Source organism: Marmota monax, unplaced genomic scaffold (assembly GCF_021218885.2).
Source record: "Marmota monax isolate L192 unplaced genomic scaffold, Marmota_monax_Labrador192_F-V1.1 WCK01_AAM20220418_F8-fsc00293, whole genome shotgun sequence".
NCBI classification, from domain to species: domain Eukaryota; kingdom Metazoa; phylum Chordata; class Mammalia; order Rodentia; family Sciuridae; genus Marmota; species Marmota monax.
In genome coordinates this window covers 319-275527 of record NW_026694586.1, presented here as the reverse complement: position 1 = coordinate 275527, position 275209 = coordinate 319, and the positions used below count along the sequence as shown (strand labels likewise).

General features: G+C 37.6%; 1 protein-coding gene and 2 pseudogenes across 1 annotated transcript; 1 reads left to right on the top strand and 2 right to left on the bottom strand.

Annotated features, from left to right (window-relative positions):
- Positions 1-149885: 149885 nt before the first annotated feature.
- On the bottom strand, positions 149886-150214 carry LOC124077232 (prothymosin alpha-like; annotated as a pseudogene).
- Positions 150215-159609: 9395 nt separating this feature from the next.
- On the bottom strand, positions 159610-160317 carry LOC124077213 (U11/U12 small nuclear ribonucleoprotein 35 kDa protein-like; annotated as a pseudogene).
- Positions 160318-162227: 1910 nt separating this feature from the next.
- Positions 162228-271278, top strand: Cntnap3c (contactin associated protein family member 3C; the record flags this gene model as incomplete). Its single annotated transcript, XM_046421455.2, has 9 exons — positions 162228-162451; positions 184231-184341; positions 198982-199175; positions 240517-240664; positions 252759-252962; positions 253651-253835; positions 255682-255825; positions 266835-267096; positions 271133-271278. Coding segments are annotated over exons 1-9 (1479 nt in total), but the record flags the coding sequence as incomplete, so codon positions are not given.
- Positions 271279-275209: the final 3931 nt, after the last annotated feature.

Below are 275209 nucleotides of genomic sequence, written 5' to 3'. Positions count from 1 at the left end.
GCAAAATGGGGCTAATGCTTAAACTAAGTGTGTCCTAAACATGTCTCCATACTTAGTGATAATTTTTTTCCCAGAGTGGCTTCTGTATATGGTGACCAGTAACCTAGCTTGTTATACAAATTGTAAACCAATCTAAGGTTAGGAATGCACTTTTAACTAAGCAACTAAATCTCCGTCAATCACAGCAACTCAGCTTCAGACCATCACAAGCTCTTGACTGATCTGACCATTAGCATATAGGTCAGAAATACTGACTGCACCCAATCAGAGGGTTTCCATATGGCACTTTCTTTTCTCTGGCAGTGAGTGTAATCTGCTGAGGTCATCTTTGGTCCCAAGTGCAACCTTGTGCTGCTAGATCCTTTTTGTTCTCTTTCCTTAGGCAAGTTTTGCTAAATTAAGTGTTCTCAATTTTTCTTAAAACAATTCCCATGTATGAACCAATTGTGAGAACCTGCCAATGTTTGGGAGTGACCCAAAGACTATTTTCTGACCATCTTTGAGCCATCTAGGAGTAGGGTAAACTGAAGGACCCAGAAACACAGAAGAGGCTGTCTTAGGAATAACTGCTTTTCCCACCACAGGGTCAAAAGATAGACCACAGCTTAAGAACTCTGGGATGGGAGAGATGGTGATACCAAGAGTACTACCAGATGAGAGGATCGAGGGGAAAACTGAGAGGACCAACCAGAGGAAATACAGGAGCAAGGCCCTGGAAACCCCAGAGAATGCCAATGGAAGTGTCCCCTCTGAATGCATGTGCAGTCCAGACAGTATCCTGTGGGCTCAGGGAAGAGCAGCAACCATCAAGTGAAATTTTCTTGCTCTTTTACTCCCAGGGTAGCTGCTGGACTTGAAGACAAGACCACTAGGCCTGTTTGGCGGAAGAGGTAGATGTACCACATGCAAACGGAGACATCTACTTGCTGCTTGCTGGCCTGGCTCTGCAGGATTCCAGCAAGCCTGGCTGTTCCTGAGAGAGAAACTTTGTGTTTCAATGCAATGTCAAGTTTTGACTATTAACCTGGGACTGGCAGTGTAATTACTGCAGCCAGACCTCATTTTGTTCCTGGAGAGAACTAGTGGATTTTTCCTTATCTTAACATAAGCAGGTGAGCCATGGGAACCCTAAATTTCACCCAGTAGCTAGAGACACCAGTACCCAGGAGCAGGTGTGCATAGGCAGTGTGGAGGGAACAAAGTCAGTTTTGAAGAGCTTTATGAATGCAGCTTATTCACAGTGAAAGCAGCAGTAACTAGGATTACAGAAAACAATCCTTTAACACCAGAGTAAATTAGTAGAAACCCACTAAATATCATGTTAAAAAAGTGATTTGTAAAATTACTTGAAAGAACGTTTATTTTTTTTCTCAGCACTATAAATATGTAGTGTGTATTAAACATTAGTTTTTGTGCTACAACAGTGTTTAATTTTGGAAACATTATGCCACAATTATGTGTCCTTTATTTCGCAAGTAAAAGTTAAGTTGGCAATCAATCGTGCAGTAAAAATAAAAACAATGATAATATCAACATCATCCAATAGGAATTATGCAAAGTGTTTTAATATTGTAACTCATTTCCTGTTCACTACAATGTTATTAACATTCATTCTCATTTTAGGAAGTGATGTTTGGAGATACTAAATGACTTGCTTAAGTCATACACCTAGAATGTGGAAAGTTTCTGTCACTCCAGGGACCACAGCATACAAAAAAATTTTACACCTCGTGAAGTTTTTATTGATGTTGGAAATAGGTATGTAAAGTGTTCCTAGCAATAGATTGTGGCAGAAATATAAAAGGGTGGAGGGATGGTCTTACTTGTAAAGTTTCAGGAGGATTCCTAAAAGAGATGTCTGAATGGTCAAGTGGTTGATGGAAAAAAAAATGGTAGAGATTGTTGAGAACATCAAGGAACTGGTGGCAGCAATTTCAAGTATTGGACAAAGAGGGGAAGAATAACTTCAGACGTAATGTAATGCCACAATGAGAATGAGAAAAACTAATGCACAAAAATGTTTCCTAGAGGAGAGCTTAGCATCTTCTAATCCCCATTCACTGTGGCTGGCAAAGCATTGTTTTATAGCTTTCTGGATGGTATCACTTTTGATGGTATCACTTGTGTTGTTTGCATAACTGTACCATGGGTGTGAGAAGCATGGGTCACATGTTTATGGGAAGATAGATTGTTCTGGATATGACAACTCATCCCAAGGAGGGGTGCCCCAGCAAACCTCTGAGTAATCACAGAGTCCTGTATTTGTTTGGAAAATGCAACAATCCACCTTGGCCCTGGAAATAATTACAGCAATTTATTGTGTTACAAAAATGATTATGAATGTGACCCACCTTAGAGAACACAGGGAAGCCATTGGACTATCTGGAGCTGGATGTTGTTAAGGTGGTGAGAAGGACAGAAAGTGTAGCTGTGTTTGGGAAAGCTTGGAGTAATTTCTTCCTGTGGGAATTCTTTACATGTAAAAGTCCTTGAAATTATCAACAGCATTGTAGTCTATGAAGGGGAATTATTCTTAGAGATAACATTGTAGAATGCCTTCCTGTTTTTGTTTTTTCTTATTTGCAAAAGAGCTTTTTCCCTTGGAATATGAAGAAGGAATCACATATTTTACCACTCCACATTGTATTCTGGAGTGCCTGATTCATTGAAGTCAATATGAAACCTTATTAAATAAAAGTCTATTTCAAAACCAAATTTGCAATAGATTCTAGATGTCATTTAGAGAGTCTTTCATCTGTGGATTTAAAAAGGCACTTCAAGTTGGGCAAGGTGGTACACACATGTAATCCCAGATATTCAGGAGTCTGAGGATGATTGCAAGTTGAAAAACAGCCTCAGCAACTTAGCAAGACCCTGTCTCAAAATGAAATAAAAAGGGGGCAGGGCTGAGAATATAGCTCAGTTGGTAGAGTGCTTGCCTTGCATGCACAAGGCCCTAGGTTCAATCCCCAGCACCACAAAAAAGAATGAAAGAAAAAAGGGGCTTGGGGTGTAGCTCAGTGGTATAGCATGTGTTCATACTAGGACTCAGATTCAATCTCCAGTACTGTGAAACAAAACAAAACAAATTATTTGCATCAAAAGGTTTTGACGTGAAAAATTTGAAAACAAGGGAGATGTATTTTTGTTCTTCAATATCTTAATTTTTTTGGTTATCTATTTCTTGGTATGTTTAAAAATGCTGAAATATTTATAAGATTTATAGTAGGTAAATTTTATTTAAAAAATACAGATAGCTATGAAGTTTGTAGTATAAATATCTTTGTAATGGATTGAACCCCTGGATTACTTCTGGATAAGGTTCTGGGTTTCTGCCATGAAAATTAGACACACAAATCATCAAGGTGACATGTGACAGATGGATGTATACAGTGAGTTATGGGAATGTTGCTTTAATGCAAACTGTTCATTGCTGTTTTTCCCAGCTTATTGAACTATGAATTGCTACTGAGGGACAATACATTCAGCATGTCATAGTATTTAACTATTATTATGAATGCTTATCTGTTTTCAGTCTTTACAACCACCTCTAAAGATTGAGTAGTAATCACTTAATTTAATAATGTTAAAAATCAATTTGAAAAGGATGCACTATTCTTTGTAAAGCATTTTCCGTATAGAATCTTTCCTAATTTGTTTCCTGTTTCTTTGATAACCTAAACTTACCCTGTGTAAGTTCCACTATAAAAAACAAATAGTTCAATAGAGAGTATTAGAGGACATCCATGATCGTATTTCTTTATTTTATGATTTGATGACATTACAAGGGAGTAGAGTAGAAAAATTAATAGGTGTAAATTTTTAATTATGGAGAAGGGGACTTCTTATTGAAACAAATAGACTTAAGGAGCCCTTGTGTCAGCTCTACTTCTTTTAATAAAAGGATTGTGATGCTTTTATCATGATGGATAACCTGAGGGACCCAACCAGTGACACATGCTTGACAGATGTCTTTAAAAAAAATGAGATAAGTACATTGCTTATAAGTGATAAGAAATGTGTAATTTTACCAATTGCATCCTTTGGAAAGTGCTGAGGTATAATAATTGAAACTTTTCATTATGGATTATTCTAATATAAATATGATTTAGTGTACAATTTTCTCAATTCAGATGTTTCAATGTTCCCTACTAGGAGTTTCATTAGTCTCTGTGTGTATCTCAAACATGGATTAAGTGATATATTTTGAAGGATTCTAAACTGTTTGAAGCAATGTGTCCTTTTTAGCCCTATAATGAACATATAACAGAGCTCGACTGCCTGAGTCTTAGAAAATATACATTTCTTAGAATTCTTTTCAAACTGAAATCTTCTACGTAGCTTAGTTTAAGCTATGCTCACTGAACATTAACACTTTATATTTTGGAAATGTGTAAAATCATTTCACAGCTGGGCAAGGTGGCACATTCCTGTAGTCCCAGCAATTGGAGAGGCTCAGGCAGGAGGATGACAAGTTCAAAGCTAGCCTCAGCAAAAGCAAGGCATTAAGCAATTTGGTGAGACTCTGGCTCTAAATAAACTACAAATAGGACTGAGGATGTGGCTCAGTGGTAGAATGCCCCTTAATTCAATCCCCAATAGCCCCTCCTCCCCAAAATATATTATTTGAGGGCTTTACCACATTTTAAGGGACAAAACATTACAACAATAAAGGATTAAATATGAACTTCCCAGAGGATAAACTAAGAATATTGTCAGAAATCTTGTTTGTAAAAAAATCTTTTCATGATTCTTAGCTTTTTTCATTTGAAAATATAGCTAATTCTCCAAGTTTCATATTACCAGCTATGTGCAGAATAATGTGCTAGTTGGACAGCCCCCTGGGAGATAGATATGAGTCCAGATGCCTCTTTGCTGCTCAGTTCTTGTCTCCAATGAAATAAAATATGACATTGATACATTTTACTTGTCAATACTAAAGCTGGACAAACAAGATTATTTCTCTTACTGAAGGTTGGCAGCATTTTATTCATGTTTAAAATGTGAGATTCTCTAAACTGTGAATCAGAGGTGAGGCTGGTGAAAACCCATAGAGGAAGGAATTTGGCAGGTCTGTATTTGGAATCTGCAGTTCTTCTATTCAGAGGCAATGGCATTACCATGGAACCAAAGTTCCAGAGGATTTTCCCAAGCAGAGAACACCATTTGGGAGGTCGTGTCTCAGTGTCTTGGGGTTCTGGGGGCAGGACAAGGCTGGTGGTGTCCCTCTTGTGCTTGCAGTTGGTGAAGTGGTTTCAGATCCACTAGGAAGGAGGAATGGATGTGGGGTCTCTGTGAAAGTTCTCCATGTGTTAGGTTTCTTTGGGAACTCTATGAAGTGCCTGTGCAGGGTCTCTTAAAATCTGTGTGAGGTCTTTGTGGAGCTACATGTAGAGGATTCTCTGTAAGAATCTTCTGTGAGGACTCTCTTGTGGTGAGATTTTTATGTACTGTCTCTGTGGATTTTCTATGTAGGAGGAGGTCCCTGGGGGGGGGAACTGTGAGGCTTTTGTAAGCCTGGGAGGCACTACATGTAGGACATCTCTGTGGCATCTCTGTTAAGGACTCTCTGGGGCAGGAAGAGGTCTTCATGTTTTGTCTCTGGGTAAGTTCTGTGTGGAGAACTCTGTAGAAAACCTGTAAAATCACTGTGGAGGTTCTCTGGGTATGTGGGGCAATATGAGGTCCTGTGAGAATTACTGTGTAATGTTGCCCTGAGAGGTTACTGTGCCATCACCTGATAAATGTGTGTGGTCTCTGTAGGAGGTCACTCTATGGTTCTTCTGTGCAAGTTTCTGTGTGAGGTCTTTCTATGTCTATTCTGTGTTAGAGATCTCTTTGGGAGAAGTCTCTGAAGGTGATCTTTGTGAAGTCTCTGGAAAATCTCTGTGAGGTTTCGCTATTGCACTGAAACTCCCTGTACTGTCTCTACTGGTTCTTGTATGGTCATCTTTCCAGAGTCTCTGTAAGATCTCTATGAGAATCTTTGAAGCTTCCATAGGGTCTGGGAGACTAAGTGGTGTCTCTGTGAGGGAGTGGTGTAAAGACTGTGGCATTGAGAAGTTACTGAGGGAGATCTCTGCCTTAGGTCTCCATGAGAGGTCTCTGAAATTTCTCTTAGTGCAAGTCTCTGTCAGAGGTCTGTGTGGAGGTCTCTGTGAGATCTGTGTGAGGATCTGTTCTCTTATTATTTTGAGGGTGGCTCTAGGGATTGAAATCAAGGACACTCAACCTCTGAGCTGCATCTCCAGCCCTATTTTGAATTTTATATAGAGATAGGGTCTCACTGAGATGTTTAGTGTCTCACTGCTGCTGAGGCTTGTTTTGAAATTGTGATCCTCCTGCCTCAGCCTCCTAAGCTGTTGGAATTACAGGCAAGCACCACTGTGCCGGGCTGTTCCTTATTTTTAAGGGGAATCCTTGTAAGATGTTTTCTGTGGTGGCTGTCAGAGGTCCCTGTGATGTTCACCATGGGTCTTTGCTGGGGTCTGTGTATGGTTCTATGTGTGAGTCTTTGTGAGATCTCTGGGTGTCAATGGCTTAAGCAGCAGACACTTATTTCTCATCTTGCTGCAGGTGGAAGTGCAAGATTAGAGGGACTCTGATGACCCACATCCTGAATTATAGACGCAGCCTTTTCCTTGTATCTTCACAGAGTAAAGAGAGAGGAGAAGTAATTTCCCGTGTTTATGAGGGTTAAGCTCCACTTTCATAACTGAGCTCCTTCCCAAAGGCCCCAACATCCTAAAACCATCACATTAGAGATTAAGTCTTCAATATTTAAAGTTGGGGTCAAGACATTTAATCCACAGCACCCCAAATACTAGGAATGGCGGTAGATAATCACACAGACAATGGGCTGAGGAATGGATAACATTTAAAATTCTGAAGATTCATGTTTCAATTTGTTCTTGGTTCATCTTTTCCTAACCAGTGTCTTGGAAGCAAGGACTCAAGCCAAGACTTGGATGATGACTGTAGTGACTGACATGCACTGCACACACCCAGCTCCAAGCAGTAGCACACAGGCAGAATGTGCTAGCAACAGGCTTTGAAGTGAAATTGTTTCAAGATTATAGAAAGCATCTCTCCTGGACACACAGGTTTAGGATCCTGTGTATCCAGGAGTTTTTCTCTGTTTTGCATAGATGTCTCCCAGTTTGTTAACTGATATTCTTTTATCAGCACATAGAAATTACACAGAATAGTGGGTTTCATTGTGGTATGTTTGTATATGCACATTGCATAATTTGATAAATTTAAATGCTCAGCACCTCCTTGCCCTCCTTTCTTCCCTTCCCCTAATCCCCTTCCTCTATGTTACTGCTCTCATGAGATTCTTTTTTTTCTGGCTAAATTCCACATTTGAGAGAAAACATGATTCTTGACTTTCTGAGTGTACTTATTTTATCTAACAATGGGCTCTAGTTCTATGCATTTCTCTGCAAATGACATAGTTTTGTGATTCTTTAAGGCTGAAAAAAACTCCATTGTGTCTCTACATCACATTTTCTTTATTCACGCATCTATTGACTGATACTTAGGCTGGTTCCTAACTTGGTAATTCACACAGTAATTCAAAATTGCAGTTGTGAATTGCTCTTCTAAACATGGACAGGCATGGGTTGCTATTCTATGCTGACCTTAAATCTTTTGGTTAAATACTGAGCAGTAAATAGTATAGCTGGATCATATGGTGGTTCCATTCCTAGTCTTTTGAGGAATCTCCATAATTACTTCCATAGTTGCTATCCTAATTTACAATCCTACAAAGACTGTATAAGGGTTCTTTCCTCCCCCCATTCTGCCAGCATCTATTGTTATTTGTAATTTGAAATGAAAACTCATTGTAGTTTTGATTTACATTTCCCAGTTGACTCTAGTTGTCAAACATTTTTTAAATATAATTTTTGGCCATTTATACTTCTTTTTTTGAAAATGTCTGTTTAACATTTTTTTCCCATTTATTGAATGGGTTTCTGACATTGAGTTTTTTGAGTTCTTTATATGGTCTAGATATTAATCTTCTGTTAGAATAACTGGCAAATGGTGTTTTCCCATTCTGTGGATTCCATCCTTGTGCTATTAATTATTTCCTTCACTGTGAAGAACCTTTTTAGTTTGATGGCATCTAACTTATTGTTCTTATTTACTGAGTTGCAGAAATCCTATTGAAGAAGTCATTGCCTACACCTGTATTTTGCAGTGTTTTCTTTTCTTTTTTTAAAATTGATTTTATTTTTTAAATACATGACAGTGGAATGCATTACAATTCTTATTACACATATAGAGCACATGTTTTTAATATCTCTGTTTGTATATAAAGTATGTTCACACCAATTCATATCTTTATACATGTACTTTGGATAATGATGTCCATCACATTCCACCATCATTGCTAACCCCCTGCCCCTTCTCTTCCCCTCCCACCCCTCTACCCTACCTAGAGTTCGTCTGTTCCTCCCATGCTCCCCTTCTGTACCCCACTATGAGTCAGTCACCTTATAGCAGAGAAAACATTCGACATTTGGTTTTTTGAGTTTGGCTAACTTCACTTACATTATCTTCTCCAACGCCATCCATTTACCTGCAAATGCCAAGATTATATTCATTTTTATTACTGAATAATATTCCACTGTGTTTATATGCCACTTTTTTTTATCCATTCATCTACTGAAGGGCATCTAGGTTGGTTCCACAGTTTAGCTATTGTGAATTGTGCTGCTGTAAACATTGATGTGGTTGTGTCCCTGTGGTATGCTGTTTTTAAGTTGCTGAGGAGAGGGATAGCTGGGTCAAATGGTGGTTCCATTCCCAGTTTTCCAAGGAATCTCCATACTATTTTCCATATTGTCTGCATCAATTTGCAGTCCCACCAGCAATGTATGAGAGTACCTTTTCCCCACATCCTTGCCAACATTTATTGTTATTTGTCTTCATAATAGCTGCCATTCTGACTGGAATGAGATGATATCTTAGAGTAGTTTTGATTTTCATTTCTCTAATTGCTAGTGATGATGAACATTTTTTCATATATCTGTTGATTGATTGTATATCTTCTTCTGAAAAGTGTCTGTTAAGGTCCTTGGCCCATTTATCAATTGAGTTATTTGTTTTTTGGTGCTTACATTTTGAGTTCTTTATATACTCTAGTGATTAGTTCTCTATCTGACGTGTGAGGGATAAGAATTTACTCCCAGGATGTAGGCTCTCTATTCATCTCACAGATTGTTTCTTTTGCTGAGAAGAAATTTTTTAGTTTGAGTCCATCCATTTATTGATACTTGATTTTAATTCTTACACCACAGGAGTCTTTTAAGGAAGTTGTGGCCTAATCACACATGATGGAGATTAGGGCCTACTTTTTCTTCTATTAGACACAGGATCTCTGGTTTAATTCCTAGGTCCTTGATCCACTTTGAAATTTGTACATGGTGAGAGATAGGGGTTTAATCTCATTTTGTCGCATATGGATTTCCTGTTTTACCAGCACCATTTGTTGAAGAGGCTATCTTTTCTCCAATGCATGTTCTTGTCACCTTTATCTAATATAAGATAATTGTAATTTTGTGGGTTAATCTCTGTGTCCTCTATTCTGTATCATTGGTCTACCAGTCTGTTTTGGTGCCGATACCATGCCATTTTTGTTACTTTTGCTCTGTAGTATAGTTTGAGATTTGGTATAGTAATGTCACCTGCTTTACTCTTCCTGCTAAGGATTGCTTTATCTGTTCTGGGTCTCTTATTTTTTCAAATAAGTTTCATGATTGTTTTTTCTATTTCTATGAGGGATGCCATTGGGATTTTGATCAGAATTGCATTAAATCTGTATAGTGCTTTTGATAACATGGTCATTTTGATAATATTAATTCTGCCTATCCAAGAGCCAGGTAGATCTTTCCATCTTCTAAGGTCTTCTTTGATTTCTCTCTTTAGGGTTCTGTAGCTTTCATAATATAGATCTTTCACCTTTTTTGTTAAGTTCATTCCCAAGTATCTTTTTTTTTTTTGAGGATATTGTGAATGGGGTACATTTTCTCATTTCCTTCTCAGAGGATTTGTCACTGATATACAGAAATGCCTTTGATTTATGGGTGTTGATTTAATACCCTGCTACTTTGCTGAATTCATTTACTAGTTCTAGAAGTTTTCTGGTGAAGCTTTTTGGGTCTTCTAGGTATACAATCATATCATTAGCACATAGTGATAATTTAAGTACTATTTTTCCTGTACCTATCCCTTTAATTTCTTTCATCTGTCTAATTGCTCGTGTGAGTGTTTCAAGAACTATGTTAAATAGAAGTGGTGAAAGAGGGCATCCCTGTCTTGTTTTAGTTTTAGAGGGAATGCCTTCAATTTTTCCCCATTTAGAATGATGTTGGCCTGGAGCTTAGCATAGATAGCCTTTATGATGTTGAGATATGTCCCTGCTATCCCTAATTTTTCTAGTTTTTTGAACCTGAAGGGGTGCTGTATTTTGTCAAATACCTTTTTTGCATCTATTGAGATGATCATATGATTCTTATCTTTTAGTGTATTTATGGGATGAATTACATTTAATGATTTCTGTATGTTGAACCAATCTTGCAACCCTGGGATGAATCCCACTTGATCATGGCGCACCATCTTTTTGATATGTTTTTGTATTCAATTTGACAGAATTTTAGCATCTATGTTCATTAGAGATATTGTTCTGAATTTTTCTTTCTTTCTTTTTTTTTTTTTTTTGATGTTTCTTTGCCTGATTTTGGAATCAGGGTGATATTGGCCTCATGAATGAGTCTGGAAGTGCTACCTCTTTTTCTATTTCCTGAAATAAATTGGAGAGTATTGGTATTAGTTCTTCTTTAAAGGTCTTGTAGAACTAAGCTGTGTATCCATCCAGTCATGGGCTTTTCTTGGTTGGCAGGTTTCTGATGGCATCTTCTATTTCATCACTTGATATTGGTTTGTTTAAATTGTGTATAACTTCCTGGTTCAATCTGGGCAAATCATATGATTCAAGAAATTTGTCGATGCCTTAAATGTCTTCTATTTTATTGGAGTATAAGTTTTCAAAATAATTTCTAATTATCCTCTGTATTTCTGTAGTGTCTGTTGTATTATCTTTTCATCACGTATGCTGATAATCTGAGTTTTCTTTCTCCTTCTCTTCATTAGCATAGCTAAGGGTCTGTCAATTTTATTTTTTCAAAGAACCAACTTTTTGTTTTGTCAATTTTTTCAATTGTTTCTTTTGTTTCGATTTCATTGATTTCAGCTCTAATTTTAATTTTTTCTTGCCTTCTACTACTTTTGCTGTTGATTTGTTCTTCTTTTTCCAGGGCTTTGATCTGTAATATGAGGTCATTTATTTGTTGACTTTTTCTTCTTTTAAGAAGTGAACTCCATGCAATAAACTTTCTTCTTGGTACTGCTTTCACAGTGTCACAGAGATTTTGATATGTTGTGTCTATGTTCTCATTTACAGCTAAGAATTTTTTCATCTCCTCCTTGATTCCTTCTGTAACCCATTGTTCACTCAGTAGCATATTGTTTAGTCTCCAGGTGTTGGAGTAATTTTTATTTTTTATTTTGTCATTGATTTCCAATTTCATTCCATTATTATCTGATAAAATGCATGGTAGTATCTCTATTTTTTTCTATTTGCTAAGAGTTGCTTTGTGGCATATTATATGGTCTATTTTAGAGAAGGATCCATGTGCTGCTGAGAAGAAAGTGTATCCATTTGATGCAGGTTGAAATATTCTATATATGTCACTTAAGTCTAAGTTATTGATTATATTATTGAATTATATAGTTTCTTTATTCAACTTTTGTTTGGAAGATCTATCCAGTGGTGAGAGAGATGTGTTAAAGTCACCCAAGATTATTGTGTTGTGGTCAATTTGACTCTTGAATGTAAGAAGAATTTGTTTGATGAACATAGTCGCACAATTGTTTGGGGCATATATATTTATGATTGTTATGTCTTGTAGGTATTGGTTCCCTTGAGAGGTATGTATTGTTCATCTTTATCCATTTCGATTAACTTTAGCTTGAAGTCTGCTTTATTTGATATGAGGATGGAAACCCCTGCTTGATTCTGCAGTTCATGTGAGTGGTATGATTTTTCCCAACCTTTCACCTTATGTCTTTTCCTATCAGATGAGTGTCCTGGAGGCCATATATCATTGGGTCTTTTTTTAAATTCAATATGCTAGCCTATGTCTTTTAATTGGTGAGTTTAAGCCATTAATATTCAGGGTTATTATTGAATGTTGAGACATTCGTTAATATTATTGAGGCATGTTTGTTTTCCCAGCCATATTTGTTTATTTTTGTTATTTAACTTGACTTAATTTTCTTCTTTGATTAGTTTTTCCTTTAGGCTACTACCTCCCTCTGCTTATTTTCATTATTGTTTTTCGTTTCCTCTTCATGGAATATTTTCCAAGGATGTTTTGTAGTGCTGGTTTTCTAGCTATAAATTCTTTTAACTTTTGTTTATCAGGGAAGGTTTTTATTTCGCCTTCAAATCTAAATCTTAATTTTGCTCTAAGATTCTTGGTTGGCACCTGTTTTCTTTCAGAGGTTGATATATGTTGTTCCAGAATTTTCTAGCTTTCAGGGTCTGTGTTAAAAAATCTGTCATTATCCTAATTGGTTTCCTCCTATATGTAATCTGATTCCTTTCTCTCATGGATTTTAAAATTCTTTCTTTATTCTGTATGTTGGGCATTTTTATTAAAATGTGCCTTAGTGTTCTGTTGTGACTTTGTACATTCGGCATCCTGTAGGCTTTTTAAATTTAGATTTACAATTCATTTTTCATGTTTGGAAAGTTTTCTGATATTGAATAGATTGTTCATTCCTTTGGTTTGAACCTCTATGCCTTCCTCTATTCCAATAACTCTCAAATTTGGTCTTTTTATGCTATCCCATATTTTTTTAATGTTCTGCTCATAATTTCTTATCATTATCACTGTATGGTCTATTTTCTTTTCAAGATTATATATTTTGTCTTCATTGTCTGATGTCCTGTCTTCCAAGTAGTCTACTCTGTTGGTGATGCTTTCATTTGAGTTTTTAATTTTGCTTATTGTTTCTTTCATTTGAAGGATTTTTGTTTGATTTATTTATTTATTTATTTGAACCTCTATCTCCCTGTTGAGGTGATCTTTTGCTTCCTGTATTTGTTTATGTAGCTCTTTGTCAAAGTGCTACATAAACAAATACAGGATGGTATTTGTTCTTTTATATCTTCCTTGAGTTCACAGAACATTTTAACCATGTAAATCCTAAAATCCTTCTCTGTGATTTCTTCTGCCAATGATTCTAATGATGTGATGTCTTGATTTGTTTGGGGCACTTTCTTCCCTTGTCTTTTCATTGCTCATGTGTCTTCCTTTCCAGCTCTGTGAGTCTGATTGTGTTGTTGTTTTTACCCTATAGGTTTGTAGCGCTCTTATAGGGTTCCAAGATCTCTCCTTTGTGGGAAAGGATAATGTTAACAGATCCCAATATCAACAATATACCACCTATGAACAATTTGTTGTTATTAAGACGTTTACAGTTTAGTCTCAATGTACAGGAGTGTTGGATTCAACTATTATCTAATATAATTAGTAGTTTTGTAAAAATGTTTATAGTTTCAGATGATGGACAGTGAACTGGGGGTAGGGCATAGGACGATATGCTGAGGAGTTATGATGCGAGGATATAGAGTTAATATACCTTAGGAAGTGTGAAAGAAAAATCTAATGAAGAGGATTAGTAGCAAGAGAATAGACAGGAAGTAATTTAGGGTAGACAAGTACTTGGGAAGACAGTAGAGTACATCAAACAAACACACATATGTATTTAGAAAAATACAGGATGTTAAAATAGTAAAATTTTGGAAGGGGAAAGAAAAGTGAAAGAAGAAAAAAGAAAAAAGGGGGACATATACAACACCTCTATATTATATTATTCAGATGACTCAGTCCTCAAAATCCTATTTCATGCAAAGTTCTTGGTTTCACATATGTTGGGGATGTGAGGATTGGAGGATAGAGGTATAGAAGAGAAAGAGAAAAAAAATACTCAGAAGGAAGAAACCAGAGTTGTTACTAGTTTTAGAGATCCATATCTCTCCTGCTTTTCTTCTCATCCGTAGGTGGGGTTGTCTGTTGTAAGCTGGTGTCTGCCCTCAGGATGGTGGAGGTAACCAGGGTGGGAAGACTGGTCCTGGTGCAGGGTGGCTGGAAGCAAGGAATGGCACCTGCCAGTCCCTGCAGGAAGACTGCACCTCCTGGGTCTCATTTTGGGAAGGCTCATAGGACTTGAGCGACTAGTACTATCTCTCTATCTTGCCTGGAGATTTTCCAGTTCCTGGTCTTTCTGTTAGGCTTCAAACTTTAGTCTCCCTCTCCCTTAGCAATTCCCAACTGAGGAACCTCTCATACCGGGGCTCATGTTGGCGGCACCCTGTTTACACTGAGCCCCTATGTTGAGCAGCTACTGTGTTGGGTTACTGTCGCTGGGGAGAGGAGAGGTTACTAACCTGGTACTTGGCTGCTGGAGATCTGATCTGGGAGCTTCCCCCACCTAATATAGGGAAAATGTTTGAGCTAAGATGGAGGCAGTCTGCTTTCAGCGCCGGGGTGTCTGGTGGCGTGGGGGGATCCAGGAGGTGGCATTGTGCTGTGTTAGGTAGCAGCTGAGTGACCTGGGTGGGAGCAGAGTGAAGTCTCAGAGATCTGCAGATGTGTTGATAGGTGATTCTGCTAAGGTGCTCGCAAGCTCTGGGTGGCTAGATCTTTTGACTTTAGGTGTTGGGAGCCAGGAGTCCTGTTTGAACACTGAGGCCTGGAGCCCTGCGCCGGGTCACAGTGCTGGTGCTTTCTGTGGAGAGCAGCTGTATAGGGGTCTTCTAACACTATCCACTTTTTCTTTTTTCTCTTCTATCAGTTGCAGAGTTTCTGGTCTTAATCCTAAGTCTTTGGCCCAGTTGTGTTGACTTTTGCAGAGTGAGAGATAGGTATCTGTTTTCAATTTTCTATGAATATCCAGTTTTCCCAGCATAGCTTGTTAAAGAGGCTTGTCTTGTCTCCAGTATAACTTTTTGGCACCTTTGTCAACCAGATTCATCTAGTTGTGTGAGTTTGTTTGACTATCCAGGCTCTTTTGTTCTTCTGGACAAACCTAAGGACTTCTGGTTTTGAGAAGAATATCACACATTTTTCAATGGCAATGGCTTTGGATCTCCAGATTGATTTTGATAGTATGGCCATTTTAACAATATTAAATCTCCCTAACCATGAACATGGGAGGTCTTTCTGTCTTTTGGTGTCTTCTTCAATTTGATAATTTTTTTCAGTGCTTTGTAAATTTTTCTTATAGAAGTCTTTCACCTTTTAGGTTAAATTTGTTGCTAACTACTTTATGTTCTTGGAAGTTATTGTTAATGAACATTTTTTCCTGATTTCTTTCTCAGATCTATCACTAGTGTATAGGAAAGCAATTGATTTCTATATGTTGATTTTATATCCTGCTACTTTGCTAAGTTTGTTTATCAGCTTTAGAAGTTTACTGGTGGAACTTTTTGGATCTTCTAAGTTAAGGATAATATCATCTGCAATCAGAAGCAATTTGACTTTTTCTTTTCTATTTGAATCCCTTTTATTTCCCTTTCTTGCATAATTGCTGTGACTCTTTAGTCACAGGACTATATTGAATAGGAGTGGTGAGAGTGGACATCCTTGTCTTATTCCTAATTTTAGAGGAAATCCTTTCAGGTTTTCCCTGTTCAGTATACTGTTGGCATTGGATTTGTCACATATGTCTTTGATTATGTTAAGGCGAGTTCTGCACACCATCATCAGCAGGACGATCAGGAGTGTGGCCCCGAACACCAGCAGCGTCACCCTGAGGTTGTGCCACATTTTGGAAGAATGGTGGTTGCCTCAAGACTGCAGGCGTGTAGCAGTGGGTGGGCCAGAGGCATGGCGGGGTGCCAGAGGACACAGGCAGTGGGTACTCCAGGGTAGCACCCCCAGGGTGCAAGGTAGCATTATAAGGAGGTGGGAACCTGGCATGGCCTTAGGTCGACCTTCTTTCTTGCCTGGGTGGACAGGTTGCAGGAGGGAGCTGGGCCACAGGGTGCTGCTACACCTCATGGCTTTGGGGAGCCCAGGACCTTGACACCTGGAGACACGGGTGGCAGCTGGATGCTCTTCCACTGTGGATACCACATGTCTAAGGAGACGTTTGAGCTTGAGGACACATGGTGGCCACAAGGCTCTGGTTGTCACCCAATGAGGATCCCATGGCTCTCAGGCATGCCAGATGTCAACATCTCTGGGTGGCTTCTGCAGCAGCTTCTCTACCCCTGGTATGTTGTATTTCTATTCTTGTTTGAGTCTTAGAATTTTTTTAGTTTCTTCTCAGAATCCTTTGATGATCACTCATCATTAAAATGTGTTGTTCAATCTGCATGTCTTGGTATAGTTTTTGTGGTTTTCTTCTTGCTCTTGATTTTTAATTTCATCCCATTATCATTGGAATAAGATATATGGAATTATTTCAACTTTTTTGTATTTGCTAACAGTTGTTTTGTTGCCTAAAATATAGTATGTTTTGGTGAAAGCTGAAAAGAAAGCACATTCAGCTATCATTGGATGAAATATTTTGTAATATCTCTTAAATCCATTTGATTTACAGTATGATTTAACTCTGCAGTATCTTTGTTGATTTGGTGTCTGGATGACCTATGTAGTAATGAGAGAGGTATATAGGAATCACCTGGTATTATTATATTGGGGTCTATATGAACTTTTATATTGCATAATGTTTATGTCTTTAGGTTTACCAGTGTTTGGGACATAAATGTTTACCATCCTTATATTTTCTTGTTGGATCGTTCCCTTTACCAGTATGTGGTGACCTTCTTTTTTCCTTTCTTTGCTTGAAATCTGCTTTGTTGGGTATAAATCGGCATTCCCGCTTGCTTTCAGGTTTCATTTACACAAAATAACATTTTTCATTATTTTACTTTTAGCCTGTGAATATCTTTGATCATAGATGTGTTTCTTGCAATCAACAATAATTGGATCTTGTTTTTTAGTCCACTCTTATGATCTATGTCTATTACTTTGAGAAATGAGATCATTTGAATCCAGTGTTATTATAGGAAGGAATGTGTTATTTCTTGTCATTTTGATTTACGTTTAATGTTTACTTCTATCCTAATTGTTACATGTTCATCCACACTTCTAATGTAGTTTATTCTTATCCAAGATCTCTTGGTTGTTTTAAATCTTCTTCTATGTGTTGAATTATTTTAAGTATCTTCTGCAATGCTGGCATAGTAGTAATGAATTTCTTTCATTTATGCTCATCTCATTAGGTTTTTTCTTTCTTTTTCAAATCTGATAGTACAATTTTGATGGTTTATTGGATAGAATAATCTTGGTTGTCTGTTATTTTCTTTCAGAACTTGAAATACATTGTTCTTAAGCCCTCCTGAACATTAGGGTTTCTATTGAGAAATTAGATGTTAATCTGATTGGTTGTTCTGTAAATGTGACCTGGATTTTAAAATTCTAGTAGCTTTTAAATTTTTTTCTGTGAACTGAAATTTTGGTATTGGAATTACAATAGGGTGTGAAGAAGTTTTTTTCTGGTCAGGTCTATTTGAGGTTCTAAATGCTTCTAGTATTGGGAGGTTCATCTCATTCTCAAGGCTTCAGGCATTTTTGTGCTATTATATCACTGCCTTGATACTACATCTCTGGTCCTCCTTTAATGTCTGTGAGCATTACGTTTGGTCCCTTAATATTGTCTCTGAGTTCTTGTAAACTATGATTGTAGTTTCTTTTTATTTTTTCTTTAATACTGTCTGAATGTTCAAGGACAATCACTCTGAGTGATTGTCGTAGATTTGGCAACTCTGTATATTATAAGAGTATATGGAATAACCTATATTGAGGTCTTTGTGTTATTTCTCTCTGTTGTTGCTAGAGGAGCAAATGTCCATGGGTGAATTGAGCCTTCTCCCCAGCTATTTCTACTTGGGCCATGGTTGTCAGGCTGGGGTCCCCCTCCACTCTTTGTGTTAAAGTATTGCAGAAGTTTGAGCTTAGTTATGTGTGGAACAAGGTGCAAAATATCCTAGCTGGATGGGGTAACACAGTAGCAGAGACTATGCTCCACCACTTTGAAGTGTCGCATCCAATACCCAGCAACTACAGAAAAGGGAAAATAAATGACAGCAACAATAAAAGTGAACAATTCGCAACATTCAAATAAATACCAGGTGTCAATTTTGATATCTACAATACTAATTAATCACAAAATGAGAAGTGATGGTGTCATAAATTAAAACAGCAACAACAAACAGTGAACTAGATTTAGCATTAAAGTAAACATTAATGTCAGCTTTAACACTCACAGTACTAATAACTGCAAAAAAATTAATTGTGGGAACAAAAATTATATAAACTAAATAGTTTTAAAATATGGCAAAAATACAGTTCATTAAGAAGGAAGAAAATGAGAAAGGAAGGCAAAAGAAAGGTTAGAATATTTTGCAAAGGTGAAAAATATAAAGTAGAAGAGAGGTAGAAAGTGAAGGCCATAATGAATGGTGGGATAACAAAAGTTTTAAACTGAAACAAAATACAGTGTCAGATTGATAGAGAACAAGAGAATTTAACTATTAGCAGGAGAAGCTGAGAAAATTAACCAAAAAGAAAAAAAAAACACTAATCTTTAAAAAACAAAACAAAATAGTAAAAGGATAATCAAAAGAGAAAAATGATAAGAAAGACAAAAATCTCACTGTGTAAGCCAATCGACATATACGACAAAAACAAAAAAAGTTCTTAATGAAAAATGAAAGAATTGTCTCTACTGATGTGGTCAAAACTGTGGAAAAGGAATGATATTTACTACTTATGCCACACTGTCCTTCTTTCCATTTTTGTCTTGAGCTCTGTACCCCTTAGAGAGAGCAAGGGCTTGGGGGTGATTCAACCCTTACTCTTATGTTGCTCAAGAGACTCCTGGCTGGAGTGGCATAGGTTCAAAGCTGGTTTAAATGGCTCTTAGCTTCTCTACTCACCCATACAAGGTAGGATGGAGTGGGAAGTACTGTCTTCTGGAGTTTGGTTGGGGCAGACTAGATTGATGCATTCCCAGGTTGAGGCTGACGTGGAGTTCTAAATGGGAAGCTCTGGTGGCTGAGATCAAATTCTGTGTGTAACTTTGTTGGGTGGAGTCAACTACATAAAAATTAGGTCAACACACTCCTAGAGCCTGGCAGATGCTCATCTCTGCTGGGTGTCAGGATCTCAGGTGACTCCTGAGAATTCTACTTATATGGCAGGGTAACCAGCTGCCCTGGGTAAAGGGGGCACAGCAGATCTCAAGCACTTCACCACCAACTATGTTCTTCGAAGGCTCAGTCCTCAAATGCAATCATTTCCACCAACTTGGCTTCCACACCTTCTTCAGCTGGTTGTGCAAGCCATCAGACTCAAAGGAAAAGTGAATTGCAGTTTAGTCCAAATTTCTGACCTCAGTCCCCTTAGATGCAATCTTCTTTGTTCCTGTTTCAGTGGCTTTCTTCCAGGTGTACCCTTGGTCATATGATAGGAGTTGGCCAGAACAGTCTGGCAATATTTGATTCATGCAGCAGCACTAAGCAGTGGATCAACAAATTTGATACACATTTTGAGAAGACTATCCTGGCTGCATGTGGAGAATGGGTGACATCAAGGGTAGATGTTGTTGTCTCCTGTTTAGGTCAAGAACAAGTCACTTGAATTTGGATGATGCCAGAGGATAAATACTTACATGGCTGGATTTGAAGCAGCCTTAGAAAAGGACCAGAATGACTGACTATTGGGAGACAAAGATGTCAGGGATTCTATTGCGTCTGCCTTGGACAACTGGTAAGATAATAATACTCTATACCCAAGGGACTGGTGTTGGATTACGGATTTGATTTCATACCTGGTATGTTTATGGTGTATTTGAGGATTGATAATGAGGCTCACAAGTTATTAGTAACTCAAAGTTGGGACTGGTTCTGCAATTATCATTCTCTTCTTAGGTGTTAACAGAAGCCACTGGCATGAGAAGATGGATTGTGAAATTTTAAAGTGAAATCTGTATCCACTTCCAGGTGATGATTTTGGGGAAGATCTTGAAGTATAAGTGAGTTTATAATTATATGGCAATATTAGAGATGCATATTAACCTTTACGCTAAACACAAAATTACATTTTAACATTTAGCCTAAACATGAAGTTGCATTTCAATAATTGTCCAACCGATTTGGCCTTCTGGCATATTCTAATTAGTTATATAATTATATAAATTAGTTATTCAGTTCAGCTTCTCTGAACTAGAGTAAATTTGTAGATAACTTCATTTGTTTCCTTTCTATAAAAAGTAACACTGCATGAAGCCAATTTTTATTACAAAAGAAAACCCCTGTAGATTGTATCCCCAAGATCCTTTGATTTATCTTTCCTTAGGGATATTGTCCTCACCTTGAGCTGGTTTATGACAGCCATTAGTTTCTAAACCTTTATGTCAAGGTTGTCTACTGGCTCTTCCCACACGGATTGGGTATGTGAACTTTTACTTAAGCGCTCAATCAGCAAGATAATAAATATGTTTAATCATCCCAAAGTAATAATTTAGATTATTTAATATCAGGAAATTGAAGCTAAATTGCATCTTTTTATTCATAAGATGGATGATATTTTTAACATTTAATAATATCAACATTTTCCCTGGTTCATGGAGATACAGAAATTATTATATATTGTTCCTTTGTAGGTCAATCAAGGAATGTATATTTAAAGTATAAATGTGCAAATGTTACTCTCCAGAAATTACATTTCTAAATAACTGATGTAAAAAATTAATTTTTTCTCAAGTCAGACATATTTATGTTGTATACCTTCTATTATTGCAACAAATGGAATTTTTAATTCCTAGAAAGTTTTGCAGGAAATGTCCTCTTAAAGAATCATGCTACCTTGTGATATTAATACTTGTACCACCAAATCCACTCAGATGGCAAACACAGAAAACAAAGAATGGAGCAAGAAAGCATTAAGAGTCTGAAGTCGATCCCTTAACATGCTACATGGCTTAGATAGAGGGGCTTAAGAAGTCTGCAGGGTGTAGACAAGTGGAAAACCAGGTTTCCTAGAGCTTTCCTTTATACTTTCTGTTTGCTTCTGAAATGAGCTTTTTTTGCTTCTTTCTAACATTTATGTGAGTTTTTCATCTTAAAATTGACGCTAGTAAAGTTGGTTATATATCCAAATAAATCTGATACATCTGAGTAGAAGTAACACACAAATATCAACAAAGCTAGGGAGCAAAGTCACTTACTGTAATCAATTGAGGAGATGTCCTTAGCTCAGAATTGCTTAGGTAATTGAAGTTTTCTTCCCCCAGGAAAGCAATAATCTAAACAAGGTTTTCTGGATGAGTTTAAATGTTTCTTCAGTTTCTGATGTTGTGGTCCTACTACAGGGGATAACACAGCATTCAGCTGAGGTGTGGCATGCAGTGGCTGATCAATACATCTCTGTGTTGAATGAGCTAGAAAGAGCCTCTTAGGGGTCTAGAAAAGCACATATTTGCTCATATTAATATTTTTTCTAAAAATTAAATAAGATTAGGGGAATAGGTCCCTTTATAGTTCTATTGCCCTCTTCTAAAAAGGATAGAATATGACATTAACGTTGATTTATTCTCACTTTATGCATCAGACCTGTGAAAACACAATCTATGTTCCATTCTCTCTGAAAAAGGACAAATGTCATTAAGATCAAATAGAATGTGACTAAAAAGGACACGCAATCTCATAATTGACCATACATTTAGAAACACCTGGGACAAGTGAATGGAGATACAACTAAGGTCACTAAATCCAGGTGATTTAGTCTGGGTCAAGTTTGTCCATAGAACTGCACTTTGAAGGAAGTTTTCTGGGATTGAACATAAGCATTAACTAAGAAAGAAGATTGAGCAATTATCTGCTGCAGCCCCAAACAAATCCAAACAATAGATTGCTGCAATGAAAATTCAGGTATCAGTCTCTCACTTATATATCAAAATCATAATCTCCAAATGTATTGATATAATATAATAAAATAGGTTTTACCAATCTTACAATCAATTTCTCATGTCCTAGTGAAATATCTAAGTTCTGTTCAATTTTCTTAGCCCTTTGAAGATGCAGGGGGCTGATTAATTTCTGATTATTATTCTTTTAACTATCTTACTGTGTTCATTATTTTATTATTACTATTTGTTTTTCTAACCTCATGATGACTTTTACTTTTGTTTGTATTCTGGATACTGTGCACAGTCTTAACAGGTGAGGAGAATTAAAGTGAGTGTAACCAAATTTACATGACCAATGATGTGTAAGGTATTTTTTACAATAGAACCTTTCCACATATAAGGGGTTTCTAACAAAGTTCATCTCACTGAATGACTCTTTCAAAACAGTCTCAGCTTTCTTCATTCTGCAATATCAACATGGTGGCATTACAGCATGATGGTCTTATATTAATGTTCTACTTTCTCTCCTCTGCTATGCTTTTCTAATCTTTTTTAATATTTATCTTTTTAGTTGTATGTGGACATTTTTATGTGGTGCTGAGGATCGAACCCAGTGCCTCACGTGTACTAGGTGAGCACTCTACTACTGAGCCACAACCCCAGCCCTCTGATATGCTTTTTAATGACAAACTTGCATTTTTATGTTACATCAAATCAGCAGACTGCATGGTATCAGATTACATGTTTTCCTACTATCAAACTGCTTTATATGAAGCCTCCCATAATTTGAATATAAAGTCTTAATTAGCAAGTATTTTACCAACACTAAAATATTCATATGCCTATAAATGAAAAAAAATAGTTTTAATAATCAAAGAATACAAACATAGTAATCCAGATAGCCCATGGCATGTTTTTGATAAGAGAATCTTTTGAAACTTTATGCAGGTTTTTAATTCCCAGTCCCTGCCACCAGCTCTTGTCCACTAATTAGAGTCAGTGAGAATGTGCTGAGCCCCAATGTATTTCTTCATTTGTGATGGCTGAATTTGACAAAGCAATTTGCATGATTTTTCCAACTTCCTTGAGTCTTTTCCTGGCATCCAGCTGCAGGTACCTGTGGCCACTTTACTGTGCCAAAGATCACCCAATATGTGAAATGACACCTGCTGGATATGACTGATGGAACAGAGAATATGCAGTGGATCAAAGAGTGCGCTCTCTTCTTTCAAACCCTAATCTCTATTTAAAAGACTGATTTTAGCATCAAAATATAGTCCTCTCTCTGGGCTTGTCTTTCTTTGTGCAGGTGACAGCTGAAGACAAGGCTTTCACATAGTAACTTGACTATTGATTAAACACCTCTATCCTGGAGAGAAGCCTTACTCCCTCCATTAGAATAAAATGGCAGAAAAGGTGTTTCAGAACTAACAAGCTTAAGTGGCAAATGAGTTTTACTTTGCCTATTAGGTGTGACTCATTTTCAATAAGAGCAGTGTAGTAATTTCCTTGGGTGGACATAGCAAAGTACCATAAACTGGGGACTTCTACCACAGAAATTGTTTTCTTAAATTTCCCCTTTTTTGGGGGCTGGAGTAGTGGCTCAGTGATAGAGCACTTGCCTGGAGTGTGTGAGCCCTGGGTTCAATCCTCAGCACCACATATAAATAAATAAAGTAAAAAACGTCCATTGACAACTAAAAAATATTTTTAAAAAATTTCCCCCTTTTTATAGCTACATAGTCATACTGGATTAGGGTCTACCCAATGTCCTCATCTTAACTTGAACATCTCCAAAAATCTCTATTTCTTTATGAGGTCATATATGTGGGTACTGGGTTAAGATCTTTTGTAGGGGACACAATTCAACCCATAACAAGTCACATATTGCTCTAATCTTTAAATGTTGTCAAATATTACAAAGCCCCTTCTTGCTGGTTGTTCTAATGTCTATGTAACTAATTGTTCTAATGGATCTTGCAGATTTTGTCAGTATGAATTTTCTTCTTTTCCTATTATTATTATTTCTTCTTTCTCCTTCTCTTCCTCCTCCTGGTCCTCCTCTTTTTTCTCCTCCTCCTCCTCCTCCTCCTTCTCCTCCTCTTCTTCCTCCTCCTTTTTCTTTTTCACCTTCTTCTTCCTTTTTAATTTCCCTCAATGACTTTACTAAGAAATAATTCCCCATTTCTGTTTATAATCTTCCTGGTCTCTGTAATGCATACTTTACTTCTTTTAACTTTGCATTTTCATAATTTCAATGTTTCCACATTAGATACTACACTTCTCAGTTCTAGGATTTTATGTTGTTGCTTTTTATCTTTTTTATCTCACAAATCCTCTTAATTGTTATCTGAGCTTGGCAACACTCTAGACACAGAAATGCACTTTAAATAGAGAAAACAGAGTAAAATTTCATACTAAAAAGAGAGATCAATCATCACTGAGAGTCATTCAGCACCTTGTTTATTAAGATTTCCTATTGTGATGTGTTGGTTAAATGGGAAGCATTTGAAAGCTGTCAGACCATCAATGCAGATACATACATATGACATTCACAACTCTGCACTATTTGGCTCTTTTCTGGATGTCACCCCTCAGCGGCATCCTGTGTTCATGCCACCCTGCATCAGCCTGGCTCCCTGAACCTCTGGCAGTGGTTCGCCTTCACCCAATGGGAGACATTTCTGGGGAGAAGGACTGGAGGGGAAAGAGGTCAGGATGCTCATTCCCTGACCTCTGGTGGTCTTGCTTGGAGACAGCTCTGGCAGGGGCTGAGTTCTGAGCCTACTGCTGAAGTGGCAGCAGTTCTTTGATAACAAGGAAACATTGAAATTATGAAAATGCAAAGTTAAAAGAAGTAAAGTATGCATTACAGAGACCAGGAAGATTAAAAACAGAAATGGGGAATTATTTCTTAGTAAAGTCATTGAGGGAAATTAAAAAGGAAGCAGAAGGTGAAAAAGAAAAAGGTCCAGGAGCATGCCTCTCCCTATCACTCAACCTGGATGTACAACCTCCTTCTAGGTGTTGCTGGTCCATGAATGTACTCCTCATCTTTGTCTACATCTCTGTGAGATGTCCCTGCCTCACAAGCCCTTCATCAGCCCCTCTGTGTGTGCAATGTAATCCAAGGTGAAGAGATTCTGATTTAAAATTTGAATACAGTCTTCTTTCTTTTCATATGAACCTTGGCAGGACAACAAATAATCTTTGAGAAAGTACTCGGCTTTCAGCCAGTTGTGGAAATGGCCATGAAAGATGATTTCCATTCAGAAAATTGTTCTTCATGGATCATTCTACATTTTTCTAGAATGTTCAAATTACATGGAGATAAAGATGTTTTCTATAGTTTAGTTAGAGCCTCAGCATTTATTGAGCACCATGGAAGGCAAGATATTGAGCCCTACTGTAAAAATGTAAAGGCAAATATTATGTGAATTTAGACTAAAGGATACTTTAACTATACTGGGGCCATTTATTCATACATAAACATCACCTATGTCAGAGAGCTCTGGAGTGTCTGATTCCACCTGTATTCATAGTCTGGTGTTCCATGGCTTAAACCAATGTGGTTGTATGGATTATTATAGTATTGAAATACTTTGATATTGGTTGGTAAAGAGTCATGAATGGCCCCCTGCTGCCAGCCTTTCCTTTGACACTATTTATACTTCCCTGTTCTTCTGGCAGCTGAAGCCCTCTGGGTCAACTCCATCCCTACAGACAGGGGTTCCATTCTTATTTGCTGCAGTCTGTGCTATTTTTGTGTTCAACTTTTTGTTTTGTTTTTTTTTGTTTGTTTGTTTGTTTTGTTGGGTACCAGGGATTAAACTCAGGGGCACTCAACCACCTGAGCCACATCCCCAGCCCTATTTTTTGTATTTTACTTGGAGACAGGGCCTCACTGAGTTGCTTATCACCTTGCTTTTGCTGAGGCTGACTTTGAACTTGGCATCCTTCTGCCTCAGCCTCCTGAGCTGCTGGGATTACAGGCATGCGCCACTGTGCCCAGCTGTGGTTAAGTTTTTGAATATTATCCAGTGCATTCTGCCCTTATTTAAATTTTTGACATTTTGGAGTTCATCATAGAGCTTTTGCATTAATTTGGATTTTGGAAAATTGCACATTCATTATCTTGACTTCTACATTTTGGCTTCCCTTAAGTTTTCCACCCCATCTTCATTTTCTTCACTTTGAAACTGACCCAGCTATACCCATTCTGTCATTGTTTTCAAATTGATAGAACTGTTATGTCATCAAAAACATTAAAATAATGAGAATGGTGTCAGATGCTGCTAGACAGTGGCAGACTCATGTGAAGGCCCTGTCTTCCAGGGATATAGGGCCAACGGTTGCCATGGGAGAAGGCAGAGTCTACCTTCTCTTCCTCTCTGTAGAAAGGGGTGTGTAATAGCTTGGGCTGCCATAACAAAGTGTTGACTGAATGATAGAAATTACTGACTCAAAGTTCTGTAGGTTGTAAGGCTGAGATCCAGATGTCATTAGAATGTTTTCTTCTCCGAATTCTCTTGCAGAATTGTGTATGCCATCTTCTCCCTATGTCATCACTTGGTCCTCCCTCTTGTGTGTCTGTCCTAATCTCCCTTTTTTCATATGTGCATAGATTAATTAATTATCATCACATATTAGATGTATAAATTAATGGGTTTCATTGGTAATTTCCATACATGCATGTATCATGCATTGACCTTCTTTTTTAAAAAATTCTTTTATTTTTCAGAGACTTTGCCCACCACAGTAGTTAATAAATATGCAAGGGTCTGCAGTAGACTTCAGACAGCTTATCTTTACAATAAGGAGAATATGACTTATTTCATACATTTGTACTAAAGATTAAATTGGAAAACAGTGCTTTGTACACTGATAGCAATTGTCAAAACCTCAACAAATGTCAATCTCTTGTTCCTTTATTCTTGTAAGGGAAATGGGTTTTGTTTACCAGGGATTTCAGAAGAATTGAATGTACTTCCACAACTAAAACATTCTCTGGGGAAGGAGATTGAGTTGAATGGAGTGTTGATCTATGTGGTTGCTTATATTCTGGTAATGTATATTTTTCCTCCTCTGGCTCTCTGCCCTGATGAGCATGGTGTTCAGTTTTCTCCCCTAGGAAGACAACTGACTCTATTTTCTGTCTCGGGAATTCCGCATCACAATGAAGATGATCTCAGAATCACTTGTAAGATGTTTGACATAAACTAAATCATCTCCAATGTGTTTTTAGCTTTCAGGTATTCCTGTGAATTCCTGCTCTGTTGAAAGATTAGTGTGTCCAAAAGAAACCATATTGCTGTAACTTTGTCATGTAGTATGAATCCCGATTTGAGAAACTTTTAGTTACAAATTATGGCAGAAAAATTTTTTTATTGATTTTTAAAAAAATAAATGTCAGTGGAATGCATTACTATTCTTATTACACATATACAGCACAATTTTTCATATCTATGGCTGTATATAAAGTATGTTGACACCAATTTGTGTCTTCATACATTTACTTTGGATAATGATGTCTATCACATTCCACCATCATTTCTAATCCCCTGCCCCCTTCCTTTCCCTCTCACTCCTCTGTCTATCTAGTATTCATCTATTCTTCCCATGCTCCCCCTCCCTACCTCACTGTGAGTCAGCCTCCTTATATCAAAGAAAACATTTGGCATTTGTTTTTTGGGGATTGGCTAACTTTACTTAGCATTATCTTTTCCATCGCCATCCATTTACCTGTAAATGCCATAATTTTATTCTCTTTTATTGCTGAGTAAAATTCCATTGTGTATATATGCCACAATTTTTTATCCATTCATCCACTGAGGGGCATCTAGGTTGGTTCTACAGTTTAGCTATTGTGAATTAAGCTTCTATAAACATTGATGTGGGTGTGTCCCTGTAGTATGCTGTTTTTAAGTATTTTGGGTATAGACCTTCTTTCTACCCTTGCTCACTCTCCCCTTTCCCTGCTACCTGCTTACAAAGTGATCTTTCTGGATATATTTTTTGGTTTTTAATTTCCACATATGAGTGAAAACATAAAATACTTGCCTTACTGTATCTGAATTATTTCATTTAACAAGATCCACTTCTATCCGTTTTCCTACAAATGACAGAATTTCATTTTTTTAACTAAATAATATTCCATTATGTATATATACTGTATTTGCTTTATTCATGCATCTGTTGATGGGAACCTTGGCTGAGTTCATATCTTACTTATTGTGAATAGTGTCACAATAAACTTGATCATTTAGGTGTATTTTTTTAATTTGCTGATTTCATTTCCTTTGAATAAATACGTGACAGTGATATAGATGGGTCATATGGTAGTTCTATTTTAATTTTCTGAAGAACATCCCTACTGTTTTCTATAGATGTTGTACTAATTTACATTCTTACCAACATAGTATATGGTTCCGTTTACTCCATATCCTTACTCCTGTTTGTTTGTTACTGTTTTGTTTTTCTTAATAATATGTATTCCAACTGGAATAACCATCTTACTCATCTGGGCAAGATGTAATCTCATTGTAGGCTTGATTTTCATTTCTGTAATAGCTAAAGATGTTGAGCATTTTCACATATATTTATTGGCAATTTGCATTTCTTCTTTTGAGAAATGTCTATTCAGGTCATTTGTCCATTTTTATTATATTACTTGCTTTTTAGTTGTTAAGTTTTTTCTATATTCATCCTTTGTCAGATAATAGCTACCAAAGATTGTCCCTTATTCTCTTTGTTGTCTTTCACTCTGCTGATTGTAGTCTTAGCTGTGTAGAAGTTGTTTAATTTGATGCGATCCTGTTTATGCATTCTCATTCTGATTTTCTGTGCTGTTGGAGTCATAACTTGGAAATCTTACTTTGCCATGATTTTGAAGTGTTTCCTCTATGTTCTCTTTAGTAGTTTCAAAGGATTCATCTTACATTAAGGTCTTTAATCCTGAGTTGATTTTTTTTACAGGGTAAGAGAGGGGGATCTAGTTTCAGTGTTCTATATGTCAATAGCCAGTTTCCCCAGCAACATTTTTTGAAGAAGTCTCTTCTTTCTCAAATGTTTTGGCACCTTTGTTGATAATCAGTTGCAATGTGTATTTATTTCTGAGTTCTCTGTCCTATTCCATTACTCTACCTGCCTCTTTTTATGCCAGTACTATACTGTTTTTGTTACTATGGCTCTCAGGTATAATTTGAATTCAGGTATTGTGGTGCATTTAATATTGGTCTTTTTTCTCAAAATTGCTATAGCTACTCTTGGTCTTTATTGCTTACATATGAATTTTAGATTGTTTTCTAGTTCTATGAAGAATGTCATTGGTATTTTGTTGGGGATTGCAATGAATTTTAGATTGCTTTGAGTAGTATGGCCATTTTAACAATACTGATTCTCCCGGTTCATGAACATAATAGGTGTTTCCAACTTCTAGTGTGTTCTTCATTCTCTTTCTTCAGTATTTTGTAATTTGCATTGTAGAAACTTTTCACATTCTTAGATTTATTCCACAGTATTTCTTCTGCTGCTTCTTTTCTTTTTCCTTCTCCTACTCTTCCTCTTCTCTTTTCCTCTCCTCCTCCTCCTTCTTTATTTTTGCGAATTGTTTTCCTGATTACTTTCTCAGACAATTCATTATTGGTGCATACAAGAGCAACTGATTTTTGCATGCTGATAATGAATCCTACTTCACTGAATTTATCAGTTTTAAAAGTCTTTTGGTGGATTTCCTTCCCCCAATTTTCTAGGTGTTCAATCATATCATCAACAAACAGGGAAAATTTGACCTCCTACTTTAATGTTTATAAACCATGCACTTTCTCTTGTCTAATTACTGTGGCTAAAATTTCTGGTACTATGTTGAATAAGCGTGGTGAGAATGGGCATCTTTCTCTTGTTTTTGATCTTATAGGAAGTGCTTTCAGTTTTTCTCAGTTTAGCATAAAAAGTAGCCTTCACTGTATTGAGATCCCACTATGTGTAATTTATTCAGGGTTTTCATCATAAACAGATGCTGAATTTTATCAAAGGATTTTTGCATCAATTGAAATAATCGTGTGATTTTTATCCTTGATAAAAGGATAAGGAATAGCTGGGTCGAATGGTGGCTCCATTCCCAGCTTTCCAAGAAATCTCCATACTGCTTTCCAAATTGGCTGCACCAATTTGCAGTCCCACAAGCAATGTACAAGTGTACCCTTTTCCCCACATCCTCGCCAGCACTTTTTGTTGTTTGACTTCATAATGGCTGCCAATCTAACTGGAGTGAGATGGTATCTTAGGGTGGTTTTGATTTGCATTTCTCTGACTGCTAGAGATGGTGAGCATTTTTTCATGTACTTGTTGATTGATTGTATGTCCTCCTCTGAGAAGTGTCTGTTCAGGTCCTTGGCCCATTTGTCGATTGGGTTGTTTGTTCTCTTATTGTCTAATTTTTTGAGTTCTTTGTATACTCTGGATATTAGGGCTCTATCTGAAGTGTGAGGAGTAAAGATTTGTTCCCAGGGTGTAGGCTCCCTATTTACCTCTCTTATTGTTTCTTTTGCTGAGAAAAAACTTTTTAGTTTGAGTAAGTCCCATTTGTTGATTCTAGTTATTAACTTTTGTGCTATGGGTGTCCTATTGAGGAATTTGGAGCCCAACCCCACCGAACTTAGATCGTAGCCAACTTTTTCTTCTATCAGATGGCGTGTCTCTGATTTGATATCAAGCTCCTTGATCTATTTTGAATTCACTTTTGTGCATTGCGAGAGAAAGGGATTCAGTTTCATTTTGTTGCATATGGATTTCCAGTTTTCCCAGCACCGTTTGTTGAAGATGCTATCCTTCCTCCATTGCATGCTTTTAGCCCCTTTATCAAATATAAGGTAGTTGTACTTTTGTGGATTGGTTTCTGTGTCCTCTATTCTGTACCATTGGTCCACCCGCCTGTTTTGGTACCAGTACCATGCTGTTTTTGTTACTATTGCTCTGTAGTATAGTTTGAAGTCTGGTATCGCTATACCGCCTGATTCACACTTCCTGCTTAGAGTTGTTTTTGCTATTCTGGGTCTTTTATTTTTCCATATGAATTTCATGATTGCTTTCTCTATTTCTACAAGAAATGCCGTTGGGATTTTGATTGGCATTGCATTAAACCTATAGAGAACTTTTGGTAATATCGCCATTTTGATGATGTTAGTTCTGCCTATCCATGAACAGGGTATATTTTTCCATCTTCTAAGATCTTCTTCTATTTCTCTCTTTAGGGTTCTGTAGTTTTCATTGTATAAGTCTTTCACCTCTTTTGTTAGGTTGATTCCCAAGTATTTTATTTTTTTTGAGGATATTGTGAATGGAGTGGTTGTCCTCATTTCCATTTCAGAGGATTTGTCGCTGATATACAGGAATGCCTTTGATTTATGCGTGTTGATTTTATATCCTGCCACTTTGCTGAATTCATTTATTAGCTCTAATAGTTTCTTTGTAGAGCATTTTGGGTCTGCTAGGTATAGAATCATATCATCTGCAAATAGTGATAATTTAAGTTCTTCTTTTCCTATTTTTATGCCTTATTTTCTTTCATCTGTCTAATTTCTCTGGCCAGTGTTTCGAGAACTATGTTGAACAGAAGTGGAGAGAGAAGGCATCCCTGTCTTGTTCCAGATTTTAGAGGGAATGCCTTCAGTTTTTCTCCATTCAGAATGATGCTAGCCTGAGGCTTAGCATAGATTGCTTTTACAATATTGAGGTATGTTCCTGTTATCCCTAGTTTTTCTAGAGTTTTGAACATAAAGGGATGCTGTACTTTGTCGAATGCTTTTTCCACATCTATTGAGATGATCATATGGTTCTTATTTTTAAGTCTATTGATGTGGTGAATAACATTTATTGATTTCCATATATTGAACCAGCCTTGCATCCCAGGGATGAATCCTACTTGATCATGGTGCACAATTTTTTTGATATGTTTTTGTATCCGATTCGCCAGAATTTTATTGAGGATTTTTGCATCTAGGTTCATTAGAGATATTGGTCTGTAGTTTTCTTTCTTTGAAGTCTTTGTCTGGTTTAGGTATCAGGGTGATGTTGGCCTCGTAGAATGAATTTGGAAGTTCTCCCTCTTTTTCTATTTCCTGAAGTAGCTTGAAAAGTATTGGTATTAGTTCTTCTTTAAAGGTTTTGTAAAACTCTGCTGTATACCCATCCGGTCCTGGGCTTTTCTTAGTTGGTAGTCTTTTGATGGTTTCTTCTATGTCCTCAATTGATATTGGTCTGTTTAGGTTGTCTATATCCTCCTGACTCAATCTGGGCAGATCATATGACTTAAGAAATTTATCTATGCCTTCACTGTCTTCTAATTTATTGGAGTATAAGGATTCAAAATAGTTTTTGATTATCTTCTGTATTTCTGAAGTGTCTGTTGTGATATTGCCTTTTTCATCCCGTATGCTAGTAATTTGAGTTCTCTCTCTTCTTCTCTTCGCTAGCATGGCTAAGGGTCTGTCGATTTTGTTTATTTTTTCAAAGAACCAACTTTTAGTTTTGTCAATTTTTTCAATTGTTTCTTTTGTTTCCATTTCATTAATTTCAGCTCTGATTTTAATTATTTCTTGCCTTCTACTTCTTTTGCTGTTGTTTTGCTCTTCTTTTTCTAGGATTTTGAGATGAAGTATGAGATCATTTATTTGTTGTTTTTTTCTTTTTTTAAGGAATGAACTCCAAGCAATGAATTTTCCTCTTACAACTGCTTTCAATGTGTCCCATAGATTCTGATATGTTGTGTCTGTGTTTTCATTTATCTCTAAGAATTTTTTAATTTCCTCCTTGATGTCTTCTATAACCCATTGATCATTCAGTAACCTATTGTTCATTCTCCAAGTGATGTATGCTTTTTCCTTCCTTCTTTTATGGTTGATTTTCAGTTTCATTCCATTATGATCAGATAAGATGCATGGTATTATCTCTACTGCTTTATATTGTCTAAGAGTTGCCCTGTGACATAATATATGATCTATTTTTGAGAAGGATCCATGTGCTGCTGAGAAAAAAGTGTAACTGCTTGATGTTGGGTGGTATACTCTATATACGTCAATTAGGTCTAGGTTATTAATAGTGTTATTGAGTTCTATAGTTTCCTTATTCAACTTTTGTTTGGAAGATCTGTCCAGTGGCGAGAGAGGTGTGTTGAAGTCTCCCATGATTATTGTATGGTGGTCTATTAGACTCTTGAACTTGAGAAGAGTTTGTTTGACGAACATAGCTGCACCATTGTTTGGGGCATAAATATTTATGATTGTTATGTCTTGTTGGTGTATGGTTCCCTTAAGCAGTATGTAGTGTCCCTCTTTATCACTTTTGATTAACTTTGGCTTGAAATCTATTTTATTTGATATGAGTATGGACACTCCTGCTTGTTTCCGAAGTCCATATGAGTGATATGATTTTTCCCAACCTTTCACCTTCAGCCTATGTATGTCTTTTCCTATCAAATGCGTCTCCTGTAGGCAGCATATTGTTGGGTCTTGTTTTGTGATCCATTCTACTAGCCTGTGTCTCTTAATTGGTGAGTTTAAGCCATTAAACTTTAGGGTTATTATTGAGATATGGGTTGTTCTTCCAGCCATATTTGTTTATTTCTGATACTAAACATGGTTTGTTTTCCTCTTTGATTATTTTCCCCCCCTTTACTGTCCTACCTCCCACTGTTGGTTTTCATTGTTATTTTCCATTTCCTCTTCCTGTAATGTTTTGGCGAGGATGTTTTGAAGAGATGGTTTTCTAGCTGCGAATTCTTTAAACTTTTGTTTTTCGTGGAAGGTTTTAATTTCATCTTCCATCCTGAAGCTTAATTTCGCTGGATACACAATTCTTGGTTGGAACCCATTTTCTTTCAGTGTTTGAAATATGTTATTCCAGGATCTTCTAGCTTTCAGAGTCTGTGTTGAATGATCAGCTGTTATCCTGATTGGCTTATCCCTAAATGTAATCTGCTTCCTTTCTCTTGTAGCTTTTAAAATTCTCTCCTTATTCTGTATGTTGGGCATCTTCATTATAATGTGTCTAGGTGTGGATCTCTTATGATTTTGCACATTCGGCGTCCTGTAGGCTTCTAGGATTTGGGATTCTGTCTCATTCTTCAAGTCTGGGAAGTTTTCTCGTATTATTTCATTGAATAGACTGCTCATTCCTTTGGTTTGGAGCTCTGTACCTTCCTGTACCCCAATGACTCTTAAGTTTGGTCTCTTAATGTTATCCCATATTTCTTGGATGTTCTGCTCATGGTTTCTTAACAGTCTTGCTGAGCTGTCTATGTTCTTTTCCAGTTGAAATACTTTGTCTTCATTGTCTGATGTTCTATCTTCTAAGTGTTCTACTCTGCTGGTAGTATTCTCCATTGAGTTTTTAAGTTGGTTTATTACTTCCTGAATTTCTAGGATTTCTGTTTGTTTGTTTTTTATAACCTCTATCTCCCTGTATAGTTGATCCTTTGCTTCCTGGATTTGTTTGCGTAATTCATTATCGAAGTGATCTTTCATTGTCTGATTTTGCTGTCTAATGTCTTCCTTGATACTCCAGATCATCTGAAGCATGTATATCCTGAATTCTTTATCTGACATTCCATCTGCTGCAGCTGTTACCTCTTCTAAAGTTGCGTTGACCTGCATTGCTTGTGGTCCTTTCTTTCCTTGTCTTTTCATACTGCTTGCATTTCTTTCCTGCAGGCGCGCGCGGCGGCTGTGCTCTCTCCTTATTCCAATTGGGGTGTCGTGACTACCACGCCGGCAGGCCACCGGGCCTGATCCGCTGGTCGGTTGCAGGTTTGCCTACCCTGCAGGCACGGGCGGCGGCTCTACTCTGCCCCTACTCCAAATGGGGTGATGTGTCTGTCGTACCAGCAGGCCACTGGGCCTGTCCCGCTGGTCGGTCGCAGATCTGCCCACCTTTCGGGCACGGGTGGTGGCTCTGCTCTGCCCCTACTCCAATTGGGGTGTCGTGACTACCCCGCCGGCAGGTCGCTGGGCCTGTTCCTGGCACGGGCGGCAACTCTGCTCTGCCCCTACTCCAATTAGGGTGATGTGTGTACCACGCCGGCAGGCTCCTGGGCCTGATCCGCAGGTCTGTCGCAGGTCTGCCTACCTTGCAGGCGCGGGCGGCGGCTCTGCCCTGTCCCTCCTACCACGCCTCGGGACCGCTGGGCCTGATCTGCAGGTTGGTCACAGGTCTGCTCACCCTGCGGGCACGGGTGGCAGTTCCACTCCGCCCCCACTCCAATTGGGGTCACGTGACCACCACACCGGCAGGGCCTGATCCGGGCATGGGCGAAGGATCTGCTCTGCCCCTACTCCAGTTGGGGTGGTGTGTGTACCACGCTGGCAGGCCGCTGGGCCTGACCCGCCAGTCTGTCACAGGTCTGCTTACCTTGCAAGTGCAGGCGGCGGCTCTGCCCTGCCCCTCCTACCACGCCCATGTACCACTGGGTCGCGCGTCTGCCCACCTTGTGGGCGTGGGTGGCGGCTCCGCTCCGCCCCCTCTCCAATTGTGGTCACGCGGTCACCACGCCGGCGAGCCGCTGGGCCTGCTCCGGGCGGCCCGGCTCCTCCCCTCTGGCTCGACGACAAATCGAGAGAGACTCGGGTGTCTGTGCCTCACCCCCCCTACCAGGAGACCAACTGTTTCTGTCGCCGCTGGTATTGATGAAGATCTCTCCTCCGCCGCTTTCTGATGACATCAGATCTCTGCCATGTTGGTATCCTATGCGAATGGCAGCATTTCGTTCCCCTTGCCGGGCAACCAAAGCAATGGGTGAGTCCTGACTGGCCCTCAGCAGGACCCGGACCGAGAAGCAGTTTCCGCGGGCTCCTAGCCCCAGGCCAGGGAAGTTCCGGGAGCCGGAACTCGGCCGCTCCGTGCTCGGTGTATGCTCTGATAAGAGCAGACTCCAAGAAGCAGCCTCCGCAGGCTCCCCAGCCCTGGGCCTTCCCCTGTCTCGAACCCAGAATTCAGCCCTGAGTACGGTGCTTGCACGGCTGGCAGAAACTGCAGCGCTGTATTCCTGCATCGCTATCTCCTCGTTTCCCAGCGCGCGCTGCAGACTCTAGCCGTGGGGCGATTTGCTGAATAAGCAGTGTTACCCTCCGTGCGACAAACCTCTCGCCTTTGAGTCCCCGTAGCTGATCCTCGTGCGATGGAAATCCTTCCTCCAGGTTCCAGAGCACCCCACTATTGCTGGAAATTCCTAACAAGATAGCCTTTAGCCGTCCTGACTTGTCATACTCCCACACAGTGAAGCAGCACACGGGGGCAATGCACTCCCCTCGCCGCCATCTTCCCTACTCTCTGTTCTTGTTTTTGTAACATTTTGTAATATTATGATGAATCTTGATGTTATTGATTTTTTATTTTAAGAAGTTTTTATATAGGCATTCATTCCTATAAACATGCCTCTTAGTACTGCTTTTCCTGTTGTGGTAGTTGTGGTTCCATTTCATTTGATACAAGGAATTTAATTTCCCCTCTGATTTCCTCCATGATGTACTTTTCATTTAGTAGTGTGTGCTAAATCTCCATGTGTTTGTGTAATTTCTGCAGTTATTTCTACTTTCTTTTCATTGTGATCAGATAAAATACAAGAAATTATTTCATTTGAAAAATTTGGTAGGACTTTCTCCATTTCCTAATATATGGTCTATTCTGGAAAACATTTTTTTATGTGTGCTGAAGAAAATAATGTATATTTTTCAGCTATTGGATGGAATATTTTGTAGATGTTTGTTAAGTCCATTTAATCTATAGTACAATGTAAATCTGATGTTTCTTTGTTGATTTTTAAAATCTAGATGATATATTTATTGTGACCTATCTTTCTATTTATCTCTAATTATGTTTGTTTTTTAAAATTGTTTGCTTCAAGGCATTGCTTATGTATTTATAAAAATTATGTTTTGTGATGAATTGTTCCCTTGATCAACACATAGTGACCTTTTTTTCTCTTCTAATTTTGTTGTAAAGTCTGTTTTGTAAATTATAAATGTAGCTATTCCTTTTTTGCTTTTGGATTCCCTTTGCTTGGAACATCATTTTCCATTCTTTCACTCTGGGTATGTGTATATTTTTGCACATGGGTTAAGTTTCTTATAGACAGAATATTGTTAGGTCTTATTTTTTAATCCATTAGGCCAATCTGCATCTTTTGTATGAAAAATTAAAAACATTTATTCAGGGTGATTATCCATAAGTATATATTTGTTCCTGTCATTTTGCTCTTTTTTCTTCTGGTGGTTTTGAATATTCTGGTTTTTTTACCCTTCCTGTCTTATTCATCTTAGAAGTTTGATCATCTGCTGTATTGATAATTTATGATACTTTACTATTTATCATTTGCATGTCAACTTCTGTAGAGGAATTTACTTTTTCACATTTGCTAATGATTTTATCATCCTCTTCTGAGTATACTATTCCCTTTTGTATTAACTTAGCTTTTCATTACTTTGAAAAAATACCAGAGAAAAACTCTTATTTTGCCTCTTGATTAGAGAGCTGTTATTCTGTGGTTGGCCAGCTCCATTCCTTTGTACCTAAGGTAGAGGTAGGAAATCAGGGCAGATGGGCTTGGCAGAGGAAACCTGCTCACCTCCTGGCAGCCAGGAAGCAGAGAGTGACAGTAAAGGACTGGTGACAAGATATAATCCCCAGGGGGCTGGGGATGTGGCTCAAGCGGTAGCGCGCTCGCCTGGCATGCGTGCGGCCCGGGTTCCATCCTCAGCACCACATACAAACAAAGATGTTGTGTCAGCCGAAAACTGAAAAATAAAAAATACTAAAATTCCCTCTCTCTCCCTCTTCCCCCCCTCTCTCTCTCCCCCTCTCAAAAAAAAAAAAAAAAAGATATAATCCCCAAGGGCCTGCCCCCAAGGATTCATTCCCTTCAATTAGATCCCACTTCCTACAGTTTCCACCAACTCCTAGTAATCCATTCATATTATGAAGCCATCAATGGATGAATCCACTTATGAAGTCAAAGTCCTCTTGAGTCAATCATTTTCTAACAGCCCCACCTCCAAATACTACTACATTGGGGATCAAGTCATCAGAGTAAGAACTTTTGGGGGACATTCTGGATCCAACCCATAACAAGTGTCTTCAGTGATGCTGGTCTAGTGGTCATGCCTTCCCTTAATTTATTCTTAATTCAAGGTCTTTATCTTTCCTTCTTTTCTTGAAGACTAACACAGCTAGCCATGTCAGTCTTTTTGGCACTCCACCCCTTATCCAGACTACATTTTTCCTTGTAAAGATCACCATTCAGAAAGGATTATAGTCAATCATAAGGACCTTATTACCTTAATTACTCCTTTAATGGACCTATTGTCAAATCAAGTCACATTCTGAAGTATTGGTGATTGAGACCACATGAATTTGGGGGCACATAACTCAACTATAATAGGCAGGTATGGAGAGTTTGGTTGTCTGTGGTGAGTATCATGGACCTCAGGGCAACCACAGTGTTTGTAGCTGGGATGCTCATGGGGTCTGTGGATGAGGGTGGGGTGACATGGCTGGAGAAGCTCTGCCTTTGTTTCCCTAGCAAGTGATAATAAGTGACCTCATACATGAGTCAGTAAACAGCCAAAGGACAACTTGAGACTTCTCAAGTGGTTGGTTGGTTGATAAAACATGAATAATGTTATGTATGTTATTAGTAGTAATACATAATGTAGATTTAAATCCAAAGTGGATATGCAGAATATTATGAATTATTGGTCCATATGACATAACTTAGAAGACAAAGCTAGTGTGATGTCACTTGTTGAAGGTAAAACACTAATTTAATTCATCCTTGAGTCCAATCTGATGTTTATCATGAGGTTGTGAGAATAATCAATATTTTAAATATGTTACCAGTTTGAAAACATGACTAGAAGCTTAAATACACATTGATTCCCATTTCTTATATAAGGCCACCCCCACCAAAATCAGTCATCCCAAAAGGATATGATGAAGCCTCAGTGTGTCTTATAAACATTATGAATAAAATAGGGTAATTTTGCCAAATTGGCCAAGACAGAAGCCAAGGTCAGTGTGGGTCCAGGTCTATGGGGAACGACAGAAGCAAGAATGATGTGGTAGGTTTCTCTGAAGTAAAATATGTCTGATTAAAAGTGCTGTCCTCTGTTAAAATTATCAAAACGACCATACTTCCAAAAACACTATACAGATTCATTGTAATTCCAATCAAAATTCCAATGACATTCCTCATAGAAATAGAAAAAGCAATCATGAAATTCATCTGGAAAAATATGAGGCCCAGAATAGCTAAAACAATCCTTAGCAGGAAGAGTAAAGCAGGTGGCATCACTATACCAGACCTCAAACTATACTACAGAGCAATAATAACAAAAACAGCATGGTATTGGCATCAAAACAGACTGGTAGACCAATGGTACAGAATAGAGGACACAGAGACTAACCCACAAAATTACAATTATCTTATATTAGACAAAGGTGCCAAAACATGTACTTCAGAAAAAAGCATCTTCAACAAATGATGCTGGGAAAACTGGAAATCCATATTCAACAAAATGAAATTAAACCCCTATCTCTCACCATGCATAAAACTCAACTCAAAATGGATCAAGAACCTAGGAATTAAACCAGAAACTCTGTGTCTAATAGAAGAAAAAGTAGACCCTAATCTCCATCATGTGGGATTAGGCCACAACTTCCTTAATAAGACTTCTGTGGGTGCAAGAATTAAAATCAAGAATCAATAAATGAGATGGAACTCAAACTAAAAAGCTTCTTCTCAGCAAAAGAAACAATCTGTGAGGTGAATAGAGAACCTACATCTTGGGAGCAAATCTTTGCCCCTCACACGTCAGATAGAGTATTAATCTCTAGGGTATATGAAGAACCCAAAAAGCTAAACACAAAAACAACAACAACAACAACAACAACAAAAAGCCCAAATAACCCAAAAAATAAATGGGCCAAGGACCTGAACTTCTCAGAAGATGATGTACAATCAATCAACAAATACATGAAAAAATGTTCATCATCTCTAGCAATTAGAGAAATGCAAATCAAAACCACTCTAAGATTTCATCTCACTCCAGTCAGAATAGCAGCTATTATGCATACAAACAACAATAAGTGTTGGTGAGGATGTGGGGAAAAAGGTACACTCATACACTGCTGGTGGGACTGCAAATTGGTGCAGCCAATATGGAAAGCAGTATGGAAATTTCTTGGAAAATTGGGAATGGAACCACCATTTGACCCAGTTATCCCTCTCCTCGGTCTATATCCAAAGGACTTAAAAACAGCATACTACAGGGACACAGCCACATCATTGTTTATAGCAGCACAATTCACAATAGCTAAACTGTGGAACCAACCTAGACGTCCCCTTCAATAGATGAATGTGTAAAAAATATGTGGCATATATACACAATGGAATATTACTCAGCAATAAAAGAACAAATCATGGAATTTGCAGGTAAATGGATGGAGTTGGAGAAGATAATGCTAAGTGAAGTTATCCAATCCCAAAAAACCAAATGCTGAATGTTTTGATATAAGGAGGCTGATTCACAGTGGGATAGGGAGAGGGAGCATGGCAGGGATAGACGAACTCTAGATAGGGCAGAGCGGTTGGAGGGGAAGGGAGGGGGCATGGGGTTATTAATGATGGTGGAATGTGATGATCATTATTATCTACAGTACAGGTATGAAGACACCATCTGGTGTGAATATACTGTGCATACAACAGAGGTATGAAAAATTGTGCTCTGTATGTGTAATAAGAATTGTAATGCATTCCGCTGTCATATATAAAAAATAAATAAACAGATAAACGAGGGAGAAAAAAGTGCTGTCCTCAATTCTGAGATTATGCCCTTCTTAAGTTTTGCATTAAAATTTATTTACTTTTAAGCAATTGAACTCATATAAAATCAGTTTGAAGTTTTTAACTTTTTATTTTATTTTAAATATTTTTACTTCTTTACTTGGCCATAGCAAAACAACAGCAACAAAAATACATCATACCTTGATTGGGAATATCAAGTGTTTTCTTTATTTAGAGCCTTCATAAATGTATAAAGTTTAAGATTATTCTTGTAAAGCAGCATCTCCTGGGCCCCAGGGCACTTCCAGGAGCCGTGCAGTATAGGCAGCTTGGGTGGGGAAGATATGTGTGTGCATATCAGGCAGAAGAGGTGTCCTTGTCTTCCTCATTGTTAGTGAGCAGTTGGTAGGGTACCTCCCTGGCCTGTGGGAGTCCAGGTCCCTATGGATCCTGGGTTGGCAGTGAAGAGGAGCATTCTCCATACAGAAGGTCTGAAGGGGGTTCTCTGTCAATTACTCCCTCTAAGCAGAGAGTGATGACCCCAGCTGTGGGTATCCATCTACAGGACTTGCAGATGACATTTTCTAATTATAATTGAACAACCCAGAATGGCACTGTGGTTTAAGAACATTCCTACCAGAACCTACAGAGTATGATGGGAAAAAGCAGGACCCTGATAGAGTCATGCTTCTTGCAGGATTACTTCACCTGCCAGTTGACTAATGAAACTGATGATAAACTAATCACAATGGCAAGAAATGAGGCAATTCCAAGGGGACTTTTGAAACAAATCATGCCAGTGGCAAGGAACTTGCCCTGAGGGTCATAGCACAGTCTTTAGAAAAGCAAGCTTTTAGTTATATTAAATACAGAGCAGTCACTTTTTTTATAATGTGTTGTGGTTTATATCATATATACTGTTAACTTTCTTTTTTAAAATATATATATTTTTAGTTGTAGATGGACACAATATCTTTATTTATTTTTATGTGGTGCTGAGACTCCATCCCAGTTCCTCACACATGTGACGCAAGCGCTCTACCACCGAGCTACAGCCCCAGCCCCTATTAATCTTTATCTGCAGTCCTCATCCATGGATTCAACTAACTTCAAATAAAAAATATTAAGAAAAATTTGTCTGTATTGAACATATATAGACTTTTCTCCTTCCTGTCTTTCCTTAAACTATGTAATAACTATTTTCCTGGGCCCCTAGCCCATGGGAGACATAAGAGGGCAGGCCCAAGGCCCCCCAGAGCACACTGGGAACACTCCTTCTGTGCACTGTAACTGTGACACTTGGGTTAGGAAGCATCCTGATTTGGGGTTTCTTGAGGCAGTGACTGAGACTAAATTCTGACCTGTGTAGAGGTACTCTTCTCTCTCAGGTGGGGTGTTCAGGGTGCACTGGAATATACCTGGGAGAGAGGGGGCCTGACTGGCATATCTGTCACTGATTCACTAATAGTGATCCAGGGGCTGAGGTGACAATGATGGCCCACTGGTATCACTAACTAGACACAGTTTCCGTCATTTTGCATGAATTAAGTAAATTACTTACCATGTCCTTAGAATTTAGGTGTGTAAATAAGAGACTTGCCCTGAATCACACAGTGGGTGTGCGAGGAGGAGAATGGGAGGTGCTCAAACCTGCCAGCAGGGCCTCTTCTCCAGACTATGGGTTTATAAACTCTCTGGGAGTGTGGCCAGGACTCCTGATCTTACAAATATGCTCAGAGGGCCCTTGGCACGGTCTAGTGTTTCCCTACTGACTCTAAAGGCAGAAAACACTTATGCCCCTTTGCTCACCCAGGGAGCAGCCCCTGGGGCAGGCAGTTATTAGTTGTTCTCCACCTTCCATGGGGTAATCCAGAGTTACCTGTGGAAAGGTCAAGCCTCCTGTTGTGGAGGCACATACACTCTAAAGTTGAGAGATGCCTGATTTTCTATTTTGCAAAGCATAAGAAATCTCTAGTTTTCCTTGTGAACAGTATTAATGAACAAAGAGAAGTAGACATTTTAAGAGCACTTTTTGTTATCACCTTAACAGGAAAAGCCCCTCATGCAAAGGGGCACTGTGCAAGGACTCACTTGCCCTTGGGTAATGTTAAGTGTGTCATCCACACCCAGGGAGGTGCCAGCACTGCAGGTATCTTTGGGTGCATCTGATGACAGAGGACAAAAGAGAGAAACTGCTGTTTTACTGGTTTGTGGGGTTGAACTATACTTTCTTATAAAGGAAAAAAAAACATTTTTCAATAAACCTGAAATTTATGGAACCACTAAAAATGAGGGAGAGTGCAGGGCAGATTATCTTTTTAACAAGATAATATGCCTTACAACTGCAAAATTCTGATTATGAGAATTTTTGGTTAGAGAACCTGAGCACACAATGCATGATTGGAAGAAAATTCTAAGAAAATCACCTTCATCACACATAAAAGTTTAGTAATGAGTTACTAAATATTATTTCAGGGAATATTTTGGTGAAATATTTAGTAAAATTGGATCAAGAGTTGAATCCCATTGGCATTATAAAGTAACATTAATGAAGTGTGACGATATATTTAGATTGATTGCATTTTCCCGTTATCATTTTATTCATGAATTTTAGTAAGGTTAACAAGAGAAAGATATCAGAATGTTCACCTTGCTCACACTCATGGTCACCAACAAAACTCAGTAAGTTATGGAAATGTAATATTATTTTGATTAATGACCATAACAACTTTATTTAGGTTACAATGGTCAGGAGGTGGTGATGGGCTGGGAGAAGGCAGTGGGACAGGAAATGGCAGTGGGACAGGAGATGGAATTGGTACAGGAGAAGGCAACCAACAGTTGTTGGGTGGAGAGGAGCTCTGTGGTTTTATTCCCAGTGAAAGTGTCAATGAGTCACAGGGAGGAGGAGTCAGTCTTGGGCCTGGCAAAAATGGAAGGCAGGCCATGGGATCAGGAGGATGAGATGGGAGAGAGAAAATTCTATGTGGAATAGGAATCAAAGACTCTGGTGACTGAGAGCATTCAGGGATGAGGTGGCCTAACAGAAACTGAGGAAGTCATTAGGTCTGGTGAGTACGTAGAGGCCAGAAGCACAGGGTGCTTGCTGAAAGAAGCCAGGGAAGCCAAAGAGAAGAAGGAACTGGCCAAAGCATCCTTCACAGGCAGTGCACATGATTGGTGGACTCCAGCTGACTCTAGTTTGTACATGTCATCTGGGCCATCTTCTTTTAATAGCTGGTGAAATGTGATGTCATCATGGAGGTTCCTTAGGTGACTGCAAGAGATAGGATTCACAGGCTGCAGCCAAGAGCAGATGGGGCCAGGAGGTAGGGCATCTGTGTTCCATGGACCCTTGCTGCCCCCACAGTTTACAAAGCTCTTGCTCTCCCAATCCCAGAGCTTGAGTCCAGATCTCCCTGAACTGAGGGCTCCCCTCCTGCCCCATAAGAGCTTTGTGTTGGGTCACAAAGGCAGGGGTAGGAAGGATACAGGAGGAAGTAGAAAGTTACTTACCTTTGTAAAAGTGAAACCAGGTCTTCAGTCTCTTCCACTTTCTTTCAGCAGTCATTACAACCTGAAAACGGAGACTGGGTTTTCGTGGACAAGGGTGTTGAGTGCCTCTCCTCACCTTGAGAGGAATGTTCACATGAGGGAGACTGGGCCAGTAGGCTCTGGAGATCAAGCACCAGTATTCAAGGCCACATGACAGGTGACAGGGATAGCAAGCCACATGGAGGGACATTTACTTTGTCATTTACTTCCACCTCCATCAGTCCCCATTATACTCATAACCACCCTGTGGGGAGAAAGATTGGGCCAGGGGGTGCACAAAAGGCAGTAAGTGTAGATAATAAATAATTGGGTCCAATCAGAAAGATATGGGCTGGTTGGAAAGGAAAGGAAATAAAATGCTGACATCTCCAAAGCCCTTCCCTTTCCTCTCCCAACATGTTGCTAAGGTAACCTGCCCCAGGAATTGTTCCTTCCTGCAGGGAGTTGTAAGAGTTGTTAATTATTGCTTCCTGTGCTGCTACTTTTCTGCCTGGATCACTCCACCATTTGACCCACATTTTAGTTATGTACACAGGATGGGAAGAGGAGAAAGCCAAGGTAAGTGGAAAATGAGAACAAAGGAGTTCTAAAATGTATAAAAGGGACAGGACACCCCACTTCTTTGGATACCCCAGCTTTGGACACAATTTTCTGTGGCAAAGTCTGTCTCTGTCCTATCCTTTAAATAAAACTTGCTTTCTATGCTTGCCTTGGCATTTCTCGGGTGTTCAATCTTCACATCTGGGAAAAGGAACCTCAGCCCTGATTGATTCTCATCACAGACGGTATCAGAGACAGCATGGCTCCAGTATTGCCCACACCACCCTACTGGACATCACCCAACCCTAGCCCACCACAGCTTCATTCTGAGCACAGAACCTGAGAAGTGTCTCTGGTACGATGATTTCCTTCCCAGGATCCTCTCTCTCAGGTCTCTGCAATTGACCTTCTCTGGAACATGGCTCTGGTCTCTTATGAACAGGGGGAAGAAAGTCACCTCTTGGGTTGAAGGTCAGGGCCTTTAGGAGTGCCCCTCTTCTTCCTACTCTTGTACAGCACCTTCTTCACCTTCAGATGCTGATAGACAAAATAGAAAAAGAGGCTGGGGCCCAGTTCTCCCTCTGCTCTTTTAGACGAGCTGCAGACATTCCATGTTTCTGAATAGCTTAACTTTCCACAGTTAGCTACCGGAGACCCTTTTATTTAGAGAACATTTGTAAAGTGGCAAAATACTTCAGTTCTTTTCTTTAGAAAACCCAAAAAGGGATGTTCTACATAAACTACACCATGCTCAGGAACAGATTCATTTCTACAGGCTCTTCTCAGCTGCCAGGCAGGTTTCTGCTCCCTGAGGCTAGAGGTGACTCCAGCCTGGTGATGGAGGCCTTCAGGGCTCAGCACAGCCCTCACCTCAGCCCAACACAGAGGAAAGCCTTGTTCCAGAGACACCCACCAGGAGAAGGTGACTGATGAAGCAGTGCTCAAGGCCTATCCTTCTCCAGAATTCCCCAACTCTCTCACCAGTCCAGACCTCAGCCACTAAGTCACAGTGTGTGTTTTGCTGTGGGACCTGAAGCTCATCACATGGATGGTTTTAGAGCTTTAGATAGAAATCCTCCTGCACACTATCTCCCTGCCCTGCCCAACCTGTCCCAGAATGGTGCACTGTTGTGTCTTGAGATTTCTCTTTTTTGAAGTGTCTCTACTTATATTGGAAAAGTGGAAAGCATAGTGTTGCCAAAATCTCAGTTTTTGAGAAAAAGGAAAAAGAAACACAGGTGACTCCTGTTCCAGAGGCTGTGATTCTGCCCATCAGCAGGAACAAGGGGCTTTTAAAGAAATGATTCAAAGGCTGCACTCCATGTGTTCTCTGTTGGCATTGTAATTCACTTGTTAATTTGGGAGATAGTCATTATTGAGATCTCCAGGTTCCATCCTTAAAGTCTGGATTACTTTGTTCCTATAGTGGGTGTGTACTCAAGGACAGATTAATCTGCCTAAAATTCAGAAGAGAAAGGTAATCCTGTTTCCCCAGAGATTAGGGAGGGGGACAGATCAGGAAGGATCAGGGAGAGAGAAAGAGAAACTTGTCCATTTTTAAAATAAACTGCAGTGGCAGAGAAGCAAGGGCTATATTCAAGGCATTAAGTAGATCACTGTTACAAGAGTAGACAAAAGAGAATCTTTTTGTTGTTGTTGTTAGGTCGGGCCTGAGGTTTCTTACCTTCTTGAGTTTTTCTTTTTCTTTGGTGGTGGGAAGGATGGATTACCCTGGAGGTAAGGCAATAAGAGATGAAAGAGCCCCAGTCCACACACAAAGGCAAGGGTCATATCCATTGCCCAGGTGGTGAAGGTGGGGTTCAGCCAGTCAGCAATTATGCTATTCAGAGGAAAGAGAGGATCTCCAGCATCTAAATTGTGCTGTCTTGTTCAGACAAATGAGTCCTGAGAGTTCTCTTCAGGAATGGGGAGTAGGGCCCAGGCCTGTGTTACAGGGCTGGGTCCTCTCATCACAAAGGGATCCTAACACAGAGGAGGAGCAAGAAGAAGAGGCTGGACCACACCTTGCTCCACCCTCCAACTAGAATGTCCTCCACCCTACTGGGCTTTCTAGATTCTTCCTTCCAACTCCACCTGCTCACCCTATCAGAGGAGACCTTAGTGTGTTTAGTATTCTTTCCCTCTATAGCTCAGATATCACTTGCTTCCTTGTAGATCTCTGCTTGGGCTCCATCAATTTCATAGTTTTTTGAAATTTCCTATTATCTCTGGAATTTTTATTTCTCAGGGATCATTACTTTCAGTATCTCTCTCTTTGAAATTCCAACTCTTCCATACAATATGTTCTTGCCTTGCATCAACTCAGCATGGAACTGAAATTTCTTTTATGCTTATTTAGTGTATGTCAATTTTAAATAAAAAAAATCAATTTTATTTTACTATCTTCATCTAGAGGGCTCAGGCTCTGTTTATCTGGTAGTATCTTTATTTTTCTTCATTATTAAAAGACAGATTTGCTTGATATGTAATCTTTGGGTGATCTTCCCCTATATCCTTGCAATAGGCCACCCCACAGCTTCCTTGCATTGTTTGTTTTTGGAAGACACCTGTGGTCCCCTTGGGTATAAGGAGAAATTTTTATCTGTTACTTCTAAGGTTATCTCTTTGCCTTTTCACAGTTTGACTATGATATCCCTAGGAATGGATATTGAATCTAGAGGTTTATGTTTTATATCAAATTTGGTAAGTTTCCAGCCCTTATTTCTACAAGTATTTTTACTCCCCCACTCTCTGTCCTTTGTGAGTCTCTCCTTCCACCTGTGTCAGTAGCCTTGCTGATGTGAGTGTTCAGGTCCTGCAGCACCATTACTGGAAGCATCTCTGCTCTGTGTTGCTGTGTTGCCTCTGCTCCTTTATATAGCAATTGGCTATACTTATGCAAGTCTGTTTCTGGGCTCTCCTTTCTTTTCCACTGATATGATTGTCAATTCTTTCTCCAATATCCTACTGTCCTGGTAACTGTTGCTCTACAGTAGGTCTTGAAGTCAGGTACTATCAGCCCTCCAGATTTGTTCATCCCCAGCATGGTTTTACCTATTATAAGATTTGTGTCTCTCCTTATAAACTTTAAAAATCAGTTTTTTCAGTCTCTACAAATTAACTCGTTGGAAGTTTGTTTGGATCACATTCAATATATAGAGCAAGTTGGGAAGAACTGACAACTTAATAATATTCAGATAATAACATTTTCTATCCATGTTATCATCAAATAACTTTCCATTCATTTAGATCTTCTTTGATTTATTCCATCATAGTTTTAAAGTTTTCTTCATATAGATCCTATAAATATTTTGTTAGTTTTTTTTTCTGAATAATTAATCTGGGAGCTAATGAAGGTAATGATTTTTTTAAAATTTCATATTCTAGGGCTGGGGTTGTAGCTCAGTGATAGAGCGCTTGACTCGCATGTGTGAGGCCCTGGGTTTAATTCCCAGCATCACATAAAAATAAATATAAATGAAGACATTATGTTCATTTATAACTAAAAAAAAATTTAAAAATTTCATATTCTACTTGTTCATTGCTGATATGTGAGGAAGAGAGAGATTTTTCTCAATCTTCTATCTTGCTATTTGGGTATAATTACTTACTCATCCAAGGTGTTTTCTTCTTTTGTTTGATTTTCTTTTTTTAAAAAAATTGTTCTAATTGGTTACACATGACAGTAGAATGCACTTGGATATGTCATGTAGAGATGAAGTATAATTTCTCATTCTTCTGGTTATACATGATGTAGAATCCCACCAGTTGTATAGTTCTCTATGTACATAGGGTAATAATGTCTGACTCATTCTATTAGCTTTCCTATTCCTCCACTCTCTTCAGTCCCTTCTCCCTAAAGTAACTGTATTCTTCCCTAGTACCCGCTGGCTTGTAAATTGGCATCCGCATATCAGAGAAAACATTTGGCCTTTGTTTTGGGGGGTTTGGCTTGTTTTGCTTAGCATGATATTCTCCAGTTCCATCCTTTTTACTGTAAAATGCTATAATTTAATTATTTGAGGCTGAATTATATTATATATATATATATATAATATATATATATAATATTTATATATATATTATATATATAATATATATATATAATATTTATATATATATTATATATATATATATAATATTTATATATATCCATTATGTGTGTGTGTATATATGTATATACATATACATATATACATGTATTCTGCATTTTTTTTTACCCATTCATCTGTTGAAGGACACCTAGTTGGTTCCATAGTTTAGCTATTGTGAGTTGAGCTGCTATAAACATTGATGTGGCTGCATCACTGTAATATGCTCTTTTTAAGTCCTTTGTGTATAGTCTGAGGAGAGGGATAGCTGGGTCAAATGGTGGTTTTATTCCCAGATTTCCAAGGAATCTCCATACTGCTTTCCATTTTGGCTGTACCAATTTGCAGTCCCACCAGCAATGTGTGAGTGTACTTTTTTCCCCGCATCCTCACCAACATTTATTATTGTTTGTATTCTTGATAACTGCTATTCTGACTGGAGTGAGATGAAATCTTAGAGTAGTTTTGATTTGCATTTCTCTAAATGCTAAAGGTTTTGAACTTTTTTTAATATATTTGTTGATTGATTGTATTTCTTCTTCTTTGAAGTGTCTGTTCACTTCCTTAGTCCATTTATTGATTGGTTATTTGTATTTTTGATGTTAAGTTTTTTGAGGTCTTTATATATCCTGGAGACTAATGCTATACTTGAGGTGCATATGGTAAAGATTTTCTCCCATTCTTTAGGCTCTGTGTTCACATTCTTGATTGTTTTCTTTACTGAGAAAAAGCTTTTTAATTTGAATCCATCCCATTTATTGATTCTTGATTTTACTTCTTATGCTTTAGGAGTCTTGTTAAGGAAGTCCAATGCTAGTCTGACATGATGAAAATTTGGACCTGCTTTTTCTTCTATTAGGCATAGGGTCTCTGTTCTAGTATCTAAATCTTTGATCCACTTTGAGTTTCATGAAGAGTAAGAGATATGGATTTGATTTCATTTTGTTTGATTTTGTATGTAGACAATACTATCACCTTCAAAGGCAGTTTTATTTCTTCCTTCCAAATGTATATAGTTTTTCACTTTAGTCATTGTAAGACTAAAGTGAGATTATATTAATTATTTGAGTGTTGACATATAGATAAATCTCAGTTGCTTTTACTATGTAATTCTCTATATTTATTTTGAATAATATTTGTTTGTTTTGTTAATTCCTTTGTATCTCTTTATGAAAGATATTGGTCTGTAATTTTCTTATAATATTTCTGTTTAATTTTGTTATTAGAGTAATGCAGACCCAATAGAATAAGGTAGAAGGTCATCCCTCAGCTTCTGTCTTCTGAAAAAGATTGTAGAGAATTTATTCCTTAAAGTGTTTCTTAGGATTAACCAGGAAACCATCTGGGCCTGATGGTTTCTATTTTGGAAGGTTATTAAATATTGATTCAATTTCTATGAGTTATAATTCTGTTCAGATTATCTGTTCTTTTGTGTGAATTTTGGCAGATTTGTCCACTTCATGTAGTTTATTGACTTCGGGGGCAAAGAGTTGTTCAGAGTGTTCATTTATTATCCAGCTGATATCTGTGGGATTCAGTGTTGATGTGGCTTCCTTAATTTTTGTCATTCCATGAGTTGTAGTTTTTTTGGTTTATTAGCCTTTCTAGAGATCTATTGATTATATTTATTTTTTCATATTATTTGATTTTTTCTATTAAAGTTAAAAATTATTGACATTCTGAGTAAGGATATAGAAATTATGAAAAGCTTAGGCTACAACTGTTAAAGCCTTATATACATAATGCTACTTCTAATTTATCACAGGATTTACTTCCCAAAAGTTTAATCACAGCTGGATTGAGAGAGTACTTGGGAAATGTGGCAATATGATTTATATAAGTATCCCACATTAGAAATCAACTGAAGATCCAAAGTGATTAGTCTTTGTGGAATTTGAAGCAAAAGAACCAACAACAAAAATTATTGAGGTACATCCAGATCCTAAGAAAAGCAAAAAGTGTAACAAGAGTCACAAGTAGGAGAAGTAGTTTTTGCGATCATTTCAGGTTTTTAACAATCTACTAGAAACAGCACCAAGAAAACCTGGTGTACTTGCCAAAACAGTGAAAAAAGGCTATTCCAGCCAGAGTAGCTACTACTTGTTTAATATTGAAATAGATGTAACTAAAATAAAATTAATGATAACATTTTTTTAAAAAATATATATATATATATATATATTTAGTTTGTTGATAGACTTTTATTTTATTTATTTATATGCAGTGCTAAGAATCAAACCCAGTATCTCACACATGCCAGGTAAGTGAGCTACCACTGAGCCACAACCCCAGCTGCTAATGATAACATTATTAAGAAGAAAAGGAAAAGAAGAAAAGCTGAATGAAGAAGAAAGACAATGTCCAGGTCAAAGAGTTAAATATGGACACAGGCAACATAATTATCTATAAAATGAAAGACCAAGGACCATGTCTGAGGAATCTGAAGCAGAAACACCTGAACTCCAAATGCAATCTGCAACAAAGGGGAAAAACAGGAAAGAGAAGAGTTCAGCTTAGCTGGATTCAGAACAGAATGAGGAGGAGAAGTAGTTCTGAAGATGGAGACTACCTAACTCCCAGATCAAAAGTGAAGAAATGTCTCAGAAAGACCACATTAAAGAAGAAGCTCCTGAAGATTCCAAAGTAAACAGGTAGAACATTAAGGTTATTATAATAAGCTGTTGGTTGTTTCAACTCCCTAATAGCCACAAATTTGTTTAACTCTATTTTGCTTTCTCTAGATTTAGAATTCTCTGCAGAAAAACGAAAAGGATACTGGCAATATAAAAGATGATTCTCTACTAAAAATAAGATGGAAACGTGAGAAAAACATGTACAGGGAGACATAAAACGGAGAAGATGTTATACCATTGAAATTACAGTCCAAGTAAGTATATGGCACACAGATTTTTAATTTATGGTTATCCTCAACATCATAAACAGGGCCTCTGACTTAGCCAAAAGTAGATATTTGGAATATAAAATTGGCCTAATATAGCTTATTAACTTGTGGCCTTCGCCTTTTAGGAATCTGTAAGGGTAAGAGGACTGACAAAAAGAAAGATCATGAGAAGATGGCCGCTGCATACGGGGGTTGCTGAAGTGCTGAGCGTGGTGCTCAAAGCAGCGGCTTTAATAGAGATTTCGCACAGTCTGTTAAAGCTCCTTTCACCGTTAATCTGTAGTGGACCACTTTGCCAAGGAGCAGGAAGAACAAAGAAATTGAAAAAGAGACGCTTGGCTGCTCAGAGCCACGGGCGCTTTGCTCCCATATGCTTCCTCTTTCGCTTCGCTCCGGGCGGAGAAGCTGAATGTGTAATCAGCAGTGGATTGTAAGTACCCAAGGCAAAGAAAGCTCAGTGCGCCACGCCTTTTTTTTTTTTTTTTTGAATATTTTTTATACAGGGAGAGTTTGTGGATTGGGATTGTTGGCGGGGCTGTGGTTTCTGTGCCGAAAATCCACTCCGCGGGAGCCGCCATTTGCTTTCTGCTTGCTGTCTTGATGGCTCTGTATACACTGTCCGGCAGCCGCACCTAGAGGTTGGAGCTGGGCTGCGTGCCGAGCCCTGTCCTCCGAAGGCTGGACTGCAGCCTCGAGCGTCTCTGTGGCCTGTTCGCCGCTGCACCTTCGGGCAGAGCCTGCTCTGGGGTCGTTCTGCACCCCACTGCCAGGGGACCCGTGCTCCGGAGGAGGGGGACTGAGAGCCGCGGCGGCAGCCGCTTGGGCCCCTGGGGCCTGGCACCGGGCTGAAGAGCTGCAGAGGCCAGGGCGGCTCTGCTACGGTCGCAGACAAGCGCGACGCTCGTCAGCGCAGCCCAGAGACGGAGGCGACGGTGGCAGGGTTTCATGTCTAGAAATCTGGACTGGAAACAGAAGCAGCAGTTTGTATAATCCCAAGAACTTGCTTATACCAGGAAGCTGTAAGGGCAACATGAATATTACTGAGGAGATGTAACATGGTGGCAGGCGCAGAGAGATCAAGTCTCTGACATCTTCAACTGCGCGGGCATAGGGAGCCGTAAACTGTCTAAATGCTGTTTGCTCAGGATCACTAGGCAATGCTGAGCTGACGTGGATCTGGGGTGTACAGGCTGGGCCCCTCAGAACACACACACAGAGCCCGAATCGGAGGCAATTAAGCTCCGGTTTGCCTGCTTCGTGTGACTCAGCACTAATGATCCCGCTGAAATAATTGGCCGGCCCTTAGGAACTTACAGAGGTAAAAGCCAACCGAGCCTTCATAGGCAGTGGCCACAGGACTGAAACTGGGATTGGGAGAGACAGTCAGGACCCACCCGTTGCATTGGTCACCCGGCAAAGGGAACGAACGGTCACCATTTGCATGGGATACCACCATGGCAGAGAAATGGCGTCACGGGCGGAGGAGATAACTGCATTGAAACCTGCGCGACAGGTGTGTAATCCCCTATTCATCTCTCTCCACACAGTGGGGAAACCTTAAGGGCCACTCCCAGCTCTCCTGTGAACGCAATAACCAGACCGAGGGAATCAGGAGTGGCGCAGGACTCGTGGCGCGGAACTCCCGGCTACCGCTCCCACCAGTGCTGACAACTGAGGTCTCTTGCACCAGCTACCGGGGGCGTGGCTACAGGAGGGCAAGCAAATTCGCTGGGGGATCTCAGCCCCAAGCTCTACAAACTTAGGGTCTGAGGGAGGCAAACAGGGAGAGTGAGCCCAGGTGTTCATGAAAACAGGGCTCCCAGGAGCAGCAGACCTGGCGTGTAGCCAGTATTGTGGTGAGCGCCACAGGTGAGCACGGCGTGGCTTGAGGAAACACAAGACAAGGCCCTAGACACTCAGGATTGGAGACCCGCCCAGTCTAGGAGAAAGAGCTGCTGCACAGTGAATGGTTCCCACCTATTGAGAGGAGAAGCTTGGCCCAGTGGGCACAGCTCCACCTACTGGAAGAGAAGTTAATAGAACTCTAGGACTGCATTTATTATTATTATTATTATCATTTTTTTTTCTTTTCTTTTTCTTTTTTCTTTTTTTTCTTCTTTTTCTTTCATTTTCAATTTTTATTTGTTGTTGTTCTTTAATTTTTTTTCAATGTTTCTATTTTTTTAATTTTATTATTTTTTTTTAATTTTAATTTTCATTTTTTATTGTCACTATTATTTTTGTTAAAATTTTTTTTCGTCTTTTCTTTCTTTCTTTATTATCTAATCTTTGTTATTCTTGTTTCTTTTGTCTTTTCATTTCTTTTCATTCTTCTTATTCCCCCTTCCTTGAATTCTACCTGCCTACTCTCATTCTCTTTAGTGACTTCTTCCCTTCCCTTCTAATATGTTTCCTCTCAAGCATCAAATAAATCTATAAGAGTAAACAGTAACTCAGCAGTCAAACAGAACAAGAAGTAACATGAGCAGCATAAAAAATCAAGGAAGAAAAGGAGTACAAACAATGAAGAACAGCCTAAATATTCAGGAGGACCTAGAGTCAGCAGAAAAATGGTCATATAAAGAACTCAAGGAATACCTTAGACAGATGGAATGGAACCTTAAAGAAGATACGAGACAGCAAATCCAAACAGTGAAAGAACACTTTGAAAATGAATTACATAGACAGATAAAAGAAGAAGTTAAGCATCTTTATCAGGAGATTGAGATTATAAAAAAAAAACCAAACAATAATTCTAGAAATGAAGGAAACGATAAACCAAATTAAAAACTCAATTGAGAGTATCACTAACAGAGTGGAGCAAGTAGAAGCCAGAACATCAGATAATGAAGACAAAATATATCATCTTGAAAAGAGCCTAGCCAACTCAGAAAGGCTGGTTAAAAACCACGAGAAAAACATCCAAGAGATATGGGATAACATAAAGAAACCAAACCTACGAGTCATCGGGATAGAAGAAGGTACAGAGATTCAAACCAAGGGAATGAGTAACCTGCTGAAAGAAATAATTACAGAAAACTTTCCAGAAATAAAAAAGGAAATGGATATACAAATTGTAGATGCATACAGGACACCGAGCACACAAAATCACAGTAGACCAACGCCAAGACACATTGTTATGAAGATATCCAATATACAGAACAAAGAGAAAATACTAAAAGCTACAAGAGAAAGGAGGCAGATTACATTCAGGGGTAAACCAATAAGGTTAACAACGGATTTTTCATCACAGACGCTGAAAGCGAGAAGATCCTGGAACAACGTATTTCAAACACTGAAAGACAATGGATGCCAACCAAGAATTCTGTATCCAGCAAAATTAAGCTTCAGGTACGATAACGAAATAAAAATCTTTCATGATAAACAAAAGCTAAAAGAATTTGCAGCCAGAAAACCAGCATTGCAAAGCATCTTGAGCAAAACACTACATGAGGAAGAAATGAAAAACAATAACCAAAACCATCAGTGGGAAGTGCCTCTATAAAGACAGAGGGCGGGGGGAAAGCTAAGCATGGAGAAACAAACTAAATTAAAAAAAAAGAAGAAGAAGAAGAAGATAAATAATCAAACATGGCTGGAAGTACAAACCATATATCAATAGTAACTCTAAACATTAATGGCTTAAACTCTCCAATAAAGCGACATAGGCTGGTAACATGGATTAAAAAAACAAATCCAACAATATGCTGCCTCCAGGAGACACATCTGATTGGAAAAGACATACACAGGGTGAAGGTGAAAGGTTGGGAAAAAATATACCATGCACACGGTCCTCGTAAGCAAGCAGGGGTGGCCATCCTCATATCGAATAAAATTGACTTCAAGACTAAATTAATCAAAAGGGATAAGGAAGGACATTATATACTGTTAAAAGGAACCATTCACCAACAAGACATAACAATTATCAATATTTATGCACCAAATAATGGTGCTGCAACGTTCATAAAACAAATTCTCCTCAAGATCAAGAATCAAATAGACCACAACACAATAATTATGGGTGACTTCAACACACCTCTCTCACAATTGGACAGATCCTCCAAACAAAAGCTGAATAAAGAAAATAGAACTCAATATCACAATCAACAACCTAGACTTAACTGACATATATAGAATATATCAACCATCATCAAGTGGATATACTTTTTTCTCAGCAGCACATGGATCCTCCTCAAAAATAGACCATATATTATGCCATAGGGCAACCCTCAGTAAATATACAGGGGTGGAGATAATACCATGCATTTCATCTGATCATAATGGAATGAAACTGGAAATCAATGATAAAAGACGGAAGGAAAAATCCTACATCACATGGAAAATGAACAATATGTTACTGAATGATCAATGGGTTACAGAAGACATAAAGGAAGAAATCAAAAAATTCTTAGAGATAAATGAAAATACAGACACAACATCAGAATCTATGGGACACAATGAAAGCAGTTTTAAGAGGGAAATTCATCGCTTGGAGGTCATTCCTCAAAAAAAGGAAAAACCAACAAATAAATGAGCTCACACTTCATCTCAAAGCCCTAGAAAAGGAAGAGCAAAACAACAGCAAATGTAGCAGAAGGCAAGAAATAATTAAAATCAGAGCGGAAATCAATGAAATTGAAACAAAAGAAACTATTGAAAAAATTAACAAAACTAAAAGTTGGTTCTTTGAAAAAATAAATAAGATCGACAGACCCTTAGCCATGCTAACGAAGAGAAGAAGAGAGAGAACTCAAATCACTAACATACGGGATGAAAAAGGCAATATCACAACAGACACTACAGAAATACAGAAGACAATTAGAAATTATTTTGAAAACCTATATTCCAATAAAATAGAAGATAGTGAAGACATTGATAAATTCCTTAAGTCATATGATTTGCCCAGATTGAGTCAGGAGGATACTCACAACTTAAACAGACCAATAACAATAGATGAAATAGAAGAAGCAATCAAAAGACTTCCAACCAAGAAAAGCTCAGGACCGGATGGGTATACAGCGGAGTTTTACAAAACCTTTAAGGAAGAATTAATACCAATACTTTTCAAGTTATTTCAGGAAATAGAAAAAGAAGGAGCTCTGCCAAATTCATTCTATGAGGCCAACATCACCCTGATTCTGAAACCAGACAAAGACACCTCAAAGAAAGAAAACTACAGACCAATATCTCTGATGAACATAGATGCAAAAATCCTCAATAAAATTCTGGCGAATCGGATACAAAGGCACATCAAAAAAATTGTGCACCATGATCAAGTAGGATTCATCCCTGGGATGCAAGGATGGTTCAATATACGGAAATCAATAAATGTTATTCACCACATCAATAGACTTAAAAATAAGAACCATATGATCATCTCAATAGACGCAGAAAAAGCATTCGACAAAGTACAGCATCCCTTTATGTTCAAAACATTAGAAAAACTAGGGATAACAGGAACTTACCTCGACATTGTAAAAGCTATCTATGCTAAGCCTCAGGCTAGCATCATTCTCAATGGAGAAAAATTGAAGGCATTCCCCCTAAAATCTGGAACAAGACAGGGATGCCCTCTATCACCACTTCTATTCAATATAGTTCTCGAAACACTGGCCAGAGCAATTAGACAGATGAAAGAAATTAAAGGCACAAAAATAGGAAAGGAAGAACTTAAATTATCACTATTTGCAGATGACATGATTCTATACCTAGAAGACCCAAAAGGGTCTACAAAAAAACTACTAGAACTAATAAATGAATTCAGCAAAGTGCAGGATATAAAATCAACACGCATAAATCAAAGGCATTTCTGTATATCAGCGACAAAACTTCTGAAACGGAAATGAGGAAAAACACTCCATTCACAATATCCTCAAAAAAAATAAAATACTTGGGAATCAACCTAACAAAAGAGGTGAAAGATTTATATAATGAAAACTACAAAACCCTAAAAAGAGAAGTAGAAGAAGATCTTAGAAGATGGAAAAATATACCCTGTTCATGGATAGGCAGAACTAACATCATCAAAATGGCGATATTACCAAAAGGTCTCTATAGGTTTAATGCAATGCCAATCAAAATCCCAACGGCATTTCTTGTAGAAATGGATAAAGCAATCATGAAATTCATATGGAAAAATAAAAGACCCAGAATAGCAAAAGCAATTCTAAGCAGGAAGTGCGAATCAGGCGGTATAGCGATACCAGACTTAAAACTATATTACAGAGCAATAGTAACAAAAACAGCATGGTACTGGTACCAAAACAGGAGGGTGGACCAATGGTACAGAATAGAGGACACAGACTAATCCACAAAGCTACAACTATCTTATATTTGATAAAGGAGCTAAAAGTATGCAATGGAGGGAGGATAGCATCTTCAACAAATGGTGCTGGGAAAACTGGAAATCCATATGCAACAAAATGAAACTGAATCCCCTCCTCTCGCCATGCACAAAAGTTAACTCAAAGTGGATCAAGGAGCTAGATATCAAATCAGAGACTCTGCGTCTGATAGAAGAAAAAGTTGGCTCCGATCTACATATTGTAGGGTCGGGCTCCAAATTCCTTAATAGGACACCCATAGCACAAAAGTTGATAACAAAAATCAACAAATGGGACTTACTTAAACTGAAAAGTTTTCTCTCAGCAAAAGAAACAATAAAAGAGGTAAATAGGGAGCCTACATCATGGGAACAAATTTTTACTCCTCACACTTCAGATAGAGCCCTAATATCCAGAGTATACAAAGAACTCAAAAAATTAAACAATAAGAAAACAAATAACCCAATCAACAAATGGGCCAAAGAACTGAACAGACACTTCTCAGAGGAGGACATACAATCAATCAACAAGTACATGAAAAAATGCTCACCATCTCTAGCAGTCAGAGAAATGCAAATCAAAACCACCCTAAGATACCATCTCACTCCAGTAAGATTGGCAGCCATTATGAAGTCAAACAACAACAAGTGCTGGCGAGGATGTGGGGAAAAGGGTACACTTGTACATTGCTGGTGGGACTGCAAACTGGTGCGGCCAATCTGGAAAACAGTATGGAGACTCCTGGGAAAGCTGGGAATGGAACCACCATTTGACCCAGCTATTGCCCTTCTTGGACTTTTCCCTGAAGACCTTAAAAGAGCGTACTACAGGGATACTGCTACATTGATGTTCATAGCAGCACAATTCACAATTGCTAGACTGTGGAACCAACCCAGATGCCCTTCAATAGATGAATGGATAAAAAAAATGTGGCATTTATACACCATGGAGTATTACGCAGCACTAAAAAATGACAAAATCATAGAATTTGCAGGGAAATGGATGGCACTAGAGCAGATTATGCTTAGTGAAGCTAGCCAATCCCTAAAAAACAAATACCAAATGTCTTCTTTGATATAATGAGAGCAACTAAGAACAGAGCAGGGAGGAAGAGCAGGAAGAAAAGATTAACATTAAACAGATACATGAGGTGGGATGGAAAGGGAGAGAAAAGGGAAATTGCATGGTAATGGAGGGAGACCCCCATTGTTATACAAAATTACATATAAGAGGTTGTGAGGGGAATGGGAAAATAAACAAGGAGAGATATGAATTACAGTGGATGGGGTAGAGAGAGAAGATGGGAGGGGAGGGAGGGGGGATGGTAGAGGATAGGAAAGGTAGCAGAATACAACAGTTACTAATAGGGCATTATGTAAAAATGTGGATGTGTAACCGATGTGATTCTGCAATCTGTATTTGGGGTAAAATTGGGAGTTCATAACCAACTTGAATCTAATGTATGAAATATGATATGTCAAGAGCTTTATAATGTTTTGAACAACCAATAAAAAAAATTAAAAAAAAGAAAAAAAAAGAAAGATCATGAGTAACTGAACAAACACAGTGATAACCTCATAATAAAGTCTGTCCAACTTTTAGGAAACTTTCCTTTCTGTACTTCAAATTCTACATACCACTCAGGATACCGATAGTCATCAGGTCTGAGAAAAGTACATGTATTGGTTCTAACTTCACATATGTCCTCTTCTTTAATATTCTCTGGATGTGAATAACATGTCATGGTTCCTTTAGTTAAGCTTTGATCAGTCTGGTTATAAACTACCAACTCATCAAATATTTTACATCCTTGGTTAGATTAGAGAACTTTTGGATCTACCAAAGACATAAATTTTCTTCATGTGAAAGAGAGTAAGAGATAATTATTACACTTATCAAAAAGTATGTCAAGCCATAGGATTTCTTCACATATCTCACCTTCTTGCTCATGCAGTTGCTCTGCCTTGTGTTAATCTCTGCTGCTATGGGTTTTGGTGGCAAGCATGCTGAGGCTCTGGTTTCTGCTGAGAACTGTGGGATTACCTTTAATTATACACTTAGGTTTAATGATATGTAACCCTGAAATCTGGTGCCCTTTCAACCTATTCTGAAGGCTTTCCTTTGAAATTTCTTCTTTCAAATTTTCCTTTATGAAATAATGTTAATTCTGTGGCCTGCTAGTGCTTGCTTAGAATAGGAAAATTTGTCACTAAAAAGACTGGTAATGAGGTAGAAGATAAAGATCACAGAAAAATGACAATCACCATGTTTATAAAGAAAAGGAGTTAAGAAAAATAATGAATGAAAAAACCTTAAATGATATCAAATTGATAGTGTTTTTATACCAAAATCATGTCATAGTGGGAGTTTTTGTTGAAAAATATACATAAAATAAAACTTGCTATTTTAAGTGTACAATTCGGTCACAGTAATTACTTTTTCCATGTTGTACAATACTGAATGTTAACCATTTCCATTTTTTCCAAACAAAAATTCTAGACCATTAAATGAAAGATCCACATCCCTCCTCTCCTTGAACTTCTGCCAATTTCTATTGTAGTTTATGTATCCATGAAGTTTTCTATTCTATGTATCTCCTATAAGTAGAATTGTTTAATATTTGTCATTCTATGTCTGGTTAACAACATTAAGTTTAAAAGTTAATTCATGTTATGCATACATCAGAGCTTCATTCTTTTTTTTACAATGGAAGATACATTACATGTACATACAACACATTGCTTATTCATTCACCTATCTAGGAACATTTGGGTTGTTTTCACTTTTTGGCTAACATGAATAATGCTGTTATGAACATTGATGTGTGAGAGTCACTGAGTTCAATTTTCTTGTATGTATGCCTAGAAGTGGATTTTCTGGATTACATGAAAATTTTATGCTTAATATTTTAGAAACTGCCATATTGTTTTCCAGGATAGTTGCACAATTTGCATTTCACCAGAAAACACCAGGATTCCATGTTTCCACATTCCCATAATCATTGGTTTTCCAAATAGTTTACAATGGACATTATAATGTTAGTAAACTGGTACTACCCTATGATTTTGATTTGTTTTTCCCTAATGACTAGTGATGTTTTATTATGCTTATTGGCACTTGTATATCTTTTCTGGAAAAATGTTTGTTCAAGTTTTTTATTCATTTTAAGTATTTCTTTGATATTTAATTGTAGCTATCCTTTATCAAATATAAATTGCAAGTGTTTTCTCTCATTCTATAGATTATCTTCATTGTTTATTTAACTTTATTTTAACAGGCTCATTAAGGTACAATTGACATACAATAAACTGTGCATGCTGTACATATTTAAAATAGATAATTTATTTGTGTGGACCAATGAGGCAGTATACTGAGTCCTTGCATTTGTGGATTGATGAAGGGACGTGGAACAGTGTTGTATACTAGTAAAGACTCCCTGGGGAGCCATAATTGGGCAACGAATTTGGAAAGAACAACACGAAAGTTATGCAATTGACTATATATCATGAACTTACTCATGTTAAGATATCTACTCCTGGAAATATGGAGGCAGATGCTGTGATTAAGGTGTGCATGCTGGCCCCAATGCAGGCAGTGGGCCTGATCCTGTGGTACATAGAAAGTATACATCCAAGTGCTAAAATAGGATGGAATGAAGTTGAAGAGGTGACTATGATAATAATGGCAGGTGTACTCCCACCTCCAGATCATCTTTTCACCCATGTATAGACAGGGACAGAAGCAGTGAGCTTTTCAATCAGTGTGGAACTGGTATACTGATCATATTGACACTTTGACAAACAGTAAAGAACATAAATATGCCTTGGGGAGGGCTACTGACTTTTTTCAAGATTTATCTGGTAAGAGAGTTAATCAGACTACCACTAGCAAAGGTTTTGAGAGGCTAATGTAATATCTGGATAGCCACACTGGGTTAACGGTGACCCAGGATAACTGTTTTGCAGGCATGCTCTTCAGGAGTGGCCCTAAGAGTTAGGTAGTAGTTAGTAATGAGCTGTGGAATACAAACGTAGCATAGTCACAGAATTTTTTGGAATTGTCTTTAATGAATAAGCAAGTAACTTGTAGAAAAATAACCTGAGAATCAACAGGTGAGAGCCAGTAAGACAGATGTAAAGAAGGAAAAAATCAACGGGACTAACTCCCAACAGAAAACACCAGCTAGGATCATTGTAAGGTTGGGGTTGATGGTCATAGATTTCTCCATGTATTTTAGAAGGGAAATTTCATTAGTAAAGCAGGTGTACTAAAGTTTGCCAGGTCATTAACCCCAGGACCCACATTAACATAGAATTGATTTGTAGATGCAGCCCCCTTGAACAAGATGGTTACCTAGGGCAGTTCCAGAAAAGACCAACTGGGATAAAAAATTCCCCCACCCAAAGTAAAGGAGGAGTTAAACATCTGACTGGTGAAGAGTGCAGAAAGTGGATCCCAGTTCTCCTGGCAACATATAAATTTGGGAGTATCATTAAGCTTCCTGTGCCATTCTCTTCTCAGGGATGACCCACTAGTTCTCTGTTTGAGCCTTACTTTCACTTATAATCAAATTCTCTTACTTGGCTTTTCATGTCTAACTCTAAGTTTTCTTTTGCCAGCATACAAGAAACAAGGCTTGGAGTTTGGGCCCTTCATTCACCTGTGACACTAAGCACATGAGGTATCATGGCATTTTCATCTGTCATATTACCCTCAGGTAGCAAGCAGGGTTGGTGGAGAGAGAGAAGGGCTTATTAAAGTAATACATATGGAACCTACTAGGCAAACTCATCTCAGCCATCTGGGCTAGAGTCTTTGGAGAAGTAGTAATAAATTTAAGCACTCATAAGGCTGACATGTCTTCCCCTTATGAGCACCTGGGAGCTCTGGCCTCTGCCCCAAGCTGTGCAATCTAAGTCTTACATCCAGATGCTATTGCAAGAGTTGATACCCAGACAGAGCTGCTAGTTTATACACTGTACACATTAAATTCAGGGTAGGGAACAATCCAATGGGGGCTCAAGAGACTTGTTTTCCTAACTTGATCCCTGTTGATTCTGTTGGACTCTGGACCTGTGGTCACAGTTCATTCCCTGAGTGGGACTAAAAACATTTTAAAAATACCTTGGAGCACTACAGTTGGCCTCCTGGTCTAGGATGCCATTTCATTTTCAGTTTTAGTAACCCCTCATGGACCCTGTCATTTTGGCCAACATTAACCCCAGTTGCTGCTGCCATGATATGTAACAGAGATGATACCACCAGTGCCATCTTGCTAGGTGGCAGATTTACGTATGCAAATTCTTATTCAACATTTACTTTTTATCCATACTTGCAATCTTTTGCTGTTCTTGCTGTTTTCTCTAGAACTTGTGCTGTTAACAAGACAAAGAGTGTTTAGTGCCCTGATATCATGCACCTCATATCACACATGAAAACCTGAATTAAGGTCTTGTCTGATTATGTTCCCTCTATAAGAGAGATGATAAGTCATTTGTTTAGTTCCTAGGGGACAAAAACTTGTTGTTACTGTCATTTCAATAATTATTCTCAGTTTCATTTTGTGCGTGTGCTTCTCCTCCTGCTATCAACTCTGCTTATAAGCTGAACAAATGGCCTTTCAGCATGCCATTTACATAATGCTAAAACCTCTTAGAGGCTCAGGTGACATCACAAAAGAGGGGCACATGAAATTGTAAGAGCCAGTCACAAGGTGGAATGTATGAACTCAGCTTGACACATCTGCAGTCATCTTGAATCCTAACTGCCATGATTCCTCCAGGGTACTTAAGTTATTTCTGCATAGGTTACCAGCATAGTACAAATAGACAAAACCATTAGAGTGATACATAGAGCTTTATAACTAAACCCTTGTTCCAGGAATGTGCCTGATTAACCTATATTTCCGCTAAGATATTCACTTTTGTCCCAAACCCTATGTATCCCTCTCCTTCCGACCCAAATTGTAGGAATGCTACTGATCTTGCTGACACCCACAACCACAGTTTTGTCAGAAAGTCCCTCAATAAAGTGCATTCTGTGATTCTGAATCAATCTGTGTCTGTTCCTTTGGTTTCATGACATCTTGATGCTTGTACTCATACACCGGGACTGGGTTGTTCTGAAAATGATAGCTCAGAAGATAGTAGAAAGCCTCACAAAGAGGGTTAGAAATCTGTATCTTGGGCTAAATATAACAAAATGTTTCCACATAAATTCACACAGATTTTTTTTCATTCATGGAGCAAAGAAATATCTTAATTTTTTATAATTTCAAAATATTTGTGCAATTTTTGCAAAGTTCATCCTTCTCAGATTTGTTTGTATTAATTTTCTTCTGTCTTGACATAGTTTATATTTTAAATGTGAGAAATCTACCTTTTTAATGCAAATTTGTTCAGACTCCTGTCACAGGATAAATAAACTCCATGAGTAACCTCCCTGCCCATCCTCTTTTTTATAGCCAAAGCAAGGTTTACTCCCTGATTCTCCTTTTCTGTCCCTCCCACTCTGGCTGATAGTCTTGTCCATTGCTCTTTTAACTTACCAGAGAAGTATACAGTAGATTTTTTATTTAGATGGTTTGACTTACCATTTTTCAATTTTAAATTGGCCCTAAAGTATACCCACATAACCACTCTGTTTTTTTTTTTGCATAGTATTCATTAAATTACATGAAATATTCAGCACCTTATTATGAAATAGATTTGTGTTAGTAGATTTTACTAAATTGTAGGCTGATGTGTTTTAAGCACATCAAAGATAGGCAAGGCTAAGCTGTGATGTTTGGTAGAGTAAGTGTATTAAATGTGGTTTCAACATGATATTTTCAATTTATGAAGTGTTTATTTTGGTACATTCCTATCATAAATTGAGGAGCATTTATATAGTTCCAGTATTTAAAAGGAAATAATTCAGAAGAAAATTATAGAGCTAGAGACTGCTTCCTCTGCTGTCACTCATCTCAACTCAGAGAACCTCTACAGTGGGCGTCCCAGTTTCTTAACCACTTCTGCTTCTTTTATATTATTGATGATTATTGCTAACTGATTATTGGAAAAAAACAGTGCAGTATTATTCAGGCCTGTCTGGTTTTGATTGTTCATATTTATCAATAGGGTTTTCAACTTAACTAATTTTGTATGTGTAATTCATTTTCATTAATTTCCCAACTACTTCTAATTTTTCTTTTCATCTTTAAAACAAGATACTTAAAAGGAGATATATATATATATATATATATATCTTTTCATTTTTAAATTTCCATCTTGTAATTGTAGCTATTTTTTCTCATTTTTGTATGTTTCTCAATCAGAGTCAGAAATTATGACCTGTAAAGAACTCATCAATATTTTTCTTGGTGTGTTTAAGGTACGGTAATTTTAATGATTTTATTAGTGTACTATAGTTATACATACTGGTGGGATGGGTTTTGATATGTTCATACATGCATGGAATACAATTTTCTCCATTTTAATCCCCACTACTCCCACTTTCCTTCCTTCCTCCCTCTTCCTGTTCCTCTTCCTCTACTCTACTGGTTGTCTTTCTAATTATTTGTTGCTTTTTAATTAGTGCCTTATAGATATACATAAAGGTGGAATTCACTGGTGGTATATTCATATATATGTACATCACATAATTTGATCAATTTCACCCCATAGTTCCTCTCTTTTCCTAGTCCCTCCTCCCTCTCCTTCAGTCCCTTTCCTCTACTTCTCTGATCTCCAATCTATTTTCATGGGACCCCCCCACCCCCCGCCCCTGGTCTCTTTCCTCTTATTTCACTCTGTCTTTTACTTGTGAAAAAACATTCCACCCTTGGTTTTCTGCCTCTGGCTCATTTCACTTATGTTTTCCAGTTCCACCAGTTTGCCAGCAAATGACATAATTTCATTCTTCATTATGTCTCAGTAAAACTCTATTGTGTATATATACCACATTTTCTTTATCCATTCATATGTTGATGGGTACCTCGGCTGGTTCCATAATTTGGCTCTTGTGGATTGTATTGCTATAAACATTGATATGCCTGTATCACTATGATATGCTGATTTTAGTTCTTTTGGATAAATAACAAGGAGTGAGATATCTGCATCATGTGGTGCTTCCATTCCAAATATTTTGAAGAATCTCCATACAGCTTTCCAAAATGATTGTACTCATTTGCAGTACATCCACAATGCATGAGTATAACTTTCCCCCCATACCCTCACCAGCATTTATTATTATTTGTATTCTTGATTGTTGTCATTACAACTAGAGTGAGATGAAATCTCAAAGTAGCTTTCATTTGTATTTCTGATTGCTAAGGATGTTGAACATTATTTCCATGTATTTTTTGACGATTTTTTATAATGCATGATAATTTTTATATTTGTTCCAATTGTGTACAATTGTCACTGCTGTACTTATAAATTTATTCATGAATGAAAATACATGGTATATCTACCATTATCTCTTTAAAGATTATCAGTCATGCATCTATGTATTTGGAAACTTTATCTGCTTGAAAGTGATGTTAGATGTGTAAGTATATGTGCATAAATATATCTTCCTTATAGAAGTATTTTTCCATTTTTTAATGTTTATATATTATTATTTGGAATGAGTTTTATGTAAACATCATTTGGATTTGTATCTCTCTCATTCTAAGAGTCTGCCCTTCAGTAAGATATTAATTTCTTGCTCTTTGCATATTTGTCTTAAGAATTTCCTACTCTTTCTGCCATGATGTTTTCAATCTATCATGCTAAGTAATTATAAATATATATGCATATTTTTGCATACACATATATGCACTACATGTGCCCACACAAATATATAATTTATAACCAATTATATTTGCATAAAATTACTTTATCTGACATTTATTCATTGCTCAAGAGTTATTTAATTCCCCATTTTTTATTCCTGTAGACATTAGAAAGTTATATATCCCATATATGTTCTTTGGGTGATTGCTATTACACAGGAATTTAATTTACTTTGGGCTTCTGTCCTTGCCCAGGGTTAATGGATCCTCTACCCAGTCTGGACTAGAACCTCCATAATTGTTGCTTTCTTTCTCAGCCTACAGAAACAGATACCTCAAAACTGATACTCAGATTGTCACTTTAAACTTAGTTGTAGACATTAAATTTTTATCAATATTTACAGTCAGTTTGATGGTTTGCTGTGCTGATCACAGTGCTGCCTTGGGAGGGCCTGCCAGGGTGGTAACTTGGATAACCCAGAGAAAAAAATATGAAGCCAGTGAGCTTAGAAATGCCACTCTTTTAGGAAATTAACATTTTTCAAGGTACCAGAAGTTTTGTATGGCTGGACCCTACAGTCAGAGAGCGGTAGAATTTTAATAGAGACTAAAAAAAATTAGGTCAATCTTTAAGTAATCTTCAGGTAACAATATTTTTCAGTAGAGATCTTAGAGCCCATGAAAGTGTAACACAGAAAAATATGGCATTTGTCTTAAGAGCTCCAAGGAGGAAATTCCAGCACAGCAATCACTGTATGGAGAAACTACCATACAACCAAGACCATACTGTAGGTTCCTGTGGCAAGCACCCCATGAGAAATCTCTCCAAAGGGCCTGCTGTTTTTCTCCTGTGTCCTCACCAAGGAAAGAATCTTTCATCTAATCCTGAACTTGAGATGATTGCCTTGGTTCTGTTTGGTATAACTCCTCTATAGAAAATCCCCCAAATCTTTGGTACTTGTGTCCTATTTAGAATACACCAACTTAAATACCACTTGTTCTTGACTTAGTTTATATATTGGAAATACTTGGGAACTGTTAATGGTCCTCATCTGCTACAAAGAATCTAATTCAATTGGTCCAGTGTAGGCTGCACACCAGGTCTTTTAGAAGCTCCCAAGTGATCCCTATTACAGTGTGAATTTATACTACAGTATGAAAAAGAGGGAGGCACAAACTGTCTATAGGTAGGTAAAATTTAGTCTCCAACTAATTACATATTCACTTATGGCCAGGGCTAATGCATGAGTCTAATTGTGGGTTCAAACTATCTTGTATCCTGGGTCTCTTGGGAAGATTCCAGGTATGACCCCTGGGCCCAGATCTGCTGCCTATATTCCTGCACTGAGTTTCTCATTCTGAGATCCTGAGTTATGCACCTTGATGGAGTCCTCAGCCCAGGTCATCTACATGGACTGGGAAGGACAACTCACTGATTCAATAAACCAGGCAGAATCATCAAAGTATGGTGGACACATTGGTCAGCTACAGTATCAGATTGTGTTCCCCATGACTCCTTAAGAATACAGATGTTCCCTTAACGTATGTGCAGGGTCAGGGTACCATCAGATTCACCTGAGATATGTCATGCTCACACCTTGAAAGTCTACTCTTTCTGTTGCCAGAGAAAATGATCCAATCAATACACAGTCAAATAGAATTTTCTAAGCAAATGTCAGATAGGAATCCAATTTATTTGGGCTATATTTAGACCACCACCTGCCATGACTAAAGTTGGGCTAACTCTCCCTCCTTTGGTTTCCACACTTTTCCTTTAATTCGGTTGTAACTTTTTCACAGCCTCACCTCATATACACTAGCAACTAGGTTGTTAGTGCATGTGAACTCAGTGTAAGCTCCCTAAGAACCACAGCTTGTGCAGCTTTGTGCCTCATCTCTTTCTTCTTTTGTCTTCTCTTATTAGGTTCTGCTCCTATTGCCAGAATAAATGATTGCAAACTGAGTTACAGTCATTTAAACTAAGTGATAAAGGTGAGGTAGGGTAAAAGAGATGATGAAAGATCTAATGACCTGATCTTTAAAGTCTAGACCTTGAATGGGGAGTCCCTAAGATCACCTCCCAATCTGATGACTTATCAGGAGGACTCAGAGGACTTAGTATACAGTTTTATTCATAGCTATAATTTATTACAGCAAGAGCTACAAAGCAAAAGCAGCAAGGAAGAGACACACTGGTACAGTCTGCAAGAATTGGCACAAGGTTCTGAGATTCTTCTCCCAATGGAATCACACAAGGCAAGCATAACTCCCCAATACTGTGAAATGTTGCCAACCAGGGAATCTGATCTGAGCCTACGAGTCCAAGATTTTTAATGGGGCACATGTTGTGTACACATCCTCAGTCTAGCATGTACTCCAATTCCAGACTCTCAGAAGGAAAGCAGGCATTCAACAAAACCCACTTTGTGTAATCCTTTAAGTAGAGCAAGCCACTATCATTATCATCAGGGTTGTAGGCATTTTCCTTAAATCTAAGTTCTTGGATGTCAGCCAAGAGCCAACATTGTAAGCATACCATTCTAAGGGTAGCAATGAGGCTTGCTATGATAACCCTTACCCAAACAGAACTCTATCACTTTCATGTTTATAGTATCTTGCACATTCCCTCACATTCCAGCCAATTTTCAAATTATTTCTTATACTGGGGACAAAAATGTAAACAAACAACTCCAGTTATCTGTCTGTCCAGCAGAAAAAAACTGACAAAGAAAGGAGCAAATAGAATATAGTGTGGTAATATATCTGATAATGATTGGTGGAATGTATGCTTGAGAATATATGCTTGAATCGGGCACATGGTTCCTGATATCACATTTACAGGATAAAATATACACATAGCATTGAAAGGTTTGAAAAAATTCTAGGAAATTAGCCAACAAATATGTTTGTTTGATAGTTGTAGAGAAAAAAAGAGAAAGCGTTTTTGAAAGCTCATACATTCCAGAAGGTCACAGTGGTTCACGTCTGTAATCCCAGAACTTGAAAAGCTAAGGGAGGAGGATTGCAAGTTTGAGGCCAGCCTCAGCAAAGTAGTAAGACCGTAGCAACTTAGTGAGACCCTGTCTCGAAATTTAAAAAAAAAAAAAAGAAAAGAAAAAAGGATGGAGATGTAATCTGTGATACATTGCCCTTGGGTTCAATCCCCAGCACCAGAAAACAAAGAAAAAAAAAAAGAAAGCTCACATTATATCCCATCAGAACTGAAATACACAGAAGTCAACCTTGACACAAAGTTTTAAAAATTAGTCAGGTTGCCACAAACCAGCCCAATACAAGGACAGGAAGCCCTGAGGAGATGTAGAGCAAGGATCATGGCTTTGAACCCATCAGAGGTTTTCTCTGGAGTAAAAGTTGGCTTCATACAGTGTTACTTTTAATGTGAAGAAACAAAGGAAATTATCTACAAATTCACTCTGGTTCAGAAAAGTGAGATTATAACTAATTAGAAAGTGCCAGAAGGTCAGATTGTTTGGACAATATTTGGATCTTTGTGTTTAAACTAAATGTAAATTTGTGTTTAACCTAAATGTTAATATTTCTCCCCTTTTAGCTTTAACATTGACCTACAACTTTAAATTCATCAATGCTTCAAGATCTGGCCCCAATTACCAACTAGAAATGGATATAGATTTCACTTTAAAATCTAATAATCCATCTTCTCCATGCCAATGACTTCTGTTAACACCTTTGAAGAGAATGAGCATTGCAGACCCAGCCTCAGCTTGGAAGTGTTGATTGCTTGTCCACCTCGTCAGGAATCATGAAATATACCACCATGTGTGACATGGACACCATGACTCCACACCAGGTCCTTTGAGTGAGGATATTATTATCTTACCATCTATACAAGGCAGATAGCTGTGTCCCTGACATCTTTGTCTCCCAATATCCAGTCATTCTGATCCTTTCCTAAGGCAACTTCAAATCCAGCCATGAAGTCTCTGCCCCCACGTCTTCCAAATTCAACTGACCTGTTTTTGCCCTCAGCAGAGACACTAGCATATACCCTTGACTCCTGCCATGCACTCTCCACATGCAGCCAGGGTGGTCTTCTCAAAAGTGTGTTAAGTTAGTCAATCTCCTGTTTAGTGCACTGTGATTGTTCATGAGGTGAAGGAAAAGACCCTGAGGGCCCTGAGTAAGACCCAACACAACCTTTCACTTCCAGCATCAATCCACACCATTTATGGATAAATATAGATGGATACACACACACACACACACGTACATATACACACATATGATTGCCAGAGTGTGTGCGCGCACACACACACACACACACAGCATGAGTATTAAATTTGTTAATTAAAATATAAAGACTCAAGATATGTTCTGGTTGTTCTTCTCTCATTGGTCAGTTTAAGAGATATGTTTCTTCTAGTTTTAGGGCTGAGATTAATTATTAGTAATTTAGGAAATCTGAATTTGTAATAATGCTATGTTCCTTAAGAGAGGAGCTATCTACTCTTTTCCCTAATATTTGTGAAACTATATTTTTATTGAGATAAAGTTTACATAATCATTAAGGTGAACCCCATTCTTATCAAGCATTCATTCCCTATTCTCCCCTTCTACCAGCTTCTATCTACCACTAACCTGTCTATTTCCATTGATTTACCTAATCTAGATATTACATATAAATTTAATCATATGCCATTGTATTTTTTGTATCTTAACATATCAGAAATTTCAATTCTTAAAAATGAGAATAAAGAACACTTAAACAAATCCTGTATTGACACAGAATTCCTTGTACAGATTTTCATTGCTTTGGGGAAAATTTATTACAAAAAGTAACTTTAGAGCATTATCCATAGCTTAATTAATATTAATAGTAGTAGTAATCACAATGTATTAGCTAACTGAATAGAATTTTGCAAAAATTGCATTTGCCAAGTCTCAGTTGTCCAAGTAGTGGTTTAGTAAGTTAGAGACAGGTTGTCATTGGAAATTAAAAAAATATTGTCAACCTTTTCCATAGTGTCCCTGAATTTACCATCACTTCTTTCTAAATAGATGAATTACTCATAAAACAAATGCCTTGATATGATTTTTTTTTCTTTTTCTTTTTGGTGGTGCTTGGGAATTGAACCCAGGTTCTCATATATGCTAGGCAAGGACTGTACCACTGAGCTACATCCCCAGCCTGAGATGAATTTTTAAAAGCACAAAAAGGAATTTTAACATAATCAATCTATTAATGATTCCTACAGAGAGATCCCTTAATATAATATTATATGAGCTGCATGTATTTAAAATAAAAAACCACTCTCTGTTTCCTTTTCCTTGTCTGCAAAGTGGACACCATATCCACTCCTGATTCATGGCTTTTTTTGATGTGCTGAGTATATGTTCTCATAAAAGCATCTATTATTATTATTGTCATTACTACTGATTATTTTACATATTCTATTTAAATCCCCATAGTTTAATGTCTAAAGAATTCACAAGTAATACTGAATACAGTATTCAATAATAACATGTATAATCTTTGGTAGATTAAGTAGATAAAATGGATTTTAAGTAGTAGATGTGTCTTTTATATTGCAACATATGTGTGTATGTTTAAAATATTCACATTTGTATATTGAATTCCAACATTTTTTTTGATGGCTGGTACAAGCAGCTACATTTTATTAACATATGAAGACAAGACAAACTTTCTTAACCAAAGCTAGAAAGGATATGAAATTGTGTGAATACTAAAATCTCTGTGTTCATATAGAAAGTTATCATTAAGTCATAATCATGAAAAAATGTACCATACCATGAGTTTCTGTATTTATATAAAACAAATGTCACACAAAGCTTGCTTACAATGAACCAAACTAAAATAATCTTATGTATCAATTTTATAAACTTTAGAACAATTAAAACTGTCCAATCTAAAAAGCATAAAACTTTAGGCAGTTGCCTTTATATTCTGTTACTCTAAGAAAAAGGAAATAGCTTAATTCGGTATAGCTTAATAATAACAGATGGTCCAAGGAAAACCAATTAAGATATTAACAACTTTTACTGTAAGGCAAGTTATAAATATTTTATAATTCAATACAGTTTTTCAGCTTATATGTTTCTGAACAGTCAACATTATTGTTCATAATATGTTTCCAATTTCCCTTGTCTTTATATAGCAGTAATATCATATTACTGCAAGTTGTAAGATACATAAATGACATCATCTGCAAAGAAAATAAATAATGACCACTGCCTCTGACCACTGTGATGAAGTCATCTTTTAAAGTACTTTAAGAAAATGGGCGTAGGCAATATTAGGCTCCATTCCAGGGAACCATAACAAAGCAAAATAGATGTGTACCACATTAACTTGAACCCACATTAACATCTCTCCTATCTTTTGATGGACACTTCTCGTTTGTGCAAAACTCACAATAACAACAATTCTACACATTTACATTGCAAGATGTTCACCTGGAAAAAGTCAAATAGTAAAACCTGAGCAAGGACTTAACAACAGGTTACTCAGTAAGTCACCACTTTCTCCTGAGGTCAGGGATGGTGGTGGAGTGGTAACAGTAACACTGTGTTTGTCCCAGACAGTCTCCAAGATACCTGTCAGGAGCCCAAGCACCTTCTGCACCTGGTCTAGCAGCTTCCCCAACTGCTCCTTTGGAGCCACACTGAGACCCTCTCAAGCTAGCTCTTCCAAAATTGTCTTCAACATGACCAACCCAAGGTGGGTTGTCACAGGGCACTGGATCGACTGTAAACTGTTGGTTAAAAAAAAGAGTCATGGTAGAATATGGGCCAATCCTGATGTCCTATGTCAACAATAACATTCCTTATTAAGTAAGGTAAGGTTTTATGGTGAGCCAAAAGGAGTTTGGGCAGACAGCCATGGATTTCTATCTTATCCTAAGATGGGACCCCAAAGCCACATTTTATTGATCAACCACATTTATTTTTATTCTCAAAAACCATTAAACTATACATCATTACATAGTCATTCCTGGTGCTGGAGAGAAAATAGAGGCAGAATCTCCCGGCTCCTATTTGCTGGGCAAAGTTATTAAGAAGCTCTTCTATCTCATGTTTTTCTTTTATTGGTTGTACAGTCATGGAAAAATTCTGTCATCAACCTTTCCAATACTCTGAGGGAGGTTTCTTCAGATGCCAGGCTGGCCCGGGAGAGGGTGGTTCAGGTGAGCTGGCTGTTGGGCTTCAGACCTGTCTCATTCACACAGTTCAGGTCATAGTTCCTGCAAGCTCGGGAAGTCCCCTGACCATGCAAGACAACCCCTTCCCCACCAGGGACCCGCAGGTACCCTCTAAAAGAAGCATGGCCTCTTGGTCTGCTTCATCAAACCTGGGGCAATTCATCCAGATCCACTCATTCCTCCCCAAGAAAACTAAAAAAGCAGGAAATGGGGCTCAGAGGCTGGCGAGGAGGGCAGGTGAGGGCCCAGTCAGGGGATCCCGGCTTCTGCGGACAGAAGCTGCGGTGGACTCGGCCTGAGCTGAAGTGGTGGAGGCTGAAGGGACTGCCATGCTCCGCACGGGTGGTGGGCTCAGGAGAGAGGCCGGCAGGCCCGCCCTGGAGCTGCTGCTCACCTACGCAGCAGCCCCTGCCAACATTATTTTTTACTTGAAAGGGAATCCCCTCCCCATGATGATATGGTGCACTTGAGAGTTGATTGATTTAAAAAAAGTACATTCAAATAATGAATAAATCTCCATACTGATTCCAGAAACTGAAATGGTGTTGCCCACAGGCAACATAACTCACAAGTGAACCGCACTGATGTATGCCTCATCTACTAATCCCTCATGCCTTTAGTGTACTGTCACACATATAATTAGATAGTAATTGGTGCTTAAGCAATGGCTCACTGGCAAAAAGAAAAGTAATAAGCTGTTCCCTGGGAGCAGCTGATGAGCACAGCCTGAATGTCTGGAGAACCCGCCCTCTGCCTGGCTCCTTTGAAGAATGAGTTCACTGACTTTCCATTCTGACCTCTTGTATGTAGAATTAAAAATAGTTGGTTAGGATGAAAAGCAATTCCATATGAAGCCACTGCTGGGGCACAGAGTCATAAATTTGGGAAAGAGTCGTTTTACTCCCTTTGCCTCCATGTTTAAACCCTCATCTAATTCCTAAATGAAATCATTTCCTGAGAAGAATTGAAAATGGTTCTCTATACAAATACAAATCTTTGACTCTTGGTAGCACTATACACTGATTGTGTCTGATTGTCTTTAGCATGGAACTCATCAAAGCTAAAAAAAAAATATGAAAGGAAACACATATGGAATTTCTCTAGCTGAATCAGTTGAAAGTTTATATCACCCATGTCTACCTCATACCCTCAAAAGATGCCAGGGATACTGGGGCTATAATAGTTTGAAAATCACCATCAAAGGAAATATGTCAAGGGAAAATAAAGATTGGTAGAACCAGTTCCCCACACAGTCCCTGTGTTAGCTTTTCATTACTATAACAAATACCTGAGATAATCAACTTATAAATAGAAAAGGTTTATTTTATTTTTCTTTTCTTTTTTTCCTTTTATTATTTTTATTTGTTCTACTTAGTTTTACAGGAGAGCAGAATGCATTTCAATTCATCGTACACAAATGGAGGGCAACATTACAATTTTCTGGTTGTACATGTTGTAGAGACGCACCCTTTGTTCAGTCATACATGTACCTAGGGTAATGATGTCCATCTGATTTCACCATCTTTCCTAGCCCCATAAGCCCTCCTCACTCTCCTTTTTTGCCCAATCCGAAGTTTTTCCACTCTTTCCATGCCTGCCTCCCCCCACCCTTGCACCCCCCCGCCAGTCATACATCAGCATCCACTAATCAGAGAAAACATATGGCCTTTAGTTTTTTGGGATTGACTTACTTTGCTTAGCATAATATTCTCCAACTGCATCCATTTACCTGCAAATGTCTTTTTATTCTCTTTTAATGCTGAGTAATATTTCATTGTGTAAATTACCACAGTTTCTTTATCCGTTCATCTATTGAAAAGGTTTATTTTAGATCAAAGTTTTAGATGTTTTAGTTTGTGTTTGATTGACCCTATTGCTTTTGAGGCTGTGGCAGAACAGCCTATTATGACAGGATTGATTAGTGGAGAAAAACTGCTTATCTCGTGGTAAGAGCAGAAGAGACATAAGATGAAACCAGGGTCCCAATATTTGCATCAAGGGCACACTCCCCAGTGACCTATTTATTTAGTCAGCTTTTTATTGCTGTGACCAAAATACTCAATAAGAACAATATAGTGGAAGAAAAGTTAGTTTCTTCTCACAGTTTAGCAGAGGTTTCTATATTCTGGGCCCAAGATGAGACAGAACATCATGAAGGAAGGGTATAGAGGAAGAAAGCAACTCATATTCTGCTTTTCCAAATGACTTCTGAAGTCCACTCTTTCCCCTCTGCCTCTCTGCCACCAAGCAGCCTCAGGCCCCCACTTCTCTGCACTAATCCAATGTCTAATCCAGCGTTTCCCAAACACCTATCTGATCTGAGTGAGCATTTCATAGACTCATGTGATCCTTTGTGGGCATGTACTCTCTTGATTTCTCGAGGTACAGCTCCTGTGTGGCACAGGTATGGAAAACGCCGTTTTAGTTCATATTGTACAATTTTCTGATCCAGAACTTACAACAAAATACTTCATGATGAATTATATTTGCAAGTATATTGAAGATTTTGAAATGAGTGGATGAAGAAAAGCCATTTCAGTCAAGGGGATTAGCCAAGCATAGAAAGAGGGGCAGGAAAGAGTGGTACTAACAGTGACTTTGACAGCTTCTAATGGATGGTAAATTTCTGGATTGACATATAGTGTGGGGTCAAGAATGGTTGTAGGGGAGTAGATGGAAACAAGGCTGAAGAATTGGTGAAGGCGTTCCTGTACCCGCTGTCTGACAGGGTCACAGCGTGGAGGATGCTATGGCAGGGAATCACCATCTGAAAACCGAAACCATGGGGAATGTTAAGTGTTTTTGTTTATGATACTCATGATATGGATAATAGGGCATATGTCAATCAATAATAAAAGTATGTATTGCCTGAGATTGCAGGAAAATTCCCAGAATGAGACTAAGGATACAATTAAGACATGCCCCAAGGCATGTTTCAATATCTCTCAGGATACAAATAATAGTGTTATTCCTCAAGAAATTCACGGGGAAAAGATTGCAAATCAAGGTTCCTGAGAAAAGTTTTACAGTTTACACTAAGCCCCCTCTTCTAAAGCCACAACCTGTGCAACATACATTCCCCCCACTAACAGACCCTCCTTTGCCTTACACAGGAATTCATGATGGGAATGGGAAACACATAGTTAATATAAATGGTAAATGGGTTGAGGTGCAGAGCCTGCCCTTTAGTTAAAGAATACAAATACATAAGACTTGGTGTACTTTGACCAAGGATCAAAGAAACTCTTTTAATAAAGCACTTAAATAGATCACATGAAAAAAGGAAATTACCTTGGAAATTAAAAATAAAATAATATAAAATTGACATAGATATATTTTAGAGGCACTTCAGAGTAGTAGGCTTTTCAGTAATAGACTTTCACTATTTTAAGTGTGTTTTGTTGGGATTTTAGTTTAGAAGTAAGAAAGCTTACCAGTAATAATAGGTATGCTTTAAAGTTATAACTATAGGTATGCTTTAAAATTAAAAGTTAATAATAGGTCTGGAAACATGTAGTTGAGTTGTGTAGTCTTGCACCTAGTGATTGAGGTAAAAATATAAAAGCTTAAACCTTTTTGGCAAAGATTACAGGAAAATATTTTAAACAATGTACTCAATATCTTAGGTAATCAATGTATGTCAGAAAAATTGTAACTCTTGAAAATTATGTAAATCAAAGAAGTTTTGGGCTTTGAGGTTATCCATTAACTACCTGAAAATACACCTGTAAAAAAGGTATAAAAATAAAGTGCCCCTCTGCCGCAGTCTGGCTGGGCACAATCAGGAGCCACTTGTCAAAAGAAACTAACTTTATTTTTAGAACCACACACGCCAAACAAAACAGCCTCTCAGGAAAAACCCTCAGAGCCTCAACTGCCACCACCGGCTTTCCACAAGCCTCTCTCTCCCACACCAGCTTCTCTCCACCTCCCACAATCCTCCTGCTCTTGAGGCCGATTGGCTGGGTCACGTGGGCGGAGCCAAAAAAGTCCCCCAATGAGCAGCTCCGTGGTCTGAAAGGGCAGGGAAACAGTCCAATGGGCATCACCGCAGAGGAGCCAATCAGCTAGATGTTGCTGGGGCCGAGGAGCCAATCAGCTAGATGTTGCTGGGGCCGCTGTGAGCCAGTCATCAGCTGGCAGCTGGAAGTTTGCTGGGGCCCCTTCGGCTGTGGCTCTCAACACCCCTCTAGGCGCAGCAGATCCTTCTGGAAGCTGCTTATAATTTGCAACCTGTCATCCTGTCACTTCTTTTTTCACGGATGCCACTCATCCTTCAGGACCCTTGGATCCCTGCTGGGGTTGGACCCTGACAAAGAATTGTATTGGTCAGTTTTCCATTAGCATAACAAAATACCTGAAGGTGGGTGTGGAGAATGGTGACAGAGAGTGGAAGAGCAGTGTCCGAGATTGGGGTCTTTGATGAGTTCATGACTGTGACATGCATGATGCCTGGGAAAATTTCTGTGCAAAAAGGTGCAGGATGCCTAGCTGCTGTGGTTCCAGTGAGGAGGCTAGAGCCTTACCAGCCTTGACCTCAATCTCAGGCACACAGCTCCTGGGAATAGAGGAAATTTCTTGCCAGACAACTTCAATGTTTCACCAGCTCTGCTACTCCTAAACCTGTCTGCCTAACAGTAACTTTAAACAATGGACTTTCTTGAGAGCTACACAAAGCTCCTAACATGGCACATCACAATTGTAGAATGTAACTGTGTAATAAGCTGCATAATGTTGCTAGTTCTGTAACTTTCCCAAATACAAAGAATAAATGCTTGCATAGTCTTTAATTTGATAATGAGACATATATAAATAAAAATTGTTGGTGTAATTCTTTAGACCTGCTTCTCCATCAGAGAGCAGTGCTCCACCTGACCCCAGGTGTTATATTCAAAATCTGCATCTGTGAGTCTTTATTTTTCTTATCCCCCTTTGCCTGTCACCAGAACCTGCTAGATTGGCCACCCTGGTCATGGCAGCTGGGCACTTAAGTAAAAATCAGGTTTGTTTATCTCACAGTTTTGGAGGTGGAAAGTCCAAAATCAGATAGTCCCCTAGTTCAGTCTCTGGTGAGGGACTTTCAATGGACAGCATCATGACAGGATGCATGCAAGAAAGGGAAATCACACAGGTAGACAGGGAATCAAAGTAGACAGTCTTGAGTTTTCTTTCTTTCTTTTTTCCTTCTTCTATTTCTTTTCTTAATAGCAACCCTATCTTGAGATCTAACCAAGAGTCCCATCAAAATGATCTTAATCATTTTCAAGGTCACTGTCCTATTTGCTTCCCATTAGATCCCACCTCTTAAAGGTCCTGGCACCTCAACACAACTACAGTGAAGACCAACCTCCAACACATGAACCTTTGGGGAACAAACCACATGCAAAACCTAGCAGGAACAACTGGGATTAGAGAGGGAAGGTCCTTCAGGTTGAGCAACAAGTGCTGGGGTTCATTTTTTAGAAAAGGGAGTCAGTGGGTTTTTAAAAATGAATGGTGCTATGGTAGAACTGTGGCTGAGGACCACACATCAACCATTCATGTGTAATAGCAACCAATGAGAGGTGGAATAGATGCATAAGACAGAGACAGGATGAGTAGGTGGGAGACAGACCACTCAAAAATGGCTTTGGGGTTGGAACACAGGGAACCAGAGGGGGCTCCAGCAACTGCAGTAAGGTGCAGAGCAGAAAGAAGTGGGAATATAAAATTTATGTCACACAGATCTCTGTGAGCTAATGCCACATTCAGGGATGATGATATAAAATATTTATACTTTTTAAAAAGTCAAGTGTCCAAGTTAAGTAGGAATGAGTTTTTTAATTGGCAAAATCAAAATTTCGTTCTTAAGATTTTTAATGGAAAAAATTTCCATTCTTACTCTTTAATGCAGCATAACCTATGGGTACCTAATGAATAAATGAGCTAAAGTTTCTAATTTATTTTTAATTTGCAATATCTAACTCACTATAAATTTCTGAAGGCTTAAACTCTATTGGCATAACTGAGTCAAGAACTTAGATGTACTTTTAATTTAAGGTCCTATCTGTGGTGATCCTACCTTGTCTCCCATTATTGCTTTTTTTTAACCTCTAGTATTTCTCACCTTTAGCCTTTTATTTCTCATTGCCCTGATTAACAATTAATTAAAGAAAATCTAGCTAGAATTAATTTCTGGAACAGTATGTGATATTTTGAGGAGGCAAGAAAATTGTTCAACAAGAGTTTCTCCAAATGAGAGAAATAAAGAAAAGTTTGATCAAGACATGCCAACAGCCCAGCTCTCCTAGGCACCTTAAAGTGTTACTCGCTATGTTTCTGTACCCTTTCTGCACCAACCCTGACCTGATGCTTTTTATGAAGAAAAATCCCACTTTTGTGTTTTCATTTGGCCTTCAGTATATGAGTGATTTTAATGAAAGCCCCTTACTTTTCTCCCTCCAGCTTTCTTACATTTGCTTTTGCCTTTGGGGAAGGGAAACATGGAAGGTCAAGTCATATTTCCCTTTGTCTTCCTTCCTGCAGAGATTTCTGGTGGCCAAAAGAACCCCATGGTGAAAGTGGGGATAAATAAGTTTCCCATGAATTTTTTTTTCTTTCTACTAATAAAAGTTACTGGTTCTCCACTTTGAATACCCACCTTTTATCATAATTGCCCAAAGTGGAAGCAATCCAGATATCCTTTGAAAGACAAATGAATTAACAAACTGTACTGCTTCCATATAATGAAATACTCATTAGTGGAAAAAACAAACTATTGATTTATGTAACATGGATGATTAATAAATCCATTTAACTATGATAGCAAAATCCAGATATTGGATATAATCTTTGATTACAATTATTACATTCTGAACATGGAAGAGCAGACTTAGGGCCTGGGGAGGAACTTCTCACAGGAGCAAAACACAATGGATGTTTGTGGTGATGGAACCATCACATACCATAACTTAGTAGTAGATATATGGCCTTGTACCTATGTTAAAATCCATAGCTGTGCAACATGAAGTGCATAGCTGATCTATGTTAACTCTTAAACCATCTGTGTTAATTCTAAATAAAGATCAATGGGATGCAGAGATGATCACAAACAATCACAAACGAACCTAATTCTATTACTGATGGTCCACATAACCACATGAAATGTGGGGAAGAAAAGGAATTAAACCAAGTCACTTTAAAAAACAATTTTGTCTGGATGCTATAAGACCAAAGGCAAAAGGAACTGATAACAAATACTGTATTCTAGTTGGTCACTAAGTTCATCCTGAAATTATGTTGATATTAAGGCTGGGGAAAAGAGCAGACAAAATGTGTCACTTAAGAACATGTGTTCTCTAGAGAGAATCCACTTTGACTGGTGGCTTGGCCTTTGTCTGAGATAGAAATTCTGAAGACATGGCTCCAGCCCATCTTAGGACAAGGAAGTAGCACAGATTATAATGTGAATTTCATAGATTATTTGTCCTCTCATCATAGTGCCCTATTACTCTTCCTGTAATTGACTTTTAATGGAATGAACCTCCAGCATGTGACATCTTTCCACACCTTATTCTACTCATGATATTCCTCAACAACACAAAAGCACATTTTATCTTGGAATTTAAAACCTCAGCAATTTTGGCTCCAAGAATATGGTTATCAAAACTGTGAAATGTAGGCACCCTCACAGGCCTCCAGCTTCTTGAGGTTGAACTTGAAGGAGTCTTTTGCACCCTTGCCATTGACCTGTAGCAGCCATCGTCCTGCACCAGCACTTGCATGGAGTACTTGAGGCTTTCTATGCTGGATCCGGAGCCCAGGTGTCTATGCTATGCAGAAACTGAAAACAAATCACAGGGAGAATGCTGAGAACCCTGAAAGCCAGGAAATGCCATGACTCCTCATGATACCCAAGATTATTCACCAGAGAAGGGCATAAAACATATATTTCACAAAGTGATAAGTGCGAAATATAGAAGTTGTGATGCTGACTATTTACAAAACTACAAGTGAGAGAGAACACCAGAAATCATAAAAAATCAGGCCTTGTTCACCACCAGAGAATTTATACTGGATAGAAGCCCTACAAATATAAACAATTTGGCAAAGCTTTTAGTAAAAAAAAAAAAAAAAAAGATCTTATTTACCACAGAAGAAACCACACTGGAGAGATGCCTTACCAAAGGGCAGAATGTGATAAAGTTCTTAAAGATAATCCAATAAATTAGAAGATAGTGAAGGCATCGATAAATTTCTTAAGTCATATGATCTGTCCAGATTGAGTCAGGAGGATATAGACAACCTAAACAGACCAATATCAATTGAGGAAATAGAAGAAACCATCAAAAGACTACCAACTAAGAAAAGCCCAGGACCGGATGGGTATACAGCAGAGTTTTACAAAACCTTTAAAGAGGAACTAATACCAATACTTTTCAAGCTACTTCGGGAAATAGAAAAAGAGGGAGAACTTCCAAATTCATTCTACGAGGCCAACATCACCCTGATACCTAAACCAGACAAAGTCACTTCAAAGAAAGAAAACTACAGACCAATATCTCTAATGAACCTAGATGCAAAAATTCTCAATAAAATTCTGGCGAATCAGATACAAAAACATATCAAAAAAATTGTGCACCATGATCAAGTAGGATTCATCCCTGGGATGCAAGGCTGGTTCAATATACGGAAATCAATCAATGTTATTCACCACATCAATAGACTTAAAAATAAGAACCATATGATCATCTCGATAGATGCGGAAAAAGCATTCGACAAAGTACAGCATCCCTTTATGTTCAAAACTCTAGAAAAACTAGGGATAACAGGAACATACCTCAATATTGTAAAAGCAATCTATGCTAAGCCTCAGGCTAGCATCATTCTGAATGGAGAAAAATTGAAGGCATTCCCTCTAAAATCTGGAACAAGACAGGGATGCCTTCTCTCACCACTTCTGTTCAACATAGTTCTCAAAACACTGGCCAGAGCAATTAGACAGACGAAAGAAATTAAAGGCATCAAAATAGGAAAAGAAGAACTTAAATTATCACTATTTGCAGATGACATGATTCTATACCTAGCAGACCCAAAAGGGTCTACAAAGAAACTATTAGAGCTAATAAATGAATTCAGCAAAGTGGCAGGATATAAAATCAACACGCATAAATCAAAGGCATTTCTGTATATCAGCGACAAATCCTCTGAAATGGAAATGAGGACAACCACTCCATTCACAATATCTTCAAAAAAAATAAAATACTTGGGAATCAACCTAACAAAAGAGGTGAAAGACTTATACAATGAAAACTACAGAACCCTAAAGAGAGAAATAGAAGATTTTAGAAGATGGAAAAATATACCCTGTTCATGGATAGGCAGAACTAACATCATCAAAATGGCGATATTACCAAAAGTTCTCTATAGGTTTAATGCAATGCCAATCAAAATCCCAACGGCATTTCTTGTAGAAATAGAGAAAGCAATCATGAAATTCATATGGAAAAATAAACGACACAGAATAGCAAAAACAACTCTAAGCAGGAAGTGTGAATCAGGCGGTATAGCGATACCAGACTTCAAACTATACTACAGAGCAATAGTAACAAAAACAGCATGGTACTGGTACCAAAACAGGCGGGTGGACCAATGGTACAGAATAGAGGACACAGAAACCAATCCACAAAACTACAACTACCTTATATTTGATAAAGGGGCTAAAAGCATGCAATGGAGGAAGGATAGCATCTTCAACAAATGGTGCTGGGAAAACTGGAAATCCATATGCAACAAAATGAAACTGAATCCCTTTCTCTCGCCATGCACAAAAGTTAATTCAAAATGGCTCAAGGAGCTTGATATCAAATCAGAGACACGGTGTCTGATAGAAGAAAAAGTTGGCTACGATCTACATACTGTGGGGTCGGGCTCCAAATTCCTCAATAGGACACCCATAGCACAAAAGTTAATAACTAGAATCAACAAATGGGACTTACTCAAACTAAAAAGTTTTTTCTCAGCAAAAGAAACAATAAGAGAGGTAAATAGAGAGCCTACATCCTGGGAACAAATCTTTACTCCTCACACTTCAGATAGAGCCCTAATATCCAGAGTATACAAAGAACTCAAAAAATTAGACAATAAGAGAACAAACAACCTAATCAACAAATGGGCCAAGGACCTGAACAGACACTTCTCAGAGGAGGACATACAATCAATCAACAAGTACATGAAAAAATGCTCACCATCTCTAGCAGTCAGAGAAATGCAAATCAAAACCACCCTAAGATACCATCTCACTCCAGTTAGATTGGCAGCCATTATGAAGTCAAACAACAACAAGTGCTGGCGAGGATGTGGGGAAAAGGGTACACTTGTACATTGCTGGTGGGACTGCAAATTGGTGCAGCCAATTTGGAAAGCAGTATGGAGATTTCTTGGAAAGCTGGGAATGGAGCCACCATTTGACCCAGCTATTCCCCTTCTCGGACTATTCCCTAAAGACCTAAAAAGAGCATGCTACAGGGACACTGCTACATCGATGCTCATAGCAGCACAATTCACAATAGCAAGACTGTGGAACCAATCTAGATGCCCTTCAATACATGAATGGATAAAAAAATGTGGCATTTATACACAATGGAGTATTACTCTGCATTAAAAAATGACAAAATCATAGAATTTACAGGGAAATGGATGGCATTAGAGCAGATTATGCTAAGTGAAGCTAGCCAATCCCTAAAAAACAAATGCCAAATGTCTTCTTTGATATAAGGAGAGTAACTAAGAACAGAGTAGGGTCAAAGAGCATGAGAAGAAGATTAACATTAAACAGGGATGAGAGGTGGGAGGGAAAGGGAGAGAGAAGGGAAATTGCATGGAAATGGAAGGAGACCCTCAGAGTTATACAAAAGTACATACTATAGGAAGTGAGGGGAAAGGGAAAAATAATACAAGGGGGACAAATGAATGTCAGTAGAGGGGGCAGAGAGAGAAGAGGGAAGGGGAGGGGAGGGGAGGGGGGATAGTAGAGGATAGGAAAGGCAGCAGAACACAACAGACACTAGTATGGCAATATGTAAATCAATGGATGTGTAACTGATGTAATTCTGCAATCTGTATATGGGGTAAAAATGGGAGCTCATAACCCACTTGAATCAAAGTGTGAAATATGATATATCAAGAACTATGTAATGTTTTGAACAGCCAACAATAAAAAATTAAAAAAAAAGAACAAAACTGTGAAATGTAGAATATGGAGAAATGGGAATCGTTTCCCACAACAATGATCAAAATCTTCAAGTGATAAAAATGATAAAGCATGGCATAGCTTATCCTGAAGAACAAGAGTGCAAACCTCATTGAATGAAAAGAACAAGACTGCTAATTGCTAAGGGAAACACATGAATTTGAAATAGGTTTGTGGGGTAGAATTGTGATTTCTTTAGATTTAATTAACGTAATTTAACCTAAAATACAATCTTTATATTGTGCAATTAGCTGAATAGATTGTGGTGGTGTTTAGGGTGCAAACGAGAACTTCTACATTGCTGAAAATTTCATTTTGTTTTCATATAATAAATCCTAGATTGTCTGGAGTTTCCAAATCAAGAAAATTCACCCTTTCATGGGAGGCAATGCTGTAGATTTCCAAACAATAAGTTTAGATGGGAACACAAAAGGGAGGTGGAGGCTGAGCCCAATGTGCCAAGGTCTGCTCCTATGTCTAGGTCAATACTTTCCTGAGACAGAACAAAAATGCTCGGGATCCTTGGAACTCTTGAATTAAGTCTGTGACCTCCTCCCCTTTCTCTTAACATTCATGCACCATCCTGCTGGTTGACTGGATAATATGACTTCACCCATGTGCTTCTCCCTCATGGGACAAATCTTCACCTTTGTTATGAACATCTGTATTTCTGTCTGATTAGTGATTTCTTTCAGGGGAGACTCTTTGTCCAACTCAGCTGAAAACTTAACACTCACCTCCTTCCATCTCTTTCATTCACAGGATTTCTATAAAAGTCCATGTTTCAGGATTAAGGCTTGATCTCAACCACTGGCTCAGTTGTCTGACCCAACTCTAATCTGGACTGACACAATCAGAATCCTTCCCCAAGAACTTAGAAAGGGGCTGAAATGTTCCACCTCAGTCTGCCCATCTTTGCCATTTTGCCATTGTGAATGGAGGCAAGGCAAATGCAACAGGCCACATGCCTGGAAGGAGCAAGGAAGTGGAACTATACAGGAAAGGGCTGAAATGCTCCTGTTGAGCAAAGCAGAGGAAGAAGAGTGTCTCCTCTTTGCCCGTCAAGTTCACATGGGTTCCCATAACTCTCCCAGAGAAGACTACTGTTTGCCACATCTCTAACGGCCAAATTTTAGCTGCAGGACCTTGATTCAATTGATCATTGAATTGTACTTTGCCTGTCAGAAAGGATGTGTTTAACATTAAAACTACATATGACTTCCCCCACCTTAAAATTCAGGCTTGCTTTTATGTACACAAACACCTTTTCTGCTATTGAGTCATTATACAGTCTCAACCACAAAGGATGAAGCTCTCAGAATTTGGTGATTTTTCACCCCAATGCCACCCTCTCCCATGACAGGCAACCTGAAAGTCCTCGGTCATTGATTCTCCTCCTATCAACAGAGTGAAGTCTTATGCAGAAAAAATGATCCTGTGTGTTCCTTTTGTTTTTAATATCTGAATTTGTTTGTAAAGTAATTTAGAACCATTGCCTAAATTCAAAGGAAGGTGACTTATTTGGAAAGATACTAACATATCTCTACTGGAAACAAAACCTTAATTATTTATTATAAGTGAAGATTTGCCTTAAGGAGGAAAAGTAAAGTGAATCTCATATGACATGTATGTGAATCATCTGGTTCATATCACCTATGTATTACTATTAACAATTTTGTAAAAAAAAAATCTCACACATTGAACAACATAGTTCAGAAGGCTGGAGCTTAGATGGAGGATATCTTGAATCATATGTTGTGAAGCTGGGCTGTTTTACCACAGTTGTGTGCCTTTCCCTCAGGAAGGTTTTCCATCTCTCCTCTGCTCAGGGTGGTCACTGCCCTGGATGAGTGTTTCTTCTAAGAAACACCTAGTTCTCTGTGTTAATATTTCCTTAGCCTCTGTGGTCCTGGAATACATGCTAAGGTGGAGTATTTGGCCTGAGTCCCTGAGGGCTTAGGACAACCCTCCATCTTCCTGAAGCCCATCTTTGCCATACAGTGATGAAGAAAAAAATCTTACTTTGTCACCACAACAAAACATTACTCATGCTATCATATGCACATTTATTTAGCTTTTATATCTGTACTTTTATTATATTGATCTTGCTTTATTACTACAATACAAAAACTACATAATACCTGAAGTCATGTGGCTATTTAAAATAAAATTAAAATTTGTGACTAAGTTCTCTATACTATTGATTTATTTGGCATAGTACTTTTATTTAAAATGATGTACCTATATATTTATCATGGAGAGTACAAACTAATTACATTGTGATTTTTTTACAAATACACTAAGCAAAATTGAAGAATTGTTCTGGGATGGAGGCAAGTACATAAATGAGTCAATAATATCTACATTTATAGCAGAACACTGATACTCAAAATTCAATTAGAAAGGGAGAGAGAAGGGAAAATGCATGGAAATGGAAGGAGACCCTCAGGGTTATACAAAATTACATACAAGAGGAAGTGGGGGGAAAGGGAAAAAAATAAGGGGGAGAAATGAATTACAGTGATGGGGTAGAGAGAGAAGAGGGAAGGGGAGGGGAGGGGAGGGGGATAGTAGAGGATAGGAAAGGCAGCAGAATACAACAGACACTAGTATGGCAATATGTAAATCAGTGGATGTGTAACCGATGTGATTCTGCAATCTGTATACAGGGTAAAAATGGGAGTTCATAACCCACTTGAATCAAAATGTGAAACATGATATATCAAGAACTATGTAATGTTTTGAACAACCAACAATAAAAATTATTTTAAAAAATTCAATTAGAAGCCAGGTGTGGTGGTGCATACTTGTAATCTTAGCAGCTTGGGAGGCTAATGTCAAGTTCAAAGCAAGTCTCAGCAACTTAGTGAGATCATACAGAACTTAGCAAGATTCTGGCTCAAATTATAAGGATAAAAAGGGCTGGAAATGTGGCTCAATGGTTAAGTGACCCTGGGTTCAATCCCTAATGCCAAAAAAAAAAAAAAATCAATTACATATTTGTTTTTTCTATTTAAAAAAAAATCCTCATCTTAGATTCCCATTGTATTTTTAACAAATCACAAGCCCCTCCTTGGGGACATAAAAGATGGCAAATCTCTTTGCTTCTGGAGGTTCTGGGAGGAAACTCCTTGATTTGCCTTTTTCTTTACTGGCAGCCAGTGACATTCCTTACTTAGTCTGTGGACCTTTCTATTTTCAAAGCCAGGAAAAGAGTTTAAGAGGTTACAGAACATGAATTTGACAGCAATTTGTGCACTGTTGTATTTCATCTTAAAATGCATTTTCAGAGAAGTGTTGAAGAGTAAAAAATAGTGGAGGTCTTGATTCCCAGAGTTAACTCTAGAATCATGACTGACTATGTATGATCTTGCATCAAACAAACCAACCAACCCACATCCTGCAACCCACAAGTTGTATGTGGGCAGTGACTTGAAACTACTCAGCTGTGTAAGTCCCTCCTATGAGAGAGGATTTATGATGACAGGCGCTAGGTTGTATATCTAGACCTCTGATTGTTGTATTTTTTTCTTTCTATTTGCAGTGCTGAGGATTGAACTCAGGGTTTCCCACATGTTAGGCAAGTGCTTTCCACTGAGCAACCCCCTAAACCCTATCATTGTCTTTAATGTCAACATAGAAGAGCATCAGGCCACAGCTCCTGCAATGTACTTTGCCTTCCACTCTTATTTTCCTCCCTGATGAGTTGTGATCTCCAAGTTGGGAGGCACTTCTTTTAGGCCTTGGCTATGGAAATAAAATTAGAAGAGGTGTATATAAATTGGAGAAATGGCCTATGCTGTAGTCAGCATGGATTGCCATAGCAAGTACCACAGGATGGGTGGCTTAAGCAAACAGAGATTGATTTTCTCACTATTTTGGATGTACAGCATGGGTGGGTTCTGGTGAGGGCTCTCTTCCTGGCTAACAGATGGCCACCTTCTGTCTGTGTCCTCATGTGATACAGAACAATTTGCCTTCTTATAAGGACGCTAATCCCTTTGTGGAAAGCTCCATTCATGACCGTCACTAAACCTGGTTATACTCTAAAGAGAAGAGGGGATTGAAGTATTAGGGACTGAAATGAAGCAAATTATATTTCATGAATGTATAAATATGTCAAAATGAACTCCACTGTTATGTATAACTATAATGTACTAATAAAACATTTTTTAAAAATTCAGCAAAGCATTAATCAATTATAATATTTATTGGTCTGAATTGAAGTTTCTCCATTTTAAGAAAATTAACCTAAATGAATAAGCACCTTTTGAGTTTGAACTCTGTGTAATCCCTGAGAAGTCAACAACAGTAAAATTCATTCCAAATACTGCTAACTGGTAAGGTCACTCTACATCTGTGCTACTCACTGACCACCTGTAATTGTATAAATTTAAATTTAACTTACCTAAGATAAATAAAAAGATAAAAAAATCTCAGTTCTCTAGTTGAGTTTTGCCATCCACATTTCAAATGCTTAACAGGCACAAGTAGCTAGAAGCCACCATGTTGGACACACTGCCACAGGAATTTTCCATGATGGCAGAAGTGTGTATTGCAGTCACTACTGAAGATTATTCTCTAGATTTACTTAATGGTAACTCCATTCTATTTGCCCTGAAACCTAGTAAGGGAAATAGAGTATCTAAAATCATAGAGATTATTTTTACTAGCAGTTAAAAGATGGTAAAATTATAAAATATACCACATCAAATGAAAAGAAAATTTTCAGTACATTTTATTCATATAAAATAAGCATGCTTATTGCTAATAAATTACATATAATAATGTTTACATATGAATTAATTTGTTTCGCCTAAGAGTTATGTAATGTTTGTAAGGCAAGCATTGAAGTAATGCTTTAAAATGTGGCACAAGAAACATAAAAAAGGAGAAACTGACTCAAAATGAAGCTACCTCCTGATGACCATCTAATAGACTCACTTTTCTCCAGACATTTTCTTTCCAAAAGTTTCTTTGTGGTATCTTTGACATCTTCAGAGTAAAACAAATCTTCATTTTCATATGTTTTCTTTGGTGATAGGTGAAACAGTTCATATTAATAAAAACCAATTAAAACTACCAAGTAATAGTCACATGGAAACACTTCTGAATTCTAAAATCTTTCTGTAAACTTTCCTATATTTTTGGAGTGTGTGAACGCAGTCACTATTAGCCACAGGAAGGTCAATCACAAGCGGATCTTGTGTCCACCAGAGATTTGTGGTAAAGGAACTTGAGGAGTTAAATTCCCTTTCAGCTTTTTCAGTCTTAATTTCCTTGACAAATTCTGGACTGCAGCTATGCTAGGTTATTAGGATTAAGGAATCATACATTTTATCTGTCAAGTTGGGAAAACTGTAATAACAAAAATCTCCAAATCTGAGTGGTTTCACATAATAGCCATTGAGCTATAATCCACACCACCAAGCCACATCAACCACTGAGCTTTAGCATTAGACAATTATCAGAAACTTAAGAGTTTGTGAGCACCATGCCCTTGGGGTTCATCACATACTTAATTTTGTGTTACTATCTTTCTCTGAAATCTGTTCTACAATGATTTTTTAAAATATTTATTTGTTTAATTTTAGGTGGGCACGATATGTTTATTTTATTTTTATGTGGTGCTGAAGATCGTCCCCAGAGCCTCATGCATGCTAGATAAGTGCTCTAACACTGAGTTACAACCCCAGCCCTGTTCTATAATAATTTGACTACCACTTTGCTGTCTGGTAGGAAGATCCCACCTTCATGTCTATTTTATAAAGATTTTGAGATCATTGTGTTTTTTTTTTTTTTGTCCAAATGGATGTTACATGAGTTTTCTATTCTTTTGCTACCAAAAGCAAAATAAAAATAAGGCTCTTGGTATTTTAATGGGATTCCATTAAATGTAAGATTTAACTTAGAACTGCTGTCTTTATTATGACAAGGCTGCCTATCCAAAAACCACATGTTAAGCCTCCTCTCGAATGATTCTGTGCACATAGTCAATAATTACAGGACAATAAGGCTACTTGGGACCCTTATATTCAACTCAATTTATTTTGGGGGAAATCTATACTTCTGTAAAAAGGAGGCAATCCTTCAGTGCTGGTGTGCACAGTACAATAATCAGGTCATCTGATTCCGGCTATACTAACGGTGGGAGGAAACAGGTATTTCTCTCTTTAAAATGTCTTTTACCAATGGCAGAGCCAAGATTAAATATTATCAATGGTGTTAAAAAAAACTCTTTGGAAAATAAAAATAAATAGTTTTGAACTCAATTTAGATTTTTCTGAAAGCAGAAATTTGATAGCAACGTTTGTTTGTTTGCTTCAAAACTATGTACTTTGTTCATTTCTTTAAGCTTCTTCAGATTCTCTGATGAATGCAAATGTTATTCTTCACCAATAAAGACCACTGTTGAGAGGAAACATGTATTGTATTAAAAGATGTGCTCTGGAGCTAGGGTTTTGACTCAGTGGAACAGCGCTCATCTGGCATGGGCAAAGCCCTGGGTTCGATCCTCAGCACCACATACAAATAAATTAATTAATATTAAAAAGTGCTGTAATAGAGACATATAGTTAATCATGTAAATAGTTTTTCTAAAGCTCTTTAAAACTATAAAGCAAACATCTCATATTTCTGTTCTTTGTCTGGACTTGGTTCCTGAGGAAAAGATCAAATACCACACATATTTACTAACAGTGGGTCCAGCTGCCAGAAACCATGAGCATCAGCCATCAAGTGCTGACCAGAAAATTTTCTAGTGTGGCTCAGGGTTGGAATGAGAAACACCGAATTACATGAAACAAATATAAACATAGATCAGCATGCATTATACCTGTTGTAGATCAAATCATAAAACGGCACAGAGATTGGTGACTCCTAATTTCTGGTATTCTTATGTCTCCCAACTAGGGGTGTTGTGAGTTCATCCTGGTTCTCAGGTTTGGGTTCTGTTGCTCCTGTCACCTGAGTGTGGAAGACACTTGTGGTATGCATGGCTTTCCTGTGCTAAGGGAAGATTCCTAGGCACACCCAGGAATCTGCCTCAGGCTTTCTTTGGCCCAGCCTATACCCAGAGCAGAAGTCCCAGGGGATAAGTGCCCCACCTGTTTCCTTACTCCCCAAACAATGACAGAGCTCATGGTTATGCACCCCAGCTTCCTTGTCCCTCAGGTAGAACATTAAGGCATGGACTGTTCTTTCAGCAGCCCCTGAAAAATGGCCCAATTTCCTAGAGCAGCAGTCTGTTAATCGTGTCTGCTGAGCTGGCTACCTTCAACCCCCACATTTCCTTAAAGCTCCAGTTGGTGCTGCCTGCGATTGCTGCCAGAATACCCCACTTGTCCTCACACGCTACCTTGGGCTTGCTTGTGAAAACCCTGCCCAGGGACAGCCAGATCTTCCTTCATTTGTCTAGCACCTGCCCCATGGGTCAGAGAGCCTCATCTCTGTCCATTTCCAGTTGAACCTTTCATGGAGAGAATTCTTGTTTGTTTTGTTAAATTTCTAAGGAAAATTCTTTCATTCAAGAGAGTCAGTGAGGGGCTGGGTTTGTAGCTCAGCAGCAGAACGCCCGCCTAGCACGTGCGAGGCCCTGGGTTCAATCCTCAGCATCACATAAAAATGAATAAACAAACAAAAAAAAGGTATTGTGTCCAACTACAATTAAAAAATAAATATTAAAAAAAGAGAGAGTCAGTAATGCTCTTAGTAATGCTGGTGCTGCCCTGGCAGTGAATTTCAGCTCCTCCTCTTGCAAAGCTCCACATTGGGAGGGTTTGTTCATCCCCTGACCTTCCAGCAAAATGAGAAACTGGAAGCTTACTCCCATGTGACAGTCCCCACCCAGGGTTAAATTAAATGTGTGTTTTGTTGCTTGAAGCATTTCACTATTAGCAGTTTCCCAGTGTATGTGATCCAGGATCCAGAGAGGAAGGTTGAGCTTGACACTGGGAGTGCAGATGTCTTGTCTCCCAGTCCCATTCAAAGGACATGGTTTTGCAGTCTTTCATGGGTCAATACTTATGTTCTGACTCAAATATGCTCTACTCATCTGCAGGAACATACTGAATAAACTGCGGCTGGTGATGGACTTTATCACCACCCAATACATATAGGCTTGTGTGACCAGAGGCATTATTGAGCCAGAATAACTGAAAGTCAAGTGATGCTGGGAGTATGTGGAGAGGATAAAGTTGTGAGGAAATAACTCTCTATCGATTGCAGCTTGGTGAGTCACAGCCTGCCTGGCTCCCCCACAGCTCATTCTCTTTGCTGTGGCTGAAACAACAATCAGTTCATTAGTGCCCCTCTGCTTGCTAGACTTATCCTAACCAGGGAACTCTTGGGGCATCTCAGAGGATGGACTCCCACCTGCTGCATTGTAATAATGAACATAGCATGGTTTTCTCTTCCCTTTTATGAAGATTTGATGACTTTTCAAATCTTTTTTTTTTTTTTTTTTTTACAATTCAGAATGTCAAAATATGTCCCTGCAGGGGCTGGGGTTGTGGCTTAGTGGTTGAGCGCTTGCCTCACATACCTGAAGCACTGGATTTGATCCTCAGCACCACATTAAAATAATAATAATAATAAAGATATTGTTTCCACTACAACTAAAAAAAAAATTAAAAGTGTCTTTGCAGAGTAGATGGCAAGATACTGGTACTATTGATCCAGATCTGTTATTTATGCTATCTGCTTTCAACTTAGCAGTAGTTATTAATCAGAGGCTATGCTACACACACACACACACAAAAAAAAAAAAAAAGATTAGCTCTTTTTTTTTTTTTTGGTCTGACAGCAAACCCACACTTTAGTAGAGATAGTTGGAGTTGTGAATCTCATATTTTCCTTTTAACATTATGTTTTCTCCCACTTGGATGAAGTGATTCTAGATAGAAATAACCAGTGTTCCCAGCACCATTTGTTAAAATGCTGTCTTTTCTCCAGTGTTTGTTTTCGGCACTTTTGTCAAGGATCAGATGACTGTATCTGTGTGAGTTTGTCTCTGCATCTTTTATCCTATTCCTTTGGTACACAAATTTGTTTTTATGCCAGTACCATACAATTTTTGTTAATATAGTTCTATAGTAGAATTTGAAGTCAGTTATTATGCCTCCAGCATTGCTTTTCTGGCTTAAAATTGCTTTGGTTATTATGGGTCTTTTATTCTTTCAGATGAATTTTACCACTGTTTTTTGTTGTTGTTTTGGTTCTGTGAAGAATGACACTGGTCTTTTGATGGAGAGTGCATGGAATCTGTATATTGCTTTTGGTAATGGCCATTTTAATAATATTAATTCTGCCTATCCATGAGCATGGAAGATCTTTTTATCTTTTAGAATCTTTCAATTCCTTCAGTGTTCAATAATTTTAATCATTGAAGTCTTTCTCTTCCTTAGTTAGATTTATTATGAGGCAATATTTTTAGGCTTTTATGAAATTTTATGGAATTATTTTTCTGTCTTTTTTGTTAGCAATCACCATTGGTATGTATTGGTTTTTGTATGTTGATTTGGTATCCTATCTAAAATGATTTCTGGTTTGTCAAAGATGTATTGAATTATTTTCTTTATCCTTCAGTATTTTTTCTTGCAATCTTCATTTAATCTGTTTAGTTGACTAAGCTTGTAATTAAATGTTAAATTTTCTAAGTCATTTTCACCAAGTACTATATTAACAGCAAATTAATAACACAAGCATAAAAATTCAGATAAATTCAGGTGTTATTCTTCACATTAGAGAATTTCTCTGTCTTGCTAAGCAAAGGAAAGCAATACTGTTTGTCACATCTCATAAGACTCTATAAATAATATATATATATAATATATATATATATATATATATATATATATATATATATCCAATAAAATCTCAATCTGAAAATCCATGAAGGATACAATGTCACAGAGACTTGTAAAATGATGTTCCTATGCCCATGATGGAAATGAAACTAGACATAAATTACCTCATTTAAAGACACAGAAACACTTTGAGAAAATGGAAAGAAATTTGTTTTTGCTTTTGAAAAAAACTAGTAGCTACAGATTATTGAAATATGGATCACTGTATTTCATGAAAAGAAGACAGGTTCAGTGTTAGGGATTAAAGTTGAAAGTTTATTGATGAATCTGAGAGGACTCTTCTGGCCCATAGTATACATCCCAGCACAGCATTGGCACCTTGACAGAAGCTGGAATAAGCAGTAGAGGTAGACAGTGCAAGGAATGTCTTTTTAAGTGCATTCATAAACTATAGAGGACACAAAGAGCAGGAGAAGCACAATCTCAACAAGGGACAGCCATTCCAGGGGGAGCTGAGGGCCAGCTCTTCTTTCCATGAGTGTTTTAGAGTCTGAGCAATGACTGAAGAGCACGTCATGGCCAAGCCAAGGACAACTAGTAGGGAACAGAAAACTCACAAAGCTCTCAGCATGGGGCTAAATTCTGATAACTGGCATCTTCAGGACCTTAAACACATAGCTGAAGACTGCCCAAGACTCCCACTTCGACCAGACTTCAATGGGGCTTCTCTAAGTCCTCCTCTGGACTAGTCCTTGACTTCAGCTCCAATCTGTCTTCAACCTGTTTAGCCCAGTTTTACCAAGAATCCTGCACTTAAGTTTACCAAGAATTCCCCTGCTCAATACTGATCACCCTGGTCTGCCTTCAGTAGGAATCCTAATAACTCAGATTAGCAAGAACTTGACCGTCCTTGGCATCTGCTCTTGGTAATTTCTCATCCATGGGCTCCCTTACTCTGCCTGTTGGCTCTACAGCCCCAGCTCTCTTTTCTGAACTTGGAGTTGAGCTCAGCTCTCTCCCCTGATGTAATAATCTTGACATTCATCACAATGGTCCTAAATAAATTATTCTTCACCATTTAAACAGGTGTCATGAATACATTTTTTTTATACTGGTTTTCCTCAGAAGAATTTGGCAAATTCTGAAGAGAAAGTAAAATACCTGTAGAAAAACTGCTCAAAGGCAGAATAAGATCTTAGGATTCTTGGGATTTTAGGAAGTGATGATCTACAGTGGCATGTGCCTGAGATGAGAGCCCTGAAGCGAGGTGTGATATGACACTGAGGATCTGTTCTTGCATTGCGCCTGAGGATACCTGCTTCATATGACAGAAGGACCACGGGAGAGGTGGTGTCGGGGGATATCTGCCTGGGAGAGAAACAAGAATGGTGGACCTGAAGGCCTTGAAACAAACATCTGGCCTTCTATGGACGTAGGGGTGTTTTTTTTTTTTCCTATGGATATAGGGTATGTGGAATTTTGAGGCTGTTGGCTGGTTATATCAAGAATGAATGGGGAAAAAAATAAGTGGGTTTTCCGTCACCATTTTGGGAAGACCCTCCCAGATGGAACTGCCCCCCAGGAGCCAAGGTGAACCAGAGAGTGTAACGAATTTCATTAAATCCAGCTAAAATTGTAAAACAACCATGACCAAATGAAATTTTTCTGGAAGTAACTAAATGTCTATCTAAAAAGAAAGTAAATTTAAATATCTTCCCAGTGCCATAAGAGAAAGAGAACTCTGTGTTGCAGATTTTTTAAGAAAATTTCACATTATAAGTGCTCTATCAATCTTTGTGACAATTATGTAAATGTTATTGAAAGTTAAATGTGACTGTTGCAAGTTTTTCAGAATGCAAACATGTTAAAAGGAGAGACAATATAATTGATAAAGAAGATCCATGAGAAACAGTCACAGGGTAGCCCAGCTATGGACTGTGTAGACAAGAATTTCAACACAACTAATCAATATACTCAAGAAACAGAAAAAATAGAGAAAATATAGCTGGAATTTATAAAAATCAAATAGTTATTTTAGAACTGAAAAGTCTAATATCTGAAATTACAATAATAGATGAATTTAAGGAGATTTTTTATCAGACTATTGAAAAACAAGGCAGATTAATAGAAAATATCTAAAATGAATCATAAAGTCAAAGTAAGCATAGAGGAAAATCAATAAAATCACAAGAGACATGCAGGAAATGCTCAAAATTTCTTTTTTCTAGGAAAGAAAAAAGAATGAAGCAGAAGCTGTATTCAAAGAATTGAAATGATACTGGTGAAATATTTCTTGTTTTCTTATTATTTGATCAGGCCATTTAAAAATATAATGACAAATGGAACTTCCATATTTGAAACTGTCAATATTCTATTTCAAAATTAGAGGTATATACTTTTTTTAAAATTTTTTATTGTTGGTTGTTCAAAACATTACATAGTTCTTGATATATCATATTTCACACTTTGATTCAAGTGGGTTATGAACTCCCATTTTTACCCTGTATACAAATTGCAGAATCACATCAGTTACACATCCATTGATTTACATATTGCCATACTAGTGTCTGTTGTGTTCTGCTGCCTTTCCTATCCTCTACTATCCCCCCTCCCCTCCCCTCCCCTCTTCTCTCTCTACCCCCTCTACTGTCATTCATTTCTCCCCCTTGTATTATTTTCCCCTTTCCCCTCACTTCCTCTTGTATGAAATTTTGTATAACCCTGAGGGTCTCCTTCCATTTCCATGCAATTTCCCTTCTCTCTCCCTCTCCCTCCCACCTCTCACCCCAGTTTAATGTTAATCTTCTTCTCATGCTCTTCGTCCCTACTCTGTTCTTAGTTACTCTCCTTATATCAAAGAAGACATTTGGCATTTGTTTTTTAGGGATTGGCTAGCTTCACTTAGCATAATCTGCTCTAATGCCATCCATTTCCCTGTAAATTCTATGATTTTGTCATTTTTTAATGCAGAGTAATACTCCATTGTGTATAAATGCCACATTTTTTTTATTCATTCATCTATTGAAGGGCATCTAGGTTGGTTCCACAGTCTTGCTATTGTGAATTGTGCTGCTATGAGCATCGATGTAGCAGTGTCCCTGTAGCATGCTCTTTTTAGGTCTTTAGGGAATAGACCTAGAAGGGGAATAGCTGGGTCAAATGGTGGTTCCATTCCCAGCTTTCCAAGAAATCTCCATACTGCTTTCCAAATTGGCTGCACCAATTTGCAGTCCCACCAGCAATGTACAAGTGTACCCTTTTCCCCACATCCTCGCCAGCACTTTTTGTTGTTTGACTTCATAATGGCTGCCAATCTAACTGGAGTGAGATGGTATCTTAGGGTGGTTTTGATTTGCATTTCTCTGACTGCTAGAGATGGTGAGCATTTTTTCATGTACTTGTTGATTGATTGTATGTCCTCCTCTGAGAAGTGTCTGTTCAGTTCCTTGGCCCATTTGTTGATTGGGTTATTTGTTATCTTCTTGTCTAATTTTTTGAGTTCTTTGTATACTCTAGATATTAAGGCTCTTTCTGAAGTGTGTGGAGTAAAGATTTTTTCCCAGGATGTAGGCTCCCTATTTACCTCTCTTATTGTTTCTTTTGCTGAGAAAAAACTTTTTAGTTTGAGTAAGTCCCATTTGTTGATTCTAGTTATTAACTTTTGTGCTATGGGTGTCCTATTGAGGAATTTGGAGCCCGACCCCACAGTATGTAGATCGTAGCCAACTTTTTCTTCTATCAGACACCGTGTCTCTGATTTGATATCAAGCTCCTTGAGCCATTTTGAATTAACTTTTGTGCATGGCGAGAGAAAGGGATTCAGTTTCATTTTGTTGCATATGGATTTCCAGTTTTCTCAGCACCATTTGTTGAAGATGCTATCCTTCCTCCATTGCATGCTTTTAGCCCCTTTATCAAATATAAGGTAGTAGTAGTTTTGTGGATTGGTTTCTGTGTCCTCTATTCTGTACCATTGGTCCACCCGCCTGTTTTGGTACCAGTACCATGCTGTTTTTGTTACTATTGCTCTGTAGTATAGTTTGAAGTCTGGTATCGCTATACCGCCTGATTCACACTTCCTGCTTAGAGTTGTTTTTGCTATTCTGGGTCGTTTATTTTTCCATATAAATTTCATGATTGCTTTCTCTATTTCTACAAGAAATGCCGTTGGGATTTTGATTGGCATTGCATTAAACCTATAGAGAACTTTTGGTAATATCGCCATTTTGATGATGTTAGTTCTGCCTATCCATGAACAGGGTATATTTTTCCATCTTCTAAGATCTTCTTCTATTTCTCTCTTTAGGGTTCTGTAGTTTTCATTATATAAGTCTTTCACCTCTTTTGTTAGGTTGATTCCCAAGTATTTTATTTTTTTTGAAGATATTGTGAATGGAGTGGTTGTTCTCATTTCCATTTCAGAGGATTTGTATCTGATATACAGGAATGCCTTTGATTTATGCATGTTGATTTTATATCCTGCCACTTTGCTGAATTCATTTATTAGCTCTAATAGTTTCTTTGTAGACCCTTTTGGGTCTGCTAGGTATAGAATCATGTCACCTGCAAATAGTGATAATTTAAGTTCTTCTTTTCCTATTTTTGTGCCTTTAATTTCTTTCGTCTGTCTAATTGCTCTGGCCAGTGTTTCGAGAACTATGTTGAACAGAAGTGGTGAGAGAGGGCATCCCTGTCTTGTTCCAGATTTTAGAGGGAATGCCTTCAGTTTTTCTCCATTCAGAATGATGCTAGCCTGAGGCTTAGCATAGATTGCGTTTACAATATTGAGGTATGTTCCTGTTATCCCTAGTTTTTCTAGAGTTTTGAACATAAAGGGATGCTGTACTTTGTCGAATGCTTTTTCCGCATCTATCGAGATGATCATATGGTTCTTATTTTTAAGTCTATTGATGTGGTGAATAACATTTATTGATTTCCGTATATTGAACCAGCCTTGCATCCCAGGGATGAATCCTACTTGATCATGGTGCACAATTTTTTTTGATATGTTTTTTTATCCGATTCGCCAGAATTTTATTGAGGATTTTTGCATCTAGGTTCATTAGAGATATTGGTCTGTAGTTTTCTTTCTTTGAAGTGTCTTTGTCTGGTTTAGGAATCAGGGTGATGTTGGCCTCATAGAGTGAATTTGGAAGTTTTCCCTCTTTTTCTATTTCCTGAAGTAGCTTGAAAAGTATTGGTATTAGTTCCTCTTTAAAGGTTTTGTAAAACTCTGCTGTATACCCATCCGGTCCTGGGCTTTTCTTAGTTGGTAGTCTTTTGATGGTTTCTTCTATTTCCTCAATTGATATTGGTCTGTTTAGGTTGTCTATATCCTCCTGACTCAATCTGGGCAGATCATATGACTTAAGAAATTTATCGATGCCTTCACTATCTTCTAATTTATTGGAGTATAAGGATTCAAAATAATTTCTAATTATCTTCTGTATTTCTGAAGTGTCTGTTGTGATATTGCCTTTTTCATCCCTTATGCTAATAATTTGAGTTCTCTTTCTTCTTCTCTTCGTTAGCATGGCTAAGGGTCTGTCGATTTTGTTTATTTTTTCAAAGAACCAACTTTTAGTTTTGTCAATTTTTTCAATTGTTTCTTTTGTTTCCATTTCATTAATTTCAGCTCTGATTTTAATTATTTCTGGCCTTCTACTTCTTTTGCTGTTGTTTTGCTCTTCTTTTTCTAGGATTTTGAGATGAAGTATGAGATCATTTATTTGTTGGTTTTTTCTTTTTTTAAGGAATGAACTCCAAGCAATGAATTTTCCTCTTAGAACTGCTTTCAATGTGTCCCATAGATTCCGATATGTTGTGTCTGTGTTTTCATTTATCTCTAAGAATTTTTTAATTTCCTCCTTGATGTCTTCTATAACCCATTGATCATTCAGTAACCTATTGTTCATTCTCCAAGTGATGCATGATTTTTCCTTCCTTCTTTTATCATTGATTTTCAGTTTCATTCCATTATGATCAGATAAGATGCATGGTATTATCTCTACTCCTTTATATTGTCTAAGAGTTGCCCTGTGACATAATATATGATCTATTTTTGAGAAGGATCCATGTGCTGCTGAGGGGCAGAGCCGCCCCCCGTACCTGCAAGGTAGGCGGACCTGTGACCCACCGGCTGAACAGGCCCAGAATCCCGCGGAGGGGCAGAGCTGCCCCAAGTGCCTGCAAGGTAGGCGGACCTGTGACCACCAACAGAACAGGCCAGACCTGCAACCGACAGACAGAACAGGCCCAGTGGCCTGCGGAAGGGTAGAGCCGCCCCCCCACCCCGCGCCTGCAAGGTAGGCGGACCTGTGAACACCAACAGAACAGGCCAGACCTGCAACCGACAGAACAGGCCCAGTGGCCTGCGGAAGGGTAGAGCTGCCCACCCCCCCCCCCCGCACCTGCAAGGTAGGCAGACCTGTGACCCACCAGCAGAACAGGCCCAGCGGCCTGCAGAGGGGCAGTGCCGCTGCCCGCGCCTGCAAAGTAGGCAGAACTGCGACCACCGACAGAACAAGCCCAGCGGCCCGCAGAGGGGCAGAGCCGCCGCCCGCGCCTGCAAGGTAGGCGGACCTGCTACCGACCGGCAGAACAGGCCCAGCGGCCTGCCGGCGTGGTAGGCACATTGTCCCAATTGGAGGAGGGCCAGAGCCGCCGCCCGCGCCTGCGAGGGAAACTTTGCAACTATACAAGAGCAATATAAATATATAGGGGGAAAATTCAATAGCACACAGTTTCACCAAGCAGAAAGAAACGCGAATAGTATGAAGAGACAAGGAAAGAAAGGACCACAAGCAATGCAGGTCAACTCAACTTTAGAATAGGTAATATCTGCAGCAGATGGAATGTCAGATAAAGAATTCAGGATATACATGCTTCAGATGATCTGGAGTCTCAAGGAAGACATCAGACAGCAAAATCAGATAATGAAAGATCACTTCAACAATGAATTACATAAACAAATCCAAGAAGCAAAAGATCAACTATACAGGGAGATAGAGGTTATAAAAAACCAACAAACAGAAATCCTAGAAATGCAGGAAGCAATAAACCAACTTAAAAACTCAATTGAGAATACTACCAGCAGAGTAGAACACTTAGAAGATAGAACATCAGACAATGAAGACAAAGTATTTCAACTTGAAAAGAATATAGACAGCTCAGCAAGACTGTTAAGAAACCATGAGCAGAACATCCAAGAAATATGGGATAACATAAAGAGACCAAACTTAAGAGGTATATACTTTTAAAAGACATCTTCCTAATGAGTAAGATGTTTCTTACATTTGTGAGCTTGTTTTATGAATATAGACTTAAAGGCAGGATCTATGACACAAAAGTGATTTCTTAGATAAAGAAAGTAAGTTTAAAGCAAAGATGCTGCCAGATGAAAAATAATAAATATGAACTTTTAAAGGAAATTGGTAAGTAGAGAAAGAAATGCGATGCACAGTCAGAGGTGAAGGCAGAGGAATTGGAGAGCTGGAACTTTATAGAGTATCGTATTTCTTTGATTTATTGTGCAATGTGCCACTACAGCTTAAGCATTTTAAGTTTTCACTAGAAAAATATACCTTACCACAAACAAGCTAATTAACATTTCTATTGCTCAAAAAAAAGAAAAAGAAAAATATACCTTTGTAAATTGAGTTATTTATAGATATGGGTGCACCTTCAAAGAAAAGAGTTCTATGAGGCAAGAAAGAATGTGATATGCTAGCTTTACATTTGGAATTATGAAAATATAAACCCTTCAAAAATCATTGGCTAATCTACTGTACACATTACCTAGCCTAAGTATTAGTGAGATGCGTCATTATCTTCCAGTCTTCTAAAAATTTGGCATCCACATTAAAAAAAATAGCTACTTTGAAAATGTTTCAGGGAAAAAAAGATTTGCTAAAAATAAACTATCATTACTGTTATGAGTCATGTTGTCCTCATCATAATATTCTAAAGCTATAACTGGCAAGTTCAATCATAAATTGGTTGAAAGTGGCAGGAATAAAACACAGATCAAGATTCCATGGACATAAATCTTTTTTAAAAATTACAAAACACTAAATGCAATGGTACTGTGGATTAGATCATGATATAGACAAAAAAAAAGGAAAGCTGGTAAACTATCAAAATCTAAATCAAGCCTGCAGTTAAATTGATGGTAATATACTATTATTTCTTTCTTAATTTTGACAAAGGCACCCTGGGAGAGATAACATAAGAAACTGGGGTAAGAAATATATGCAAAGTTGATTTTTTACTACTTTTTTTGTAAGTCTAAGATTTTCTCCAATTTAAAAGTGTATTTTTAAAAATCAATAATTTGTGCCCTTAAAGAATCCAACAGAATAGAGTAGGCTGAAAAATTCTCATGCTGTGATGTGCTCTTTTTTTTTTCCAGTTGTGGTTGGGCACAATATATTTATTTATTTTTACGTGGTGCTGAGGATCGAACCCAATGCCTCACATTTTTGAGGCAGGGGCCTACAACTAAGCTACAGCCCCAGCCCATGTGATGTGCCTTTTGTATGTATATGTGCAGGTGATGTGTATGTGTGTCAGAAGCACAGTGAACATACTTAAATCTTTTCCTCAGTTGATAGATAACCCTGATGCTCAAAACTTATCCCCATATTTTTATTGGTGCATTATAGTTGTACATAATGGTAGGATTTGTTGTTATATATTCATACATGCATATAATATAACAATATAAATTAACCCAGTCACTCCACAGCCCTTCTCCTCTCCCTTCCCTCCTCCCATTTGCTGGTCTCTTTCTTTTACTGATCTACCTTTAATTTTCATGAGATCCCTACCCCCACACCTTTCTTTTCCCTTTTTCTCTCTCTAGCTTCCATATATGAGAGAAAACACATGACCCTTAACCTCCAGAGTTTGATATCTATTTCCATCTATTTTCCTGAAAATTAAATAATTTCATTTTTCTTTATGGTGGAATAAAATCCTATTTTGAATAAATACCACGTTTTATTGATCTATTCATCTATTGTTTTGTAAAGTTCCACATCTCTTAATCAACAATTCTGTTTTTCTTGAATGTAAACATTTTATGCAAGTGTTCATTTGAGAATTGCTTTTGAGTGCCAAAGTGCCATGTTTTTCACACTCCAAACTTCTAAGCAGCTCTGTAAAGACAACTTTTTCCTTATTTATGACACTATATATTAGAGTCATTGAAAATATTCAAAATAATGCTTACTTGTTCAGAGTCCATGAACTCCAACCGGAATACATAAATGTCAAATTCAAGCAATGAATTTTGATTGATTTTGAAATTTGACTTAAGGCATATGGAAAATATTTTAAAATGCTGTTTTATTAAAAATTGTTTACTAGGGGATCTGAAAGTTATTTAGGTAGATTTTTAGTAAAATGTCTAAACTATTCAAATACTTTTTCAGATTGCCAGAATGATGACAATTTTAAAATTATTTAATTACAGTGATTTATCACTCAAGAATACAGTATTCTAAATAATTTTCATGCTTTGAGTAAACACCTGGCATTTTCAAGAAAAATAACTCCATAGAGAGAAGGTTTCCTGCCTTCCCCTGGTACTTCAGAGCCTTCAATTCTTGATAAAAATTAGTAAAGTTCTAACGTACTGGACACAGATATGAACTTCAAGTCCTTTACATGTCTTTGAAGATATGCAGGTCTTTTACTTCCCTAAAAAAGCACTTTTTTTCATATTTTTATTGATGCATTATAGTGGTGTGATTTGTTGCTATATATTTGAAATAGACACAATATAACAATATAATTTAACAAATATCATTCTCTAGTATTTCCCTTTTCTCTTGCATCTTTCCTCCCCTTGGTCTCTTTCTTCTACTCAGGTGATATCCCTTTGGTTTTCTCCCCAAACTTTCTTTTCCTTTTTCTTCTCTAGCTTCCACATATGAGAGAAAACATAAAACCCTCGACTTTTTGAATTTGGCTTTTTTTATTAGCATAATGTTCTCAAGTTCTATCAATTTATCAGCAAATGACATAATTTGATTCTTCTTTATGGTTGAGTAAAACTCCTTTGGCTATGTATACCACATTTTCTTTATCAATTCATCCCTGATGAACACATAGGCTGGCTCTATAGTTTGACTGTTATGAATTGGGCTGCTATAAACATGCTATGCATTTGTCACTATGGTATGATGACTGTATTACTTTGGGATATACACTGAGGAGTGGCATAGCAGGGTCATAGTGGTTGTACAAATTTACAATACTACCAAAAATGTAAAGTTAGTTCCTTTTCCCCCACATCCTCAGCAGCATTTATTATTTGTATTCTTGATGACTGCCATTCTAACTAGGTAAGATGGAATCTCAATGTAGGTTTTGTGTTGTTGTTGTTTGTGTGTTTGTTTGTTTTGGTGGTGGTGCTGGGGATTGAACCAAGGGCCTTCTGCATGTGAGGCAAGCATTCTACCAATTGAGCTAGAGTGCCAGCCCCTTCAATGTAATTTTGATTTGCATTGCCATATTTGCTAGTGATATTGAACATTTTTTTCATGTATTTGGTGGCCATTGGTATTTCTCCTTTTAAGAAATGATTATTTAAACAACCCTATCAATAAATGGGAGCTGAACAGATACTTTTCAGAAGAAGAAATACAATCAATCAACAAATATATGAAGAAAATTTCAGCATCTCTAGTAATTAGAGAAATGCAAAAAAAACAAACAAACAAACAAACCCAAAACTAAGATTTCATCTCAATCCATTCAGAATGGCAATTATCAAGAATACAAGCAACAATAAATGTTGTTGAGGATGCAGGGGGAAAGGCACACTCATACATTGCTGGTGGGACTGGAAATCAGTGCAACCATTATGGAAATCGGTATGAAGATTCCTTAGAAAACTTGGAATGGAACCACCATTTGGCCCAGTTATCCCACTCCTTGGTCTATACCCTAACACTTAAAAACAACATATTCAGTAATGCAGCCCCTTCAATGTTTATAGCAGCACAATTCACAATTGCTAAACTGTGGAACCAACCTAGATGCCCTTCAACAGATGAATGGATAAAGAAACTGTGGTATATATACACAATAAAATATTACTCAGCATTAAAAGAGAATAAAATTATGGCATTTTCAGGTAAATGGATGGAGTTGGAGAATATCATGCTAAGCAAAATAAGCCAATCTCAAAAAAGTGGGTGGAATATTTTTCTGATAAGTGGATACTAATCCATATGGGGGGTTGCATGGGATAAGTGGAAAAACTTTGGATGGGGCAAAGGGGAAGGCTAAGTGGGAAGAGGGCAAAGGAGTAGGAAAGATGGTGGAATGAGATAGACATTATTACCCTAGGTACATGTATGATTGCATGAATGGTGTAACTCTACTTCATGCACAATCAGAAAAGTGAAAAATTCTGCTCCATTTGTAAACAATAAATCAAAGAGCTTTCTACTGTCATGTATAACTGATTAGAACCAATAAACAAATAAATAAATAGAGAAATGCTTGTTTCATCATTTGCCCATTTTCTAATTGGGTTATTTGTGGGGGTTATTTGGTATTAAGTTTATTGAGTTCTTTATATATTCTAAATATTAATCCTCTGTCAGAAGAGTAGCTAGCAAAGATTTTCTCCCAGTCTATAGGTTCTCTTCATATTCTTAAATGTTTCCTTTGCTTTGCAGGAAATTTTTAATGTGATATCATCCCATTTATTAACTTTTGGCATTATTTCCTAATCTTTAGTGGTCCTATTAAGAAAATTGTTCCCTATGCCTATATGCTGGAATGTTGACCCTACATTTTCTTCTAGGATATAGTTTCTGGTCTAATTCCATGGTCTTTGATCCATTTGTAATTGATTATTGTGCAGGGTGAGAAATAAGGGTCTACTCTCATTCTTCTACCTATGAACAACCAGTTTTCTTGGCACTATTTGTTAAAAAGGCTATTTTTGCTCTAATGTGTGTTTTTGGCACCTTCGTTAAGGATCAGATGACTTTATCTGTGTGTAACCCAGCATATTTTGTAATTTCTTCTCTCTAGTAAACTTAAATTTCTGAATATTTTTAGGATTCTTTTCATATTCATCTAATTAATGTGAAACGTCCTCAATTCATAAACTCTTGGATAGTTTTCAAAAATGTCTGCAGAAGTCTAGAATAATTAGTTTGTGTTATAAAAATGGCAAGGATCAGGCAGTCTTCAATTGAAAGTTTGGCTATGCATTAAGACTCATTTGAGTGTAGGCAGTTACTTAAATCTCCTGTTCCTCAACTTTGAAAGGATAAAATAACTCTAAACACATGTGCCTGTGGTAAGGATTAAATGACAGTACTTATAAAGCTTTTCATATATAATTAATATGCAATAAGTATTCCCATAAGACAGACTAGGAATCAGGTCTCCTTCATTAACTCTTTCTGTAAATATACCTTCTTTTGTGTTGCATTCTAAACGCCTCACTGTTCATAAGCCAGATTCCATATTTTAACTCACCAATCTCAATGTTGCATTCCTGGGCTCTTAACCTGGGTTAAATGGGCTTTTTGGACTCTTGAGTTGTATCAGTGCCAGGTTTCAGTGGGTCTCTTTGTAAAGATGTGTCTGTGTTTTAACAGGTTTTGTGACTGCTGAGGTGTGGGAGGGCAAATGGTTCAGGAGAAGACTGCCATTGAGGGATACTTCTTTTACTCACAGACTTGTGAGGGATGGGGCATGTCTCACCAGGGGCCATTCAGGATTCCCTAGCGTGAGGCGTCCATGCAGAGGAAGAAAGGGGAAGTGGCCAAGCTCCTTTATGTGGCTTCCAATGGGAGGGAACAGATGAAGTGGAGGAAGCTGATTTAGGACAGGTTTGAATAATGCCAGAGGGCTCTGGGGCATAATGACTGTCCCTTGTTGTCTGGTACCTGGTCCTGGAGTGATAAGGAAAATAGTAGCCCAAAGTGTGAGAGGCCGCAAAGGATGAAGACTGATTATGGACTAAATTGTGGACTCAGGAAGGGAAATGGATCAGCCTCTGGCCAGGATCTCAAACTGAGTCAAGACAACATTTTTAAAAGCACTATCATGTGTGCTGGGCTTGATGGCACACACTTCTAATCCCAAAAGATCAAGAGGCTGACACAGGAGGCTGGCAAGTTCAAGGCCAGTCACAGCAACTTAGTGTGAGACCCTGTCTCAAAATATAAAATAAAAGGGCTGGGGATGATGTGGCTCAATGGTTAAGCACACTTGAGTTCAACCCCAGTAACCAAAAAATGCTCTTTTACATGTGTCAGTGAGAAAAAGAGTGGTCTCTCTCATTTTATGTATTATCTTTTTTTTTTTTTTTTTGGTTCTGGGGATTGAACTCAGGGGCACTTGACCACTGAGCCATATCCCAAGCCCTATTTTGTATTTTATTTAGAAAAAGGGTCTCGCTGAGTTGCTTAGCACCTTGCTTTTGCTGAGGTTGGCTTTAAACTCGAGATCCTCCTGCCTCAGCTTCCTGAGCCACTGGGATTACAGGCATATGCCACTGTGTCTGGCTGTATTACATTCTTGAAGTAACAAAATAACAAAAAAGAGATAAGTTGTGTTTTCTGGGTTTTATAGATGGAGGATGAAGACTGGGATGGGGAAGAGATTGTGTGTTTCTATGAAGGGGCAGGAGGAGATAGATCTTTGGGGCTCTGGGGCAGATTTGTATGTTGATTATGATGGTGCTGACATAGTTATAAAATAACATGATCACATATTCTGCACCAATGTCAATTTCCTGATTTTGATAGTGTGGTATTGTTATATAATGTGATCTTTTGAGAAAGCTGGGGAAAGAATACTCAGAGTCTCTCTATTATAATATTATAACCTCTTGTCAATTTATAATTCTTTTTTAAAAAATTTTTAAGAGAGGGAGGAGAGAGAGAGAGAGAGAGAGAGAGAGAGAGAGAATTTTTTAATATTTATCTTTCAGTTTTCGTTGTCACAACATCTTTTTTTTTTTTTTTTACATGATGCTGAGGATCGAACCAGCGCACATTACCGCTTGAGCCACATCCCCAGCCCAATTTATAATTCTTTAAAAATAAAATGTTAAATGAGTAATGTGATAAAATGCTGTCGAAGACTTCAACTTTGAGATTGTTATCATTTGTAACATAATAAGAGAAACAAGCTTTACAATGGGACTATATCTTTGGAAAAAATGTAATTTTTGACACATGAAATTGGAAACATTATTCTTTGCTGATTAATATTTGTTAATTCTGAGATACATTAACCATTGGCAGATAAATCCAATAATCATTGAATACCTTCAGAAAGATGATTTCCCAAGGAATCATTCTATATGGATTTTTGGTATTATAAGTAATCATGCAGAGATGCAGTGTCAGGACAGGGCCAAATCCAAGGCTCCTGAAGTCTAATGGATACAGTGGGAAGTATACACAGCATATTATGTCAAACTTCCCATGATGACAACAGGGAGCTGGCAGAGTATTTAGGCAGAGTATTTACAGCCACATGATTTCTGAAGGAGACCCTGAAGAGCAGAGGGATTTGATGACCTTTCCAAGATTCCCTGGGATGGGGACCAGATCAGGCCTTAACTGGCCTCTGAGCCATTGTTACCTGACAGCCACCTTCTCACTCCTCCCAAATTACTTTTTCTCTTTCTTTTTTAAGAAAAAATATGTTATAATTATATTTATTAGTGGGATTCATTATGCCATATTAATACATGCACAAAACTAAATTTGATAGATCTCACTTCCTAGTACTTTCCTTTTTCCTCTCCAACTCCCTCTCCCTGACCCTCTTGCTCTATTCTCCTGGTCTCCCTTTTATTATTAATATTGTTGTTGCTGTTGTTGTTATTAATTTGTGATCATAATTATATATAGATGCAGGATTTATTGTGGTATACTCATACAATGGACATAGCATGGTTTGGTGAACTTCATTTCCTTATACTTACCCAGGACTCCCTCTCCATCTCCTTCCTCAACTCTATTGGTCTTCACTTAGGATGGTGTCTCCAGTTCCATTCATTTACAAGAAAATGACATAATTCATTGTTCTTTATGGCTGAGTAAAACCACATTGTGTCCATAAACTGCATTTTCTTTATCCATTCATCTGTTAATGAGCACCTCGACTGGTTCATAACTTGGCTATTATGAATTTTGCTGCCATAAAAATTGGTATACATGTATTATTTTACTAAACCAATTTTAGTACTTTTGAACAAATACCAAGGAGTAGCTAGGTCATATGGGTTTAATTCCTACTCTTTTAAAGAAACTCTACATTACAGGTTGCTTTCTTAATAACACCCAGACTTCTTAACTTCACCCAGACTTCAACATATAGAAAGCCTGCCTTCCAGTGAAGCAGGTGGTATCACTATACCAGAACTTAAACTATACCACAGAGCAAGAGTAACAAAAACAGCATGGTATTGGCACCAAAACAGACTGGTAGACTAATGGTACAGAATAGAGGACACAGAGACTAACCCACAAAGTTACAATTATATTATACAAAGGTGCCAAAAACATGCACTGGAGAAAAGATAGCATCTTCAACAAATGGTGCTGGGAAAACTGGAAATCCGTATGCAACAAAATGAAATTAAACCCATATCTCTCACCATGCACAAAAGTTAACTCAAAATGGATCCAGGACTTAGGAATTAAACCATCCGACTAATGGAAGAAAAAATAGGCCCTAATCTTCATCATGTGGGATTAGGCCCCAACTTACTTAATAAGACTCCTATAATGCAAGAAATTCTTGGTTAAAACCAAGAATCAAAAAATTAGATGGACTCAAACTAAAAAGTTTCTTCTCAGCAAAAGAAACAATCTGTGAGGTGAATAAAGAGCCTACATCCTGGGAGCAAATTTTTACTTCTCACACATCAGATAGAGCACTAATCTCTAGGGTATATAAAGAATTCAAAAAGCTAAACACTGAAAAAACAAATAACCCAATCAATAAATGGGCCAAGGACCTGAACAGACACTTCTCAGAAGAGGATATACAATAAATCAATAAATATATGAAAAAATGCTCATCATCTCTAGCAATCAGAGAAATGCAAATCAAAACTACTCTAATATCTCACTCCAGTCAGAATGGCAGTTAACAAGAATACAAACAATAATAAATGTTGGTGAGGATATGGGGGAAAAAGTACACTCACACATTGCTGGTGGGACTGCAAATTGGTGCAGCCAATATAGAAAGAAGTGTGGAGTTCCTTGGAAATCTGGGAATGGAGCCACCATTTGACCCAGCTATCCTTCTCCTTAGACTATACCCAAAGGACTTAAAAATAGCATACTATGGGAACATAGCCAAATCAATGTTTATAGTAGCCCAATTCACAATAGTTAAACTGTGGAGCCAACTTAGATGCTCTTCAGTGGATGAATGGATAAAAAAAAAATGTGGCATATATACACAATGGAATTTTACTCAGCAATAAAATAGAATAAAATCACGCCATTTGCAGATAAATGGATGGCATTGGAGAAAATAATGCTAAGTGAAGTTAGCCAATCCCCAAAAAATCAAATGCCAAATGTTTTCTTTGATATAAGGAGGCTGATTCATAGTGGGAAGATGGGAGGGAGGGAAAGGGAGGAAGCAGGGAATTAGCAAGGATGGTGGAATGTGATGGACATCATTATCCAAAGTACATGTATGAGGACTTGAATTGGGTGTCAACTTACTTTATATACAAACAGAGATATAAAAAATTGTGGTATATATGTGTAATAAGAATTGTAATGCAAAAAAACCCAAAGTACATGTATAAAGGCACGAAGTGGTGTGAACATACTTTATATACAAAGATATGAAAAATTGTACTCTATATGTGTAATAAGAATTGTAATGCATTCTACTGTCATGTATTTAAAAAATAAAATCAATTAAATTTAAAAAAAGAAAGCCTGCCTTCCATGGATAACATCTCTGTTCCAGAGATGCTCTTGGCAAGAGCTGGATACTGCTTATTTCTTTTTTATCAGTTCATTCCCCACCAACTAAAAGCACATGAGAAAGAATAAAGAAAATATCTTAGAAATGATCTAATTAGAGCTATTCCAATCTCATAATTTTTTTTGTCATCAGTCTGTAATTCAAGGCTTTTACAAGCTTAATTATTCTAAGAAACATTTTTATGGAGAAAAGAAAGGTAGTGGGTTTTTGTTGTTGTTGTTGTTGTTTTCTACTTTCTGCTTTTTCAGTCATCATAGTTTCATATGGTTAAATGAACAAGACAAAAAAGTATTCACATCTACATCTGGGAAGCTTTGCTTTAAAAATACTATTTAGGTGCACTTTCCATATCAAAATCAAATGCAATAGAGTAAAACGTGCTGTATTCCTGTGTGAAGTTGAACAGGAGACTGACCAATCCAGGGACATTGTGCTGGTGAACACTCTGAGACCACTGCGGGTGGGGGGGAGGCGGACAGGGGGAGCGCTGTGTCTGGCAGACCTTCTGGGGCAGGTGGGAAGGTTGGGTCTTTTTTGTGCTGTCATTGCTATCAACTGTTACAGAGTGTCTCCAGGGCTCCAAAACTTATATATTCTATAATTCCATCCCACCTATATTTAGTCAAAAATTAAAATGAGACTTATAAAGTAACTTAAAAAGTAAAGGAGAAAGCTCCGTGGGGGTGCTTGCCAGTGGGTGTTAGAGTGTTTTCCTGAATAGTACTATGGCCCTAACCTGCTGGCTTGAGCTGTATACATATGCTTTTTTGTCCAAAGAGTTATATGCAAAAAAAAAAAAAAGAAAGAAAGAAAAAAAAGGAAAAGCCTAGAACTCTGCTGCTTTTGCAACATGATCTAAATCTCCAGAATGTTTAGATGTTCTAAAAGTCTGGTCTTTAAGCTAGCATGAAATGAAGGTAGGGGATGGAATTTTAAAATTCTATCTCTGCCTGTAATGGGCTTATTGTTGAAAGTCGGCTAAATATATTGAGAACTATATGAACTATTCATTAAGGCGAAAGTATCTCTAGATTTCCCTACATGACAGGCCCTGTGTGACATGTATGGTGCGGTTGCAAGTCTCAATTTATATTCCTAGGAAGGTCAGTATTTAATATGGCATCCTAATTCCAGCTTTACAATTGAGTCTGTGGATTTCAGGCAATGGGATGTGCCCATGAACAACTCAGAGGAGAACTAGACAAAGCCCAGTAATCCAAGGATTAGAGCTCATGGCAGATAATTTAGGCTTCTGGCTTTGGTCAACAGAGGGTACATGTTTTATTATATTTTTAAATTGTATTTAAAAAAGAAAAAGACTGTGTCTCTCAGTGATAAAGCACCTCTGGGAATCAATCCCCAGGATCACCAATGCCAAAAAAAAAAAAAAAAAATTAAGAAAAGAAATTGAAATTGAAACCTAGAGTAGAAGTTGAGTCAGACAATGACATGCAACAAATAAGAGTTTTGTTCTTGTGGAGTTTGATAAATGCATTAAGAAACTTAAGGACATCAGAGAGATTAAAAAATTCAAATAGTGCCCCAATGACTTCTCCATATATTGTAAATTGAAATATTGGCAAAGCAATTGTATTATTCTTTTGTTTCCATACTAATAATACATGGAGTTTTTCCTGAACCTTCTGACCCTGAAATTCCATCCTCAGCAACCTATGACTTTTTCATGGACCCAAAATACTTTACATGGAAGATTTGTGTGTGGATCCTGGGGCTCCTAGGATCTAACTGATGCCATCTTTGATGTCTTGTATGTTCACCACTTTAGTTACTGCAATACAAACCTTCAAAAGTTGCTTATTGATACTGGAACTTAATTGAATTGAGCAAATATCTGAAGTTTTTTTTTTCTTTTTTTTTTTTTTTGTGAGACAATGATTTGTCTCTCTACAATTGCTTCTGAAAGAAGCAATCCAATGTCCATCCAGGCTCTTATTTCTTTGACCTTGAAAGTTTTGTGAATATTTCCAACCAATTCCTCCAGAAAATAATTCCAAGTTCTCTTCAGAAGGATTAGAAAGTAAAATCATGTAGATGCTTTCAAAGTTTTAAAAATTTAACTTTATTAAATATGAGTGGGTAAACCAGATCATATTTGAGAGTGGAAAGAAAAAGTCTGATTCAGAAAAGAGAGGGGTATTTAGAGAAATTGAGATGCTCCGCTCTCTGAGGTTGGGATTCTAATAGTAATGGTTAAACCTACATAGTGACTACTATGGCAAGCATGATGCCAGGACTCTCAGGCACTAATTCATTTAATTCTCACAGATACTGTGTGAGTTACACATATTTTTATTCTCAATTTACAGATGGGGAAATTGAAGTTAAATGACTTGTCCAGGTCACAAAATTGCCATGGAAGGCTGATTTTCCAGGAAAACCTTTTGGTACTATTTGACTTTTGACATTATATACCTGTATTATTTTCCTGATCTAACTGTAAAGATTTAAATAGTATGGAGATATTTTGTTATATTTTCCTGTAAAAAATGGACTAGTAATGCTGTCACCAAATATCACTAAATCATTAAGTTGTAATATCATACTTCCAAAACTTAATGCAGAACTTAGCTCTAAAAAATACAATCATTAAAAATAGTTATTGTGATATTAGGTACAAACTTTTAGAAATGACCCTTTTGCTATCCAGCCCTTTTAACAAACTAAATTTTATTCTGAAATCTCAGTCTATTATTTTAATGAATCTTTAAATAGAGTCACCATTGGAGCATGGGCATGGCTCTACTTAAAACACTACTTGTCTTATATCATCTGTTTTATTAAACACTACATATGGCAAAACATTTCACATTAACTTTAAGTAAGATCTGTTAATATAAGGACAAATTTCAAGCAAATTAACTTGCCCTCTCTGTTCTTTTATTTTGTCCTTCAATAAGTTTCTGGTCAAAACACAGGTTCGACACTCCATTATATAAGTAAAGGCACTGACTTCCTCAATTAGAACCCTAAAGCTCAAGAAATAAAACAAAGATAATAATAAGTGGGATAACCAATAAGTGGGATGCCATCAAATTAAAAACCTTGGGCACATCAAAGTAAGTAATTAAGAGAGTGAAGAAAGAGCCTACAGAATGGGAGAAAAGCCAGTCATTTCTCTGACAGGGGATTAATATCCATAAGGTAAAAATAACTCAAAAAACTCAACACCAAAGATACAAATACATCAATTAATAAATAAACCAAAGAACTAAACAGAAATTTTTCAAAAGAAGAAATACAAGTGGCCAAAATATATATGGAAAAAATACTCAACATCTCTAACAATCAAGAAAATACAAATCAAAACTACACTAAGGTTTCATCTCAGCACAGTCAGGATGGCAATTATCAAGAACATGAACAATAATAAATGCTGAGGAGCAAAACCACTCTGGAAATCAGTGTGAAGTCCCCTCAAAAAAGTAGGAATGGAACCACTATATGACCCATCTATCTCACTACTTTATATTTACCCCAAAGAACTAAAATTAGCATACTATAGGGATATAGCCACTTCAATGCTTAAAGCATCAGCCCAGAAGTCCATCAGTAGATAAATGAATCAAGAAAATGTGGTATATGTATACAATGGACTTCTACTCAGGCATAAAGAATAAAATAATGGCATTTGCCAGTAAGTGGATGACAATGGAGAATATCATGCTAAGTTAAATAAGCCAAACTCAGAAAATCAAGAGCCAAATATTTTCTCTCATATGTGGAAAACACTGCAAAATAAGGCAAAGAAGGTGGTGGTGAAAGGGATCAGATGTCATAAAGATATAGGGTAGACCAATGGAATAGAAGGAGGAGAACCAGAGAGAGGAAATAGCATGTTATATACACATATACATATACTGAGAAAAATTTCACCTATATGTATATGTAGAAAATATAGGTGAAAAATCAAATATAGAGGAGTGAAAGGAAAATTAGTAGAGGAAAGGAGAGAGAGTAGAGGAAGGGAGGAGGGAAGGAAAAGGGTGGGGGGAATGGGGGTTGAAATTGAGTTTCAATCTTGCAGGTATTATTTTGTCAAATTGAAGCCCAAATACTATGTATAATTATAATGCTCTAATAAAATAAAAATAGAAGTTTCTTATCTATTTCTTCAAAAACAGAAAAAAACTTTATATGTGTATATATGCATATGCATGTATACATACTTTCTGTAAAAATAAAAAATTTTGTTGTGAAAATCATAAAAAAGATACATATATTAGAATTTATGCTAATAAATAACAGTGTGTTAGGAAAGTCACTTAATTTTTTTAAGAGAGAGAGAGAGAGGAAGGAAAGAGAGAGAGAGAGGAGAGAGAGAGGAGAGAGGAGAGAGAGAGAGAGAGAGAGAGATTTTTTAAAAAAAATATTTATTTTTTAGTTTTTGGTGGGCACAACATCTTTATTTTATTTTTATGTGGTGCTGAGGATCGAACCCAATGCCCTGCGCAAGCCAGGTGAGCACGCTACCACTTGAGCCACATCCCCGGCCCACTTAATGTTTTATTTTATTTCTGGTCATCTCATTTTGACATTTATAAATTTTAAGAAAAAAGTACATGAAACTCTGTACTTTGCTTTATGTGGACTTTCTGTGCATGAATGCCATCAATTTTAGCCTGCAGTGACTAGTCAAACTTATCCAAGTAAAATAAAAGTATGCACTTACGTGGCAGAATCCACTGGTTAACTAGAATATAAAGAATTGGTCTTTTTGCAAGTACAAAAAGAAGACCTTTTGAAGTGGATCTCTGAAATTCAATTATTTATACAAGTATTTCTAGACAATAAGTTTTTATAATCTGACCTTAATGTAGAATACTTCTGTGTTGTGGATAAGTTCCTCAAAAGTTCCACATGTTAAAAGCTTGGGTCCCCAGGATGGTGCTCTTGGGAAGCACCACGGACCTTCAAGAGGAGAGACATAGTGAGAATTTCTTAGGACATGCTATTGCAGGGGATGATGGGGCTCCAGGTCTTTCATCTTCATCTCCTTTGTTTCCTGGCTATGAGGTGAGCAGCTTTGTTCTACCATGAGCTACCATCATTGCCATTGAGCAATCCCTCTAGAAGCCAAAACGCAATGGACACACCTGATCATGTACTGAAACTTCTAAAATTGTTAGTCAAAATAACCCTTTTTTCTTTGTAAATCAATTACCTCAGGCATTTTGATAATCTGATTAGAAACTAATACAGATATCATAACTTGTTTCCTTTATTGTTGGGTGGTTAGATATCTTTGGCATAAAATATGCTAAAGGCATGGATGTATAAGGTGTCTTTTGAGATAATGAAGAGTGGGTCTCTCTGGTAACATTACTGCCAAAGTCCATTTATGTCTGAATCCAGGCAATTGATTGGTCCTCCAAACTCAGAGTCCAAAATCATTTCCATATGATGCTTCAAGTTCGGGTCAAATCCCTCAAGATCTTAGATTTAGTATTAATTGTGGAGTGGGAGGAGGGCATATAGAGCTGAAGAGTACAATGAAATGTGATTTTTTAAAAAATAGATGAAATGGAGATAGATTATAAACTGTAAAACAAAACAGATATTATCATCAAAAAATATCTACCTACACATTCTTGTTAAAAGTTAGGTTTCTATCATTTTGCTAAATACATGTATGAAGACATGAACAGTGTGACTCTACTTTGTGTACAACCAGAGAAATGAAAAATTGTGCTCTACATGTATAATATGAATTGTAATGCATTCTGCTGTTATATATAACAAATTAAAATTTTTAAAAGTTAGGTTTCCACGATATCATAAAAGACTCAATGAATAATCATGTTATCAGATTTAGTTCTTACATTGTGTTATAAGAGTGCTCAATTTAAAATAACCACACTAATTCAATTTTACCCAAGTAATAGAAGGGCAATTCTACACAAAGTGTCAGGCTTATGTTACAAATAAACAAAGAAATAAATTAACTTGGGGGAATTCGTTATCCAAACTTTCTTCCTCCCTTTCTTTCTAATACTTAGTTTTTATTTTTATCTGAGTCCTCTGCAGAGGGCAAGGCTTATTTTGTGGTTCCCTATAATCTAGACATTTATAATCTATCACCCAGACATTCTGATGGCTGAACTACCAACTCAACTGTCTTCAGTGAAGGCAATACAAAAAGCCAGAGCACAGGGCTGGGGTTGTGGCTCAATGCTAGTGTATACTCATCTGGCAGGTGTGAGGAACTGGGTTCGATCCTCAGCATCACATAAACAAACAAACAAACAAACAAGCAAACAAATAAATAAATAAATAAATAAATAAATAAATAAATAAATAAATAAAATAAAGGTATTGTGTCCATCTACAACTAAAAAAAAAAGCTATAAGCATTTTGAAATAACAGCTCTTGTATTCATGCTCTACAACTGTGTTGGAAAGATGCACTAAGGAAGGGCCAAGCTGATTTGTCCCTCAAGTGTTGAAGTGAAAGTAACACAGCATTTGTGAGTGAGTTCTCCCACAGGTTCATCTGGTTTGTCTGAAAAAAATACAAAACACATTACTCAGCTAGAATTATTGGGTGTGTGGTGCACAGATAAATGAGCACACATATTTTGCTATTTTATCCTTGTTCTCTAAACAAATACAGTCATTCATCAGTTTCCTCAGGGGACTTGTTCTAGGACCTCCCTCCCCTTCAGATACCAGAATCCACAGTTGTTCAAGTCTATTAAGTAAAATGGTGCAGAACTTGCATATAATATTTTTTTTACTGTTTAAAATTAATGTTTTCATTCTAATTTGTTATATATGACAGCAAAAAGCATTTCAATTCATAATACACATATAGAGCACAATTTTTCATTTCTCTGGTTGTACACAAAGTAGAGTCACACCATTTGTGTCTTCATATATGTACTTTGGGTAATGATGTCCATCTCATTCCACCATCTTTCCTACCCCCATGCCCCCTCTCATCCATTCCCTCCCCTTTGCCCTATCCAAAGTTCCTCCATTCCTCCCATACTCCCCCCCACACTCCCATTATAGATCAGCATCCACATATCAGAGAAAACATTTGGCCTTTGGCTCTTTGGGATTGGCTTACTTCACTTAGAATGATATTCTCCAATTCCATCCATTTACTGCAAATACCATGATTTCTCTTTTTTTCCTCTAATAAAATATTTTATTAATTTGTGTGATTTAATGATTTAATGCACAATATAATTGTAAGGTAACATGAAAATTTTAGCAAGATAACATAGCTGACCTTAACAGTATATTATGCTATCCCTTTTGGAGTCTTATAGATTCGATGTTAAAAATATTTCCTTTGTTTTATTAGTAAGCATTATGACTAAAGCACTAATCACTTAAGAGGATTTTAAGGAATTAAGGTGCAAATGCCTCTGAGTGAGGTGTACCATCCCATCATGGAAGAGCACAGGCACAAGGCACAATTTAAAAAGGCTAGATGGGAAAATGTCTCACAATCCTCAAATCCCCTAAGGAAGGGGTCAGGAAAGAGCGCCAGGTTCAACACTCCACAGCTCCTGTAAATAAGCACTTGTCCCTAACATGCAATACTGCAGATACAAGTTAAACTTATCTGTGAACAGCTGCCTGCTGTTTTCTGCTCCCAGATGAAATGAAGCAACTCTTCTGATAATGAAGAGAAACCTGTCTTGAGGCAAACGAAGGATTGGCACACAGCACAGCCTCCTCTCACATCCACTTGATCCCACTCAATTATTTCAGTTTCTTTTACTTCGGGAACAATGTAGTGTATACAATCATTTTCATTTCTGTCCATTTTATTCTGCTTTTGTAAAAGCAGTGTTTTGAGATGGGCATTTGATCTTCATCATTTCTCATCAATTCATTTTTGTGAATATAGCTTAATAAGCCATAATTTTTAAATGGTAGATTCCATAAAACTTTAAACTGGTAGCTTTCATTTGCTTTTTTTTCTGCATATGCAGACAATATTTTCATCAGTAGTAAGGATCTCAGGGTTATGCTTAGTCCCCAATGGAGGCATGACAAAATCTTTTCTGCCTTTACTTGTCATTCACCAACAAGCTGTTCCCTCTGCATCTAGGCCATCATACTGCAAGGCAGGTGATGACTCAGAAGATGTTATCTGAAAAAATGTCTACAGAAAAAAAAAAAGGTTTCCCCTCCATTTTAAGACCTTTTAAATTCAATCCTTCCAAAAGCATTCTGCCTTAGTTTTTAGAATTACTTCGGTCTTCTTAACTTTTTTTTTTTTTTGGATGTAGTTTTAAACCAATTTCCTTCTAGTTTAACATTTTCTAAATTAGCTCTCATCTACAAATTTTGACAGCCTCATCTGATACTTCTAATTTCTGCACCACCAGAAATAAAAATTGATGGGCTTTTTGAAAAAATTACTAGTCATTTCCTTGTTCTTCTATTTTATCCAATATTTTTTACTTCAAATTTCTCTCCTCTACCTTTTCCTATCTTGAATGTCTGTATCTAATAGTTGTCTTAGCTTCTTGCATTTTCTATCTGAAATACCTTTACTTGACATTTTCTATCTTGTTTCTATCTTCTAGTTTTCTTCTAAGGTTTTTACACTTCACCCTTAGTTGCTTTTTTTCTCCTGGTTTTCTTTTGCTTCCTATTTTGTGGGCTTAAAATTCTTGTCTTCCAAATGAGTATATTTAATCTTCTAGTTTTCCTACATCTTCGCTATCTTTTCTTCACCTTCCTGTACTTCTGTCTTTCAAGTTTTTCACTTCAAATTTCTAATCTTCTTTCTCCAAATTGTTTTTCTCCTACTATTCCCAATTTCCTATTTTCATGGGTTTTTTAAAGCAAATAATGCTTTAAGATTAACTAGGCTTTGAATGATGCAATCTTTCTTCCACCATGAAAGTCTCTTAACCACCTTCAATTTAACCTTTTAAAGCCTTCCAATTATCACCTACACTGTACTTATAAATAGCTTTTCACCACCTACAACTTCACTCTTTAGGTTTAGACTCTGTTTAAATTGCTTTCATGTTAGTTTATAAGGCTGCCCTTCAACTAAAGGTTTTTATTAGGGAGTCTTCAGTCCTCTTTAGACAACTTCTTTAATTAATTAATTAATTAATTTACTCCATTAAGAAGCTTTGTCTCTATGGGGCTGGGGCTGGGGCTTAGTGGCAGAGCACTTGCCTCATACATATGAGGCACTGGGTTTGATCCTCAGCACCACAAAAAAAATAAATAAACAAAAAAAATAAAGATTTTTTTTTAAAAAAAGAAGCTTCGTCTCAATCTGCCATTTACAAATATGTTTTTCTTCTTTCTTCCTTTCTCAAACTTTTAAAGTAGCTTTGTTTCCTCAAAAACTCTTTAAATGACATCAAAATTACTTTAAGAATTTAATGCTAAGCAGTATTCTAGAAAGCTTATTCCCTATTTATATATTTGCTAAGGTTATCCTATATCCTAACCACTATCTTTTCCTTTTAGATAGAAAAACTTATATATATTTGCTAAGGTTATCCTATATCCTAACCACTATCTTTTCCTTTTAGATAGAAAAACTTATCTGCAGCTTCCTCAAGCTATGCTGCCGCCTCCCATGCTATCTCTGTGCTGGCTGCCTGAATGCCTCCCATGATTTCTCTTAATACTGAGTAATATCCCACATCGTTGCCAACAATTATTGTTGTTTGTATTCTTAATAGATGCCATTCTGATTGGAGGGAGATGAAATCTTAGAGTAGATTTGATTTTCATTTGTCTATGCTAGAGATGTTGAACATTTTTTCATATATTTGTTAATTGATTGTATATCATTCTGAGAAGTGTCTATTCAGTTCCTTAGTCAATTTATTGATTGGGTTATTTGGTTCTTCTGGTGTTAAGTTTTTTGAGTTCTTTATATATCCTAGAGATTAGTGCTCTATCTGATGTGCATGTGGTAAAAATTTGCTCCCATTATGTAAGCTCTCTCTTCACCTCACTAATTGTTTCTTTTGCTGAGAAGTTTTTTTTAGCTTGAATCCATCTCATTTATTGATTCTTGATTTTATTTCTTGCACTATGGGAGCCTTGTTAAGGAAGTTGGAGCCTAATCCAACATGATGAAGATTTGGGCCTTCATCTGGAAAAATAAGAGCCAAAGCAATCCTTAGCAAGAAGAGTGAAGCAGATGGCATCATTATACCAGATCTTAAATTATACTACAGAGCAATGGTAACAAAAACAGCATGGTATTGGCACCAAAATAGACTTGTAGATCAATGGTACAGAATAGAGGACACAGAAACAAATCCACATAAATACAGTTATCTCATACTAGACAAAGGAGCCAAAAAGATATATTGGAGAGAAGATAGCCTTTTCAAAAAATGGTGCTGGGAAAACTGGAAATCCATATGCAGCCAAATGAAATTAAGCCCCTATCTCTCACTATGCACAAAACTCAACCCAAAGTGGATCAAGAACCTAGGAATTAGATCTTTTAAAAAATATATTTTTAATTGTAGATGGGCACAACACCTTTATTTTATTTATTTATTTTTTAATGTGGTGCTGAGGATCAAACACTGTGTCTCACACATAGGCAAATGCTCTACCACTGAGCTACAACCCCAGCCTTGCATATAACCTCCACACATCCTCCTGTTTACCTTAAACTACCATCTCTAGATTACTTCTAAGTAATTGAAAACAATATCTTGATTATTATATGCTCTACTTCAATCCCCAGTATGATTCCCTTTCCTCTCCCTCCCTTCCCTCACCTGCTTCCTCTATTATATTGGTGTTTTTATGTGAATATATATTATACTGTATTGCTTAGGGAATAAAGACAAATCTTCAATGTTCAGTGCACACACAATTTTAAAATATATTTCCTATAGGATTTATCTTATTTTAATTAGGACCTCATTCTCGTGGGTGGGCACAATGATGGCCACTTAGGTATTTTTATATGTGTATAAATAATAAAATTTAATAGATTTATTCTACTGTCTTTCCTATTCCCATCCCCCTCCCTTCTTTTCATTCCTTTTTGTATAATCTAATGAACTTTTCCTCTTCTCTTCCCTTTCCCACTTTAATGTGGTTTAGCTTCCACATATCAGCAATAAATTTCATGCTTATATAATTTTATCAAAATGGATTCTACTGCTATATATAACTAAGAAGAATCAATAAAATAAAATTTTAAAAAATGATTACTTGAAGAGCTTGCTAAGGACAGGACATAGATTACAAATAATAGAAGATAGTTTTAAATATCAGTTATAATCATGTAATCAATACATAATTGAGGACAGTAATTGTCTTGAATATTTCTTCTTTACTTTGTTATGATATGTTTGAATGTGCACATGTGTGTGTATCTTAAATAACTTTGTTTTATCCCCTATCTTATCCCTTCCTCATGTAACATAAACTGATGTGCTAACTTTATATAATAGTATAAATACTGTTAAATTTACATCATTATATTGAAGTTAGAGTATATCAAGGAAAAGAGTGAATATCACAAAGACTTTTAAGGACTATACATCTTAAGGTGGTAAGTTAGTGCATTTTATTTTGTACAGGACAGTCACATAATGTTAGGCAGAAACATGGTTTTATTACTGTCTCTATTTGTAGACTAAGCATGGTTTAAGGTGACATGTTAGGCAGCTTTGTTACTATAATGAATAAATGAGATAACCAACTTTTTAAAAAAAGAGTAAGTTAAAGACAAGATGCTCCTTTGTCCCTAAATATCTTAATATATATTTCCTGTCAACAAGAACTTTGTTATATATTGATTAAACCAAATACAAATGTCATAGCATTTTTATTCAGCATCAATAGTGAGAATGCTTCATTTTAAATTACATGCCATTTATAACCAAAACTAGAAAGCAACTTGGAATAAATCCAGAAAAATCATCCCATCCTCAAATGTATAAAACTACAAAAATTTTACTGGAATGCATATAAAAGATCTTAATAAGGAAGATTTAGCCCACATTCATGGATAGGAGGATTTACTATTTTTAAGATGTCAACTCTTAAATTCATCTACAAATATGAGCCAACTTCAATAAAAAAAATTACATAGGTTTTCCCAAGATGCTAAAATGTTTATGAGGTCTGGAGATGGAATTCAATGACAAGAGTGCTTACCTAGTAAGGACAAGACCCTGGGTTTAATCTTCAACACCGCAAAAATAAATCAATAATTAAATTTAAGAAAATAAAAAGTTTGAAAATGAAGAGAACAAAATACTTAAGAAAGTTCTGAAGAAAAATAAGAATAGAGAGATTCCCTAATATACACAAAACCTACAAATATATGGTGATTGAGTATTGACAGAGAAAAGAATAATAAAAGGCATAAAGGAAAGCTTAGAGACAGATAAAATACATACATAATGTTATGGCAAAAGTCTTGGTAGAAGAGTGGGGAAAAGGGAAATATTTGATATGTTGAACTAAAAACTGAGCTATAAACAGGAAAACAGGTGAAATTCTCTAATTACCACCATATTTAAAAAAATACCAACTGAAATGAAGATTTGATTGTTTAAAATATTTTTTTTACTATTAGAAGCAAATATAGGCAATCACCTTTCTACCCTTGGAATTAGAAAATACTTGTTAAGTACTGTACAGAAAGTTGCTGCCTATATAATGAACCAATAAGAAAAATAAATTAATAGAAGAAAGACCAATAGAGTAGAGGAATGTGGTAAGGGAAGGGAGCGAGAGGAAAGGGAGGATTGAAGAGAAGCAAAGTATGTTATATGAATTTATTAAAATTAACCCCAAAATTATGTGTAACTATAATGCATTAATTTAAAAAATTAAAAAAAATAGCCAGCAACTCAGGTGGATGAGGCAGGAGGATCACAAGTTAGAGGCCAGTGTCAGTCATTTAGCAAGGCTCTGAGCAATTTAGTGAGACCTTGCCTCAAATTAAAAACTTACAAAAGAACTTATGGATGTAGATCAGTGGTAAAGTACACCTAGGTTCAATCCCCAGTTCAAAAAATAAAGTTAATCAATAAAAAATAAAAATTGCTGCACATTTTATAAAATGATAAATTCAACTTATCAGAATTAAGCATTCATGTTCATTAAGACCTATTAAAGACAGTGATCATCTACCAGACACTAGAAGAAGACATAACACATATAACAATGGTAAGGAAATAGCAAGTATATGGAAAGATTAAATACACGAAATTAAATAAGAAAAAAATACCTCTTTAGAAATATGATCCAATGACAATAATTCCTAGAAGAAGGAGTTATCTATGGCCAATGAAAAATAAAGATTCTCAAGATATTATTAGTGTTCAGGGAAACAAAAATAAAAGAAAACCTTAAATGCTAATTACACACATTGATTAGCTGAACCTAATTAGAACCTGAATATTCCATGTTTTAGAGAGGAACAATGGAATCGCCACCATTTGGGGTATAGTTTGGTATTAATATAGCTGAGAAAGTTGAACTTTCACTTACTCCTGCTTGTGGCCAATTTGAAAAGGAGGATGGATTTTCACCCAAAATATTAACTGATTGTCAACACTGATGATTCTACCCACAAACCAAGAGTACATGAAAAGTTTATTGCTTCTATAATGAGGCTTTCTGGGGAGAGCAAAAAAATTTCCTTAAGTGGGTCCAAGCCTGGCTGGAGAGAACAGGGCAAAGCAATCAGCTTGGGGTGTTTTCCATGCTTAGGGCTGGCACTCTAGCAGAAGTTTCCTATATGTGGTTCAAATGTCCCACTAGCACCAAAGGAGGGAGCACCAGGTTTGCTTATGAGCTTGCCCAGGTATGGGGCACTGGGAGACAAAGGAAAAGTAAGGCTTAAATGTCTTCATCGGTCATACATCAAAACAATGGAGGCTGATTCTTCATTATAAAACTCCCTCATGTACTCTGCATGACTGAAATGGGCCAGGATCCACTTATGTGATTTTGAACTTGTGTTGAGTGAGCTCTAGGAAGCTGTAGGAGGCCTGAAGCCTGAGACTGGTAAGAGAGGTGGCAACTCCATTGAATACCTTGTTTAAGAACTGAGAATTTGTGTGCTCCTAGGAGGAAAATGAGTATCTTGGTCACTCTCAGTGATGCCTGAATAACCAAAAGGCATAAGGATTTTTCTGTGAGGCCTCATATTATGGAACTAGTATGTGTAGAAACATGTGTAATTGTCATTATATCTGGAGCATCTGTGAGTATGTTGGTTGGATTTCTGTCACTGTTCCAAAATACCTGAGGTAAGCAATTTTAAAAGAAGGAAGGTTCATTTTGGTTCAAGGTCTAAGAATGTTCAGTGCATGGTTGTTTGGGCCTATTGCTTTGGAACAGAGGCCACACGGTCCATCACAGCAAGGGAGGACAGTCCACTTCATGGCAACTGAGAAGCAAGGGGAGAGAAAAGAAATGGTTCAAGAGCAAGTTCCCAGTGACCTAACATCCTCCTAGGTTTCAGTACCTACTATTAGTGAAGCAGAATGGTGACTGAGCCTTTAACACATGGGCTTTTGGAGAATTCTTACCTCCTCCATCTCAGTGAGGCAAGAGTCTCTCAGACTTCTCTATCCCAATGGAGGAAACCTTGAAGTGGAAATTGTGCCATTGGAAAGACCATTCTCAATTAACAAAGAGTCATTAAAAATATGTAGACGGATCTAGTTGATAACCAGAGCATCTGTGGCTAACATGCCTGAAGTTTGGCCAACTTTATTGACCCTTTATCAGGGACACTTTGATTAAGGAATGAAAACCAGCAGTTGTCCACTGAGCTCCACTTCATACAATAGAGGTGATGCCATCCTTCTGTGAAGAGTGCAAACTCCAACTGCTGCTCATTCTGTTCATCTCAAGGGATGAACTCTTCAGGTGACCAAAAAGTATGGGAGGGGGTGACCCCTTTAGTACTGTGGCATCTGGAGAGGGACTGAGCACACAGAGGTCACTCCCTCTAATAGGTGGAACATAACCAGGGCCCTTTTTTCCTTTTCTTTTTTGAAGGTTTATTTTAGTTTTTTTTTTTTTTCTTTTTAATACTGGGAATTGAGCCAAGGGCCTCACTGATGCCAGGTAAGCATTCTACCACTGAGCTATGCCCTCATTTAGTCTCCATAGTCTTTTTGTCACTTCTCAGATGCAGAACTGCTTGACTAAAGAGGACAAATAGTTCAAGGTTCTTAAAAAGTGTTCCCAAATTGCTTTCCATAAAGTATAAACAATTGGTTCTCTCTCCTCTGTGGGGACAATGGTATCTATAAAGGTCTGAGCCATGAAAACTTTCCCCATAGCTAGGAAAATCTTGTAAGATTCCTCTCCTGAATGCAACTTCTGGTACTCAATAAGTTGCAGCTTCTTAGCAACAAAATTTTCCACTCGAAGAATATTGGTGAGGTATCCTGGGCATTTTTTCTTATGGTGGAGTGGGTGTGTCTAAGCTTGAGAAGTTTTTCCAGGTAGGCGTTCTGAGGCTTCTCTCCCTACAGAGGGGTTCTTGATAAAAAAGCTTTGCTAAGTCTCGGAGGTTTCCCCACTGACTCCCTAAATAGTTTTATGGTCTCTTGTAAAATAGGACCATGGAAAGCATTACCTTCAAGGCAACAGTGCATAGTCCTCAGTTTGTTTTGCTTTTTAGAATCTTCATTCTTTTTCTTGATCTCAGATACTATTTTCTGTCAATCTAAAACCAACTAGTTAGAATTTCCTCCAGTTAGCTCTCCTGCTGCAACCGACTATCTTCTTTCCACGTCCCTTCCTCTCCTTCTGGTCTCTGAGAAAGTTGCCTGGGTGTGGTGGTGCAGGTTCACCATATTTCTACTCCTTCTGATACCAAGCCCGCAACCACGGGAAGCAGCAACCACTAGTCTGCGCTTGGTTCTCGGTCCCTCATGCTAAATTGCCCATGGACTCGTGCGCCCTCCGCAGGGCTGAGCAGGAGACCCTCCCTGGAGTAGGGCCAGGCCCCGCGTCCCGGGCAAGTTTAAAGCTGGGTTTGACCCTGTAGCATGCTCTTTTTAGGTCTTTAGGGAATAGACCAAGAAGGGGAATAGCTGGGTCAAATGGTGGCTCCATTCCCAGCTTTCCAAGAAATCTCCATACTGCTTTCCAAATTGGCTGCACCAATCTGCAGTCCCACCAGCAATGTACAAGTGTACCCTTTTCCCCACATCCTCGCCAGCACTTGTTGTTGTTTGACTTCCTAATGGCTGCCAATCTTACTGGAGTGAGATGGTATCTTAGGGTGGTTTTGATTTGCATTTCTCTGACAGCTAGAGATGTTGAGCATTTTTTCATGTACTTGTTGATTGACTGTATGTCCTCCTCTGTGAAGTGTCTGTTCAGGTCCTTGGCCCATTTGTTGATTGGGTTGTTTGTTCTCTTATTGTCTAATTTTTTGAGTTCTTTGTATACTCTGGATATTAGGGCTCTATCTGAAGTGTGAGGAGTAAAGATTTGTTCCCAGGATGTAGGCTCCCTATTTACCTCTCTTATTGTTTCTTTTGCTGAGAAAAAACTTCTTAGTTTGAGTAAGTCCCATTTGTTGATTCTAGTTATTAACTTTTGTGCTATGGGTGTCCTATTGAGGAATTTGGAGCCCGACCCCACCGACTGTAGATCGTAGCCAACTTTTTCTTCTATCAGACGGCGCGTCTCTGATTTGATATCAAGTTCCTTGATCCATTTTGAATTCACTTTTGTGCATGGCGAGAGAAAGGGATTCAGTTTCATTTTGTTGCATATGGATTTCCAGTTTTCCCAGCACCATTTGTTGAAGATGCTATCCTTCCTCCATTGCATGCTTTTAGCCCCTTTATCAAATATAAGATAGTTGTAGTTTTGTGGATTGGTTTCTGTGTCCTCTATTCTGTACCATTGGTCCACACGCCTGTTTTGGTACCAGTACCATGCTGTTTTTGTTACTATTGCTCTGTAGTATAGTTTGAAGTCTGGTATCGCTATACCGCCTGATTCACACTTCTTGCTTAGCATTGTTTTTGCTATTCTGGGTCTTTTATTTTTCCATATGAATTTCATGATTGCTTTCTCTATTTCTACAAGAAATGCCATTGGGATTTTGATTGGCATTGCATTAAACCTATAGAGAACTTTTGGTAATATCGCCATTTTGATGATGTTAGTTCTGCCTATCCATGAACAGGGTATATTTTTCCATCTTCTAAGATCTTCTTCTATTTCTCTCTTTAGGGTTCTGTAGTTTTCATTGTATAAGTCTTTCACCTCTTTTGTTAGGTTGATTCCCAAGTATTTTATTTTTTTTGAAGATATTTTGAATGGAGTGGTTGTCCTCATTTCCATTTCAGAGGATTTGTCGCTGATATACAGGAATGCCTTTGATTTATGCGTGTTGATTTTAAATCCTGCCACTTTGCTGAATTCATTTATTAGCTCTAATAGTTTCTTTGTAGAGCCTTTTGGGTCTGCTAGATATAGAATCATATCATCTGCAAATAGTGATAATTTAATTTCTTCTTTTCCTATTTTTATGCCTTTAATTTCTTTCGTCTGTCTAATTGCTCTGGCCAGTGTTTCGAGAACTATGTTGAAGAGAAGTGGAGAGAGAGGGCATCCCTGTCTTGTTCCAGATTTTAGAGGGAATGCCTTCAGTTTTTCTCCATTCAGAATGATGCTAGCCTGAGGCTTAGCATAGATTGCTTTTCATCGATGTTCATAGCAGCACAGTTCACAATAGCAAGACTGTGGAACCAACCTAGATGCCCTTCAATAGACGAATGGATAAAAAAAATGTGGCATTTATACACAATGGAGTATTACTCTGCATTAAAAAATGACAAAATCATAGAATTTACAGGGAAATGGATGGCATTAGAGCAGATTATGCTAAGTGAAGCTAGCCAATCCCTAAAAAACAAATGCCAAATGTCTTCTTTGATATAAGGAAAGTAACTAAGAACAGAGTAGGGACGAAGAACAGGAGAAGAAGATTAACATTTAACAGGGATGAGAGGTGGGAGGGAAAGGGAGAGAGAAGGTAAATTGCACGGTAATGGAAGGAGACCCTCAGGGTTATACAGTGGAGGGGGTAGAGAGAGAGGAGGGGAGGGGAGGGGAGAGGTGGGGAGGGGGGAGGGTGGATGATGGGAAAGGCAGCGGAGCACAACAGACACTAGTATGGCAATTTGTAAATCAATGGATGTGTAACTGATGTGAATCTGCAATCTGTGTATGGGGTGAAGGTGGGAGTTCATAACCCACTAGAATCAAAGTGTGGAATATGATATGTCAAGAAATTTGTAATGTTTTGAACAACCCACAATAAAAAAAAAAAAAAAAAAAAAAAAAGCTGGGTTTGAGGTCAGCAGCCAGGGGCGCGAGCCAGCACCCAAGAGGTCCTCTGGAACTCCCAACAGCCCCAAGCGGGACGCAGGACTCCAGACCCTGACCGCGACCCATAAGCCCCCGAGCCACTGCGCTGCCGCTCCCAGAACGTCCAACACACTTCCCGGGGAGCCCCGAGCTAGGGCCCAGGTTGGGCTGTAACCCTTAGCAAAAGGTCTTATTGTCTGGCCTTGAGCAACTGGGTGAGGAGAATCACAAATCAGCGGCTGATATTCTCTGGTTCCACAGGAGTCCAGAATGTAGCAGTAGTTGCTGCTCTAATGGTATTCAACACAGGGCCCAGAAAAGAGGTTTCTTGCATTAGCAACTCAGAGACAATTCACCACCATCAGAATGGTTCAGGTAGTCCAGAATACCCGAGAGGAGGTTTCTGGAGCCTCTTCATTGAAAGACTGTGTCAGCACCAGCAGGAGAACCCAGTCTATGGTAGCTGGGACCATTGTTGGAGAAAGCCCCACTGAAGGTAGGCCTAATTTAAGTAACAGCATGTATGTACTTGAGCAAAACTTGTAAATAAGAAATGGTTGTTTGGAAACCTAAACAAAAGCCTGAGAGATGTTACAGCTTTTCGGCAGTGTCAGGAATGAAGCAACCCTTGTTTTACCAAATTTTTTTTTCAGGAATTTAACTAAGGAGATAGGGCCCTGTGCTGTGTGTGAAGCTAGGGCCCATCCTCTTTTCATGAGCTCCTTATTTGAGCATTCCTATGCCCTAAGTGAGTGTGTCAAATGAATCTCTGTGAGGAGGAGGTCATCACGGTGACGTAATAGCAGTGCTCTTTGAGAAACTTGGATGCAGTTAAAGTCTTGACCAGCAAACCTAGGGTGTGATCTCAAAGCAGCTGAGGGACCCCGAGGTGAGCAGGTTAAGTAAGGTATGTTGTGTCCCCGTAAATATATGGGCAAAAGGTGGCTGAGGGGCTGTTGAAATAGGATGGAACAGAATGTATTCACCAAAACTATAGCAGCAAAATAATTATTAGTTTGATTGATGGGGGAGTAATTTTCCTAATTTTGTGTATAAGGGACTTAAATGGGTACAAACCATGGCATTAAGGCTCCAGTAGCCTTTTCAAGTTTAGTAATAGGACAAACTGGACAATGGAAACCATTCTTGAAGACTACGTTTTATTTTCATTGGGCAATATCAACTGTTTTGCCTGGGAGAAATGGACAATGATGTTCCATTTTTTAAGTAGATTCATACATGCCAAAATCATAATTTAATTTTGATTTATTACTCATTGGGCCAATGTGTCCATGACATACTTTAGGAAAAACAGGTGTGCTGACCGTGGGGAATTTGTGTAAGGCAATATTTCTGATGATTAAGACACAAAATACATGTCCTCTTTATATGGTCAGTAATATCTCTAAGATTATAGGTGGTACCTTTTTAAACTTAGTGGGATCCCCATGTACAACTATTCTACTGAAGTCCCAGTATTGGCTAAAATCATGAAGGTTTTCAATTGTTGGATTTTAACAGATGGTGCAGTTAATTCACAGCCTGTGTTTGCAGAGGCTCAAAAGTCAATCAGTTCCCTTTCTCTTTTTGATGCAAAAATTCTTCTAATAAAGATCAGATTTCCAATGGTGTTAAATTGTAGGTCACCTTTTCTATTTTTAAAATTTCTTCCTTCTCTATCCAGGTCTCTCTCCCTCTCTCTCTTTCTTCTTTTCTTCCCAGTTTCTTCTTATGATTCAGGAGCATTGATGCTGCTCACATTTACAAGTCTCTTCCTCCAAGGCACCTCAAGTCATGGCTAGTACTTCCCTCACAATCCTGGTTGAAAAAACTCCAAAGCCATATCACAGGGTGCCAAGAATATTTGTTCCTATAACCTTGAGGATCAGAAATTTTGTCCTGTCAGAGGCACAAGTATTTGGAAGAGTCCTACTACCCAACCTGCTTTTTAGGAGTGCTGGAATCAAGACATATGTCTTGATTAAATCATATTAGTTAAACTAATGAACAAATAGGTCCAGCTGAGTCAAGACCCAGGGCCATTGTAAGGACTCATCAGAAGTGGGTCAGAAGAGGAAGAGAGAAAGGTAGGGCTTGAAACCTCAAACATGGAAAAGCAGTCAAACAGAAGAGGATGGAGTCAGACTCTATTACACCCTTCATTGTCACAAATTCTTGCTGTTTACACAAAGCAAATGGGGAGCCATATGAAAGAGCACTTGTGACAGTGAAAAGAGCATGCATCCAAATGCCACAAATGAGAAATGGATATTAAAGTATAGAATATTCTCTCAGTGGAATATAACACAGCTGTGGAAACAAATACACTACATTTCTAATCAATAAAGTGAACAAATCCTAATAAAATATTGCTGAGTTAAAAATGAGCCAGACAACAGTCATTATTGCAACCTTTGTAGTCTTAAGAACAAACCAAATCTAACAATATCTCACACACACACACACACACACACACACACGAATGTTATGAGGAAACATACATTGGTTACTGTTTTAATTATTGAATTAAATATTCACACTATCTTGAATTAGAACATTAGTTTAATATTTATGTTAAATATTACGATAAAAATATTTTATATGAGTGTTATACCATTTATATTAAAAATACTTTATTTTTTATGCTGTTGGGGATCAAACCCCAGGGGTTCCTGCATGCTAAGGGAGGGCTCTACCACTGAGCTACACCATCAGCCCTGTATTATATCATAAATAAATGTTTTAATACTCATTAAAATACTGTATGTTTCAATAAATCCCTTAAAATAAATACAATGATTGATAAGAATCAAATCAGGTAATACTTGGACTAAAGTGGTCAACATAGAACATCTGTTCAATCAAAAGAAATCCTAAATGGTTGTAATAAAGGTTAATAAAAGTCAGGCGTGTTGGCGAACACCTGTAGTCCCAGCCTCTAGGCGGAGCTGAGGCAGGAGGATCTTGAATTCAAAGCCAGCCTTAGTAATTTAGCTAGGCCCTAAGCAGCTTAGCAAGACCTTGTCTCAAAATTATAAAAAATATAAAATATGGGCTGGAAATGTGGCTCAGTGGTTAAATGCCCCTGGGTTCAATCCCTGATGCTAAAAACTAAACTAAAATAAAAAGTTAATAAACTGGGTGTGGTGGTGCATGCCTGTAATCCCAGGATTTCAGGAGGCTGAGACAGGAGGGTGTGAGTTCAAAGCCAGTTTCAGCAAAAGTGAGGCACTAAGCAACTCAGTGAGACCCTGTCTCTAAATATAGTACAAAATAGGGCTGGGAATATGGCTCAGTGGTCCAGTGCCCCTGAGTTCCAAGAAAAAAAGTTAACAAAATTCTAATTAATCTAAAGACTCATAATCAAAATGGAAACTGTGGTTCTGAGTGTTTCAGTTACTGATTCAGAGTAGCAGAGGCAGGACTAAAACTGAAGCGTGCAGGACCACCCTGTTTTTCCTGCATCTTCAGGTCTCACTGACTCTTAAAACACCTCATTATCATTCTCTTCCCTGTCATGGTCCAGCATGACACAATATGAAATTAGTCTGTGATGGATTTTCCTGAGATCACTGGTGTGCCTCACTCTTCATGTGTCTTGGTGGAGCAAATGTTTGGGTTAGAATCCACCATGCCACACTTGGAAGACAAGCAGGCAGTACTTCCTCTGTCTGGGTAGTCAGTCCATGTGAAGTAACTGAGAAAAAAAGACAAATTTATAGAAATACTGATGGTTTGACTTTTATATACATTCTTAGAGTCTGATTTATTACGCAGAGAGATACAAATGATTTAACTCCAGTCTACAAAGGTGGGAAGAAAAGATCTAAAACCTCCTGAAAATGAGATAGGTTTATGGGTTTTTATTTAGCCAGTAAAAATAGCACCATGAGAACACCTTTTGTTTTTGTAGTTATAAATTTACCTTCTTCCTTTCTGCAGGGCTTCCTTCTACGGAATAAATATTTGTAATTATCTCTAGATACTAAAGTGGAATATAAACATCAAGTAAGTAACATTTCCTATTGTTTTGTTCTGTTAATTTGTTAGTAGGAAAGAAAATTTCTCTCTGAGGACATTTGGGCTAAAAGAATGAATTAAAGAAATAATAATATTGATTATGTAGCTGTTGTGTTTTATATTTGTACAAATACCTAAAAAGACAGAATGAGACTTAAAACTCTCCTACTGACTTATTTCAACAGATGTTGATTTACATTCTGGAGTATGCTTACAATACTCCAAATAGTGAATCATGTATATCCAAAATATATCATGTATAATCAAACACCAGGATTAGACTGATTTCATCAGAAGAATTTATGTTAATATCAAATCTTGTTTCTTCATCCTGCACTTTCCCCTCCTCTCTCATCTGTTCTGGTAGCCCAACTTTGTGATTTCTTGCCTGGACTGTCCTGTCCAATGCAGGAGAAGCCAGCAGCAGCATTAAGCAGTAATTCTGGAACCTCAGGTTGGGAGGGGAGGTACAGAGATGGGGCAGGGAATTTTCCTGGTGGTAAAAGATTCAGCAGTGTACAGGAATGAGCAAAGACTCAAAGAAGATGGCAGGCTGGGGCCCTGCCAAATCTGTGTTTGAGGATGGACCCACTGAAACTGACAAACTGACCACAGCGGGTTCTTTGCATGCTGTTGGGCTCAGAGCGAACGTGGTCTGACTCAGGTGGAGGGAGGAACAATGATGAATGTGGTCATCTTATTCCATCTGGTCCAGGAGAACTGGGATCTAACATGAGAGAATTCACAGAACATAGAACAAAATATCGCATTTCCTGCACCTTTCAGTCTTGTAAATAGAGATCAACATCTGTTATACAACCTGTAAGAGTAAATTATGAGTTCAAGCACTTATTTCTACACTCCCTGTTTGTGCTTCAATTTTCTCATCTATGTCAATTTCTTCTGCTCCATCTCAGTCATGACTGCCATTATCATAGCCTCTGAATTGTGATCACCAGATTGGAGCCATTTCTAAACTCTCCTTTTTTAAATAGTCAGAATTTCAACTATGTAGTCTACCTTTCCCATGAAGGGTCTTTAGATACCTACCCCAAACTAGTCTACTTGTTGGGAAGCTGGATCTACCACTTGTGATTGATTTTCAACGTTTTGGTTCTTGTTTTTTTTTCCCTTTCTTCCTTCAGGTTAGACTTTATCATGCAAAGTAGAATCTCTTTCTGGAATGTGCCATCAACTTCTGATCTTTTCTCCTTCAGAGATTTGCCTCCCCAAACTGAACCCTACCTGACACAAAGGTAAACCTTTCTGTGTTTGTACAAGATAGGAGGAGCCTGAACAGCCTCACTTTAGATTTCTTATTACTGACATGAAATGGACATTTGATTTCACTGTGGGATGCACTGAGCTTTCTGACTAATCTACTTCCCCAGTATCTGAGACAGCTGTGTGCTTCATCTCCTCAGATGTCTGTCAATTAGCCTCCTGTACATTCTCTGCTGATGACTCTACCTCATAATTAAGAAAAGAGAAGCATGGAAAGCATTCCCTTGTCTCATCACAATTCTCCATTCTTGCTGGAAGCAGCCCTCACCTCTTTTTCCCTCCTCTAAGGATGAAGTTTCCTCCTATAGCAGACAGCAGCCCCTCCAAGTCTGCTCTGGGCTTCCTGTCCTCTTGCCCACTCAACAGATTCAGATTTTCAATTTTTTGTGCTCCCGTTGGCAACACAGGTATTCTTGTCTAAACCAGATCATTCCCATCATGACATAAATTTGAGCTAAAGATTCCCATCTTTTAAAACAGGCTCCTCTAAAACAAAATTTCCATTAATTTACTGTCCAAACATTCTTTCTCCTTCTCAGTTACATTTTTTCAAAATAACTGTGGTTGCTTTCTCAACTTTCTCAAGCCCTCTCAGTTCCTCAACTTGCTGATACCCAGCTTATGTCCCAGCTTGTCCATGAAAGGCAAAGTCACCAATGATCTGCCTAATGCCAAGAACAAGGGACGAACACATTTTCTACCTCTTCTTAACCCATCAACAGTGTCCAACCAGTTAAACACTCCTATGTTAACATTCATCTACCTGTGGTGATATGGAAATAAAAGCTAACATGGTGAAAACTCATTTGGAGCCTGATACAGCGAGGGAATCAGTTACCAGCATTTGCATTTGATGGAGTTTCGAGGGCAGCCAGATGTATGGGAGCTTCATTGTGGAGTGAAAGGAAGGCTCTGCTGAATCTTGATGGAGGCTGCTGGCCTGGGAAGCTGCAAATGGCTAGTAGAGTCTTCTGTGTTTGGTTACGGGTACATATTTGCCCTTCTCTCATTGGTCCTACATTGGAAGTAGGGGCAAAATGTAGAGAAATTAAAGTCCTGGCCATTTGAAGCCAACTGTAACAGAAGTGACTACTTGCCCCCTTGAGTTGTTGCTAGAGTTGGAAGTCTGACTTCTACAAATCTGACTACAGGAGGCTGCTTCCCAGGGTTGGGTATCTTGAGAAGAGGGGGTTGTTGACTGGGCCAGTGGCTGCAGGCTGTGGATTAAGTTATGTTTTGAATCATGGTCTGGTCATTGTCTGTCTGTGTATTCATTCTTTCAATATTTCCAGGATTCTCTGTTCCTCTGGTTTCCTTCATCAGCAGCTCTGCCAAGTGTCTACCTGACTCTTCTTTCTCTGAATGCTGAAATATCTTGTGGGTGAGTCCTGGATCTTGTGCTTCTTTCTTTTGCGTCTGAATGAACCATTTGCTTGATCTCCAGTAATCCCATAGCTTTCAGTAAATTTTAATACCTTAGTGCTCCATAATCCTGTAATTGCAGCCAGTACCTGATTTTAGTTCCACAGCTCCAGCCTTTGCTGAGAGCTCCAGAGTCATATATGCACCTAATGGTCATCTGCCTCTCAGGCAGTTGTCAAACCTGCACTCCAAGGCAAGTCTTTCAGTATTTAAGTCTCAAGAGAATCCATGATCCTTGGAATTTTCATTAGTTATAAAACTTCAGTGATTTTTGAAGCAACAATGGAAGTTGCAAGGGAATGCCCCATGCCCTTCACATGTCCCTGTAAGGCCAGTGAGCCTTGACAAACCCATTTTGCCTCCATGGTGCACCTGCTGCTTCTGCAGCCTGCTTCTGGGGCCACATTTCTCATATAGCTGTGCAAGTGAGGAAGAAGGTGAAAGGTTACTCAGGACTAGAATAGAGCTGGGAGGGGAGATAAAGATGGTTTTACATCAAGAAAATCTTATTTTTATTTGATATCTTTAAATAGGCACACGTGTGAAAAATGCATATTTTAATCAAAACTGATGACCTTTTTGAGGGAATCTGATTTAAATACAGCCCAGTCTATTCTAAAAATATTTAATCTATAAAAATAATTCTCTTGAATAAGATCACCTCTAAGTAATGGTGGTTTCTGAACATGGAAGAGAAACAGGCACAAAACTCTAAAGCAGACTGGTTCCCCACTTAAGAGTCATTTTTTCCTACTCAGATTTTGGCTTTACAAATTCAAGTTGGTATCTAAAATCCCAGTTCAAATTTTCACACTTCCTGAAAGCTTTTCTAGATCTTTATATCATCATGCATCTCTCCTGAATTGTACCTCCATGTTACCTGGTTTGTATCTAAAATACTTATGAAACACACGTTTATGTCAGTTGCCTCCACTGAACTGGCATTCAGGATTATTGAGTTGTCTTATTCATATTTGGACCTGACACAAAGTGTGCTTTATGTTAACACATTATGTAGAATGCATATCTTTGAATAGAATAACAACCAGTCCTTGATAATCTAAAATTCAGTTTCACAAGCTTACAATTACTAAATGAGTTAGGTACACAAAACTCTATATGTAAAAATTTCATGAATACATTTTTGGAATCAGTCTCTTCCCAGCTGTTCTGCACTCATAATAGTGGAGTAGATTTTGACACCAGGTCAAGTGTTTGATTAGTTCTTTTCAACAGTGGAATAATGCCAAAATCCAGCAATCAGAGCAACTGCAGTACAAATTGATGGCAAGGGAAACAGTCCCTTCAAAGAAGAATTATTAGACCTATTGGTGAAGGAGGGACTGAGATAGGGGAGGAGGAGAACCAATGACAGGGCTGTGGCTGCCCTGAATAGGTAGCCTCCTAGGGGAGGAGTGGACAGTAATGGTCATTCTACCCACAGCAGGTAGTGGGAACAGCAAGGGTGAGGAGGGGGTACATAATTCTGCTTTCACAAAATGCAAATACATAGATTGTGACTTTCTAGGACAGTCCTTCTTAATGTCAGCTAGTTGTCTGTTATCAGAGGGTCCTAGAGGATGTTGGTCTTGAACTCATCTGTAGAAGGTCATATCCCAAAAGTATGATGTTATAAACAAACATGAGCCTCCATATTTTTAACACAGAAGCTCAACATAGATACCAGAGTTTGTAAAATCTTAGCTATTATGAATGTAATAAAATTAGGGAAAAGACAGAAGCTGTGCTGACTGAAAAAAGGCACCAGTTTTCTGGCATGCTGTATTCATTCAGGCAGCTCTTACTTCCTGCCCCTGTAGTTTATTGACAGTGCCATGGGTACTGCCTCACATCTTCTCCTTTTCAAGGTATAATTTTCTAAAATTAAACTCATGACTTTCATGCAAATGTAAAATGAATATATCCCATTGATTCAACTCAATTTGTTTCTTAGCGGAGTTAAATTGGACTATTTCATGACATCACCTCCCTGTATATCAAAGAGGAAAGTTTCCTGGATACTGTGCTGATTTTCTTCCCAAGGCATTTGGCTAATTCAGTGAGCTTCCTGGTCTCTCCTGACTGCTATGATTCTGCAAACTTTGTCTTCAGTGGACAAGGTAGTTTTTTGGGGGTGTTGGACTTGCTTTTGCACAGCAGCTTCACCATCAGGACACCTGGGGATGAAAGAGGCTGTGACATTCCTTAAGGCACTTCACGGTGTGCTTGAAGGAATTACTGCTGCCCTCACAGGCACCTTAATGTGTATCCTGTTGACATCCTAAGGAAATGACAGACCCCAGACAAAAATGTTCTAGGTGAGTTCTTGGGCTCTGGACAGCGTAGGAAAGGAAAGGGTAAAGGAGGATGATTTGAACTGCAGTCCTGCTCTTCACTCTTCCTAGCTGGGCCTGCTTTCAACTGTGCCTGTGACACAAAGAATGAGTAGAATGAGTTATCTGATTCATTTAAATGTGGCTCAGGAACTTGCTGTTTTGTTTTTACAGCAAAGAAGACAATGAGGGAATATTTCACTGAAAAATACACTCTAAGAATATCCCTTTGCGAATTCAAACTCAGGTAATACAATAGTGTTCCTAGGCTGATATTTTTATTTTTTCTCATTGTGCTGGGGATCTAATTCAAGGTCTACTGCATGCTAAAAGGGCTGTGTCACTGAGTCTCACACAACCCTACATTTTTTGTAAGAAGTAATTCTTTTCTAATGCTTTATTGAGGTGCAATTGACAGGCAATAAACAACATGTATAATTTGAAAAGTTTTTAAGTACAGCATACAATCTTTTTCTTTCATTCCTCTTTGCCCTCACCCTAAAATCACCATCACTGATCAATTTTTTATTATGACAGATTAGTTTAGAGTTTCAATAAATAGAAATATATCACAGTGAACCAGGGAAACTGCCTGGATCCCTGCTGGCTACATTCAGCCCTCCTGATCACATAAGAAAAAAGCTAACTAGGTAAAAAAGGCAAGTTGAATTCTATGCAGTTTACTCAAATTGGGGAGAAGCAGCTAGATTGTTTCTCTGCTGTTCCCACAAAAGTGGTCACAAATTATAGAAATTAATGCCAGGTAATGTACATGTGTAGACTGAGCAGGGCTATGCTTTGCCAGAGAGTATATCACTTTTAGCCTCTTTGGTGCCTGGCCAGCCCAGGGGTTAGGTTGTTTTTATACTTTCATTCTTAGCATAAGTAAATGTGAGATGCAGAAACAGAAGTTTTCAGGAAGTTGCTATTAATTTTTTTTGGGGGGAAGTTACCAAGGATTGAATTCAGGGGCACTCAACCACTGAACCACATCCCCAGCCCTATTTTGTACTTTATTTAGAGACAGGGTCTCACTGAGTTGCTTAGTACCTTGCTTTTTCTGAGGCTGGCTTTGAACTTGTGATCCTCCTGCCTCAGCCTCCCAAACTGCTAGAATTGCAGGTATGCACCACAGAGCCTGGCAAGTTGCTATTAATTTTAAAGGAGCTCTGTTTCAGAATCATACAGTATGCATTATTATTTTGGATTGGTTTTCTTCACCCTGTGTGATTATTTTGTAGTTTATCCACGTTCTTGCACTTTATTCTAATGCACTTTTTTATTGGAAAGTTACTTTAATCCACTATATAGATAGTTCACAATTTGTTTATACTTTTGCTTATTTCTAGTTCAGGGTTATTACAAATAAACACTTATAAGTATCTGTCCTTGAAAGTTCAGTCATTCTCGTAGGTGTGTAGTGGAATTTCATTGTGAAATTTGTTTGCATTTTTCTAGTGACTATGAGATGCCAAACATGTTTTCAATGTTTATTTGCATTTTATTTATTTTCTTTGGTCAGATGTTTTATTCCAATCCTTTGGCAACTTTTTAAAAGTTGGAGTTGTTTGATTTTTATTATTGCATTCTGGATTCTTCATAGATCCTTTTCTTGTTGGCAAGTATTTTCTTCAGTTTGTGGTTACTGTTTTCACTCTGTTAACCATACATGCTTCTATCAAAGACCAGAGCTTTTCTTTTCTTTTTCTTTCTCTCTCTTTTTTCTTTATCCAGCTTATTGATTTCCTTTCTTTTATGTATTGTGTTTTGGAGTCCGGTGTAAGAAATATGTGTCTCATCCAAGAAGAGGAAGATTTTCCCCATGTTTCTTCTAGAAATAATAGTATTTTAGCTTTAAAATTTAAACCTGTGATCCATTTTGAGCTAATTTTCGTAGAAAGTTTGTGGTATGAATCAAAGGTTTGTTTGTTTGGCTGGTTGGTTGGTTGATTTTTTTTTAATGTGAATTGCATTCTTCGAGCACTGTTTGTTGAAAAGATTGTTATTTCTCTGAATGCATTTTACTGAAACACATTTGTGCCTTATTTATTATAAGCTTCAAAATCAATTAGTGCAGTCCTTTAATATAGTTCTTTTTCCATAGTTGCTTTGAGTATTCTAGTCTTCTGCATTTCTAAATCAATTATAGATCAGCTTGTCAAATTCTACAAAATAGTCTTCTATACTTAGATTGGGACGGATTAAAATGACTCATAATATTTTCTGATTTTTCTTTTAACATCTGTAGAATATGTAGTAATATAATATCTCTTATTGGTAATTTGTGTCCATTCTTAAGATTTCCTTATCATTCTTCTATAGATTTATCAATTTATTGTATTTCTTCAAGAGCCAGCCATTTTATAGATTTCCCCCACTTTTAGAAGTATTTAATTGATTTTTATGCTGATATTTATGTTTTCCTTTAATTCATATCTTGTTTTTATTTTTTGCTGTGTTATGATGGAAACTGAGAACACTGCTCGGAGCACTTCTTTGCTAACAGGTGCACATGGTCGTATAAACTTCCATTAAGTACTATATTAGTGGCTCACAATTTTGGACATGATTGTGTGTGTGTGTGTGTGTGTGTGTGTTTCATGCTTTGAAAATGCTTTCTATTTTCCTTATTAATTTTCTTTTGACTCATGGACTATTTGGATATCTATTATTTACTTCCAAATATTTGTATATTTTCTACTGATCTGTTACTTATTGAAAAATGAAATAATCAGCAGACAATTTTTATTACAGTTTTAGAAATACAAACTAATCGGACAGATAATTCAAGAAGTTAGCTGTATCCACACCATACATACCCCTCTACTACCTCACATAATTCCCTATGATTTCTGTCTTGTATTAATGTGATATATTTGCTTCAATTAAGGACCAAATATTGGCACCATATTATTAATTGTACTCCATCAGTTTTAATAAGTTTCACACTTTGTGTAACACAGTTATGTGTTATAACAAATGCATAATGACATGGACCCACCATTAGGTTCATATAGAATAGTTTCAGCACCCTAAAATCCTCTGTGCTTGACCCATTCCTCCAATCCTCCTCTCATTCTAAATCCCTGGTAACCACTGACTTTAAAAAAAAAATTGTTCCTATAGATTTACTTTTTCTAAAATTTCATATAGTTGGAACCATAAAGCATATATCATTTTTAGATTTCCATCTTTCATTAACCAATATTTATTTATGATCTCTCTATGCCTCTTTATGGCTGGGTAGCTCATTTCTCTTTATTGCTGAATAATATTCTGTTGTATGGATATAATATAATGTGTTCATCCATTAGCTTGTTGAAAGACATCTAGGCTGTTCTCATTTTTGGTGATTATGAACAAAGCTTCTGTAAATATTCATGTGCAGGCTTTTGTGCAAATGTAAGTTTTCCACTCATTAGGACAAATGCCCAGGCATGGAATTGATGGAATGTAAAGTGAAATTATGTTTATCTTCACAAGAAATGTTAGAACTGTCCTCCAAAATAAATGCACAATTTTGCATACCAACCCAACGTGAATAAGTGTACATTTAACACCACATCCTCAACAATATTGAATAAAATCACTTTTTTGAAAAAAAAAATAGCCATTTAAATTGGTGCATTGTAGTATCTTGTTAAAATTGCTTAACAACATATGATGTTATATGTCTTTTAACAAGCTTTTTTTCCATCTATAGATTACATTTGGTAAGGTGCTTTTCCATATTTATTATCCATTTATTAATGGGTGGTTTTCTTATCGCTGTGCATACAAATCCTTAATGAGGTGTTTTCCGAAGTTTTCTTCTGTCTGTAGTTTGTGTTTTTGTTCTCTTAACATTTTTTTTTCTCCAAGCAGTAGTTATTTATTTATATATTTACTTTTTTTTTTTGAGATGGGATCTTGCTATATTGCCCAGTCTGGTCTTGAACTCTTTGACTCACATGATCCTCCCACCTTTGTCTCCTGAATGCTTAGTAATTTTTAATTTTCATAAAGTCCCAGCTTAACCAATATTTTCTTTCATAGATTATAGTTTGGTGTTGTATCTATAAGACCACTGTCAAACCCTGAGTTACCTAGATATCTCCTCCTGTTATTTTTAAAAATGTTTTATAGTTATGTGCTTTAAATTTAGGCCTACCAAATTGAACTCACAGAAACAGGGAATAAAATAATTATTACCATTAAGATAGATAATGGTAATAGATAAAATAGATACATATATCAATGGAAGCAGAGAGAAGACATGAAGACAAACAACAGATACAATTACCTGACCTTTGACAAAAGCATCAAAACCAAAGATAGCCTTTTTTAACACAATGTGCTGGAAAATTAGAGATCCATATGTAAAAGAATGAAACTAGATCCCTATGTCTCACCCTACACAAAAGTCAACTGAAAGTAAATCAAATACCTAAGAATTAAAACAGAAATTTTAGAAGTGCTAGAAGAAAATATACATCAACCCTCCAATATACAGGAACAGGGAACAACTTCCTCTATAGGACATCTAAAGCTCAGAAAATAATATGAAGAATTGATAAATAGGATGACATGAAATTAAAATATTCTGCACAAATAAGAAAACAATTAAGAACTTAAGAAGGGATCCTATAGAAGGGTACAAAATTTTGCCAGCTACTCTTCTGACAGGATTAATATTAAATTTTGAGTTCCTTAAGGACTCAAAAATCTTAACACCAAAACTCAAACAATCCAATCAACAAATGGGTAAATGAACTAACAGAACTTTTCAAAAAATTAAATACAAATGGCCTACATATACGTGAAAAAATATTAAGTGCCTTTAGCAATCATGGAAATACAAATCAAGACTGCAGTGAGATTTCATCTGACTCCAGTTAGAATGGCAGACAACAAGAATACAAACAGTAATAAATGCTGGTGAGGATGCAGGAGAAAAAAGAACTCTTAATTACTGTTGTGCAGAATTTAAATTAGTGCAGCCACTATGGAAATCAATATGGAAGTTTCTCAAAAGGCTAGAATGGAACGACCATATGACCTAGTTATCCTACTGCTTAATATTTATCCAAAAGAATTTAAGTCAACATACTATAGTGACACATGCATACCCATGTATATCCATGCAAACCCATGCAGCGTTAATTCACAATAACCAAGTTATGGACAGCTTAGGTGTCTAGCAACAGAAAAAATGGTTAAAGAAAATGTGGTATGTATACATAATGGGATTTTACTCAGCAGTTAAGAAGAATAAAATTTTATCATTTGCAGGAAAATGGCTGGAACTGAAGAACATCCTATTAAGTTAAATAAGCCAGATTCAGAAAGCCAAGGATCATACATTTTTTTTCTCCTATGTGGAAGCCTGAGAGAAAACAAGTAGGAAGAAATCTCATGAAAATTGGAGAGAGAACAGTACAGTAGAGGATGGAGATCAGGGGTGGGAGGAGGTGAGAGAAAGGGGAGATACTGGGAAATGATATTGAACAAATTATATTATGTACATGTATGAATACAGTGATTATGTGTTATGTATAATGCATCTACAAAAAAAAATTTAAAAATTGAAATTACATATATAAAAAATAAAAATAGAAGGATTATTACCATAGGCTGAGAGACAGTAAAGGAGGGAATTGGAAGTTGCTGGTCAAATGGTAAAAAGGGGGAGGGTACAACATGAAAATAGAAGGAAATCAGAGGAATGGAAAAAGAGGTTTGAAGGAAAGAAGGAGGGACTGGAAAGGGAAGGAACAGCAGAATGAAGTTGACCAAACTATGCTGTAAGTGTGAATGTACCCTGGTGAATTTTACCTTTATGTACTCCCCTATAAAATACCAATTTATAAAAACAAAAAATAATGGAAGAAGGCTGGGGGAGTAGATGAGGGTGTATAGGGTGGGGGATAGGAGTGTAAGGAGGAAGAAAGTATTGGGTACTGAAATGGAACAAACTATATTGCATGCATGTGTGATTATGTCAAAATTAACTCACTATTACAAAAAGCTATTAAACACTAATTAAAATAAGGCATGAAGTTTCAGAGAGACAGAATATGCTTTGAGATCTATTTTACAGCAAGGTGACAGTAATTATGAAGACTATATTAAATATTTAAAAATAACTAAGAGTAAATATCAAATGTTTCACCAAAAAAAGACAGGTAAATGAAAGACTAAGTATGTTAATTAGATTTACTTGTTTAATCATTCCACATTTTATGCATATATCAGTGATACCCTATAAAAGTGCATAATTATGGCTAATCAGTTCAAAATAATATTAATAACATTAGATCTAAGATGCATTTTGAGTTAATATTTATTGAAAGGGGCAAGGGTTGTGTATGTGGTTTGGATCTGGAATGTGCCACAAAAGGCTCATGTGTTGAAAGCATGGTACCCAGTGCAGGAAGGTGCAGAGGTGGGGCTTTTAAGCAATAATCATGAAAGCTCTGACCTCATCAGTGAACCATGGCTTCATGTATTTGGCATTAATCCATTAGGGATGTGGCTCAGTGGTAAAGTGTCTCTGGTTTAAAAAAAAGAAGAAGAAATTTTGTGAAGAATAATATTGGAACATAAGACCATCTACAGTCCCAGAGTTGACTGTCTCCTGTCAATAGGGGTCACTTTTTAGTCTAGGGAATTCTTATCCCAAAGACAAATCTTAACAGATAAAGCTCTGTAACCAATTTGCCCACAAAAGAGTTTGCTCCTCTGAGAAATTAGTTGTCCTCTCAGGGCAACTGCTTATGCACCCAGCAAATGACTCACTCACCAACAGCTGTTTTCAAGACAGCTATTTTCCAGACAGGCTTTAAAGGTTTTGCCTCTACATGACCCAAACTAAAACGAGGAGGTCATGAGCTTTAAGGAAATGCTCTCAGATGCCACTTGGAAAAATCCCTCTTATGGGGATTGGATCTGAGCTCCATTGGCATAAGTATCCTCCCAGGAAATCTGCCTCTACACATTGCCAAGATTCAAAATGGCAGCTTTCACTTCATTAAGAGACTACCAATCTACCACTTCCAGTCCTACTGGGCAATTTCCTTATTCCAAAGTCAAATCACTTTTTTAGGATCTGTTTAGATAGAAAGTGCTATGTTTAATTAGTCTTTTGATTGCTGTTGTGATTTTCACAAGGAATATTTCTGTCATGGCTCAAAATTTACCATTGTGAAAAAGATCTGATGTTAGCTTCGGAAAAGCGCTATTAGTCAACTTTACACCTTGTCGTCTCCTAGTTTGCTGGCCTCCACAAAACATCTTTCACAGGCCTGTAGGAACCTTGAGTCTACACTGGAATTGGTTTGGTGCTGTCTTGAGTCAGTTTGTTTTGTCTTTGTTTCTTCTTTTTTCTCATACCCTTAAATTTGAGTTGTGGCATGGACAATTTTTATGCCAGTTTACTTAACACGTAATATTAGGAAGTCTTTCCATATTTTTTGTTTTGATTTCTAGCACTGATTTTATCCGTGGCTTTGGTAGTATGAGAAATAGAAAGCCCGGTGATACATTTTCAGAATGTATCCTTAATTGGATCCAATTATAGCCATTTTAATTGTAGCCCTGCTCTTTGCCCGCCAGTTTTAAAATCAGCCAATTGCGTAAACTGTAACCCTGAACTCCTCCAATCAGAGTGAAGGTCAGCGCTTCAGTTAGGTTAGAGATATAAGCAAGGGGACTGCCTGCCCAGGCAAGCTTGCTAACCAGGTTCCAATAGCACACCCTCTGTCAGGAGTAAAAGTTTGCCTTGTTGGCCCACCCACCTTCTTCAGAGCCTGTGCTTGATATTTCTTTCTCTCCCCTTTTCTCCCCTCCCCTTCTCTTTTCTCCTCTCCTCTTACCCTTCCCCCTTTCCAGTTTCCTCCCCTCTCCCTCCTTTTCCTTCTTTCCTTCCTTCCTTCCCTTCCCTCCCTTAGTTTACTTTTCGTGTGGGGCATGTCAGTATTTCTAGCAATTGGAATATTCTAGAATCATCCCCACACTGCAAATCATCAAGAGCTAATCTGTGGAGTTCTGGAAGTGGAATGCCATCCTGAAAGCATCAGGCCTTTCTTGTTCTAGTCTTTATAAACTGAAAATTAAATGAACACTTCTTACAAGTAAATTGTAAATCTCTGTACCGATTACTTGCAGACTAGGGTCTGAAAACTTGTGTGAACTTTGCCTTGTCTTTGCCAGCTGCCTCACATCAGATGTGTAGGTTGATCCCTTCCCCGCAGCAGTCTCAAGAAATCCAGCCACCAAGTGGGGTCAGCCCAGGGCTCCAGGCTGTGTTGGTTACCCTGGAATAAAACCCTACTTTCTAGCTGAGTGCTTACTTCCAGCTACTAGTTTGCACATTACAGTTTACAAACCAGGCTTTGCTTCTTCCTAATTGGAGATTAATTCTAGAATTTCCTTATTTTCCCTGGAATCAAAGTTATCCACATGGAAGTTGCACAATTACTTCCTTATGAAACTTTGAAGCACTTCTGGTAGCAAAGTTGGGCTGACAATTGGAAGACTTTGTTGTTGGGTATATGTAATTTCCTTGAATTTTCATATATATATATATATACATATATATATATATATATATATGTATATATATAATTTTCCTTGAATTACCTGTTTCATTGTACTGAGAACTGAAAGTTCGCCTTGAGATTATCTGGAATTCTGAAACAAATGTTGACATAAGAATTTCCTAAAGTTCCTTTTATATTTTAAAGGTAGAATTATGGCCTCATGTTGAAATCGATTGAGTAAAATATCACATATATCTGGTTTTATAGTATCAGTAATGTTTGTAGAAAGAAGCATCTCACCAGAGATGAAAATAACTTGTATGGAGAGCCTTTCTGCTGGGTTCCACATCTGTGGATCCAATCAACCTCAAATCACAACTATCTGAAAGAAAAAGTTGCATCTGTACTGAATATATACAGTTTTTCTTCTTGACATTGTTCCTAAACAGTATAGTACAACAACTACTTATATAGCCTTTATATTAGTAGATTATTATAGATAATCTAAAGTTGATTTAAAGTATACTGGAAGAGGTTTGTAGGTTACATGTAAATATTGTGTCATTTTTTGTAAAGGATTTGAGTCAGGCTTGGGTGTTGGTTGTCTGCAGGGCTGCTGGATCCAATCCTCCACAGATATGAAGGGATGTCTGAGAAGTCTTCATTTTCCTCTTATCTGTCCCTGTTCTCATGCGCTAGTGTCTCCACACTTCACCCCAAGGTAGAATTGCTTGATTCAGATTTGCATTTGTTTAGGGCACATCTCCCAAATTGCACATGCACTGAAATTCAAATATAGCTTGTTGCTCTGTACTTTATCTAATATCCTTGTGCACAGTCCACCTCCAATCAGGGCTGAGGTCCTTCCCAGATAAAATTTTCTTTAGAAAATTGTCTGAAATTCATGAGCCTCTGACAAGGAAAACTCATGATACTATTACTTTCTTACAAGTGTCTTAGTTTTTTTTTTTTTGTTGTTGTTAGAACAACTATTGTTGGACAACATTGTTTCACACATACATCAAACAGGCCAAAAAATAAACAGCAACTTCATAGAAAAAAAAGAAAAAAAAAAAGAAACCTTTTTATCTTTCGCCTTTTTAACCATCTCATACAAACCAACTACTTGTAGTACAGCTAAAGTACATACACAAAAAAAAGTTACTGGAATGCCCAGAATAAGATTTTTTGGTGGTTGTTGTTGTTGCTTTTTTTACAATGTTATTTTTCTCCTTTGAGATTATAATGAACATGGTCACACCACAAGTAAAGTCAGAAATAGGACAGAGAACGCTCCAAAGGCTGGTTTGGTTATCAGAGATCATTAAAAAAATGCTGACCCCTAACAATATGTACAAAAATATAAAATATAAATAAAAAATACAAACAAATTTTCCTTTTTAAAAGTACTTTTAAGCAAAAAAGCAGGGCCTTGGAAGTTTTGGTTCTTTTTTCCTCCTCTGTTGCAAATTCACGTTGTGATTTTGATTGGGTGGTGAAGAGCGCGTGTCATCTGTGGGTGGCACTGCCCGCAGTGGGCGTGCAGGCGGGCCTCTCTACTGGAAGGTGACCAGTTTAGATTCTGAGACGGGAAGTGGAGGATAAATAGGTCACGGTGGCCTTTTATTTTTAGTTTAACTTTTCCTTTTTTTGCTATCTAGTCATCCTCATGGGTCTTCTGCTTCTTGTATCAACATCATCATCCTCGTCATCTTCAGCTGCCCGTTTGCCCGTAGCTTCCTCAGCCTCCTCATCTTCATCTCCATCCTCTTCCTCACCGTCACCTTCCTCCTCCTCCTCTTCCTCACCACCCTCTTCCTCTTCTTCATCTATCTCATTGTCAGCCTCCTGCTCCCCATTTTCCTCATTAGCATTCCCATTAGCTGGGGTGTCTCTTCCATTCTCTGCCTCCTCCACAACTTCCTTCTTCTCCTTTAAGTCCTTGGTGGTGATTTCAGAGCTAGTGTCCATGGCCTCCTCTGACATGGTGGGCACGCCGGTGATCCGATGCAGTGGGTTAAAAAGGAGACTAGAGTTCAGGGACTCTGGCAATAAAGCTGCCGGAGTCCGTGGCAGTGGAGGAGGCGTACAGCGCAGGTGATTGTGGTGAGTGGGGAGCTGGACCCAGGAACAATGCAAAAGATGGCTTTTCAGAGCAGCCAGTGGGGGCTTAGTTGTGTTTTAGATACAAAAATGAGGGAAAAAATTGTAAGGTGCTTTGTCATATGCTAAATAATAGCACATCTTTGCTTGTCCAAGAGACATTTGGTGGAGTCAGAAGTTCATTTTCTAGTCCCTTGTGTAAAAACTTACCTTGTGGAAGGTTAAGTGGAATTCAAGTTGTGACTTCAGGTATATAAAATATGATCACTTGACAGAAGAGAGACCAAAAAGAAAAAGAAAAAAAAAACAAACAAACAGACTGTCTGTAGAATCCTTTAAACTTTTGCATTTGGCAGTATTAGAATCTACACCGTATAAGATAACTTTTTTAGTGTTAGGTACTGTGAGAAATACAGAGTCCAGGTGGTCTATTTTCAAAATATAGTATTTACCTTTAAAATGACTTGGAATATAAGTAAGGCAGCTGGAGCAGATAGTAGAATGAAAAGTTAAAAGCAGTTAACACCAGAGTATAAAAATTCATAGCCTCCGGGCAAACAGGAGGTGAGAAGGTAGCACCCCTTCCTTAACCCCCGCCCCAAACCAACAGATAAACTATGTATGTAGCACCCAATCCAAGGGGACTTTCCCACCACAAGAGAACATAGGGAGGTGGGGACAACTGAAGGTATTTCTTTAAATCAGTAAGAGATAATAAAACCTAGATGACAATTGGGAAGATTGTATACTCCACACTACTCAGCCAATGAGGAAGCAGGAGAGAGATTTTGTGCTTTAGGGAATAAAATACACTTTTACTCAATCTGTGTGTCCCTGGCCAACAGGCACCTGACCTTACAAGACCAGTATTAAAGCAAAGTCTTGCTTTTTGCTAGACTTGCCTCTGTTTGAGATTGGACAGGTGAGTGTGTTTCTCACCTTATTCATGATTAATCTCTATTCTTTTAGCAACCCAATTTTTTCGATTAATTCAGCATAACGAATTCAAGAACATCTCTATCGGCTTACCAATTACTTGCTTGAACAGTAAATAAACATTGTTAGAGACAAACTCTAGGAGAATATGGCTATATAAGACAGTTTGCTGCTTTCACAAGGCTAAGGCTTTATAGAACTTATTTTAAAGGATAATTTGCTCTGTGTTCAAGTTCAAATTACACTCCAAACTGGCTTGAAAAGGGAAATAATTGTTTTCCAGAAAATACAGTGGAAGGACTGATAGCCTGTGAGAAATCAGTTCTCATTTTTCCTGGTGTGTGAGAAAACATTGTATCTTTCTCCATCAACAGGGAGGGAAAGCAGACCGGCTCAAGGGACTTCCTAATGCTGAGGATAATGAAAGTCCCTCTTAGTACCTCTGCTGCTCAGCACCATTAACCTTCCTAGTAATTAAAGTACCTGAAAGGGGGGATATTTGAGAGTCAATGCTCTGGGCAGTTCCTGGCAAGCACAATGAGGAAGCCTGAAAATAAAGGAGGGACTTCTTCCCATTTCAAGCCACCACTTTTAAATCATTTCTTGAAAAATAGATCACAGTGATTACTTAACAAAAATTCTGATTGTATAATAATTTTTTCTTTTGAATATATCAGAAGGTTAAAAATCAACACTATAGGGAGAACACTTATTATTTAATTAGTATAACCAATACTCACAGTATTTAGGGTAGAAAATATTGCAATTTAAAGGGAGATCTACAAGGTCCTTTTGTGGGAGATCCATTTAGGGTTCAATGTAAATTTTAGACTGACTAGTGAAATAGGATTCCACTTTGTACACTGAGCCTACTCTAGAAATGAAAAATACACACTTAAAAGGTTAAGCTAAAGCATATTGCAGAATAGCATCATTTGTTATTACCTTAAACCTAGTCCTGAAGATGTGAGTATGAACAAGAAAGAAAGTCATCAACAATTACATCAATGGAGCAGTGAATCTATTTGTGTGTGTGTAGGCAGGAGATTGAGTAGGGGGTAGTTATTAACATTTTCCTTTGCCAGTTGATACTTTTAAACACAAACATGCATTTTTGTGATAAGCTAAGAGCCTCTACAAGAGCATTTTTAAAAGCAGTTATCTTTGTAAATACTAAAACTTCTTACAATTAAAAAGCAAGTAATCAGGGTATGCTACACAGTGTTATCCACTGGCATTTTCAGGATAATTTGCCATTACAAAGTAGATTCCATTTGCTTTTAAATCTACTTGCATTATGCAACCATTATTCAAACTAAAATATAAAAATTTTAAGTGCTTCTGTTCTCTAAGTCAAGACTGAACTTGACGAAAGCTTGATGTTTCAATGTCTCTGATACAGTTTTAAATAAAGATATGAGGAAAGAAAAGATGCAAGGTGGAGGATTGAGGTATGTCCTCTGGGGTATTTTTCATGACACACACACTGTGCTAGTCCCTAAGCTACACAGGAGAGTGAAGCATTAATGGATCCCACTCTCTTCCCTTCCTCAGTATATCTTTTTTTAGGAGGCTCTTCCATTCCTCCACTGAAGAGGCAGTGTGTCTCCGTGACTTACTCTGAGTAAGGCCATGTGGTTTGTCTTGGTCAATGGTATGGCTGTGGGTGTGACACAGGAAGAGGCTCCAGGTGGCCTTGGGTTTTTCTGTGTCACCCTCAGGAAGGCATGTTCAGGCTTTCCTGCTGGGTGGTGAGGCACCAGCTCAATCATCCCAGATGGGGCCATCCTGAGCCAAGATAGGACACGGGATGGGAAGCCTGAGTGATCCTGGCTGAGCCAAGAGTGGGGTCTGCAGACCTGTGAGCTAGTTTCTTGTTTCGTGCTACTTAGAAGTTTGTGGTTGTTTCAAAGCATCACTGTGGCAGTACAGAACTAGTGGATGTAGCTGCCCATAGTTTTAAACTATTGTTTGTCAATAAAATTTCTATTTTGGAATAATTGTGGTATTAAATGTTAACATATTTTTAGAGTTTCTGTATTCTTTTTTATTTTTTAAAAAAAGACTTTAAAATATAATTCAACTACCATACAGTTCACCTATTTAAAGTGTACAATTCATTGGTTTTCCGTGTATTCACAGAGTTCTGCATTCATCAAAACCATCAATTTTGGAACACTTTCATTACTCCAAAAAGAAACCTCACTCTCCTTACCCCTGATCTCCCAACCCTTCCATCCTCTCTAGCCCAGATAGTTACTGTCTACCAGTTTATCTTCTGTGGAAACTTCATGTAAATGGATTCATGCAATATCTGGTCCTTTATGACTGGCTACATTCACATGTTTGCAAGGCTTATTCATGGTGGAATTTGTCTTTGTACTACATTAGTTCCCCCATCTACATTGTTTTAAAAAATATATTCTTAGTTGTAGATGAACACACAGTATCTTAATTTCTTTTTATGTGGTGTTGAAGATTGAACCCAGTGCCTCACACATGCAAGGTAAGCGCTTTACCACTGAGTTATAGCCCCAGCTCCCCCATTGACATTTGAACAATTGAAGTTAATCTTAATTAAGATTTATAAACCCAAAGTAATAGCTTTGTACCTAAGAGACTTATAAAACTTTTTTAGTGGTAACATATGCATTAACATAAAATGTATCATTGTAATCCCTTATAAATATAAATTTATTAGCAATAAGCACATTCACAACATTGTGCAACTTTCTTCACTATATCTTTCTACACATTTTTTATCGTCCAATTTATACCCTCTATCCCTAACAATAATCCCTGTTTTTCCTACTTGCAAGTCCCACTAACCCCTATTGTTCCACTTCCTGCCTCTATGAAATTGACCCTTCTATATACCTTTTGTAAGTACAATCACACAATATTTTATTTTTCTTTTTGTGTCTGGCTTATTTCACTTAGCAAAAAATTTTCAAGGTTGATTCATGTTATGTTTCTTTTTGGCAAGTGTCAGAAACCCCTTCCTTTCTAAGGCTCATCACATATCTTGTCTCATGAACAGACCATATTTTGTTTATGCACTCAGATGTTGGTGGTAGACATTTGGGTTGGATCCATCTTCTGCTGATTGTGAATAATCCTGTGAACAGTATTGTATAAGATTTTGTGTAGATATGTATTTTTCATTTTTCTCTATGAAATAATGAGAAATACTTAAAAATTGCTCTGCCCTAGTTTTTGACACAGAGCTTCTAAAGTCTAAAACCCTCACAGTAAAAATTCCAGGAGAATCTTTTGTCTTTGACCCTACTTCCTGACACAGAGCGTCTAGATTCCTTGGAAATTTCTGGGTGATAGGAATGTCTTTTAAAAAAATGAGATTCTTGATGGGCTCCTGGATAGGGGCTGGCCACCAGAAACGCTGAGCAATGAATAGAAGTTTGGAATTTTCAGCTCCCTCTCCATTCTTTGGAGTGGGAGAAGGGGCTAGAAATGGAGTTAATAGTCTATTATGTCCACATGATGAAGTATCCATAAAAATCTCTGAAGAAACCAGGCATAGTGGCACACACCTTTAATCTCAGCAGTTAGGGAGGCAGAGGCAGAGATGACAAGTTTGAGGCCAGCCTCAACAACTTCATGAGAGCTTGTTTTGAAAAAAAAAAAAAGTGTTGGGGATGGAGCGTGCTTCTGTGTTTAATCCCCAGTACCAATTAGTTAATTAACGCTAACTAAAAATCCCTAGCTGGGCTCAGTGATGCACACCTGTAATCCCCAGCAGCTTGGGAGTCTGAGACAGGAGGATTGCTAATTCAAAGCCAGCCTCAGCAACAGTGAGGTACTAAGCAACTCAGTGAGACCCCGTCTCTAAGTAAAATACAAAACAGAGCTGGGGATGGGTCTCACTGGTTGAGTGCCCTTGAGTTCAATCCCTGGTATCCCCCCAAAAAAAATCCCCTAAAATGGGGGTCATAGAGCTTTCCAATTGGTGAACACATACATGTGCCAGGAGGATGGCATACCCTAGTGCCACAGTGACAGAAACTTCCTCACTTAGGACCCTTCTTGACTTCTCTGTATGTGTCTTTTCATCAGGCTGTTTATCTCTATCCAGTACCATATCCTTTAATATCAGTAATCATAAGTATTTATGTAGGTTCTGTGAACCATTCTACCAAATTATTAAATACAAGAAGAGGGTCATGGGAACCTCACCTATATACCTGGTTGGCAAGAAGCACAGCTCAAAATCTAGAGTTTAGAATTGTTGTCTGAAGCAGGGGGCAGCCTTGTGGGACGGAGCCCTCAACATGGGGGTCCCATAACAATTCTAAAGGGATGGTGTCAGAGTTCAGTTTAGTTGTGGAAAACTCAACTGTGTTCACCAAAAAGAATGGGTCGCTGGTGGGGAGAAGTCCCTTCATACTTTGGTTCTAGGAATGTTGGGTGTTGAGTGGTCAGTGTGACAGGAAACTCAGTTTGTGTTTTTCTATGTTCCTAAGAATAAGTTGTTGGATTATATAGTAATCCTATAGTTAACCATTTGAGGAACTGACTGACTTTGACCCAAAGTGACTTCACCATTTCATTCTTACCAGCATCTTTACCAACATTGATTATCCACACCCCCGCCCTGCACACACACACGTGTGACTCTCTCTCTCTTATCATAGCCATCCAAATGGGCATGATCTCATTGTGGTAAGCTTCAGTTTTCTTAATTATATACAATTGGAGCATGCACAACTGCCAAAGTGAGTTTCCAATATAATTTAATAACAATGACAACAGTTCTCCAACAGTAATTACATTTTTATTCATAAGCATCATTTTATCTTACAGTACTTTAAGCCCTTTAACTAAAACCAGGAAAATAAAATTAATATAAATATAATGTTAAAATTAGTTGAAGCTGTTATAACAAATAACTGTATGTTGGGTAGATCATACATCATAGGAAGGTATTGCTCCTAGTTCTGAAGGCTTGGGAGTTCAAGATCAAGGACTGGAACATTCAGGGTCTGGTGAGGGCCTATTCCTGGTTCATAGATTGTGTCTTTTAGCTGTAACCTCATATGGCACTTGATTTTGTTCATAAGGGTGGTACCAACAAACAAAGTCATCTTGCAGAGGCCCCACCTTATTAAGACCATCACATTGGGGCTAGGATTCCAACATATGCATTTGGGAAAATACAAACATTCAGTCCATGACAATATCCAAGTAGTAACTTAAAAGGAGGGGGAAAAAAACCCCAAACACACCAGCAACCATTTTCTTGCTTTTAGTCTCTCTGAAGAATAAATGCTTTGCTTATTAGTAATAATAGCCTATCAAAGATTGTATATATTTAGCATATTTGAACTATGCAGTGTCTTCTAGGTAGATTTCACATTGATTCTAAACTCAATTCTTTTCTCAACCAAATTTTAAAAATATGATTTGTATCTAGAGGAATCCTGAAGACAATATTATTACGTCTCACACAGTAATAAAACATAGACTCCACACCATATTTTATTTATTTATTTATTTATTCATTGATTGTAAATGTGGTTCTGGGAATCAAACCCAATGCCTCACACATGTTAGGCAAGCGCTCTACCCCTGAGCCACAATCCCAGCCCTCCACACCATACTTTTTAAGTTGTTTGAAAAAAGGCCAATAATAAATTGAGTATAGGGTTGGGGTTGTGGCTCAGTGGTAGAGTGTTTGCCTGGAATGTGTGAGGCCCTGGGTTCAATCCTCAGCACTGCATATAATTAGCTAATTAACTAACTAACTAACTAAATAAATAAATAAATAAAAGATCCATTGACAACTAAAAAAATTTTTTTTAAATGAGTATATACTTATGGAAAAAAAGTTATTAGCTTTTCACCACTACACCTGAGGATTTCAACAGATAGATTCAACATTTAAAACTCCCTTTCAGTTTCTACTCAAATTACTGTGACTGGTGCAGCATATAGACTGTCATTCTGTTTTTGAACTAATTTCTCCATTTGGTAAATGAGATCTTCAATCCAAACTTATTTAGTGATATTTATTAAACTTTCTATATTGAAAGACTTACCATTTACATTCTTCATCTATAAAATTACATTTAGAAACCTTGGCTCTTCAAGATGACTCAGTATTCTATTTATGTCGAGATTGGATTTTAATTTCACTTTTAAATTTTTTTTACCTTTTTATTATTGGGGAGGGGTTGCTGAGGATTGAACTCAAGGGCACTTGACCACTGAGCTGCATCCCCAGCCCTATTTTGTATTTACTTAGAGACAGGGTCTCACCAAATCACTTAGCGCCTCGCTTTTTCTGAGGCTGCCTTTGAACTTGCAATTCTCCTGCCTTAGTCTCACAAGCTGCTGGGATCACAGGCATGTGCCATTGTGCGAGCTAGATTTTAATTGCATTTCAAATGAAAAAAAAAAAAAGTACTTTTAAGGATACACACAACTTTGCTTCCTTCTTCCTACTCCCGAAGGAGTGAAAAAAATCAGAGTCACCTTTTATGTCTTTCATACACTAGAATCTTTCCCCTGGAATCCTCTGTGGTCATGTCAGTGATAGTCTTCATGCTGTGATTGAAGGAGGTTCTGTGTCTTCCTCCTCCTCTGGTAAACCTGTCTGAGCACTTGGGAAATGCCAGTGGTTGTCATACATAGACAGCATCAAGGACCACACTGGGGACATGGTAGTATTTGAGTGGAGTTGGCCTGCCAACTCTAAGCTCCATTTTAATTCTAAGCATCTCTGGTTCTATTTCTATAGAACACCAGGAAATGTGCCTGTGTGTCTGTTTCCACATAGTCAGACAAAATGTTTCTGTAAGCACTTTTCAAAATATGCATGCAGTGTTGTTTGTATACTTCAAGTTATCAGTAGAGGTTTAGCCTACTTGTCTGAGACACCAGTGTTGGTTATAGAAGGTCCTCCTGGGCTAAGCAGCCTGGATTTGAAATAAAGGTGAGGTTAACTCTTCTCAAGAATTGAGATTTATGTAATTGAATGCATCATCTGTTGGTTATTTAAGCCCCAGCTTAAATAAATTCTCATTATAGAGAATGCAGCTCATCAGAGAGAACCCAAATAGAGGTTGAGCTGTGTGTTCTATATCACAAAGGGACATTTATCCTCTCTGGAGGCTGTCTATTGGTAACCATTCCCCAGGATTTGTGGCTTGAGGGCTTCTGGGAAAAATTACTTTTAATAGAAATAATACTATATTTTATTTGCAGTGCTTTCAGTTTCAGAAGATTTAATAGCAAATTGGCTCTCATCGTGAGAGTAAACTTAAATGCATTTTCAGATTTAAATAAGACATGCAGAAATAACAATCTAAGGGAAGAAAATCACTAATGAAGAAGGGAAATGAGTGGAGTCATGTTTAACCTGCGGAGAACCTTAGAAAGGGCTTCACTGTAGCTGACCAACTTGATCCTTCTTCCTCTCAGGGGCAGGTCCTCAGGTCTCTCAGTGCCTGGGCTTGCCCAGCTGTGTGAAGAGGACTGGAGGCATTGGTCAGGAAATGCCACGAGGTTAGTTTTCACTTGGGAAAGACTGATCTACAGTTCTTCTTATGAGTGACACACAGCTCTGAGCATCAGCTGTTGGTTTCTTCTTTTTTTGGAGGCTTATTCCACTTTCAACTTCTTTCCCCTATTTGGTGTATACCTAGCTGTGTGTGTGTGTGTGTGTGTGTGTGTGTGTGTTGGTGAGCATGTGCACACACACACATACATATGCAGAGCTTGGTATATAGGTTTAAAAAGTTAGACTTTAAATGCAAATCATTAATTTATGTTTGCTGTAAAAAGTTAAAAATAAAATAATCAGATGCTGGGACACAGCAGATACTGCAGAAGCATCTGATTAATGAATGAAAGTCACTTTACCTCCTGCATCTTCCCTGGGATATTCTTGTCGGTGTTTTCCCCATGACTGCTGATCTCTGGTGTGGGGAACTTTCCTGACTCCAGGGCTGCTCTCTGAACCCCTGAGTAGGAGTAAAGGCAAATGAAAACTTGGAATTTGAAGCTACATGTTTTGACTGAGTTCTCAGCACACCTAGTATTAGCTCTGTGGCCTTTGCAGGTTATTAAATTATCTAGTCCTGTGTTGTTATTATTATTGTTATTGACTATAAAATAGCAATAATAAAAACACCTTTTCTGATTCGTTTTCATGCAAGTGTGATCCTTGTAAAGGTTTAAAATCTTTCAACCCCCCGTTATCAGTAATTCTTATTCAACTGTACAGATTTGTATGTCTAATGCATAAAGGCAAATACCCTGCCATTCCTACTTAGTTGTCCCTTCCTTTTCAGGTCTATTATTGCTGGGCCTCTACTTACTTCCTACTCTGTCCTAAGGTCCTGCTCTTTTTGCCAGTCAGTTTTATGTTACACCCTGGCTGGCTGTCTTTCTTGACATCTCTTCCTGACCCCTGTCCTTGGTCTGGATCCTTTGTCCAGGAGTCCTAGTGTCTCTTTTGGTATTGGGATCACTCCTTCCTTTACTCTTTATCCTTCTCTATAGAGGTGGTACTTAAAAACCAGCAAATTCATATTTTCAAAAAGGCCAATCGGTTTCCCCAAGTCTCCACTGCCCAGATTCCTTCTTCCCTCCTAGTTCTCCCACCCCAGAAGCGGAGGGATCCACCCTTGGAGAGTCTGCTCCAGTTCATGGTCCACTAATATCACGTGCAGGTGTATCACCAGGCCACTGGCATCCAGATAGGCTTTCAGCAGCTCAAGCTTTTTCTTGTACTCTGTGAAGGTATAGTCCTTGGAGAAGCTCATGACCAAGTCCCTCACCACCTGGAGCTGCCAGATGTCACCACAGTGGGAAAATACTTCCTTTAACCTGTCTTTTTGGTCTGCAAGTTTAATCTTGCCACAAACGGGGTGATGGTGGGGGGTTCTCTTGTGACGTCTTTACTGGGGGGATATTGCTCCAGCATGGCCTGTCACACCTGTGGTGGTGTGGGTCTTCATCAGTGCTATCAATGCTGCTGGCTTTAAAAAGCAGGTCATACTCCCTGGTGATGCCATCCAGTTGTTCATGTTCTTAGCATGCTTGGGCTTGCAGAGATGCACCAAGTTATGCAGATAGATGCCCAAGAGCTTTCATTTTCTGATCTGTGTATGCAGTGAGAATATATACATAGATATGAGGTGTCCCCAAAAGCTCATGTGTGAAACAATATAAGAAGTTTCAGAGGTGAAATGATCGGGTTCTGAGAGCCTGAATGTTATGGTTTGGATGTGAGATGTTCCCCAAAAGCTCACCTCTGAGACAATGCAAGAAAGTTCAGAGAAGAAATGATTGGGTTGTGAGAGCCTTAACCCAATCAGTGAATTAATGGGATTAACTGAGTGGTAACTGGAGGAGGTAGGGCATTGGGGGAATGGCTTTGATTTATATATATTTGTATCTGGTGAGTGGAGTCTCTCTCTGTTTATTGATAATCAGGTGAGCTACTTCTGTCTGCCACACTCTTCTGCTATGATGTTCTGCCTCACCTTGAGCTCCCAGGAATGGAGCCAACCTTCTATGGACTAAGACCTCTGAAGCCGTGAACCTTCAAATAAACTTCTCTTCTACAGTTGTTCTGGTCCAGTCCTTTTATTCACAGCAGCAAAAAAGCTGACTAAAACACTTAACCTTATCAGTGGATTAATTCACAGATACGGATTAACTGGGCTGTAAATGTGGGCAGGTAGAGTGTGGCTGGGGGAGGTAAGGTCACTGGGTACTTACCTTTAGGGTTCACATTTTGTCCCTGGTCAGCTGAGCTCTCTGTGCTTCCTCATCATGCCCTGAGCTGCTTTCTTCCACCACACCCTTCTGCCATGATATTATGCCTTACTTTGGGCCCAGAGCTATGGAGCTGTTGGTCTATGGACTGAGATCTTTGAAACTGAGTCAAAATAAACTTTTCCTGTTCTTGTCATGTCTTTTGGTCACCGTGATGCAAAAGCTGACTAAAACACCTTCCCATAGGCTGCATTCACTAATCTTGTACTTGGCGCCAGTTCATGACTCCTTCATTTGCTTCTGCTCACAGCCTGTTCAGGAAGTAGAGGATGCCTCTAGGTCTGCTAACTTATTTCAAGGTCATGAGTCTTGAAACCCCTGATTCTGTCTTTCCTTGAGTCTTCTGGATGGTTTAGAGTGTGAAGCGTATTTTTCTCTCAGTTCCTTACCTTCAAATTCTATTAGTTTTCAAAATGTCCCTTAGGGAAATTACTTTAAAGAAGCTGAGTGGAAAGCAACAATACAAACTCACCAAACTTCATTCACTAATTAAATCTGTCAGGTCCCCTTATTTAGTGTAAGGTCACTTCTTCTGTTGTGGAATTTGGACTAAGATTATTCCTCCTAGGATACTAATTCATAATTCTTTTATATACATAATGACCATCACTCTCAAGTTTACAAGTAGGAACATGTACAATAAAAATCTTACAGCTGGAGTGTTTTTTTTTTTTTAAATCTGGTTCATGAAACGAACTGAGAAGACAAAAATATTCTTGTTGCAAGTTTTATTATGTATAATCATTTTCTTCAAACCTCTTTTAGTTATTTCTGTTCCAACCTCTTTTCAACTCAAAATATTTACAGACTTACTACCATCCATCCTCAATACTATGTGGAGACACAATGCTAATGAGCAAGTACCACTCATACTTAGCTTCTTTAAATTGAAGTATATCGAATTGTTCATATTAGCGGGAGCATATTGTGTGGGGAAACTTAGGGCAAACTAGCCAGGAAAGTAGGTCTGTAGCCACCCCTCCCCTGCATCACCAGCAGCCAGCCAGGTGTGATTTGAGGTCCCTGTCTGCACTTCCCCTACTTACCACTAGGAGTGCCAGCGGCACACTGGAAGCACTGGCCCAGAGCAGCCTGGACCGCGCGGCTCCGCGGGCGTCGGGGGCGAGGAGCGCCTAGTGGCGGGTTGGGTGGGTGCGGCTGCAGGTTCCACCTCCGCGCCGCGTCAGGCTGCGCGGGCTGGAGAAAGAGGAAAGAAAGGCGCGCGCCAGGAGACCTGGGCACGGAGCGAGATATTGAGTGTGGGGTGGGGTGGGGAAGCCCCAGAGAGTGTGGACATGGACCCTGTGGCTGGAGCCTTGCTCAAGATGCTCGCTCTTTTGTCTGCGCAGACCTGCAGCACAGTGGTGGCGGGGAATACTTGTGAGTACAGTAGAGCTTTTAAAACTTATATTGATAACTTAGAAATTGTGTTGTTAGGGTTAATAAATATTTAAAAATGTAACGCTGGCTTGTTTCTGAAAACGAAGCGTTAAAAATATGTCCAAGTCCCGCCGGTAAGATAGGATGGTTTAAAATTGTTTTCCCTCTTGTCGCATCTAAAATATACGAAACATGTTTTGACTTTTATGGCCCCAGACCTAGGCTGCTTTTTTTGCATATTCTTTGAGTAAGCGCAAGTTCTTGTAAAACCTAAAATTAGCATGAGGATATTTAGAGATGAGATGAGGGGAGCGAACATGAGAGGAGCTTGCAAGTGCCATCACTGATGCCGTTTCATTATAAGTGCGTTTTGTAAGAACTCTGTAAGAAAGAGAAACAACTGCTGAACTGGCTCTGTCCTGCATAGCGTAGATCCTTGCAGTTGGCGCTTTGCGGAGTGGGGCAGACCAGAGAACTCTGGTGCTGCATTGGTAGGCACAGCAGCAGGGTACCTAGATTTCGTGGCATGTTCTGGGAGACTTCCAGCCCCTCTCCCGAGAGGGCTTTTGCTTAGAGGAAAAACGTTTTGCCATTCAGGTTTTAAACGTTCAAATGCTTGTATTTTGTGATTTGTTCTGCTTCTGATTTTGAGGGGTTCCGTTTGCTAGCCAAATAGATTCAGCAGACCTCAAGGCATTTTAATCTGACGATTTAAAAACAAAGTTTAAAAAGTTTAAGGGTCTCCATCACAGGCTTTTCTTTACCTGAGGATTTTTTTTTTCTAAAACATACTTAATTTTTTAGTTACAGTTGGACACAATACCTTTATTTTACTTACTTATAATTATATGGTGCTGAGAATCGAACCCAGGGCCTCGCAAGTGCTAGGGGAGTGCTCAACTGCTGAGCCACACCCCCAGCCCCTTACCTGAGGAATTTTTTAAGTCTCTCATGTCCTTCACTCCCTTCTGCCATACCTCCTCAATTTTTTTTTTGTTTTTTTAAATCGAGTTGTGGGCAGGAGGACAAATTAATGTGACTTTCAAGAAAGTGCTGGTAGACATGTTCAGAATTGACCTTGCTGCCATGTATCCAGATTTAGCTTTGTCATCATGGGAAAGTTTAGCCTGAAGGGAAAAGCATTGCAAAGTTACCCCTCCACCATTCATTTAAGGCCATAGTGTATGTGAGTCCCTGCAACAAATGAACATGCAAATGCCAACCTGCGTTTCAGACACAATTTTAACTTAGCTTTGTGTAACCACCTCCATGAATTAATTAAAATGGGGCATTTACATAAAACCCAATCATTAAGGTCCTGCAAGAAAGCTTTGTCATTTTGCTAAGAGATTTAAAAATAACCAGACTAATTAATTGTTTGTAGAAACAAATTGTCAGATAATTCCACCCACAGTCACTGAAGTACAATTAAAAAGTAAGTCACTGGAGGTCACTATTACTTGGAGGAAATGTGGCTTCAGAAACCATTGCCATGAGAGGAGCAGAGGGCTTTGCTGCCTTTCCTGTTTCCTTAGTTTTAATTGTGTGATACTGACATTGTTAGTTGTTTTACTCTTTCTTTGTTTTTCATTGGTATTGCATTTCCTGGAACCCAAGAGGGTGCCTCCTCTGACACTGAGCATTCTTGCTAAGGAGTCACAAGTGCAGGTGCTCTTGGGGAGGGGCAGTACACCTGCCTGCAGTGAATGTGTTTCTAAGCTCAGCTCCCTGTGGCTCTCTGGCTGACTCTGTAAATATCAACACTAGCTTTCATGTATCACCCTCTTTTTATTTTGTTGTATTTAGTATTCAAATTAATGTTAAAAAATAAATTTATATTGCCACAGACATTTTAGATAATAAGGTCAATCTGTTGATGGTTCTTCAAATGTCAAGATTATATTTAAATGGCTTGTGGCTTTAAAGGTTCACAGAGTCTAGAAAAAGTCATTTGATAATTCCTTAGGGATCCCATTCTGATAGTATGACTTGTGGGCGTAGAAATAATGGAGAATAAATGTTATTAACCTCATTAGGAGAGCAAATCACTCCAAAATACCTAATAAAGGACAGAAAACTCTCCTTGAATGAGTAAATGTTATGGTGAATTTTCCCCTTTAAATCAAAAACAGAGTTTGAATATAAAAGTGTAAAATGGCTTAAACAATTTGGTAGTAATTGATCCAGGGTTTAGCTGTAGCCTCAGGTTTCTAAATAACAAAGATGAAATGAACTTTAGGATATTCCCCCTCACTAATTTTTCTAGAAGTTTTGAAGGGTTATTTCAACACAAAAAGTTTTTTAGTGTGTCTTCTAAATTTTACCTATTTCTACCTGCCTCTGGGACCCACTGATAAGCCAATTGCCTTAGGCCTCTGCTGTTGGTATTGAATAACTTCTTAAAAGCTGCATTATACATTTCTGCATATTTCTGAAAGGCATAAAACCAAATATAATATGTTTCTTTAAAATATAGATATGTATTTTTCCTAGTTTGAATTCTAAAGCATATGCTTTAATTTTTCTTTTAAATCATGCTAAGAAAAATTCTGTATCACTGTAAATACTGTCAAAGAGTGTTTTAGGGTGACCTCTCAGTCTTCTACAAGGGCATTGTTTAATAGGTGTCTATGATTGCTTAATTATCTAGGAGAATGCTCCCACAGCTGCCTTACTTGTTTACTATTTGATTATAATTGAGACACTGAGATGTTACCTGCTAAATTGATGAGTGCATTGTTTCAGGTATGAAAGATAACTATAAAGATATTAGTGTCCTAGGATAATAATTACTTTTTATGTAATCTACCAATCTCTTTCTCTCATCCTCTAAAAAATGCCTGTAAATGTTCAGTTTCTCAAAATGCTCTTCCCTAGATCATTCATTAATGAGCTTACAAACCTTTCTCTATTTGCTTAAGAGTCAAACACTTTGCTTAAGTGTTTTTAACTCTTTGAAAGCAGTGGTCTGATGTAGGCATTGCATATCATTGTGTGATCCTCACAGTGCTTAGTTCAGTTGTCCTTTTATACTGTCTTTCTTGTCCATTAGAACTTTTAATCTTCAATAAGGGAATAGGGAGCTGGCTGGAAAAGAGATAAAAATATTATTAGGTTCCAAATAATGGATATTTTCAACATATTAGAATGAATACTAATAGAAGCATAAAACATTTGACTTTAAAAAATTGTTACTATTTGTATTGGTGTATTATAACTATAATAGTGGAATTCCTTATGCCATATTTATATATGCACATATCATAATTTGATCAGTATCACTCCCAATATTTTCTACTCCTTTCCTCCCTCCCCCATCCACTTACTGTATTCTACTGTTTTCTCATTATTATTATTTTAAATTAGTGCATCATAATTGTACATATGAGTGAGATTCATGGTGATTTATTCACAGAGGGACATAATTAATTTGTTAGACTCTGTTCCCCGGGACTTCCCCATGCCCTCTTTTGCTCTCTCCCTCTCCAATTCTTTCCTCTACCCTATTGGTCTCCCTTCTGTTTTCATGAGATCTCATTTTTATTCCTTTTTTACCCCCTCTCTAGCTTCTATATATGAGAGAGAATATTTTACCCTTGACTTTCTGAGTTTGGTTTATTTCATTTAACACAGTGTTCTCCGTTTCAGCCATTAACTAACAAATGACATTATTTCATTCTTCTTTATGACTGAGTAAAACTCCGTTGTGTATGTATACCATACTGTATTCATTCATTCATCTGTTGATGAGCCTTGGGCTGATTCTGCAACTTGAACTAAATCAGTGTACTGTAGTGTTATGTGAATGAATATCAATGATTATAGCAGTGCAGTTCACAAAAACATTTAGCATTTTAATTAGCTTAAAATTAGAAACTACATACTTATTATATGCTCATTAATAGCACAGCAATAAAAAATTTACTCCAAGATTGTAAATCACAAAGTGGGAAAAAATGTATATTATCTCTTATCTGTGCTGTAGCTTTCATTAAATTCTACCTGTTTACTCTTTAGGATAAGATATGCTTGTGCATATAAGATGTGCATGGAGGCAGCATCAGTGTCATTTATATCTAACTCATGAATAGAAACTTGGATAGTTTAGTTTTTGAGTAACAAACAACATTTTTGTATTTCTTTTGGGAGAATATTATGATAGTAGATAAATTTATGAAACTTGCTTAATTTTTTTAGGATGTAGCTTTTTTTTTGGTATGTGTTGCTTGTGGTTCCATCATCTGACTTAGTGGTTATATTCTCTGTAGAAGGAAATAGCAATGCCATGTGATTCTTGGGGCTGGTGGACAGTGGACTCTATCTCAATTTCCATAGCCCTGGATGATTCCTGGAACTCTGGCTGAGGTTTAAATATTCTTTGTAATGTCCCATTACTTGGTGTGCTCAAGTCACAAGAAAATTTCTCTGACTTGTGAGCAAGCCATGGAATCACTGGTTGGAGTCCTGCAGTGATCACCTGCTGCCTGCAGGACTCAGACTTACAGTCATTTGTTGACACCTAAAATCCTTGGCAGCCTGAGAACTTGTTAAAGTTAAATTGAATACAGTATTTCTAGGAGTGGTGAATTGATAGGCAAAGTGGTAAAATTATCACTATTGTCAACAGAAATTCACTAGGGGAGAATTCAAGATAAAAGGGGAGGCTCATAGCTCATTGGTTAGTCCAAGCAGCACAAATAAAACAGTAAAAAACTGAGAACTTTAGAGACCATTCATTAGGGGGCAGTGACACAGTGTCCAGGTGAAGGCTACCAAGTTTAGCTGTGGCCCTTTCAGGAATTTTCAGGTCCAGTGTGCCACCTAACAGTCAGCAAATGGTTTTCAGGCTGGGTTCTGAGTTCAGATTCAGTTAACTAGTGGGATCCATCTTGGGGATTCTGCTATGTGCCTGCGCACCTGTGTGTCCCGAGGAGATCTTGGGTGGAGAATGCTGTGGAGGGAATCACTGCCGTCACTACAGGGAGATCAGGTGGAATCTTGTTGGGTTCAGGAAGATTGTTAGTTCTCAGTATATATTTGCTGAGGAAGTAAAAATGTGACTGATTCTCTCTCCTAAAATATCTAGTAAAATCCCAAGATCTGGCTTTCCTTGTCTCAGCTGTGTTGTGTGTTCTTACCCCATGATTGTGACTAGAGGGTTTGGGCTTTTAACTGCTCAGAAGTGGGGCCAGAAACTGATTTGTAATTTGAACCTTGACCAGGTGCTCACCTGAATCACCTTGTCAATAAATCAAAATGCACCAATTCTGTAGCTAATTAGTTAAGCATCTGTTATTAAAAAGTTCATATGGCAGATGGTTGGTTGTGTGTCTGCCCCTCATGTTGAATGTAAACTTTTTGAAAATGGAGCTACATTTCTTTTTGTGGAAGTCTGCTGATAGCACTTCTTACCGAGTACCTGAAGAAATTAGTACAGTCATGTGCCCATAATGATGTTTTGATTGGTGATGAGCATATATGCTGGTCCCAAAAGATTTTATTTGAACTGAAATATTGCTACTGTGCACTATTTTACTGTACTTTTTCTGTTTAGATAAACAATTATTGTGTTAAAATTGACTACATATTCAGTACAGTAACATGCTGTATATGTGTGCATCCTAGGAGCAATGGCCTATATATACCATATGGCTTAGGTGTGCGGTGGTCTAAGCAAACTAGGTTTGTGTAAATGCACTCTATGATGTTTACACAATGTTGAAATCACCTAATGTCTCTCAGAATGTGTCCCTGCATTAAGTGATGCATAACAGATCCTTAAATATGCTCCTTTGAATAGGCCCTGGACACATGGACTGCTTGTTATCTGACTGGTATTTCTAAAGTCTTCTAAAGAACATGTGGTGCCTGGCCACCAGTGCTCACAATAGAAACATATGCATTAAATGCATAAGAAAACAAACTACTTCACAGGAGGGCCCACAGAAATAACAAACTACAGGATGAGATCAAAATGAATGTAGTTGTTGGAAATAGATTTAGAATGCCAAATGTCTATAGAAATAGAAGAAAGGAAAAAAAGAACAGAATAAGTAACTTATTTCTTTCAGTTTCCTTCATATAAAGAAACAATCTTTACATGAAAACGATCAAGCAGAGTTGAAAAAGAAGAGTATGTAGACATGAAAAAGTGAATTATTGAAATAAGGAATTCAGTGAATTCTGAAACAGCAGATTAGACATAGGTGGATAAAGACTCAGCCAATTGGAAGACAGATCTGAAATAAATAACTGGCATACACAGAGAGACAAAGAAAAGGAAAATATGAAAAATGGATTAAAGGACAGAGTGAAGAGTGACAAGATCCATGCATGTGTCCTGGGTTCTGCAGGAGGAGGAAAGACTTAACAGATGATCTATGGGAATTCTCCTAATTCAAGAAGGTCACCGACCTTGTGAGTCAGGAAGACTTTGAAATGTGTAGGAATAAAAATAAAATAGTGCACACCACCAACACCACCATATGGGAATCATCCAATACCAGAAGTAGAAGTTGTAGAAAGCAGCCAGGGGTAGGAATAACTAACAACATTGAGACCCATGAGCTCTCAGAGTTCTAGGAGGGAATAAACACCAAGGATTATAGACTTAGCTTTCAAGAGTGGTGGGGACATAGTCATTTGCAGAAAAGTAAAATCTTTTAAGACTTCAGAGGATGCAAGACCACCAACCCATCACTAAGGAAGTGCTAATGGATGGGGGTGGGGCAGGAAAGGAAGCCATTATAGGGGCAGGTGTGAGTAGTTAGAATCCAACAGCTGTTACACAAATGATGCTCCTGAAAGTCTAATTGCAAAGTGGAAACAATAGTAAAGGTACAACATCTGTGTGCAGTTGGTGGAATTAAAGGAAAGAAGACAAATCGAACTGAACAACTGGAAATAAATGTAGAAAGATAGTCAGAATTAAAGCATTCATGGTTCTTACATTATTGGTGAAGGGAGGTGAAATTTGTTTATTTTTATGCTTTAACTGTTAGGCAGAATCAGCATAAAATTTCAAGGAAGATCACTGAATAGAAGTGTGTGTGTGTGTGTGTGTGTGTGTGTGTGTATGAAAATAACTGGTTAAGCTGAGTGAGGAGGTGCACACCTGTAATCCCAGCGGTTTAGGAGGCTGAGGCAGGAGGATCAAGAGTTCAAAGCCAGCCTCAACAACTTAGTAAGGCCCTAAGCAACTCTTTGAGACCCTGTCTCCAAATAAAATACAAAAAGGACTGGGAATGTGGCTCAGTGTAGTTAAGCACCTTTGGGTTTAATTCCCAGTATCAAAAACAAAAAAGAAAAGAAAATAACTGGTTAAAATGGACATGTAGGAAACAATTAAAAAGAAAGGATAAGAATACAGAAGATTTTAATAAACTGTTTAAACTGTTTCCCAGTTTGATATATATAACAATTGATAAATATTATGTAGCCTCATTTACTTATGAAATATTTACATCTATCCTTGTCCATAAAGTCAGTTCCATAAATTTCAGAGAATTAGTAACATTAAAATCATAGAGAAACTTCATGAAGCTGATAAAAGATAAAATAAAAAAACAAAACAACCCAACAACAAAAGCACACCTAGAAACATCAAGGTCACATTTTAAACCACCAAAGATAGTGATATAAATCTATTTGCTGTGGAAGAATGAGAACTAGTTTGCCTTTAGCAGAGCAATGATACCAGAAGCAAAAAGAAATGCAGAAACAGTACATAGTAAGGGAAGAGAACTTCGTAATTTATTAAGACCCCATGAGCTGGGGGCTTGGCTCAGTAGTAAGATCACTTACCTGGCATGCATAAAGCCTTGGGTTTGATCCCCTGCACCACAGTAATGAAAACCAAAATAAAAAAAAAAAAAACCATAATGTCACTGAAGGGAGTCTGAGGAGATCCTGAAAAGGGGGACCTTAACTCAGGATGACTGGGTCCTTGACAAACTTTGCAGAAAAGAATTTCAAAACATGTCAAAGAGAGGGAGGAGCAGAGATTTTTCAGGAAAGCAACGAATCCATATTTCAGGGAGAATGCAGCTGTCAAGGGAGTGAGATGCACCTTTTGGGGACTCAGGCTCTTGTCTTTGCATGGGGTGGCATGGGAAGGTATGTGAGGTGTGGCTGTCTTAGGATCTTTATATTGTCTCCTCTATCTGATCAATATATAACATTTGAAATTTATGAATTTCTTAAAATATTGAATCTCCCTTTGCTTAATCTATTCTAAAAGGCACGTTTCATAAGTGAGTGAATTTTCAGGAACCCTGAGATGTGTAGATTTCTTAGAAACTTTGGAGTGACAGTTCTGGGGAAAAAAATCTGGCTTGGGAAGTAACAGGCCTGGGAGGAAAACTGACCCAGAGAGTGAAGGTATGAGGAAATGTATCACAAGGCTTTGAGTTTAAAGTAGTCTCACTTTTCTTCCTTTGTCTTCTTTCTACCTTTTATTTCTTCTATCCCAATAAGATATTATTCAGAAATACATACTACCTACTCACTACCCATAAACTTAGTGGAAAAAAAAGGAAGGATGTGTTTCACAAAGAAGAGACAATCCAAAGAAAATGTAGTGAAAAAAACTCTAATCCATAGTAGGCAAAGCAAATTAATAAAACATAGTAAAATTTGATAAGGTCTAAATTAGTAGATATTTAACAGTTATCTGAAAAATCTCAGTTGTTATATAAATAGGGACTGAGATCATTATGTGGGGAAGATAAGGAGGAGGATGTTCTTATTTATGTTCTTTGGGAACACAGTGGATTTTAATCTTAAACATTTGTTAAAAAAATGAGATTTGGTTTTGTGTGAGAAAGAGAAGAATGCTCAGTAGAAAATAAGTGTGATATTTTGCATGCTGTTAATAATGAGACTTGTTTCCTATTTAGGAAAAAAATCATGTTTTGTTTCAATGAGTGCTTGTTGGTTCATTCACTGTTCTATATATGGATATCTTCCCCTAAACCCAGAAATTATGTGCATGGTGTAGAATGGGTGGATGAGATCATCAAGCATGTGAGGGTTTCCCAGTCTACTTTTTTCTTTCATTTTTAAATTGGTGGTAGGTAACTACAGATTGAACCCAGGAGTGCTTAACCACTGAGGGACATCCCTGGTCATTTTTCTTTTTCTTTTTGTTTTTTAGTTTTGAGGCAGAGTTGCTGAGGCCCAGCCTCCCAGAGCTGCTGGGATTACAGTTCTGCACCACCATTCCTGGCCCATAATCTACTTTCTATGGGGCCTGACCCCAGGGAGGCTTATCTATGGTGGCTAGGTGATCCCTGGGTGGATCCATGGGGTATATTTAATTTATGCTTCTATTAGTGTATTTAATTATGTTTCTTCCAGTCCTACCAGTGTATTTAAGAAGTTTCAACAATTACTATTGCTGGTAAACACTTTTTTTTTTCTGTGAGCAATTTAAATATTTGATTAATTCTAATATTTTAAAAAATGGAATGAAACACCAAGTTAAAAAAAAAATCATACATTTTTCCATAAAAAAACTGGCAGTCTCTTGAGGTTAGCAGATTTGTCAATATTTATACACTAATTTTAAATTTTCTGCTTTAGTAATGCTTATAGGGTGTAGATTTAGATTTGGATTTATAAAAGAAAAGTGTTACTCAGACAAAGGGACATTATTGCTGGTATACCCTGACAGATTTTAAAATTGAAGAAAAAACGTACAAATTGATTAAGGTGCAAAAAGAGAAAACCACAGTGGGGTGGGGGAGGAGGGATCACTGCTTAACAGAAATCACAATAGTATACACCCCTTTATGTAAGGTGGGCATCCCACAGCCAGCAAGGGTGTTTTGTGATGCAGATGGGGTTTATCTGGGTAAGATATTAGAATCCCAATTTCTTCCTGCTGTGTTTAGAGCCTTCCTAGGCAGAAAGGAGGTGGGGGACAAAATGGAAAAACCATTGTGCACCTCTGCTATTTACTAATGTAGATGGATACTTTTCTTTTACAAAAGAACCACCTTTCAGAGTCATCCCTGTGATCACAGAGCCTGGAGTTTTTCTGAATATCCAATTTGAAATAGGCCAAAGGAATGTGTTTGGGGTGGGATATATTACTCTCTTGCAGGGTCACTAAATATATCCTGTGAATTTTTTTTTTCAGTGTTGTGCTAAACCCAGGGCCTATCCCATTCATTTGCCCACTGAGTTATACCCCAGACCTGAATTTTAAAAATCTACTTGTTACTGAGTTAAAACATTCAAATTTTTTGATATAAATGTTAAAGAACAGCATAGTAAATGTTTGAGAAACAAAAAAACAAACACCCTTTCTAGGTAAATTTTCTTAAGAAATGTTTAGTTGCACCATGTGATGAAAACATAAAACAGATAATTTATTTTTATAAATGTATCTAAAGAACTAAAATCTGAGAATGTATTGCATTATTCAGTATTAATTTAATTTAATGTTTATTTGGTATATATACATACACATAAACATATGCTCCTTAAACATGAGTGCTTCCACTATTGGAACAATAGTGGGCTATACTTTTTAATAAACATGAACAATTAAAGGAAATTATTATTTAATGGAAATTTTTTAGACATAGACTCAAGTTTTTTAATGAGTTGCTAATATTTAAATACAAATAATTTTAGGTAAATGTTACCTTAAAGATCAATGCTTTAATATAATTATACTCAGTGACTAATGAATTAAACCAGAAAAGATTCCCTAATGAATTAGATGTGTTAAAGCTTTCAGTGTCACCTGACTCTAGATTTTGTAATATAAAATAAGAATGCTCCTTTTTTTCTGTCTATTTTTTATTCATTCCTTGAACACTTCAAAGAAATTACTGTACCTTTTGTTGGAAAAGAATTCCCCTCCCCATGAGGCTGAGGATGTAGCTCAGTGGTAAACTACTTGCCTATCATGCATGAGGCCCTTGCTTCAAAGCCCAGCAAAAATAAAAATAAATAAATAAAAAGTCTGTCCCTGACTTAATGGGGACAAGGGGTATTTTATGGAGATTTGTTTTTATAAATACTTTTACTTGGTATGGATTGATTTTACTTGCTATAGGCAGGTGACCTAAAAGCATACCACAGCCTCAGATTCTGCTTTTCCTTCCTTTGAAGAGAGTGGCCACCAAGACAGCCCCCAGGAAAACCAAATATCTCCTGAGAAATCAGAGGATGCCCAGGCCCAGCCCCGCCCAGGCTCAGCTCCTGAGAGGGGAGCCAGTTCTCCAGGGGCTTGCTGAGATTTTGCAGCCAACTATCCCTGGTTTTCTTTCTAAAAAAAAAAAAAAAAAGAAGGAAGGAGGGAGTGAGGGAAAAACAAGCAAAAAGAACATATACAGTATATATAATAGTGTATATCAATAGAATATATATTGTAGTCAGGAAAGCTTTTGGAATCTCACCATTGATTGTCTTTGCAATGGCATTTCATTCTGCTTTCCTATTTTATCATAAATTGCTCTTTAGCTTTGGAATTTTGAGGAGAGGTACAGGGGAATGAACTCAGGGGCACTCGACTGCTGAGCCATATCCCCAGCCTTATTTTTTGTATTTTATTTAGATACAGGATCTCACTGAGTTGTTTAGTACCTCACTTTTTGCTGAGGCTTGCTTTGAACTCCTGATCCTCCTATCTCAGCCTCCTGAGCCGCTGGGATTACAGGTGTGTGCCACTGTGACCTGCTAGCTTTGGAAATTTTTAATGTTTCTTTAAATTATTCTCAAATTGCAAATATTCAAATTACCAAATTGTTTTTTTCTAAGACAGTGAAAAATATTCTCTTGCAGCCCAAGTTTTGTCCTGAAAACACAACATATGTATATTTATGGATCCAATGTAATAGCACAGTTATTAAATTTTTGTAAGTTTTTAAAGTCATTGGGATTTTCAGAAGAAACTTTTTTTTTCTAAATACAAGTGATTGTCTGAACTTTCATATTATTCCTAGGGTTTAAAAAATTGTGCAGCAAGTTTTTGATTATTCTACAACAATATAATAGAGAGCTAATTAGTAATTTTGTCTTCTGTTTTCCATGGTGAAAATGTTTTTACTCAAGATGTAAATATTTTGTATAAAGTTACAAAGTAAGTTCTTTATTCACTCAAAAAAGTAATTAATGTAAACAAATGTATGGACAAAAATTAAAATTATATATTTGATTGCTTTGTGATTATTTTAATAATTTGAGGAAAGAATTTGAGAATTTTATAGAATTCTACAAAAGTCACAAACCATTTGATTTTAAAATAATAGATTTCACCCGTTGAAATGATATTTAAGAGTTGGTTAAATATTAATATTTAAGAGTTACATAGCAAGGCAGTTCTCTTGCTAGCAAGCTATGGATAGTTAAAATCTTTTGAAACTGAGCATTAAGAGCAAGATCATTACTAATATGAGTCAACAGCCTAACATTCCAGTGTGACTTCTCAAGCACTGGCTTGATTGGGCTTTGGGATTTTACATTGTCTTTACACTCCCCAGCTGTCCAGTGGTGATGTCACCCTCAACCACAGAGCACACTGTAGATGCCAGGACTACCCCTGTGCAAATGCATTGTAGGGCACACCTCTACACACTCCAGGAATTCATCACTGCAGAGATGTGGGGGCTGTTGACCTGAATCTGTGCATTTCCTTCTTTGGAGTTCATAGTCTGACTGCCTCAAGTGCAAAAACACCATACACTGTATCCTAAGTGCTCTGGTTTGATAGGGTTCAGATTAAGCTTCAGTTAGGAAATCAGAATTTCAATTGAGGAGGTGAGGAATTGTTAGTTTTTAAAATGCCCCAGGGGATTTATATTTATTTCCAAGTTTGAGAACTGTTGCTTTACATACAAGGTTTCCAGATCAATGAAAGTGCTAGACAAGCCAGAGGGCCCTGGGAGAGATTGAGCAAGGGCAGCCTTAGGACCTTCCCACCCAGAAGGTCTCTTGAATTCTGACCTGAAGAGATGGAAAAGGTGTATGGAAAAGGGCTCCTTGACTGTGTGTGTCTGAGAAATTACAGCTCTACCTGTTTCTATGAATTTTACTCCATAGAATGATGCAATTTTGACAAATCTGGAGATATTACTTTCTCATAATGTGAAAATTCCCTAAATGTTCAATTTGTGGATTACTTCTGAAAACTATTCCTCAGTATGGTGGGTTGTTGAATTTTACTTACATGTTTATTTAAATAGGGCCAGGAGTGTGTTTGGAAATGAGTGCTGCATGGGGCAATCTCTCCTGGTAGCCAGAGAGAAGCCCTTTCCTCAGTCTGTTCTCTCGACTTCTGCTGTCATTTACCCACTTAATACCCACCTGGAAAATTTAGACCTCCCATGGTTCTCCTCTTATTATGAATTGGTTCTTTTTTTATTCTTTTTTGATACTGGAGATTGAACCCAGGGGTACATAATCACTGAGTCACATCCCCAGCCCTTTTCATTTTTTGAAACAGGATCTTGCTACGTTGTTGAGGGCTTCATTAATTTGCTGAGGCTGGCCTCAGAACTTGTGAGCCTCCTGCCTCAGCCTACTGAGTCACTGGAATTACAGGTGTGGAGCATCAAGTTGGGCTGATGAATTGGTTCTTTAAATATTTTTAGCTCAATATATGTCTGGGTGGAAATATAACAGATATGAAGATTTTAGAAAGTTGTATAAGAGCTTTCCAACTTGTGGTCAGTTTAATTCAGGAAACATTTATCAAATGCCTACTGTGTGCCAGGCAGTATGATAAAAGCTAAGGAAGTAAAGATAAATACTGGTTCTTTACAGTATTTATTTACACATTTACAAAAATGTGCTGAGTCTTTAAGATAGATGTGACAATTTATTTAAGGGTTATGAGTTTAGAACCATCCTGATGATTTAGAATCAGTTTCTTTTGCCAAATGCATGTTTTTTCAGTGGTCAGTTAAGAATAACTGGGATGATGTTGGCTTTCTAGGGCTGGGATATAGTTCAGTTGGTAGAGTGTTTGCCTTGAGTGCACAAGGTTCTATCCCCAGTACCAAAAAGGAAAAAAAAAAATGACTTTCTAGCTGGACATGGAGGCATACACCTGTAATCCTAGCAACTCAGGGGCTGAGGCAGGAGGATCACAAGTTCCAAGGCCAGCCTCAGCAACTTCATGAGGCCCTAAGCAACTTAATGAGACCCTTTCTCAAAAGAAATAAAAAAGGTTGGGGATGTGGCTCCTGGTTAAGCACCTCTGGGTTCATCCCTAGTACAAAAAAAAAAAAAAGTTTGGCTTTCTAGCAGGTCCAAATCATTTTCTTTTTAGGGTACCAAGCAGATTAGTCAGTGAGAACTAGGAACAATTCTCCATCCAGAGCTTTAGTTCCCTAAAGGTTCTTTAGAATCATACGATTTTGTACAATTTTAGAACCATGAAGCAATAGGCTTGATTTTTTTCTGTTGCTGGGCCCAATAGGCTCTTAGACATACAGCTGGAAAAATAACCCCAAAACAACATTAGCTGGTTTAAGTGAAGTTTTCATGTCTTTTCTCTATAAAGTGGTCTAAATCAGAGCCTTCATTTTTAACTGAATTAAGAGGCTTGTACATAAAGAGGAAGCCTTTTTAAAAAAACAGATTTTGTGTATTTCTCCCAGGTTTTCTGGAAATTCAAAACCAGGTATTACACAGGAGGCTCTTTTTATTAGCAAGTACCTGCCCAGTTAAATGTCTTCTGCCATTAGAATTTTAATATTGGAAGACAACTACCTTTATAATTCAGTTATTTTTCTAAAAATTATGTAAGGCTTTTCACAAATACTGTGAACTAAAAAAGGAAACAATATTGGCATGAATCCACTTCATTGTAAGGAACCTAAGGTATCATTTAATTATAAGAATAATTATTGTTTTTAGTTCATACCAAATATAGTTTAATAATAGTTCAAATTCATGGGTACTAATTTGCTGTATTACAACCTTAAACTCAATGGAATTTTTTTCTTGTAATATGACCCTTAGAATTACATTTACAAGTGAATTACACTGAGGAATAAGTTTACAGGCAACAGATTGATCTACCACACATCTCTGAGTTAATGCCATGGCCATAAAGCAGACCCATGAAATAACAGATGAATATATTGCTATAATAAGAAAAAAGAGTTCAGAAGTAAAAACAAAAGAGCTTAAATTAGGATGTTGCTAATGGCCAGACATAGTCCCTTTGTATGTGTAAAATAAATAAATTAGCCAATGTGCCCTTTCTTTGTTCTGTCAAAGATAGAACCATATTATTTTATGAGAATTCATAAGTGGTTGAACCAGACAAGATATCAAATCATCCCTGTTCTCCTCCCCCATTTTCATATTGGGCTGGGCTTTCAGGGTTGTGGAGTCAAGCAGTATGGTAGAGTTGAAGCTCATATGATGCAAAATGGTGCCAGACATATACCCAGGTAGGGTGGCTGCTGACAGGGACAACAAAATGGGACCATTGTGGAATATGTTCAGAGGCAAGTGAGGGCACAGATGGATGGGAATGAGGTGTGGTTGGAGAATTATGCGAGGGCCATCCATGGATTTTCCATGCCAAGTTTCTGAGTTTGTATGCACTGTGGGTTTTAGCGGCTATATGAATGCTCTCTGCTGCATATATTTTTGGGGTTGTGATGTGGGACAGAAGAGGCTGGACAGCCAAGGAATTTTCAGGAAGTAGGTTTATTGGCTGCAGGGTCCAGAGAGGCTATCGCCTAAAATTTCTCTGGACTTCGAGTCTGGAAATTCTTTGAACTTTATACCTAGTGGGAGAAGGGGACTGAAGGTGTACAAGACAAGTGCTTTTTGTTCCATTTTTTAATATTAGTCAGAGGTTTTACCACAAAAGCAGTAGTAACATCATCAAGTCTGCAGCTTTTATAAGACAGAGCAATTTAGTCCTCACAAAAATAGGAAGTCCTAACCCACATTTAGTTTTTTTTGCAGAAATATTTGCTGATAGTCTGTTAATAAGAACAATTATGGTAAGGGTCTTCTGGGTGGGGGTGTCTGGTCTGCTTCAGGTAGAATGGGCCAGTGACCCAGTATACTTGGTAAGAAGTAGGATACAAGGTAGCAAAGACATTATGGGAATCTTCATGAGGATGGAATGGATTAAGGGCCAGCTCTGTGGGGTGAGTACAACCTGGGAAGGGTGAGTACAAACTTGGGAAGGGTGAGTAAGTGGACCCTGATGTGCACAATTCTTAGAGGCCTTAATGTGTTACCAGACACTAGGAATGGGGGATCCTGGATCCAAAGAAAAGTTCCAGATCTCACTCTTATGGATAGAGGAATGATCACCAGATATTGACAGGTTCTTTTGAATCAGACATTGTCCCAGGTTCAGAGACAGAGGGGAGCCATTGTGTGGGTGTTGGTCTTGAGCATTGGCACCTCCTGACATTCAGGCAGTCCAAGTGGAAGGACCAAGTAGGATCAAAGTCCACCTCCAGGGGAGTTTATATGCATTGTCTTTTACAGTCCAGGGAATAGGTTCCATTGTGATGTGTTGAGGAATAAAATACATATTTTCCTTTGAAGACTATTTAATCTAGTTCAGAAGATAATCCATTAAAAAAAAGATATCATTTATATACAATTGTGTATAAATAGAATTTGGAAAGTGCTGAAGAACATAAGAGCTAATGTATTATTGAGGGGTTGTTTTTAACCAAAGAAGCCTAGAGTTGTTTTTCATTTGAGAGGAAGAATAGATTAGGTAGTTTTAGAAAGAAAAAACTGGAAAACTGTTTCATTTAGATTGGGAGGAGCAAGTCAATTATGTATTCCCCAATTGTTGGAAGTGCCAAATTTCTAAAATTACCTGAGGAAAAATAAATATACATAATTTTATATGTGTGTGTCTTAGTCAGCTGTGTGCTGCTGTGATCAAAAGACCTGACAAGAACAAGTTAGAAGAGGAAAAGTTTATTTTGGGCTCATAATTTCAGACATTCAGTGCATCGTCAACCTAGTCCATTACTCTAGGCCTGAGGTGAGGCAGAACATTATGGTGGAAGGATTTGGCAGAGGAAAGTTGTTCACCTCACATTAGAGGAGAAGCAGACAGAGAGGGAGGAGTAAGAGACAAAATATATTTCCCAAGGGCTTTCCCTAGTGATCTGCTTCCTTTAGAGGTACCCCACCTACTTAGAATTACCATCCAATAATCTATTTAAATTATTAGTCTTTCAAATGGATTAATCTACTGATTAGGTTATGACTTTCATCGTCTAATCATTTCATCTTTGGAAATTCCTTCTTTGTTACATGAGCTTTCTGTAGGATATCTCTAATTCAAATCATAAGAATATATGTGTGTGTGTATGTGTGTGTGTGTGTAAATTTTAAAATTGGAAGCTGAAGTATTATTTTAGTACCTTGGTCTAAAATGGTTTTATGGTATGACAAACAACAGGTTCTTGATTAAAATAGCTTTACAATATGGTTTAAGAGTTTCTTAAATATGATTGTTGCATCATCAGAATGTCTGGTAGGATAACCCTAACAATCTGATCTGAATCAGTGTCAACTGTGAACATTTGTGATGTGTTTGGTTTGGTTTTTCTATAAAACAACATCACAACTATGTGTGTGTGTGTGTGTGTGTGTATTTTGTTGTTGTTGTTGTTAGGGATGGAACCCAAGGCCTTGCTCATGCTGAGCAAGCATTCTACCACTAACCTGTACCTCCAGCCCAATCCTTCAGCTTCTCTAAAAAACACAACCTTAAGTATGTTTCTACCTATGAAAGAATAACTAAATTTTAAAGTTGAGATAATTTTTTAGAATCATTCTCATGTTTTTTGAGTGTCTATTATACAGAGAAATAAATTTGTTTTGGCATAAATACAGTATTTTCTTTTATCTTATGTTCATTCTTATATGCTTATACTCAGCTTTTTTTTTCTCCTAGGTGATAGTTTTTCTTCACAATTGTTTATCATCTCATCACTTAAAAAATTTCTATGAATAATTCTTGTAGCTTTGAAGCATTTCAAGATTTAGTTGTTCTTAAGACATTATTTCAAATTATTGATAAGAATAATATTCAGTTAGTGAAACTGCATATTTTATAATGATGGCAGAGAAACAAAATGACGTCTGATCCTACCGACTTTTGCTCCAGGATGCTTAATATAAAACAAGAACATTTCATATTGAAAATAGCAATGAGTGGAGATCTCTGGGGGTATCTGAGACCTCATCTTGTGGGGATGTAACTTTGCTGGAAGATGCAGGAGTTCAGGAACCAGTGCACAGGTACAGAGATGCTCCTGTCCCAGGGCCTCACAGGAGGTGGGCAACTTGTTTTGACCACATGATTTCAGAGGTGACCTCAGGAATCAATTGGAACAGCTGATTCTAAGGCCTCACAGTTAGGATTATAAAGAAAATGATCATTTTTTTAAAAGTATCAAATTGTTCTTCCCAAAAAAGGACTATACTGTAAAAGTTATTACTACTACTACTACTACTTTTTAAAATGTATCATCATCATCATCATCATCATCATCGGTACTAGGGATTGAACCCAGGGGCACTTTATCACTGAGCCACATCCCTATCCCCTTTTTAAATTTTTTATTTAGAGACAGAGTTGCTAAGTTGCTGAGGCTGGCTTTGAACTCATGATCCTCCTGCCTCAGCCTGCCAAATTGCTGGGATAATAGGCATGCACTGCTGGGCTTAGCCTTTTCTTTTTTCTTTTTAATACTAAGCCTTGTATGCTTATTTTGGGAAATGAATAAATGAATGAATGTGTGGTTTGGCCCTGTGAATGCTCCCCCTCTTGTTATGAAAGAACTCCTGGAATATCTCTATCAACTCAGCTGGTGTCTGCTGGCCTCAGCAACCTGCAGGCCCAGAGAGAAACCCAATTGCATGGGGCCCTTCTGGAGGCCTCGCCATGAGGGCTCAGATTCCAGGCACAGCTTCAAAGACTAAATCACTATGTGAAAGTTGAAGTCTTTGTAGGACTTACAGACTCCTTAGGGGGAGTGTACAATACACCTGGAGGCCATACACTGAGAGAAAGAGTGGGTACCTATGAGCCAATACATAGCATAGCAGAGAGGAACAGGGGGTACCTATGGGCCAATACATAGCACAGCAGGGAGGAAGAGGGGGTACCTATGGGCCAGTACATTTATTGGCTGAGGGTGTGATCCAGACAGGTACCCCAGGGGAACTTTCACTGGTGGATTGAAGTAACCAGGCAGTAGTTCCAAGGAAGTCACACTGTGACTGAGAGGGGGTCACCTGAAGCTCCTGAGCAAGCTTTAAATGGTCCTTTTAAGGGAAGCAGCTAGAAAGTAGCCTCTGAGTGGTTATCTCTGGCCAAGAGCTAAAGCCATCAGGTTCCCTTATAATATTGAAAACTATGTTGGGGTGACATCCAATAAGCAGTTACTTCTAGTGTGAAAATTAAACTTCTGTTTAACGCTACATAAAATTATAAGCACTCACTACCTGAGGAAACTGTCCTCACAGGATCATTTGTACAGTCTTAATATGTGATGACTTGTTTCACCATAAAGAAAATAAACATCCCATCTGATTCAAATGTATGATATGTCAAGATCATTGTACTGTCATGTGTTACTAATTAAAACAAATTAAAAAAAGAAAAGAAACAACGCAAATGCTTTTCATCCTTACAGCAACCCTGTTAGTTGTGTGATCTTATTGTCTCCATTGTACAGATGTGAAAGCTGAGACTGAGGCTGAGGTATATCCCAAGATCAGACAACTAACAGGGACATGTTCCCCTCCTGTGCCCTGTGTGATCTGCTTCTAGAATCTGCTTGGTCCTCAATAAGCAAAGGATGGTGGGGGGGAGGGGCAGAAGAAACCTGAGCTGAGAGAACTGAAAGGGGAGCCATGGGCCATGACTGTCAAAGGACATCATAAAGGAAGGCCTGCTGGGGAAGGGAGCAGGCCTCTCATATTAAGCAGTTCATGGATTAATCCTTACTTGCCCCCAACCATAGTATGACTTCTACTGGAGGGACTACTTTGTATACAGTAGGAATGACTCTGGCTGGACTGCTGAACTTGTTATACTAGAGAAATTGCAATGATAACACTCCAGGTAGCAAAGCCTGCCTATAACCTTCCAGAATTCTTTGAAATGCCTATAATGCCCCATTAACATAATGCTCCAATAACATCCCAACCACTTTGGGACTTCTTAACCATTTTTTTTTTGTGCCATGAACAAATCTATTCTGCTGTTTGCTGAAGCCTATGAGTACCTTCTCTGAGTAATGCTTGTAAATGCTGAACATTTGCAACTGGCATTACAGAGAAAAGCAATTATTGAAGTGCAGTAATGAGTGTGCTAGAAATTTTAATATGATAGGAATTCTTGATTATTAATTAGCATGTAAAATAACAAAATCTGGTGGTGAGCTTAATAACTACTGATATTTTGAAGAGATGAGAGATGCAAACAGTTTCCAACCACACAGTGATTGCTATAAAAATATCTGTAATTAATGTTGGTGACAAATGAACAGGACATGTTGAACTTGTGTGGCCTGTTTGTCTACTTCCATGATTGAAGCAAATGTTTAGTTTAGTTAGAGATTAGTGAAAATAAAGGTGTAATTGTTTTCTACTAATGTTTGCAGAACCCCTAAATGGTGTCTGTTCCCTATGTTAAGAACCCTGAGCCATGTGGGGCACTCCTTCAAGTAAGTCCTATGAACAACCTCATGGGCTTTTGATTGGGCTTCTAATGAAGCTTTAGCTCAAGTTAGGGAAAATGATACCTTAAAAATATGGAGCTTTCCTGCTTGTGGTTCTTGTAGACTGCATTTATGTAGGCTTTTTTTTTCCTGTTTTTCAACACAGTGTTTATAATGATCCCCATAAACACTTGCATCATTTTGTAGGATGCATTCTTAGAAATCAGTATATTTTGTTACCATTTGATATTCTCTCTTATTTTTTCCTATTTTTTTTTGTAATATGGCTAGTGTTTAGATAGAGCATTAGTTTTTGAATATTGAACTAATAACTAAACAACCTTTTTTGGATTTATCTACCATGGAGTCACATCATTGGAAAGTGCTGATAGTTGCTTTTTCTTCTTTCCAGTTTATATGCTTTTCTTTTTAAAATTTTCTTCTGTTTACTGATAGGACTTCAGTATAATGATAACAGAAGCAGTGTTGTCTATGAGTCTTCTTCCTGATTTTAAAGGAAATTCTTCTAATATGTCCCCATTGAGTCATGTGCTGGTACCAATTTTCAGTAGTTGGCAAGAACCAACCATTAATTTTTCATGAATTTTGCAAGCCAGTTTTAAAATGTCATCATTATTTAAAATTAAATTATGTAAATGTGAAAAATAAGCCAATCATCATATTAAAATACAGGTAATCAATTATCAGAACTTACCCCTTACTGCCTTTTTTGTGGTGTCTTGCTATGACCCCTGCTCTTCAGGCTGTTTACATGCCTTCTGTGTTCATGGTGGAAATGCTATGTGGCTTGTGTATGCAAGCCTTCCCAACCCCAGGTTCAATAACTTCACACTAAGGGCTTTGAATTGGCCTTGTTGAGAATAGTTACACCATGGACAATGACAAAGGCTGAAACTAGGGGTTTTATTTTCCTTATCAGCCTGTTGTTAAATATAGGCTAATGCACTTATGACCAAGACTGGTGCAAGTTCTAGCCTCTTAAGAAAAAAAGAAAGGAGAGAGGGAAAGAAGAGGAGAAAGGACATCTTCTCCCAATGTGATAACCTGCATGTATTGTTTTTTCTGCAGACAACTGTGATGCTCCACTGGCCTCTGCCTTGCCGCGAGTATCCTTCAGTAGCTCCTCAGAGCTGTCCAGTAGCCATGGCCCTGGCTTTGCAAGTCTAAATCGGAGAGATGGTGAGTCGGCTGCTGTCTTTGCTCCTTCCTCAGAGAGAGCTTTCATCCTTAGTTATTTTCCATTCTTGTAGCTCAAAAATTAATATTTGCATTTTATCGAATTTGAAGAAATTGGATTTTTTCATGTTATTTTCTATTTGCTTTCTTTTTATTATAAATTTATAAATTATAAATAAATTATGAATCTATTTTTTGTTTTAATAGTTTTCTTCCTTATTGGTTGCCAGTAAGTGCTCATAAAGGAAATTAATCAGAAGGGAATTACTGGGGCTACTCATTATTTCCAATGATTTCTTTTTAGTTTTAGAACAGGCTATATAAAGTTACTCATCTAGTAAGCTGATGATGAAAAACTCAAATATATAAATAAGTAAATGAGCCCATGTTAGAGTCACTGGGGGAAGTCAACAGGTACCAGGGCTGCTGATGGGCAATGACCACTATCCTGGGACATCACATGGGAGAAGGCCAGGGGTAGGCTCTGCTGATAGTAGGGATTTTCTTCCTGTGCAGTGTGAAGGAAGCAGCAGGCTTGCTTTTTGGAGATGTCTTATTCTATCATAAGAATAGAATCTCCAATGTCATTGAGTAAATTACCTTTTCTGTTGCATGAAGAGTAGTTCAGAGGATTAAATCAGTGAATACAATAAAAAGTTAAGTGCTCTACAACCTTCTAAAGAGGTAGAGTGATTTTTCTGTGAGAGTGAGCTAATTAATTCAGGAAGTACAGCTTAAAATGAGCTCTGCCCTCTGTAAGTACAACCTTGTAAATCTTGGTGATGTAGACTTAGAGTTGAGTATTTGCTCCTTATAAGTAATATTTCAAGATCTGGGTTTTAAGTATAGCTTGAGTTTCTTTATCCCTTAAAAATGAAGCATGGTACTTAGTTATCAGATACATTGATAGGAAAGAGTTGATACAAGAGGAAAACCCAGAGAGTGAGGGTTGGAGACCATGCCCATGATTGTTCACTCGCATTTTTAAAAAATATAGTTTTAGTAGTATATGGACACAATACCTGTATTTATTTATCTTTATGTGGTGCTGAGGATTGAACACAGTGCTTCACATGTGCTAGGCAAGTGCTCTACCACTGAACCACAATCCCAGCCCCTCATTTTTTTTTTAACCGTGGAGAATCATTCTGTAGCCTGAACATTAGATTTCAAATATTTTCTAGCATGACAGTAAAAATATATTTTCATTGCAACCAGATTTCACCCGTTTATATTATCAAATTACCATTTTTGGCCTGGCGGTTACTCTAATATCAGGTTAGCATCTAAACTTTTCAGTGGTTTCAAGGATTATAATAACCAAATAAACACTCAATTTAATTATTTTAAAGAAGCTCAGTGGGCTTGCATGTTGTGTTTCTGATCTGCAGAGACACAAACCTGTTATGATTTAGGCTCCACTGCTGTGGATACTGTGAAGGTTATAAACATACAGAGGGATAAATCTCCAAGTTTAGGATCCAGTTAATTCCATTATATTTTATTTAAAAAGTTAACAGCTCAGAATTATGAAATGATAGTACAAAATTCATCTTATATATTCAGACTACTTTTATTGGATATTTAAATTAATTTTTTTGTTTGAGAGTAGCAATCAGCCAACGAGGTTTAGTGTTTATGGTTGCTATTCTGATTGCATGTAATGTGTTTCAATAAATATTCCTTGATATTGCTACCAGACTTCATACTCATTCCTGAAGTGTGATTTACAAAGCTCAATATATCAATATTTCCTCTGAAGGATTATCTTTGTGTGTTTTCTGTTTTTCTTGTGCATTTTATTTATTTATGTATTCATGTTGTTTTCTATTGACTTATGAAAATATGTAATAAAGTATTTCTTAGCAACACTTTTGTGACAAATAATGGAAAGGGATCTTATGAACAGTACTGAGAAGGCTGAGTAGAGAAGTCTGGGCAGGTTCAGGTGTTTCTAGGGATCACAGCAGAGAGGCAGCTCCCAAAGGGCTGAGCATCATGGCCAATCATCCTGTGGCCACACTTGAGTCAGTGATTTTTATGAGTTTCCTACTGGCAGAGCAAATTATTGTAGAGATAGTAATGGATTAGTATTATCATTCAACAAAGAATTAAATATTCTTAAGAGTTTATTTACTTTTTATTTGCTATTTTTAGTTATACATGACAATAGAATATATTTTGACATATTATACATAACATGAACTACAATTTCCCGTTCTTTTGGTTGTACCTGATGTGGAATTACAATGATTGTGTATTCATATATGAAAATAAGAAAGTTATATCTGATTCATTCTACTGTTTTTTTCCATTCCCATTCTACCCTCTTCCCTTCATTACCCTTGTTTAATCCAAAGTACTTCTATTCTTCCCTACCCTCCTCCCCCCTTATCGTGAGTTAGCATCTGCATATCAGAAAGAACATTCAGACTTTGGTTTTAGGGGATTGGCTTATTTCACTTAGCATGATAGTCTCCAGTTCCATCCATTTACTGGAAAATGCCATAATTTTATTCTTGTTTATGGCTGAGTAATATTCCATTGTGTATATATACCATTTTTTAGAGGTTAGTTTTAAAATCTCTGCTCATAGTAATTCTTCTGGAATTCCCATTTAAAGCCTGAGCATGGGTTCCAGGTATACATTTAACTGAGTGACCCTGACATAATATTCTTTAGCTTTTTATACCAAGAAACATAAACTGTTGAAAAGTTAATAACTCAAAATGCCTGCCCTAAAGTTTTTAAAATTGATAGATTTTAAGAAATAAAACTTATACCTAATTAAGAAAATTAATGTCATTGGATATGGATATAAATTTATTTAAAAAATGGATTTGATTGTTCACTTCATTGCCATCAAAATTAAACTAAAATTAAGAGTTAATATGTCTCATGTAAAAGCAGATTGCTGAAATCTGCATTCTAAATATAATATTAATTTTCACTTTTTCCTTCTCAAAAAACTCCTAAGAAACTTTGTACTCCAAATTTATCCAGAAGTTAAAAATAAATAATAAGCACCCGGAAAACTATCTCCAAAAGTAGCCACATGAGCCTTTCATTTCACATTTTGCTTGTGCAGAGTCTCTAGGGTCTCTGCGATTCCAAATGCTGCTGCCTTCCAACCTCAGTGTTACCTTCTCATCCTGTCAGTCATGGAGGCTGTAGGTGCAGGCTTGAGACCAGAGCCGTGATCTTGGTAGAGGTGGTTGAAATTAACTAGGAAGAAGCATATTGAGGTTTTCTCTTTTCTGCTCCCTGCAAATGCTTACATAAATGTTCCTTTCCAGGAAAGGACTGCTCTGCTCATAACTCAGATGCTGAAATTGTGGACTCTAAAGCTGAAAGTGGCCACCTGCATGGGAGACCCCATTGGAGACTGGAAATTGTCAACTGCTTTGATTGAAACTCAAAGTGGCAGTGAGAATGTGGTATCATTTATTGCACAACAAAAGTAGATGGAGACAAATGGAACTGACTGACTTGTTCCTTTTTCCTTTTAATTCTCAACCTTACTAGTGCTGAGCCATTGGGCATGTTTCCACAGAAATACACTGTGCTCATCTATTGATGGAGCCAGGAAAATATTTGCCTAATACTTCCAATATTGTTCATTGCTGTGCATTTTAGAAACTCTTGTTAACATTAAGATACTTATTTCTCACTTCCATACATTTAGTAGTATACCTACTATTATGGACATCAGGAAGATAAGTAAGAAAATAAAAATGATTAGATTGAGGAAAATGTTTAGATTTGTCCTGAAGATACTAAATAGCTTCTTATAATATGGGACTTGACTATTTGAGTTCTCCTGTTTCCCCAGTAGTATATGATATAAAATTAATTGGCTTTTAATCGAAGAATGTTTTAAAAAACTTAAAAGAGTAGATAATAATTAAAACTATCTGAAAGTATGTCAACTCCTGATATAAATCAGAATGTTGCTAAATATTCAATGCAAATCTTTCCCTCACATTTTTTTCACAGAACCTAGTTTTTTTATACAGAGAAGTTTTTGCCTTTCCACATCAGATGCTTAATTCTGTTTATTTGGTCTTTCTAAAAAAAATTAAATCTATGAGGGCCAAGAGATGTTCTGTTTTTAAACTACCATTGTTTTCCTGAAAAAAATTAAAAAACACACACACACACACAAAACCTTGCAGATGCACCATGGGTGTGAAGTGCTGTGGACAGGTCAAAGGTAAAATGGGTGTTTTAAATATGTCCATGTACTGGTGCACAGAGCCCTGTCTTGGAAGTACATAGCTTTATTTAGTCAGTTTCTATGCAATGCAAAATGGTAGCATGTGTGATGAAAAGCTCTGAATCAGCCCTGTAGTCATCACATGGAAGGGATGCTGCTCTGGTTCTTTCCTGCTCCTTCTCTAGCTTCAGAGCCTCTATATTCTACGCAGAGCCTAAGTTACCAGATGAGACAAATGGAATGAACCAGCCAAGTTCATCCATGTTCATCCGTGTCTTCAGTGTTGTCAAGCATCCTTCAGGAGGCAGTGTTAGGTGTGACTTTGTCTACCAACTATAAAATTACCTCCAGAATCCGGGCTCTGGTAGACTCAGTTGCCTTCTTTGGAGGGTTAATTAAATCTATGAGGGCCAAGAGATGTTCTCAGGTAGATGGTAGATGTTTTCAGGAATGCTCAGATTTCTTATTGCTGTTCCTTTTTCTTTGGAAGATGGTTTTGGGATGCACAGGACAGTCTCCTGCCCTGGTGGAACTGTATGATAGGAGGAAATGTCAGGGTATGTCAGCTCCTCATGTTGGTCCTTGACTCTTGCTGTGTGCTGAGGGAGTTTGCCTGACTTTAACCCTGAAGACTAGTTGATTTCTGTTCCTAAAGCTTGTGGCAGACTTCCTAAGTGTTCCCAGGGAGTAGTCATCATCCTATGCTGAATGTGTCCTATGTCACTTCACTTCTTGTGATGGTGTGGCCTTCCTCAGGTCTGTGAGTCTTGTTTCTGGCTGAGCAGCAAGTCAGGGCCTTGATTATGTATATTTTGCTCCTGTCAAGTTGACCTGTGTATATTCAGATTCAGCTCAATTTTTGTTTCCTTTTGATGACCTCTTGGGAATTCTGGGTCACTGTGAGGGAGTGGAAAAAGTAATGATGGGTTTTGTACTGGCAGGTTAGGCTCAGAACTGACCTATCAGTTCCACCCACAGCTCAGCTGCCACAACTAGTCACTTTGCCCCATGAAACCACAGAGGGCATGGAAGAAGGATGCTTTACATGGCTAAGAAGTGGGAAACCAGGAATTTAAAATTCTCTGACTTGGCATGGTACATCTTATGGTTTTACTACTTTACCATTGTGTGAAAGTGATATAACTGTACTTTGAATTTTGTATTTTAAGTTTTCCATGGGCCATGTGATCAAATTATAAGGGTAAACAACCATAGCCTACAGTATATAGTGGTATTTGATTGGTTAGGTGTATTCAATGCATTTTCCATTTATAATATTTTCAAATGATGGGTTAGTCAGGATGTAATGCCATGGTAAGTTGAAAAGTATCAGTATTTGGCAAAGAGTGGTAATGGCTGATGACTACCTTACCCCTACAAGGTGATATCCCTAAATTCCACATGGAAGCCAAGCAAAAGCCTGCCTATGCTTTTCACATATTCCTCTCACTTTTCTGATCCTCTGGGGCTTTGTTCCTGAGCAAGGATTGTGGATTATTGTTCCACCATGTGATAGGCAGTTCCTATTCCTGCTCAGCAGGAAGTCATCACATCCTATTTTCATCTTTTCTGAGTTGTTCTTTACTCTCCCTGGCTTCTCATGGGCTTGAATGTATAATGATCTCTTGCAAATGGCATTAACTAAAGGAATGAAAAATAAATGACCTTATTTCAAAGTTATTTCTGTGTATATAATCTGCCTGGTCCGTGTATCATGATGGCCACCATTTTGCCATGAAAGTTTTCCATTTATGTAAGAGTAAGTAGTACTTAAGGCTTACTTGGTACCTTCCCAAATGGTTTTTTGAGCCCTTCTTAGGACTAACCAAATTTTATCAAAATTTGGGTAGCAAATTCTACTCTTTTCCCTTTCAAAATAACTATTATAACTTCTTATATCATTCATGGTACACTCTGAGGTATGTTGAGTTTATTAGTGTGTACCCTTGAAGTGCACCATGATGTCTTGCTTCACTTAACGTGTTTATAAATGAACTGCCTGTTTCTATGGAGTTGTATTTTGCCTATGGCCTTACATGCTTTCCATCCATGCACACACAACTGCATAGCCTCTTCCGGGTAATGAGAGTTTGCCCCTTTTTTTCTGTTCAGGGATCCTGGTAAAAGTTCCACCATCTGAGATGGCCAAAGGGTGAGGTTGAATTAGCAACCTTTCATGAGGCAGCTGGGTTTACTAACGTATATGCATCCCAGTAAAAATCAAAGCATTTGGGATCTTGAACAACAGGTCTAATTTGCAGGATTGAAGATGCTCCAGACATGAAATATGTCAGACTGCTCTGAGTGTTAGTGGAGACCTTACTGAATGGGGACTACAAGACTGTTTCTGGGACTCCCTCATCTGTCTTCCCTATAATTCTTACAGTTGGACTCCTGTGATGTTGCCATGTTTCTTCCACAGAAGTCAAGTCAAATGAACTTTGTTGGGACATTCTATGCCACACTGATGGGATGAATATCTCTACTGGGAATGTTCCTTTGTCACGGGTATTCACCATTTGTGATGCTTGGACCTCCTCCATTTTGCATGTGTATTAGAGCACTGCATATTCCTATAAAGGGGAATCTACATGTGCCTCTTCTCTCCCAAGGCTTTCACAGCACATTTGCCAATTGCAATGAATTAACCAGTCATAACATCTTTAGGGAAAATGTTTTTTCTTCAATGGGATTTCTTTCCCAGAAGCATTTGGCTGACTGAGCAGTAACCAATGGATGGAAAATTGAGTTCTCATGGCATTATTTCTGAGGATCTCATTCTGGTATTTCCTGATGTGGTCCTACATTTATTCTAAATTTTGAAAAATGAGTTACTTACTCAGTTTCTTAAGAACAGTGATAATCCCTAGGAAGTGGGTGAGGTGCCTTGCCTCCTGCCTTTCTGGGCAAATTCCTAATTGTCATGGGGGCATCAAGGGAGATGATGTTGTTTTGACCCTCCTATGTGACAGTCTGAAATCTTATCTATTGAAGTAACTCAAGGGAACTCTGGAAGATGTATAATGATGCTTTCATTGAATCATTGGATCTCTGAACAACACCTCAAAAATGTGAAGACCCACATGATAAAATCAGAAAGCTTGGTGGCTCACCTTATCATAAATGAGATATTGTTTGTTCATTTTGTTCCTGGGCTTGCTGGACAATTCTATTTTTATTTCAAATGTGAGAAAGTAGCACTGTTGTCTTACAGTTAGTCAATGCAAAACTTCCAACCACTAAGACCTGAAAGCACCAGGTCACCACAGATCTTTGAGATGTCGATCGTGCCTCTCTGGCCTCTTTTACAACTGCTCAATAGTGCACATGAGAAAAATGGATTAACATTCAGTAGTAATAGGTTTTTGTTTATGTAGGAAGAGCTACAGAAGTGAATGTCAAATTCCAAAGAGCTCTGAAAGTTGTCCCTGGGGATGCTGCACACAAAACTTCAGGAAGCCAGTGGTGACCTCTCACAATGTGTTCCCACGATAGGCTCCTTTTGCCCACTACACAAGGTATCAGTCACTGAAATGAGTTTTGTATAGAATAAGAGTTTATCCTCAATTTGGCCAAGCATGGAGGTGGGATACCCAAGTCCCAAATCTGCCTCCTGGAGGATAGGGTTTGGGGATATTTATGGGATAAAGAAGCAGGGTATTTAAGGTGTGGGTGAACATGATTGGAGTTCAAGTAATCAGTGGATTTCACTGGTGTAATCAATCTTCATGGCCTCTCCTGGGATGCATGTTCAGAAAATGGCAGCATTAGCATGATCTGAGGGTGGAGGTTTGGCTTCCTGACATCAATAGCCCACCCATTACACAACTGCACAGGCCCCTTGGCAGAATCCTTATTTTCAACAAAAATAGCCTTCACAAGCCTGAAAAGTAAGTAACCTAGGTAGCCATTATCATTATAACTCCAATATCAGAGGTTCTAGTTCTGCAGGGCTAGTAGGAGACTTAATAGTATTTTGCTAAGCTGAGTGTCTTTCAGAATTAGTGATTTTTAAAGTTAACTAAGAAAGTAACTAAGGAGGAAGCGCAGGTTCTCAAAGTCAGAGAAACAAAAGTACGAAGGGTTGATTAGTATAAAGGAGACTGGGTCAGCTGTGTCTGCTATTGGCTACTAATTGTCAAAATCAGGATTCTTTCTTCCCTTGGAGTCTTCCAGACAAACTCTTTCAGAGGATGGTCAAATTCTTGAGAATAAGTGGGGTTGAGGGTAGGTGATGGGCCTTGATGGAGCTTTTGTTGCTTCAGAAGATACATATTTACCATCTTAAGCCCTTCTATTATTTTACTACATGCCCAGGGGGTGATTATGGCCCACCCACCAAAGGCTTGGTTTTAAATGCACTTATATTTCTTCAATATTACTGACATTTAATGAACATCTCAGATTGACCAATATAAATGAATTTTGAATTCATTTTTGAGTTGCTTAATTGCAAAGCCACTACAGAGTGCTTCTGAATTTCATAAGGAATTGTTTTACAACTAGGTGTCTGGGTGTGATTTTAAATTATAGATGCACTTTTTGGAAAACTGCACACCAGGTAGACTTCTGGAAAATTTTAGGAAGCACAGGAGAAGGGAGTCAGAGCACACATAGATGGGTCTAGAGGCAGGATTCTGCATTTTTTATACCCTCATAGCCAGAAAGCCTGCATGTAGATAACTGGAATTATTTCCAAGGAATTAAAGCTAAGACAAATGCTTTATTAGATCCCCCTCAGCAAAGTAGGCAGGGTCATGTGCAAAATCTCAGGGTGTAAAGCCCAGAGATCTCTGAGGTGGTGAACAGGGAGCATGTACAGTGCTGCCTGTGTCTTCCCTGGGAACACTGCCTGCTTTCCTTACCTTCTCCCAATTCACCCTAGTCATCTAGAATGTCTAATGAGACACCTGTGAATTCAGATGCAGTTAAGTGAGGAAAGAAACAGAGCTGGTTCTTATGCCATTAGAAACAATGTTAACAGTGACCTGGGGGGAAACTTACCTTGGCAACAATTCCAATTTAGCATTTATTTGCTTGACCTCTGAATGACCTGAACATCCTTGGATCTTTCAGGTCACATTAGCCACTTGACATTTCTTTGCTCTGGTGCTTGTTAAAATTTGAGGAAGACATGCACCGATTTTCACCTTTCACCTTTAAGTATTCCTCTGTGCACAAAGCTGACATTCTGACACTCATTAGGACAGTGTATACTCAGGATCCACCAGAGCAGTGGTCAGTGTTATCACTATCTGTGGTCCGAGTAATGAAGGCAGGGAGGGTCCTAGGCTTGTTACATGCTTGTGCTAGTTTTGTTTTCTTCATTTTCTCATCTTCTTCTCCAATTATTCAGCATTTTTGAGTCATTTCCTGAGTACTTGCTAGTAAAAGTGGCAGGTGACTGATGATTTAAGTCATGAAGAGGCTGCAGACGCAGCACTTGGTGTGACCTCTTGCTGTAATTGCTGTGAGGGCAGCAATACCTGCCACAGGCAGCCTGATTGACTTCCAATGTGTGGAGGGGAATTACCAGGCACTTCACACATCTTCTTATTGGATCTTCATCCCAATCCTAAAAAACAAAAACAAAACAAACAAACAAAAAACTTATCCCACTTTTCTTATAGGGGAATGGATGTTTTTGTGGCTGGTGGCTTCCCAGATGTTAGGACCTTGCTGTGTACAACTGGGAATATTATTCTTGAGAATAACTGGGGTTAAGGGTAGGTGATGGGCCTTGATGGAGCTTTTGGTGCTTCAGAATATGTTTTTTATTTGTATAAATAGTGAGGTTTTTGTTGTTGCTGCTTTTTTAAGAATTTTATTTATTTAGCCAAGTTTTCTGTGAAGGGGCTGAGGCTGGAGAGGAGGGGCCAGTGGACAAGCGGTCTATGCTGTCAGCAGTGGGAGAGCTGTGGCAAGGGGCACCTTTCTTGTGGGTTCAGGATTAGTCACTATGAAATGGTAATTGAGAACTGCTGGGCTTCATTTCAGGGGCTATGGGTTCCTTTGTGTTCTTTACCAAAGATTTGCTGTGTTTGATAATGCAGGCTGATCAGTTTTAAGAACTATTGGTGTTATATCCCTAGTTCTCTCTTTTTTTTTTTTTTTTTTTAAATTTTGAGACAGGGTCTTGCTAAGTTGCTGAGGTTGGCCTTGAACCTGTGATCCTCCTACCTCAGCCTTCCCTACCCCTAAACAATCTATCCATGTTAGTTAGTAGGGGGCTGCCCTCAAGTCCAGCCCTTCTAATTAGTGTCTTGGTTTGTTTTATTGTTGGGCAGGGGTGGTCTCACATACTGTCTCAAGCTCCCTAGTATTCCCAAAGTTAGAGTTTGTATATTCCCCATTCTTTCTCTTCAACACTTCATTAAATTTTAGAAAAAGCACCATCCACCCCAGTACTGTGGACAGTGAGCATATGTAGAGGACCATCAGCGCAGTGTCATGGCCTGCAGGAATCTGGGGTTTATCTGTGAGTATATTCCTGCTGACATGATTGCCTTATGGCAGGGGGCATTCTGAAGTTTCATTACTTTATCTGGGAACCCAGGTGATCAAGTAGCTTCATTTGTATATTAGCAGCACCTCCTCCCCAAGGTTAAAGGATATGAAATGTTCAAGGTCGATCCAGTGCAGATGTTGAAAGCTGGCCTGCAGGGATGGGGCTGCTCTTGAGGGAGAGGCTGGACCCAGGGTTACATGTGGGAAACATGCTGATATTTTTCATTTGGCTGTGCTTCTCTACATGAGTTCCCATATTAATTATGTTTCCTGGTTTCCAGAGGGAATGAAAAGGTCAAAAAGATGGTGACATGAAAAAAAAAAAGAATTGTATCATTAATATGTTCTTGAGAACTTTAATACTGTTGTAGGGACAGATGAGGCAAGGCACCAAAGATAGCAGGAAACAGTTTTATTTGGCTGCAGCCAGGTTCAGAGGGTACAGTTTTCGCTATAATCAATTAATCCCCTGAACCCTGAGGTCAGGTACTTTCAGAACTTTATACCCAGCATGGAAGTGGAGGGGCTCAGAAGTTCACAGACTGCAGAAGTTCACATAAAGCAGCTTTTTCTGGGCTGGGGTTGTGGCTCAGTGGTAGAGCGCTTGCCTCGCATGTACGAACCACTGGGTTTGACTAACAGCACTGCATATAATTACATGAATAAAATAAAGGTCCATCAACCTTTATTTTAAAAAAAAGAAAAAGCAGATTTTTCCTTCACTGTTTTGGGCAAGTTAACCCTTCAAGGACAACACCGGAGAAGGGGAGAGCTCTCTGCCCCCCTCCACCCACCCCTGTTACCATGGAGGCCAACTGGTAATTTCTCTTATCTTAGAAATGTAGACATCTCTGTAAAGCTCCAGCTCAAGGCCGGAAGCTGTGTTAAAGAATTTGTCTTTTTTTTTTTTTTTAATCTCATTTTGCATTTGCAAACACACTTTTCAAACTACTATACTGGATAAATATTTGTGAGAAACTAGGAAAAGGGGTGTTCAGCCCCTGGAGTGCTGATCTCTTCCAGGCCAGTGGCCAAGTAAAAAAGAGGAATAGGAAAATAGGAAGTTTACCTATATTGAACTCTTTTGTAGAGACTCTTTTGCTGATAGTTCTAAAATCAATTATGGTGAAGATTCCTGGAGAAGTTTAGTTAAGATTTTCTGTGGAGAAGGGGGTGCCACTACAATACTAACTAGTAGGAGCTAGAACACAGGAAAGTTAATAGTTTTTCAGTGGTTTAAGTGAGTCATCTAAAATATCAAATATAGAAATTTTTAACATAAAAGAATCAACAATACTTAATTTCTGACATTTTAAAAACTAGCTACAAAATCAGGAGCTGTTGCAGCAGGAATGTTAGTCAGGATTGTCAGTTAAGTCTCAAAAGTCTCAGAGCAAAAATTATATCAGAAAGTCCAACAGACTGTGGGACTAGGCAGGAAGGCACTGAGTGATAACCTACCTTCTCATGAAAAGCAAAGGCTGAGAATATGTCACAGGCTGGAGGCCTCTAAGGAGACAGGATGATGGCATTTAATGTAGGATCCTGGAGTAGATCCTGGAATAGAAAAAAGGATTGAGTGGAAAACTCAAGCAATCAAAATAATTTGAGGCCTTGTTAATAACACCGTTCTACTGAACTCCTAAAAGTGATTATCCCATCATGAGACTGTTGCTGAGAGCAGATTTTAAGTCTTCTTACCACAAAAGAGTTAGTATTGTTGTAAAATGTTAATTATATGTGTTAACTATATATATATGTTATATGATTAGCTATATATATATATTAATTACATGGTGTAGCCACTCTACCATGTGTGAATATGCCAAAATGTGTGGTACACCATAACTATATGCAATTTTTATTTGTCACTAAAAGAATAATAATATTGTTCCAATGTTAGTACCTTAGTTTTGATTAAAGAGTCCCGGGGAAACTAGTTAAAAAAGATACGGAAATTGCCTATACAATCTTTGTATTTTTTCTGTAAATTGAAATTATTTCAAAATAAAATATAGAAAATGCACTACAGGACAGCCATAATCATAGCTGCTTTGAATTCCAGATCAAAGAAAAAGACTGTGGTTAGGAAAATTTTGAATATTTGAACAAAAGAGGAAATCCTAGAAGGAACCTGGGTTTAACGATTAGTAAGCTTTATATTTTCCTGGAGGAATATGAATGTAGAGCTGTGTATGGAGGACACAGCCAAGAGGCAGGGGTCTGAATGTTCCCACCTGTACCTCCAGGAGTCCTGATGCAGGTATCAGATCATCCCAACTCCTGCCTCCTAAGCAAATCTAGTGTATAATGAGCTGACACATCTAAAAAAAAAAAATTAACAATGTATGCAGTTAAAAACTGTCAGACAATACTATTAGAGCCTTGACTTAGGAATGAGTATTGGGAGAAAGTTAGGAAAAAAAAAGCATTTTTTTTTCCCCATTAGGGATCATTGACAAGATATTGCCATTTTCTAGATATTATTATAAAGATAATGATTTTAAAGCTTATTTCCAAATTTTCTTAATTACATATTAATTTGAAAATCAGAAAACCCAATAAGAAAAATATAAATCTAAGTACATGGGTTCCTCAACTATAGATCTATAGATTCAAGCAACCTCCAATCAAAAAAAAATAATTCTGAATATGACACATTTTTTTTCTTGTCATTTCCTCACAATGATACTGTATCATAGCTGTGTATATAGCATTGTATTATATTAGGTATTGCAGGGAATATAGAGATGATTTAAAGGATATAGAGGGCTTAAAGGACATAGAAGGTAGTTTGTATGCAAATACTACATCATTTTATATAATGTACTTGGAATTTGGTATCCAAGGGGGTCCTGGACCAAGTCCTTGGTGATGATTATGTACAGTTGTGCACACCTCATATTTATGTTAAACTGCAAGAACAAAATACATCAATAGTATATCCTCAGGCACCCCTAATTTTCTATTTTGATAGGCATTAGACACAACAAAGCACAATCATTTCTTTTCTGCTCTGTTGTCTTGAATGACTGGGAAATTCTTTGTCCTTCCAGACAGTAAAGGTATCACTTGCTATGTGGGGCTCTCTCTAACCTTCCCGACTCGCCCCTCAGAACTCTTCTGCATAGAATTCTCCTCCAATTCTGCATCATCCACCCTCCACTGCACTTTATTTCAAATTGTTCTTGAGATATCTATTTGTTCTATGAATCTGCAAGCACCTGAGTGCTTCACGCCATAACCATCTTACTATCCCAGCCTTCAGCACTGCTTCCTGGTACTGGGGATCCAGGATTAAGGTTTTCTAGTTGTACTATAGTATGGATATTTTTCTTCATGCCCAGTAAAGGGGAAATCATGCATAAAGGCCAGTAAAGGCAAGAGTTCCAGGGAACCTTGATGTGCTGTCCAAATCTGTGTTGAGTTGATTCTTTCAGTTTCTCCCCATATTAGCAATGAACTAGTGAACACTTGAGAGCCAGAGTTTAAGAACTACAGATCACCCTTCCTGTGTTCTTTATTGTGTGTATAACTATGAGGTAGTATATATTCTATAGTTTGAAATAATGATTTTTATGTTTAATTGATGTTTAATTTAAACATTCTTAATAAACTTTTTAAAATTTTTATTTGAAGTACAAAGAGCCAGTGTGCTTTCTTTCACTGGGTTGATGTGCTGGGATAATCCATTCGAGGAAGTTCACTTAGTCCAACTTAATGAAGCCTAAATTCCTTGTGTTCAGTATGTGGTGCCACATATTGAAGCTATTATTTCCAGATCAGAGTGAGAACCCTGGTTGAATTTTACTAATGCCTCCACTAGAGCTGCTAGGGACTCATCTTGCTTTCAGGGGTGCAATGAGGCAAAATGCTGGATTTTAAATATACATTTTTCTTATTTCCATTTCCACGAAAAGGAGCTGGTGGCTGGACTCCACTTGTGTCAAATAAATACCAGTGGCTGCAGATTGACCTTGGAGAGAGAATGAAGGTCACGGCAGTGGCCACCCAGGGAGGATATGGGAGCTCCGACTGGGTGACCAGCTACCTTCTGATGTTCAGTGACAGCGGGAGGAACTGGAAACAGTATCGACGAGAAGAAAGCTTCTGGGTATGTTCCTCTGTTCGGAAATATGGTCTGTCAGAGTATAAATTTTGCCAGTTGCTATGGGTTGGTGCAATCTATCATACCAACTACAGAAATAGAGCCTCCAAAAGCATTTGAACAAGCTTTCAAGTGCATGAAAGACACAGTGGCTTTAAAAAACACATTGCCCATGTTTAATTAATGAAATAAGTAAAAGGAGAACAGGTTTGTAATCCAGCTAAATACTGAGAATGTCATCTCATTATTCCTTTAAGTCATGTAAAGTCTAAGAATCCAGAAGTCACATACAATCCATTTTTATTCTTGTTCAGTTACACAGGAATTTACATTGTCTTAGCATCATTAAATCCAATAAATTCATTCTTCTGTGACCTCTGATAAACTGAGGTTTCCAATAAGCAGAACACTTAAAAATACATATAATGGAGAATCTCCCTATGGAGCATGTGTTCAGGAACCTAGGTGGCCCTTGTCATTCGTGGCCTGTAGGACTATTTGAGATTACTGTAAATCAAAGCTATTTTCAGTTATTTAAAATGATATAAGTGCCATATATTTTTTAAAATTTCTGTGTACATGTCCATGCTCCTTTTAGAGGATTTAAATTTTGTTTGCGTAACTTTTTGATTATTCCAGTAGCTCTAGTTTATTATAGACTTAGTACTTACTAGGTTAGTCACCCTGTGCTCTGAAAGACAGGCTCTAAAGGGAGAGTGTTGGAGCTCTCAACACAATACCTGTACCTGGTTTGTGGAACACCCAGTGCAGTGTGGACTAAGGAAGGTTTGTCAGAAGCAGAAGAAATTGCTTTTTATTGAAAATACAGTTTAGGTGGTTGCCAGGGGCTGGGTGATGGGAGAAGGGACAGATAGTGTTAAGTGAATACAGAGTTTTTGTTTGGGAAGATGAGAAAGTTCTGGACATGGGTGAAGGAGACAGTTACAGAGCAGGGTGAATGGAGTCATGCAGCAGAACTGGAGGTTGAAAACAGCTAAAGTGGTGAAGTTTATGATAATGTATAATTTGTTACAGTAACAAGATGCATAGTTTAGGTTTGTTTAATACAGGCTAAGAATATTGGATAACTTTCCCCCTCAATCTCCATGGCAAGAGGAAAGATGTTAGCTTAAAAGCCACTACTTCTTAGCACTTTGCTTATGATAAGGCTAGAAGGCCACAATGATCATAATCCTGGGGTAACAAATTGCCCTTAGTAGAATTATAAAACTCTGTTACTTATTATATGGAAATATCTCAGAAACTCTTATTAGCTTGCAATAAATGTTGGTGTTAATTGAATCAAGAACTAGTTCTCTAACAATAGATGAAAGAGCACAACAGGGTGGGATTTGTAAGAAATTTTGCTACTGGCCTTGAAACAAATGCCAGGTATATGATTAGAAGTAGATATTAATGTTGAGCTAATTCAAAGAAAACCAAGTCCATGGCAGGTTTGAGATGAACATTGATTAGGAATGAGTAACATGGTTGGGGACATAACTTAGTGGTAGAACTTAACATGTTTGAGGCCCTGGGTTTAATTGTTGCCTGCACTGGGTGGGAAAAAAAGGAGCAAGAGTTAAAACTTAATGAAGAATCTGTGAATATAGAAAACTAAATACAGCTTTTTCATCTTAGATAAGTAATAGCTAATGCATGCTAATTCTTTGTTACATTAAATCAGGATTGTGTTTTTAACCCCACCACGCAATTAAATGACTGAGAAATGGTGAAAATTCTTATTTTTCACTTAAGCCAGAGGGAAGCCACATCTAAGTGTCACCATGTGCCATTTTGATTTCTGGCAAATTTACCATATTAATAAGTTAATATTATAAGGAACAAAGTTTACCCTAGGTCACCTGTAAGGGCAAGGAGTCAGTTACTCTGTGATTTAGGCTGGTTTCTAATGGGTGTCTCTGGAGAGCCTTATTTGGAACAAAACAACTCTGAAGGCAACTTAATAGTTTTGCAGGCAGCGCTTTCCTTTCCCTACCCCACCAAGCTTAGGGAGAAATAGTGTCAAGAATATTTGCATTCATGGTGGTTCCTCTGTAAATGCTTCTTGAATTAATGGATTAACTTCTGTAATCATAATTTGGATTCATATTTCAGAATCCATTGAAAATTGGGATTGATTTTGGAAGTTGATTTTTTAAAAAATTATGTGAAGTATAATTGCCATATATGATGAAAAGAATAAATTTGAAAATATAATTAATTTTAGGTGACAGTATATTGACCAAGTACCCTGCATTCTTTTTCTTTTTTGATGTTCTCAAAATTATAAAAAGTTGATAATGATGTAGTAAGCACATGAAAATATTTCGATTTTCAAATGCTTCCTATTAAATGATTTTTAAAAATAAAAATGGGGAGGATTATTAATACCAGACCATATGTGTGAGGATGGTGCTTCCCACCTCTGTTCTTGGCCAGCACTATGTGTTTAGGCTGTGTGTAGAGTGGTGTCAGGAGCTGCCTGCTCTTGCTCCCAGGGAGCTTACCCAGACACACTAACTTTGCTCCCTATATCACCAGCACTGCATGGAGTGTGCTTGGTAATAAAATGTTTGCTGAATTAAGAGATGGGTAAAACCTATCATTATTGATCCCCAGACCCAATTAAGCCCCCTCCTATTCTGCCTTTCTCTTGATATTTGCCTCAGCTTTATTTGTCTTAGAATCCAAGTGTAGTTTTTCTCCTTGCCTGTATTTTGAGCTTCTTTAAGACAATGCTTGATCCTCTTGGCTATCGTTTGATGGTATAGTCCCCTATCCCTATATTTGGAGATAAGAATCAAAGTTATGGTCTAAACTAAAGCAATGGGTTCACTCTTTGGTGAATGTAAAACCAGTAAGCACACCAGGAGATAGAAGACTGAAGGAAGATTTATCACTTGCATCATGTCTAGAGAGCACTCAGGATAGCTCCCACAGCAGCACCTCCCCAAAGGAGGAAAGAGGCTTTTGCTGGGAAAACTCACATGCACGAGTGGGCTATTCTTGAGCATGTTCCTTCAGAGATTGTGCTTCTTAAAACATTTCTGGTAATGCCTCCTGGGCAGAGAAGTTAATATTATAAGGAACAAAGTTTACCCTAGGTCACCTGTAAGGGCAAGGAGTCAGTTACTCTGTGATTTAGGCTGGTTTCTAATGGGTGTCTCTGGAGAGCCTTATTTGGAACAAAACAACTCTGAAGGCAACTTAATAGTTTTGCAGGCAGCGCTTTCCTTTCCCTACCCCACCAAGCTTAGGTAGTCTCTAAAAGCCCCTGCCTCCCAGCTACCAGTATCACCAGGTGGGGACTTTAGGTGTTAATCACAGTGGTTCTGCCCTCAAGAGTGGGATTAATGCCTTATAAAAAAGCTGGATTAACTCTCTGGGTTCTTTCCCTTCCAACTCTGCAGGAGGGCACACTTTCATTGAGGTGCAGGGCTTCCCCAGACACTGAATCTGCTGGCAAATTTACCATTGAAAATTTACCATTAAAAAAAATTCCTTGTGCTGGGAGTGGTGGCACACTCCTGTAATTCCAGTGGCTTGGGAGGCTGAGGCAGAAGGACTGTAAGTTCAAAGCCAGCCTCAGCAAAAGTGAGGTGCTAAGCAACTCAGTGAGACCCTGTCTCTAAATAAAATAAAAAATGGGGCTGGAGATGTGGCTCAGTGGTCAAGTGCCCCTGAATTCAATCCCTGGTACCAAAAAAAAAAAAAAAAAAAAAAAAAAAAAAATTCTTTGTATTAGTTACACTTTTTATCAGTGAGAAAAATATGCATTTATTAATATTGTCATTGAATTGGTTTTCTTTTGCTGCTGTTACAGTGACCTACAGTCAGTGGTTTCATACAAAACACAATTATTAGGTCATAGCTGACATAGGTCTAATGTCTGGGTGAATGTTGGTGAATTCTATGTGTAGATGTCAGCAGGGCTGGTTGTTTTGCTTGCCTGTTTCTTTTGCTGAGGCTCTGGAGAAGAGTTATTTCTCAAGCCCTAGAACCTTTCCCAGGTTCACTGCTTCACTGGGAGGGATTCCAGGGCTCAACATATGGTCCTATCCTTGGGTCTGATTTACTGCAGCTCGGAGCACAAACCAAAGTTAATAAAGGCAAGAAGCACCTGGGGCAGGAGCCTGAGACCAGCATGAGCTTCTGATAGTCCTCTTTTCTTGTGGCCCACTGGAAGTACTTCATTCCTCTGTAAGTGGGTAATGAAATCTGACCTCCAGGGAAGGTCATTATCATTTTGGGGGAACAAGTCATATTGGAAACCTCTGCCTCGCACATAAACAAAATGGATTTCCAGAAGGAAAGAGGTGTTGAGTGTCAACCACCCTAATTTTACAAACTGTTCATTCAGGACTAGCCAGCCACCCTCATCCTCAGGGTAGTGGGAGTGGTTTCAGATGCCGCTAGACAGAACTGCTCTGCCACCTCTCCTGTACTACTCACTTTGGACTGGACAACCGTCACTCCGTGCAGTTGTAGGTCTGTGGCCGCCAGTGGTGTGGCAGGTCTCTCAGCTCTAAGTGTTCCCCTATTCCTTCTCCTTTCCTGGTGGCCCCTCCACAAGTGAATGGTGGAGACCCTTGAATGGTATAGATCTTGGGTCCTTCTGCTGCATTTCCTTTTCTTCTTGTGCTAACAGCTAGAGAAAGTTTTCTGCTCATAGGCTTAGGCTGGATCAACATGATCATCCAGGGTTACCTTTCCAACTTCAGTCATGTGTAAAAAATCCCTTTTTCTGTAGTTGTCTCATATTCACATTTTTTTACACATTAATGAATAGATATCTGTGGGGCCATTCTGCATGCCATACCATATTTACACATCCTGATTGTTGTTGTTTTATTCCTGCATTTCGTTTGCTTCCTACAAAACAATTTCTGCTGGACCTTAAGATACAAATATTGTATGAAATAATTTCGAAATGATACCCAAGCACCTGCTCAGGGTTGGTGGGTGGGGATGACTGGATGCTTGTCACTGGCTTAAAGCCTTGTTGCTCTAACCTGTATCCTAGGAAGAAGACTATGTATTTACTTCCTCCCTGGGATGTGGACTTTCTCATATTTTATAATAAGGCTCAATTAAGTACTTATTCTCCAGCCTCAGAATATTTCGGATACTCTCTCTGTCCTAATTTTTTTTTCATGTGGTCCTATCTATGTGCTGTGCTAACTTTATATACAACTGCATGCCAATAATTTCTCATCCACCCCCCCCCCCAAAAAAAAAAAAAAAAAACTATTGGGAAGGATGTATCATAACTTCAGCTCCTTACTGGAATGGGGCACTATTAATGGCCTTTATTCCTGCTACTTGGGCAGGTGTTCCTATGCTTTACAATGTTGCCTTTGGGATGTATTAATTGGTACATAAACACAATATATGCCTTTCTAAATGCACGAAAATTCCAAAGCTGACACCTGGCTAGTCACAGTCTGTAGTTAATAGGTTTAGACCTGTAGGACCCTTATGCAAAGGGACATTTTTTTTTTTTTTTGTAAAGCATTTTTTTTTTATTGGTGTTCTGTTTCACATTGATTTTTTTTTTTTCCTTGAGGAGTGACTTCTTTCATGGCTGAACTGCATTTATAGCTGAAAACAAAGAAATAAATTGAACATATTCAAAATTACTGTTCCAAAAGGAAGAGGTCTTTTTATGTGAGGGAAATTTAGAAATGTGTCTGAAGTTATGGGTAAGCCTACACCTTCTAATATCAAGAGACACAGTATGTCTTAGGGCATTCAAGCTCATTTGATGTATAGACTGAATGTCCTCATCTGAAATGTTGTTTAAACAAAGTCAGATGAGCCATATGGCAGAGAAGTCACGTTTCCTAGAATGTGTGACTTTTTTTCTTATTTTTTACTAGAAACTTGGTTTAAAAAGTTGCCTTATTTCACTGATCCTTCTTTATTACATTTTGCAAGTTTGCAGAGATTTCTTTTTCTCCTCTTCTTCCTTTCCTTCTCTTCCTCCTCCTTCTTTTTTTTTTTTTTTAACAAATTGAAGGCTTATAGTAATCCTGTGCTGAAAAATTCAGTAGGCAACATTTTTTTCCAACAGTGTGTGCTTACTTCTGGTGTCTGAGTTATATTTTGGTAATTCATGCAGTATTTCAAGCTTTTTCATTATGATTCCACATGTAACATCAATCTGTGGTCTTTGGTATTACTATTGTAATTGTTTGGGGGCACCACAAACTACTCATGAGATGGTGAACAAATGTGACCTTTGTTCTTATTCTCCATCAACTGGTATTCCTCATCTTTCCCTCTCCTTGGGCCTCCTTATTCTCTTGAAACAAAAACATATTTAAATTAAGTGGTAATAATTCTGATAATAATTCATGCCAATAATATTAGCAATACCTTGTATTTATTGGGAATTTACCACATAACAAATTATATCCTCATTTTTGAAAAAACTTGGCATCATTTGTTTACAAATGCAGTTAGTAATTGTACAATGGCTTCTAAGTGTTTAAGTGAAAGAAGAGTTTTTAAATCAAAAGGTAGAAATAGTTAAGCTCAGGAAAAGGAGGCACATGGAAAGATAAGACAGGCCAGAAGCCATGCCAACAGCCAAACTGAGAATGCAAACGCTAAGTTCTTCGAGGAAATGAAAAGCGCTACTCCAGTGAACACAAAAATGATATGAGACTAAAACAGCCTTATTACAACATGGAAAAAGTTTTAGTGCACTGGATTAAAGATCAGCCACATCATTCCCTTAAACCAAACCCTAATCCACAGCAAGGCCCTAAATCTTTTCAATCCTATGAAGGCTGAGAGGAGTGAGGAAGCTGCAGAAGAAAAGTCTAAAAGTAGCAGCAGTTGGTTTATAAGGTTTAAGGAAAGAAGCCATCTCCATAGCATGAAGGTGAAGCAGCAAGCACTGGTGGAGAAGCTGCAGCAAGTTACCCAGAAGATCCATCTGTGACCCCTCAGGAAGGTGGCTACACTGCACAGCAGGTTTCCAGTACAGATTGGACAACCTTGTATTGGAGAAAGAGAATGTCTAGGACCTTTAAAGCTAGAGAGGAGAACTCAGTGCCTAGTTTCAAAGGACAAGCTGACTCCTCTCTTTTTGAAGTCTTAATGCATCAGCAATTTTAAATTAAAAGCCCATTTTCATTTACTATTCCAAAAATCTCTACAAAAGAAAGGCCCTAGGTAACCAAGGAGCCTGCTACTCAGTAGGCTGTCCATGGATGAGCAATTTCACCTGAGATTTTGATAGAAATATCAAATCAACCAGTACCCCCATGTGGCTAGACTGTCGCTTGTCCTTTTTAGCTATGAAAGTTCTAGACAGTATCTTCTTCCAATAGAAGGCTGTTGTATAGTGTATCCACCTTCCTCAACTATCTTGGTTAGGTTGCAGTAACTTGCTGCAGCTTCTACATCAGTATTTGCTGCATCTGGCATCAGAATCCGGGTTCTGAGTTCTCCAGGGGATTCAAATACAAGTTAGTCTATGGGAAGCACTGATCAAGACAATCTAAGTTTCATCTGTGGGAAGGATTACTCTGCCCCACCTAGATCCTAGGGGACTGTGCCACCTGCTTAAGGAAATAGCTTGTTTTGTGCATGTGTTAGTGGAAATGGATGATCCTCTCTGCAAATGGACTTTAAGACTGCTGCTTCTATTGTTTCTACTGACCTGGTAGAGAAAAGCCCAGTGTGCTAATTGCTTATCCAGTGTGATTCTTATTGCCTTTTATTTAATATTTATTTTTTAGTTGTAGTTGGATACAATACCTTTGTTTTATTTATTTATTTTTATGTGGTGCTGAGGATCAAACCCAGGGTCTCACACATGTGAGGCAAGTGCTCTGCTGCTGAGCTACAACCCCAGCCCCAGTTCTAATTGCTTTTTATCAATAAATAACAACTAAATGATTTAGAATTTGTCCTTAAGAACTATATTTCCTGAATTTCACATTCTGTTTTAACCAGGGCTTTCCTCTTTTTATTAAAGCCTCACCAGAACTCTAATTTAGAAGGTTATATCCCTGTGAATTTAGGTTGGGAGTTATGATTCAGAATGTATTGACAACTTGCAATTTAGTAGGGTTTTCCTTAAAAAAAAGTCTAATATAGCAGTAATTTTAAATTAAAAGCCCATTCTTATTTACCATTACAATTTTTCCTTAGTCTTTTCTTAGAGAAGGCATTCTTCTAAGAAAAAACTGTCAAAAAACACATTTAAGAAAAATCAGAAATTATTTTATATAGCCAAAAGTTCTATTATAAATAATCCTATTTAATATGTTTATTTTGCATTGAAAAAATGTGTACCACTAGATCCTTAGATGAAAATAAAATAGAAATAACAATTTGAAACATTCTTTAGGGAAAAAACATTCCAAGTGGGGAAAAATAGGAAATGTAGACTAATTAATGAGGCTAGTTAATGTTGTATTGAAGTGTTAATTTGGAGTCTTAATGCAGCAGCAATTTATGCTGTTTCTGGGGGAGAGGTTTTGGGGTGCCAGACCTAAGCAGAACAGAGGTTGGGCATTCTTTCACAGTATTCTAAAAGATCTCAAGGATGATTCCAAAGGTGTAGAGTAGAAGAAATGACAGTAGAATATTGGAAACAGGATGGGTGGGATGGGTACTTCTGATGTATCTACAGTGTTTTATGTATTAAGAGAGTCTGATTATCCCTGCTAAATCTAAATTGTAGGTATATGTGTAGCTATTATCAAAAATATAATAAAGAATATTGAATTTAGGTTTAAAAGAACTGTGGATATTTGTGTTAATAGATCAAATGACCCCAATGAAATAAAAATAAACAGGATAAGAATGGTGTCAAGTCACAATAAGAACAACTTAAGAATCACAGATAAGAAAAAAAGTGTTTGTGTGAAAGAATAAGACATTCTAGTAAGGATGCTCGAGGAGGGGAAATTCACTTCACAGCCTATTCAGTTATTTATGCATTGTTTATTTCAGGTCTAGGTGTATTACCATGACATGCCCCTGTTTATAATTTTATTGCTAATGAGCAGGTGACTCAAACAGAGCCATGCCCCATATCATCTAGGAAGGTACAAAGAAGGTAGGGTCTCCTGGGTTTGTCCTCGCTGTCAGAGACCTGTCCTAGGTCCAAATTCTCCAGGTCCAAATTCTCCACCTCCAAGACTGATCTGTTGCAGAACAGCAGCAACACTTCAACAGTTCTATGCAGTCACTTTTATGTACTTCAGTTCATCAGCTTCGTACCATATGCCTCACCATATTGGAGGTCATTGATCCCTTGCAGGATTAGCTTTGTCCCTCAGGCAGTCTTGTTGATTGCACATACCATGATGGACAACAATTGCCTTTTCTGTATGGTTTCTTCCCCCCTGGGCCCTGAGAGCTACTTGGTCAGGGATTAAACTTCTCAGAGGGCCAGGTCCATTATAGCTTATCAATATAGATTTGTTGGATTGAATTAAGGAAAAGACCTCAATCCAGATGGGTAGTTTAGGGAAACGGAAAGCTTGCCAACCACATGATGCTGTTTCTGGGGGAGAGGTTTTGGGGTGTCAGATCTAAGCAGAACAGAGATTGGGCATTCTTTCCCACAAAGTTGGGCAAAGTAGAATGAACCTAAGAAGGGTGGTCCCATTTGTGCTGGATCATGTGTCTCAGTGACAATAGAGATAAATGCTGGACACAATCTTTAGAAAACCCAGAGCAGCTGAAAAGGTTATAGAAAGTGAATGGACCCTCTGATCTGTAACCACATGATAATAAATGACTCCCCAGGGGCCATTGATTCTGTATCACCCGCCTCCTGTAATGATTTGCTGCTCTGGGAAGATCTCTGTTCTTCCATCTATTATATCTCTCCCTTGTACATTAAACTGCTCAAAAGCCCTTCCCTTTGTACAAAAATTGCTTAGACCTGCCCCAACACCTAAAACTTTTTATTATCATTTCTTGCATCATACTCTTTTACTTCATCTTTTGCTTATTTCACATAAATTCTGGAGTCAGAGTCTGTGGCTTGTTTATTTTCTGTATCCATGGTACCTGCCTCATTGCTTTGCAAATGTAATAATTTTGCTCATTTGAACTGTGTTTTTGGGTTTGGAGTGAGAACTGATATGGTAGGCAAGAGGAAATTTAAATATGTAATAAGATAGGTAACAAATCTCAAGACATTACAAATTACAGCTTCGCTTTTTATATAATTAAGTGGTTGCTGAAGTGGTATTACTAGAGACATATGGAAATTAGGATGTACTTTATGGAAAAGATAAGTTATAAACAATAACATGAATGGAGGCTGCCAGACTCACAGGAGAGAGTGCTTTAAAATTAGGATATTTTTTAATCATTTGAGAGAACAGGCTATTGAGATTTTTTTCATTTTAAGAAAGAAAATGAGTGATGGGAAAATTAAATTCTAACAAAAGGATGCTCAGCAACGCACATCTAAAGGCACTGTTGAAGAGCTGGGTTTCAGGAGGGTGGGAGGCAAAGCAGCATGTCACAAAATTTCTTCTTAAACCACTGCAGTTTAGTTGGCTCAAAATCATAGGACATTATACAAATGGTGAGGCTTGTGGGTAAATTAGTTGAACACTATAAATTCTAGAGCTTGTATACATAATGCAAATATGTCAAATGCATAAATATTGAGGGATGATGTCCTGACATAGAAGATTCAAGTGTTTTGGTGACAGACTAATTGAAGTCTTGAGAAAATGCCCCACAGTAGAGGTGAAATGGTCAGGACAGTGTTGTGTCCACAGCTCTTGATAACTCCTGTAGGTTAGGGATCCCACAGTATTGATGCCACTTGAAGTTAGAATAATCTTTTGCCTTTAATGCAGAGCACAACTTCTAAATTTTCATAGACATAAGCATAATGAAATAAATGATATAAATTTGCAAAGGGGGTGACAGCATTTAAGTATATTTTAGATGTAATAATAACCTCAAAACACACGATGTTATGAGAATTTCTGATCAGCAGGCCCTAAACTTTCAGAGTGAGAAAGTCAGGATGTCATTGAAAAGCTGGATGTCCTCAAGCATGCTTTAAAGTCCCAGACTAGGAGACACAGTAGTTTAAACCTGGGTTCAACAAACGCTTTCTGTAAAGGGACAGATAGTAAATGTTTTTGGTTTTACATATCGTAGAGTGTGTGCTGTGACTATCAACTCCATGGTTGCAGTGTGCAAGCTGCCATGAGTGATTTGTGAATGAATAGATATGGTCATGTTTCAATTAAACTTTTTTTTTTTTTTTATAAAATCAGACAGTTCCTTACTTGGTCCTGGTCTGAAGTTTGCTTACCCTTAGTTTAGAATATTTCATATCTATCTATCTAATGTGTGATGTAGGGATCCAGAATTATGTACTTTTCCAGATTACTACCTGGTATTCCCCAGGTCATTTGTGGAACAGTATTGAACATCTATTCAATGGGAGTCAGTATTGATGCGGATGTGAAATGGATCTGCCCACTAATCTGGAATAAGTTTTCCAGTAGAATACAGTTGTCTTCATGAATGAGTTGTGTTTTTTAAACACATGTTCCTTTCCCAGATTTTTCTTCATGATGAGATAAGATCCTAGGCTTGTGCTTCTGCCATTTTTCTTAATGTGTTCCCAAAGAATACCAATATGGAGTTTCTCTTACTCCTGAGAAAATAGAAGAAAAAAAAATTAAATGATATGCCTTATGGACTTTGAAAGATGAAATTTTGAGCTCTCCTTTCTAGTTTCTGTCCTTTCTTTACCACATAACCAAGTGCATTCAGTTAGTTAGAGAGGGAAACAATTTGAGAGGCATAGAAATCAGAAATCTAGATAAGATATTATTATTTGCTTTTTCAAATACACACACACACACACACACATACACACATGCACACACTCCTCAAAGACCATACAAAAGCAAAATAACTCACTAGTATACTTTTTTTGGCGGGGGCGGTGTACCAGGGATTGAACTCAGAGGCACTTGACTACTGAGCCACATCACCAGCCCTATTTTGCATTTTATTTAGAGAAAGGGTCTCACTGAGTTGTTTAGCCCCTTGATTTTGCTGCGGCTGACTTTGAAGTTGTCATCCTCCTGCCTCAGCTTCCAGAGCTGCTGGGATTAGAGGCATGTGCCATCTTGCCTGGCACTAATGTATTTTTTAGTGAAAGCAATGCAAATTAGTGCCACAAACACTTTGAGAAGCACTGATCCATAGATTCAGGTAGGTGGGTACGTGTCCACATCCGTGTTAATATGGTCCCTGTTCAATAAGTTTACAGTACCGTTCAATAAACTAGGTAGCCATGATGCAAAAATGTATGGAGGTTTATCAACAAAACTAAAAATCACACTACCATATGACCTGGTAATCCCACTCCTAGGATTCAGAATCTGTTTGTCAGAGGGACCCCTGCATGCCTGTGTTTATTGCAGCATTATTCACATCAGTAAGATGAGTAATCCGCCTAAGTGTCCATCGATAAATGGATTTAAAAAATGAAGCATATTTGTAAAGCAGCTTTAAGAATGAGATGATTTCTGTCATTTGTGAAAACATGAATGAACCTGGAAGATATTATGTGAAATGAAATAACCAGGCACAGAAAGAATTTACTATGTAATCTCACTTTATAATATGAATTCTAATGTAGTTAGAGAAGGCGAGTCAAATGGTGGATACCAGAGAATGGGGTTGGGAGAGTGCACATGGAGATATTGACCTAGGGTATGGTGTGCCTTTCCAGTGCAATGGTGCACACCTGTAATCCTATCTACTCAGGAGGCTGAGGCAGGAGGATTGCAAGTTTGAAGCCAGCCTGGGCAACTTAGCAAGACCATGTCTCAAAATAAAATTTCAAAAAAGGGCTTGAGGATGTAGCTCAGTGGTAGAGTGTCTAGTACTCCCCCACGCCGCCCCCCAAAAGCCATTTACTGTTTTCATTAGAGAAGAGAAATAAATTTTAAAGATCTACTGCCCAGCATGATAATTATAGTTATTAACAATGTATTATACATTTCAAATTTGCTAAGATAATGAATTTCAAATGTTCCCAGCATAAAAAAGGGTAAGTAAATAATGTGATAGATATGTTAATTAGCTCAAATTAGTCATTCCACATTGTGTGCATAGTATGTCATAACATGTAATTGCATCTCATAAATATATGTTATTATTTTCTAACTAAAAATAGGATAAATTTTCTTTTTATCTAAAAACATTAGCTAAAAAATTAAAAGAAATATAGATCTCATTTGTAATAGGATCACAAACAATAAAATGAACAAGAAGCATTAAAAAATATTTAAAACATCACTAAGGGGCATTAAAGAAAACTGGAACTAAGATCTGCTGCTATAATGATGTGAACTCACCTTAAAATACCCGCAAAATGATGTGAGATCTTTTTGAAATTCATGTTGAAATGCTTTCATGCAGAAATACCCAAGAGTGTTGGTGAAAAGACTAGTAATAAAGGGAATATATGTAAGTATATATATAAATGTAAATACATTAATATTTCCTTTATATAAGGAAAATATAAAACTTAATTCTAGCTATTCAGCACTAATTCAAATTAATAATACTAACATTGGCACATTAATGCAAATGTTAGTAATGAAACATAATAGAGTTCATTAATAAATGCATTGATATAATAAGCATATAATATATGTTTTAAATCAGTATCAAAAAGAATTATTCAACAATTGATCTGAAACAATGAGGTAGCTATATGGAAAAAGTATCCAAAACTGGATCCCTACTTTATACCTTAAGTATAGAGAAAATAGTGACTTAAAGCATCCACAGATAGGACAAGCCACTCTCATGAGGAGGTGCTACATAACATTGGAGATGACATACCTTGCTGTGCTCCTATGATGAAAAACCCAGGTGCCACAAAATTAGAGACTGATCAAACTGCTGTGTGGAAAAAAAATGCTATCAGAAAACATTAATCATAAAGGTGGAGAACATTTTAAGTATATATGACAGAGCCAATTTCCTTAGTTTATAAAGCACTGTTATAAATCAATGGATAAGATTAAAAACTATTATTAAAAATGGGCAAAGATAGAAATAGGCATTTTACAAAATTAAAAAAGAGATCTGTAAATCTGAGAAAAAGATATTCATTCCCTCTTACCCATGAAGAAATGCAAGATACAACGCCAGTGTGCTGCACAAAATATTTGCCAGTACACTTGCTTAGGACAGTACTTTCCCAATGGTACTATATCATTTTAAATTTGTGCATCTCGTTTGGTAGCTCAGATTAAAATGTAAGTAGCATATGAGATCTATGATAACGGTATATCAAGGAGCATAAAACTAAGGTGACAAAAAAGAATAGAATAAAAGAGAATTATGAAACAAACAAGAGAAGTTAACATAGCCGAGTACCTGGTGAATCTCAGAGCCCATGCTCTGTGCTTTGTACATATTTATTCCCCAAATCCTTGCCTGGGCCCCACTATATAAGAAAAAGGGAATTGTGTGAGAGAGGACACCAGTTATACAGGGTCACCCAGCTCGTTATGAAGCCACAAGGACTGAACCGAGGCCATTAGCTGCAGGACCTACACTCAAACCACTTCATTTTAGCCAGCATGGGGGACTCATATCAGAGAAGCAGTGACAGTAAAGCTAAAATAATCCCGTGTAGGGAACCTCTCCCTCCAGGCACAGGGGAAGCAGGTTCTCTCAGTGTCAGCAGGGGCATAAAATGACCAAACCCTTTCAGGGCTGTTTCTATGAAATTTAGTCAGTGTCTAAAAGCACCCGTAGTTCATTTCTCCAAGAAATGACAATCCAAAAGGGGTGTTTTTTTTTTTTTCTTTGAAGAGCTATGGATTTAACCTAGGACCTTGTGCATACTAAGCAAGGACTGTACCACTGAGCTTTACTTCCAGCCCCAGGATTGGTGCTTTAAGTCCCCTCAAGATACCATCTACACTGTAACACACCCACTGTTTTGAAATTAATCATACAGGGACACTCACAGAGGTGAACAGAAGGTACTTGGACAATACTGATTGCCTCATTCTTTACAGTCATGATCCCTCACATAAATAGATAAGTACATGACAAATCATGATGCCTCCATTTTATGGAATAGTGGAATATGCAGGTCTTTTCTGTGAAATGAATGAAGTAAATGTACTTATTGATAAATGAGCTTTAAGAAACATTTGGTAAAGCACAGATAATGTACTACATTGTGCTGCCATTTGAAATTCTCAAAATGAACATGTACCTATATGTGTACCTAAATGGGAGTGTTTTTTGAAAGATACATAAGAAATTATTGATGGAATTTATTATTTTGGATTATAGAAGTAGAAGTTAACAATATAAAATTATTTCCAGTTTTAAACCACATGCATGCATTGCTATTCAATTAAATACTAGGTTTTGAAAGACTTAAATAAAAAAAGAACAGTAAATAGCCTTTTAAAAAAATTATAGCAAAAGTACATAACATTCAATTTACTATTTTAGCCTTTTTAAAGTATGTAGTTCAGTTGTGCTAAAAATGATCACATTATTGTGCTAAAAATGTTCACATTGTTGTGCTACAGATCTCTGGATCTTTGTCATCTTGCAAAGCTAAAACTCTGTACCACTGAACACTAATTCCCTCCTTTCATCTTTTTTAAAAAAAAAAAATATATATATATGTATATTTTTTAGTTATAGATGAACGCAATATCTTTTTTCTCTTTATGTTTACCTTTAATATCTTAAAGTCATAACTCTAATTTGAATGTTTACCAGCTAAATTAAAAAACTGTGCTCCTTTAACAACTTCATCCCTACCTGTTTCAGTTGTTCATATTACAAAATTAATATATATGTTGTATGCCAAAAACATAATTACTTTAAATGTATTATTTTCTTAAATTATGTAGAAAACGAAAAGTAGACATACAAATAATTGCTGCAAGAATAATCACTTCTTCAATTGATCTCACACTTATTTTAATTAAGATGAACACAATCTTAATTAATTTATTTTTATATGGTGCTGAGAATCAAACCCATTTGCGAGGCAAGTGCCCTACCACTGAGCTAAAGCTGCAGCCCCTTCCATCTTTTTATAGCAACCTTTCTACTTTGTTTCTTTGATTTAAAATACTTTAAATACTTTCCACAAGTGAAATCACATAGTGTCTGGGTTTTTGTTTTTATTTTATTTTTTAAATTTTTATTGTTGGTTGTTCAAAACATTACATAGTTCTTGATATATCATATTTCACACTTTGATTCAAGTGGGTTATGAACTCCCATTTTTACCCCGTATACAGATTGCAGAATCACCTCAGTTACACATCCATTGATTTACATATTGCCATACTAGTGTCTGTTGTGTTCTGCTGCCTTTCCTATCCTCTACTATCCCCCCTCCCCTCCCCTCCCCTCCCCTCTTCTCTCTCTACCCCCTCTACTGTAATTCATTTCTCCCCCTTGTATTTTTTTTTTAGTCCTCCTTTTAGTTCCCTCCTGACCCGCAGGAGAGATAGGGAGAACACGCTGCGGCCAGGAGGAGCCAAGAAAGGAGAGGGCGGACAGATCGCCTGCACCCAGCCCTCCCTCGCCAGAGGACAATCAGACATGTCAGGGAGACCAGTTAAGGCTGGAGCTGCTTTATTGAGGAAGCACACACAGCTAATATAAGGCACAGGAGCCAATCAGGATAAAGGTCAGAAGGGTGAGGAGAGTTCAAGTGTACACCCATTTTACAGGCAGTAATGGGAGACATGAGCTGTCCAAGAGGGCTGAAGGGTTCTGAGCCTATCCTAGGGGTGGTCTGATTTTTCGTCACAACCCACCATAACGCCTTCTGGCTGATCACTAGGCGCCATCTTAGCCATGTGCGGCTCCAAGACCAGGAAGTGAGCATCTGCCGCAGTCTGGCTGGGCACAAAATCACGAGCCACTCAAGCAGGAACAAAGTTTATTTTTTGAAACTGCCGCCAATGACCGGTACCGCCCAGGAAGAATTTTTTCTTCCACCCACGGGGCCTCCTCTCGGACCGCAGAGAGAGCTCCTCCCCCGGAACTCCCTTCTACTGTACTTCCCCAACCAATGGGAACTCTCCAGGAGTCCCATAGCCGGCCTAGGTGAACAGCAGGAGTCCAATATCCATATGAATGCAAATCTTAACATAATCATATCATCTCAATGGCTAGCTGGCGTCACCTTTCGACCAAAAATGCCATGCATCATATACTTGGCTCTTAGCAAGCATCAGTCTGCAAGTTAGGTTTCCTTTTCTCCATCATAGGTTTCTATTTCTCTGATGTGATGTGCCCCTACAACATAGTATATATCTTCTTGTTAAAGATTTATTTTTCTTAGCATATTGCCTTTAAGGTTTATCCGTTTTACAGCATGTGGTTGGATTTCCATTTTTTATAAGGCTGCATAATATTTCACAATATACATATACCACATTTTTCATCCATTCATCTGTTTATAAATATTTTGGTTGTTTCTACCTCTTGGTTATTGCAAATAATGTTTCTAACTCTTGATTATTGCAAATAATGCTTTGGGGATATATATACCCAGAAGTAGTATTGCTGGATTATATAGTAGTTTTTTAAAAAATATTTTGAGGAACTTTCATGTTTTCTGTAGTGGATGCTTTATTTTCCTTTTCTATCAATAGACAGCATGTAAGGATTATAATTTCTAGTCACTCTTCCCATAAAAGTGCTTTCTTTTATTTCCTTTGTCTACTGAAATACAATAAGTAGTTCTTCTTTATCCATGGTTTTTCTTTCTGTGTTTGTTACCATTCTCAACCATTTTCTAAAAATATTAACATTTGTCTTTATTCTTTGATGAGAGAGAGACCATAATCACATATATAACTTTTATTATAGTATATTGTTTTAATTGTTCTATTTTATTATTAATTTTTTATTGTTACTTGTTGATAATCTCTGTGTCCAATTTATAAATTAAACTTAATCACAATTGTGCATGTATAGGGAAAAAGTATATTTAGGGCTTGGCACTATCCATAGTTTTGGGCCTCCTGAACATGGCCCCTGTTTGTACAGTAGGAACTATTATACCCTTAGGATGTGTAGGGAGAGGCAGTCTGCCTATTGTTGCATGTTCTTGTTGATTTGCCAACAAGGTTCTGGCTGCAGTTTATCCAGACCAGGTGTATTTGAAACAACAGCCCTGAGAAGTGAGGTGCTGTTGCCTCTTAGATGAAGGGTAGGCCTGCTGCTGCTGTTGGAGCAGCTCCTCCTGTAGCTCAGCATTCCTTTGCTGTGGAGCACCCTGCTGTGTGCACCAGCACTCATGCTGCATGGTTTGGGTCATTACTTAGGGAGGCTTGGGGAACCTACAGGATCTTCACTGAGCCTTGTTTCCTCTGTTGTGTGAATGGCTTCTAAAATGCTGCCACACTAGACCTTTTCCTGGATTGGCAGAATAGCTTCCTGCCTAAGCTTTCCTTTCTGCATCTAAAGCACTAAAGTTATTTTCTTTTCTCTGGGTCTTCCATGTTGATCCCTTCCCTCAAATCATACCTCTGACATAAATTTTGTCATATATAACATCTATATGATAATGGCTAGAAGACATTTTATTTCTACTCTTATTACAAAAGGTTAATAAATTAAGTTGATAAAATTTTTAAGACTCATTTCTTTTTGAAATTGTCAGTTCAATAAGGATTTAGTCTTGAGTTTCCTTCATATAAATACAATCTAAGTTGTTTATTTCTATGGTGAATATATTCCTAATACCAATTTTTTTAAAAAAATTATAGTTGTAGATGGAAAGAATGCCTTTATTTTATTTGTTTATTTTTATGTGGTGCTGAGGATCGAACCTAGTGCCTCATGCATGCTAAGGCAAGCGTTCTGCTGCTCAGGTACAGCCACAGCCCACAAGTTTTTTGATAATATAGACAAAATAAATACCTCTGCATTGTAAGAAATACTTTTAAAAAATAGTGCATTATCATTATACATAATTTTATGGTCATTTTGACATAATTATTCAAGCATGAGTATACTTTGCTCCAATTTGTTTGCCAGTACTTCTCCTTTTTCTCCTTTCCTCCCTCCTCATTTCCTTTTCTCTCCTCTACTGGTTTTCTTCTATTTATTTGTTGTTTCTTAAATGTAGTTTTTACAGATACACATAAAAATATTTTTCTTCTAGAAAGATAAAAGGAGAAACCCTCTAGGGATATGCCTGGCTATTATGCCTGATGTGCTATCTTCATAAGTATTTACAAGGATAGCTCCAGGACAGCAGCGTGTGACTCACCTTCCATAGTATTCCCAGGGACTTCCTGTGTTTTGATGGTTGGCTAATCTTCCTTTCACTTTGTCCTTAAGACAGGATCAGGGCACTTTTCTAAAAGTAGCTGTGAACAAGAAAGGAGAAGGGCAGGAAGCAGAAATACCAGAACTTGGCCTCATGATATGTCTATAATACACTGCATGATGCTCAAAATAAACCACATTTCCTGTGCATCAGGCAGATACAAGTTTGTTTGGGTTTGAGCTCCTGTATTCTACTTTATATTTCCTTGATGTTCATAATCATTTAGCCTCAATGGCTTCTGTTCTTTTGAAAGGTTTGAATTTTAAAAATTCAATACAATTCTTTTTTTGTAAAAGAGAGAGGAAAGAAAAATTGTGTGAGCTATAGAAAGAGACCCCCAGGAACTCTCCTGCTATTCTCCAGCAAAAGCTACTTTATTAGCTAAAGTGGCCACTGTGGGAAAATTCAGATGTGCAAAGTGTCTCATGTGTATTGCAAAGAAGTTTGAGAGCCATCAAAAATAATCCCAAGAACTGAATAGAGAATTGCTATCGTACTATTTTTTAATCTCTGCATCCCTATGTAATGAATGAAGGTGTTTTATCCTTAAATTAGATGAATATGTATATATAATCAATTAGTTTCCAGCAATATCCAGGCTTTATTGAAACACCTGCCTGTTAGTCAGAGCAATTAATCTTAAAATTGAAAGGAATTAGTTCTGTCTTTGTTGATTAGGGGTACTGCAATAAAGTACTAGAAACTGGATGGTGTAATGATAGAAATTTATTTTCTCACATTTCTGTAGGTTAGAAGTTTAAAGTCAACATGCAGGCAGGGATGTGTTCTTCTGGAGGCTCTACAGGAATGTCGGTTCTCTCAGTTTCTGATGCTATCAGTGACTTTTGGTGTTCCTTGGCTTGTAGATGCACCACTCCAATCTGTTATCATGTAGCATTCTATTTGGGATACATCATTGTTTTAGTCAGCTTTGCATCACTGTGACCAAATGACTTGACAAGAACAGCTTAAGGGAGGAACAGTTCATTTTGGCTGGTGGATTCAGAGGTTCGGTTCATGGTCAGCTAATTCCATAGCTCTGAGCCTGAGGTGTGATGAATAACATGGCAGAAAGGTGTGGCAGAGGAAATCAGCTCAGGATACAGCAATGAGAAAGTAGAGGGAGAGTTCTAGTCACTAAGGAAAAAATATAAACCCCAAATGCACATCCCCCAGTGACCTACTTCTTTGAGCCACATCCTGCCTGCCTACAGTTACCACCTAGTTAATCCATACCAATGGATCAATCCACTGATTAAGTTAGAGCTCTCACAATCTAATCATTTCACCTCTTAATATTCTTGTATTGTCTCACACATGAGCTTTTTGGGAACACTTCATGTCTAAACCATAATATTCAGCCCCAACTCCCAAAAGCTCATGCCCATTTCGCAATGCAAAATACACTTAGTCCATTTTCAAGAGTCCCCATAGTCTTAGCATTATCCAAAAGTCTAAGTCCAAAATCTCGTCTTAGACTCAAAGCAAACTCATGAATATTTTTCCCCTGTAAAGATCAAAGGCAAGTCACATATATCTAATATATAATGGCATAGTGTAAACATTTCCATTCTACAAGAGAGACATAGAGATATAGATAGAAGGAACAGGACCAAAGCAGGAAGAAACAAATCCACCTGGGCAAACAAGTCTTGTAGCTCCACAGCCAGCATCTGGGGCACATGGTGCCATGATTCTCTCCAAAGGCTTGTGTAGCTCCACACCTGTGGCCTTGCTGTTTGTAGACCATATATGGCCTTCCTCTTTGCTTTTTTCTGATCTATTTCTATAGCTTTCCGCAGCAGATATCCCATGCTACTGTCATCCATTAATCTTGAGAGTCTCCAGTGCACTTTGGCTTCCTTCTCACATATTCGTGCATCATCCTCTCAGGGCCAACCCACTGGGACACCAACCCTATTGCAATTTGCCTCATCTTCCAGGCCTTTCTTTGCAATCCTGGTGGAAGTTTCCATGACCCCCTGACTCCATCGTCCTAAATTCCTGCAAAAAAAAAAAAATACACTACATGTTTGAAGCCAAGGTCTGCCACCATCTTGAGCAATATCCAAGCCTCCTAGAATGTTGGCTACAGCAGCCTCTGAGTGCCTGGGCAACTGTGCATGTTGAAACAACTTTTTAGGCCTCCTTGTGCGAGCAAGATCCCCCTATGGCTTCTTATCAACAATATTTTTGTTTTTATACCCTGCATCTGTGATGCATATGATCTTGCCAATTCCCAAGATACCCTCAATCTGTATTTCTATTTTCTCTGTGTCAATTATTTACATTTCTTTAGTGACTTTAAACTGTCTACAACCACAACTTCCTTAGCCCCAGTTTTACTCACACCTTTCTGGCTAAAGTCCAAGGTTTTCAAATCTGTTTGCTTTGCTTCTGCTCCTGATTATCACAGTAAAATTGGCTAAAAAGCACCAGCAATATCCACGCCACCCACCTGAATGCTGTGCTGCCTTGAGATTTCTTACACCAGATTAATCACTTTTCAGTTAAGTCTCACAAAAAGTCTCAAGGCATGGGCAAAATGTAGCCAAATTCTTTGCCAAGCTATAACACTAATGGTTCTTAGTCAAAGTTCCAAAAGAATCTTCTTCTGCTGAACCTCATGAACCCAGTCTTTACTTTTCTTAATTCTATCAGCATTTTGGTGTTTTAAACTCTCAGCAGAATCACCCATTAAGCTCTACTTAGAGTATTGTAAAACGTTTTCCCAGCTTGTGTCTCCACCAAACTTTTAAAAATTCCTGTTTGTAGCCCATATGGCCTTCCTCTTTGCTTGTTTCTGATCTATTCCTATAGCTTTCTACAGCAGATATCCCATGCTACTGTCATCCATTAATCTTGAGAGTCTCCAGTGCAGCTTTGGCTTCCCTAGCTCACCAACTGAAAAAGTTTCTGAACCACAGAGTCATATTAGTCACAGCAATTGCCCCGCTCTCATTTCTGTTTTAGTGAGCTTTGTGTCACTGTGACCAAATAACCTGAGAAGAACAATTTAGAGGAGGAAAAGTTAATTTTGACTCATGGATTCAAAGATTCAGTCCATCATTGGACAACTGCATAGCTCTGGGCCAGAGGTGAGGCAGAACATCATGATGATCAGGCATGGGAGAAGAAAGCAGCTCAGAAATGACAACCAGGAAGTGGAGCAGGGACAGAGAAAAGGAGAGGAGAGGAGAGATTAGATCCACTCACCAGGGACAAAATATAAATTCCAACTGCATACCCCCAGTGTTTCCTCCAGCCACATACCACCTGCCTACAGTTATATCCAGTTAATTCATACCAATGGATTAATTCACTGATTGGATTAAGGCTGTCACAATATAATCATTTCACCTCTGAACTTTCTTGTATTGTCTCATGCATGAGCCTTTGTGGGATACCTTGTATCTAATCCATAACAATCATCTCTCTTTTTGTGTTTCTCCTCCTCTTGTAAGAGTACTGCTTATACTGGATTAAAGCCCCTCTAGTTAGGTTATCCTGATTATATCTTCAAAGACCAATTTTCCAAAGAAAGTGACATTTACAAATAACTGGAGTTGGGGCTTTCCTAGGGTGTGAATATGTTTTGTCCTTACCAAAACTCTTGTTGAGGCTTGGTCCTCAGTACATGAGGCTTAAACAGCATGAGGCTTAAAAGGTGATTAGATCTTTAGGAGTAATTATTGCTAGTTTTACAACAGTGAGTTCTTGCTCTCATGGGACTGGATTAATCAGTGAGAGAGGGTTGAGAATTTGTTCTAAGGCAAGTTTACTCCAAGTGTTTTGGCCCTTTTCACATACCCACTCATCACTCCTAATGATGCCATCCTGCATGTTATAATGTAGCACAATTTGATGGTGTGCTTTCTAACTTTCAGAATCGTTAGTGAAAATGAACATCTTTTCTCTATGAATTGTGTGGTCTTGGACATTCTGTTATAGCACCAAAAAATAGATTAAGACAAACTCTTACTGTATCTCAACATGACAGTAGTCACTGTGATGGTTAATTTCATGTGTTAACTTGACCGGGCTAAGGAATGTCCAGATACTTGGCAAAATATTATTTAAGTATGTCTCAGAGGGTGTTTTTGAAAGAGATTAGCACTGAAATTGGTAGACTGAATAAAGATGATTGCCCTTATCATCATGTATGTGTCCTCCTGCCTTTGGATATTAGCACTCCTGGTTCTGAGGCCTTTCAAACTCAGGCTAGGACTTAAACTTTTGGCTTCCTTGTTCTTAGACCTTCAGGCTTAGATCTTGCACATAGCAGATTGTAAGATTTCTTGGCTTCCATAATGGTGTAAGCCACGTACTAGAATAAGTCTCTGTATATCTTCATCTGTCTTATCTGTTTTATGTATCTGTCATCTGCATGCATCTCCTGTTGATTTTTTCTTTGAAGAGTCTTGGCAAATGTAGCCAGGAAAGTCAGAGGTGGGGTATAAGTGATAGTTTTCTAAGAGAAGAGGTATTGTCTCATTTTGTTTGATCTGTTTTTTAGAAGGGAGGAATAACAGTGATATCACATTGATAACAAATTGATTACAAAAAATGCTTTTGGACTCCATGGCAAACAGAATGTGTGTGCAGGAGAGAATAGAACCCCTGAGAGAGACATGGAGTGAAATCCAGAAAGGAAGCACAAGTTTGAGTCAAGTTGAAGAAAGAACAGTGGTATGTAACATTCTGTGTGCCAGGCTTGATTTTAATCATTTCAGAAGTCATTATTTATTTATTTATTGGGGGGGGGGGTGTTTACCAGGGATCGAACTCAGGGGCACTTGACCACTGAGCTATATCCCCAGCCATATTTTCTATTTTATTTAGAGAAAGGGTCTCACTGAGTTGCTTAGTGCCTTGCCATTGCTGAAGCTGGCTTTGAATTTATGATTCTCCTGCCTCAGCCTCCCAAACCACTGGGGTTACAGACATGCGTGACTGCACCCAGCAAATTATTTAATATTTTTTTAAAGAATTTTTTATAGCTTTATTTTATTTATTTTTATGTGGTGCTGAGGACCAAACCCAGGGCCTCACACATGCTAGGCAAGCGCTCTACTGCTTAGCCACAACCCCAGCCCACATTATTTATTTTTTAATTATGAGATATTTTATTATACATGTTTTATTAAATCCTATGTGTAGAGAAGTGACTTCTTTTTAACTTGCCTTTGTAAGAAGACATCTTACTAGTAAAAGCAGAAAATAAAAATTTCAAAATCCTTAATTTTGATATAGAGAAACTAGAACAACAACAAAAAAAAATCAGCAGAACCAGATCTCTGATTGTAGTACGGGGAAATATTATTTGATATAAACGTATTCGTACACATAGTTTTTCAAGAATACATCTCATCCAAAAAGTTTGTTCAAACTGTAGAATTTTTCAAACTCACCACAACTAGATAGTGTCCAAAGCTTCTGGGTTCTTAACCTTTGGGTCCCACATCCTATATATTGGAGTTCTTAACAGAGAGGGACCATCGACCACTAGGTCATGAAAAAGCTTTAGGGTCCTTGAATAGCCTGAAATGGTTTGTGACACTTGATATGCATGTACATAAGAATATTTTCTGGGGTAAAGGCACATACATTTCGTCAGATTTTCAAAGATTTCTCACAAAGCTTAATGATCACTGTTAAAGACATTTAAATAACCAGATGTGTGTACAATGTGCCAATCCTCAACTCACTGCAATCTGACTTTGTCCCCAGCTCTCTGGAATCATTTCAGCCTACAGGATTAAGTTTCTGGTTGTTAAATTCAAAATACATTTTTTGGGGGTACTTAGTTTATTTGAATGTTTGGTAGTTCCGTATTTTGTTTAAAAGCACTGATTCTAAAAATCCAGCTGCCTAGGTTCAAATCTTGGCTCCTTCAATTTTTAGCTTTGTGACTTTGGGCAATTTACTTAATGTGCCTCTGAGTAGCATCCTTTGTAAAGTTTCTTTATCCAGCCCACATTATTTAATCTTAATGAGCATCTTTACTTTGCAAAGAAACTGAAGCTCAGATTCACAGTGGTCATTGAGAGGGTCTGATTAGAAACCCAGGATGCCTAACTCAGTGGCCACATTCTCAATTTCTTGGCCCTCTAGGACATTCCAAGATCAGGGTAGCCTTTCATTTTCCTTTTTGTTACTATTTTTGTTACTGTTTTACCTGCAATGAGATAGATGCCCAGAGATCATGGAAGAAAGAGGTGTTGGGGAGGGATTGGGAAGAGAGGAAGACTTTAGGAGTCCAGCTCTGCCTTGGCAGGGAAGAGGCAAGTCTGAGTCACCTGAAAGCTGAGTGTGCCCAAGCACGAGGACAGTGGCCAAAGGAGTCCTGGGGCATTGCTCACGTGAGGATCCTGACTGGAGCTCTGAGTGATGTGGTTTTGCTGTGCTCCTGTTGGTAGATGCCTGTAACCTTTGTTCAAGTTTCCACATGGAAGCGAAGATCCCAAACTATGTGGTGCCTCTATGGATTCTGTCTCACTAGCAAGGGTGAGACAGAGACCAGGCATGGTCCCCCCCAGGTTCATAGGCAGCATTGAAGAAGCATTCAGTGTTGGGCAAAATGCTTTCTCTGTGACTCAGGTCAAGAATCAACTAGGTAAAGGGAGAAAAGATGAACTGAGGATGCAGGTAAGAATTTGGAGGGGTGGGTCCCACCTGCAGAAGAGGAAGCAGTCCACCTGATTGCTGTTGCCTTACTTCACTTGCCCTCTTGGCTGGTGGTCAAACAATATGAGTAGACTGGTTCCTTTCTGTGTATAATTCACTAGATCATTCTCAAATCTTATTTCAAATTTACTTTCACATGTTAACTTAATTTGCAGTTGAGCTTGCTTCTTGTTTTTTGCTTTCTGATTTGTTTTCTTTCTCCTGATTTTATCTTTATTATTCTAACTTATTTCTTTACTCAGGTATCGTTTTCCTTATTAACACCATTTTATGCTGGATGCCAGGGACTGACTTTGTAGCCTTCACACCTGTTCCATCTATTTGGCAGCTCATTTGTGTTCCCAAGGAAGCCAGTCAAAATTCACCTGGGAAACTCTGCTTTCAGTGTTCAATTCACTGGCTGATTTCAGTGGGAGGCACTTTGAATGAAAACTGATCAACTGTAGTTTGTGGGTGTAACCATCCAAATCATACAAACCATAGTCTGCTCTCAATGGAATCCTGGGGTGAAGCTTTTTTTTTTTTTCATTTTTATTTTCTGAAATGGGTATTGAACCCAGGGGTGCTTTTACCACTGAGTTACATCCCCAACCCTTTTTATTTTGAGATAGGGCCTCAGTAGGTTGCTGAGGCTGGGTTTGAACTTGTGATCCTACTGCCTCAGCCTTCTGAGCCACTGGGATTATTGGGTGCAGCACTGTACCTGGTGCTGTCTTTTTGCTTTTTATTTGGATTAATGATTCATAGTTTTTTATTTCATTAGTTTAAGATAAAAATGTGTCAGTAATAGTAATATGTAGATGAAATAGTGGGACTCTCAGTGTGTGAAGTTTTGTTTGGTAAAGAGACTCTTGTTCTTGTGCCTGGTGGGGAAGTAGGATGTGGCTATGTGTATTGCCACTGGGTGACTCCAAATGAAGTGCAATGGCAGGTGTCTTTTTGTGTTGTTGGCATGCAAACAGGGATGAAGACAGGTGGCAGAACCCCAGAGTGCACAGGAGGTCTGTACTTGTGTGAACAGGTGGATGGGGTCCCATCACCATAGAAACTTTATATGCCAGAAGCTCTGAGCTTCTTTCTATATCACTAATCACTGTGGGCTTCATTGGCAATCTTCACATTAATGAAGAGGCTCCTTTATTTGGTTAATTTTTTTTTATTGTAGTAAAATACACAAAATGTAAAATAGACCATTTTAAACTCATTTTAAATGAATAGTTCAGTGGAATTAAATACATTCTCCTTGCTGTATCATCATTATCATTATTTATCTTCAGAACTTTTTTTTTTTTTTTACCCAAGGGAAAATGCATGCCCATTTAATACTGACCTTTTCATTCTACTGCATAGAAGTAGAATGATATGGTATTTGTTATATCATGATTGGCTTATTTCACTCAGCATAACATCTTTCATGTTAAAGAGAGAGAGAAAATACATTTTATCTATTCACTTCATTTTTATTTCCTTCTTTCAGCTCTGTATAACATTTTGGCATAATGTATTTTTATTTTCATCAATCTTACTATATTTCTTTTTCAATTTTTTAACCCATTGGTTGTTTATTTAATACATATTTGTTTGATTTCTACATATTTGTAAATTTTCCTTCAATCATTAATTAGTTTTCTTTCCATTGTGATAAAAAGATAGTTTGTATGATACAAAGACACTTTGAATTTTTCACAATTTATTGATTGTTGTCTTCTGACTATGGTCCTGGAAAATGCTGCATGTGCATTTGGGAAAAATGTATATGTTGTTTTTGTTGTGCAGAGTGTTTTCTAAATTCCATTAGGTCTAGTTTGTTGATGATGTTGGCTAGGTCTTCTAATTCATTTTGATTTTGTGTTATTCCGTCCATTATTGAATGTGTGCTACTGAAGTCTCCTACCATTCTTTTGGGTATATCTAATTTCTGTTATGTTCAGATTTTCAATTTCTGTTCAATGTCAATGTTTGCTATTTAATTTGAAGGTTTTGATGTTTGCTACATATAAATCTATTATGATTGTTATATCATTTTGGTAAATAGTCCATGTTATCATTATATGATATTATTTATCTCTTGAAACAATTTTTGGCATAATTTGTTTTTGTCTGGTGTTACTAATAACCAATCCTGGCTCTTCTTTGCTCCAAATTGCATAAACTATCTTTTTCTATCCTTTCACATTCAATGTGTACTTGTATACTTGAATCTAAAGTGAGTCCCTTGTAGGGCATATAGTTGAATCCTGTTTTTTTTTTTTTTAATCATTATGATAGTCTATAACTTTATATTGATTAACTTAACCCACTTTTATTTAAAGTAATGACTTCTAGCGATAGGTTTATGGTTGCCATTTGTTTTCTCTGTCTTACATGTATTTTGTTTTAGCAACTTTCATTGTGTTTAGTTGAGTTTTTGTTGTACATAGTTTTTATTTCCTTCTTATTTTCTTTTGTGTGAATTCTGCAATTTTTCATGATTATCATGGATATTACATGTAACATCCAAAAGTTAAAAACAATCTACTTTAAACTGATACCAGCTTAATATCAGCACACACAAAACTCCTCATTTATAGTTCTGCTTCCTTCACTTTTTTTTTTAAAGAGAGAGAGAGAGAGAGAGAGAGAGAGAGAGAGAGAGAGAGAGAATTTTAATATTTATTTTTTGGTTATCGGCAGACACAACATCTTTGTTTGTATGTGGTGCTGAGGATTGAACCCGGGCCGCACGCGTGCCAGGCGAGCTCGATACCGCATGAGCCACATCCCCAGCCCCTGCTTCCTTCACGTTATATCACTGATGTCACAAGCTACATCTTTATGTATTTGGTACCCATCAACATAGAATTATAATTATTATTATTTTTTCAAATCCTGTAGAATTCTCTTTAGATATAAATCAAAATTACAGTAATAACTGGTCTTAAATTTATCTATGTCATCCATAGCCCAGTTGTGCCAGAGCAATGGAGTGGGTTGAAGACAGACTGAAGGACAGCATGGGAGATATGTGGTTCATTGGGGAAAGCTTGCTAAAGATCTGAGACTGCTCCAAAAAAAAGAGTTCAATGTCAACAGGCTGACAGCACCTCCGCCCCTCACAGTGCTTTGCCTGCTAGTGCCTCTTCTCTCTCAGTGTTTTGTTCATTGGTGGCTAGATGGGCAAGAGATACAGATACTTTCCACAAAGCCCTCTGTTCCATGTCTATCCCCACTCAGAGAAGGGTTTTGTATATTAGGCTGCAGAAGAGTGACATCATCAGCATTATCTAGCTTAGCCTGTCTGAGTAGCATCCCAAGAAGCAACTGCCCTGGTGTACATGCAAGAAAGTAGCTTTCTACAGATAACACTGGTGTGCTTCAAGTCCCAGTGTGCATAAGAGAAAGCCAGTGCCATTTGAGATGGTATGCATCTGGACTTTCAAGCTCAGTCTTGCTCTCATTGTTCCCTTAACTTGGCAAGGTATTTTGGGAACAGAAAGGGGGCATTCAGGGACATAGTGTATTATTGTACCTCTTTGCTTTAGGGACAATAGACCTTGTTCTTAGTTTTACTGGAGAACTTGATACTCTTGTATGGCTTTGAGTTACTATCTAGTATCCTTTCATTCCAACTTGAAGGACTCTTCTCAGCATTTTTTTAGTGCAAGTCTAATGATAATGGGCTCTTTCAGCCATTGTTTATTTGAGAGAATGAGGTAGGAGAATTGAAAGTTCATGTCTAGCATGGCCAACTTAGTGACATCTGACTCAAAATAAAATTCCAAAAGGAGTGGGCATATACTTCATTTCAGTGGGGAATTTGCCTAACATGAAAGAGGACCTGTGTTTCATCCTCAGTATTGCCCCACACACACACACACAAAAAAAAAAAAAAAAAAAAAAAGAAAGAAAAAGAAAAGCAAAACGACTTCATCTAATAAGTCCCCAACCTATGATTTCAGGAAATTTTGTTCCTTTGAATAGACCAAGTTTTATTATTTCTTTGTGTGTCTTATGATCGTTTGTTGAAAATTGAGCATTTAAGAAAATCACTGGTTCCATGCATGAGGAGGCCCTCACTAGCCAGCCTGCTTGAAGGCTTGTGCCTTCTAAGAACTCTTATGCAATAACTTTCCTACCACTTTTCTCTCTTGCCTCCTTCGTATGCCTGTGTGTCATCTTAGGACCTGCGTGTGCCTTTTTTGCTAAATACTCCGTATATGCAGCTGCTTCCACCCAGTTTGAATTTCCCTGAGAGTCTAACCCTTCTTTTTCTAGGGACCTTGAGCTGTTCTATCATATTGCTCAGTCAGTGGTCTCCCGCCTTGGGCATTGTAGTTTCTATCAGAATGGTTTTCATGAATTGTACCTATTACTTCCAATGGTTTCCCCTATTCTGAGCCACTTCTGGCTCTTTGAGCTCTTGTTGTTTGGTGTTTCAGGGACCAGTTCCTCAAAAAAGAATGCAAATCATTCTTCTCTGCTGTCTCTGGGTTGTGCAAGTAACTGAGAATCCAGCTGCTTCTTTCCCCAAACTGCAACATAGGGCAGGGACAAGTAAAAATGTCAAAAATTTCTTACCATTGGGAATTCAGCTTCTTTTAAAATTTTCATTATTCTCCTGTAAAGTTATTTTAGTGTTTCTAGTTGTTCAATGCTTCTATGAGAGATCAAGGTCCTGGAGTTCACTTGTCTACCATCTCATTGCCATTATTCTCTTTTATTTTAAAAATCATAGTTTTCGTAGCAAATCTGTTGCAAAAGTGCACTTTGTATATTTTAGTATTCTATATTTTTATTTGTCCTTTTTTCATGTTTTTCAACTGGAAACAAAAATATAAATTTCAGTCACTGCTGAATGAAAAGCATCTTTGCTTTGCCCACCTATCATGTGCAAAGAAGGCTTTTGGCCTGCACGTGGTTAATATCACTTTTGCAGAAAACTAGTAAGCTGTGCTTAACTGTACATGCTTCCTCCAGATAGCTCTGCTCCTCCCATTGAGGGACAGCTCAATCCCTCCAGATGCTGCTGGAGACAGAACATGTTGCCACTTAAGACTTCAAGGGCACTGAAGATGCTCACAGTTACCCAACACTGAAACCCTTCTCTTCCCCAGTTCTTCCCCATCTGTGCCCATTTTCATGACCTACACTTACCATTTTCTGTCTGGCTTTCCCTGAGGGACATGTGGTTGTGATCTTCACTCAGGGCAAAGTGAGGCCACTTCATGGACTCACTAAATAATCCATCTCTCTCTCTCTCTCTTTTTTTTTTAATTCCAGTATTTAGAGTGGTATCTATGGCTCGAGTGCTTTACCACTGAGCTACATCCCCAGCCCTTTTTATTTTAAGGTAGTCTTGCTAAGTTGCCCAGACAGACCGTAAACTTGTAATCCTTAGGCCACAGCTATATGACTGTTTCTTCTGGGTCATGTTCTCAAACCCCAGTGGCACCAACAAGTCTTATCTAGAGGCTGCTGGCAACTGTAGGTCATTAGGGTTGAGGGGCTCTGTTTGGGGTGGCTTCTGAAGCCCTGGCCCATATTTCTTCCCAACAGAGACCTAGAGGGGGAAAGGCAGGGCTTTCGTGACCAGGAAAGCCTGGCTCACCACTCTGACAGATTGTGAAAGGACCAGGGGCTCAGGGACCTGGACAGGCTCTGAAGGGCCCAGGTGATGAGCCTAATCCTCAGAGGAGGAAACAGAGAGCAGTCTGGCCTTCACCCCTCTCCCAGGAGGAAGGGCAGCTTACTATCACTTTGATTTAACTGTAGCTGTTTAGAAAAGAGGGTAACCAAAACCTAATTGTGCTCTAGGAGCCAACCCAACTTGAAACTGTAGCAGCTTCAAAGAATTGGTGTATTCCAAATGAAGAAGGGTCTCTGTTGTCACCCATTCTTGATTGTTCATTATCTCAGCTTCTGATACTGTATTTAAAATAGGAATCTTCTACTATTTTGTCTTTTGAAGCAAACCCACACAGCCTGCTTCCGGCAAGCCTCTCCTTCAGTCCCTCTCTGCAGTCTTCTTAAGGACCAATTCTGCCTTTGTCCCTTCAGCCTGAAAGACTTCCTTAGCTCTGCCTTGCTGTGGGATACAGACTACCTTACTTGTTTTGATATTCCAGAATCACTGTAGTGTGTCTCTACTCCACCTGCCTGGAATCAACTTTCTCCTCCTTCTCTTTACATCCAAGTGCCATCCAGTGCCCATTGGTCCCATAGTCACGTCATCTCTTTCCATGTCTCAGTGTCCTGCACAGAGATTCTCTTGTCTGAAATGCCCTCTCCTTTCCAATGTTTAAACTGCACTTTACTGAAGTCCTAAGTCCTGGAGTGGGGAAGGAAGCAGGGCAGCCTCATCCTCTGTGCAATGTGGCCTGACCTCACAGCAAAGGTCATCTGCATTTTAGTCACAGCTCCAGTGCTGTGTTGTGTGTGACTTCTCATCTGCCTCAGACACTAGTGTGGCTTCTCAGAACCATGTTCCAACACCCATTTCTATGCCTAGATCATCTCCTCACTGGTCAGCCTTTACTTAATGTTGTGAGTGAAATATTGACTGCATTTCTAGAGGAAAGCTGCTTGCTTTTCTAAAAGCAGTGGTTCACTATGTATAGGGCATATTACAGCTTAATTCCTGGACCATGATAGGGAGCAGTTGATAGACAATATTTCACATTAGTCCTAGTATTAAATCACCAGATTGTTGTTGAAATGAAAAGGACAGCTATGTTAACAGAATGATGTTTATAAAAATTCATAAAAGACTGAAAAGCAGAAGATGAGATAAACATGATTAATACATTCAAACAAGCAAAATTTTGCAGCTCCTAGGAGTATTGTGAATAACTTATATTCTCTTTGAGCATGTTGGTATTTAAGCTGCACTGATGGGGTTTATATCACTGGGACAGTCAAGCCCTGCCAAAGATATTTCTGGCAGTGATATGACGGTGGTTCCTATTATAAGGGAGTAATGTGGTAACTGGAGTAGCGCAATGCATTACTCACATGTAAGCAGTGAGGCTTGTGTAAACAAACCTTCCACACTGTCTTATAAAAAGTGTAGCACATATAGTTATGTAAAGAGAATAATGCTTAAGAATGATAATTACTGTGTTACTGGATTGTAGAATTACTGTACTATATTTTTTATCATTATTTTAGTGTGTGCTCCTTTTGCTTATATTTTTAAAAGTTTACTGTATGACCAATTAATTTGCCAGCAGCCTCATACAGCTCCTGCTTATTATGTCTCTTGATTGCATTAAGTGGTCACATTAAGCAATTTTCCTATATCATCTATTTGTGTAAATGCACTCTGTGATGTCTGCGCAATGATGGGATACTCTGACACATTTCTCAGAACATTCCCCATCATGTAATGATGAATAACTATGTTATGATACACCATAGTTTTATAATTCGTCTAGTTTAGTAAACTGAGACTTAAAAATCATACCAAAAAATGTGTTGAACAAAGGTCAACCTAACTCTTCATAGTAATAGAAAAGGTGATAGTGGCATGTTTGATTGTCTTTTTCATAAAACATACCAAAATTATATAAGTGAAATTACATTCACTTAGGGGGGGATTAAATAAAGGTCCTTTAGTAAATTGTAAGCACTAAAGGGCCCAAGGGAGGCATTTGGAGAGTTTTAGTTTCAAATTTACTTATGCATGATTGAACATCTTTGACACATCTTTTAATTCGTGTTTTAAAGAGTTATTCGGTGTTTTAAAAAGAAGGTAAAAGAAGGATGTCTTCTTCTGCCTAAATTATTTGTTGCGTGAATTCCTCACTTAGTGCTTTTCTTTTTTTTTGGTAGGATTTTGCTAGCCATAAACCATGGCTGATGATCATGAGCACCAAGGCAAATGTGGGATTGTAAGTAAAGGTGTGGGGCGGGGGGTGCTGAGAGAACTCAAGCCAAGCAGTAGTGAGCCAGTGTCCAGGAGACCACCTCCCTGATACCTTATTGAAATATGGGAGTCAGAAAAACCTTCTAGAAAGACTGTTTAGGAAAACATTTAGTGTTCCTAAACTGCTTTTATTTGGAATAAAAATATCCATTTCCTGTCAACATCAGCTTTTTTCTTTTTAGTCTCCACCTTATTTTTCTTGCTCAGACCAAGAGAAATTAAGACCTTATTCCTATACTCGGACAGTTTAAAAATATACCTGCCTTGGTTCCCTGTAAATTAGGGAAATGAACTGTTTTCTGTTAGGTGATGGTGGACTCAGCAATCTGCTCAGGTTCCCACGTGTCCATCAGCATATGGAAAGCTGGGTCCTGGAGCACCCAGCTCCTGGTGCTTTCCAAAATAAAGTACATATATTACTATTACAGGAAGATAAAACTTCTCTTTCTGCTGCTATTGTTTCTTCTTTCACAGTGTTCTTCCTTTGCCTCATCGCATGAGCTCTGGATGATGAAAGTCATGTGTTTTTATACAGTGGGTAAAACACTATCACATCTTCCCTGTGGGTGGGGGCAGGAAGTAATTGTCAGAATTGAGATTAAGAGATTAATACACAGTTAGAATCAGAACAGGTCAGGAACTCTGAATTAGATCTTCTGGATTTAAAAAAATAATTTTTTTTCTACAAAAAAAAATCGATCATTGTCTCACTAAATTTATGCAGACTTCAAATATGGCAGAAAGGTCTGAGGCACTCAATATCTGAGCATCTATTTCTGCCTCAATCAGGGCACTGCCCAGGAGAGGAAGTTTGGGGACAGCTGCTCTGAGCATTCTTGCTGTCCTTAGTTCTCTATTCACTTGTTGTCATCATGGGACCCTGTGGGCACTCCCCTGGTGTCCAGGGACCTCCCATTGTGTCAGTCTTAGAAACCAGGAATCTGAACAGAGACCCCTCAGGGCCTGTGACCTGTGGAAAGGAGGCACACATGGCCTGAGGCAGGTTCAAAGACAAGAAAGGCAGAGCAACAGAAGACAGAGGATGCTAGTTCTGAAGTGAACCTCTGAGTAGTGGACAGTGAATGGAAAATGCCAACCTTTCACTGGAACATCTACCACTCTAGGAGGGGAGGAAAAGGGAGGTGCTGGGAAATGAAACTGATTGGATTATGTGCATGTATGAATATGTGACAAGGAAGCCCACTATTCTATATAATTCTAATGCACCAATAAAAATTTTAAATAAATAAGAATAAAATACAGCAAAGTTTTCCCTTAAAGTCATCTCTTAAAAGCCAATATAAAAATGTTTAAGCAAAATAGCTCAGGACAGAAATATAATTGAGGTTGCACACATTCAGGAATTAATCTGACTCCTAACAAGCCTGACATGTGAAGTGTGAAGCAGCTTTTATGTTAGAAGCTATAATTATAAATTGTTAAAATAACCACTTGATCATACTACAGTACGTTTTTATGGGTTTAGCTGAATGCTCGCTTAAGATTTTTCTCTGAAATGTAGCCAGAGAAGAGACAGTTGTACAATAAAAGTGAAAAATGGTAAGATCATAACACCATCTTAGAAAGACTTGGTATAGAAGCATTTACCCGAGCACGGTCTTTCCCAATGGTTTACGTTCTGTCCACAGAATCAGCCTGAGGCAAAATAGGATGGGGGGCACAGAAATCCCTTTGTCATTTCATCTTCTTAGATATGAGCACTGTTTTCTGATGCATGGAGTGTGATGCATTGGTCTCAGATAGGAATAAAGGATGCTGGAATGGAAGCTGCACTAGGAAAGCAGCTGCACCTGCCATGCCTATCCTGGCATGGGCCACTTCACCTTTTGAATATAAGCTCTGAATGTATGCGCTGAGGCTTATTTTTAAAAAGACATGTTCTTTTCCTCTTCCCCCTCTCCCCCTCCCTAACCTGGGTGGCCAGAAACAATATCGCCTTCAGTTATCTGTGTTCCACAGGAAGGAAATGTCTGCCTAGGAATCTAGGAAGTAAATATGTCCCAAATTAACAAGTGAATCCAAATGTACCTCACCTTTCCCTGGGACCCTCTGTCAGGGCACACCTGGAATGTTAGCCTTTGAATAGCTCCTTTGAAAGTCCTCTGTTTACCCTGATGGGTAGAATCACTGGATTAGAGTCCCCTGTGTTTCTCCTTTGCTAGCAAAGCAATAAAACAACTTTTTCCTTTTTCTCAAACCGATGTTCTCATTATTTGATTGGCATTGGGGACAAGGACTGAGCTTTCAGTTACCTGCCCAGGATGGTCATAAGACCTTAACCACATCTCTGCTAAAGACTTCTAAAGATTGAAAAGCTTTCAAGAGTCAAGTAAATGAAGATTTTAACATCTTGATAGCCCCTCAGATACTATAGGGCAGAAGCAAAGGGACATTTGGAGACAGACTGGTCATTTTTCTATGACTTCATACATTGTGATTTGCCCAGGAGTTATAAAATGGATTTTGTTAATCTGTATAATCCTTCCTTTTTTCCTTTCTTCTCCCCATCCTCCCTCCTTCCCTCTCTCTTTCCTTCCTTCCTTCTTCTCTCCCTCCCTCTTTTCTTACTTTCTCTTCGTTTCTTGAACTGGCATAATAGCTTTTTAAAGATAAGTTTTATTTCATTTTTAATTGACACAGGATAATTGTACATATTTGTGAGGTAGAGTGTGATATTTCCATTCATGTATATACACTGTGAAGATCAAAACAAGGTAATTGCTGGGCGTGGTAGCACAGGCCAGCAATCCCAGCAGCTTGGGAGGCTGAGGCAGAAGAAGAGCAAATCAAAGCCAGCTTTAGCAATTTACTGAGGCCCTAAGCAACTTAGCGACCTCCAGGCTCTTTTTTTAATCCTGGTCTCAAAATCCTGGCTCAGTGTTTAAACTCCCCTGGGTTAAATCGCTAGTACCAAAAAATACAAAACAAAAAAAACAAAGTAATTGACATATCCATTATTTCCAACATTTATCATGTCTTTCTGGTAAACCATTCAAAATCTCCTCTTCTGGCTATGTTGAAATCTATATTATTTTCACCATAGTCACCCTATCTTTCAATAGAACACCAGAGTTTATTTTTTTCATCTAAATTTGACTTTGTATTCATGAGCAACCATTCTCACCTCTAGCCCTACTCTCCCTGGCTCAGGTAATCATTATTCTATTCTTAACTTCTAAGAGATCAACTTTTTAAGATTTCACCTATGAGTGAGATTATGCTTTATTTGTTTCTCTGTGCCTGGTTTATTTGTCTAAATGACCTCCAGGCTCTTCCTTTGCAATCCTTTGTTTATCTGTTTAAGCCTATAGTAACTAGGTGACAACTCAAATTTAAAGTGCCAAGAAAAAAGCCATCTTTATTTGATCAGTAAAACAACCAGATTAACTTAAGATACAGAATTTAAAAAAATAGTAATTTTATTTTAACATATTTTTAAATGTTTCTGTGTGTATATACACAAACATTTATGTGTTTTGATTTGTGTGTATATATATGTATTTAGTGTATATACATATATACTATATATAAATGTATATATATATACATATAATAATAATATGTATATATTGTTATATTACTACTAATATGTATATTAGTAGTAGATGGCCCTTTATTGTATTTATTTATATATAGTGCTGAGAATCAAACCCAGTGCCTCACACATGCTAGGCAAGCACTCTACCACTGAGCTACAATCCCAGCCCCAGGCTAAATGTTTTTTCAATGAACTTTCTTTGAATGCAGAACTGGAACCACCACTCAGAAATGACAACAACAACAACAACAACAACTTCCTCCTCCTCCTCCTCCTTCTCCTTCTCATTTATTTTTTTTTAATGAAAGGTACCAAACTTGGTGATAGTATGTTCCCCTTATAAACACACTGTAACGTGTGTAAATCTAAGGATTAGTCCTACCATACTTCACCTAAACTAGTCTACCAAAATCTTAGTTAATAAAAACGTCAGTGCATTTATTTATTTAAATACTTTATTGTAAGCACAATAATGATGTCATTCTCAGAGCAATGAACTAGCCAAATGAGCAACATGTTGAGAAAGATGTAGAGCTGCCCTAGTTCTCTGGAGGTACAAGCATGCCAAGAACCTTCCTCTGCCCTGTGATTATTACACAAAGTGTGGAAGTGCAGGCAAAGAATCCTGTGAGTAAGAAAGGTCCATCTTTGTAAGATGGAAGGAAGGGCAGTGATGCAGAGCTAGCTGAGTATGGTTCTCACCGAGATAGAGCTTGTCCTAGGCTCCTTCAGTTTTGAGTCTTTGCCTCTGCAAGTTGCACTTGATTTGTCCTTTGTCACTGGTTTCCAAGACCACCTCTGGGTTCAGTGATTCACCAAGAGACTCACAGAATGCAGCACATGAGTTTTACAACTGTAGGGTACAGACCCTGATCAGCTAGGTGCAAGATCTGGAGAAAACCAGACACTAGCTCCCTAGATTCTTCCCGAGTGGAGCTGCACAGGAAATGCTCAGATCCTCTAGCAGTGACTTGTGAGGACACACATGAAATGTTGACAATCAGCCTGGGATACCAGGGTTTTTATGAAGAGGCCAGCCATGTAGCAACTCTGTGTAGCAAATATGAAACTCAGCATTCCCAGAAACAAAGCAGCTGCTCAACAAAATCCACATTGTTTATCCTGGTGGTTTAGGTAACAGGTCATCACTCTCATCAGTTCTGGGTTTGGCAAGAGACCTCCCCAAATCCAAGTTCCTAGAATCAGCCAGGAGCTAGCCTGACATGTGGCCTTTCGTGCCAACTCAAGCCGCTGATGTTGTGTTGCTCTGCACAGGGAGCATGGGCCTTCTCTTTAGGGCCTGATTTCTTATCTTCTTTTCTTTAATTTTTTCTACCGTGGAGCTTTATGATGAGATGATCTGGTTCAATGCCCCTGTTTCTTCTGCCGGCACACCAGAATAAGGGACCTGTGCTGAAATGGACAGAACATACATTCTGAAGCTCAGGCAGCCCTGCTCTTGAGGAGGGAACACATGTGAACACAGGAAATGATTTAGACTCACAAAGGCCCTTTATTACTTAGTTAAGAAATGGTGATTCACTGGCTGGCTTTTGTGGTGCCCCAAAATAAGAAAGGACCTTGAATCCTCGAGAATGGCACACCTAGAGATGAATTTGTATAAAGTAGCTTTGATTCAGCTTGGTCTATAAGGAGGAACAAGGAACCTGCACCAGAGAGAATGACTAAGACTAGAAATGGCCCTGTTAGCCCTGACTTTGCGTCAATGCACAAGTATCTGTTAGGCAAGGACTCTTTAAAATGGTGAGTGTTGCTGGGCGCCATAGCATATGCCTGTCTTCCCAGCAGCTTGGGAGGAGATTCAGGCAGGACGATCACAAGTTCAAACCCAGCCTCAGCAATTTAGTGATACTCTGTCTCAAAATTCAAAAAAAAAAAAAAGGACTGGGAATGTGGCTCAGTGGTTAAGGGCCCCTGGGTTTAATCCCAGTACCAAAAGAAAAGAAAAAAGATTGGTCATTGTTGGTAAGAAACACATACCATGGTTCTTTTCCTCCCTTCAGTCCAGCACATATGATTAAATTTGAAGAATTTCTGATGCAGATGTTCCCTGACTTTATAACAGTTCCCCTTAGGACTTTCAGCTTTATAATGGTTCAAAACCTGTGTGCATTCAGTAGAAACTGTACTTTGAATTTTGAACTTTGATTTCCCCCCCAGAATATTATATCCAGTACTCTTCACAGTGCTGGGCAATGGCAGTGAGATGCAGTTCAGTCATTCGTGCATCTCATGGGGAACAAATAGATACTCACTCGTCAGTATCCTGAATTGATATACTGTTTTTTAGGTTAGGTGCCTTTTTGGGTCGCCATTTTTTCAATGTACAGGGGATTCATTGGGAGTATAGCCCTAATGTCAGTCAAGGAACATCTATCCTGCAGCAAAGCCACTGAATACCTTCCATTTGCTTGAACTGAACTGGTCATGGATAGAATTTAAATCACCTGGGAAATAAGACAGATGTAATGAGTGGTGACAAGTTCATGCCATGCGTGGCACCATCAGGATATATGTACCTTGTGAGGTGCTGGGGATATGAGTATAATGGATCAGGGCCATGAGAAGGGCCTCGCTGATCATAGACATTCTCCAAACCCACCCCAGACTGATCCAGGTGGTAAGTAAAATAAATTTCATACATTTAGACTATTTTAATACTAACCTAAATGCAAAATCATGATACTTATGGTCAATGGCATTTCTCAATGAGAAAGTTTTCTAAATTTTGTCAAAATATCCTATTTTACATGTTACTATATTCAATACATAGAAGAAGCTAATGGGAAAATGCTATTGACTGAATTGTTAAAATGCCCTCAAAATTGTATGGACATACAGTTCAATGCTTCGTTTAATTCTGAGCAAACAGTTTCTTCAAGTTGTCCATAAGATGTGCACACACTATTAAACACTCATTAAGGAATTTTATTCCATAATGCTAAATACACTTATTTTATTCTTTTGCATAACTTTTCAAATATGGGGACTTAATTCATTATTCTTCAGAAAATGGATTTATGGCCATATATTAAGCTACATGCACTTATATTTGTAACATATCTAGTATTGTTTTCAATACAAATACATTATTTTAAATATACAGTCTTGATGCCACTGGAAATATTTTTTTCTGGCTTTTTCTCTATTTACAACCTCTTTGCAAGCAAACATTGTATTTCCAAATATCTGATAAAATGTTCCTTCTGATTGGGAAGGGAGTAGTACTGAGAAACCTGAGCTATTCACATTCTGCTGAGTATGGGAAACCTGTCTTCTTTCTTGGTTTAATATTTCCAGCAGGAGGTAAAACTAAGCAGTAAAAGCCTGCAACTTAATATTGAGTTTTAGAAATGCTTTATTTCAACAATATTCTAATGATGCAGTTCTTCAAACAACATGGATGATAAGAACAGATCAATCCAGAGGCTTTTAAGACCCTGTTTTTTATATCCACATTGGCCCTAGATTTTTATTATTCCAGGGCCAGGGAATGTGGCTTCCTGTGTTTCTGTTGCTATACTTGAAGATTAGTAAAAGGGATTAGGGGGTGAACTACTTTCTAAAAGCAAGCCTTTGAGAGTACTATGTGTATAGCTGGTTTAATGGTGCTTGTGAAATTTAAACAATCTTGGAAATAAGGGACCTTGGGCAATGGTTATTAATACAAGGACTAGGGAGAGGGGATCACATCTGCTTAAACACAAGCACGTTTTGCATATTAACAAAGTGAACAAGGCATTGATCATTGATGAGGAGACAGCATCTCACAGATATTTTATCCCTTTTTTCTGTTTTCTCCCAGGGCTTTCCAGGAAACACAAACTCAGACAGCGTGGTGCATTACAGACTTCAGCCTCCCTTGGAAGCCAGGTTCTTGCGTTTCCTGCCTTTAGCCTGGAACTCCAAGGGCAGGATTGGCATGCGGATTGAAGTGTATGGATGTGCATACAGTAAGTATTCTTATCCCTGCCTGAAATCAGCATCAGAGTGACATATTGTAAAAGCTACACTGAAACTGGAAGCAACTCTTCATGCCTTACACTGCTGTTGGAGTAGAATTTTTTTTTTTTTAACAAAAAGCTTCCATAAGGAACCTGGCTTCCAAAGGAGGACTTGAATGGAGCTTTATTTACCTTTAGATTTTCAGAGGTTAGCCAGATAATTGCTTCAGAGTCAGCATTTTAAAAAAAAGTAATGATGTTCAAATCAACAACAGTTATTTACTGTGACTGATGGTGCTGATTCTGATGCTGAGATGGCCCTTAGTATGGGACACATAGTGACTGCTAGGTGCAATTGTCCTGTTTTCCCCATACTCTAGGATGACTCTGTTTTCCTTCCACTCTTTTGTTTGCTTCCCAGTGGAACCTTCTTTTGAACAGTGCCTGCAACTTAATTTAATTTTAGCTTGGAAATGTCATTTGGGTATTACATTTTCCCTCTTTTCTCAACTGATGATAAAAGTAGTGAAATATGCAGCCAAGGAAAGCACAGACTACAAGCATTCAGTGAAATAGAGGTGTGAGTTAATCATATTGTTGCAATTTTGATGTTTCTTAAATTAACACAAAAGGAAAAAAAATTAACAAAATATTTTCTAGAAAACTGGGGACTAAGCCAGTGACTTGGTTTTCTGTCAGGTTGGCCTTCCACACCCCATGCCCAAACTATTACATATTGGATCTACATTTAAGAACAGATTCACATCTTTTCTTCCAAATTTGATTCTCATCATTGCTATACTATACATGTAGTTGTTTCTTTATCCCCTTATCATATAAAAATTTATTGGACACTGACTTCTTGAGAGAACTATGACTCGTGTAGGGTGTGAGGGATGATTCTAAAATTCTTTATTTGCTTTGTCTAACAAGAAGTTATAAAATTACATAAAAAAGTGAAGGTATATTCATGGATAGTGAGATAGGTGCTGCGGAGGATGCTGGTATTAGTCAGTTTTCCATTACTGTGACAAAAGACCTGAAATAATCAAACTGAGAAGAAGAAATCTTTTTCTGGCTCACAGGTTCAGAGGTTTAGTACATGGTCACTTGGCCCCCATTTCTTTGGGACTGTCGCAGCACACTGCATAATGTCAAGGAGTGTGTGGTGGCACAAGGCTATTTACCTCATGGTGGCTGGGAAGCAAAGAGAGAAAGGAGAGCCCTGAGGTTGCAATATCTCCTTTCAAGGGCACATCCCAAATGGACTAACTTCTTCCTACTAAGCCCCATCTCTCAAAGGTTCTACCGCTTCCCAAAAGTGCCAAGCTGGGGACAAAGACTTTAACATATGGGCCTTGGTATAACATTCCAGATGCAAAGTATAGTCAGTGCTCATGGCAACACAAAGCATGGGAGCAGGAATTTAGGGGTTCTTTTAGTGCAGGGGGCAATGGCATTGTGATACAGAGGGAGTTATTGAACACTATCCTCTCCATTTTGGGAACCTCACACACAATGAGTGATTTCAGAAGATGAGGCTCATTCAAAGAGCTCCTTCCCAGGGTGAAACACTGTGTTAGTCTTGGCTTCATTTCTGCTTCCTGGTAGCATCACATACAGGTCCCTCTTTCCATTTGGTTTTCTAACTCTTCCATTGCTTTCCATATTTTCTGGAAGCATTTAATGCAGATTCTGTTGTGTTACTGTCCAGGTCTTTTTCTTCTTGCCATGATCATTTCCTTCCTTCCTATGTCTCCTGGACTTACCAAGGTACTCCCTGCTGAAGTGTCTGAGACGCTTCCATGAAAGTGGCCACTTCCTTCTCCCATCAGTTTGGAAATGGATTCAGGTTAACTGATTTGAAAGCATAACATGCTTTTTGATGGGGATTTATCATTACCTTGATGGTCTTCAAGAGGAGGTCTTACTCTAGCCTCTTGTATTAAACATTCATAGCAGAAAGACCAAAGTTGTGAGCCTTATCCCTGGAAAGACTGCAGCTATCATGGCACCTGTGTGCACCCCTGAGATCAGCAAAAGGAATTGTTCACCACAAAAAGCTCCTACTATAAAAAAATACAGGTGTAACAATCACTACAATTTGTAAAACAGCCACAGTACATCCTTGATTAGTAGTGGTTTTGCCTTGTCTTGTTTTTATTAGTAGTAAGAATAATTACTCAAACATAGAACTTTGCATTCTTATTTTGACAATAATTTAATACAATACAGTTTATAACCAAAAGTGATAGTTATTTTCTTTTCGATTGTTATTTCCACTGCTGTTTGTATTGCAAATAACATCCAAATTGCTTTTCTTGGCACATAATGACTCTTAGATGCAAATTCTCTTTTCAGTTTCATTTCTTTAAATTCCACTTGCAATGCTATTCATTATTCCTTTAAACATTGTATGTTTTCAGGGTTTCCTGGCTTGGCATATGCTTTCCCTACCTAAAAGGCCCTTTTACCATTTTAAAACCAAGGATGAGGTGGTGGAGGGGTAGCAGTGCTGTTCTTAGAGTCCCCTTCCTGGCAGCATTATCTGTCTAATTTCAGCATTCTCTGCAGATTTGTCCTCACCCTTGTATTTCACTCTTAAAAGTTCTCTCTTTCATGTGTTATCCACTTTCAAAAGGTTTTAATAACATTAACATATGATCTGAGAACTCCAAATCCACATCCTCTGCGATGCTGGGTTTTGAAGCCCGACTCTCCCAGGTCTTTAGCCAGGTTGATCATCTTTTGGATCTATTCTGCTCTTCTGTTCTGCCTTATTCTTTGACTTCTGGGGTTCCTGTACAGTTTCATTTTCTAGTGATCTTGTAGCAATGTGTTCTTTTCCTATCAGGTTGTATTGAACTGGCTCCATTATTTTATCGTACTTTTATGTTTATTAATGTGCCTATTCTTTGAATAAGGCCAGCATGGAAGAAAGCAGAAAGTTGAGTGAATTGCTGGGAATGTGGAATTGATAGATGCAGAGGTGGTGAGTGCTCTGGGATTTATGAGTTTGTCATTCACGTATTGGTACTTCCTCCTTATTTCAAGTCAGGCATTAAGAATAAAATGAATGCCTACAATCCCAGCAGCTCAGGAGGCTGAGGCAGGAGGATTGCAAGTTCAAAGCCAGCCTCAGCAACTTAGTGAGGCCCTGTCTCAAAATAAAATATAAAGAGGGCTAGGGATGTGGCTCAGTGATTAAGTGCCCCTGGGTTCCATCTCCAGTACACACACACACACACACACACACGAACAAAATGAATGGAGTGAAATGTGTAACTGACTGTTTTTTATTTTTAAGTACTGACAGTGACAGTGAAAAATTAGACTTTATTTAACAGTGTCCCTATATATCAATATTTGTAAGCCAGTTATTGTTATTCCAAAAAAATAAGGAAGGTGTATTTTGAAAAATTTGAAGAGAATTTTGAGAGAAGAGGATACATATAGACCCTCCTTCTTTCCAGTACTGGCCCCTATTCTGGGTAGACTTGGGTTTTGAAAATACATTAGTAGGAATATAAGAACATGAGATGAGAGTAGAAGTAGTTCCCTTCATTGATGAAGAGAAATTTTGCAGCTAATAATGATCTTTAGTCTTTGGAGAATGCTGGTCTAGATTGTCCAAGCCTGTTCTGAAAAACATACAAAATAGTCAAATTAAGTTAGAAAAAGTACTAATTCTATTCAGCATGGTATCTATTTACAGACTATTTACTCTATGCAAGTTACCATGCTAAGGAAGATCCATAAGGCTTGATATTTGCCCTCCAATTGCTAAGGAGCCTGTGCAGGAGAGGATAAATGTGGATTCACAGAGTCAGGCTGAACATGGGAACAGGCTTCTGATTCTCACTTTGTGTCACAGTGTAGATAGAAGACGTATCTTGCTCTAGGAATAAAAAAGATTAATTATTCTGAGCTATAATCATATAACCTTAAGGTTTTTATTTGATATTAAGTAGAAAAGTACTAATACTTACCCTAAAATCATATGAGACAAAACAGCCTATCATATTTTTGGGTGTAATAAGCCATATTTTAATGCTATTTTAATCTTTCTAATTTCTATCACATTTATTGCACAATTCCAAATGATGCATTTTTAATTGCCTCCCAGATTAAACTTGTTAGCAAACTATTAGATCTTAAAAGAGTGTAACTAAGGATTTTGCTGAAAGTAAATGTTTAAAAAATATATCAATACATATTTAATAAATTACAGTGGAACAGGCAAAGTTGGATATATGATGGCAACTAAATTAATTTAAATGCATAATCATTTTTAGCAATTTTTGAATATCACTAATTACTACCAGAATTTGCAGTCTGTAATAATCTCTAGATCTCAGAGTTAAACAATAGGTCCAATTATTGAGAAAACAGGTGATCTTTGGCTAGTGAATTAGTTGCCTTACAAGTACTTAAAACTTACTGAGTCCCAGATTGCTTTCTTGAACTGACTCACAACTAGCCCTAAAACACTCTTCCTCTGGTATTCATTATGTCTGTTAATGATTCTATCATTCATCAGGAACTTATGCTATAAGTATGGGAATCACCCTTGACAAATCTCTGTATCTGCACATAATTGTATGTCCAAATTATTCCCTAAATCATTTCACTTCTCTCTAGCTTACCACACTTCTAGACTCTCCTGGATTATTGCAATTGCTTTCCAATTTTAGTTTCCCTGTCTCTACCCATTAGTATATTATATTTATGTTACATTGCAGCTAAAGGTATTTTTAAAAATGCACATCTGATGTAACTGATTATGTGTTTACAATCTTTCACGTCCATTGTTCCTAAGATAGCATCCACACTTCTCAGAAGGACTCAGAAGATGCTGAAAGACCATGCCCCTGCATACTTTTCTAGTCTCACCTCCTGCCATCCCCACATCTTGCTCCCTTCCCACCATGGCTTCTTTTGATGCCTCTGCCAAGCACACTCCTCACTCATAGAGTCTTAACATCCAGTTTATCTGCTTAGACTGCTGCTTCTCAATTTTTTCATCTCTATATCCTACCATTCAGGTCTCTGCTTAAATGTCACTTCTTCAAAGATGTATTCCCTGACTTCGAGTATGAATATGGTTCCTTTCTATTCAGCTGCTGGCTGATCAACCAGTCAGTTGTTCCTGCCCAACAGGTATTGAAATCTCAGGCTGAGATATTTGATTTTTCCATGTGCTCTCCTCCCCATCCCAAGTAGAGGATTAGTGCCAAGAAGAGGTAGAGGCAGCCTCTGGCTATAATCATATAGGCTTCCACTGTCATTACTGAGATTCAATAGATTTTCTTGAGCAAATGCTTCTCAATTTATTGTATGTCTTTGGTCATTTTCCAGATTCCTTTAGTTACTATTTTTGAACATCCTCACCTCCAGTTTTATCATTGCTTTTGGAGAAAGAGAATTTGATGGGTATAAACCTATAACACTTCATCTATATTTTAAAAATGTACCTATCTTGAAAAAAATTGAGTACATACATGTAAATGCACACACACACTTATGTAAAAATTTTTCATATTCTGTATTCTTTTGTATAGACCCATATTTCTCTGAATCATTTTTCTTCTACCTCAATTATTTCTTTTTAACATTTTTTATAGTGTTGATCTACTGGCAAGGAACTCTTTCAGCATTTGTATGTTTGAAAGCCCTTATCTTTGCCTTCATTTGTGCGAGTTATTTTCAACCAGCACAGATTTTGATAGCATTAGTTTCTAGCATTCTAGCAATCTAGCAATCTGTAACCAACTGTATTGATGTTGCTCTGATTGTAAGATGTCTTTTTCCCCCCTAGCTTTTAAAAAGGATTTTGAGTAATTTGCTTATGTGCTTCTCCTTTTATATTCTTCTGTTTCTTGTGTTTGGGTCTCATTGGGTCACTTGGATCTGTGGGTTCATAATTTTCAATAAATTTGAAAAGTTTCAGCCATTGTTTCTTCAGATTTTTTTTAACTGACCCCCCTCTCTGTTATTCCTTAAGGGAATCAATTACCACACATTAGGTATTTGGATTTTATTAGTTGCACTTTACTGATGCTTTGTTCATTTTTTTTTTTTTTTTGGATTGAACTCAGGGGCACTTTACCACTGAGCCACATCCCCAACCCTATTTTGTATTTTATTTACAGACAGGGACTCACTGAGTTGCTTAACACCTCACCATCACTAAGGCTGGCTTTGAACTCGTGATTTTCCTGTTTCAGCTTCCAGAGCTGCTGGGATAATAGGTGTGTGCCACCAGGCCCAGCTCATTTTTTTTTAAATTCTTTTTTTCTCTTCATTTCAATTTGTATTTTTCTATTGATGTCTTCAGGTTCATGATTCTTCTTCAGTGTTTAATTTCCTTTGAATCTATTCAGTTTATCTTTCATTTCAGATCTTGAGGCTTTCACTCTTTTAAGTAACTTTCATGTATCTCTGGCAATTATATTTTTCAGGTGTGTGTACGTTTTGATTGATAATTTTTCCTCATGAGGGCCAAGTTTTCCAGCTTCCACCTGTCTTCAATTGGCTGTTGGACATTGTGACTTTTACCTTGTTGAATGCTAGATATTTTTGCATCCTTGTATTCTTTCCCTTCATTCAAAGACACATTGGACTACAGCAAGTCAATGCTTCAAGGTCTTAGCCTCACCAGAGCAGTGTTTAATCTGGGGCCAATGCCTCCCCACCACTGAGGTTAGATCCTCTAAGTACTTGATCCCAAACTAGTGAGCTGTGTGGTCTTCATTCTGGATGATCACATGGTCACCATGACCAACTTGTGTGCATGGGAAATGCTACTTCTAGCTAGTCCTTCCAGAAGCTTCTTTCCTTAGTCTTGCTGGATTTCCTTAAGGGTGCATTCTATCAATATACAGCTCATTTATTGCTTTAGGACTCTGTTGCAAACCACCTGTGCTCTCTTGTAGTTCATCTTTCTCCTCCCCTGTTCTTTGCCTGGGAGCTCTAGCTGCCTCATTCTAACAGACTCTTCATGCTATTTTCAGCTCAGGAAGTCGCTGGTCTCTGCCTCAGTTTTCCTTTCCTGCTCCATGTCCTGGGAACTCTTTGAAGGTTAAGATCCAAGCAGTCATAAAGCTTATCTCTTGCCTCTCATTTCTTATACATTTCACTCTTCTTTGTTGCTTAATAGCAAATGTTTTGTAAACCATTGTTTCAATGGTTTACAAAAATCTTATAACAGTGGAATGATACAAAAAAGAGTATCTTACACTGAGATCAGTGGCACAAGGGTCAGGGAAGGGAATACTTAGTGAATAGGTAAGTTTAAGGGACCTTATTTTTGGTTGTTTCAAGTGAGGGATAAACCTGTTAAAAATCAGCATTAAATACTCCAAGAACATTTAAGTATTTAAGTTCTCTTGTTACCCCCATCATGGTCAAAAGCAAAAGTCCTAAAGGTAGTTTTTAGCTATGGTTAAATCTCATTTTCTTTGCCCAGAGCACCAACAATAATGATGTAACTAATCCCACTGAGGACTTACCATGTTTGCACACTCATAGACATTAAATGGTTTAATATTCATGATAGTTCTGTGGGGGACTCTTATGCCCTGTGAATGAAGACACTGAGGCAAAGGAGGTTGAGTGAGTCTTCTAAGGTGGAACCAGGAGTCCAACCTTCTCAGGATAGCTCCACAGCCCACTGCACTTTGTCATTTTCATTGTTTGGAATGGCTTTTTGTGGACTAGATTAAGAAAGTGGAAATGTATCAGCACATATTTAGCCTCACTACTGGTTAGATTAATGCCTTTACCTAATACATTACTACGTAAGAACCATTCCAGAAGTTCCCCACTCCTGCTCTACAGAAGTATCCTATGAAGATGTCCTGGTTCCTCCTTATCCCAGCATCCAGCATAATGAGTGGTGACAAAAACCAGTGTTTTATGGCATGCACATATATACATAGCCAGTTGATAAAATATTGACCATTCTTTGCCATATTAATATATATTCCAACCATAGTCTGTTAGAGACTGAAACATAAAAAATTAATCTATTAAGGAAGTTATTGATGATAAAGTGAAATCATAAGTATTTCCTCCTACTGTTTTTGGAATATAAGTTTGTAGTCTTATAACTGGGGAAACTATCACTTCCTACCTTGTGTGCATGATATGTATCTTCTCTTTTCAAATACCTCAATGATTGAAATAGTTGGATTATATACAGAGACACTTTTATGAAGACTCTTGTAAAAGCCATTTTAAATGGAATGCCAAGTTGAAATTTGATGTATTCTTTGGATATTTCATCCACATATTGTAATGGATTATTTGTATTCATCATGGATATGTAAAGTTTTATTTATTTAATAGTTAAACAGCAAAAATCTTATAACAGTGGAATGATACAAAAAAGAGCATCTTAGGTAATTTAATTCTCTAGGTAACACTGAGATCAGTGGCACAAGGGTCAGGGAAGGTAATACTTACGCCTGGCGGAGCTCCCCCATCAATGCTTTCAGAGAAATTGCTACTATTGACTTATTGATGAAATGCTTTGTCTCCCAAAATGTTTTTTAAACTTTACATTTATTTTAAATTTATTGCTTTTACAAATTCACTTTGAGTATTTAATGCTGATTTTGAAAAATTATATTTACTGACACTCTGATTTGTTTAAATATTCAAATCTATTTGTGAACATTGTTAGGTAGATAATATTTTATCAGAATGATTACTTTTGGTGAGGCCTATAATAGAGGTTCTATTTATATTTTAAATTATCTGTTGTGATAATGTGTTTTCTTTTATTATAAATGTAAAGTCATGGCTGACTACTTTCTGATGTGTATCTGCAAATTTAATGTGAAGGGTGCATGATTGGCAGTTCATCAAGATTCCTTAATTCTTTGTATTCTTTGTTTCTGGACATTGTCACCAAAGGAGAGCCTTTTTTCTCCTGCTTTTATTTTGAGCTATAAGCTGTTTCTTTACTTCTGTAGTTTCCTTAGCAACCCTGTAAGACTTGAAGATTTTCCCTATGAATTGTATTTCTTCATGACAATATAAGTAAGAAAGTACCAGAGAATAAGAGGATTGTTGCTTGGAGAGGCTAGAACCAGACCTGTCCTGGCCCCTGCTTGTCCCAGCATCCAGCACAGTGAGTGGTGACACAAGCTAGGTGCTACATCAGTATTAATCCAATGGGCCATACTTTTGGAATGAATGGAATTAAGTCAAAATGACATAAGATGGAAAAGATGGAGTTTTAATAATAGAACAAAATTGTGAATATCCTTCAAAGAAGAATTTCAATCTATAGAAGCCTATTTATATCAAGGCCAATGTTTTATATTATACACAGAAATACATAACCAGGTGCTAAAATATTGACCAGTTCTTTACCATTCTAACCATAGTCATAAACGGAGTATATTGAATTGTGTACTATGGATGTCAACAAAAATAATTTGTGAGGTCCTAAACATAATGGGGTTTTCAGTGAAATAAAAATTGGATGCCAGAATGTCTGGTTATGAGCTGATTCTTATCACTGCCACCTCTGAACAGTGAGCACCAGCCCAGTAACCATCATAGGATACTTCTGTAGAGTCAGAGTGAGGAACTTCTGGAAAGGGCTAGATGCTCAGTATTTCAGGCCATGCAGGCCATGTGTGCTCTCTGCTGCATTTTTGTTGTTGTTGATTTTATGTTTAACAACCCTTTACAAATTAGCTCAGGGGTCTGTACGGTAATGGGCTTGAGAGTTATGCAAATATACAGATAAAGAGTGAGAGATCCTAATATTCTAGACTTCAAAAAGCAGTTCCTAAATTTTGTCTATCATTTTAAACCCCTAAAGTTGAGGTTAAGTTTATATCCTTGATGATTTTGAACTACTAGGGCTGTTATACTCACTTAGCTATAGATCTATATTCTAATTTGGTCATCCAATAAGCTTTTAAAAATCTGTCAATGTACATTTTGGATTTTTCTTATAAGATATATTTTGGTGATTAATATATGGTTAACTATTCTAGACAAAGTGTTAGAACATAACTCAAAGCATTAGGACAAAAGGGTTTTAAGGCCATTATTTTGTGTCATGGTTACCCAGTAAAATTTTTACTAGTCCATTTTGCCTGAGAAGAATCTCCAAGAAATATAATTTAGGTGGTTTAAAGCTGTGGATCTCAAAGTATGGTCACCAGCTCAAGCACATGGACAACAGGAGGGAATTTGTTTGAAATGCAGATTCTTAGATTCTACCTCAGACCTGTTCACTCAGAAACTCAGGGCTATGTCTCAGCAATCTGTGTGCAACAAACACTCCAGAAGATTCTGATGCTTTAATAATAATTTAACTATTGCAAAACCATTGTGGCAACAGGGAGGATGAGGGTAAAATCTTTTTGACCAAAATAATCTTGGCAAAATCATGTGCAGAACAAAATTCCTTGTTGGCTAACTGCAAAAGCAAGCCTTAGTTATTTTTAATGCTGTCAGTGACATACATAGGAATATGTACTGCTAAAATGTGAAATCATTTCAATTCTTCATTACCACGATTTCATTATTTCATTGCCATCTAATAAGCTTGAGAGCTTCATTTGAACTTGACTAGTTATATTCTTACCAGGCATGTTTGTTTAATTATAAAATGAAGAGTAATTATTTAGTTTACATGATTTCTAGACAATGTAGTGTTTATATATTACACACTATACATGTGAATTGAACTTCCAAATTTTAAAAAGGACGCTACACATAATAAAAATATTTTAGTCTGAATTAAATGTATGTCCATGTGTACATTGGCCACAACTTTCTGTGAAAGTAAATAACTAACATTGGTTTGAAAGACACGAAGGTCTTTTATTATTTGCTTTGTCTTCATTTAGTACACATGTATTTTTAAAAGACAGTTATGTATGAAAAATGCAAGAGGAGATTTTTTTCTAGGCAATATGAATTCCTTTTTAAAAATTAATAATTAATTAATTAATCAATCAATCATTGTTTCAATACTAGTGATTAAACCCAGTGTGCTCTACCACTGAGCTACATTCCAAGCTCTTTTTTTTTTTTTTTGCTTTTATTTTTCATTTTGAGACAGGGTCTCATTAAATTTCTCAATTTCAAACTTGAAATCCTCCATCCTCAGTGTCCTATGTCCCTGGGATTATAGGCCAGCACCATGGTGCCATACTGTATGAACTCCTTTGTACTGTTCTCTTTGCAATTGTTTTTGACTGATGATGTGTCTGTGTGCATGTGTTGTGATTGGAATCAAACCCCAGGGCCTTATACATGCTAGGCAATCACTTACAATGAGTTTCACCCAACCCCTGTATATGAATGATAACATGTAACTTTTTGGCACAAACTGATAAAAGTAGTGTTGATACCAAAAAAGTAAGATATTGTCAGTAAGTTCAGAGAAAAATGGTGGCATCCCAATGGAATGACCTTCTTAGTTATTGAGGTGCATCATAAAATAGGTGTGCCTTTTGTGATTTGACTCAGCCACAACATTGAGAAAAAGTACAGCTTGTATTAGCGTGCCCTTCAGATGAGTTTAAAATGGTACTTAGTGAATCTGGGATGTGCATGCATGACTCTTATGACTGGACACAAGTATATTAAAGTGAGAACTGTTAAATGTCTAAACTACTGGGTCACAAACAATAAAGCTATTTACACTGACACCTTTTACCAGTATGTGATAACAGTTTTATCCTTTCCAAACACCAGTAGTGTCAATTTCACATTGAATGAATGTGAAATATACAGGGAGATTTTGTGCAAGGGGGATTAACTTCAGCTTGTTCCCTCACCCTTACTTTTTATTGAATCAGAAAAGCAAATACAAAGATAGGTGCAATTGGAAGGAGAGGAACACAAATACTTCTAGATGATACTGTCTTAAAACAAAAAAAGTCAGAAAAAGCAAACAGAGAGATGATGTGTGTTAACTCTAGTATCAAGAGGAAGTTGGCAGTGGGTATTTCCACCTATGTTAAGCAAACCAGAAATAGACTACATATGTACATGTGTGTTGACTTATATATTTCAATGCAGTAATGAAAATATATCTAGAATCACTTTTTGATGTTTTCCATTGTAGGATCTGAGATGGTTAATTTTGATGGAAAAAGTTTCTTATTGTACACAATTAATCAGAAATCCATCAGTTCAATGAAGGAGATCATTACTTTGAAATTTAAAACCAGGCAGAGTGATGGGATTCTACTCCACAGAGAAGGACAAAATGGCAAACATATCACCCTGGAATTAGTTAAAGGAAAACTCATCTTGTTCTTTAATTCAGGTAAAAGGACAAGGAATTGCTTTTAAAAATGTGATTACTTAGATGAAAAATGCTTTTTATACTTATTTTTTTTTCTTAAGCAGTTAATTTAAACTGAAACCAATCCATTTAAGAATGAAAGAAGGTCTTATAAATAATTCCTTGGAGTGATTGGTACAAACAAGAGCTGTCTAAGCAAGGGGAACATGTTCATCCTACAGTTGTGGCATCTTAGGGGCTACATGTCTGTCTTAACCATGTATTTATGTAAACAGTATTATAGTTTGATAATTGTATAGAGCCATCATCAGCTGTCCAATAAATAACCTGATAATATCATAAAGATGAATGGATGATTGTAAAATTTTGAGGTAGTAGCATTACTTTTCTTCTTTTCTAAGAAGAAAATATTTTTACATTAAGTGAAAATGTCATCAGAAACAGTGAATGAATGTGAAATATACAGGGAGATTCCCTGATCCTTACTTTTTATTGAATCAGAAAAGCAAATACAAAGAACAACAAATAAGAGAAGAAATTGCTCAAAGGTCAAAACTATATTGTGTTTAGGATTAACATTAAACTATCTAACTAGCTTTTTGGATAGGAGGATATAAGGAAAGAGTAATTGCTGTGTCAAATCTCCCAGTAGAAACCATAGTATTGAATGGGTGGAATAATACTACATTGACTTTTACTCTCTTCTCAGGTGGTGCTAACCTGCCCTCCCTAGATGCCCAGGTGACCCTCACCTTGGGCAGTCTGCTGGATGACCAACACTGGCATTCTGTCCTCATTGAGGTCCTCAACACACACATCAGTTTCACAGTGGACAAACATACTCACCGTTTCCAGGCAGAGGGAGAGGCCAGCCTTTTAGATTTTGATTATAAGGTGTGGACATTATAGATTTTGCACTTAAATGAAATATAACCCTCTAGAGAAAGAACTGCTACATTGAATACATACTCTTTCCTAGGAATTCAGAATCTAGTGAATTATTTCCTATGGATTATTATCACACAGTAGGTTGAACACTGCTTAACAACAAGGTGCATTCTGAGAAATGCATCATTAGGTGATTTAATTGTAGTGTGAACATTTTAGAGTGTACTTACACCAACCTATATAACTATGGAATCACCAGGCAACATATTCTTATGGGATGCCCACAAATGTGAGGGCCATCATTGAACGTAATTGTAATTCGGCGCATGATGGCACAAATATACACTATTGAGACATTTTATCCTTATGAATGTTAGTCCTCAGATGAGAATAAGCACTCATGCCAGGAAGTTAGGATGTTTTTGGATGAAAAGCTATAAATAAATACAAAAAAAACAATATTTTAAGGCATTCTTTCAGATAAGTCTTCTGTATTATATCTGGTGTTTTTGAATGTGAGCCCTGGAAATTTCTTTTGCTTATAGGATAGTAGTAAACAGAATTAGTGACCTGGTATAACCTGGAGAAACAGTCAACAAGTATATTGATGTATTAATGAGAGACAAATGCAGACAAATCAAAATAAATGTTTCTTAGTATTTCTGAAGCCTTAACAATGTTAGCAGTGTATTGCCCACATACATCTACTCCACACTGAAATGCAGCATTTGATTTGTTCTGCTGATTCTGCTCAGCACATGTATCAGATAGAACAAGAAAACCAGAAAATATTGACATTCATTTGACCTCAGTGGTGGAGATCAATGGAAGATCCTGCTCTTGAAGAAGATTATCAATGAATAGACTTTTCCAACCTAAAAATGATATGGAAAAGGCCAGCGCCCTAAAATCTTGGCTACTATAAAGGTTGGCAAAGTCAAATGCCTTCATAGTAGGTGTCATGTCCACAGCCCCAATTGTACCAGGGCACAGTGGGGTAGGTTGTGGGAAAGCCAAAGAAAGTGCCCAGAGACAGCATGAAAGACATGTGATTTATTGGGAAACTCTCACAACAGATCACTGCTACCTCCAAAAAGAGTTCAGTGTTGACAGGACTGCAGATAGCACTTTTGCCTTTCATGGTGCTTTGACAACTGGTGCCTCTGTTCCTCATGGCACTTTGTCCAGTGGTGGTGGCTGGACTATTAACACATATTCTTCTTTCCACAGTATGCTCAATCTGTGCTGATCCCTACTCAGAGAGGGGTTTTATATCTTAGACTACAGAAGCAGTGCATTCATCAGCATTAGCTGATTAGTTAGCATGTCTAACCAGCATCCTAAGGAGTACTGTCTGGGTGTACATGTAAGAAAATAGCTGTCTACAGTAGCACTTAGTAGCCCTACTTCCCATTTTGTGTAAGAGAAAGCCCAGTTCCTTTAAGATAATATATAACTGGACTTTCCAGCCCAGGCTTGCTCTCAGGGTTCCCTTAACTTGGCAAGGATTTTGGGAACAGAAAGGGGGCATTCAGTAACATGCAGTTTTACTCTTCCCCTTTTCTTTAGGGATGATACACTGGGATAAGTTGTTACACCGATCATCATGGAAATAAAGATACAAAATTCTCATCTAAAAATGATGACAAGAATCATATGACTAGAGAATTGAGTCTCTCTATAATAAAGACAATGATAAATCTGCATTTTAAAATTTTATTTGTAATTAATATGACAATATAATATACAAAGCAAATTTGAAGACAATTGTATTTGTAGATCATTAATGTTTTGAGCAGATAATCAGAAAATAATTAAATAATATTATTTATATCATTTTATTCTTTCTAAGATCAGCTTTGGAGGGATTCCTGGACTTGGAAAATCAGTGGTGTTCCCACATAAAAGCTTCAATGGGTGTTTTGAAAATCTCTTTTATAATGGAGTGGATATCATTGATTTGTCCAAGAAACACAAACCAGAGATACTCATCATGGTAAGAAAGTCCAAATGTGTGCTTTAGTAGAGAAAAGAGGTGCAATTTGTTTTGTTGATTCCGTTTTAAAATATATTTCTTCTAAAGGTACAAATCATACATATTTTTTGTTTATGTTTGATATAATTTTTCTATATATATGAAATGGATACATAATGTTACAAAATAATGAAATGAGATTATGTAACAGTTTTTAATACACTTTTTGTGGTAATAAGAATACTTAACATGAGATCCACTTTCTTAAGAAATTCTTAAGTGTGCAATAACGTATTAACTATAGGCAGATCGCTAGAATTTATTTATCTTCCTTAACTGAAACTTACATGAGTTATGTGGCAAATCCCCATTTTCCTCTGCTCTTATTCCCTGGTAACTACCATTATATTCTCTGCTTCTCTGAGTTTGACTGTTTTATATATCCCATTTAAGTGGAATCATGCAGTATATGTCCTTCTGCAAATGGCTTATTTCTCTTAGCATAATGTTCTCCTGGTTCATCTATATATATATATATATATATATATATATATATATATATTGCTGCATATGCAGGATTTCCTTTTAAAAGTTGAATAATATTCCACTTTGTGTGTGTTTTCTATATCCACTCATCCTCTGACGGATGTTTATATTGTTTCTACATTTGGGCTATTGTGAATAATGGTATAGTAAACATGGGAGTGAAAAATATTTTTGAGATCTTCATTTCAAATCTTTCAAATAAATACCCAGAAATGGGATTGCTGGATCATTTGGTAGTTGTAGTCTTCACCTTTTGAGGAACCTCCACTTGACTTTCCCTAGTGACTGCATCATTTTATATTCCCACCAACATACTTGTTTTGCTGTTGAGTTTCTGGAGTTCCTTGTATGTTTTGGAAGTTAATCATTTGTCAGATATACGGTGGGTAAACCTTTTCCTCCACAGGTTACCTTTTCACTCCTGGTTGTTTCCTTTGTTCTACAGTACTGTTTTTAGTTTGAGGTACTCCCACTTGTCTATTTTTGCTTATATTATTGTATTTCTAGTGTCATAACCAAGAAATAATTGCCAAGGCCATGTCATAAAGCTTTCCCCTGTTTTGTCTTATGGTTTTGCAGTTCTTGGTCTTACATTTACTGTGCCTTTAATCTATTTTGAGTAGAGTTTTGCTTATGGTGCCCAACAGAGTCCAATATACAGTTTTCCCCGCACCAATTATTGCAGAGACCATCCTTTCCCTGTGATATATTCTGGGCACTCTTGTGGAACATCGGTTGCCTGTATATGTGTGGATTTATTTTTGGTTTTTATTCTGTTTCTTATGTTGATATGTTTATCTTCATGCTCATACCATTATCTTTCAATTACTGTAACTTTAAAATATATATTGAAAACAAAATATATGATGTCTCCAGCTCTCTTCTTTTTTTCCTCAAGATTGCTTTGGCTATATAGGATCTTCTATGGTTCTATATGAAATTTAGGGCTATTTTCTATTTCAATAAAAATGCCATAGGGATTTTGGTAATGAATGGATTGACTCTGTATATTACTTTGTATAGTATTGCCATTTTAACAGTACTATTGTACCGTTCATGAACATGACATGTTTCTCTGTCTTATTTATTTTATCTTTGTTTTGGAGTTTTCTATATACTCCAAGTTTTCATGTTTTCTTACCTGCTTAGTTAAGTTTATCCTCAGTGTTTTATTCTTCTTGATGGTACTGTAAATGAGAGTGCTTTCTTAATTTCTCTGTTTGTCAGCTTTCTGTCACTGTGACAATATACTTGTGATTATCAATTTATAAGGAAGAAAGGTTTATTTTGGCTCATAGTTTCATAGGTTTCATTCTATGGTCACTGGACCATAGAGAGAACCAGGCTTGTAACACATGAGCCTTGAGGGAGCATTAGGACTCCAGCTTCTTCTTTTTGCTCTCTTTGCTTCCTAGCTGCCATGAGGTGAATAGGCCTCCTTGGTCATATGCTTTCACCATGATATACTTTCTCACAATAGGCCCAAAGCAGCAGAGTCAAACAACCCATAGACTGAAATCTCTGAAACTGTGAGCCAAAATAAATCTTCCCTTCTTATGAGTTGATTGGTATTCTGTCACACTTAGTCAGAAAGCTGACTAACACAGAAACACAACAGATTTGTTTTTTTGTGTTGATATTTTTTATCCTACAACTTCATTACTTTTTCTCATTAATTATAGTTTTTTAAAATATTTTTATTATTGATGAGCCTTTCTTTCTTCCTTCCTTCCTTTCTTCCTTTCTTCCTTTCGTGCTGAGAATCCAGTGCCTCATACATGCTAGGCAAGTGCTCTACCACTGAGCCACAACCTCAGACCTAATTACAATTTTTTAAATATTTAGTATCTTTTCTAAGGTGTCACCTGCAAAAAGTGATAACTTTAACTCTTCCTTTCCAATTCAGGTGCTTTTTGTTTCTTTATCTTGCCTAATTGTTGACTCTGGTTTTTATTAAGATGTTGACTATAAATGGTAGGGCATTCTTGCTTTATTCTTCAAGGAAAAACTTTTATTTTTATTTTTTACCATTGAGCATATTAGCTGTAGGTTTTCTACATATGACTTTTATTATGTTGAGGTTATATCCTTCTATTCTTAATTGTTGGAGTTTTTAGCATGAAATGGTGTTGACTTTTCTCAAATGCCTTCTGTGCATCAATTGAAATAATCAAGTGATTTTTTAAATCCTTTGTTCTATTTATTTAGTCTATTACATTAATTTATTTTCATATATTGGCCCACCCTTACATCCCAAGAGTAAATCCCACTTAGTCATAATGTGTTATTCCTTTAATCATGTTGTTGAATTCAGTTCTCTTATATTTTGTTGTATATTTTTTTCTGTGTTCATCAGAAGTATTATTTTGTGGTTTTGCTTTGTAAATCATCTATAATTTTGGTTGTAGGGGTGTTGCTGGTCTCTGCATGAGTTTGGAAATGTTCTCTTCTATGTTTTTAAAAGAGTTTGAGAAGAATTGGCTTCAATTCTTTAAATATTTCTTTGGTGGGATATTTTAATCATCATTTCAGGATTCTTACTATTCTAGTTACAGATCTATTGAGATTGCCTCTTTCTTCATCACTTGTTATTTTTTTAAAAATATTTATTTTTTAGTTGTACACAATGCCTTTATCTTTATTTGTTTTTATGTAGTGCTGAGGCTCGAACCCAGGGCCTCACGTGTGCTAGGCAAGTGCTCTACCACTGAGCCACAACCCCAGCCCCTCATCACTTGTTATTAATAGGTTATACCTTTGTGGAAATTTATGCATTTCTTCTATGTCATCACATTTGTTGGCATTTAATTGATCTTACAGTCTCTTAGTATCCTTTTAATTTGTGTGTTATCAGTTATAATGCCTTTTCTTTCATATCTGGTCTTATTTATTTCAGTTTTCCCTTTTATCTTGTGTAACTAAAACTGTGTGAATTTTCTCATTTTTTTTTTCAAAAATCCAACTAAATTTTATTAATTTTTCTATTCTTTCCTTCATTGATTTATCTTCTAACCTTTATAATTTTGTTTCTTTGATGAGGTGGGTGGGCTTTGTTTCTTTGCGTAGTTCTTTGAGTTATAAAGTTTGGTTTTTGTTTTATATCTTCCTTCATTTTCAGAGTGGGCATGAATTATTATGTTCTATTCCATAAATTGTGACATGGAGTGTTCTCATGTTCATTTGTCTCGTGGTATTTTCTAATTCCTTTTTCTTTCTTTTTTTAAAAAAAATTGTAGTTGTAGATGGACAGCATGCCTTTACTTTATTTGTTTATCTTTATGTGGTGCTGAGGATTGAACTCAGTGCCTCACACATGCTAGGCAAGTGCTCTGTCACTGAGCTACAGTCCCAGCCCTAATTCCTTTTTCAATGTATGCTTTGATGCACTGAATTATTCCAGAGACCTTTTATTACCAGGAGTGGCAGCACATGTTTTTAATTCTAATTCCTGAGGAGACTGAGGCAGGAGGATCAGAAGATCAAGGTCTGCTTGGGAAATTTAGCAAAATTTCCCAAAATAAAAATAAAATTGGGGAAAAAAAAAAAAGAAACAGTGGGGACGTAGCTTAGTGGTAAAGTGCATGCCTGCATGCCTTACATATATGGTGCCCTGGATTCAGACCCCAATACCAAAAACAAACAAAGGAACAAATAGAAAAAGGCATAGTGTTTAATTTTTACATATTTGTGAATTTTCCAGTTTTCCTTCACCTGTTGAATTCCAGTTTATTCCATAGTGATCAGAAAAGAACTTTTTAATGAGTTTAAATTTGTTATGACTTGTTTTGTGACCTAGTATGTGATCTGTCCTAGAGAAAGTTTCATATGTGTTTGAGAAGAATGTGTATTCTGCTATTGAGTAGAATTTGCTGTGTATACAATTTGGTCTACATTGTTGTTCAAATATACTGTTTCTTTTTTGATTTTCTGTGGTGATGGTTCTATCCAGTTTTGGAAGTTGGGCATTGAAATATCCTACTATATTGAATTGCTTCAGTTGTGTCAATGTTTGCTTTATATATTTAGGTTCTCTGATGTTAGTACATTTATTTTTATAATTATCGTATCTTACTGGTGAATGGACACTTTTATTATTCTTTGATGTTATTCAAGTTTTATCTCTGGTAATACCTTTTGACTCAAAATCTATTTTGGTTGATATATATTTAGCCACCCATGCTGTATTTTGGTTATAACTTGCATGGAATATTTTGTTGCATTACTTAACTCAGACTGTATCTGTTCTTATTTGTAAACCTGAGTCTCTTGTAGAAACACATATTTGGATCTTGATTTTTCATCTGTTCAATCACTCTTGTGTCTTTTGGTTGAGGAATTTAATTTATTCATAGTAAAGCAATCATTAATGATGGAGGTGAATATTTTTGCTTATAGCATTTCTAACACTAAATGTGTGTGATATCTTTCCTTCTGATGCCAAATTTATGTTACCTTTTCTAACACCAGTTCTCCAATTCTTGGACACCAGCTGTGTGTCCTACAATTCAGAGCAATTCTGGTACTTGGTACTCCAAATTAGTGTCATACTCCATACTCTTAAGGAATCAGTCTTACAAGACTGTCCTTTCTTAAAATGACTTTTGCAAGTACCCGGTCTCTGGGTTACCCATACTTTTGTCAAAGTTGCCTACAAAGTCATCACAGTTCCCCCAGTTCAGGTTCACTAATCTGCAAGAATAGCTCACAAAACTCTGGAAAACACTTTACTTGCTATCACTAGTTTATTTTAAAAGTTACTTACTAATAAGCAGCCAGATGAGGTACTTAGGATAAATTATGGAAGAGTTCTAAACATAAGAGCTTTTGACATCATGGTTTAGGACACACTACATTCCTGACATTCCTGACACATGGATACTTGCATGCTCTCCAAACCCTTTGTTTAGTGATTTTTATGGATTTTTAAAAAATATTTATTTTTTAATTGAAGTTAGACACAATACCTTTATTTAATTTATTTATTTTTATGTGGTGGTGAGGATCGAACCCAGGGCCTCGCATATGCTAGGCGAGCACTCTACCGCTGAGCCACAACCCCAGCTCCTTTTTGGATGTTTTTTGACATTGATAGATAGAGTAAGCCAATAGCTCTTGGACTAATTTCAACCTTCATCTTTTCTTGCCTTCCTGGACCTCAAGTTATGCAGTGGAAATTTCCATGCCTCTAATGATTCCTTGGTCTTCCTGGCAACTAGCTCCGATCTTGCAGGTACATAGGAGTAGCACTGAGTTACCAGACTTCTCTTGAGTGTACAGAAGGCACTTAGAGCTCAAGGATTATAGGAGCTATATATCGGGAACCATACCAAATGTTTAATTTTTATTGTATCACAGAAAGAGATTACTAGCATTTTGTTAAAGGTTTGCTACCTATCTTATATGTCTTTTGTCCTTGTTTTCCTTTTATACTGTCTTCCTTTTTTTAAATTATTTTTATGGTGAGATGCTTTGATTTCTTTATTTTCCATACCTTCATTGTGATTACAATTAGAATTAACTAAAATATTGTATAGTTATAACAGTCTACTTCAGCTAATCAACCTCAATTGCATATAAAAACTACATTATTAATTTTCTCCATAGACTTTATATTATTAATATCAAAATTTACATCATTTTGCATTGTGTAATCATGAACATATTTTATATAATTGTTTTAAAAATTTTTGTCTTTAACTTTTATACTAGAATTGAAAAAGCAATTTCCACAGTACTGTTACAATGTTACATTATTCTGTACTTATTTATGTATTTACCTTTAGCAGCAAGTTTTATACTTCCATATGCATTGATGGTGCTTCTTAGCTTTTTTTTTTTTTCCAACTTGAAGAATTCTCTTTTTTAACATTTCTTGTAAGATTGATCTTGTAATAATAGACTTTTTCAGGTTTGTTTGGGTATATCTTTATGTCTCTTCGATTTTAAAGGACAGTTTTACCAAGTATTGTATTCTTGGTTGGCAGTTTTTACCTTTCTGCATTTTGAAATATTCCACTGCCTTTCAAAGTTTCTGCTGAAAAACCCAGTGACTGTCTTGGGGAAGTTCTCTTCTATGTGACGTGTCCCTTTTCATTGGCTGATCTCACAATTCTCTTTGTGTCTGACTTTTCACAATTTGATTGTAATGTCTCTCACTGTGGAATTGTTTTGTTCCTCTTATTTGGATTTCCTAAATGTAGATATTCCTTTTTTTTTCCAAATTTCAGAAGTTTTTTTTCCATTATTTTTTTGAGTAAGTTTTTGTCTTTGTCTTTTCTTTCTTGGACATTCATAATTGTAAATATTGGTTTATTCAATGGTGTCCTATAAGCCACCGAGATTTTTCTTTATTCTTTTTCACTTTTTTTTTCCTATTATGCCATTGACTGGCTTATATCAAATGACCTGTCTTCAAATCCAGTGATTCTTCTGCTTGATCTAATATGATGTTTTGATGTAGATTGAATTTTTCTATTGAATTTTTTCATTTCAGTTACTGTTTTCTTTCAGGTCAAGAGTTCTTTTGGCTCATATGAATCTTTGCTAAAATTTCATTTTGTTCATGCATTTGTCTCCCAAGTTCATTTTGAACACTGCCAGGAAATTCATATGTTATGTGTCGGTAAAATTGGGGTCTTGGAGTTTTATCTTGTTCCTTTTGGACAGGCATGTTTTCCTAATTGTTCATTTTCCTTGTCTCTTAGTGTCAGTACCTGAACATTAGAACAAACAACCATCTTTTCCAGTCTTCATGAACAAGATTTGTATACAACAAGATCCTCAGTAGGAAGCCCTGCCAGGGACCTTTCAAACTCTCTGTATATGTGTCTTTGCTGGATTTATTTGCGTAAACTGCCAGTTAGGAGATTTGCCTGTTTCTTTTATCTTTCTTTCTTTAATTCACAATCTTTTGATGCTTCTATTTTCTGTCTGTGGTATCACTAGTTTTCTGATGCAGCAGCACACCAGGACTCCTTTGAGTTCTCAGAGGCACACAGACATCTAGATTATACCAGGTCTCATGAATGCTCTGAAAATGGTAAGACTGAAGCCAGTTCTGATATTTGGCATATGTTTCTTTCTCCTCTCTTCTTCCCAGAGATAAGCCAGACTCTGGGATTCTCAATGATTATTTTGTGCTGACCAGGAGAAGGGCTCTGGCAGATGACTGCATAGTAGTCCAACCTTTGCCTTTATTCTCAGTGGCCCGCATGCATCTAGAATATGCTGGGTCCCATCAGTGCTCTTAGACAGGTGAGATAAAGTCAGTCCCTTATACAGCCTCTGAAAATTTTGGAACATTGCATACTTGATCCAGCTCTTTCCTTCCAAAGAGAAGCTGAGATTTTGTGATTTCTTTACCCACTTTATCATACAATGAAGACAGCTTATGATAATTACTTACATGATAGTCTAATCTGCCACCTTTTCCCCCAATAGCTAACAGGTATCTAAAAAATGTGCCAGGTCCAATCAGTGCTCCAGGAGAAAATAAGCCAGTCTCTCTGGCAGCCCCTGAAAAAGTTGGAAACTTACACATACAGTCCAATCCTTTTTCTCTTCAGGAACTGGAATTTGGTAGTTTTTAACCTTCTTCTTTTTCTGCTCTACTGAAGTTGAGAGTCTATAGCAGGTGCTTGCTTGCTCGTCCAAGCTGCCACCTTTGTTCTCAATGTCTCCTAGATTTCCACAGCATGCCAGCTTCTAACTTGCTTCAAGATAGGTGAGAAGGAACCAGTCTGTTGGGCAGAAGCCTATCCCTGGAAAATTTGGAATGTTGTACACAAAATCCATCTCTTTCCCTCCCCATGAAGAACCTGGGATTTGGGGGTTTCAGCAGTGCACTCTGTGCTGAGCCCTGGGGAGGTACCATAAGGAGTACCTGCTTGATAGATATCTTCCGTACTGCTCTTTTTGTTCTCATCCAGGGTCCCTTCTTTTCAGGGTTCAGATTCAGGTAAGAAGTAAACCAGTCCCTTGGGAAACCCTCAGGAAAGTCAGAAAATTGGACTTGGATGTACAGATCAGACCCTTCCTTCCTCCCTGGGAAGAAGCTAAGTGCTGCAGGTTCCTAGCGGTCGTTTGGCACTGTGTTGGGAAAGGGATTATGTTGTGAGGGTTTTATGGATTTTGCTGCCAGCTTCAATGTAGTTAGCTTCATGCTTCTCTCGTGAGAAATCTGGTTTTTGATTTTTCACAAAGGGAGTCTATCTCTGTGTCTTTGCATCTTTGTGTCTTGGGGAGGCAGGAAGGAAAGGCCAGAACTTCCCATACCATTTCTCTGAGGTCACCTCCCAGTTTTTCTTTCTGCTTAGCTTTTTTTGCTTTCCTTCTGCCTTCTCCCTGCAGAGCTGCATTTCCTCCCAACACTGTCATGTTACTGGGCTAGTTTACCTGCCTTATTGCATCCAGCACGATCAAATCCCAGGTAGATCTGTCACAGGCTCATATTCACACACATGTTTATTAATACTTACCAATCTGAATTTGGCAGTATTTACAAATATGTTTCTCTGCATCTTTTGACTCAGTAACACATTTTGGGAAATTTTCTTGAGTTACAAGATATAGTTCCATTTTATAATGGTTATGTAATATTCCATTATGAAACTGCTTCATTATTTTCTTCTTTTTCCTATTGAGGGTAGTTATCTTATTTCTACTTTTTCCCACTACAAATATTTGCACATGTTTTCAGATACTGAGGCTTTTATTTTGATGGGATAAAGTTTCTAGAGTAGAATTTCATAGCCAAAAGATTTCTCATAGTTTTAAGTTTGAATAAATGTCACATTGCTTTCCTCATATTGTAAGAATATAATTTACCCACAGAATGTGACAATGCTTACCAATCATGTCCCAGCCAGCCATGTGTGTTAAGCACCATTTAGACTTTGCCAGCTCAGTGGAGTGAAGGAATGTCTCTTTCCTAGTTCATGCTTATCTGATTATTGGCAAATTAATCTTTGGGCATATTTATTCTCCATTTGGATTAGCTTTTCTGATCATTGTTCATTTTTATTTTTTAAGTTTTTTTACATTTTCTTCTCAGAGGATTATATTTGATAGATAACCTTACTTTTCAGATTTATCAATTTTCCATTTAATATTTTAGGATACACTGAGTGTATATATATATATATATATATATATATATATATATATATATATATATATATATATAGTGCGTGTGTGTGTGTGTATTTATTTATTTATGGTCAATATACCTGTGTATTTCTTCATAGCATTGGAGTGTTCTGTCTTTGGTATGCTTCTAAAATGACAGAATCTATATAGTCTCATGGATTTTATTGCAAAATTTTAAATTAGATATCTTTATTTAAAGTCTTTGGTTAACTGAAATGTATTCTTTATGTGATATAAGATATAGACACATTTTTATATTATACCTCTGGATACCCATTTGTTCCTGTGCTGCTTGCTAATACAACTTTCTCCACAATGAGTTGAATCGTAATCTTCAGAACATACTAACTGTGCATATGTTCTCTTTTTGTGGCTTAATTATTCTGTACATTAGTTTGTCTAATTGTCTATACCAGTGCCACATTGACTAAATCTGGTGATTTGGTAGTATGTTTTGGTATCTGGTAAGTTTTATCTAACTGTTTTTCTTTGAATGATACATTTTGGAGAGGAAGGGCAATTTTGAGACATGTATTCTTCCATGTGAAATTTGTGAAAATATATGTAATTCCAGGGGAAAAACTCTTCTTGTTTTTATTTTATTTGAATTAAATTTTTTATTCTGAAACACTCTGAATAAAAATAAATTTGGTCCTTAGAACAAGAGAGATAATCCAGAGATTAAAAACCCCCTCTAAAACATAAATACATGAAACAAAAGCATCTTATAAGACAGATCATACCTCAGCTGGAGCAACTAAGTGGCAATGTGGCCTAAGGGTCTGTGAATGCTTCTGAGAGGAGGCCAGCATGCCTCTTGGGACATCTGACCTATCAACTTTTTCTCAAGATAAATAGAAGCACATGTCCTACGTGAGATGTAGAACCTGTGGTCGGAGTGACCCCATTATTAGCATATTTATAGAATCAGTACAAGAAAGGAACTGTTCTTGGAGTAGGTGATCCTCAATGCCATCTTCCCATTGGGTAAGGTTATCTGGACAACTCAGGGAAGGAAAGTTGACTCATCTATTATCCCAGTTCAGCATAGGGATGGAGTGAATGTGGCTTGAGACTCTCTTATAGATGCGGAAGAAACAGGGAGGATGGAATTTTCCTAAGATTCAGACTGAGGAATAGGTTCAGTTATAACAGTGCCTTGATTTGAAGGACCTATCTCGGAAATATCATGGATTTTTGATGGGATAGCCTAATTTTTAAAGTCTGAATGTGTTAGAAGATGTATCAGAAGCTTTAAATCTTGGAAAGTAAATTGTTAATGTATTGCAAGTGCCACCACCACACCTTCCTAATATCCTCCTTTACTGTATTCACAGGGAAATGTGTCCTTCTCCTGTTCACATCCTCAAACTGTCCCTGTGACTTTTCTGAGCTCAAGGAGTTATTTGGCTCTGCCTCATCCCACTGGAGAGAACTCAATAGCTGTCACTTTCCAATTTCGAACATGGAACCGAGCGGGGCTGTTGCTGAAAAGTCAGTTTCTACACTGGTCAGGGGCTCTTGTCCTTGTTCTTAGTGATGGAAAACTCAAGCTGAGCCTCTGCCCACCTGGCCAGCCAGTGAGAGCCGTCATAGCAGGTGAGACATCACAGTGCCTTTGTATAGCCATCAACATCCTTACCCATAAGCCTGAGAGCAGTCATTTTTGAATGAATAAAAAATTGAGACAATGAGATATTCATAATCTCAGTAGAACTAACTACAGATTCTATTTTCCTTTTTAAATGGGAAACTCTACGTTGCTCATGGGTGAGTCAATGTGACATAAGTCTGTTTACATGAAAGTATAGTTGTTACAGAGTTTAAACTGTGACTTTTATTATCTTAATTTGAGGGTTGGCAATCAGAGGTAAACTTGAAACACTAGAAAACATTAGCCTGATCCTAGATAGTCTTGAGAAAATGGTTGGATCTCTTTTAACTGTCTTTCACACCCACACACTCTCTGATTATCAAAATACAGACAGTCTGGGACTTAGAATAGTTTGACATAATATTTTTCAACTTTACAGTGGTGAAAAACCCATATTCATTTCATAGAAATCATGCTTTGAACTTATAATTTTGACCTCCCTTGCCAGTCAGGTATATGGCAGATGCTCTCTCAGTGCTGGCAGCAGCAGCCAGCCATGTTACCTAGGGAGTCTTGTTATCACAGAGGCCAACAACCAACACTGTGCAGTGTTCTGTGAGGCCAGTGGGTTTTTTGGATACAGGCATTTGATAAATTAAATGAGATATTCAACACTTTATTATAAAAATGGGTTTTATCTTATTTTTTTCAAGTATAAGCTAAAGTATGTTCTTAGCATGCTTAACATAGGCCAGTGTAAGTTATGATGTTTTGTAGGTTAATTAGGTTTGTTAAAAGAATTTTTGGCTGTGATATTTTCAACTTAAGATGGGTTTATTGGGAGGTAATTCCATAGTAATTTGAGGAGTGTCTATAATTTAAGTTATATTTTTTCCCCTTCTGTCAGAGCAGCTACCTTGGGTAGAGGCTACATGTTTTGGAGTAAAACTCCTATAACTTGTAGAGAATATCATCTTTGAACATTAGGGACCATTTTGCATATGAGAATTAATGATGGTTTAAACTCAGCTGGAGCTGAGAATATGTCACTCCATGAATGTTGAATATGGAAGGGATATTTTGCTTAGGGTCTGAAAAGCTGGGAGTGAAAATAAAATTTTTCTTTCTTTTTATAAACCAAAATTATTGACCACCAGCATACTGAATTTCCTTGTGAGCTGAACTGAGAGCATTAATTCAGTTAGTGACCCGAATCCTGGTTTGTTTAGCATTACAATCTGTATGCAATAGTAGCTGGAACTGTTTATATTTTTTACATGGAGATATAGGTTACCCCCATATGTATATATGTATACACACACACACACACACACACATTAATTGAACTTTTTTTTGTTAGCCAGAACCCTTTTTCTTTTCTTTTCTTTTCTTTCTTTTTTTTTTTCTGTGTGTGGGGTGTCAGAGACTGTGAACCCAGGGCCTTGCACATACCATACCACAATTTTTAAGTTAGAATTATTACATGGAAAGACCACAAGAGCACCCCCCCCCATTTTGGTTTGTTCTCCTAGTTCTAGGATTATGGAATTTCTTTCAGAATTCTGTTTCAGAGTTAATTTCATCAAATATGTTTTAGCATCTTAGCAAAATCCTCTATCTTCTTGTTTACAGATGTTCTCACTTTCTAGAGCAGGATCTATGACTTTTGGGGTCATGTTAGAAACATGACCTACATAAGAGAATTATGAGTCCCCAAAACCAAGTCACTAGTGGGAGATCAAGCAGAAGGAAAAAGCTGGTTTCTAGAGCATTTGCAGGAGTTGGATTTATGTGCTCATTTGGGCAAGGAATACTAAAATATAATAATTATATGTAAGACTGAACTTCAGCAGGAAGAAAGACCACATTTTATTTGGAGATTACATCTCCACTGGGCTACAAAATGACTTTTGATTCCTGCAGGTTGATTTTTATCCTTAAAAAGCTGTGACTAGTCTGTACCTTTATAATTTATTAGATACATTAGTTAACTATGGGACCTCCCTCAGGTGATAAGATTAGACTCAAGCAGGTTTCCTAGCATCCTAGAAATCAAGCATTCACTAATTTGTTGTTTTTAAGTGAATTAAACTTTTTCTCTGGGATCTTCTTATTTCTACAATACAATTCCTAAAGATCTCAATTAATCACTCTTCCCTTCAGGGAAGTGTGTATCTGCCCCCTGAAGTAACCTCTTGTCCATTAATGTCAGACTTGGTCAAGTGACACATTTTGGTAAATGGATTCTAAGTGGAAGTGACATTGACACTTTGCAGTAGGAGCTTTAAGAGCCATAGCAAAACTCTGCCAAGTATTTTCTTCTCTAAGACATGAAGAACTGCAGGCCATGCATTCATACTTGGTCTTAGGTGAAAAGATCAGGTGCCACAGAATGGATGAAGATCTGCTGCTTGGAACCACAGACAGATGAACCTTAGTTTGTTAGTCACTGACACATGGGTTGATTGCTGCCACAAAATACTCTAGTGGAAGCTAATAAAAATTGCACTGGGCAATGTCCTGGGATGCTTGCTGTTCACTGATTCATCTCCCACACGCCAGTGTGAATTTTCGTCATAAAGCCTTGTAATGGAGCCAGCAGGAGATAATTCCATCATGCTCAGTTGGTTGCCAGTCCATGACTCCACCACCCTCTGTTCCATCATCTTAAAGAAGATTAGATAGTTCATTTTAGGATGCAAGAGACTGCTTGAGCAAGAACTAATATTTGTATTTAAAAAATAAAACTATAGTTATAGGTGAATATACTGTAGCAAATTTGGAAAAGAGAAAATGTAAAAATGACATAAAATGAAAACATAGTTTTCTCATCCAAATATGTAATTTTTAAGAATACTTCTGCCAGCTGCCAGATGTGGTAGCCCAGGCCTGTAATCCCAGAAGCTTGGGAGGCTGAGGAAGGAGGATTACAATTTCAAAGCCATCCTCGGTAACTTATCAAGGCTGTAAGCAACTTAACAAGAATCTGTCTCAAAATAAAATATTTTTAAAAAGGGCTGGGGATGTTGCTCTGTGGTTCAGTGCCCCCAGGTTCAATCTCTGGTAACAACAAAAAAAGAATATATCTGCCAACTTTTTTTGCATGTTTATATAAAACTTAAACACATCCACATATACCACATACATTTTAATGTAATGCTTTTTTAGCTTTACATTTTATTTTTATGAATATCTGTGCCTAATTAGTGCCTAAATTAGTATTTTTGTGAATGTTTAATTTGTTTATTATACCTGAGCATATCATTTTGTTTAAATTGTCTACTAAGATTATAAAAATTAACAATACATGCATGTAAGAAACATTTTTAATTTGAAATCTTGGATAATATCTGTACTTCTCAGTAGCTAAAGATATTATTTAACTAGATGAGACTAAAATATGCCCTGTGTTCTGTCATTGGAAATGTTTTCTCATCACAGGATAGTTCAAGGTCAGTTGTGGAAAATGTATTCCACAAAAGCCCTAGATAGAAGAAAGTACTCCTGTCTCCTGGTGTAGAATGCAGGACTATCTGCTCTGTGTCTTTATCCCTTTTATTCTGATTTCTTTTTCTCCCCTTCCCCCATACTTATCTGACTCAAAGAGTGATGAGAAAGTGAAAAACAGTGCTGGCAATGGGTATATAAACCATAATATTCCCAAATGAACAGAATAATTTTTGTTAGAACATAATAAGAACCAGACAAACCAGTCCATAACCGGCCAACCAGAGACAAAGTCTCCCTCGAATCCCTAACCCAACTCAACAAGCCGCTATCCAAGCTGACATGGACAATCCCTTCCTCTTGAGCAGGCTACAGGCTCACCTAATCACCTTCTCAGGATCTCCTACCAAAGCTCAAATCATTCCTCAGCCTTTCCCTGTCTCCCTTTGAGATCTCACACAGAAAAACAGCCCAGGGCACTTGAGGTGGGATGTGGTGGTCTTTGACAAGCAGACTTGCCATTGTCTGCATCTGCTGTTTTCAGGCACTGGTCCTGTACTGGGGTCCCTTATAACCCACTTTGTTTACCTCCAGGTGATGGATTAAATGATGGTCAGTGGCATTCTGTGTCCTTATCTGCTAATGGGAATCATTTGAGCCTGAAGGTGGACAATGATGTATCCTCTGCTGCCCATTCGCAGCGTGGGCAGATTCATTCTGCTAATACCTATTATTTGGGGGTAAGTAAAAGGCACAGGATATATTAATCAAATCTTCTTTGTGTCTTCCACATTCCAAGGTGACTGGTATTGCTAAATGAAAACTGATATTTTAGAATGATTTTTCTCTTTCAGTGATAGTCAGTTGGGAATTTTGATGGACAAAGACAATAAATTGTAGCCTAAAATGCAAGTCTACTCATTGATCTTATTTAAATGTGCACTAATGTGATTGATTTTAAATAGAGCTTCCTCTTGGGAGTTGTTCTCAACTACAGCTGCACGTGGCAATCTACTGGAAAGCTTCAAAAATGCTGGTGCAGGGCTGGGGTCATGCCACAGTGGTAGAGCACTTGCCTAGCATGTGTGAGGCACTGGGTTCCATTCTCAGCACCACATATAAATAAATAAAATAATAGGTCCATCAACAACTAAAAAAACATGCTGGTGCTGAGTTAACTAATCTTGTGTCCTGAGCCACAGGTTTTTTAAATGCCCTTCAGGTGATTTTAATGTGAAGACAATGTGGAGCATCCTTGTTGTCTATTTCTAATCCTTATCACAAGGAATTTCCCTAATCCCCAAAGGCTGTTACAACCTTTCGTTTTGATTTCATTTGTCAACATTATTACTGCATAGTTGCTTTATTCTGACTGCTGGCTCCTCCTCTCCCTGGAATGTTTCTTCAGCAACACCTGAAAGCTTGCTGGAAATGCTGACTCATTGCCCCTCACCTTCTGCATCATGATCTGCATGTGACCAAGATCCCAGGTGGTCTTCAGTACTTTAGAGTTTAAGAAGCCATCTATATGGAAGGGCACTATTATGTACAATAGAGCAAGATATTGTCTATTAATTTTTCTACTCTTGTTTAGCAATGCATTTTACCAAGACAACACCAGGCCATATCCTCTGGGCTCCAGTAAATGGAGCATTTGCTTGCTGGATGGGTCTTCGATTTAGTTCATCCAGGATCCCTTCAGCCAGCAAGATAGTGCCTCTGAGGGTAATGAATCTCTATCCCTGGGGTAGTCAAGTGAAAAATTTTTGCCACTAGATGCTTGGACCTGTCAATAGTAAGAGTTATGTCTAACCTTGGCTTAATGCCTTTCTTGATATTATTCCTGTTTTGCATTTTATAGTTGTTCCTTTCTAAAATAAGATTGGAATCATGATGGAGATAGATTTCCAGCCCAAAAAGAAAATATAAAACTCTCTCTAAGAATTGACAATGGAAACGCAAACCATGAATCCAGTTGTTTAATCTTTCAAGTTTCCTAGAGCAACCATGACTGCAAGAGGTAAAATAGTGTCAACACCCTTAAACATTGGACTGTGTACTTTTCTTGTTTGCTAAATATGGTACATTTCTGATCCTGAGAGGGTTTTACAAGATGTTTGCTATTTATGAAAGATTTTATAGCTCTGCAGAGAAACAAATTCCTTCAATACCAAAATGAGAATTTATACAAGAACTATAATTCAAAGGGTAAAAGATTCTGAAGCACTAAAAGGGATAGGAAATAAAATCCTGGCTGTATTGTTTAATGATACAAAATGAAGTACACTGGAGAAAAATGCTTTCAGATCACAGAATCATCTTTCATATTTTAACACATATTCAGAATATGCAATGCACAGAGCCATGAGCATAAGTACTTTCCATAAATATTTACACACTGATGTGATATGAATTGTTACTGGGAAATAGACCACATTCACACATTTATACAGCATTACTAATATTTCTTAAAAGCCTATAGAATGCAACATTATAGTATTTTTGAAGCTTCTCTTACTTCCTTCAAACTCATCTCCCAGGGATTTATTATCTTGCACTTCGTAGGTTTATCATCTATGTAAGTAATTTTAAGTAGTATTTTATTTTGTGCTGGTCCACTTTTAACTTAATACATAGGGTAAGACTGTGCATTCTTCCATGACTTCCTTTTATTCTTCTTCATTACTTTCTGAGATCCAGCCATGTATATGTGAATTGGCAAACTTAATTAATTTTTACTGCTGCATGGTTTTCAATGAATATTTTATCATAGTTTACTTATCTATTCCACTGTCTCTTTTTACTATTGATACATGTTTTGATTGTTTCCATATTTACTATTTTTTTAAAAAAAATATTAATAATTCTTGTACAGTTGCTAAGAATCATCTTACCAGTGATTTTTAAAATTTTCTTTATGTACCATATTATGGTGCTCAAATGTAGAGTTAGTTCAGTGAAGCAGAAGTGACATACTGCAGTTTAAGTGACATGTACTGGTTGTTAAGTTGCATTCATTAGAACTCACATAAGTTATGCACACAGACCTAGCTTTTGGTTCCTCCAATATATTCGACAGGACCCTAGAGATCTGGAGTTAAAACAGGCCTTTCTTGTGCATTTTCATAAAATTTTATTGTTAGACACAAAAAATTTCTTGCTAATATAGTTTCCAATGAGAAACTATTTCCCTAAGATGAGCGAAATTACAGATTATAAACATCCTAACAGGGAGGGGAGCTTGATAACTTTTCTTCATTATGACTTAACAGTTTTTCTGTTATAATTGCAAATTGGCACTTAGTTGCAAAAATATTTTCAGAATTTGCGATCCCAGCACTTTATTCCTAAGAAATGTATAAATATAGAGTGACCTCTATATGCATGGCTGTAAATAACCAGCTAATTCCCACAGTACAATTTTAGACACTAATTCAGACTTAGTCCTCTATAGATATTATGCCAATGTAAATGTATCTTTTTTTCCCTGAAGAAAAAATATATAATATTTAGCAAACTGAAGTACTGCTTTCATCAGGTAAAAACACACATGCAAATAAATACTCAAACATATCAGTTTGCTAATTTTTTTTAGATTAAAAAGGTATCTCTTATTTGTACTCCCAGGAAACCCAGTAGAGAAAATGTAGGATGAATAGATATGGAGTTCTGGCTTTTAGTAGATATATTATACTCAGAACTTTAATGCATGGGTGTTCCAGGTTTGTTCTAGGGCCACTCAGCTTCATCTTGAGAGGAACTCCACCCTGACAACCCCAGAATTAGGGTTATTTTAGACAATCACAAGAGTAGTTGGTGTCAGTGTTTCTGTTCATTTAATTCTCTTTTTAATTAGTGTCCATTGGTGCCAGAATATGTTTGACACTGAACAAGGAAATTTACTTCACCCAGTTCACACACTGTCACAACAACTGGGCTAATAAAGTGTTCCTGGGTCCACTAAGTGGAAGTCAGTTAATGACATTGATTCTTCAAAGAAATCAATATCCTGTGATCTGAGACACTCTACAACCAGTTCTCTTCCCCTTTATTTCCTAATGTAAGCTTAACCCCTTATTCCCAATTATGTTATAGCTATAGTCAACCAAATTTTGTTAGTACTTCACCCTAAAAGCATATATGTGTGCCTTGCTATTATAGTTAGGGTGACAGTAAATTTATTGTCCAAACCAGGACACTTTAGAGAATGAGAGGGATGATATGAGTAATTATGAAAGGACAGCAACATAAACCAAGACCTTCTGGTGGCATGGAACTATTTGCTATGTTATCTGCTATATTTTGGTCTGGATGTCTCAGTATGCAGTTTCTTCTTGTGAGAGAGATTCACCTACTCAACAGTGTTTTAGTCAACTTTGTGTTGCTGTGACTAAAAGACCTTGCCAGAATAACTTAAAGGAGGAAAAAGTTTTATTCTGGCTCCTGGTTTCAGAGGTTCAGTCATGGTCAACTGACTCCATACCTCTGGACCCAAGTTGAGGCAGAACCTCATAGTAGAAAGCCATGACAGAGGAAAGCAGCTCACAGTAGTCAGGAAACAGAGAGCTGTACTTACTAGGGACAAAATATAAACCCCAAAGTCATGCCCCCGGTGACCTACTTCCTCTAACCAACATCCTACCTGCCTACAGTTACCACCTAGTTGGTCCA